Source organism: Odocoileus virginianus, chromosome 4, assembly GCF_023699985.2.
Source record: "Odocoileus virginianus isolate 20LAN1187 ecotype Illinois chromosome 4, Ovbor_1.2, whole genome shotgun sequence".
NCBI classification, from domain to species: Eukaryota; Metazoa; Chordata; class Mammalia; order Artiodactyla; family Cervidae; genus Odocoileus; species Odocoileus virginianus.
The window spans coordinates 72,717,816-72,996,018 of NC_069677.1; the positions used below are offsets into that span (position 1 = coordinate 72,717,816).

Here is a 278,203-nt window from a genome sequence, read left to right on the forward strand (position 1 = left end):
GTGAGCTGGAGGGGCCTCAGCATTACCCAATGCGGCTGATGTTCAGTTGTCTCTTCAGTGAATTAGGGCCAACCTGTCCTGAACTCTGTCCAGGGAAGCAAGGAGATCAAATAAGATACAGCTAAGAAGTAGCATCACAATGAGAACTATAATCATACCAAATAAATGAAAGTCATTAAAACTTAGGTCTCTTTTTCCTTTTGAGTAAGCTAACACATTCCCCACAAAAAAAAAAAAAAAAAGATTGGATTTCCAAAGGCATGACTGTTGATGGTGTCCTCTTAATTTCTTAATGGCCTCTGTCGTGTGGACCTGTAGGTCACCAATTCACTTTGAGGAGTTGCAAGGCAACTTGTTCTGGGCCCCAAATGAGCTCTGGGGATGCAGAGCTTTGATCCAATGAATAGCATGTGTAAAAAGCAATTTCATTGTTGGGCCAGGGAGCTCACGGTGGGCTGAGCATGTGCAAAGATGTAGATAGGGTCTTAGCTGGGTCCTGAGCCAAGGTGGAGCAGATGATGGGGCACTGGCATTCCCTGCATAGGGGATGTGGGGTGGAAGTCAGAGATCGGTGACAGCTGGGCTGAAGAAACAGCAGTCTTTGGTGGGTATGGGCCAGTCCCTAAAGTTGGGCTTGAATCTAGCTGCGTCAACCTTGAGCAAGTTATTTAGCCTCATTTGCGCCTCAGTATCCTCATCTGTAAAATAGGGGCAGTTGTGGTGCCCACTACATAAGGTTGTTGAGGGATTTAAATGAATTCATACATTAAGAGTCCTTAGAGGGGTGCCTGGCATGTAGTGCCTAACACAGAGCGATGGCCATTCTAGTTCAATCTGTTCTTTCATTAAATCCTGACTGAGCATCTGGTAGATGCCAAGACTATGCAAGGGTCTGGGAACACATACCCTTGCCTTCCGGTAGCACACAGATGCATAAATGTGAAAACCATTTGAACAATGTTGCAAATAGCCTCACAGAGATAAATTCCAATAAGTTATGGAAACTAGGAAGAGCCCGTGACCTGGCCTGAGTAAGGGTGGAGGGATGCAGTGTCAAAAAAAAAAAAAAAAAAAACCATCTCTAAGAACATGTCACCTGGTCCAATGATAAAGAAAGAGCAAGAATGCTTCAGGAAGGGGATGAGGGGTGGAGGACAGTGACATGGGGTAGTGTGGTCCCCGCTGCAATCCAGGGCAGTTCTGGGTAGGAGGAGCATAAGTAAAAACAGGGATGACAGGAAACATCTGAGAAGCAGATGGGGGCCATTGCCCAGGGCCCAGTGTCAGGCCTACGGCTTGGACTTGACCTCATGTGGGTTTGAGCAGGGAGTGGCACACCCAGATGTGTGTTTTAAACGTGATTTCAGTAAAAGGTGTACCTGGAGGAGAGAACACTAGAGGCAAAGACCCCTGGGAGCCAACTGGCCTGGGAGCCATGGTGCTGGCGGTTCAGAGAGAGCAGGGACACCGGGAATGCTCAGGAGGGAACTAGCATGCCTGGGCAGCTGCGGGAAGGTGACAGGGGCTCCAGTTGTGAGGAATCGAGCTGTGAGGCTGGAGCGTGGAGGCAGTTGCCAAGGAGAAGGAGCAGAGTGGAGGCCTTGCCGGGAGTCAGGGTGGGTGCAGGTGCTCGGGGGTGAGGGGACCAGCTGCGGGCCACCCGGAAGCCAGGAGCAGAGGGCGGAGGCCGCCCTGGGAGCCCGCAGGCCTGCAGGATGGAGGGAGGGGCCCGGAAGACGGAGCAGGAGGCGCGGGAGAATGGCCACCGGAGGGCAGTAGAGCAGCTGGGGAACGTGGGGCAGGGGCGCGGGCCGGGGGGGAAAGGGCTTCAGGGGGACAGAGCAGACGCGGGTCGCTCTTAGGGGAATGAGGGAAACGGGGGAGAGAGGAGGCTGTGAAGTGAACGAAGCGTGACACAGGAGTCAATCGAGAAAAGACCAAAAGAAAAGCGCGGCTGGAGGGGTCCAGCTCCCAGAAGGTCAGAGGGCGTGTGTGCCAGCCTGGGCACCCTGGGGGTAAGTGACAGAAAACCTGAGCTACCCTGACCTAAGAAGCAGAGAATTTGTCGGCTCACGTAACTGAAACATTCCATGGTAGCCTGCCTTCTGGCACAACCGGATATGGGGATTCAAGCAGTGTCACAGGATCTGGTTTCTCCCCCTGCAGCTCCCGTCCCTGATTTCTCACAGTCCACCCCATCCTCAAACAGACTCACCTTCTTATTTTGTTTTTTAATGAATAGAATACAATATTCTACTCTGTAGTGGATATAATTCTATAGGGGACATGCAATTCCCTATATAATTCTATTCTATATATTCTATGCTATAGGGGATATGATTCACCTATATAATTCGCCCTTTGAAAATGTACAATTACACTGTAAAACTGTTTTAACAACATTCACAAGGTTGTGCAACGCTCACCATTGTCTAATTCCAGGACACTGTTTTCCTCATCCCTCACCAAAAACCTGTCCCAACTAACTTTCTCTTCCCATTTCTCCCTCAGCCTCTGGCAATTGCTAACCTACCCTCTTTCTCTATATATTTGCCCATTCTGATCATTGCATAGAAATGAAATTATAAAATATGTGGACATATATCTCTGGCTTCTTTCACTTATCATAATTTTTTTACCCATGTTGTTATGTATCAGTACTCTATTTCTTTTGATGCCTAAATAATATTCCACTGTAATGGATATACCCCGGCTTGTTTATCCATTCATCAGCTAGTGAATATTTGAGCTGTTCCCACTTTTTGTTATGAGTAAAACTACTATGACCATCCAAATATAAGTTTTCACATGAACTCTGTCTTTGTTTTAAAATTTTTTAATTGAGGTAAATTTGATGTACAATATCATGTAAGTTTCAGATAGTGTTTCAATATTTTTACAAATTATACTCCAGTTATATTCCCTGTGCTGTCCAGGACACCCTTGTACTTTATTTGTTTTATTCATAGTAGTTTGAGCCTCTTAATTCCCTACCTCTATCTTGCCCCTTCTCCTTCCCTCCCCCAACTAGTAACCACTAGTTTGTTCTCTATATCTGTGAGCCTATTTCCTTTTTGTAATATTTAATAGTTTGCTTTATTTTTTGAATTCCACATATAAGTGATATTGTACAGTATTTGTCTTTCTCTGACTTATTTCACTAAGCATAATATCCTTCAAACCCAACTATTTAGTCATAAATGGAAAAATTCTATTCTTTTTTAAGGCTGACTAATAATCCATTATGTATATATGTTAACATCTTTATCCATTCATCTGTTGATGGACACTTACGTTGCTTCAATATCTTGGCCATTGTAAACAATGCTGCTATGAATATTGGGTTCATATACTTTTTTGAATTAGTGTTTGTATATTTTTCAGATATATACCCAGGAGTGGAATTGTTGGATAGTATGCTAGTTTGCATTTTGTTTTTGGAAAAATCTTCATACTGTTTTCCACACTGGCTGCACCAATTTACATTTCCACCAAGTATTTTGTGGCCTATTATGTAATCTGTCCTGGAGAAGTTTCCATGTACTCTTGAAAAGAATGTATTCTGCTTCTTTGGGATGGAATGTTATATATATATATATATATATATATGTATATATATATATATATATATATATATATTAGTATATTAGTATATGAATAGATTAGTTTAATGTCCATTGGTATAACAGAGAAAACAATGGCACCCCACTCCAATACTCTTGCCTGGAAAATCCCACGGACAGAGGAGCCTGGTAGGCTGCAGTCCATGGGGTGGCTAAGAGTCAGACATGACTGAGCATCTTCACTTTCACTTTTCACTTTCATGCACTGGAGAAGGAAATGGCAACCCACTCCAATGTTCTTGCCTGGAGAATCCCAGGGATGGGGGAGCCCCATGGGCTGCCGTCTATGGGGTCGCACAGAGTTGGACACGACTGAAGTGACTTAGCAGCAGCAGCAGCAGGCATTAATTATCCTGCCAATAGTTGCAACTTTGGTGTGCCCATGAAAAGAGGTGAAGGATCTTTCTATTCCACTATATTGGCTAATCTCCCTTCCTGAAGCTTATGAACATATAATTTTAAATCTCTTGTGTTATGTACTTGTGAGTAAAATTGCTGCATGATATGATAACTTTCCCTGGGTTGGGAAGATCCCCTGAAGAAGGGAAAAGCTACCTACTTATTCTGGGCTATAGAATTCCAAGGACTGTGTAGTCCATGCGGTAGCAAAGAGTTGGTAAAGAATCCCCCTGCAATGTAGGAGAACCCGGTTCAATTCCTGGGTCGGGAAGATCCCTTGGAGAAGGGATAGTCTACCCACTCCAGTATTCTTGGGCTTCCCTTGTGGCTCAGCTGGTAAAGAATCTGCCTGCAATGTGGGAGACCTGGGTGTGATCCCTGGGTTGGGAAGACACCCTGGAGAAAGGAAAGGCTACCCATCCAGTATTCTGGCCTGGAGAATTCCATGGACTATACAGTCCATGGGGTTGCAAAGAGTCAGACTGAGTGAGTTTCACTTTCATAATAACTCTGTGTTTAACTTTTTAAGGAACTAATTGCTTTCCAGTTGCACCATTTTAAATTCTACTGGCAACAGTAGAATAACTTCTTCACATACTCACCAATACTTAGTATCTATCTTTGTTAATTGCCACCTAACGAGTCATATCTCATTGTAATGTTATTTCCATTTCCCTAATGACAAATAATGCTGAGCATCTTTTCAGATGCTTATGGATCATCATATATCTTTTTTTGAAAAGTGTATATTCAAACTCTTTTCCTATTATTTAATTGTGTTGTCCTTGTTATTACCAGAGTGAGTTATAAGAACTCTTTATATATTCAAGATATAAGTCCCTTATGAGACATACGATTTGAAAATATTTTCTCCTATTTCGTGGGTTGTAAAAAGTTGCTTTCTGGATAGTGTCTTTGACAATGCAAGCATTCTTGGTTTTCAGGAAGTCCAATTCATCTCTATTTTTTTCTTCAGGGTTTTGGTGTCATATCTAAGAAACTAAACCCAAAGTCATAAAGATATATACCTGTTTTCTTCTAAGAGTTTTGTAGTTTTAGCTCTTGCCTTTAGATCTATGATACCTCTTAAGGTAACTTTTGTTTATGATGTGAGGCAGGTATCCAACTTCATTCTTTTGTATATAGACATACACTTGTCCCAGGATGATTTGTTGAATATTATTCTTTCCCTATCAAATTGTCTCAACATCCATGTCGAAAATCAATTGATTATAGATGTATAGATTTATTTTTGGATTCTTAGTAATGGAGTTTGTGCACCCCTTTTTAATACAGCATGGGTTTTGTGGTTCTTGAAGAGACAGAAACACCACTTTCAAAATCTGTTTAAAAGTTCCATGCTACACATTGTTTAAGCTGTCACTGAAGGTTCCCAAGGGAGACCTCTGGACAGCCTAGGTCATAAAACTTACTGTGCATGCACTTACTGTGCATGACTCCGTGGTCCCCACCTGTATCCACCACAGTCTCCCACAGCTCACAGCACCCATTTCTTAGATGAAGAAACTGGCTCAGAGAGATGGGTGATCCCAACACCTGTGACATCCCACAAGTCATGTTCAAACACTTTTCTGATGTTAAAGCATTCCTGCAGCCCCCAACACACTCATGCAGGAAGCATTTGTTCCCTGTACACAGCAGACACTTGTACAACCTCTGTTTAAATGCTTCCACAAACACTGGACTCCTGGTTTTCCTTTTCACATCTATTATTTTCATTATAAAGTATTTTGAACACACAGAACAGCCTTGTTGATACCCATATCATAACAGTTACCCGTGTGCCCACCACTGGGAGTGAATAAAGGTTAACATTTTTTTAATATTTGCTTCAGATCTTTTATTTTAAAGAAAATAAACTATTATAGTAATGATATATATGACATCCTCCCCAATTCTCTCTCTCCACAGAGGAATCATTATTAACAAATAACAACAAGTTCTACTCATTTTTTTAAACTTTTACCACACAAGTATATATCTGTGGACAATACATATTGATTTGAAAGTTTTAAAACTATATCTAAGCTATATTACACTATAATATTCCAACCTTAGTTCATTCACTCAATTTTGTATTATAGATATTTACACATACAGTTCCATGAAGATCTAATTCATCCATGGTAATTGTCATATCGACTTCCAATGCAGGAAGATATCATGATTGTACAACCATCCTGACCACAGATACTTTCCAGTTTGTAAGTTTTACAAACACTACTATAATAAACAACTTCCACATGATCTGAGCTGAGTCATGGTGCATATATATTTCAACATTACTAGATATTACCAAATTGCTCTCTAAATGTGTTATAACAGGTTATATTCCCACCAATCAGCTATGAGCAGTGCATTTACCCAGAACAAACCATGGTGTTGCCAACCACACTGTTCTCTAATGTGAAAGAGGAAATTAACTGCTTTTCTCAGCAGCACCATCTCTTTTCCACGGATGGAACTATTTTAAGGAACTATTTTACAGTGATGAACCACTGCCTCACTTTTCCTGTTGGTCCTCACTGTTATCTTCAACTCACATTATGGCCATCTAAGATCCTCCAGAGCATTTCCCAAGTGCCCTTATCAAATCAGATATCCCCACGTTAGAACTGATTTTTTACCCAAATTTAAATTTTAGGTTCAGAGGGGCTGTGTGTGGATTTGGAAGGTGTATGCTTACATTGGAGGCCAAAACACTTGCATAACTGTTATCTAACATAGCTCAGAGAGCTTCAAAATTCATATTTTAACTGGGTTTTCTGATTGGAGACAGTTGAAAACCCTTACTTGTGCTCAGAAATTATTTGCCAGCCCCACAGATTCCATCTTTTTAACATTTTCTGGCACTGTTACTAAGATCTTTGATCCAATTAGGCATTTTAGTCCCTCAGAAACTATGGAATAAAGACTGAAGATCTTTATCATGACTGAAATAACCCTCAGCCTCATCAATAAGTAACAAGAACTGAGTCACAGTTATCCTGGGCAGCACTAGTGTTATGCAAAAATACTTAATGATCCATACTACATAGGAGCTGATCCGTCTATCAAATCGCAGCTGTCAACAGCCTGGTACAGCCAGACAGTGAAAACCAGCTAAAGAGCAAACAGGGCCACAGAGTTCCAGTCATTACAGCACTGCCAGACTCATGCATTATGTGAACCACAAGCATCAGAGCTAGATGAGTGGGTGGAGGGGGAAGCCGGGACATTGCCCCAATGCAGTGTCTAACCAGGACCCCAAGAAAAGTTCAAAAAGGACTGGTGCTCTGATTCCATGGTGTATCCACCTCTTATGGAAGTCTGCTAACTTAAAAACTGAGGGTCTCTGAGGTGTAGGAAAAACAGTTTTGGTGGTAAAGGTGAGAGTGAAGGTGATGGAGGTGGTGGAGATAGTGGAGGGTGGTATAAATGGAGATGATGATGGAAGTGGAGGTGAAAATGGAGGTGCAGGCAGTGGACTCTTGATAGAAATGTGGCAATAATTTGTGCCTTATTTAGAAGTAGATGATAAATAATCTGCCTGCAATGCAGGAGACCTGGGTTCAATCCCTGGGTCGGGAAGATACCCCTGGACAAGTGAATGGCAACCCACTCCAGTATTTTTGCCTGGAGAGCTCCATGGACAGAAGAGCCTGGTAAATTACAGTCCATGGAGACGCAAAGAGTCAGATATGACTGAGCAACTAACATTCCACTTGACTGCTTAGAAGCAACCAGTCCAAGGGAAAAGTGGACAGCGCATCCACTTGTGAGGAAATCTACATGATGTAAGTGACCATCTACCTGAAAAACTATTGATTCAAGTTAAGAGAAGAAACAGAAATTATTTTCTCATGAGCATTAACTGATACCACTCAGATCAGACAGCCATTCAGAAGACCTTGAAAGACCATGCTGCTAAAAGTATGGCTTCTTAGTTTGTCTTTGAAGGTCAAGAAAATGGTGAGCTCATAACGCCACCTTTTACTTCTGCTCCCGGCTTTGGGCCAGCCCAGCTTCCGGGGGCCAAGTGTTGCCTGACACCTCCCCTCCTGACCGGCTCGTACCTAGACTGCCTTTCTCAGTCCTCAGCTTCCTCCTGACGCTGAGGTGGATTGCTGGGCAGACAGGGAGGCCATGGTCATGGACTTCATGACTTCCTCGCTCCCATGACTGGCACATGAGAAGCAACAGGTCAGAGCACCCCAAGGGTTCACAAAGTGCAAACTTGGATGTACATGTTTTAACAAGCACCATTCTCCTCCTTTCAGGGCAGCCTCATGGTGCAGCCCCAGGACCCCTGGAGCTCACTTCCATTCCCTGGCCCTTCCATCAGGATGGTCAGACAGAGGCCGTGGTCTGGCAGGAGTAGGGTATGCAGTTGGTGGCTCTCTATGAGCCCCTGCCCAGTGGCTGGAGCATGAAGTTTGCCAACCTCTACATTTGAACCAGGGAGTCCCTTTCCAGAAAGTGTCACAAGGCAGATGTATCTGTGAAGTAGAAGATGGGTGTTCCACTGGGTTTATCATACAGTCAAGTTGGGAAATAATTTATGTATATATTAGTCTCTGCCCCCAGTGCCTGCTAACATTTCATCTCTGAGGTTGGTTCCCAACACAGACTCCTTAAACACTTGTAACATTCTGGGTGACAGGAGGATGGGGGTGCCAGTGAGGTGACTCTGGGTGGGCTCCAGGATGGAGGCTGGCCACCAGGAAGACCAAGCCACTCTCAGAAGCTTGGAACGTTCAGGCCCACCTTTCATCCTCCAGAGAGAGAAGGGCTGGAAAATGAATTAATTATTTATCATGGTTATGTGATGAATCCTCCATAAACATTCCAAAAGCATGGGATTCAGAAAGCCAGGAGGGTGATGCAGACCAGCTCCATGGGGATACAAGCTCCCGTGCTAGGGACACTTCCAGACCTTGTCTTGTGATTCTCTTGATCTGGCTGTTTGTCTGTACATATTATCCTTTGTAATAAATTTGCAGTAGTAAGTAAACTGCTTTCCTGGATTCTGTGAGCCCCTCCAGCAAATTATTAAACCTGTGGAGGGATCATGGGAACCTCCAAATTGCAGCCAAGTCAGACAGAAGTGTGGATAACCTGGGGACCTGGACTTTTGATTGGTGTCTGGAGTGGGAGGTAGTCTTGTGGAAGAGGGGGAAGTTTCGTGGGACTGAGCCCTTAACCCATGTGATCCACCCTAGCTCTGGGATGTTAGCATCAGAACTGCTTGGTGTGAAAAGACCCACACATCTGGTGTTGGTTTGAGTGTTGTGAGTGTGGTGTAGTTTGAGAGGAATAAAACGCAGTGAGCTGCTTCTAGACACATCTACCTATTTCTTTTTTTTTTAAATTTATTTATTTTAACTGGAAGCTAATTACTTTACAATATTGTAGTGGTTTTTGCCATACATTGACATGAATCAGCCATGGGTGTACATCTGTTCCCCATCCTGAACCCCCCTCCCACCTCCCTCCCCATCATCTACCTATTTCTAAATACGTGACCTTAACCATACCAGTGTATGTTTTGTTGTTTAACTTACTCCACAGCTGTTCAGAGACAAGCCCAGGCCCTGAGGCCTTCATGCCATCTCCCAACTCTGGCACCTTCCTGGGGGCAGGGGGCAAGGGGAGGGCCGAGCTAGGCACAGTCTGTCACATCTCCATCATGAGGGCTGCAACACCTAGTTCCGAAGCTCAATCAGGGTGTCCCACGTTGCCCAGGAGGAGCCAGGTAACAGCCTGGAAGTTCAGGGAAGTTAATTAGTGCCTTCTGAGGTGAGCTTTCACCAGTGAGGAGTAAAAGGCAAGGAGGAGCAGATAGATGAGTTCTTTGCCCTTTCAACCATACACACACATACTGTTTGAAAGGAAAATGTTCCATTAATCTTCTCTGGAAAGAACCCCTTTGCCTGAGGAAACACGTTCTCCTTCCTGAGGCTTCGAGCTGCTTGCTAACTCGCCCTCCAGATCATCCTCGCGCTGCTCATTGCCTCGAGGCCCTTCCCCCTCACCAGCGCTGCCTGGGATTGCATCCTTCTCCTCTCAGGAAGTGTCAGCAGCGGAATCTGCCTCCAGCTCTGTTTCCCAGGGTACTTAGAAAGACAGCTGCCTAAATCATCTCCCTCCCTTCCAGGGGTATAGGTAACAAGTTCAGGGAGAAAATTGGGTTGGAAGTCTACTGCCCAGGTAGATATGCAAGAGAAACGAAGGTTGAATGTGGAAGAGACATTCTAGGGGAAAAAGACAGTGATGATGAGAGGACTACTGTGGGGCTGGCGTCAGCAGGCCTTGGACACTGGATGGATGGGGAAAAGGTGGAAGGAACTAAGGTAGCTGAGTTTGGGATCTCAGCTTGAGAGGCAATAGAGCCATTAATGGAAAGAGGATGATAGTAGGGAGTGAGCATGTGCTTTAGGGTAAGACAGACACGGGTTCTCCTTCAACTCTGCTGTTTACTAGTTGTGTGACCTTGGGCATGTTGCTTGTCATCTCTGGGCCTCATTTCTTTACCTCTAAGGTGAAGTCAGTGATGACCCCTACTCTATTTAAGAAGATGAAATAAAATAATGTTCAGCATACAGCCTGGGCAGGAGCTTGATAAATTAACAGTCCCTCTTATCTCCATTGCCTTGGCCTAGTCATGAAACTTCCTCAACAGCAGACTGGCCAGGGCTGATTCATGACCTCTAAGGTGCCTCCCAGTCTGCCATCCAAGACTAGACAGGCTCCCAGCCCTTCCCGGGATCACTGGTTGATGAAACAAAAGATGTAGGAAGCCCCCAGCTCTGCGCAGACAGTTCCCTCAGAGTCCTTCCAGCCCTGGCCCCGCCCATCCAGGTCACCCCCTGGTGTGGGGAGGCGAGGGAGGAGGGGAGAGGAAGGAGGAGGGAGAAGGGGAGAGGAGGGAGGAGGGAGGAGAGAGGAGGGAGGAGGGTGACAGGTGCCCACCCCTGGCTTCTCCTGACTGCTTGGTGTGACCCCACAACAGACTCTCCTGGGGAGCCTGCTGCAGAGGTAGATTCCAGGTTCCCCATGACCAGTGAATCAGACTGGGGATGGGCCCAGCATCTGAACTTGAATGCACTCCCAGTGATCCTGCTGCCTACTGACATCTGAGAACCACTGTCAGGACCCTGGACCTGGGGACCCCTGGCCAAGTGTGACTTCTTCTCCCTGAAGGTGCTCCTTCTACCAGAGCCTGACCAGAGGCATCTGTCTGTCCCTCAACTCCAGCCCTGCTGCCCCAGCACGCACCCTCTCCTGATCCATCTCCAGGCATTTCTCCGGGCATTTCTCTGCCTCTCTCTCTGTCTCTCTTCCTGTCCATCTTCCCTTATCTCTCTGATTCTCTGTGTCTGTCTAGTTCCTCCGTGTCTCTCCCTCCTCTCTCCCTTGATTGGCCTCTTGTCTCCTCTGTTTCCATTGTTCCCTTTCTGTGTCTGTCCGTCTCTCTGTCTGTCCTAGTTCTCTCCCCTCATCTCTCTCTCTTTCCTATTTCTCTAACTCTCTGAGTCTCTCTCTCTCTGAATACCTTTCCTCCTAAGTATCTCTCTGTCCTGAGGCTCTTTCTTCCTCTCTCTGTCCCTCCTTCTCTAAGAGTCTCTTGTCTCTGACTCTGTGTCTCTGTTTGTCTCTGTGTCTCTCCGTGTCTGGTCTCTGTCCCTCCCTGGAGGCCTGCAGGCTGGTGGTGGAGCAGATGGCTGTCAGGCCTTGGCCTGAGGCCCATGTCATCACGCAGGCTCCTCCCTCCGTGGCGGCTTTTCAGCAACCACCTGGGGAGTGCAAAGTGTCCTGCCACAAACAGGTCGCTGTCACCACTGAGATCCAAGGCCTGGCCCAGCCCAGGCTCAGCCTGCCTTGGTTAACCCTGCACGAGGCCAAGTTCCCGCCTCTGCTTGCGCAACAGCCACTGTGGGGCCAGAGGCCCAGCCTCAAGGAGGGGGGCAGGGGCAGGGGCTTGCACCCAGGAGGCTTTTCCCAGCTTTTCCCAGGGACAGCACGGGGAGACTGGGGTCCTCCATGGATGCCAGCCAGCTGACCTCTCACTGATCGGCGTGGTCAAGGCCTCCAGCCCAGCTCCCCCCTGAGCAGGAGACAAGGAGAAGCCAGCCTGGGTGGGGCACCTTAAAGCCCCCTGCCCCATCTTTCCCAGACCTGCAGAGGGGCCAGAAGCAACCCTATGCTGCTGACCCCAGGGAGCCTCAGAGTCTGGTGAGAAGCCAGGGCCCCCACACCCCTGTTGCCAATCCAGTGTCTCCTCTCCAGTCCCCTCTTCTTCTCTGCAGCAGACCCCAGAACAACTGAGGAAAACCTGTGCACTGTATGAGGTGCAGGGGCGGCGTCATAGCTCCCTCACCCAGAGTGCCATGGTGGCAGGGGAGGTGGGGTACTACCAACTCCTGAACGGTCAGGCTGAAATCCACACCCTCATGGTCCAGATGAGGAAACGCAGGCCCCGAGAAGGGGCAGGACCCCCCCAAGGTCCCACAGCACCAGCGGGGACCCAAACGGGCCTCATTACACACATGCACACGCTCAGAGCTGCCTAAAAGGGGTCCCTGCTCTGTGCAGGAAGCAGCCGCTCTTGGAAAACACGAACCAAAGGCCCGTCCCCACAGCAGAGCCCTCCACGAATGCAGGGCACCTGCCTCCACCCTGCTATCCTGAGGCCCCATAGCGGGTGCTCCCCTGGCCCAGGAACAGAGATACCCCTGACTATGAGGGAAGTGGTCACGGCCAGGTTCAGGGCCAGGCTGCACGGCTTGGGCACAGACACCCCTCGTGCCAGCATGTGATGGGCCCCAGACGGCATCATGTCACCTTGTCTTCTACCTGGGGTGGCAGACATGGCCACTGCCCAGTTACAGATGGGGAGACAGAGGCTCCCACTTTCCTGGCCATCCTGGGACTTGAACTCCCAAATGGTCTTTTTAGGATGAAAATGAAAGCACCTGGCAGGACCCCCCACCCCAGACCCAGGGAGGTGAAGGGGAGGCAGGAGAGACTCTTCCTCACTGAATGGGCCCAGCAGATGTCCAGGAACCAGAGACCAGTGCAGGCCCTGCCGTGGGCAGCTCCAGAGGGAAGCCCTTGGTTTTGTGGTTCCCCTGCATCCAAGAGCCCCCACTGCTGCAGCCCAGAAGCAACTGAGCCTGCACCCTGCCCTTCCTGCCCCCAGCACCCCTCTTGTCCCTTTTGGCTGGACGTGGGGGGAGGACAGGATGGCAGGATGCAGTAGGAGCAGGCCCGGCTCATGTTTCCCCCTCTTCCTGGCTGGGTTTCGTGGTGAGCAAGGACAGCTGAGCTGGCAGGTGCAGAGGGGAGAGCTAGTGGGGGAAGGGCTCTGAGTAGCCACTCTGCCTACACACACCCCTTCCCAGCCCTGCGTGCTGGGCCTGAGCCACTGGGCCCGGGACTGATACCCAGGCACTTGCATCCTGCACATAGACCTGCTCTCCAGGCAAGTAGGTAAAGGCCCAACAAGGAGTTTCTCAACAGACAGACAGACGGACTCCAGGGAGAAGACCTACTGGGTTGAGGAAGCAGCAGGGCTCAGCCAAATGAGACCTCTGTAATTCTAGAATCTCTAATTAGCACTGACATCCCCACCCAGCCTCTTCGATGTTCCCTACCCTCCAGCTCTGCAGCTGTTGGAAGGCATCTGCCTGGGAAACCTCAGGGCCCCCTCACCCTGACTTGTCACTAGAGCCCTCAGTTGCTAGGACCACCTACCAAATGAACTATTTGGGAACACTCCAGCCTGGGGACAGAGATTGACCACCAGTGGTCCTTAGAGATTCATCACAACAGTAAGGAAACTATGGTGACATTCAAACAGTGAGGACTGGCTGTGGATCCAGAAAGTGCCAGTAGTGATGCGTCAGCAGAAAACTGCACATCCTGAGTGACAGAGGGGCCTGGGGCTGGAGCTGGCTGACACTGTGATATGTGGGAAGTAAAGGTGAACTCTCCTCACTGGGCCTCTACTAGGTCTTCACCCCCAGGAGAAAGTCTTAGACCAGAAAAGTAAAGCAAAGCTGAACACTGAACCAGCTGAGGTGTACAGAGACCTGCAGGTCTGGCCAGAGCCTATATCCTGGCAGAGAGAGTCCAGAGCCAAGAATCTCCCAGGAGGACCCTAAATCTGGTGCAGCCCCCAAGGGAGACTCCAATTCCACGTCAAACAGAGTGGTACCACCTGGAATCAAACTCCAACAGCTGTGCATGCCCCCGTGACCTCCTTCTGAGCATCACAGGAGCCAATTGACTTTGTGGTTCTTGTCCACATGTACAACTTCAGGCAAGACAGTCCCAAAGCAAGCTGTCAAATTGCCCTAGACTGAGCTCTCACTCTCACACTCTGTGTTAGCAAGCATATTCGAGCCAGTCCTGCTCTTCAGGTTTTATTCATGTTGAACAGATGCCCTGTCTGAGTCCCAGTTCTCATCTCCAAAGCACACATAACTACTCCATAGGTTGTTGGGATAATTAAGACTGATGAAACACTTAGCACAGGGTCTCAAATGCAGTGAATGTTCAATACACATTCCCTCCTCTTTCTTTCTTCCTTCCTTTCTTCCTTCCTTCCTTTTTCTTTCTTTCTTTCCCCTAAAGCAGAATCTAACAACCTTAGTTGATCCTCCTTCAGCCCCTTCTCTTCTCCTTATTCTGCAGCTATATTCTTTTGGCTGCTTTTCTCAGGATCCTCTTAAATTCCACTGTTTCCTTCATAAGTGGTTCTGCACACTAGGTCGTCGACTATCGGAGAGATACTCATTCATATCTGTGACCCCACCACACCAGACTCACGGCCTGGAATACAGTGCCTGGTTCCAGATGGAATGAAGGAATTGGCGATGGGATGGGGATAGAAGGGTAGGTGAATGAGGGGGTGGATGGAACATATTACATAGGATGGATGGAGGGATGGGGTTGGCAGATGGATTGAGAAGTGATGTCCATGTAGAGACAGAAAGATGGGTGAACAAATGGCTAAGTCAGACGGGTGAGCATGCGAGCAGATGGGTGGATAGATGGAATGATGACTAGATATGAAAGAGGATGTGAAAAGAAAGATTGGTGGATGGGTAAGCAGATGGACAGTGGCATGTGCCACGATTACCTTTGGACTGAGGTGTTTGCAAAGCTCTCATCCCAAATCCATGTTTTCACCATCTTCTGCTCTCAAACCATACAGATGTGGGGAATGGGAGGAAGGCAGTGGCTGACAGCAGCAGGAGACAGGTAGGCCTTCATTCCAGTTATGCCATGCCTTCATTTTGTAAGTCCTAGACTCCAAGTAACACAAGACTGGAGACACTTGCCTCTCCCTAGCTGTTGTCCCCAGTCTCACCCTCAGAAGATGCTTTGGAGAAAGGACTGACTGTATCAGCAGATCTCTGACTGTCCTGGTACTGGACACCAGAGTCTGGAAACCTGCTGACCTCAATTCCCAGGCTGCCCCTCTCCAGAGGCTTGCATATTGGCTCCCTGAGACCCAGTTGAGAGTCTCGTTACGTTATCCTCACCAAGTCCAGAGTTCTCAAGACCAGGCTCTATATCCTCCTCACTGTCTCATGCCAATGAGAGAATTCCTGACACAGAGCTGGCACAGAAAAAAAAGGGGGGGTGCTTGTGGTTAAATCAGATGGATCATGAGTCTTACACATGACTGACTGTCCTTTGGGGAAAAGTGGAATATATCGGAAAATAAATCTTGATCTAGGGCACTGAGTTTGAATCCCAGCTCTGCCACTTCCCAACAGTGCGGCCTTGCCTAAGTGCCTGTACTTCTCTGAACCTCATTTCCAAATCCTGGGAAATCAGGATAATAGTTGATACGATCATACTAGGAACTGGCTTCTAAGCTGGTCCTTTTGAAAACCCCTCACCATGACACCCTCAATAGCCAAGACCCAAAGTTGAACATTCATCCCACCTGCTCCCTGGAGGGCAGAGCAGGCCAGTGGGGAAGGGACCAGCAGGCTGCAGGAGGTGAGCCTGCCCCACTTTCAGGCCTCTGTAACCAGGGGTGTGCATAATCAACCTGACCTCAATCTTTCTCCATGAATTATGGAAAGCAAGTGCTCTGAAAATGAGGCATGTGCAAAAGTTCCACCAGGCTCCCCGCCCTCCGCTTACTTCATCCTCCCCAACTTAATAAGGACCATGGCTTATTAGCTCTTCTCCTCTAGCTCGCCTTGTCCTGTGCCCACACATGTGAGACTAAAAATACCCACAGCTCCTATTAGAGGCTCTGCCCCCAGGGACAGGCAAGGCAGGCGTCCACACTGACACTGAAAGCTGGCTCCCTTGTGCCCCCTGGGATCCAGGCCACTGGGCCTGTCCTGCTTGGGGCAAATGGCCAACAGCCTCCTCCCAACAGTCCCGGGGGTCTCCAGTAACAATCAAAAGGCTGTTGTGACTTTCCATGTGTTTTTGTTCAGATACCCCACAGCCCTTTTCTGGGGGCCTCTCTGCCACCCATCAGACAGCCTCCCACCACCAGGTGTGAGTGAGGGCTCTTCCCCAGGGGACATGTATCACTGGGAACAGAGTCTGGGCCCCAGTAGTGGTGGGCCCAAGTTCCAACCTGCTCCTGAGAAAGACACCTGTGCCTTTTCTGCTAAAACGCACAGGATGGGAAGTGTGGGAGGCTTGGTGTGAGCACTGGCCTGTCTAGAAGCCAGCAGTGGTGCACTGGGGAAATCATACGGATGGATTTCTTTCCCCTCTGTTTCTTTGTCAGTAAAACAGCAAAAAGGAGTCAGCCCAGCCTTGGGTTAGAGCGAGGATGACATGAGTTCATAGAAGTAAAATGCAGAATTCTGCACGGAAGAAGGCGACGCAGGTGGACGAACTTTGAAGCCGGAAGTAGGTATGAGGTCGCCTTGCTTCCATCCGAGAGAGAAGCGGCTCGAAGAACACGCAGGGGGCATTTCAATAGCTCGGCAATAAACACTTGGTGAAGCTGAAGAGGTAATCTCTCCATGGGCTTTCATGTGCCACTGGATACCTCTCTTGGCATGGGCTGAGATATTTTGGAAGTGGTGGTGAGAGACAAATTGATTTTCATCATATCCATCCACAGGAAAAGGCCAAGAACGCCAGCGAGTATAAAGACTACAAAATTTAAACTACCTGGAACTTGGATGCGGTTCTTCCCACAGGCGCACATCATTATATTCAAGAAGAGGGGGTTGGAATGAGCCACACACGGAAAAATAGGGACAGGCGATGAGGGTGCCGGACAGAAATACTGACCCAGGGCATGGCTGACGCGCCACTGGGGAGAGACATGCAGGAACGCTTGAGGGTGGAAATTGTGTTGAACAGAAATGTCACAGTTCTGGCTGCCTAGTGGGGTGGGGTGGGGGCGGCTGCGTGGGACTGAGCAGCGCTGTGGGAACTAAACTCTCCCCAGATCCGAGCTCCAGATGGTTCGGTCAGCAGCGGGGGAGGGGCCTTTAGTGTCGCTTGTCCTTATTTAACTTCCTCCTCCATCCCCTGAAGGTCTGAGGAAAGCACAGAAGATCAAACTACCATCTCTGGACGGCTGGTACCCTCCAGGCTAAAGGGAGAAGTCTTGCCGGCTGGGAGCACTCATTCTGCCCCATCTGATACAAACATTGATTGAGCACCTTCTGTGTGCAAGACACATAGGAGGCACGGGAGGAGGGACTCAAGAATGGGGAAGATTATGACCCGGCCCTCAAAGGCCATGACTTCACCAGACTTTTCTATGAAATAGGAAAGACCTAGGTAGTTTGGAAGAGTATTCTTTTTTTCAAACTAATATCTAAATGTTTGTGCCATTTCAGTAGGAAAAAGGAACTAAGAATACAAACCACATAAGGTTTAATGATTTAACACTCACACACACACACATATATTTATATAAAAATATTGTTCTTTCCCAGTGGTAATTTAAAGATGAAATTTAGTTACCATGCATAGATTATATTATGCAAAGGTTCACTTAATGACAGTATTCACCTCTTGTGACAGTCTACAGCAAGGTGAACACACGCAGCCAGTGACATTGTAAACAGGCACGATTGCTCTGGAAAGTGATTGGACAATATATCTATCTCAAGCCTTAAAATAGTCATAACCTTTGACTCAGTAATTCCACTACCTAGAATCTACTCTAAAGACATAATCAGAAACGTGGTCAAAGGTATAAGGTATAAGCACAAAGATATTTATCAACATGTTATTTATACAAGTCGAAAATGCAAAACAAACTAGAAGTTCAACAACAAGAAAATAGAAAAGTAGACTATGGCACATAGGTATAGTGGGTAATGAAGCAGCCTTTTAAATCGGATTTTTGAATACTTTTTAGTAAACTATTCATTACATGTGAATAATATGTATTTTTTGGTATTGAGACCAAAAAAATCACGAGACCAAACTTTATGTGATGGGATCCCAGCTTTATTTTTTAAATAAGTATACACACACATTCTGGAGGAGGGCATGGCAATCCACTCTAATATTCTTGCCTGGAGAATCCCATGAACAAAGGAGCCTGGTGGGCTATAGTCCATGGGGTCACAAAGAGTCGGGCACAACTGAAGCAACTTAGCATCCACACATGCACACACACATTATACATGTATGTGTATATATGGGTATACACATATATTTATTATATATGTTATAATAATCATATGTTGCAGTTGAAAGAAATGCTAAATAACGAAATGTTTTAAAGTGATTATCCCTAGATGATAGGATTAGGTGGTTTTATTTTCTTCTTTATATAGTGATGACATTTCCTAAATTTTTCATAATGAGCAAGAGTTTAGAGAGTCCCTTGAACTGCAAGGAGATCCAACCAACCCATCCTAAAGGAAATAAGTCCTGAATATTCATTGGAAGGACTGATGTTGAAGCCAAAACTCCAATACTTTGGCCATCTGATGCAAAGAACTGACTCATTTGAAAAGACCTTGATGCTGGGAAAGATTGAAGGCAGGAGGAGAAGGGGATGGCAGAGGATGAGATGGTTGGGTGGCATCACTGACTCAATAGACATGATTTGGGTAAACTCTGGAAGCTGGTGATGGACAGGGAGGCCTGGCGTGCTGCAGTCCATGGTGTCACAAACAGTCAGACACGACTGAGCGACTGAACTGAACTGAACTGAACTGAAGAGCTGAGAAGGATGGCTTGTTTCACTGACACCCCCATGGAGCTTGCAGGGGAGGAGGCCCCGCTCACCTGCAGTAGTCACACGTGTGTGGGGAGTGAGCTGGAGTGGAGGTCCCTCGTGCCTCCACCAGCTTCCGGCCCCTGCTCGTGCTCCCGCTCTCAGCCCAGGCCCGCGCCTTACCTGGGCTCTCAGCACCACACTCCCAGATACCACTTTCCTCCCACAGCCCAAGTGCGGGATTCAGTGATCTCATATTATCGTCCCCTTACCTAGCACCCTCTCGAGACACCCACTACCTGCTCTCTTGTCCCTGCTGACATTGGTCCTCGTGGCTCAGCTGGGCAGCAGGAGCCTCACCTAGCACAGGTCTCCCCTTTCTGATCCCTTCTGCTCTTGGGTTCCCCTCTGACCCCTCCTCCTGGTACCGCAGCATCAACCAGACCATCCTGGTTTCACTCCCAGAAAGGTGTCATTTCTTTCACCTCCAGCCCTTCCCTCATCCTCTACCCATTCCCCCCAGGCTGCTGCTCAGCCTGGAAAGTCCTTGCCCTTCTTCTGGGGCTCTGCCTACTCATTCACCCCCCAAAAACCTTGTTCTGATGTCAGCTTCACCTCATACATTCCTGGACCCTCCTCTCTAGGAGGACTGGTACCCCCTCCCTATATGCTTACTGTTTCACTTAATCATAATGGCCTTTCACATAGCAGGTCTCAAGAACAAGACACTGCTTGTGCTGGGCAGCATCCCCATAGCAAACCCAGCAGAAATGTAAAGTCTTCTTTACAGTTTAACTATCCTCACCACAGCACACCTCAGTGACTCTGCAAATGGCCTACCTCTGTCTCCCTCTCCACCCTTCACTGCTCCTGGAGGCTGCAGAATGCTCCTGACCACCAACTTTTATCTACTGCCAGTGCGACCAGGTCTCCCTTAAGATGCCACAGAGCCTAAGAAATCTATCCCCAAAGGCCCAGCTCGGGGCTTGAGCTCAGAGAATTTTTTCAAGAGCTTCAACAGATGTCTTGGGCCCCTGGCTCAAGGTGTGTTCCTCACGACAGTTGAAAGCATCTCCCCTGCAGGCTGATGACCCTGCCCTTCCCCTCACTAGGATGGTAGGCAGTCTTAACTCATAGACATGTGATGGTCACGGGGGTGGGGGTTGTTTCAGCACATGAGCTTTGGAGTTATACAGGATAAGGTGTCAAGGGTCAGGGCATCACTGCTATGTATGAGACATTGCAAGACCCTGTATAGGTCTCCTTTGGTCTCTAAGCCTCAGTTTTCTCATCCATAAAATGGATATGGTACAGAGGCACTTCCCACTGGATTCACACAGTGTTCAGAGTACAGGCGGTGGGAAGGAAGGAGAGTTGTGTCGAACCACTCTCTGCTGCATAGATCTGATGTCAGTTCTGCAAAAAATGGATTCTGTGGCTCACTGAGTTTCTCTGAAATGGCAGAATAACAAGAGAGAACAATGACACAGGAGGAAAGGCAACTTTCTGCTCCACAATAGGGTCAAAGATGCCTCCAGTTTCTTCTGTTCCTCCCCTTCTCAACTGTGGAAACACATCCACGAGACCCTCCTCAGATCAGGAACCAGACTGGAGTCTGAACAGAATACAGGGAGCTACTATAGGTTTAATTAAGCTATTGCTAACCATTTCATTTCACTTAATCCCAGCAACACCCTCACCCATTTGACAGAGGAGGAAAACTGAAGATCAGAGAGGTTAAGTATTGTTGCCCAAGGTCACCTTGCTAGGAAGTAGTATGGAAACATACATTTTCCTGACATAACTGCTCCAGTGGGAATTGACAGCTTTTCTAAATTTGATGAGCATGGGACCAGAGCTGGGAAAACCTTCCAAGTTCTGTTAACCACTGGAATGGACACAAAGAGAAGCATAGAGAGCTGGCATTCTCTAGGAGGTCCAGGAGCCAGGAAGGCTTCATGGTGGAGGTGAGGGCTAGTGTCAGGCCTTGAAGGATGGCGAGACTATACTTGCCAGAGAGGTCTTCCAGGAAGAAGTGAAAGCAAAAACAAACACTTAGAAGTGGAAACGGAACCAAGCTAGGCTGGTCAAGACTCCTGGAGAAGCCCATACCTGCTGTTGAAAGGTTTCTGGGAAAGATGTCTTATCCCCCATGTAATGGTTTGCCCATCCCCAGGAAAGCAAGAGAGTTAAGAGGTGGGGACCTGGTCTGCTGCTCTTCACTGAGTCATTACACTCTCTGTGTGCCCCTTCCCCACTGAACCAATGGAGAAAAGCATGTTGTGTCTACAGATTGCTGCTAAGAGCCTTTCAAAGGTTGGCTTGCCTATTAGGTCTCTATGGAAAAGGGGGAAACTTGCCTCTTGGAATATCTAGAGAGATAAGAGTTATGTGGTCCCTGAGGAACAGCTATTTCTGAGGAAAAACAATAGTATGAGTTGGAGCACATTCTTTTCTGGCAAGAGCAAGCCTCCTCCCATCCACCATCCCCCACCATCAAGACAGCAAAATCAGCTAAGGGCTCGGAACCATTCAGCTGATGAATTTCCCCTTCAAGAAAGGGGTGAAAGCAGCGTGGGTGACAGCTGGAGGTGTCTGGGTATTAAACATGACAAGGGTAAAGGCCACAATACAGTCATTTAACTGCTCTTTGGCTTTTGGAATCCTGAAATTTCCAACTCATTGTGATTCAAATAATTATAAAGTTCTTCCCTAGAATGGAGATATCCCTTGGCTTGTCAGATCCTAAAACAAGGGTGTAGATTAATTAGTTGGGTCAGAATACAGAGGTCCTTGAATCCCATGTTGTTCAAGATGGTGGCAGGATGGAGGGGCTAGAATGTGGAGCAAAGCCAGGAAGCAGACAAGCCAGATGTGCTTGGGGAGCAGTGAACATGGTCGTGGCTGCAGCATGTATGGGTTGGCAGGAAAAGAGGAGGGCATGGGTCTGCAGAAGGAGGTTGGACCAGGGTACGAATCACAGGCTGTGTCTGTTCTTTGTTCCTCTGGTTGTGGGAACAGCTGGAGGGGGATTTTGAGCAGAGAGATAGACCCTCTGACTGATAATTCATGGCCTCAGTCTTCAGTCCTGCTTTCTCTTCCCCTTTCCAGATACATCCAAATGCCCTCATCCATACCATCTCCCCTGTGATGTCTTCCTCTCGTCCCCAAACGGATGAGGCTCTGGATGGAGGTATGGGTCACCAGAGACCAGGGATAGGGGAAGGTTGGGGTGAGGAAGGTATCTCTTCTTTCTGCTCCTGCTCCTGGAAGGAAGTAGCTCTGCGGGCCTCAGAAAGCCAGATGCTGGACTGGGGGGCTGTGGGTGGGAGCCTCTGCAGAGTGGGTCCAGGGTTTGGGTAGAATCAAGATCTAGGAGCAGCAACATCTCCCAAAACAGTCAAGGCAACCTGGCCTCTATTTTTACGGGTTTGTGCCAGGGTTTTCACTGCATTTTTGTTTCCCAAGAAACATACATCAATGTCTGGAAATGTTCTGGGTGTCACAAGTGGGATGTGGGTGCTCCTGGCATCTAGAAGGTAAATCTCAGGGATGCTGCCAAACACCCTACAATGCACAGGACATCCCCCTACAGCAAAGAGTTCTCTTGCCCCAAATATGCATCAAACCATGGGGGAGAAGCCCTACCCCAAGGAATCTATTATCAGGTAACCTAGAGAGGCAGGGAGCCCCAGACCATCTTCCTGGAGCTCAGACTGGCCACGCCCCCGACCCACCTCCAGGTTGTCACCCGCTTCTATAAAGGCAAGTCATGGTGGAAGGCAAGTCACGGTGAGTGAGTTCCTAAAGGTGACACTCCCAGCAGGCAAGTGAGTGTGGGAATGAGAATGCAATGTCTGGTGAAGGGGCTTCAGCTCCCTGCCCTCCCCAGCAGCCCCATTCAGGTGCTGTCCAGGAGCTTCTGCTGGGATCTGCACCCTCAAAGGACTTAGCCCCAAGGATGGGGTGACACTGAATAAACCATAGTTCTTACTTCCCTGGTCATCTTGCTCAGCCAGCCTCCCAGCCGTGTTTGTGTGTGTGTGTGTGAACATGCACACATACAGACAGGACAGGGAAGGACAGGGCTCCCTGCATAAGGAAACTGCCTTAGGAATCACCACCTTTACTGGTTCCCTGCTGAGCCCTCTCGAGCCTCCAATCAGTACTGCTGGAAGCCAGTGACTGCTCCTTTCATTGGCTGCCCAGTGGGCAAGGGGGCAGCAGTGATGCAACGAGGTGACAGCATTGTGAGCCACAGTCAACAGGGGAGTTTCTGAGTCTGAGGTTCAGCTGTGTGACCCCAGCTCCATTACTGACTTGCCACTTCACTTGTCCCTTTCCTCATCCTTAGAATGAGGGAAGAATGACAGCTACCACTTGAAGCCCACTTATGATGCATCAGGCACTTCACCCGCAGCCTGGTGCATCAGGCACTTCACCCGCAGCCTGGTGAGGGTCTGAATCATGCCCATGGCACAGATGACTAAATGCAGGGGAAGTGGTTTTTCCAAGGGAAGAGGGGCAGCAAGTGTAGAACCCAGGCCTGTGCCATAGGGTCTGCCTCCAAGAGGTGGGGGAGCTTCCAGGGGCCATAGCAAAGAGGGTCCCAGAGCAAAGGCCTCCAGCTGCATGGTATTTCTTAATGGTGGAAAGTCAAGTTAGGGTCTGGCCCCAGCTGGGTAGGCCCACGGTGCCAAAGGCTACCAAGCAGATGCGCTGTAAACACTCCTGAGTTCCAGAGCCAAAGGCCAGCACTGCTACTGGCTGGGCAGGCCCGGCCTTGCTAAAAATAGTCGAGCCTTCAGGTCCAGCTCCCTGACAGCGGCCCAAGCAGGCTGCTCCCTGCACCCAGCCTTCTCCTCCGCTCCTCCCCTCCTCCCCTCTGCCAACAGGGCTAGAGCCAGGCTTCTAGAAGGTACAGAGATGTTAAGACTTTCACTTCAGGCCGGAGAGGACGGTTAGGCTGATGTCCAGTGGGCAAGTTCCAAGTTCTTGTGGGGCCATAATGGGGCAGGGGTCCTGACCTCAACATCCCACACATCTCCCTCTAACGGAGGAAGCTGTCAACCTCCAAGCCCATTCGGGGAAGGAGTGGCGCCAAGGGCAAAACTCGGCCAATTTCGCCACATCTTGCAATGGATTCTGAAGCCCCCTTGCCGTTTCTCTTTTCCAGCACAGACTCTTCCCGTTGACAGCACCGTGCGGTTTATGTATTTGCCGCGGCTTTCTGAGGTCTTCTGCGGATTGTCTTGGGGAGGCCCCGGGGATCGCGGGATGGGGCAGTGGCTGGCCGGCAGGCAGGGCCGGGAGGCAAGGGGCGCGGGGAGGGAGGCTCTGGAGCGCGGACGGCCGGGGATTTCCTTTCAAAGGTGACTTAGAGCCGCTTCATATGGGTAGCGCCCTCCCGGGCGGGCCCTAATGGCGAGTTTGGCAGAGTCAGCGAAACGCAGCGCCGCGGCCGGGCGGCGGGGAGCGCCCTCTCCCGCGCCCTCGCGGTCTCCCGCGCCGGGCAGCGGCGCGCACGGGCCATTTGCAGCGCAGGCAGGCTCGCGAGCGGCCGCCGCGCACCGGCCGGAGCGGGGGGCACCATGGAGCTGAAGAAGGACAGCAACGCCGTGTCCATCGACATGCTGCTGATCGTGCACTCGGAGAAGCGGCGCGCGGCTCAGGGCGCGCACTCGGACCGGCCGGCGGACCCGGGCGCGCCGCCGCAGCGCAGAGGAGGTAACGCGCGCTCGGGCCGGTCCCGGCCCCCGGCCCCTCGACCTCCTCGCCCCAGGGCCTGCCCGCCGGGGGGCGCCCCAGGCGCCCCCGGAACGAGGTCAGCGAGGCCGAACTGCTCCCCAAAGCTGGCTGCGCCTCAGCGCTGCGGCTCTGGCGTCCTGTGGCAACGCGTAGCCCCGTGATTGCCCCGGGTTGACTCCCCGTGCATGCCTGCAGTGCTTCCGTCACCCCGGGAGCCAGTTTCCTCTTGGTCACTCTCTGAAGGGTGCAGATCGGGTTGGAAGATGCCCTGGAGGAAAAGGACCAGAGCCTCAGGCCTGAATCCTGCGTGCCCGAGGCCTGCTCCCCACGGGCCACATTGCAGGGCACAGGGGACCCCAGGGAATTCGTGTCCTGGTCAGACTTGGAGATGGGGCCCTCCCTTGGTGTCCGTGCACAAATCATGGCCTCACTTCTTGAGCCCTTCCCCAGATTCCAACAGTAGAAGACGTGCAAGGTGTAACAGGCACACAAGCTGGGGTGGGGTCAGGCTGCTCTCCCCACTTTGGCTTACCTATTATTCTAATTGTCCTGCAGACTTTCTGGGGAAGCAGATACTGGTAAAATAAAACGACTGTTCCCAGAGTGATTGTGGAAAGCAGGACCCTGGTCCCTGCATTCTCCAGAGAACAGGACACAATTTGAGGAGAGTAGAGAAGGATATTAATAGAGGTTAAATCGGCCCCTCAGACATCTGGGAACCCCCAGTCCCTGTCTCTGAGGAAGCCCTCAGGAGCTCTGAGGAGTCTGGTGTGCGGTACACTAGACGGACTGTGCCCTGGCTCTGGGGGTGAAGTCTCACCGCCCTCGAGGTTAAACTTCTGTCTCCCGTCTCCCTTCCAGCTCCAGGGCTCCTCGAAGTCCACCCATCCTGCGGTAGCAGCTGGGCCATGGATGGCTCAGCACCCCCACCCCCACCCCAGGCCATGCAGGCTGCAGCTGCCCCTTGGCTCCTGGTGATGTGCAGGGGAGGCAGGCAGGGGAGAGAAAAGAGATGGTGGAGAGCTGAGAATGTTGACAGTCACCCAGTCTCCAGAGAGATTTGAGGCCTAGCAGTTGTTTGGGTTCTTTGGTTCTGGTGTTCTCAGAGCTGCCCCTGGGAGACGGGTACATGGCCTGCCTAGGGTATTTGTATTGAGGAAATTGATAGAGACCGCTGGGCCTTCCTTGACAGAAATGTGGCTGCCCACTACTGCACGGACTGTGGTCCAGAGGGCCAGAGGCCCCCTACAAGGCACAGCTCCAGGTCAGCCCATGAGTCCCCACCACCCTCTCCTGCTCTGATCACATTTCTCCAAAAGGTTCTGACACTAGAAAGAGGGTGGAGAACCCAGAGAAGGCCCTGAGACGCCAGGGATGTGAACTGCTCAGTGAAGCGTCCAACACCGGGCACAAACCCTACGTGACGCCAGACCAATGCACTTCACACTCGTGATCATGACTCAGAGAAAGAAGACCCCTGTTTCCTGTGCTCTCTCTGCTGATATGTTGCTCCAAATGTTTTCCTGATGGAAGTTTCTCTCAGACATTATAGCAGCAGAGAGACCGTGTCACTTATTGACCATCAGACAGTTGTGAGCTGGAGCAGAGGGAGAGCACACAGTCTCCAATGCCCGCTGGACAGCAGTGATGACCAGGAGGCCCCTAGCTAAGCCAGCACATGGGCCCGCTCCTCGGGACAAGCCAAGGAGGAGAAATGCTGAATAAGACCAGCTTGTTCCAAGGCCCCCTGCTGGTGCACAAAAATCCAAAACACACCCCTCCCCCACTTCCAGGTGTATCATGTCCTCTGGTCTGTTCCCGCTCCAGGGCCTGCCAGGCAGGGAATCCTCCCGGCTCTACAAAAGAGGGTCTGAGCTCTGTCTCAGGAGAGTGAAGCTTGGTTACTTTCACGGGCAGAGGACCGACTGAGGGTGTGAGCAGGCAGCTTTCTGCTGTGTCCTTGTGGCAGAAAAGATTAAGAGGGACAAGGAGGCAGGGAGTGTGTGCGCCGGGTATTGGACTGCAAGATGGCAGAGATGCCTTTCCCTTTTCTGCAGGGCCCTAGCATTTCCCCAGCCATTTCCTTAGAGCCACGCTTCTCTGAAAGACTCCTGGAAGCCCTCAACTCCTGTTCCGTATTTGCCATAGAGGAGGTAGCCTAAAGCTGCCTGCACCAGGTCTGAAAAAGCTTCAGTACCTCAGGATTTCCCCCCAAAGTCAATGGGACACGTGCTTTCCATTTCCTGGGTGTCAGTGAGGGTCCCGAGTGGTAGGTCCCCGATGCTGATTATGGAGGGCTCTGCAGAAGAGAAGGGTGTCAAGAAAGGATTGGGGGGCGCTCAGAGTGGTGGAAAGGGCTAGAGATTCAGATTGGAGGCTGAGCTTCCAGGAACATGGCCATAGGCTGCAGAGCAGGACTGTCCTGGTGAGGAGGCCTCCGCTGCCACCAAGGAGCCCTCGATGCTCCTTCCACGCCAGCAACTTGATTTTATTGCAGCTGCTTGCACTGCCAGAACATATGCCAATTCTGTGCCAGGAACTCGACCTTGCGGCCACCACTTCCAGCCGCCGCCAGAAAGAGAGAGAGAGAACCACTTCTATTCCCTTCCCTGTTGCCTCTCCAGGTCCCGAGATGGAGTGAGACACAGGTGCATCTCAGCGGATGCCTCGGCCACTCAGGGTCCCTGCTCTAGCTGCAAGGGAGGCTGGGAGAGCAGGCAACTGTCCCTCTCAGTTGCCATAGAGATCTATCACCTTCCATCTTTGCCCACTCCCCACCCTACCTTAGGACTCTCAAAGTGAAAGAAGGTTCACCACACACGGAAATAGGCAGGCAAAATGAATGTCTTCTAGCAGATGAAGAATCTAGCAGATGTCTTCACAATAATGCTTCCATACTTATGCAGTGGAAACATGGGAATGACAAAGAGGCATCTCCATTGTGAAAATTCTCCCTGAATGATCCTGATAACCAACCACCACCCCTGAAAACTACCGCGGTAATATTTTTTTTAATGTTTTAAATGTGGAGGGTTGCATTCATTCCTTTGAGCTCTTCTCATTTGTGGGCAGCCTCTCTCAGTTCCCTAGAGAGCCACATTCCGCCTTTAGCTCAGATCCATTCACAACCTGTACCCTTGATCTGAGTCTCCTTCCACAGAGGGCCTCATGCCGGTCTTTGTCACTTCACAGGATTTCAAGGCGTCGGGAACGGAATCCGGAGATGGCAGAAACTAGAAGGAAATGACCTACATGGTAAATTCTATCTTCATTTTATTTTCTTTCCAATCTCTTGAATTTAACACATTGAAAAATGTCTATGAATGTTGCGTTTCACTTGTTTGATGACTGGCCTAGACATCTAACCACTCAGACAGTGGCTGCTTGTGACTCAGCCAGGCCTCTGGGGCTACTGTGACCCTGGAAGATTTCCCTTGGCATCAGGTCCCCCAGTTTCCTGGAGGCTGTTGGGGGCGGCAATGCTATCCACTTGAGCACCCACTTGTTCACTGGCTGAGCTATAAAGAAAACCTTGGCATCATTTGGGATAGTGGATTTGGGTGTGTCCCCAGGGGAGGGGCTTCCCAGGTTATGCAGGGTATCCATCTTTTAAAAATCTTTCTAAATAGGGAAGACAGTGGCCTGCCTTGGGTGGTGTTACTCAAGGCCTGGGAAGATGCCAGTCCAGGGTTCTGTGGCTCCTGGCCTGGAACCCAGAATACAATAAGATCTGAGAGAAATCCCAGCTTCCAAAGCCACCTCTTTATGGTGCCAGGCGTCAGTCACCCTGCAAGCCCAGGATTTCTCTGGCAGTGCCATGCATGGACCATTATACTGGGCCTTATTCTGGCCCTCCTGGATTCATAAGCCCAGCCTCCATGGACAAATACTCTGGAACTGCACTGTGTGCGTGTGAGAATTCTAGCAAGAATAAGACCTCCACTCCCAGAGCCCCAGTAAGGGACTTAGTCAGACCCTGGCTGTCTGAGCCCCACGATCAGATGACTGACTCATCAAATGCCAGCGGGAAGGACCCATCCCCCATGACCCTCCACAAATGGAAAAACAAGACCCCAAATGAACAAGACTGAGCACCTATGTTCTGCCATCCTTCTGACAGTAACAGAAGGAGAAGACGAACTTCTAAAGTAAATTCATTCATTCATTCCCTCAGTAAAGGTGTACAGTGATTGCTTTGTTCTGGGAAGTGTTCCAGTTGTTGGAGATGAAACGGCGAATGGAATAGTCAGAAATGCCTGCCCTCCTGGGGCCATGTTAGAATGATGGCATCATAATGCCATTCACCCCAGCCAGGTCTCAGCACCCTGGAGGTGAAGAGCTTGCCTGTATCCCCTGCTCTATGCATGGAGATAACTCGTCCTCAAGACACCCTCCCCCACTGAGGGACCACCTTTGGCGTCCTGGCTGATGGGCATGCATGCGTGGGATGTCTTCCTTAACCTTGCTGTGGGACCATCAAATGGGAGACACATCAGCTCTAGCTCTACCTAAACGGACAGCTAAGTTAGCAAAACTGTGCTGTGAGCTCATGAGAATTACAAAAAGAATCAAGCCTCCAAGAGATCTGACAGCCTCAGAAGCACATAGCAGCCCATGCAGGCAGGCATGCCCCACCAGTGTGAGGGTGCCTGGAAGGCAAGTGGATCATGTAGGAGGAAAAAGACACCATGTCTCTATTTGTTACAGCTCCTACTTCACCTGAGTTGTTGGAAATTCATCTTATGGCTTCTCAGGCATGTTATTACTTTAGGAGAGGATTGAAGTATACTGAATTCATCCCCTTTTTACCATCTTCAGGTTTCCTGGTTTGGGGGAAGATTAGTGGAAAAACATAACAAAACACAAAGAGACACAGTAACTATTATAAGACTCTTCTTAAAGACATGAAGTGAGTACTAGGTGCTAGCCAAGAAAAAGAATGCTTAAAGTAGTTCTTGCAAAATCACCCAAGAATTAAGTTTTAGGTAAATGCGGTGCTGGAGAGAGACCACAGAGAAGCCTTGAGCTTGGGAAAGAGGATTCCACCACTCCACCAACATATGTAATTTAAAATTAACTTTAAGTAAAATTCTGTTTATTTTTTCAAGTGACATGCTTGCATGCCTGCAGAAGTTAAAACTACAGCTTCTTTCTGTGTTTTCTCATGGTGAGATTCTGGGTACATACTTGCCTTGTTGGTACCCAGGTCACCCAACCCTGGTGACCAGCATGGTGCCCAGCCCTGGAAACTGGACGGCTTTCACCTGAGAAGGAAGCAGCTGCTGGCTTGTACTTGGTGGAGGGTGCACAAATGTGGATGAACATGCTGTTGGTCCCCCCTCTTGCTACCCATGCACTCCTCTGGCTGGGGTGCTGGCAGGGTGGGGGGAGCCCAAGTGCTCCAAACTTTTCCGAGCAGCAGGTGTTTGGGCTGAGCCATCAGCTTGCCCAGCAACGGGCTTCCCCTGCTGTGATTGGCTGCTTTCCTTGGTCCTGGCCGAAGTCTGCCTAGCAGCACAGGGACTAATGCCCCACAGCCACAGGGAAACCAGTTGTGCAGCCGTGACTATAAATACCCTTACAGCGTCTATGCCAGCCAATCATCCTCCTTGAGGATTCCCTTCCCAGATCCTGTTTCCTCCACCCGGCAGCCGAGCAGAGATTACAGCCAGCTGTGCCCACAGGAGGTGGCCTCTTTGTCCTCGCCTGGGTCTGGCCTGGAGCTCCAGCCTAGCACATACTGCTTCACCCTGAGTTGGCACACACAGTGGTCCTGACCCTTGCCCAACTGACCAACCTCAGCCTTCATGGGGCTAACTGACCTGGTTGGGCCTGCTACAGAGAAGCCTAGAGTGGGTGGGCTGCCCCAGGCAAGACCCTCCCCCCAGGAGGAGAGCAATCCAGTCCAGCTCAATGAGCCACCCACCCAGCGTGACCGGCTTCTGCCTGGCCCAAGGCGTGGAAATGCTGAGTGGCAGCTCTGGTTAGGATACAAGCGATGACATACGAACAGAGCCAAATCAGGCCAGTGCTCCAGAGGCATGCTTGCACCTGTGCCAGTGGTCACTTCCAGGGACAGGCCCAACAGCCTTTTTGCAGCTCAGCAGGAGGCCAGGGGAGAAGATGGCAGGCCGGGGTGGTAGTGGCCCTTCCCTAGCCTCATCCACACCCCTCTGAAGCAGAGGTTCAAGGGCAAGATCAGACCATCACAGCAGCCATACATGTACAGCAGAGATGTAGGGGAGGTGGTGCTTCCCACAGGAGGGGCAGGGGGCACCCTGCCATGGTCTATGGCAGGAGCTGGGCATGTATCCATAGCAACCTGACTCCACTAGGCTCTGAGCATGGCTCTGTGTCCCAGGAACATGAATATAGCCAATGCATGGCAGGAGCCCTGCAAATGTTGGTGAACCTGAACCACGCTGCAAGCACCCCAACTCTGAGGCTAGAGTAGGATCAGGGTACCCTCCATTCCTCTCAGAGAGAGGTAGGAGGCTGAGTTCAGAGTCAGGAGACTTGGGTCCAAGCCCGGGGTCTCACCTGGCCATGGGGTCTTTGGCAAAAAGTTAACGAGTCAAAGCCACGGGCCCATGATCGAAATAAGAGCCTTCCAGGCTGCTCTGAAGAAAGATGTGGCGATCAGGGAGGCCTCACCATGTGCTATGGAAACTGGCTTAGCTGCACCAAAGTCAGAAGTAGTGGTCACTTAGCCTGTGGGAGGCGTGCCCTGCTTTTGGAAAAGAAGCTAACCTCTGCTGGCCCCCATTGAGAGTGAGAGGCTGTGTGTACATGGGCTCCTAGGCACTTGCCTGTGTGTTCAGATGTAAGATTCTACTGATTCATATGCGTTGATACCCAGCTTGGCAACTCTCTGCTCTGCCCAGGGAAAATTCCATCCTATTCTGGGCCTCGTGGTCACTGTAGGCCCTGCTTGTCTTGCTTCAACAGGGAACCTGGTGGAGAAGCAACATGCCCAGCAGACCCAGGTCATCACTTCCTACGACAACCAAGGTAAGGTTCTGCCACTACCTGTCACCTCCCCCCCAACTCCTGTGTGCCCAGGTCTACTGTCCTGGCCAGAGAGAGTGGGGTCAGAGCACAGACTGCGGAGAGCAGGGCCCTCTCTGCCCCAGAGATGCTGGAGCACCCTTCCCTCCCCCACATTCCATGGGAAACAGTGAGAAGCTGCCTGTGTCCTGGGATAGAGCAATAAAGTCCTTGGGCCACAGAATCCGCTGCTGTCATCATCATCACCCTGGTTGTCATCACTTTTGCTGAGTGCTAACCTCATGTCAGGCACCCTGCCAGACCACATGGTCATTCTCATGTGAGTTATGCCTCACAACAGTCGTATTTGATCAGTACTCTTATTGTCCTCATTTTACAGATGAGTAAACCAAGGCTTAGAAAGGTGGGTTTTTGTCCAAGATCATATGGCCAGCAAGAGTCAGAGCTGAAGTAGTCTGTGCCCTAGCACCATCCCCGCCTGCCACCGCCCCAACCACCATCAAGACCTCAGCTGTCGCTCTCACAGCACTGCACCTACAGCCTCCCTGAGAACCGGCTTCCCCCGCCAGCCCGCCGTGGTCAGGCCCTCCCTCCTTCCGAGTCACAGCGGTTCCCTGGCCTCTGCCCCTGAGACGGAGCCTTCCCCAACAGGGCCCTCCACCCTGGGACAAGTTTATCTCAGCAGAGGGGATTGAGAGGGCCCTTCCTTAGGGATCCTCACTTTGCTGGACGGATCCTCCCAGAGGGGAGGGCAGGCAAGGGCATCCACTGCTGACTCTGCAGGCGACTAGATCTGAGAGCACCTCAGGGTGGAGACAGGGTGGCTCACAGCTACAGCTGGAGGAGAGGCCAGGTTACAGCCCCACCCAACGTCCACTCCCCCATTCACTCCCCTCCCCTCCCCGAGGCCGTGGCTTTCTGCTCTGGGTTGAAGACTCAGGGCCTGGTGCCTGAGAGCTTTCATAGACTTGGACCTAAGATGTCACCACTGGTGCCCTCAGCACTCATGTCCTAACTTCCAAGGTTATGTCCAGAAGGCAGTGAGGAGGAAGCCCTGGAGGACTCAGAGGTTCTCAGGGAATTGCTCTGTAACACCAGCCAACTCACCATCCCCAAGGAAAGATGCTGGCAGACAGTGAAGAAAGGCCTGTCAGCTCGAGTTCCCAGCAGGAAGTGGCTAGCTCTTCTTGCAATCTAGGTCAGTATCCATTTAGGGCAGGATTCCTGGGACGATGGCTCCAGGACAAACCCAAGGTCACTCAGTGGGCCCACCTCAACCTGTTACCCCTCTGAGCACTACAGACAAGCCTGGGCCCCCCTCTTCTCTGAAATGGACTAGCAGCAAGCAGCTCACCCCATATAAGAATGAATGACATAAGAGTGAATGACACCTCACTGAAGTGAGTGTGGATTCAGTTCAGTTCAGTTGCTCAGTCGTGTCCGACTCTTTGCCACCCGATGGACGGCAGCGCTGAGTGTGAATTAACAAGTATTTATCTTACTTAGTTCTGGCCATACCCCCTGGTGGGGTCATGATATTATCCCTGTCTACAGAGGAGGAAGCTGAGGCTGAGGGTGCTGTGGTCCCCAAGCAGGGCGCTCCTGCCAGACCTGTAGGATAGGACTAGTGAAATGGGGCCTTCCAGTCACCAGAACCTTGCCTGTACACCATACCCTGGCTCTTGTGGGCCACTCACATGCCTCCTCCTGGGATCTGAGGCTTCCAGAGGTGGCCTTGGACAAGGTCCACTGAAGGTCAGGATGGAATGGGCTCTCCAGGTCTTATGGAAGCCTGGACCACAGCAAGGGAGAGGCTGTGCTGCTCTGGGGCTGAGGCAGAGTGCCCACTCGTGCTGATCCATTCATTTCACAAAAAGCAGCTCTGGATGATGGCACTGGGGATCCATCAGAGAACACAACAGTGTTCTGTCCCTGTGAAGCTGACACCTGGTGAAGGAAACCGATGAACCTGACTAGAAAAATGCAAGGTGTTAGATAAGACTGGGGGAGAAAATAAAGCAGGAAGGGGCAGGTAGGGGGAAGTCAAACAGCTGAGTATTCATTTCTGGTGGCTGCTGTGACACATATTCTCAAACTCGGTGGTTTAACACAAATGTATTTATTCTCTTCAATGGGCTTCTCGGGTGACTCAGTGGTCAAGAATCCACATGTAATGCAGGAGACCTGGGTTCAATTCCTGGTTCTGGAAGATGCCCTGGAGAAGGAAATGGCAATCCATTCCAGTATTCTTGCCTGGGAAATCCCACGGACAGAGGAGCCTGGCAGGCTACAGTCCATGGGGTCACAAAGAGTCGGACATGATTTAGCAACTACAACAATATTCTCTTCAACAGTTCTGAGACTACAAATCCCATACCAGTCCCACTGGGCAAATCAATCTCTTGGTCAGCATCAGGTTCCTTTTGGAGGTTCTGGGTGATAATCTTTTCCTTGACTCTGCTGGCTTCTAGAGGCTGCTGGCACTTGTGGACTTGTAGCTGCATCACTCCAGTCTCTGCTTCCATCATCACATTGCATTCTCTCTGTAAAGTAGTTCTATCCCGATGTTTTATAATAATCCTGATGATGGCATTGGACCCACCCAGATGATCAGGATCACCTTTCTATCACGAGATCCTTAACTGAACCTCATTTGCAGAGTCCCCTTTGCCGTAGAAGGTAACATTCACAGGTTCCCGAATTAGGACATGGATATCTTTAAGGGCCATCATGCAGCTACCACAGGGAACAATTTAAAATAGAGTGGTTGAGAAAGGCATCCCTGAGGTGACATTTGAGTAAGGGAGGTGATGAAGGAGCAGGTCACGCGGCCTCTGGGGAAGATCTCCCAGCAGAGGGGGTGGTAACTTTATGCAACAGGTGACAGAATGATCATGGGAATCTTGGATCTTCACGCGGAAGAGGTCTTTGCAAGATTCATCTGTGATGGGCGTGTGCGTTGAATGAGAGGGGAATGATTATAGGAGCTCCAGTGACCTCAGGCCCTGAAAGTTATTCTTGACAAATCAGATTTCTGTTGAGGCCTCCTTCTGGGTCACCTAACCTCATCCCCAGGCAGACTGCCTGTGCCTTCTTTGATCAGGCCTGCACTAGGCCTCCAACTGCTATGTTTCCAGACCTGGGACATCCCTGTTGAGCTCCATTTTGCAGAAAGAATCATGAATGGCCCTGGGTTTTCAAGAGCCCCATGGAAGCCAGGGTCAGTCAGGCTGCAGAAGACAGTCTTGATCACACCTACTGGCTAATGCCCCGTGGTCTTGGCCCTGAGCTCTGGCAGTCACCCCACACTCTCAGTCACCCCACAACTAGAGCTGCTGCTCAGGGCTTCCACCCTGTGTCTGACTGTACCTGGTGTGGCATCTGCAGAGCTGGACTGTCCCCGTCATCAATCAGCTTGCTGTTCCCAGGGTGTCAGAGCTTACACTTCCTGCACTAATGCTGGCTACCACACTCTGGGCAGAAACCTTTGAACACCCAGCCCAGGGCTGTTTAAGAGTTGGGTTTTTTTAAGAAATACTTTAGCTGAGATTTTCTGACTCAGCTACTGCAGGAAAAATTCGAAGGCACAGAATCCAGGTTGTAAAGGTGACAGCCGGTTATGGAGAGAGTTAAGGAGCATCTTAAGTCAATGATGACAAATATCTGACATGAATGCCGTACCACTGCCCCCCCCCAGCACACACACAAATACACCCACGTATGTATGCATACACACACTCACATTCATATACACATGCACACACCTGACAGTCTTTGCTAATTGATAAGCGCTCCAGGCAGCCACTTCCAATCAGTCAGAGTTAATGAACAACACAAAATCTGTTTGCCATCTCTGTATTAGGTGTTCAGGGCAAATTAGGTCTTCAGACAAAGCCTGATTCAAACCCACAGAGACCTGGAGAGAAGCTGTTGGGTGGGAGGACTCTCCTGATCGGGTAGAAGGCAGGCCCAGGGCAGCAGGTCGTGGACATGCTTAGGCCTGCCTGCTGCGTCACCACATCTCTGGGGGTGGGAACAGGGTCTGGCAACCACTTCTCAGGTGTAGCAGAAAATAACCACTAATACGCTTTTACTAAGACAGCCAAAGTTTCAGCTTCACAAAATGCTGTCTGGGTGATAGCTGGGAGAACTGGGAAGTGGTAACATGAGAAAGTCTGGAGCAGGTGATCCGAAATCCCGGGAAGGCCTCCTTGTACTTGTAACTAAGATTAGTGTCGTGGTTTCTGACTGTACTTAGGGTTTAGATCTCACTTTAAAGTTTGTCCAAATGATGTTCCACTTTTTATCACTGGCAAATTAATGTTTTCTTTAAGAGTTTTGTTTGGTAAGGAATGTTGTAGTTGGTAAACTTTCAGCATTTCACACCTTTAGGAAGCAAAGGGTGGTACTGCAACCCTGATCACTGGGGATAGTGTGCCCAGGTCCAGGACCGTTTGGAGCAGAAAAGCCTCCCAGAAGTGCCCTTGCACACCTATGAATGAGAGCGAGAATCACACCCATCAGGGAGGCCGGGAGCTTTGCTATTCTCTTCCAGGGAGCAACGATTAACAGCACCACTTGGGGCAGAGCCAGGAGGGGGCCTCAGGAAAATGTCAGATCCCGGGAGCGGGGACCAGGGAGAGGCGAGGCAGTGCAGGAAGGGAGAGGTGAGAAGGGGTGACTGATGCCTGAAGGGTGACTGGCTGGTGAGCTTTCAGCCAGGCGAGTGCCCAGTGGGAGACTACCTCAGCACCCACCCCGGAAAGGGCTTAAAGAGTTTTGATTTTCAGCTCCCTCATTCTCTGACAGAGTGACATGGCTGGATAGGAGTGGTTGGAAGTACCTGGACATTAGGAGAAGTTTGGGAAAGAGGTTTGTTGTTGAGCCCTGGTAGTTCAGCTGGTAAAGAATCCACCTACAATGCAGGAGACCCCAGTTCATATTCTTGGGTCAGGAAGATCCCCTGGAGGAGGGATAGGCTTACCCTAGAAGTGATAGGGATACCCACTCAGTATTCTTGGGCTTCCCTGGTTGCTCAGCTGGTAAAGAATCCTCTTGCAATGCGGGAGACCTGAGTTCAATGCATGGGTTTGGAAGATTCCCCTGGAGAAGGGAATGGCTACTCACTCCAGGATTCTGGCCTGGAAAATTCCATGGACTATATAGTCCATGGGGTCACAAAGAGTTAAACATGACAGCGATTTTCACTTTCAAACCAATAGTCAGGTCAGCTTTGCAGCTTCTCTGTAGTTTTAGGGATTGTTGCAGCCGAGCATTTTCCAACTTTTGTTTGATGAAATAATGCTGGGTCAAGTAGACTTCTGCAGAGCTTCTCAGATCATTGTGTGATACGACCTACGAAAGGGGAGGAAGTGGACATTTTTCTCAAATCCTTTTTCTTACAAAACATCTACTGGGCAAGTATAGCTTGGCACCCACTTTGAAAACCAACTCTGAGTGTTCAGGTGGAGAAAGTGGAAAGGCAGTGGTGAGTAGACCCATGCCCCAGGCATTGTGGGAAGACACACAGGTGTCATTTGCTGTCCATGGCGATGGTAGCAGATTCTCTGACCAGAGCTGAATGATGCTTTGAACTCTGAAACACTTAACATCCTCATTGTCAAGTCACAGGCTGATTTTCTATGCCAGTGAATGTGCTAGAAACTATAGTCAAAAATGAATGTTAACCCCTTCAAACTAATCCCTTGGAGGCCACTTTGTATCTTTTAAACTTGTTTAAGAATTACTATCCTTAACATGCAGAGCAAGGTTATGAGCTAGACAAGAAAGTCAGTATTGTTATTCTGTGAAAACACATTTAGCGGGCAAAGGATTAGTAAATGGAGCTCTTATGAAATCAATAAGGAAAAAAATACCACATCAGTAGGAAAATAAGTGATTTACAAAGTAAGTTTAAAATGGCAAATAGGTGAAAAATACTATACTGAAATTTTAACAAAATACACAAATACAGTGAGATGTCACTATTAATTGATTAAAAAAAACTTAAAGGATTAATGACAATCAAATGTCAAATGTTTACATTACAAACCACCCCAAAATTCAGTTCCTTAAAACTTTTAACAGCTCACAAGTTTACGGGTTGTCTGGATGTTCTTGGCTAAGCCACACCTGGCTGATTGCAGGCCTTGGCTAGCCTCACCCCTGTGTGTGGTCAGTGGGAGGGTTGGCCTCACCTGAGATGGCTCTGCTCTGCACCCTGTGGTCTCTTGCAGGCTAGGTTAGGAGCAGTTGCATGGCTGTTGTGGCTGGAATCCCAAGAATGGAAGTGGAAGCAGCAGAGTCTCTTGGCATAGGTTCTAAGCCTGCACAGCATCATTTCATGCTAGCTGGCCAGACCACATCACCAGGCCAGCCCAAATGTGGGACGGAATAAAAGACCTCTTTTTGGAAGGAAATACAAAGTATTGTAACCAATTTTGCCTTTAAACACAGAAAGGGTGAGCAAAGTAGACACTCTCTTACACTGTCGAGAGAATCATAAAATCATTCATGAGATTTTGCCAATATCTAACAAAAGCCTTAAAAATCTCCATACCCTTCAATACATGTTTAAGAATTTATTTGAAGAAACCGATTTGAAGAGTGTGTAAAGCGGTGTGTCAGAATGTTTAGGTTTCCCTGGTGGCTCAGTGGTAAAGAATCTGCCTGCCAGCACAGGAGATGCAGGTTCGATTCCTGGGTCAGGAAGATTCCCTGGAGGAGGAAATGGCAACCCACTCCAGTATCCTTGCCAAGATAATCCTGTGGACATAGGAGACTGGTGGGCTATAGTCCATGGAGTCACAGAAGAATCAGACACAACTTAGCAACTAAACAACATCAGAATGTTCATCACATCATTGTTTAAATAGCAGAACATTTGGGAAATCTTTAATATCCAACAAAAAGAAATTTCTTCTTATGATTATAAACCGTCTGTAGAATAGAGTACTATGCAGCCATTTAAAATGACTTGTGATTATATTCAGTAACATGTAATGTAAAGACAAGTGAAGAAAGAAGGATACAAAAACATGTTTATTATTATCCTGCTTTGCATTGTCATCTATTTTACATCGTTCTGTATCACATAAGTTCTGTTTTAATTCTACTTTTACTTTTGCATTTGTTTGGTATTTTTAAATTTTTATATTAATTTAAATTAGCATATAGTATTGGATTTTCTGGTGTGCAGTTCTGTGTTTTAACACATGCTCAGATTCATGTCACCACCACCACAATCAGAATACAAAGAAGTTCTGTCACCCCCAAAATTCCCTTGTACAGACTCTTTGTATAGATTCACATCCTCCCATCACTCTTAAGAGTATTGTTGAGAAGTACTGCTTGATATGGCTGTACCAAAAGGTGTTTATCCACTCACCCACTGAAGGACATTTAGATGTTTCCAGTTTGGGGTAATTATGAATATAGCTTCTATAAGCACTTGTGTACATGTTTTTGTGTGAATGTAAAGAGTTTCATTTCTCTGGGATAAAGGCACAAAAGTATACTTGTTGAGTCATATGTTAAGTACATGTTTTGTTTTCTAAGAAACTTCCGAACTATTTTCTAGAATGGCTGCATCATTTTACAATACCACCAGCATCTGTGAGGGATCTAGTTTCTCTGCAACCTCATCAGCATATAGTATTATCATTATTTTTTATTATTGCTCTTCTAATAGATGTGGTATCTCATTCTGCTTTCAGTTTGCATTTTCCTAATGGTTAATCATGTTGAACATCCTTAATTTCTTATTTGGTGAGATATCCATTATTTTACCCATTTTCTAATTGGATTGTCTTTGCACTTTTGTAAAAAATCAATTTGCCGTATTTGTGTGGGTCTATTTCTTAATTCTATTATGTTCCATTGAGCTATATATCTATCACTTTGTCAATATCACACTGGGTGATTACTGTAGCTTTATAGAACTTTAAAATCCATTGGTGTCCTCCTATCTTTTTCTCAAAATTAACTTGATTTTTCTAGTTGCAATATCTTTCTATCTAAATTTTAGAATCATCTGGCCTATATTTACAATCTACAAAATTCCTCCAAGGAGTTTAATTGAAATTGCATGAAATCTATAGATGAACTTAGGGAGATTTGCCAACTTGACAATACTGAGTCTTCCAACTCATGAACATAACATATTTCCCTGTGTATTTAGTCAGTCAGTTCAGTCCCTCAGTAAGGTCCGACTCTTTGCAACCAAGTGGACTGCAGCACGCCTGGCTGCCCTATTCATCACCAACTCCCGGAGCTTGCTCAAAGTCATGTCCATCAGGTCGGTGATGCCATCTAACTATCTCATCCTCTGTCGTCCCCTTCTCCTCCTGCCTTCAATCTTTCCCAGCACCAAGGTCTTTTCCAATGAGTTTAAGTCTGCTTTAATTTGTTTGATCATATTTTTTAGTTTTCAGCATAAAATTCCTGCTTTTTTTTTTTTAAGATTTACACTTAACTATTTCATTTTTTGGAGCCTTGGGAAATAGTCATTTTAAAATTCGATTTCTAATCATTTATTGTCAACATAAATATAATTGATCTTGAGGTGCTGACCTTGTATCCTGTGACCTTTCTTAAACTTACTTTTTTAGTTCTAGGAAATTCTTGTATAGATTACTTGGGATTTTTCCATGTAGACAGACGTGTCATCTGTGAACAGGAGAGTTTCACTTCTTTCTTTGTAATCTATATGACTTTTCTTTCTTTCTCTTTTATTTCTATTATTTCACCGGGCAGAACTTCAGTACAGTGTTCATTAGGAACAGTGAGAGTGGCCATCCATGCCTTGTTCCAAATCCTGGGGGGGAAAGATTTCCACTTTTCACCAATGAATATGTTGTTAGCTCTAGGTTTTTGGTAGGTGCCCTTTTCCAAATTAAGAAGCTCCCTTCTATTCGTAGTTTCTTGAGAGATCTGTTGAGTGGGTGTTAAATTTCGTCAAATGCTTTTTCTGTATCAATTGATATGATCATGTGGGTCTTCTTTAGCCTGCTAATACGATGAATTACAATCACTGATTTTTCAAATATTGAGTGAACCCAGCATTCCCAAAGTGGTATATTATTCTTTTACTATACTGCTGGATTTAATTTTCTAACATTTTGTTGAGAATTTTTATGTTTATGTTTACAAGGGATATTGATCTATAGTATTCTTTTCTTATACTGTTTATCTGATTTTAGTATCATATTAATGATGGCCTCATAAAATATATATGAAGTATTTGGTGCTCTTCTATTTCCTGAAGTATCTTGTGATAAATTGAATTTTAAAACTGACAGTTTTGTTAGAATTTGCCAGTGAAACCATCTGGACCTGGTTTTGGTTTGCTTTTTGTTTGTTTGTTTTTGGTAACTTTTGAACTACAAGCTTAGTTTTAAAAATACATGTGGGAAATTTCAGGTTATTACTCCTTCAGTGAGTTTTGGTGGTTTATAGCTTTCAAGGAAATGGTCCATTTAAGTTGCAGAAATTATCTATATAGAGTTATTTATACTATTCCTTATTATTCTTTTAGTATACATGGGATCTATAGTGATAACCCTCATTTCATTCCTATATTGGTGTCTTGATTTCTGATTTGTGTCTTGTCTCTTTTTTTTGTCCACTCTAGTTAGAAGTTTATCAGTTTTACTGATTTTTTTCAATGAACCAGCTCTTGGTTGTGTTGATTATTCTGTCGTTATTTCTTCAAATATTTTTCTGCATCACACTATTTCTTCTCTATTTCTGAGATCTTGGTAACATGAGTATTAGATCTTCAGGTACCGTCCCACAGGTTCTGTTCACTGTTTCTCTCTGTTGTTCTTGTTGAGTAATTCTATTGATCTCTCTTCAAGTTCACTGACTCTTTATTTGGTCATCTCTATTTTGCTATTGAGTATATGCAGATATTTTTTAAACAATTGTATTTTTCAGTTCTAAAATTTTTATTTGTTTCTTCTTTTTATCTTCTAAGTTTTGCTAGTACTTTGTATCTTTTCATTTATTTCAAGACTATTTACCTCATTTTTTAGAGCATGGTTATCATGGCTATTTTAAAATCTCTGGCTAATAATTCCAGAGTCTGTGTCACCATAGGGTTAGCATCTGTTTATTTTCTTTTCCTTTTTAAGTTGATATTTTCCAGGATCTCTCTATACTGAGTAATGGGATTTTAGCCTTTGCCAGATCTGCCCTGCACATGCACCATACAGCAGCCAATCAAGGCATTGTTTTATACTGTAGTTTAGTTCTCAGAGACTGATATAATGTTTAGGATGAGTGCATGCACAATGTGAATGAGATCCATTCATGTAGAGGTGACCACAGGAGTTCATCCATAACTTTATGGAATTGCTGTCTTGATCCCCTCCTCTTTACAACCCACTTGCCAGTCCTCCAGCCCTAAATCTTGAGGCTTTAGCTTTCCTACTCTCTGGGTGCATCTCTGTGTCTGCATCTGGAAACAACCAGTGGAGAACAGAGAGGGAAAGAAATCAATGAGTATTTTCCCCTACACTCTTGAGAATCATAGTTTCACTGGTAACCACCTCCCCTACAAAGACTTAGGTGTCTGTTGGGCCACCAGACTCACTGATGCACTGATCCCAGCAGAATTTCCCTGGGGGCTGAGTCAGGAGATGAAAGAAAAAAGGGAAAAAAACGAGAGGATTTCCTCCACTATGACTCTCAGAGTTCTCCTTTCTCACTCCACAAGCCAAAAGAAAGAGCTTCTCTTAGAGCACTTTTTCTCTGCATCCACTGTGCCTTTCTGCGTTTGGGGCTGCCTTTGAATCAGTCTAGGTAATGCCTTAGGGGAAGGGAATGGTCAACTCTGCCAATTTGATGATGCTTTAAATTCTAATCTTCTTCCCCAGTTTGCCTTCTATCATTTGCTTTGGGGTCCTCAAATAGTCTGTCCATTCATTCTTTCCAGTGCATTGAGTGGGAGAGACATGGTGGAAGTTGTTTACTCCGTCTTGCCCAGATCTGGAAACTGTCTGCTTATTTCTTGCTTTGGGGTTTTGTAAACAAAAATAATCTGCATATTCAAAAGAAAGTTCTACAACCAATTGTGTGTTGTTGTTCAAACATCTGTCATGAGACATTGCACCCTTTTCTGGCAGCGTCTGGCTGAGAATATCACCTCCTATTCCTTTTCAGGAACACAGCTGACTGTGGAGGTCCACCCTCGGGATGCCATGCCCCAGCTGTTCAAGAAGTTCTCCTTAGCTAAACGTACGTACGTACAGGGCTGCTCATGTTTGGAGGGCTGGCACAGAGAGTTGGGGCAGCTGGAAGGGCCAGAGCCCAGCCTGGGCACCTTCTGGGGGAAGGAGAGGAGTGACCTGGCCCTACACACAGGGAACCAGCAGAGACATGGCAGCTTCACCCTGGGACACTCTCTTCTCCACACTCAATGACCCCTGTTCTTGGGTCACACAAGGCACTTAGCTAAACATGAATTTCATCACAAGAAGTTTCTTATTCTTAGACGCCATGTATTGACTGCCTACAAAGTGGCATGTGCCATACTAAGCACTGTACCCTCAATAAGTTTTTAACTCTTTGATAAACACCAGTATTAGCCTACTTTTTAGATCAGCAAAGGCTCAGAAATGTGAGATAACTGCCTGTCTCCTGGTTAGGAAGCAGGTCAGAACCCAGGTCCAAATGAAACCCATGCCCTTAACCACCATGTCTGGCTGCCTTCCGTGCTGTGTGCACAGGCCCAGACCCAGACCTGCGATGTCTCCACTGCTCCCTTCATGGTCCTTGCCCTGTATCTGTCCATCTTGTGGCTTCACAGGGGCCTGGGGAAACTCCAGCCAAGGAACAGAGGCTTCAGAACAGCCAAGGCTGAGGTGCACTGCACGTCTACTTTGGGGGGGTAGGGGGAGCTGCAGGGCAGGTCCCTTATGGCTGTCTGGTCCTATAGGCCATCAGCAGCCAGGAGTTCGGGAGGGCAGACCCTGGGAGTCAGCTAGCTGGATTCAGATCTCAGCTGTGGGACCTCAGGAAAGTAGCTTAACCTCTCTTTTGTACTCAATTTCCTCATGTACAAAAGGAGGAAAATGATTCAAGTCCCTCAAAGGATTGCTGTGAGGTTACCTGAGATAGTCAATAAAGCACAAGCCAGGCAATAGTAGGTACATTAAAAATCTGGCTACTATTTTGAACCCCTATCACTCTACTGAAGAATGTAGATGGGAACAAAACATGAACATAAGAAAGTCAAGGCCCACTGTTTCTCAGAATGATCTATGTACATTTGCAACCTTCTATTTTTTTATTTACAGCCAACAATGACCTTCAAGGGCAAAGAATAACTTCCCTTGGCACCCCCATCCCCAGCTCCTCCTGGTTCCATCAGGGACCTACATCTTCCTGACCTGGTTTCAAATCAGCAAGAAATTCTCTCCTGTTGTTTATGGAGTCTAATGACAATTAGTGACCATTCTGCCTTACTGGGCTTCCCTGGTGGCTCACATGGTAAAGAATCTGCCTGTAATGCAGGGGACCCGGGTTCAATCCCTGGGTCATGAAGATCCCCTGGAGGAGGGAATGTATCACTACCCACTCCAGTATTCTTGCCTGGAGAATTCCCTGGACAGAGGAGCCTGGTGGGCTACAGTCTGTGGGGTTGCAAAGAGTTGGACATGTCTAAGCAACTAACACACACACACTGCCTTAATAGTCCTGCATTTATAGATTTGATTGCCCTTGAACCTTCCTGAGGAATATTTCCCCTCTTTCCCCTTTCATATCTGCTCATGGTCAGTTCTTCTCATGAGGTCATCTGGCAGTGAATTGACTAACACCCTCGGGATCTCCAGCTGTGGTCCAAGACAGCGCGAGCATCCAGTGTGGAGGCAGGAACAGGGACTCCAGGCTGGCGTGCTGAGTAATCCCAAGCCTCGATGTCCTAGAAAATTCTTTCTCTGCTCACAGATTGAACTTCTCTTTCCTGTCATCCCCCATTGGCTCTCAGTCCTCCGTGCCTCACCAGAAAGCCCAGGGCAATCCTAGCAGTGGTTTGGTGGTGGGTGGGGATGAGAGCAAGAATACTGTGAGAGGCATAGTGAAGATGAGCAGTCAGAAGGAAGGACCACCACACAGAGAGTCATCTGTGCTTGCCTTTCTATTTCTTCTCACGTGTCTCTACTCCTGACCTTTGGGATATTGTAGGTTTACAAGTTGATAAAAATGGAAACACAAGACCCCGGCAGCCTGGAGGGAAAGATACCCATGGTAAGTTGCAAAGCTTTCTTGGGGTTGTTTTCTGAGATTAGGTTAGCCTCATGAGCCAATCTGCAGTCAGTTGGAAATGGCTCCCTGGAACAGTCTAGCTCCTTAGAGCTGGGTATCTGGGCCCATCTCGGGGCTCAGGGGACAAGAGTATCATGATTGATTGGCAATGTCTGCTATGGACACAGGTGGAGAAGTGAAAAGCTAACACACCAGATGTGATCCCAAAGCGAAAGCATAAACCCCACCAATAACAAGGCAGCCCATTATGGGAAACATTAGAACAGAATTCAGAATTGAATTAAGTTTTAAAGCAAGTGTCTGTAAGGTAGGAGGCATGTGAATCAGCAGAGTGAGACAGGGGAAGAAATCCTGAAGGGGTGATGGACAGCCTGGGTTCGAATCCTAATTTTGTTCCTCACTCACCTTACCATAAAGAAGGATGAGCGCCAAAGAACTGATGCTTTCACGTTGTGGTGTTGGAGAAGGCTCTTGAGAGTCCCTTGGACAACAAAGAGATCAAACCAGTCATTCCTAAAGGAAATCAACCCTGAATATTTATTGGAAGGACTGATGCTGAAGCTGAAGCCCCAGTATTGGAAAAGACTCTGATGCAGGGAAAGATTGAGGACAGGAGAAGAAGGGGGTGAACAAGGATGAGATAGTTGGATGGCATCCCTGACTCAATGGACATGAATTTCAGCAAGCTCTGGGAGATAGAGGGGGACAGAGGAGCACTGTGTGCTTCAGTCCATCAGGTCACAAAGAGTCGGACACAACTGAGCAACTGAACAACAGCAATAACACCTTCCCTGGGCCTCAGTTTCCCCCTCAGCAGACCAGATGGCATGGTACAGTTTGTTACTTCTTCCTATTGTTTTGCTTTAAAGTTAGAATAATTTAGTTAATGCCACTGGTATTTTAAATGTATTTATGCAAAATCATATTCAAATCTTACATAATCTGCTCAAAAAGTAAATTTAATGAGGCATAAATCATTATGGGTATTTTTAATGTTCAGATATTGTAAAACGGAACCAAGAAAGGGTAAAACTAATAATAGGGTTTTCAGTCCCATTTTAGAAATGCCATCCTTCTTCGAAATGGGGGCAGGGGAGACCTCATTTGCAGAGTTGAAGCTTGTTAAACGTGGAAGTCCATTTCCTATCCACTTAGGTCACCGTGACGGCCCTTGTCAGAGGGGCAGGAGCCAGAGTCCATGGGCAGAGAGGGCACTGAGCAGTGGGGAGTTCAGCAGGGCCTGCTGCTGCCTCCCCGTCCCTTCTGAGGGCCCAGCTGGGTGAGGGCCCCATGGTGGACCGCCCTGGATAGGCTCTGAGGTCCTATGAGTGTTCAGAGGGGAGAAATCCCAGCTCTGGCATGAGACAGGTGAGCCGTGATGGCTCTGGGTTTCCAGGGAGCCTCTGGGTTAGACTGTATAGGACAGGAGGCTGGAGGCGATCGGGCCGGGGAGCCAGGGAAGGTCTTGGTCCTTGTAGAGGGCAGAAAATGAAGAAAGAAGACGCTGGCTTGCTGAGCAAGGTCGCAGCTTCAAGTAGAGTTTGCACCACCTGCCCACCCACCGCGCACCCTGCCTTCTTTTAGGACAGGAATAGCCTCAGATCCTGGTGTGTCAGAGGCTCCCCACCCCTCCCCATGTGAAGACTACTGCAGTGGGTCAGCAGGGACTGAGGGAGTAGACAGAGGTGGCCAAAGCCAGTCTGAGATTGAGAAGGAAGTAAAAGGCTTCGGTCCTAACAGGAAGGGGCCCGCATCAGTGGGGACACGCAGAAGGATCCGTGTGGCCTGCTCCTGATGCTGAACTTGACTGGAGCCTGGGATCTCCTCTGTGGCTGGACAGTGGCCAGCTCCCTAACCAGCTGGCAGAGCCTCACATGCAGTGCCAGCCCAGGGAGGGTTCCAGAGCAGCTTAGGCCAGAGCTGGTGGTGACACCTTGTTCCCACCAAGGAAGCCGCCGTGTCCATCTCAGTGGGAACAGCAGCTCTGCCTCCAAAATGCTGCCTCCAGCTCTTTTACTGACTTACAGCCCTGGCTGACTGCACAGCCTCCGTGCTTGCTGCTCCGCTCCTCCTGTAGCTTGTGTCCTTACTTAAAAACATTTAATAAATTACTCTTCTGCTTAAACTAAGAATAGAGGGAGCTGTCCTCAAAGGATGTATGGGTACACACGGGAGCAGTCCCACACTGGCCACAGAGGTTTTATATCCTTGTTCTGTGCTTGCCTGCAAAGGACTCCCTCTTTGCACCCTTCCAGGGAGCAGAACACCTCTAACCTTACCATGTGATCCACTATCTCATTCACTCCCCCAGGTGCCCCAAGATACATGCTTGAGGCCAGGCTACTGGATTCAGTAGCTGATTCAGGCTACTGAATTCAGCAACTCCCAGTGAGGGGGGCGAGGTTGGCCAGCCATTCCAGGCCATGTGTAGTCCCACCGGGCACTTTCCCCATCCCTCTGCTCCTCCCAGGCTTCCTGTCATGTCCTGTGGCCCCAACAGCACCCCTCACCCACCCCTCTCCATCCTGACATGGCAGAATGAGAGTTGATCCCCTGGATTGGGGGATCAGTGCCCCTTTGGCCCCATCCTCCTCTCACTCCCTCCCTGACCTCCCACCCAGGTTGCCTGACTTTGGTCAGCCTGGGCCTTGAATAACAAAGACCCAGCCAAAGCCCAGGCTCTTCCCTGGCCTGGGGCAGGGCTTTGCTGTCTGTCCATCCTTGGGTTGGTCTGACCACTGATCACTTAGCTCTGTAGTAGCTACCTGAGTCTGTCCTGTGTCTGGGCTCCCTCTGAGAAAGGCTGGACATAGGTGAGGGATTCTGAGACCCAGCCTCCCTTAGGGGACCCCCACAGTACCTTAGGCATCTGTTGCCAGAACTCTTAACTTTCTCATGGTGCACGCAGTCAGTCTCCAGCTGATCACAGGCAAGGGAAGAAGCCTGTCTGGGTGCCATATGCACCTCACCCCATGGAGGCCCAAGTGGCCAAGAACCACCATGCCCTCCTCCAACACCCAGAGTGCCCGGCAGCACATCTACCCGGGCACCATGGCCAGGGCATCAGGGGCCAGCAGCATTGCCTGGATGCTCCCCACAGAGCACTCTTTCTGGAAAAGCTGGCAGAGAGTCTGCAGAAAACTACCTGGTGGGAGAAGGGATTCTACAGCAGTCTGCCTGGGGCTGCTGAGTTCATTGAGGTACTGTCTCTTTACTGCTGACTTCCCGGGTCTCCTTAGGGTCCCTGTGAATCTCCCAGAGAACTAGAGGAGCTTCGACAGTTCCCAAACCCGTTTGTCTGAGAAACCCTTCTAGGAGATCTAGCTCTCTAGAGCAGTGTTTCAGTCTAGGAGTCATGCTGAAGGTCAGGCAGTCATGGCTCCTCACAAAGATAGGGAGGCCTGCACCAGGCAGTCCTTGGCCAGTCTCAGCCACTGACCAGTCTCCCTGTGTTTCCAGCCTACCCCTGGGATCGCTCCAGCCTGAAGTCCATGCCCCTGGACCTGCGGCAGTTTGAGAAGCTGGACACCTATGCCTCACAGGTAGGAGAGCCGGCCCCTCTGCCTGTGTGCCCCCTACCCCTCAGGATGGCTTGGGGTGTCCTGACCCAGAGTGGCAAAGCCTCTGCCCAACCCTCGTGAGTGTATCCTGAGTCCCTTGGGTGGGTGGTCCTGAGTGCCTTTCCACAGCGTGTGGATGGGGGATAGAAGGCCCAGGACACAGGCCACTTCATTCCCCCCACCCCACCTACAGTCCTGATGCTCTCACCCCGGGCCATATACCTTGTCCCATCCCCTTGGTGGACACCTCTGATTAGCCCTGTCTGTCCTCCCCTACCCATTTGGGCGTTATTGTTGCCCAGCCCTGCCAGCCCCAGCCCATGCACGGAAGGAGTGAAAGGATGGGGAAGGACCACGAATGCCAGCACCCACGTGACTCCAGCCGTCCTCACCCCCGGAGCACGTGGGCAGCTGAGCTTCCACACCTCTGGGCCTGGGCAGATCTGGAGTGGGGGTGGGGCAGCTACAAGAGCTGGAGCACTAAGGACATACTGGGGTCCTGGGAGTCAGGCAGGAGCTCACCACAGAGTCTGATTGGAGCAGCCAAGGAGCTGGACCCATTGCTAAGGTCACAGTGAGCCACCTAGGCTCGTAAGCCAGGAGCTCATTGTTGCCCTAGAAAAACCGCCCTGGGGTGAGCACACAGTGGGTACTCAGGAAGCTTGCTTATTGAACTGATGAGTGATGATAGGCGCTTGGGTCAAGAGAGTCCAATTCGAGGCAGGGACGTCAGTAGGAGGACCTCCAGCTGTCCTGGCGGGATGAGGCATCCCTGGATGAGGCGGAGACGTTGAGAACAGAGAGGAGCTGGAGGCAGAAAGGGAGGGTCCCTCCCCAGAGTGTGTGCAGTGAAGTGAAGATGGGGAGAGGGGCTTGCCCGTCTCTGGGCCGGGTAGTGGGGGACTGGCAGGGCAGGTGCTTGGCACAGGGAGCAAGGAAGCTGGAGCGTGTGTCAGGGGATGATGAGCCTGTTGGGATGCAGTGAGCTCTGGTGCCTGCGGAAATGACCACTGGGCAGTGTGCATAGGCAAGCCTGGACCCGTATCCAAGCTATAGAGAAACCCTTCAGCCAGAAACCCTGCCTTGGGAGCCATCAGATTCAGTCAAGAGCTGAAGCTCTAGAGAGAGCATCATCTTGGGGAAGGCAGGCTGGGGTTCCAAAGGGCCTGGATCTGCCTGAGGCCAGGCAAGATCTGGAAGGATCAGTGTTCTGGAAACTGCAGGCATGGTCAACAGCGTGGGCTGTTCACTCTGACCAGGCGAGCCAGCACAGGCTCCTTTCCATTCTTCAACATTGAAGTCCTTCTTCCTTCTTAGTAGGGGGCAACTCAGAGAAGGCTGGAGGCCTCAACTCGACTCCAGCACGCTGAGGGGTAAATGAGGGGGTGAAAGGGGAGGGAGTGGTGAGAAGACCCCACAGGAGCCTGGCAAGGAAGGAAGGCTAGATGTGGGCAGGCCTGTGAGAGAGACTGGGGGGTGTTTTGAAGAGACACGGCCGACAGGAGAAGATGGGACACCCAGGATAGGAAGGAAAAAGTGAGAACATAGCCAAGCAAGGGCACTGCTTGAGGACAGAAGAGCAGGCTCTGCTGAGGCAGAGACTTGGACCGGAGGCCTACAGAGAGGCTGGCTGAGCAGGAGGGAGGTCTTATTTGTAAGGAAGCCGTGCCTGGGACTTGCATAAGTCTGAGGCCAGGTCTTCTGCGAATTAGGGAAGGAAAGGGAGGACATCCAGAATCTGAGCAGGGTGGGGTAAGTTGTCACAGACTCCAGAATGGATAGATAGACCGCTGGACAGGCCCAGAGAGCAGTGAGTGAATGGAGATCAAAGGACCAGAATCCGCAGAACTGAAGCCAGGGGTTAAGTCAAAAGTTGGCCAGACTATAATGTGGGCCAACAATGTGTCGGGTGTGGTTCTAGACCCTGGAAGAGGGACAAAGACAAGGACTGTGGGGTTAGAGCAGCTGACCAAGGGGATACACAGAAGGGGCCTGGAGGTCTCCCTGTGGTCAGAGGGTGGATCCTGGAGACCCCGTATGAGCAGTGGAAACATTCAGGAGAGAACAGGTCAGGAAGACCTCAGGTCGGGGCTGACCGAGGTGTGGACTGCCACTACAGAAGTAAGCACCCAGGTGCCCCCGCTTCTCTAGAAAGAGTGATCAGGGCTGCCTTTCCAGCAATGCCAACCCTGAGGGCCCCTGATGGGAAACCTAACTTGTTCTTTTTTCTAAATTACAGTAAAATATATGTGACATAAAATCTGCCATTTGAATCATTTTTAAGTGTACAATCCAGTGGCATTAGTTACACTCCCAGTGTTGGACAACCATCACTATCGTCTTCTTCCAAAATCAGCCTAAATAGGAACTTTGTACCCATTCACCAATAACTCCCCATTCTCTCTCCTCCCAGCCCCTGGCAACCTCTAATTTATTTACTGTCTCCGTGAATTTATCTAGTATTTCATGTAAGTGGAATCATATGCTGTCTTTTTGTGTCTGACTTGTTTCACTTAGCATCATGGTTTCAAGGTCCATCCAAGTTGCAACATGTAGAACTTCATTCCTTTTCATGGATGAGTAATATTTCATTGCCTGGATTTACCATATTTGGTTATCCATTCATCTCTGATGGCCACTTACATTATTTCTACCTTTTGGCTATTGTGAATATTGCCCCTAGGAGGACTGGTGAACAAGTATCTGAGGATCTGTCTTTGTTTTGGGGGTGTATATACCTAGGAGTGGAATTGCTGAGTCACATGGTAACTCCATGATGGAATTTTTGAGGAACTACCAAACTTTCCCGCAGCAGCCTCATTGCTTTACATTCCCACCAGCAATGTACAAGGGTTCTAATTTCTTCACATTTTTGCCTCTTTTGTGTGCATGATTGCCTACTTTTTTTTAAACTACAGTCATCCTAGTGGGTGTGAGGTGGTATCTCACTGTAGTTTTGATTTGCACTTCTCTAGTGACTAATGATAAACATCTTTTTATATTTTTATTGACATCTATATTTTTGGAGAACTGTATATTCAAGTCCTTGGCCCATTTTAAAATTGGGTTTGCTTTTATTGTTGAATTACAGGAGTTCTTTGTATATTCTAGATATTAAACCTTTATCAGATACATTATTTGCAAATATTTTCTTCCATCTGTAAGTTATCTTTTCACTTTCTTAATATTGTCCTTTGATGCTTAGAAGTTTTTATTCTTATGAAGCTCAATTAATCCATTTTTTCTTTTGTATCCCATGCTTTTAGCATCATATCTAAGAATCCATTGCCAAACCCAAAGTCATGGTGATTTACCCCTGTGTTTTCTTCTAGGAGTTTTATGGTTTAAGTTCTTATATTTAGGTCACTGATTATTTTTGAGTTAATTTTTTACATGGTATGAGGTAGAGGGTCCAACTTCATTCTTTTGCATATGGATATCCAGTTGTTCAGGCCCTGATATAGCACACCCCTCCCACTCCCCAGGTGACAGTCAAGAGCGGCCTCGAGGAGCTGGTGAGCGACCTGCTCCAGGAGGCCCACAGTGACCTGGAGATTGTCCGTGCCATCTGGATCTGGATCTGCCACCATATAGGTAGGCCCGCCTGTGGGGCCACTGGCTATGAGACACTGTTCCCAGAGGAGCATCTCTGGGCCTAATTCCATCACCAGTGTGTGTGCAGTAAGATGGAAGGTGGAGGAGAAGGGCTCCCAAGGTTCAATAATCAGACTAAGGAAGGTTAACTCATATGCACCAGCTGTCCATGTTAACTGCCCCGAGTCTGTGTGCTCAGTGAAGGGCCAGGGGTGGGGATCCCACCGGCCCTTGGCCCACAGCCAGAGCTGAGGCCCCTCACCCAGCCACAGCCTTCCCTCTGTCCTTCCTTCCTGGTCGACCTGCTCCACAGAGATGAGAACCCAGAGCAGAAGGTCATCTCCAGGAAGGAGGTGGCTGGGGATGAGTCAAAGTTGTTTGAAAAGTTACTGCAGCACCAGAGGTTTCTCAAAGCATCCATGCCAGGAAGGGTGGGCACCCCTCTGCCTGTTCCTTACTCCCACACCAGTGACCTTGCCACCACTCTCAGCCTGGTCTCCAAGTTCTGAGAGCCAGGGGCCCTCAGCTGCCCCCAGCTCTGCACAGGGTCCCCTCTGAAGACTGACCAGCTCAGGCCAAGCCCCAGGAGGTTGCAAAGGGGAAGCTGGCTGCTGTCTCCTACAGTCCGTGGAGAAGCCAAGTGGCAGGATGGATTTCTAGTGACTCCCCTGTGACATAGCGACCAGTGGAGATCTCCTGCCTGCTGTCACTGGGCTTTCCTTTTGTCCTCCCAGAGCAGCAGTTAGGGATGCAGCTTAGAGGAGGAACTCACCTGACACAGGTAGGCCATCTGGCCACAGGACCTGAAGAGCCACCGTCTGCCACGTCAACCTCAGCAGTTCAGCCTGGGCCTAATAAGGGAGCAGGATGGGAATCAGAACATCTATGACTTTATGTGCTGCCCCCACCCTCACACACACATACCCTCACACACACACACACACACTCACACACCCTCACACATATCCTCACACACCCCCTCACACATATCCTCACACACACACACACCCTCACACATATCCTCACACACACACACACACCCTCACACACCCCCTCACACACACACACACACCCTCACACACACACACACAGAGCCTCACACACACACACTCACACACCCCCTCACACACACAGAGCCTCACACACACACACTCACACACCCCCTCACCCCTCACCCTCTCACACACACACAATACACACACATATCGTCACACACCCCCTCACACATATCCTTACGCACACACACCCTCACACATATCCTCACACACACACACACACACCCTCACACATATCCTCACACTCACACATATCCTCACACACCCCCTCACACATATCCTCACACACACACACACCCTCACACATATCCTCACACACACACACACACCCTCACACATATCCTCACACACACACACACACCCCCTCACACATATCCTCACACACCCCCTCACACATATCCTCACACACACACACACACCCTCACACATATCCTCACACACACACACACACACCCCCTCACACATATCCTCACACACACACACACCCTCACACATATCCTCACACACCCCCTCACACATATCCTCTCACACACACACACCCTCACACATATCCTCACACACACACACCCTCACACACCCCCTCACACACCCTCTCACACACACACACATATACCCTCACACACAGACAGCCTCACACACACTCACACACACCCTCACACACACACACCCTCACATGCACCCTCACCCTTCACCCTCTCACACACACACACCCTCACACACACAGAGCCTCACACATACACACTCACACACACCCTCACACTCACACACACCCTCACACATACCCTCACACACACACACCCTCACACATATCCTCACACACACACACACACACACACTCACACATATCCTCACACACACACACACCCTCACACACACTCACACCCTCACACACACACACACACACCCTCACACACACTCACACACACCCTCACACATACCCTCACACACACACACACAGCCTCACACACACCCTTACATACACATACACACCCCCTCACACACCCCCTCACACATATCCTCACACACACACACCCTCACACACACACTCACACACACACACACCCTCACACATACCCTCACACACACACACCCTCACACCCTCACACACACACACACACCCTCACACACACTCACACACACCCTCACACATACCCTCACACACACACACACACACCCTCACACATACCCTCACACACACACACACAGCCTCACACACACCCTCACATACACATACACACCCCCTCACACACACCTTCACACATATCCTCACACACACACACACCCTCACACACACACACACCCTCACACACACCCTCACACACACACACACACACACACACACACCCTCACACACACACACACCCTCACACACACACACACACCCTCACACATACACACACACCCCCACAGGCACACATGGGCACACACACTCCCTTTGTGCCCTCAAAGGCCACAGTGATTCCTGCCTCAAGGCCTCACATAGGCCTTAGGCTCTCTTGTTGAGCACGTAAAGTGGCCTGTCTCCTCTCTGGGACCAGTGTGACCAGTAACTCGGCATGCTCCCTGTGGTAGTGTGAGGCCCTGGCCTTGGGGCTGCAGCAGGAGCAGGGGCGCAGCCTCACTGGCTCTGCTTACAGAGCTGCGCGCTCGTGGGGACACGTGGGCAGAGCCCCCAACTGCCCAAGAGATGTGTTGGTCTCTCCCCTCCCAGCCCCTCCTCAGAGACCTGAAGAGCCAGATGGCCCCTTCTGCCAAGGCCTTGCTCTTCCTCCCACCACCCAAGGGCACATTTCCCAGATACCGCCCAGCCTGGGGCCCTGTTCCCTTCAGTCCACAGCAGCCTCTCCTGGGCCCAAGGGAGGCCAGCCCACATGATGCTGGAAGCAGAGCAGAGGGCGGGAGCAGTGGGGTGGACCCCTCTCTCCTCTGCACCAGCCTGTTCATCTCCAAGGACCTGGTTCCTCACAGCCACCTCCTCTGCTCTCCAGAATACGACATCGAGGCTGCCCAGGAGAAGGACCGCCAGGCCTTCAAACCCACCGCCATCCTGCAGACCCAGAAGACCAACTGTGACGGCTACGCTGGGCTCTTTGAGAGAATGTGCAGGTACAAAGAGGTCCCAGGCTGACCACCCTGACCCAGCGCCTCCCCCTGCCACCTGCCCTGTGCCTTCACCCACGCACTGGGCCTGAAATGGGAGTTTGCAAACTCTGCTCTGAATCCAAGTGAGTCTTGAAAAGGTCAATTTCTCCCTTTTTAACACCAGCTTAATTGACTTTGTACCATCTGCCGGGCTTCGCGATACATTAACATAATGGCAGATGAATGCACAGAGATAATTTGGTTATAAAAGGCCCTTTTTCCACCTTCTCCCATCTCTGTGCAGCTGAAGGTTAGAAGAATGGCAGATCTGGGAATGCCAGGACCATGGCTGCAGGTGCCAAGAGGACTATGAAAGGCTGTCCTCAGGGCTGGTACAGGGGCCTCTTGGGAGAACAAAAGTTCCCCCCACCTGAAAAAAATTTGTCCGTTGGAAAAGCTGAATCGCTAGGCAGCAACTCGTCTCTTAGAGCCTTTGGGCTATGTTTCCATTGCTCTGGGAGCAAGCACCTGGCCAGGATGCCTGGATCGGGGTGTGGGGAGGAGCAGGGGCAACGCAGAGGTGGTGAGAGCAGGCAAGTTTCTGGTAGGGAAGGCATTGCTGTTTGGAGACCTCACTGCTGGTTCTGTGTGACCTGGGGACAGACTCCAGGCTGGGGGAACAGCTGACCCCACAGTTTCGTGTGCCCACTGTCGAGGTTCTGCCATGTTCCTTCGGGAACAATCAGCCAGCCCTGCGGGCCACTGCAACGCCCCTCCCCCGGGGGGGGTGGGTAGACTGACTACACCCACTGCCTGTGTGGGCCTCTGGGAGCGAGTCTTCTTAGGCTCCCAAGCGTCAGCCGACCAGTACTGCAGGAGGCAATTCATCAAACCAAGAGTAGATACAATAACTAAAGTGCCCACAGGCAGGTAGTGGTGTGACAGTGTTGTACCACGGCCATAGGATGTCCTGCTCCCAGGGGGACACACCACCCACTCCGGGCCTGACCCCCAGCCCTCCAGGCTCCCACCCTCATCACCACCACCCAGCACAGACACGCTGCTCCATCCCTTCTGTTCCCTCTCTGCTCTTCTGGCCCCTACCTCCGAGCCCACCCCTGAGACCACAGCCCCAGAGGAGACCCGAGGGTCAGCGGGAAGAGGATGCCAAGCCCTCTGCAACCCACCCCCCAACAGACATTCCCACGCTACCCCAGACCCAGGCACCCCACATACAGTCAGGGCTTCCAGGGACCAGGGTCCTCACCAGCCCCCTGCCCTGGCTCCTGGGCCCTAGGTTCGGAGCAAGACTAAAAGCTCACACTGTCCCCATAACGTCCTCCGAACTGCAGCCTCTCTTCCCTTCCAGCCCTGTCCCCTCTGCCACTGCCCGCACTTCTGGCTAATCCTGCTCCATCCACTTGCCTAGCCTCGCGTTAATGCTCTTCAGGCCCCACCTCTCCTTCCCCAGATGCCGTCAACAAACCTATACACCAGCCCAGGTCCTGCTCAGGCTTTTATTTAATCACTTTTCTAAATTAAAAATAAAACTTAACTATAGGTGATTTACAAAGTGCATAGAAGAAAACAGAAGAAAATTAAGTTACCCGGAATCCTACCAGTTAGAGAACACTTAACATTTTGTCCTGTTGCCTTCTGGACTTTGTTCTCTCATATAGGCTTTGCCTATGCTCATTTCTTCTTATAGGTTTTACATGTCTTCATGTCTCCCCCCACCCCCTTCTTTCCCTTTGAACATCCGTCTCAGAATCCTACACACAGTAGGCCCTCAGTGACAGGAAATGACAGGATATTCCTTGCAGACTTGCATGAGTGGACCTTCTCTTTTTAAATAAGGGAATAACCCTCCATTTGTGCTCAGCTCTATTTGAACTTAGCATCCTTCAGAGTGTAATTATTTTCCTCTTAATTTGAAAATTTGAAAACACTTGGGTTTTAAGTCACAGAGTATATTTTTTTTTATCCAGTAGAAGTCTTCCTAGCATGGTATGGAAGGACTGCCAGATTCACAGCAAGAAGGACTCTTCCAGGCCTCAGTTAGTTTATGAGTCCTTGATTTCCAGTTCTTAATGCCCCACTCATTAGTTTTGTTCCCTTTGGAAGGCACTAAGCTTCTGGGAGCCTCAGTTTCCTCATCTGTACACAGGGGACCCCATCGCCTACTGGCAAGACTAAAGGAGAACTTGGGAGATATTATTTTTAACCCTCCCTGTCCTCTCAGTATTGGAGTGTCTTTGCTCTGTAGAACTTTCCTACAGACCACATAGACTCACATAGGCTCAGAAAATTGACATTGGCATTGAGTGGAACCGTCAACTCTTTGGCCTGGTCCAGAGGCTTAACGGCGGCCACTTTCTGGCCTGCAGCTGATCATTAAAAGACCAACGTTTTGCATCATTTAAAGTTATGTTCCCACCTGGCAGTTACCCTGTGAAATACTCTCCACATAGCCTGGGATATTTAACAATAGCTCACAGTTCTCTGAATTCCTTTAACTTTGGCTTTAAAGATCAGTAACCTCAGCCATGTGTCTTTCCTAAGTCCTCTTCTCTTTAAAATAACTGCTGAAGGTTTGGTAAATTCATTAGCAGATCCCTTAATAACCAAGGACGTGTAATCCACACTTGCTGATTTATCCCTGCTTAGTTGTCAGAGTGGCCTCTTAGCAAGAGTTGTGTCCACATAGCTAGCATTACTTCTACCAGTCCAGTCTGCCTCCTTGCAATGGCCTCATTAAAGACTGATTTAATAAAGTAATTTGGTGGAGAATTCAGATATTTTTGCAACATCATTCATTTCCTCATCGTCTTTCTCAAGTAACCAGTGTGCCTTTTTTGTTAGCGCTGTTGCTTGTAACTGCTGGTCCAATTGCTTTGTGACGTTCTCTCGTCCAGCAATCACGCCTCTCCTTTTGCCTCAGTTCCCCGACAGCCTTCACAAATTCCACTTCATTTCTTTGCCAGGGTCATGCTTAATTCCCCAGAATTCTGCCAGCAAGTCAGCCTCCAGTGCAATTTCTTCCCCTGTTACCAGGGTGCTAACACCACCAGCTAGCAGATTTTCCAGGGACTTTTGACAAAGCTAAGAGCTTATTACCAGTTTCAGGCTTTGATGCAGAGGAGACTGGCTGTCACCAATCAGATGTCAGTCTGTTTCCCATGCATCTTCCAGCTGTCACAGCAGTATGCTGCTCCGCATCATGTCCCGGACGATCCCAGAACATCACTTGGTTCCAGAGGCCCTGAAGGCTGGATATACAGGATAACCTTAAATTATCTCCATCCTATATGGCCTCTGAAAGGAACATCTCAACCCCACCACCCTTTTAGATACACCAAAGGACAGTGCTCATGAAGATGAATTGCATCACTATGGCAAAGCAGTCTTTAATTTTACTCTGTATACCACCTGGAAATTTGTGGATTGAAATAAATCTTGCTGCACAAAAAGGCTGGTGCAATGCAGATCCTACTGAACTGGGCATCAGGACCCACAAGCCCTGGCACTGCCATGCCCTTAAGCCCTCTGTGTGTCCCTAGGCAAATCAGCCTCCCTCTCTGAACTGCTGACTCCACACTTGTCAGAGAGGAGACCCTGAAGTCAACCTCCAAAGGCTCTAACAGGCCTGAGGAGTGAGAATTATTACCATGATTACAGTTACTGACCTCACTGTGAGCGGGGGAGTGGCATAAGGAAAGGAGAAGAGGACCATATAGCAGAAATATAAACTCTGCCAAATTTATAACAAATTAACTACATAAACTGTGAAACATAAGTCATGGTTATGCATGTCATGCTGCAGTGTAGAAACCACAAACTGGGTTTCCCTGGTGGCTCAGTTGGTAAAGAATCCTCCTGCAATGCGGGAGACCCAGATTCAATCCCTGGGTTGGGACGATCCCCTGGAGAAGGGAAAGGCTACCCATTCCAGTATTCTGGCCTGGAAAATTCCATGGACTGTATAGTCCAGGGGGTTGCAAAGAGTTGGACACGACTGAGTGACTTTTGCTTTCACTTTTGTTTTGGAATTATATATATACTTAGTTTTTATTTAAATATAGTTGATTTGCAATGTAGTGTTAGTTTCAGGTGTTCAGCAGAATGATTCAGTTATACATATATATATATATTCATTTTTATATTCTCTTTCATTATAGGTTATTTTAAGATACTGAATATAATTCCCTGTGCTATACAGTAGGGCCTTGTTGGTTATCTATTTTATATATAGTAGTGTGTATGTTTTAATCCCAAACTCCTACTTGATTTCTCCCTCCCTCCCCTTTGGGAACCATAAATTGTTTGCTGTGACCTTCTTGAGGACCATTTTAGGAACTGCTGCTGCTAAGTCACTTCAGTCGTGTCTGACTCTGTGCGACCCCAGAGACAGCAGCCCACCAGGCTCCCCCGTCCCTGGGATTCTCCAGGCAAGAACACTGGAGTGGGTTGCCATTTTGGGAACTGCAGGCCCTAAAAATTCTAATTCATGTGTTTGCCCAGTTAAACTGGCCATTGGGCTTAAAGGTAATGAAACCATGTTTCCTAATTTTACTGTTAGAAATCACAGTGTTTTCCTCAAGACAGGAAAACAGAGCATGCTTCGCTACCTCTCCTACAGGTCTCATCCTTTCCACCCTCCCTCTTTCCCATGTGGCCCAGACATGCAGGGAGAAGTGGTCAGAGCTAAGGAAGCCCACTGTGGTCAGGGGCTGATGTGTGTGGGGTCACCGTCCACCCCAGGCCGCTCAGCCATCCTACTGCTGGGGCCTGGATTGTCACTGTTTTTTGATTTTGTTTTTAATGTATTTATTTTAATTGGAGGCTAATTACTTTATGATACTGTATTGGTTTTTGCCATACATTAACATGAATCAGCCTTGGGTGTACATGTGTTCCCCATCCTGAAACCCCTCCTCCACCTCCCCATCCCATCCCTCAGAGTCATCCCAGTGCACCAGCCCTGAGCACTCTGCTATTTGAAGTGACAGTCACAGTCTGGATCCATCGTCTCCTCAGTATCACCCCTGGCGCTGAGGTTTTCCAAACTGTCAAAAGTAAAAACCAAGACTCTGTAGCCTGAGGTTATTAGACACGTCTCCTTGGCTGATATTTTGGGCTCTAGGATGGCTGGTCGGGGTTCTTTAAGAGGTAGAAACGTTTCTCATCCTCTGCCATTTCTTCAGTGCTCTCTCAGATCTTTCCACCAAATTCCTCCCGCTTTGGGTTTCCCGGAAGAGCTATGCTTGTATGCTTAGTCGCTCAGTTGTGTCCAGCTCTTTGTGACCCCATGGATGTAGCCTGCCAGGTTCCTCTGTCCATAGGGATTCTCCAGGCAAGAATACTGGAGTGGGTTGCCATGCCCTACTTCAGGGGATCTTGCCAACCCAGGGATCAAACCCAGGTCTCCCACGTTGCAGGCAGGTTCTTTACCATCTGACCACCAGAGAAGCCCAAGAGCTACGCTTATCACTAGCATTTTTGTGATGGTTGACATATTCATTCTCTTCCTACTACGAGAACATCTAGGGTGGCCAGTGAGCTTTATTTTCAGAGCATCATAATTTATTATGTTATAGTATTTCTTATATTTCTACATGGTATGATATGGGATATTATATCATACAGGGGATATTACCACCTGTACAGTGTCTTGCACAGAGGGTGCACAGTCAACAATCTTTGAAGACCTGAGGTGGTAGTGGGTCACTTGTCCAGCAACCAGCAGCTAGAATGACTAGTTCCACATTTTTGCGTGAGAGTTATGGATTATTAACAATAATGCTTTACATTATGACTGCTTTGTCCAATTCATCTTGCACACTGCTGCCAGGTAATAAAATATGCTCATATCATAGTCGAGCATGGCAGAAGCTTACCGCTGAGGGGATTTTTTCATCTTTATTCTGCCCCAGGCATTCCCCACGGCCCTCCCAGCTTCTCCTCTGCCTGTGAGTGGAGAATCAACCCCTAGAGATCATTTAACGGCAACCTTTCGTTTTGCCCGTGATGAGCCTGGCAAGGTCACAATGGAGTGAGCGGGTTCTCCTGGCTCAACCCAGCCCAGTCTCACGCCCTCCAGCCCCAGCCCTCAGGGAGGACATCCAGCCACTCCCTTCTCCCTCCTCCAGTCCTTCCCAGGCACAGGGTGGGGCATTCACCCTTATTCCTTGACTTTGTGCTCAAATCTGACCTCCAGTTTGTCTCTGGGTGGGAGGATACCTCTGCCCAGCCACGGCTTCTCCCAGGAGAACACTTAGCTCAAGCCAGCCCTCTACCCACATCAGCACCAGCCCATCTTTATCGTAGCACCTGGAGGCCACGTGGGAACTCAGTGCCTCTCCTCCTTCCCTTGATGTCGGATGGCTCTGAGCGGAGGACAAGCATGCTCCTGAGGACCATAGCTCCCTTCCCCTCCCTACGAAGCGGCCCCTTCCCCATCCTCCACGTGCCAGCCACTCACTTCTCCCTCCTCCAGTCCTAGAAATTCATAGGCACCAACGTTCTGGCCAAGAAAGGAAAATAACTCACTAAAAGTGTCATTTTCAAGTAGCACTTATGGATTTTTTTTTCCAATTCGAAAAGCAGCACATAATCATTATTGAAAATTTTAAAAATAGAGAGACGCTTAAAGAAGAAAATTAAAATCACCCCAAATCCCATCACTAAGAGACCGGAGGACTTTTGCGCTGTCTCTCTCACTCTGCCCTCCCCCTCTCTCTCTGGTTCTCCATGCACACACACACATGCATGCACACACATGCACACACACGCACACACACACACACTCAAGGATCGTGCTGATGATGGGGTTTTGTAGAAGGTTGTCCATTAACAGTGAATATGTCAGGAGCATCTCTCACCTCGCTAAATATTTTTCACCACACTCCTTCTGCTATCCACTCTGAGTATGTGGAGCCATCCCTCCAATGGAAAGCCCCACCCATCCCAGCACCTGCATCCCCCCCTCAGGCCTTGCATGCACCCCTCCCCTCTCAGGGATTCCTTGGTGTCTCTGCCATGCTGGGGGCTGGAGTTCAATCCCTGGGTCCGGAAGAGCCCCTGGAGAAAGAAATGGCAATCCACTCCAGTATCCTTGCCTGGAAAATCCCATGGACCGAGGATCCTGGCAGGCTACAGTCCATAGGATCGCAAAGAGTCAGACATGACTGAGCAACTGCACTTTCACTGCATTTTCACTTTCTTTCACTTTCTCCCCTCTCTAAGGGGAGGGTCTAAAAGACCTCTAAGTATTAGAGGCCTTTTTTCTCTAAGACTGCAAACTCATTCAGATCACACCTCCTGAGAACAAACCCCCTGGGCCTCGCATCCCATTGTAGCTACAGGAGGAGGGGGCTGTCCTGGTATGCCTGCTTCTTCCCCCTGCCCCCACTCTGGGCTTCTGGACCTACCCATGCTGGGCCTCCTGCCTCTGGGGGGGCCCCTTCTGCTCCCGAAGTCAGTGTTGGCTTTCACCCGCAGAATCCTGACATGGGATCTACTTTCTCTTGCTCTCTGCTCACACCCCCAAGTGCTTCCAAAATCCTTCCCACGGGCCCAGCTGGTCTGTTCTCATGGGATTTCTTTGACAGCCTGGGGAGCCTGGACCTCCTTTTGTGAAGCGGCAGGCAGAAGGCATGGGAGGTGGGGGGCATGGGGTGGCTGTAAAACTTCCCAGCCCATAAGGAGCCTCGGCAGGGCAGGCCTGCCGCTGGGCAGGAGAGGGGAGTTCAGGCCTTGTGGGGACGTGACTGTCGCCCTTGACAGGCTGGAATCTGGTGATTTGCAAGCTCCACATCTTGCCCCACTCACTCTCTCAACAAGTGATATGTAAATGCAGATAAGTCATATTTAATCCAATATTCTGCTAATTGCTCATTAAACATTCATTTTTATATGCATAATGTCCGATTTCTGTCCCCGTGCCTATGTTGTGGCCATTTCACCCTATTACCCTGAGGCTCCATGGCCTCTTGTTTAGAGCAACTGAGGCTGCAGATCTGCTCCCGGAGGGACCCCACCAGGCACTTCCCTGATAGAGGCCCAGCCCCGGTTCAGCCCCTGGTTCATGGGAGGGGAGGGCGGAGTAGGCAGACAGCTCAGGCTGAACCTCTTCTGAGGGGCTGGTGCGAACATCCTGGATATCCTGGGTTTGGGTGTTGACTATACAAGCCTCCCACAGTGAAAGGAAAGGGTCTTGGAAAAGGAGTCCCTTGTTCTCACTCATACAAAGGCCCCAGAAAGGCTCGAACAGGAGGTCCCCGGGTCAGAAGAGCAGCCCATCCCTCGACTGCCATGAGGGGGGCAGGGCTGCTGGGGGCAGGGCCAGCTGCCCATGGCAGGACTCTCAGGGTGCTTGCTGTGGCCATGGGGTGGTGCCCACAGCCTGGGTCTGAGCCTCAGGGTTTCAGCTACATGCGCCCAGTGCATGTATCATTTGCCTGTGTTGTCCCCAGAGGTGACCAGCACCCACCCGCCACTGTCCAGGCCAGCTTGTTGCGAGCATTGGGGGAATGCGTTGTCAAAGGGGTCTTGATAAAAGCTTGGCTGACCAGTCATCATTTCCACTCCCTGGAATGACAGCCATCAGGAACTCTGAAGTCACGGCCAGGGCATTTAGTCAGAAAATAGCCTTGATGCACCATGGTGGTCCTGGCAGTGGGCCCGCCCTCCCCAGGTCAAGGCAGGGACCCCAGCTAGCCTGCCCCAGGGGTCCTCCCACAGCTGTCCGTGGGCTGGACATGGAGGGGAGGTGGGCTCAGCTTCCTCCTGCACCCTCATATCCAGCACCCCTCCCTGACACCTAGGTGTCACCTAGACCCAGCTCCCCAGCCGCGTGTCTAGAGTCACTCTGGTTTTTCCAGCTCACTGTCATGCCCCTGGTTTCCACGTTCACCAGGCGGAACTCGCTGCTGCACCAGTGTCCTCCTGCAGCTGCCAGCCCCCAGGTCGACTCGGGAGGAGGCAGTCCCAAGGGCTGTGCAGAGGCTGGAGGAGGAGGCTGCGGCCAGTCTGTCTGTGCCGGAGGTGGGGGGCCAGCCAGCCTGTGTCGCCCCCCGCCCCCACCTCTGCAGATAAAAGCCCTCAGGCTGTGTGTGTGTGGCTGGGTGAGAGGCAGGGAATAGGAGAGATGTGGAGGGACTGACAGCAGACAGGCCAGGCAGGGCCACAGACAGACAGACCCGGGGCGGCGGGGCCCGGCAGGAGCCGCCTCTCAGCGCCCGTGTCCCGCCCCAGGATCGCTGGAGTGCAGTGCATGACCGTGCCTGGCTACTCCAAGGGCTTGGGCTACCAGCCGGGGCAGAGCTTCTCCGGGGAGTTTGACCACGCCTGGAATGCCGTGTTCCTGGAGGGGAGGTGGCACCTGGTGGACAGCACCTGGGGCAGTGGCCTGGTGGATTCCTCCACGTCCAAATTCACCTTCCTGTGAGTACCTCAGCTCTGCGGGGGTCTGCGGGGGGAGACAGGGGAGGCAGGAGCCTGCAGGAGGCAGCGGTGGAGAAGGCCAGTGGAAGGGGAAGGAGAGCTGGGCGCCTCTGTGTGCTGCAGGCCCTCACCCCCTTCCTCTGGCTTCAGGGGCGAGCTAGCGCCAGGCTGGTGACAAGAGCCCAGACCTTTCTGTCACCTCACCCTTCACTGTCTCAGTCCCCCCTCTGGCTCCCCAGCACTCCTCCTCCACCCAAGGGCTAAAAGCACAGTGTCTGCCCAGGCCAAGTGCCAAGAAAGGCAGGGCTGAGAAGCTCCTTGAAGTGTCTGGAGGTTCCTGTCAGCCTTTTAAAGCCTAGTCGCTCAGTCGTGTCTGACTTTTTGCTGCCCCATGGACTGTAGCCTGCCAGGCTCCTCCGTCCATAGAATTCTCCAGTCGAGAATACTGGAGCAGGTTGCCATTTCCTTCTCCAGGGGATCTTCCCAACCCAGGGATCGAACCAGGGTCTCCTACATTGCAGGCAGATTCTTTACCTTCTGAGACACCAGAGACTCATAGTCGGGCCTTTGGCCATTGACTGTGTTATTATTTGAGATGCCAGGATTCTCTCCTACTGCTTCTCCCAGATACCACGGCTTCTCCTCCTCCCCTCCGGTGTAAATGCAGCCGTATCCCACCTCTGAGGGAGGGGGTCTGGCTTGTGGGAAGGGGTGTCAGGGTGCCCAGCATCCCTGTGGGCCCTGCAGGGCAGAGTGGGTGGGAGGCAGGTCTGGAGCACGTCTGTCCTCCAAGGCTCTGGCCTTAGCCTAGGCCGTGACATTCGTGCTACAGCTTGATGTCCATCAGCAGCTCAAATGCTTCTTCATCCAGAAAAATGAGAGTGCTGCCCCACTTGTGCAGTTTAAATCCTGACAGCCCTGCATGCGGGGCAGACACAGTGGGTACACACAGCCCATCCTGGGAGGAGCTGTCAGTCACACCCTCCTTTGCTCCTTCAGCTCTGAGCACTGTCTGCCTGGGGCTGAGTGAAGGCTCTCCCATCTCGGAGGAGTCCCCCCTTCTTCTCCTGATCCCCATCACTGACCTCTAGAGAGCTGCATCTAGCCGGTCCCGGGGACCACATCAGGGCCTTCCCCATGCACAGCTGCCCATATCAGGTCACGGAGGGCATGGAGCTGGCTCCCCAGTCTCCCTGCCTGCCCTCCCTCCACGCCACTGGCACATGTTCCCTGGGTCCTGGCTTTGCTCCCTTCAGATCCCTTTGTTTTTGAGAACAGGGGGAACCCATTCTCTGCCTGGACACGCACTGCCAGGGTGGTGGCCTTCTCTTCAAAGGGGGTCTCAGATCCTGCTTTGTCTCCTATTTCTGGAAGCAGCTACTAAGGGGGCATCTGCCACGCCCACGTCAGGGTTGGAGATGGTGCCTATTCCGGTTGGGTTGTGGGTAGGACCCCCCCATGTCTTACCTTAAAGAAGGCCCCAAAGACCCCCTGTGAGCCCCGCCTGCCCTTCTGCACGGCGCAGCATGGCTTCTGACCAGCCGTCCCCCCTCCAGCTACAACGAATTCTACTTCCTCACCCACCCTGCACTGTTCATCGAGGACCATTTCCCAGACAACAAGAACTGGCAACTGCTCAAACCCCCTCAGTCCCTGAGGCAGTTTGAGAACAACATGTATCACAAGAGTGAGTTCTACAACAAGGGGATGCTGAGCGCCCAGCCGCAGACTTCCATCATCAAAACAGGTAACCGGGGCCCGTGGGTTCATGGGCTGCCCTGCCAGTGCCCAGCTCAGCGGAAGCGGTATGTGGGGGCTGTGCAGGGGCGGCTGAGGCCACCTAGGCCATCGGGTCATCAGGGCAAGATGCAGCCGCAGGTCACGTTTACAAGGACAGAGCCCCTCCCACCAGCATAAACCAAGACAGGGGTGTGCAGCTCCGGAGGGCTGAGCTTTCAGCCAGGCACGTTGGGGAACCAGGGCTAGTGGACCCAAGCTGGGGGAGCCGCTCTCAGCTCACACAACAGGGAAGGGACTGCTTCAGCCTGGCTTCAGCCACCTTCCAGGTCAGCTGTGCGACAGAAGCTCCTAAACTCCTGGTGAGTGCATGCTAAGTTGTTTCAGTCACGTCCAACTCTTTGAGACCCCGTGGACTGTAGCCCTCCAGGCTTCTCTGTCCATGGGGCTCTCCAGGCAAGAATATTGGAGTGGTTATCGTGCCCTCCTCCAGGGCATCTTCCTGACCCAGGGATGGAACCTGTGTCTCCTGCATTGCAGGTGGGTTCTCTACTACTAATGCCATTTGGGAGGCCCCAAACTCCTGGCAGGAAGCATGTGTTGGCCAAACTGGGCCGGGTTCTGCATGCCAGTGGCCTAAGGAACTAGTGGGGGAGCAGTGGGGGTCTCCCAGGAGAGAGTGCTTATAAGGAGGGTGGCTGCCGAGCAGCAGAGTGTTGGGAGCTGGGGGAGAGCAGGCATCACGAGAGGCAGGGACGGACATGTTTCAGGGAGGACCCAGCAGGCCTCCCACAACTGAGCTCAAGTGCCCCAGGTGAAGGCTGGGCTCCAGGGATGCAGCCCAGCCTCTGAGAGTTCCCCCTGCCATCTGGATGCCTGTCCGTCTGCCTCTTTCTTGCCTGCAGGCAGAGCCAGCCTTTTCCAGGCAACTTCCCCGGGGCTGGGCATACGGGACCCCTAGCTGTCCCCAAGGATGGCCTGGACTGGCATTCGCCCCCCATCTCTCCACAGGGGCCATGGGCAGCTGGATGTGAACTGGGAGGCATTTGGGAGCTGGTCCCCAGAGGGGCAGCACCACAGTTAGGGCTCAGCACAGCGGGGTCAGTGCACCCCCACACTCCCACCGAGGGCTGCCTGCGTGCTCCAGGAGAGAAGGCCAGAGCTCACCTGGGTCTGTTGGGAGGCCCGTGGGGGAGCCCCACCCCACACTCAGGTGACCCCACCCATGTTAGTCCCAGCCGATCCTTCCCTTCAACCTCACAATGGTCTCCATAACCAGGCTGCCGAGCTCTGGGATAATTTTTAAAACTACGAATGCCTCCTGCTGCTAAAATAACAGCGTGAAGCTGCTGTCTCAGAGACTGTGCCCCATGCGTGCCTGTCAGACAGGGGCTGCTCCAGCCAGCAGGGGCCACAGGGGGGAATACGCCAGGTCACACTGACGTCGAAACAGTGCCACCAAGGAGTTTGCCTCTTTAAGAGACAAAGAAATGTAAACACTGAGTTTCTGAATATACAGTAAACCTAAAATTTGATTGCATATTCATGAAGCATATTTAAAGAATAGTTCTTTGCCAGAGCTAGTTTTCTTAAGAGTGGAGATGAAGCAGAGAGGGAAACAGGTAGGCTAAATGCAAGGAGGGGATAGTGAGAGGGTGAAGGAGAAATGAGGGGAGGAGGAGGAGGTCACAGGCTCTAACAGAGTCCCAGGGGTCTCCGATCCTTTATTTCCAGCCTTCCCAGCCATTCAGCTCACCTTCGCCAGGAACCCCCTGAGCTGGGCACCCCAGCCAGGCCCAGGACATGGCAGGAAAGGAGACAGGTGGGCCCTTCCCTGTGGCGCCCACACCCAGCAAGGAGAATCCACATTACCCATCCCTGATACATTATTATACTGCTAAGTTCCCTGGAGGAGAGGGAGGGCCAGGGGAGCAGCTTCCAAGTCACTCAGCCGCCTGCCCTACCCCAGGGCATCAGAAAAGCCTTCTTTGTGGTCAGAACATTGCCTTGAGGTCTTAGCCAGGTGTGGGGGATGGTGAGCACACGTGAGGGCCCTGGAACATGAAGGGGTGTCCCCCTGGAGGAGGTACAGGAAAGCCATGTGGGCCTGATGATGGGCCTGACTCGGGCAAGGCAGGAGGGGACAGGTCTCTCCACTGGCCTCCAGTCTAATGGTGACCCACAGGAGGGAGCCCCGGAGTGCCTGGGTAGATATTTTCAGGAGCCCTCAAGCTGCCATGTGGAGATGCCAGGAGCCCTCCATGCATCAAAGGTGAATTGCACGGGGACCTGCAATTCCCAGCTGGGGCGTGACATGGAGCAGGACAGGGTCCATGAGGGTTGAGGCAGCTTCTTCCCCCGAAGAGGGATCCAGCTGAGAGAAGGTGACAGTGATCTGCCGTTCTCGGTCACTTTCCTCTGAGGTCACCGTGTCTCATGGTGGCTGACAGCTGCGGAGAAGGAGCGTACACAAAGAAAATAGCACAAAAGCATAAAGAATACCACCCTTAGTGTAACAGAAAGGAGAGGAATCAGAGGCGGTGGGGAGGCCAGGCTGGGGAGGGTGGTAGATGCAAGACGAGCAGCAAGGTGGATGTATGATCAGCAGCCCAGACCCTCCAAGGAAGTCACTGAAGACCTGAAGGATGGGGGCTGAAGCCAGATTTCAGAGAGCTGAATGAGTGGGACGGAACTGCAGTAGGGAGGGGTGTGGGCAGAGAGGTAGGTGAGGCGTCGGCAGCACCTGAGAAGGTAGGGAACATCTCTGGTTGGAGGGGCCATAAAGAAGGCGGTGGATGCGGGGGAGGCCAGTGGAGCCCCCTTCCCCATGTGGGGATTCTCACTCCCAAGATGGGAGGTAGCCCTGAACACAGTAACTGAGCAGCCTGGAGTTGGGCCTCGTGGCTGATTAGATGGGAAGTCTCAGGGACACTCGTCCTACAGCATCCTAGAGCATGGCTCTCTGCCTCCAGAGCAGGAACTCTGGACCCCGATGGGGGAGAGGCTACTAGAGGGTGTGAATGAGACACTAGTCGGAGGTGGCTGGGAGGAGGGGCAGGTGATCAGCTTCTGAGGGAGGGAAGGCGAGGTTCTCAGAGAAGCCGCGCCCCTCCCTGTGGTCCTGCAAAGCAGCAGGGACCAGGGAGGGGCGTGCCCGTGGGCTGTAAAAACAGAGAACTGACCCCCCCCCCCACCGCCCCCGTCCCCCACAGCAATGACTAGGACAGAGGAAGACAGCGCTGGAGGGCAAGGGGCAAGGCGTGTGTGGGATGCACACGATCCTCTTGTGCACCCAATGACTCCATCTAGGAAGCGCGGCCTGGAGTGGAGGGTGGAGGTGGGGGTGCGGGGAGGACCCACAAGGAAGCAGTTCTGTCCCTGGAGCACAGTCTCCAGGAGGGAAGCACCCAACGAGTTTTTAAGGTGCTTGTTGACATTCCAGCTGTGAAGGGAGCAGAGTGAAGCAGGACTTGAGACTTGGAGGCAAAGTCAGAGATGGCTCTCCAACCAGGATCTGGGCCCTCCGTGCCCCTCAGCCCTCTCCCCTGCCCTGGAATCAGGTTAAGCCCCCTGGCAACATTCGCCTGATATGAATCAAATGGGCAAAGCAGCACATATGACGGGAGGCAGATTTTTCTTGAGACCCACCACCCGCAGCTTGCAGTTCTCGAAGAGAACCACTCAGAGGGGTGAGAACCCTTCCAGAGGTGTGCTGCCAGTGGCTTATATGGTGTTCAGTGAGGTCATGCCTGGTGGCTTAAAATTATTGGGGTGAAGGTATTCCCACCACGGAAATGGGCAGACGCTGTAAGTCAGGGTTCCCCCCCACCACCGCCCAGAGATCCTCTTGTTATACGATTACCAACATGTCAGCCCAGGTCGGACTGCTCTCACCTGACCCTGGCTCTCCCCACAGTGAATGGAAAGGCCACGGTCACCATCGAGAGCTGTGCTCCGACACAGTTCATGTTCATGCTCAACGGCAAGCAGGAGCACGGGCTGCTGAGCCTCCGGAAGAACGGGATGAAGCTGGACGTATACCCCCCGACCGCGGGCGACCACAAGCTGCAGATCTTTGCCAAGGGCAACTCGGAGATCTACAGCTCTGTGCTGGAGTACACGCTCAAGTGCCACTATGCAGACATGGACGTCCAGCTGCCGGCTGAGTTGCACCAGCCCGTGGGCCCCAGCTGGTTCTCGGAGCAGATGGGCATCACCAAGCCGTCCCACACCGAGCCTGTCATCTACACCAGCGACGGGCGCTGCTCTGTCAGCTTCGGTGTGGAGGAGGGCATCAGCGTCCTGGCTTCGCTGCACGGAGACGATGGCCCCGTCACCGAGGAGACCCAGCGACGCTACATCTTCCAGCTGCACCGGGAGAAGCGGACGGAGCTGAAGGTGCAGCTGCCCCACGCCGGCAAGTTTGCACTCAAGATCTTCGTCAAGAAGAGGCAGGAACCGGGCAACTACCTTTTCGTCTTCAATTACCTCATTTGCTGTACCAACACCAAGGTGAACTGGCCCGTGTTCCCCGAGAGCTTTGGCAACTGGGGGGTGGACAATGAGCTGCTGGAGCCACTGTCAGGCGTGCTGCCCGCCAACCGCAACGTCCCGTTCAAACTGAAGCTGCACGGCATCGCCAAAGCCCTGGTGAAGGGGCAGGACACGTGGCCACTGACCCTGAGCGCCGAGGGCTACTGGGAGGGCAGCTGCAGCACCGCAGGCTGCCGGGAGGTGTACGTCATGGTGCTGGAGAATGCCAACCACAGCTTCTACTCCTACATCCTCAAGTACCAGGTCAACGCCCAGTGAGGGCCGCCTGCCACCCCCACCCCTGCCGGGCCGCGCCCAGAGCCCGGACACCACTGAGTCTGCATGGAATCCCTTCTGGACCTCTGCCTCGTGTTCCTGCTCCGCCGGAGGCTGCGATGTCAGTGGCCAAGGGGACAGAGGCAAAGGCCCTTTAGACGACAAAGGTGCTATGTAAATCCAAGGTATTGTAACTGTACTCACTGCCCAGACACCCCCCCTTCTCGTGCTGTCCTTGTTATTCTCGGGCTGGTGTGGGCATGCCGCCCGGGGCCAAAAACCTTTCCCATGATGGGGAGAGAGAAGCGGGCGTGATCCGTGAGGCTGAGTCATCCTGAGTTCTCGAGCCCCTTCCCAGGAGCTGCACAGAGCTTCTCACCAACTCTCGGACCCCAGGGGAGGTCAGACTGTCATCTTCTTTCCAGACCTGACCATCTCCTGCATTCCCGATGCTGCTGCTTATTCTTCCAAGTCCTGAGAAGGAAGGTGCAGAGAGGAAGCTAACTGCCCCCCAGCTAGCCCGGGGGCCAAGGGCCTCCACAATCCCTGTGTGTGCCTGAAATGTGGCAATAGAATCGTCATGGGAGACTTCAGGGCCGAGAGCAGCCAGTGCCTGCACTTGTTGTTCTGGGTGGGGGCCAAAGAGGCAGGGATATATGGCAGTCCTGCCACCCTAGTCTCAGGATGTAAGACCCCGACTCTGCTCTCAGAGGGATTAATTCCATCTACTTGGTCTATCAGCAGTTCACTCAGCCCCTGCAGGCCCTCTCAGAGCCTGTGCCTCAGGCCCCAACCTGAAACCCACACTGGGAACCCCAGGAGGCTTCTGGGCCCATGGGGACCCCTGGCAATAATCCTCAATAAAGACTTCAGGTGCAGTAGTAAGAACGCTGCAGTGCTGGGGACCCCCATGATAGCAGGGTCCCACCAGCCCCAAGATCTCTACCACCAGTGCCACACCTGGGGGACCTCGACCTGCCCTGGGAGCAATTTCTATCCCATGTCCCTTCCTTCCTCTCAAGAGAGACCCCCAGAGTCTGCCTTCTGTAGGGACCCATCCAGAGCTCCTTGCTTGCTCAGGCCTGAGAAGTCTAGCCTGCCCAGCCAGCCCTTAGCAGCACCTCAGGCCAGTGTTGCCATGGCAACAGAAGAAAGACTGGCTCCAATGAGGGCGGCAGGCGGGAAGGATGGAGAGGCCCTGAGAGGCCCTGCAGAGCCGCTGCAGCACCATCCCAGCACATGGAGAGGTTGCAGGTGATCTCACTTGCCCTCCTGGTTTCTTCAGCTTTGCAGCCCTGCCTACCAGGGCCTGGGCCCGGAAGAGCCAGCACTGCCCAGTACTCCCCTCCCTGCGCTGCCACTCCGGATGCCCTGGGCTAGCTACGGCCAAAGCTGCTGGGGATCCTCACGGCCTCCTTGCCTTCATCCTCACATTTGCGTATTCAACGAATGTTCGTGGAGCACTTAACCAGGTACTGTGTCAGCCGATCCTTCGTGCAGGGGCTGCAGCCCTGCCCAACCGTCCCGGAGCAAGGGTGGCAGCCGCCGTCCTTGCCCAAGCCTGTTTCAAGTTCCAGGCTCCCAACACTCCAGTTTGTCATCTCCCTAAGTTCCCTCCCCACAAAGAGCCCCACCACCCCCAGCGTGGACCCGGTCCAGAGGAATGTCTCAGGGGGCCCATCCTCCGCCAGGCCAGGGGCCCTGGAACGGGAGGGCAGTACACCACGGTGGGCTGAGCTGCTCTGGCCCGTGTCCAGCGTCCGCTGGCAGGCTCTGCCACCCAGGCATTCAGCTCTGTGTCACTCACGCCTGGAAAATGCACAAAGGCTGCAGAGGCGGAACCGCTGTGCACCACGACAGGGAAACAAGAGGAGTTTTTACACCCTGGAAACAGCCTTTTCTCACCCCTTTGATTTTATGGGCTGAAAGAAATGTGCTGTGTTTCATCAAAATAATAAGTGCCTTCTATGACTCATGTCACTCACTGGACCCAGAGCTGGCTGCGAGTCCTGCTGGGAGCAACTTGCATCCTCTACAAAACAATATAATTAGTCTATACATTCTGGAGCACACAAAGGATGCCACCCAGCAAAACAGGAGCTGTCCCAAGCAGGAGACGGTGGCCCAGCCTCTCCAAGCGCCTGGGAGCGTCAGCAACCCCTCCCTGTTCATTTAACCAGGCGCCCCCCCACCCCGCCCGCCTCCCCGCCCCACTCCTTGTAAAGACAGCTGTAGGCACAGACAACACCTGCATTTCTTTCCACTAAAGTAAAAATACATGAGGTGAAATCCAATCTTCATTAATTTTTACACGCATGTTGCTCAGGGTAGAATTCGGGGTTGCATTTTGAAGTCTTTTATTCAAATCCCCATCTTTGTTTCCCGATCGAGGCGTTCTACGGCCAGTGGAATGGCACGGGCGCCCCCTGCTGTCCGATATGCGGAGCTGCAGGTGCTGCAAACTCCCGTGAGGCTGGGGTTTTTATGCAGCATTTGAAAAAAATGCGGCAGGGATGTTTATATTAAATTCACTGAGGGCCTTCTCGTGGCTTCTCAGAGTTTTCTCATGTATACGTGGGGCACGTCGTTTCCACACAAGTTGTGAGGCGAGGCAAGGGAACTGCCTGGCATGGTGCGAAGAACGTGATAACGGTTTGAAAATATTTTACCCGGAAATCGGGTAGAAGTGGATGGGACAGTTCAACCACATTCATTACTACGTCAGTGAAAAATTGGAACTGATCGAACTCAGAAAGCCTTTGCTGCAAGTCCTAGGATGGCAGCCCTCCAGCCACAGAAGGGCATAGAGGGTCGGGGAGGGTGGGGGAGTGGGAAATGGGCGACAACCACAACTGCAATTAACTTTTGTTCGACTTGTTTTGGAAGCGCCACCAGCGCAGTTGGACTCTGCCTTCAATCTGATTGTGAACATTGTGTGTTCCCCATATGTTACATTGTCCCACCAGGACAAACCCCTGACAGCCTGCTGAGATTAAGAGGAAATAAATAGATTAACTGAAGCATGAAGGATTTAGGCTAGACATAAAGAAGTACTTCCTGTTGTTAAGCAGGAGGGACAGGTTGCCAAGAAAGTTTGTGAAATCCTCTTCTCAAACGACTGGAAAAGTAGAAAAATTTTCTCAGTGGTCTGGGGTCTTCGCTGCCATGCTATCCAGTTCTTTCCAAACCAGTTTGATTCTTGAAATACACTGGATCACCCACAGCAAACGGGGGGCCGAATAGTACGGTAGCGTCCTTTGCTGTTGGCAAAGCTTTCAGAGGCGAGAGGTGGTGTGCATCTGCGTCCCCCGTCAGTTTATCCGAGGTCGATCATTTCTTTTCATTTGGATGCATAGTTGGAGCTTTGAAGAGGTGATTACTTTTCATAACGTGTGCATTGAGTTGTGTGGGCCACTGGCTGTTAGGTATGCTTTCCCCTCATTGTTGCTGGTGTTGTTTTTCAATAAAATTTATATTCATTTTTACCCAACAATGTAATTATCGATCCATTCTTATCACAGTTCTCACAAGCAGGAGAAAGAAAAAAAAAAAAAACACTTTCATGTTCAAAGGGAATGTTAGGAAAAAAAATCAATGTCCCAGCTATTTGAATGTGATGGTGAGATGCAAATAGAATGTCAGGCAAATAGCTATTTCACATTAAAGGAAACATAATTAGGTTAGCTCCAACCCCTCTCCGGCTCACATGCCTTTGAAGAACATGAAGGCAGTGAATCTTGTTTAACTTGAAAATTTTTAAGTTGATCCTAATTTCTATTTTTAATGGGAGAAAAAAAAAGTGTTCCAAAAATGCCCATCAGCCTACTTTTTGTTGTTGTTGGGAATGTATATAAATATATATTCCGTGATATTCATACATTTGTAGAAACTTTCCAGCAGGTTACCTAAACAGATTATTCATAAATTAGACATTTAGGGAAATATAGCAAATGGAAATCTAGACACCTCTGAGAAGCTGCTGTAACCATGGAGACGATTCTTGTAGCTGTCATGTGAAGGACAAAAAGAATTCGTGTTCCCAAATTTGGCCTTTGTTGCGCTCCTCACTGCTAGACCCACAAACATGAGCCTGAGCATGCTTCTCCTTACCAAGGATTCCACGAGTGACCCATATCTTTAACAGCATGTTAAGGGGAAGTCCGAAGAAACAGTCTCCAAATAATAGAAGGAAGAACTCTCAAGCTATTAGAACAGTCTGAAAGTGCCAGCTCTGAGGCTGCCGTGGATGACCTCTAAAGTCCCTTCCAGTCCGGAGAGTTTGTGATGCTGTGTCTCCGTGAACAGATGCCGGCGGGCGGTAGGTCTGAGATTGTCAGTGGCGGAGCATCTAAAGGGCCCTGCTGTGTTAAGAGCCTGCCCTGTAGCCCCCACCAGACTGCGCGGCTGGCTCCTTTCTTGCCCGAGGGCAAGGGGCTGGAGGAAACCCAGCAGAGGGACCAAAGGGGAAGCCGCAGCCTCTGACAGGATGTTGCTTCTCTCTGATTTTGCGAACAGAACTAAAGAAAACCAAGAGACAGGCAGCAACTGGGATGCCCCCTCTTGGATGCCCTGCCAGCCTCCCTGAGTCAAAAGACACTGAAACCAGATCACTTCTCTTCCCCAGATTACCTCTGACTCCTCCTGGACTGCCAACACAGTAAATGTACCCCCATGCCCAAAGTCAGACTCATGGTGGCCACTACTGACTCCTGCATCCCTTGCGGTGAGAAGTCTGGTCCATTCTGCCATGTTCCATATTTGACCTGCTTCTCCAACTCCATGTCCACCCCACTCCAAAGCCTTCCATCGTTCCGGCCCTCCTCATCTCCCAGGGATACATGTGATTGCTTCCTATAACAACAAAAAGCATCAACACTTTCACTGGCAAAGTCTGAATACTTTCAGGGCTGTCTCCAGGAGGGTTGATGTCTCAGGAAACAATGGTCCAGTGAACACTCAGAGCTCCTGGTTCTTTAAGCATCATTGTCCCCAAGGCTAATCCTCTCAAGAGAAGTGCCTGCAGGATGAGACATAAAAGAGAGAAAATGCCTTCAAGGTCTTTGTGTACCAGTGGCAAAACTGAGACATGAGGGTTTGAGAATGAATGAGAAGGAAACCTGGACTTTAAAACAGCTCTCCAGATGTGTGGTCATTGCTACCTGGGGCACCGGGTTAAGGAATCTGAGGTCACAGTGGGCTCAGTAGGAAAGAGCACTATGATTAGCTGGTGATCCATAGATACTAGACTGAAGGGTGTGGTGTGCCATGCACTTGCCGAGTCTGACTGAAAGGAAGGCAAACCCAAGCTAAGACCAAGTGACACAGGAGATTATTCAGACCAGTGAGTGGGTGCTGGCTTCCCAGCAAACTCGCCCACTGACAGACAACCAGTCAGCTCCCCCCATAGGCGCAAGGATGCTCTAGAGGCGTCCTGACAGCCTCTGGGATTCAGGAGGAGCCCACCCAACCCACCGCATGGAGCACCCAAATGCATAGCACTCCAGGAAGAATCAGGCACCCTGAGCTTGTATGCCTTTTCATCTCATGATGAAACGGTACCTTGCATTTAGACTAAACGATCGCTATGTGTGCAAAGTGAACATCAATTGTTCTTTCCAAAACAAAATTCTTGACCATCGGCTTTATTTACAGCATTGTTGACCCAAGAGATTTCTTTTTCCAGCTAACTAAAAAGTATACGCAACGAGTGACTTTGCCTCTGTGGGAAATGTGGGTTTACAGGAAGACAAAGATTGCCACCTGGCTGTGCGCACTCCTGGTGTTCACCTCCAGGAAGCAATCAGGGAACTGATTGATCTGAGGAGTGCCCTTCTTCCTGGGGGGCCTGCCGCCCTCAGCTTGCTCTGGGATTGCTTTCTTTCCATCAGGGGGATGGCTGACTGCCTCCATGACACAAAGAATCAGCCATCATTTCACCGTGGCTGTGCGGGGGCCAGGTGGGGACTCCCCACTCCAGACTGGAGGACAGTGGGGAGGTTTGTGCTATGAGGGCAGAGGGGCAGCCACACCGTGAATGGCCAAGAAGAACTGGTGCACGTGATTAATGGAGAACAGATGCCTGGAGTGAGGGGCCCCTGGCAGCTCCCATATGGACAGAGCGGTGATGGAGGAGGAAAGTGTATACAGAAGAAATGACTGCGGGATGACAAATTGTCTGGTGAACACTCTGCTGATATGTATTAATATATGTATTAGTGTGTATGTGAATACCAAGTGGAATCTGAAAGTTAACATTGATCATTTCATCATATTACAAAAAATTAAATGTAGCCAAGATACCACAGGACTTTGGAGGCTGCCCCTGACTCCATCCTGTGTGGTCATCCCGCCCTTAGGACTGGGGTGGATGTGGATGCCATGAACATTTTCATGTCTGTTTCATCCACACCAGACCCTTTCCCCACCTCCCAGGAGAAACAACAGAGAGAACCTGATCCCATGAGAAGATCGCCTCTGTAAAAGCTTCACTCGTCATTTTTAGAGCTCAGCAATAGTGTTCAAAGTCCATTTTAAAAAGAAGCCAATGGGCTTCTTCCTAGAAAGGTGACCTCTTAGCCACCGCTCGCTGATGACTGAAAGCTGTCATGTGGGATCAAGAGCCACAAATGCAGGATTGAAGCCTTGGTTTCTCTCTGTAAACCTTGGCTTGACTGGGGGCTCCCCAGAGACCCCTTCCAGCAGAGCTCCCAAGGCTGGGGGAGGCCTGCAACCCAGACCCGTAGATGACATCTGGATGGTACAAGAGTTAAAGGCACCAACTCTGCAGTTAGCCACTGGGATTCCACCCCCGCTCGGCCCCCTACCACTGCTGTTGGCAAGTTAGTGAGCATCCCGTCTCCATGTCCTCAGCAGTAAAATGGGGGTAATCATAGCACCCACCATGTAAGCTTCTTGTGGGGTTTGAATGAGTGAACAAGGGTACAATAAACAAAGTCCCAGCACTAGAAGGCACTCAGTGAGGCTCAGCTGTCATCACCACAACAGTCTTCCCCAGGCCTTGTGAAGATACTGACCTGTTGCGTGATGTTCCCTGAAGAATCTGAAGGTCGCAGGCCGCTCATAAAATCATACCAGCCCCTGACCTAATAAAGAAGAAATCCTCTCTCCAACTGTTGGCCACCCTGCCTCTCCTAGAATTGTCCAGAGACCGGGAGCTCAGCTAGGCAGCTATTACTTTATTGGCACCTCCCTGAAGGATGCCTTCATTGAGAACAGTTGGCCAGTCTGCACACTGGCTGGGGAACATATCTGTTACATTCCAGGACCACCATGTAGCAGGAGCCCTGAGCCCCCAGTGCAAAACCCATCTGAAGCACCCAACCCCACTCTCCCTTCCCCACCTCCTGCTTCAGACAAAAGGGTGGAAATTCTTCCCTTCTCGCAGTAACATTTAGTAAACTTTTGTAGACCCTTGAGTATCTTTTATCAGATGTATTTCTAGATATGCACGAATGTATTTTTCATGATGCAGTAAATGGTATCAATTTTTAAGTTCATTTTCTACTGTTTTTTTCCTAGCGCATAGAAACACTATATGTTAACCTGAAATTTTAGTACCTGAAATCATGCAGTGTGTTCTTGGTGAATGTGTACAAATACAAACATTATGGTTGTGAAATGTTAACACCATTCATGAAATTAGAAGGGCCACAGAAGTTTTCAGCAATCTGTTATGTTTAGTAAGTTTTAAAGCATATATGATGAAATGCTAGCATTTGTTAAATACAGGGGGCAGTGAACCATCCATGTCACCATCTTTGCCAAACTCAGATCATGAAGATCTTCTCCTGTTTTCTTCTAGAGGTTTTATCTCTTAGTGGAAGTCACTCTGTTCTATGATCTCTGTTCTCTCAGGGGGAAGGAAGGAGCATGTGGCAGCCAGCCAGCTGCTGTGGCATCAGTGTCCCTTGGAGCCCTGCAGGCAAGGGAAGACGGCCTGTCCTCCTGCGGTCCTACCCACCCTCTGTCCTGGGGGCCTTGGCTGTGGTGACGGACCCTGGCCCCAGGTCAGCCTTATCACTGCCCACTGGTGTGGGCAGAGTTTGCAAACTTTACTGATCAGCCTGGACAGTGTTAGTTGATGCCAACATTTAAAAATCAATGGACTTCCCTGGGGGTCCAGTGGTTACGACTTCACTTTCCAATGCAGGGGGGTGCCAGTTCCATCCCTGGTCAAGGAGCTAGGATCCCACATGCCTCATGACCAAAAAGTCAAAACATAAAACAGAAGCAATATTGTTACAAAATTCAGTAAAGACTTTTAAATGGTCCATATCAAAAAAATCTTTTAAAATTGAAAAAAATAAAATAGCATTTAAAGGACTTGTCTGGTGGTCCAGTGGCTAAGACTCTGAGCTCCCAATGCAGGGACCCAGGTTTGATTCCTGGTCAGGGAACTAGATCCCACATGCTGCAACTAGAGGCCCTGCATGCCGCAGCAAAGATCCTGACTCCCACCACCAAGACTCAGCACAGCCAAATAAATTAATATTAAAAAAATAAGATAGTATTTTAAATAAATAAAGTAAAAAATCAGGAAAATCCTATCAAAATCTGATTGACAACCTTTCCCAAGAAGCCTGTGAAAACCTCCACAAGGAAGCGAGCTGCAGTTGGACAGGCCAGCTACCCAGGTGCCCCACGCCTCTCCCTCTGACTGTCTCCCAGACCCTAAGGCCACCCACCCCTGAATATGCTTTCCTACAGCTGCCCTCTACAGTGATGGGTATTGCCTGTGAGGTCCCATCTACAGCTTTTTGATTCTCTTCCCTATTCAGCATCTCACCTGGCCTCACGACAGCCTCGCTGAGTGAGTATCAGAGTCTACATTCTGCATATGAAGAAACTGCCCAAGGGTGTACAGCTGCTAAGTGGAGAGCTGGCTTTGAGGCTTCCCTCTCTGCGCTCAGACTCACTTCACTCAGCCCATTGCCCTGGGCACTGGGGCCGTCTTTACGCATTGACGATGCAAATTGCTAAGGGCACAGGTGTGTTACTAGACCCTCTGAGCACACTTGTCAGAGGTTCTGGGAGCAAGAAGGGAGCTGGGGTCTGTGTCGCCAGCATCCTCGGGGAATTGCAGGAGCTCAGGCTGCAAAGATGAGGAGTTTGCTTGATTAAATATTTGATGAATGAATTAATAAATGGATGAACTGTCATCCGAGTAGCCCACATACATTTAACCATTAATCAAAACACATTTTAGCTGCAGAAATATTTTAACTCAGGCGTAAAAGAAGGGGAGGAAGGGTTGCCTACAAGGCACCCACTCCAGACCCTCCCTCACCACCAAGGTCCTTCCTCCTCATTTAAGGGAGGACTTTCCAGGAAAAGCATAGACAATAATATGCGCACAACCCTCTGGGGTAAACTGGAAAGGATTTAAGGGTGTCTATTTGAGACAAAACTCATTACATTTTCTCTGCAATATGTAATTAAGATGATAAAAATAAAATACAAGTATTAGGAAAGATATTAAACTTATATAAAACTTCTAATATGATCATTTCAAAATTTTTAATGAAAGCCCTGAGTTTTCTGTCATGATCTTAACATTTTTATTGAAATATAGTTGATTTACAATACTGTGTTAGTTTCAGGTGTAAGCAAAGTAATTCAGTTATATATTTTACAGATTATGTTTCATTATGTTAATATAAAATATTGAATACTGGTCCCTGTATTACACAGGGATATAGATAGATAGATAGATAAGTTGTTTCTTATCTATTTTACATGTAATAGTTTGTATCTGTTAATTCTATACCCTTAATTTATCCCTCCTATAAGTTTGCTTTCTATGTCCTTGAGTCTGTTTCTGTTTTGTAGATAAATTCATTTTTTAGATCCCACATACGAGTGATATTGTATGATATTTGCCTTTCTCTGTCTGACTTGCTTCACTTAGTGTGATAATCTCTAGGTCCATCCATGTTACTGCAAATGGAAATGTTTCATTTTTAAAGGCTGAGTAGTATTCCATTGTGTATACGTATCACCTCTTCTTTATCCATTCCTCTGTCGATGGACACTTAGGTTGCCCTCTTGTCTTGGCAATTGTACATAGTTCTGTGATGAACATTGGGGTACATTGGTCTTTTGGAGCTAGAGTTTTTGTTTCTTCCAGATATGTGCCCAAGAGTAGGACTGCTGGAACATATGGTACTTCTAATTTTTGTTTTTTAAGGAACTTTTAGACTGTTCTCCACAGTGGTCGAACCAGCTTACATTCCCACCAGCAGTATATGGGGGATTCCTTTTCTCCACACCCTCTTCAGTATTTATTATTTGTATTCTTTTTAATGATAGCCATCTGACCAAAATGGGATATTGTGGTTTTGATTTTCATTTCTCTAATGACTAGCAATGTTGAGCATCTTTTCACATGCCTGCTGGCCATCTGTATGTCTTAAGAGAAATGTCTATTTTGGTCTTTGCCCATTTTTTGATTGGGTTGTTTGATTTTTTGATATTGAATTGTATGAGCTATTTGTATATTTTGGAAGTTAACTTTCTCCCTTTCTGTAGGTCAACTTTTCAGTTGGTTGATGGTTTCCTTTGCTGTGTAAAAGCTTTTACTGATTAATGACCTTAACTTTTTATATAAGATCTGTGCTGGTAATTGTTAAAAACAATTCCTAAGATTTTTTAGCTAACAGTGTCTTTAAATTCTTTCTAGTCCACTTTGATGAGAAACTTAGGAGAAACTTATTATTTTCACTACAAAGTAGTGATAATTTTCTTTACAACATTAATTTGAAGACTATAACACCACAAGATGTATTTTAAAACTAATTGCAATTCCTCTTCTTTAATTGACAAATTTATTGTTGAAGTTTCTAGTAATATTATGGAGAGATTTTGAGTCCAATCAAACGTTTTTAGATCAACTGTTAAATTATGAGAAACACTAATTTAGGGAACTTCTGTTTCTTGCTGGAGCAGTCATCTTGCTGCTGGCTTGGGATGACAGGCAGCAGAGTACACAGTAGAGAGGTGCAATTATCTGACCATTGCTGGAGAAAACATTCGTTTTGTCTACAGGATTTAAAAGCAAGGGTCCAAAATGAATGTCTTGACATTCAGAGACAACTGGATTATTTCATGAAGACAGATTCAGGCCTGCCATCTAGAGTGGTACCCACAGGAACATCAGCTGGCTTCTCTGTTACCAACCAGAGCTCTTGGCCTTGTTAATCAGCAGAAGTTGATCAGAGGCCAGAGGAGAAATTCAGGCAAGGCTGTACTGTGGCCCCTGCTGCAGGAAGAAGGAGGGAGAACAAGTTCCCTTGCTTGTTGGGGCAGGGGAGGGGTCAGGGGTGGGGCTTAGGGCCAGCTGGATCTTGGATCCTTACACTGGGTGAGGGTAGGGCCAGACGGGTGGTTTAGGTGGTCTGCCTGTCCCTTGGTGGTGCTGTGTGGGGTTTTGGTCTTTTTGTATTTTGTAGTTAGTAATTTGCCCCAGCTGAGCATGCACGCTCTTATTTTCAGTCCTTTATAGTTTCTTTGTATTCCGGTGCTTGAGGAGACTTTGTCCAGCTGCAAGCCCTGCAGCAGAGGGTCCCAGGTGTCTCACCTGCACCAACGAGCCTCCCCTTGTCCCTTGCCCCACAGTCCCCAGGTGGCTGCACAACTCCCCTTGCACGCACAGAGCCCCAGCTCCCCAATGTGCCATGGTGTCAAGGGTCTACGGCCCCGGCCCCAGTGACCTGGGAAGCGGGGACCATCAGGGGAAGGGAAAGCCAGTGGGAGGAGGAGAGGCTGCTCCCTCGACTCCATCCCAGCACTGAGCCGATGCTGTGCGGCCTTTCCCATTCTGCTCTGGTACATGTCTAAGGAACACTTGTTAACACTTGGCAAACTTTCCGATCTCTAGAAAACAGTTTGAGAAATGTGGATTTAAGGAATGACTTAACCTGGGAACACACGGGAATTGAGTGGTAGTGTTAAAACCAAGTGTTGGAGTTACACCTTTGGGGAATAAAATAAAGAGCTCCGTGATGCCTTCTTCGTTCACAAATAGTAGCTCATGCAGGAGGCAGCATTTGAATACCTCATCCATCTAGAACTTTCTCCACCCTTTGCTGTCGGTCCAACACTTCCTAATGTGAACAGGCTGCCGCCGTGTCTCCACGCTGGGTTGAGGGGCCTGTCATCCCAGAGGGGCATCCCTGGGGAAGCCACAGGGCTCCTGCCCCGGCCACCGCAGTCAGCTTACACAGGGGTCTGCACGCCTGAGGGCACCCTCCCGCTGGGAGTGAGGACTGCGCTCAACCATGGCTGAAGGGACCAACTGGTAGAAAACACTTGCCGCCTTATTCATGGCTTTTAATTTTAGGCTGAGGATCTGAAATGCAGGCCCTAGACTGCAGAAATATTCAGACTGGTAAGTTGTTTATATTATACACCAGGGTCAAGACAGATCCCAGACACGGTCCAGCAAGCGGCCCTCGCGGCTTCCTCAGGCAGTCCTGCGGCCTCAGGACAGCTCTGGGGGCCGGCGGCCAGCTCGTCCACACGGATGCCTCCCAGAGCGCGGCCAGTCCCTAAAAGCAAAGTCCGGTCGGGCATCGTTTACCTGATCTGCTCCCCACAGCTGAAGATGTGAGCGGGTGTATGTCGTGTGGCTGGCTTTTCCTCCTCTAGCCACCACATTTGTAGAGGCACCGGGGACTGGCCAGGCAGGCTTGGGGCACAGCCCCGTACTCCCACACTTCCCGTCAGTGGTCAGGAAGCACAGACGTTGCTGCCAGAGCCCTCGGCTCTTCCGGAAACCAGCCCCGTTGTGGACAGCATGAGCCCGCACTCCGCTGCCAGGAGCGGAGCCCAGGGTGCCCCGGCTCCTGGCAAAGCCCTTACCCACGGAGCCTCGGTGAGGGACCCCACCCGCCCGCACCCTCCACAAGTGACTGTTCAGGCAGAGCTGGATGTCCACCCCCTAAAGAGGGCACCGCCGTTACCCAAGTGTGAAAGTGGAGAGTATGAAACTTTAGAATAGCATGTGCTATATGTGCTGTGACGTTTTCTGAATATAAACTTGACTTTTTTTAGGTGTTGCTGTGCATCAGAGGGTTTTTTCGGTAAGAGCTTTACTAAAATATAATTCACGTGCCATTTAAGTTACCCATTTAAAGTGTACAATTCAGTGGTTTTCAGTTGTGCTATATTCAGAGTTGTGCAGCCATCACAATCAATTTTTGAACATTTTCTTAGCCCCCAAGAAATTTGTACCCTTTAGTCTTCACCCCAGGCCCTGCCACACCCCCCAGCCCTCGGCAACCACCAACTACTGTCTCTATAGGCTGCCAATCATAGATTTTTCATATAAATGAATGAAGCCATACATATGTGGTCTTCTGTGACTAGCTTCTTCTGCTTAATGCTTTCAGGTTTCATCCCTATTGTAGAATCATACTTCATTCCTTTTTATTCCCCAATAATACTCCATTGTATAGATATACCATGTTTTGTTTACCTATCTATCAGTTAGAGGACCTTTAGTTCTTTTCCATTTGAGGGGCTCTTATGAATAATGCCATGAACATTCATGTACAACTCTTTATATGGACATGTCTTCACTGAGCTTGGGTGTATACCTAGGCTTGATATTGCTGGGTAAAATGGTAAATCTAACTTTAAGGAACTGCCAGATTGTTTTCCAAAGTAACTGAACCATCTCACATTCCCATCAGCAATGTATGAGGGTTCCAATTTCTCCACATCCTCATCAACACTTACTTTTTATCTTTCTATTTATTACAAGTGGGTGTAAAATGTTTTGATTTGCATTTCCCCGACAACTAATGATGTAGAGCATCTTTTCATGTGCTTATTAGCCATTTGTATATTGTCTTTAGAGAAGTGTCCTTCAGATCCTTTGCCCACTTTTAAATTGGGTTGTCTTTTTATTATTGAAAAGCTTGAATTTTTCATGACTATTCAACTGCACTTTAAAACTCAGCCCCAATAGGAATTGGTTAGGCGTCTCCAATTTTGTATCTCGCCCCAGGAAACAGAACGCCATTCTGGGAGAATTCCAGCCCCTAAAATTGTGGTTCTTAATCTCTTTTTGGCTCACAGATATCTCTGAGAGTCTTGTAGGAATTATGGATCCTCTCCCTGCATTTAATATCAGGGAGCTCCTGGACCTTCCACTATTCAAGTTTTGCCTTAACTAGTTTCTTTTCATAAGAAGAGTATAAACCTACTTCTGATTGGGTTGTCAAATCATTTGAACTTGGCCTTAATGGGCAATGTTAGTTTCCCAAATTCTAGGTTCCCACAGAAAGAAAGAGTGAACTATTGTTTAAATTATTAAAACTGCAGAGAGGAGAAATAGCTTTTTATAGGAGATTGCTTTTATAGACGATTGCAGTCCATCATGCCTCTAAATTTTCCCCTTTCATCAAGCCAGGCTACAAGAGCTTCACGCTGTCATGTTGGTGACTTCTGAAAACTGGTTCCTCAGTTGTACTCCAGCATTATGCCAATAGCCTGCACTGAAGAACCCTGTAAGGAAGCTGTACTGATCCTCTTATTATTTCAGTTACAAAAATGCTATGGCCCACTCCCACTGCTCACACACACACTGAGAGAGTACTTCTCTTGAACCCATGGTGTGTTCCAATTTTGTAATAATTAATAAATAATAATTTAATTATGTACTTAAGTAATAAATAATAATGTTTTCTCCTCTGCTTTGGCCTTTAAGAAGCTCAGTGGTAGTGTTGCTGCCTGCCTCTACCAACCAGGCTGGACTAGCTGATCCTCTGTGACCAGCATTTACGGCCCTCACTTGTCCTTTGGCCCAATCCCACTATTTGTTCCTTTCAGATGCATTTTTGTCTACTATTTCAATCTGTTTCTAGAACAAGTCAACACATTTCTTTTTCTAACCTTGCCATTCTGCACCTTATGTTGTGCACTTCGTGAAGCGCTGTGCGTGACACCTGTTTACTTGGTGTATGTTCTCAAGGATAGAGCTGATTTTGTAGTTATTTTCCTTACCTGTAACTTTTAGGTGTTGGTCTCAAGGGCATTTTGCAAACAGACCACCATCACCTATAGTTTGCCTGGTGTCACACGTCTGTGTATGAAAAGGAGGACAGAATTTTTTGCAGCTAAACCGACATAATAGAAACACAGAGCATGGTATTGTTTCTACTCAACAAGATACCTCCATAGTGTTTATTGGACCAGGCCCTGTTCTAAGTGCTTCACAAACACTAGGAGGTAGATACGATTTTTATCTCCCCCACTTTACAGATAAGAAAACTAAGGCCTTGAGAAGGTTATTAATTTGCTCAAGGTCACAGGGCTAGTAAGTGGCAGAGCAAGGATTCGGAACAGGGTTGTGTGCCTACAAAGGCCACACTCTCTACCCCCAGGTGCTGTTAGAAAGCCAAGCCACTTAAATCCTTGCTGTCACATGCGAACAACGACACCCACTGCCTCCTAGACTTGCTGAAATCAAAAGAGGCTCCATGGAAAGGTCATGTCCAACCCATAGTGGGAATTCATCTTTGTCTTCCTCAGCTAAAATCTGCATAGAAATCCAGACACAACTTCACTAGGATCCAGGCCAAGAAGAATAACTCACCCAAGAAAATGTCATCTGAAAACCCACAACCAGACGACAACACCCTTATCTTTTCAGCTAATTCGGGCACCCCGCTCACTGAGAGGTTTTGTGAAATGTATATGAAGAAACTAACTCAAATTTAATTTTGACACATTTTAATATTTGGCATATCTTTTTGAAGAATAAAGTTAAGAGATTAAATTACAATTAAACATTCTGACAAATTCAATCAGTTAACGATTTCAACTTAAAACAACACAGTACTGTATAAATTTAAGAAAATACATAGCACCTCATGACTCCTTATTTCCAGCAACTACAGTCTGCCGTTGTTCCCCCTAGTCAACAGGCAGTATGAACATTTCATAAGCTTGGGACAGTCTAAGACTCAGAATCCCCTCATAATAGTCCACACTGGTATAGTATTTTCAGAGTCTACAAAGCCCTTTCAGAAATATCTTTTCAGTAAATCCACTAAACCCCATGAAGTATTATCCATTTTACAATGAAACCGAGAATGTTGGTGATTTTCATCCACCTAGTACTTGCTTAGTATGTACTATGTTAGGCAACCTGCTGACTGAGGGCGGCCCCTGCTCTTGAGTTTTCAGTTCAGTGGGAGACACAGAAATTGAAGAGGAAGCACAGGGTGGTTTGAGCTTTGAGAGATGCACACACACAGCTTCGTGAGAAACAAGGAGGCCCCCTCCCCGGGATGTGTGTGGGGAAGCTTTGCCAAGCAAGGTACTGGGGCCTGGGGCAGGAGGTATGTGGGAAGAGGGGCTGGCCGAAGGGTTGGTAGCATGTACGAAGGAAAAAAAGTGTGGCATCTGAGGAAAGACATTTATTCACTGGTTTCTGAACTACTTGAGTAGCTCCAAGTGCTGGGCTTGTGTGGAGAGGTGAGGGCCCCATCAGGCAGCAAAGTCCTTCCCCTCAAGCAGCTTAATTCTAAAGGCAGAAGTGACAATAAAAATGCAAATCAAGTGACAAAAGGATTGCAGAGTGCTGAGTACTATGAAGGAAATAACTCTGGGCAGGGAGCAAGAGAAACTGGGAGAAGTGGGTTTTGGAGATGGCAGTCAGGGAGGATTTGGAGAAAGCACCTATCATAGGTGCGAGAACAGGACTCCAGGCAAACAGCAAGGGCAACGACCTGCACAGGCTAAGGCTGGCAGCACTCAAGAAACAAAGGAGGCCAAGGAGGCTGGCGCACAACGGAAGGACAGTGATGGAGTGGGTGATGGAGGTGGGCACCGAGTATTGCGGTTCTTATGGGAGATGACAAGCAACTCACATTTAAACTTAGTGGAATATGGAATGGAGCCTTTGAAGGATTGGAAGGGAGGTAGCAGGGACAGTTTAATTTACATTTCTCAAGGATAACTTAGGAGGTATGGAGAATGAATTTTTGAGTCAGGAGTAGGAGTAATAGCAATTAGGAGGTTACTGCTGGTATCTAGGTGAGAGACTGGGTGGCAGGCATGAGGAGAGAAATGGTTGGGTCTGAGACAGTAGGCAGAATTGACAGGACCTCCCAAAGGCTTGGATACGGAGGTGTGGGTAAGGAAGGAATTAAGGAATAACTCCTAGCAACTGGCACACATGATGCCACCCTGACATGGAATCTAAGCAACAGGGAGATTCAAGATTTCTCTTGGAAATCTCCAGCCCAAGGTTCTTATCAGACATTCAAATGAAGACATTCTAAGGCAGGAGCTCTGGGGAGAGGTCAAGGTCAGTTTTGAATGCAGAGGTCAGCTTAAAAGTTGAATGCAATAGTCTAGGGAAAGAGCATGTTGAGTGAGAAAACTCACACCGAAGTCCTAGCGGGGGCCTTTAGTAGAGGAAAAGTCAGAAGAGTAGAAACAGAACGGGTAGGAGTGTCAGGTCAGACAAACCAAGAGACGGTGAGGGGGAGACCAAGCATGTGAAATGATGCTCAGAACTGACAAAGCCACTGGCGACTTCCAGGCCAGGAGAGCAGTTTCATGTTGGGGAGGGAGGTGGGGTTGGAGAGGATTAAGTTAAGAAAATAATGGGACGCATCTATTATCTTTGACAAAGGAAGCAAGAAAATACAATGGCAAAAAGATAACCTCTTCAATAAGTGGTGCTGGGAAAACTGGATAGCTACATGCAAAAGAATGAAATTAGATGCGCTCATTTAACATGCTAGCAAAGTTGTGTTCAAAATTCTTCAAGCAAGGCTTCAACAGTACATGAATTGAAAACTTCCTGATGTACAAGCTGGATTTAGAAAAGGCAGAGGAACCAGAGATCAAATTGTCAACATCTGTTGGATCATAGAAAAAGCAAGGGAATTCCAGAAAAACATCTACTTTTGCTTCATTGACTATGCTAAAGCATTAGATGTCTGGATCACAACAAACTATGGAAAATTCTTCAAGAGATGGGACTACCAGATCACCTTATCTGCCTCCTGAGAAACCTGTATGCAGGTCAAAAAGCAACTGTTAGAATCAGACATGGAACAACGGACTGGTTCCAAATTGGGAAAGAAGTACGTCAAGGCTGTATATTGTCACCCTGCTTATTTAACTTATATGCAAAGTACATCATGTGAAATGCCGGGCTGGATGACACACAAGCTGGAATCAAAATTTCCAGGAGAAATATCAACAACCTCAGATATGCAAATAATACCACTCTAATGGCAGAAGATAAAGAGGAACTAAAGAGCTTCCTGATGAGAGTCAAAGAGGAGTGAAAAAGCTGGCTTAAAACTCAACATTTAAAAAATGAAGTTCATGGCATCCAGTCCCATCACTTCATGGTGAATAGATGGGGAAATGGTAGAAACAGTGACAAACTTTATTTTCTTGGGCTCCAAAACCACTGTAGATGATGACTGCAGTCATGAAATTAAGAGATGCTTGCTCCTTGGAAGAAAAGCTGTGACAAACCTAGACAGTGTATTACAAAGCAGAAACATCACTTTGCTGACAAACATCCATATAGTCAAAGCTATGGTTTTTCCAGTAGTCATGCATGGATGTGAGAACTGGACCATAAAGAAGGCTGAGCAATGAAGAATTGATGCTTTCGAATTGTTGTGCTGGAGAACTCTTGAGAGTCCCTTGGACAGCAAGGAGATCAAACCAGTCAACCTTAAAGGAAACCAACCCTGAATATTCATTAGAAGCACTGATGCTGAGGCTCCAATACTTTGGCCACCTGATGCAAACAGCCAACTCATTGGAAAAGATGCTGATGATGGGAAAGATTGAGGACAGAAAGAGAAGGGGGAAACAGAGGATAAGATGGTTGGATGGCATCACTGACTCAATGGACATGAATCTGAGCAAATTCTGGGAGATAGTTAAAGACAGGGAAGCCTGGCATGCTGTAGTCTATGGGGTCACAAAAAGCCAGACATGACTTAAATGACTAAACAACAATAACAGAAAACTTCCTAATACCATACACAAAAATAAACTCAAAATGGATTAAAGACCTAAATGTAAGGCCAGAAACTATAAAACTCTTAGAGAAAAACATGGGCAGAACACTCTTTGACATAAATCACAGCAATATCCTTTTTGACCTAGAGTAATAGAAATAAAAACAAAAACAAACAAGTGGGTCCTAATTAAACTTAAAAGCTTTTGCACAGCAAAGGAAACTATAAACAAGATGAAAAAACAACCCTTAGAATGGGAGAAAATAATTGCAAATGAAACAACTGACAAAGGCTCCAAAATCTACAAACAGCTCATGCAACTCAATAACAGAAAAAACAAACAACCCAATAAAAAAATGGGCAGAAGACCCATACAGACATTTCTCCACAGAAGACATACAGATGGCCAACAAATACATGAAAAGATGATCAACATCACTCATTACTAGAGAAATGCAAATCAAAACTACAATGAAGTTATCACCTCACACTGGTCAGAATGAACATCATCAAAAAAGTCTACAAACAATAAATGCTGGAGAGGGTGTGGAGAAAAAGGAACACTCTTGCACTGTTGGTGGGAATGCAAACTGATACAGCCACTATGGACAATAGTGTGGAGATTCCTTAAAAAACTAGGAATAAAACTACCATGCATGCATGCATGCAAAGTCACTTCAGTCATGTCCAACTCTTTGCAACCCTATGGACTGTAGCCTGCCAGGCTCCTCTGTCCATGGGGATTCTCCACGCAAGAATACCAGAGTGGGTTGCCATGGTCTCCTCCAGGGGATCTTCCTGACCCAGGGATCAAACCCACATCTCTTTTATCTCCTGCACTGGCAGGCAGGTTCTTTACAACTAGCACCACCTGGGAAGCCCAAACTACGTATGACCCAGCAATTCCACTACTGGGCATATACCCTGAGGAAACCATAACTGAAAAAGATACATGTACCCCAGTGTTCACTGCAGCACTATTTACAATAGCTAGGTAGGATAAGGAACCAACCTAGATGTCCCCTGACAGATGAATGGATAAGGAAGCTGTGCTACATATAGACAATGGAATATTACACAGCCATAAAAAGGAACCCATTTGAGTCAGTTGTCCTGAGGTAGATGAATCTATAGCCTGCTATACAGAGTGAAGTGAGTCAGGAAGAGAAAAACAAATATAGTATATTAACACATATATATGGAACTATAAAAATGGTACTGACGAATCCTTTTGCAGGACAGAATACAGACACAGATGGAAGAGAACAGACTTGACACAGTCTGGGGAAAGAGAGGGCATGGTGAATTGAGAGAGTAGCACTGAAACATATACATTACTATTTATAAAACAGGTAGCTAATGGGAAGTTGCCGTATAACACAGGGAGCTCAACTATGTACTCGGTGAGAACCTAGAGGGGTGGGATGAGATGGGGAATGGGAGAGGTTCAAGAGGGAGGGGACATATGTATACTTATGGCTGATTCACTTTGTTGTATGACAGAAACCAACACAACATTTTGAAGCCATTATCCTCCAATTAAAAATAAATTAAAAAAAAAAAAAAGATGACAGTGGCAACAGTCACTGCAGACTGTTCTCGCCAGAGACATCTGTGTGAAGGGAAGCAAGTGTGTGGAGCAGTAGGGAGGATGTGGAACTGAGGTTTTGTTTTGCTTTAAAGAAAGGAGAAATAACAGGATGTTTGTTTGCTGATGGGAAAGATCCACAGAGAAGGCTGGATCACAGGAGCCCCATCTTGGGAGACAAGAGCCCTCCACCTGGCCTGCTGGTCTCTGGCTGCACATTCCAGCTCATCTGCTGGATCTAACCACATGATGCTCATGTGCTGGTGTCCTTCAGGCCCCAGGTTCTGCTCTTCTCTCTCCTTGCCCTCCTCCTCCAGATCTCCACAGCTTCAAATGCCTCTGCACCTTGACATCTTTGTCTCCCCTTCAAACCTCTCCTCAGAAATGCAGATGCCAAGATTTCTACAGAGTGTCCCCAGGCTCCCACACAAACCCAGCCCCAGGCCCTGCTCCCACCTCTTTCCCACATCTCTTTCGAATAGGAGAGGGCTTCCTGTCAAAGTTCTACAGCCCCTTCACATACTTCTGCCTAGCCTCACACATTACCAGCCCAACTGGCTAATGATGAGCAAAACCAGTACAAAAATCAGCAAAATCTGGATCACTCTGACTCTGAGATCCATGGCTTCTACTACATACACTGCTCCCAAAGGAAGTTCCTACAGTTACTTTATTTCCAACATGTATCATAAAATCTTTAATTAGTCTTCAGCTATTACATTTAAGTCAGCAAGAGAAAGTATTACTTTACGATAATAAATATTAATATGAGAAAAAAGTCTAGCAAAGTGGTTTATTTACATGTTATTGCTGGAAAAAGTCCTTTAAACAAGACAGTGCAGAGAAAACACCTTAGAGCTAAGTATCAGCTTCTCAGATTCCTCACAGCAGCTTTAGTACATCTCATTTTTATGGCTTCTATATAGTCGTATGTTCAGGCTTTCAAAGAGCTGCTACTTCAGGATGACAGTAACTCTTCAGTGTTTATTTTTATTTCCAAGTTTGTGATTTTTAAGAGGCTACTTCAGGACTGTGAATTGTTTCACTGTCTTTTCACTTTCTCGCTTTAGTTCTTCAATATGGGCATCAAGGCGCTCTAGAATGTGATGAGACCTCAGTTCTTCCTCTTCCAAAAATCTTGTGGCTATTGAACCAAGAGGAGACAGAGGCAAGGGACACTAGAAGAGAAACAAATTTTGACATATGTAAGTTGAACAGTATATTTCTAAGATACAGTATTCATGATATTTTCTAAGTACCAATATCAAAAGGGGGATGTTTTCCTCTGACAAGATATTGTTTTTATCCTAATGATGATAACAGTAAAAAAAAAAAAGATCCACAAAACTTAACACAGATCTCTTCCTTTCTGACACAGTTATGTAAGTGTGAAGCATCATATAAATATACTCATTTGAAGACTTTCAGAGCCTTATATACCCTAGAAGAGATATACTTAATGCCTATTTATTTCAAACTGACTTATAAAAATCTGAATGTTACTTTTTAAAGCATAGAAAATCTACCTGTAATGAATTAGATACCAGATACAAGATTTCCTTCCTCCAAAATTTGAGTCTACAGCCCCTTGTCTGAAATCACTGGTTTCAGAATTTAGATGTACCATATTTAGTTGATCCTTATCTGCAGTAGTTATTTTCTATAACGTCATCTCAAACACTGAATTAATGAATATTGAAACACTGCTCTTATGGGAAACATAAACACATACACACAAACTTCACATAGATTATAATCCTAACTCCTAAGAATAACTCACCAGGTAGATTGTTTGCTTTATTTCACAAAAGACAAGGTTCACAGTGTTTAGTGACTCGCCTGAGGCCACCCCCATTAATGGGGCCAAAGCTGGGGTTCGAACCCTGCCCAAGCCCAGCATCTGAGCTTCGTGCACTGTACTGCCCGAGTGGCTCTGTCTTCTGGGAATCTCAGCACAAGAGCTGAAACAAGAGGGTAACGTACCACCTTGACTGACCTTAGCTGGAAACATGCAAGTCCAGTGACTCACATTTTATCCAGCTCTGCCATGTTCATGAATGACTGTGGAAGTGCTTATGAGTTCTGCTTACAGGTAACAAATAGTTCAGCAAGTAGATGAATTCAAAAATATAGAATACGTGACCTATGAGGAGTCTGAGGTAGCATCCCATAATCAAACACATTGGTATTTCTGATGTAAAATGTTAAGTGGGATCAATCAACATTTTATCACATCATATCAGTTCAGGCCAGGTCAGGTCTTAGTGCCAAACTTAGAAAGTTAGTCATCAGGTCTTTTTTGGATTTCAGAATTACATATATAGTACATATATTTCAACAACTAAAAGAGAACTCCTATGGACTTGTTGGCACATTAAAAAGTCAAAAATACTGAACTTTCACAGATATAGGATCACAGGGTGATGAGAATGAACGGCTAGAGGTGAGCGCTTCAGCACAGAAGGCAAAAACAAGGGTGGAGAGGAGTCCTCACATCTGCTGCAGGAACAAGGGGCCAGCCCTGTTGAAGGGCAGCATCTGCCACCAGGGCCCCGTGTGGCGGCACCCAACCTATGGTCCATAACAGACACATCAGATGCCAATAACTCCTCTGCCTCGACCCACTCTTTCCCTTTCCAGCCATTCCTTTTCTCCTTCCCCACTGTCTACGCTCCAGGACTGTCTTGGCAGGTAGAGATATTCTTTGAACCAATCATTTCCAATACAAAGGTGACCCTCTCTGAAAAAAGGCAGGAAGGGAATTTTAAATTTTGGCTAAAAATAAATGAATGCCTATAACTTATATTTAACAAGACACATTTTAAAAAGTACTCGTGACTGAAGTCTTCACAAGCAAAATCTTAGGACAGAAATACATGAGAATAACAAAGGGTACTTAAGAGTGAGAAGAAGTAAGGAGACAAAAAGAAAAAAAAAACCCTCTGCCTTAAAATAAAAAAACAAAATCAAACTAAACACACTTAATAAACTAGTAAGATCAAAAAGTTTCCATACCGAAGATGTAAAGTCTTCTGGGTCATTTATGCTCTCAGAGATAGTGTCAGAAAAGTTGGTTTCATTTGTATCTAGCATTGAAGGAAGAGAGTGAGTTTTGCACAGAAAGTTTGACGGCAGAGAGACAGTGGAGCAGCAAGAGCTAATCTGATGGCTCTGGGGGCTGAAGCCCCGGGACAGGGACACAGGCTCTATGCTATCCGATGCTTGTCCTTGCGGAGAATGAAGACCTGCTTTGTAGGGCTCAGCCTTCATCCCATCATGCCTGTGCTGGCCATGGGCTGGCCTGGATAGCAGATTGGAAAATAAAGCAGATAAACACTGTAGTAGCTTTCCTCCTTTAAAACAGACTTATTGTTGGAAGTTCAATAAAAATACAGTACCAGACTAAGGAGAAGGCTATAATTTACAAAATCAGCAGCCTGCTCAGGCCAGGCATTCTTTTCATCACCCTGGCCCCCAATATCCAACCCCCATGACCACGTCCCTGCCCCCACAGACTTACACAACAGCAAGGAAGACAAGTATGCTATCTGGGTGCCCTAGTAAGGTTGGTGGTAGGACAGAGGGAAGCAATGTGCATAGAGAAGTCCCTTATCTTTACCTGGGGGTAAGGTGGGAGTGGCAGAGAGGGTGTCAGCAAAGGTTCCTGATAGGAAAACATGTAAGAGCTGAAGCCGGGTGGTTTTTCATTGAATACTGATGTTTTAGGTAACAGTCTATTGCTGGTTCACCAAAAATACAAAAGAAGCTTTTTATAAAAAGCTAACTTCCACTTCTTATGGGCCAAGTGAAGCTAGAGAGGTGGGAAGCAGCATGACAAAACTCAGGGGCATTAGGCTGTTATTCTCACCTACATCTAGAAGTTTGCATGAAAGTGATATATAACCCCCTGCATTTTTTAACCTAACAGCTTTACTTGTACACACTGTACTTCAAAATTAAACATAGGGTCCTTTGATAAAGATTTAATTTCTATAAATTGGAAATTATTCTCAAAGAAATGAGCATTACATAATAAAGATATATATTTTAAATAAACTATGAAGAAAATTTACTTGAACTCTGTATTCTTGAACTCAGGTACTCTGCTGTGTGTTGGTTTAAAGATCCTGTCCCGGTTTTTTTTGCATATTTGAGTAGAAATCTCCAGCTGACCTTTTGTATCCATCAAATCTTTCTGTAGTTGTTGATTTTCAAATACTAATTTATTTAATGCCTCAATATAATTTTCCTGGAGGTCTGCTAGTGAAATCTCTTTTGCCTAATAAAAAAGAACAGAGGCACTTAATTTGTAAAAGAATACTTGTGATCTGTGATACTGCTGGTTGAAAATTACTTTTAGCTGTGACTAGTTAATCTATGGTTTTACTTAGGAAAAAATATAGATCTGGTTTTGGCACCTTAAAAAAAAAGGGTGTATTTCTTAGTTAATGGGATAGGAGCACAATGGGCTTCCCTAATGTGTGAAGGAATATCCAAGGAGCTGGAGGAAGGCTGGAACTAGGATGGAAGAAAGCTACAAATGAGAATCAAAAACAGACAAAAAGAAAGAAAATAGTAACCATGCATTCTTTAAGAAATAGAAAGTTGAGCTTAGTGAAATAAATCAGATGGAGAAATACAAAGACTATATGTTATCAGTTATATATGGAAAACAAAAAATAAAACAAATGGATATGATAAAACAGAAACAGACTCACAGACACAGAGAAGGGTTACCAATGGGGAGAGGGAAGGGGGGTGCGGCTAGACAGGGGTAGCGGATTAAGAGGCACAAACTACTACATATAAAATAAATAAGTTACAAGGATATATTATACAGCAGATGAAACATATTATCTAGGGTGAAACAGATCACCAGCCCAGGTTGGGTGCATGAGACAAGTGCTCGGGCCTGGTGCACTGGGAAGACCCAGAGGGATCGGGTGGAGAGGGAGGTGGGAGGGGGGAATGGGATGGGGAATACATGTAAATCCATGGCTAATTCATTTCAATGTATGACAAAAACCACTGCAATGATGTAAAGTAATTAGCCTCCAACTAATAAAAATAAATGGAAAAAAAAATATTATACAGCAGACAATATAGCCATTATTTTATAATAACTTTAAATAGCATAATCTATAAAAATATTGAACTATGTTGTACACTTTGATATAATATTGTAACTATGCAATTATACAACTATAACTATAATTATATAACTATAGTTTAACTTAAAAAAAAAAAAGATGGAGACAGAAGGTTGAATAGCCCCACAATACCTGTGGAAGAAAATCAAGAGATCTATTTCAAAGAAAGAAATCTGAACATAAGGTTCTGAAAAGGAATTCTGGCTGGCATGGACAACTTTTAAATAAATAACTCTCTGGTCTTAAAGACTTTTACATAATGTTGTACCTATTCTGGTATGTGAGACTGATTTCGACATGATAAGTCAGTATTCAACAAGGATAAGGTAGGAATTACTACTCTGATATGGTCTGAATTCTGTGATTATAAATTCTATTGCTCTTCAATTCTAGGTACTTCCTAGTAATATAGCACCTAAAAAAACAAAAGTCTGGACCATTTTTTTCTAATGACAAAATATTTTCATTAGCATTCTGAAAAATTATGGTTGTCTTCTTTGGAATTTAACACGAAGTTTAGCTTGCTCTTTTCTATAAAGAAGTTTTTGAAAATAAGCTGGTCAAGTAGTTTGACAAACACAATTTACCTAACAAAAAAATAAAGCTTAAAATACAACCATTTAACTATGTGTACTAGTAGTCAGAATAAGTTATAAAATCTTTCAGCAAATTGTTGACAGATAAAATCTCAAAAAAAAAAAATCTGCAGGACATAGGAGTTAAACTATGAACTACTAGTGACTTTTATTTTCACTGTGGTAAATAATTTATCAGAGCTATTGCTTTCATTACAAAGCTAATTAGATACTTTTATTAAAAGTTATTTAGCCAAAATTATTCATTTGTAAAAGTAATATCAACTTCCTAGGATGATAAATGCAAAATGGAACTTTTTAATAACTGTTCTTAATACATACATCATGTTTACACTGTAACTTCAAAATCAGAGGAAGTCTAAACTGCTGACACGATTCTCAACAGCCAGAGTTTCATATCTGATGTCATTAAAGATATCTTCGGGCCTGGTGCACTGGGAAGACCCAGTGGGATCGGGTGGAGAGGGAGGTGGGAGGGGGGAATGGGATGGGGAATACATGTAAATCCATGGCTAATTCATTTCAATGTATGACAAAAACCACTGCAATGATGTAAAGTTAATTAGCCTCCAACTAATAAAAATAAATGGAAAAAAAAATAAAAAAGAAAAATAAATAAATAAAATATCCTAAAACTAAAAAAAAAAAAAAAAAAAGATATCTTTTAGAAGAAGATAATGTTTGCTTTTTCCAAGGCAGGCATCATTTAAGTTTTTCTCAAATTTACTATTTTATTAACAACAATTACAAACAAATGAATGTGAAAGGTAATATAAAAAGTGCATAGCAAGCACACACCTGGCTGTGTGAAGAAACGACATCATTACCACTGTTAGAGGGTTCAGGAGAAATTAAGCTGAACAGAATCTCTGGCCATAGTCTAAGTTAAGCACCTCTGAGAGTTCCCAACTCTTAAATATGAACAGGTAATCACACTACATAAGATAAAAGTCTCAATCAGCTATTTCCAAATCCTGAGCAGTGACAGACTTTATGTTCTTGGGCTCCAAAATCACTGCAGATGGTGGCTGCAGCCATGAAATTAAAAGACGCTTGCTCTTTGGAAGAAAAGCTATGACTAACCAAGACAGCATATCAAAAAGCAGAGACATTACTTTGCCAACAAAGGTTCATCTAGCCAAAGCTATGGTTTTTCCAGAAGTCATGCACAGATGTCAGAGTTGGACCATAAAAAAACCTGAGCACCAAAGAAATGATGCTTTTGAACTGTGGTGTTGGAGACTCTTGAGAGTCCTCTGGACTGCAACGAGATCCAACCAGTCAATTGTAAAAGAAATCAGTCCTGAATATTCACTGGAAGGACTGTTGCTGAAGCTGAAGCTCCAATACTTTGACCACCTGATATGAAGAACTGACTCACTGGAAAAGACCCTGGGAAAGATGCTGGGAAAGACTGAAGGCAGGAGAAGGGCATGACAGAGGATGAGAAGGTTGGATGGTGAGAGTCATGACTGACTCAATGGACACGACTTTGAGCAAGCTCTGGGAATTGGTGATGGACAGGGAAGACTGGCGTGCTGCAGTCCATGGGGTTGCATCGAGTCAGCCACAACTGAATTGAACTGAAATCCTGAGCCTTTTGAAGACTCTGTGGTGCAAATCAGGCTGTTGGTTTTCTCTACCACTAGCTTAGTATTGCTTATCAAGGTGTATAAAGTCATTTTCCTTCCTTCCATCTATGCATCCTTCCTTTCTTCTTTCCTTCTTTCCATCCACCTTCCCCCTTACAAAATATTTAGCTGTTTTCTCCTCTCCTACGTTTTCATCCTTGTATGTTTGCTTTAAAAAACAAAGTCCTTTCACTTTAGTTTTAGAGGGATTTGGCGAGGGAGCATATGTTCATCTGCCACATTAAATGACGGCATAACATTTCCTAGTAAAGAAAATCATGAAACCATCCCTCTGCAAACTAACATTTACATTTTTTCAAAATTGTAGATACTGCAAACAATACTGAAATGACCATTTTCATGCATTTGCTTCTCCAGGATGGGTTCTTTGGGAATGCAAACTGATGACAAAAGGAGAATAATTCAGCAATGACAACCACAATCAGAAATGCACATGACTCAGGACTTTATAGACTGCATGCCTTTACATTCAGTTTAATGGACATTGCTAAACTGCCCTCCAGAATAGCTGTCAATTTACTTTCTCATTAACAGATCACTAAAGAGCCTGTTGCTCTATATCCCTGCCAACACTGGTTATATCAGTTTTTAAAAAATCATTGTCAAGCCAATAAACAAAAGAATATTTATTTCTTTTGATTATTAAAGGGATGTAACTGCTTTTCTTCTTTGCTGAATTTCTGTATTACTTCTATGATTATCTATTTATGGACTGTGTAGATTACAACAAACTGTGGGAAATTCTTCAAGAGATGAGAATACCAGATCACCTTACCTCCCCCCTGAGAAATCTGTAGGCAGGTCAACAAGCAACAGTTAGAACCGGACATGGAACAACAAACTGGTTCCAAATTGGGAAAGGAGTATGTCAAGGCTATATATCGTCACCCTGCTTATTTAACTTATATGTAGAGTACATCATGAGAAATGCTGGGCTGGATGAAACACAAGGTAGAATAAATATTGCTGAGAGAAATATCAATAACTTCAGATATGCACATGACACCACCCTTATGACAGAAAGTGAAGAACAAACAAGCCTCTTGATGAAAGTTAAAGAGCAGAGTGAAAAAGCTGGCTTAAAACTCAACATTCAAAAAACTAAGATCATGGCATCTGGTCCCATCACTTTATGGGAAATAGATGGGGAAACAATGGAAACAGTGAGGGACTTTATTTTCTTGGGCTCCAAAATCACTGCAGATGGTGACTACAGCCATGAAGTTAAAATATGCTTGCTCTTTGGAAGAAAAGCTATGACCAGCCTAGATAGCATATTAAAAAGCAGAGACATTACTTTGCTGACAAAGGTCCATGTAGTCAAAGCTATGGTTTTTCCAATAGTCATGTATGGATGTGAGAGTTGGACTATAAAGAAAGCTGAGCACCGAAGAATTGATGCTTTTGAATTGTGGTGCTGGAGAAGACTCTTGAGAGTCCCTTGGACTTCAAGGAAATCCAACCAGTCAACCCTAAAGGAAATCAATCCTAAATATTCACTGGCAGGATTGATGCTGAAGCTGAAGCTCCAATACTTTGGCCACCTCATGCGAAGAACTGACTCATCTGAAAAGACCCCAATGCTGGGAAAGATTGAGGGCAGGAGGAGAAAGAAACGACAGACGATGAGATGGTTGGATGGCATCACCGACTCAATGCACATTAGTTTGAGCAAGCTCTGGGAACTGGTAATAGACAGGGAAGCCTGCCCTGCTGCAGTCCATGGGGTCTCAAAGTTGGACATGACTGAGTGAGTGAACTGTACTGAACTGAACCTATTTTCCTACTAGATCCCAATGATTGTTATCTTTATAAGGTCTTATATATTAATATTTTATATTAACCTTTTGTCTGTTAACAGATTGTTTTCCTCTAGTCTATCAGTCTTTTAAATGGGGCCTTTAGTAGTCCAGAAATTTTATATTTTTATGTTGTAGAATTCTTTACGTTGTAAAATTCTTTGTGATTTCAAGATGCTAAGAGTGTCTCACCCTCTCAAAAGATTATAAAAATGGTTCCCTGTATTTTCCTTTAGCTGAAATAAAGTATTCGTGTAGTGTTTTGCATGGTCTTCCACCCCAGCCCTCCACAATCCTTGAGAGTGAAACTAAAACTACTTAGGAGCCAACAGGGGCATTGTATAACCATGAATTTTTGGAGGCATATACTCTCCAGAAAAACAGAATTTCTAAAATCTCTGGGCATTTGACCTGTATCAAGAAAAGAGCGGTTAAAAAAAAAAAAAAAAGAGGGGTAAGAAACAGATGGGTCATTTTGCAAAAATAACAATTTTATAACAAAATAGTTAAAAGAGCACTTACACAGTTGGTAACTCTCTGTTAGCTAATACTGATCTCTGGTTTCATAGAAGCTTGTTTACATTTCTTACCCTCCCTACTGGATTACCCTCAATCTTGTAAAGACAAGAATCTTATTCATCCTTGTATCTATTACACTGTCTACTAAATACTTTCAGCATAAAAGATTCTAGAATATTTGATTAAATGAAGTGTATTTTCTCTAATGGCTCAGAAGGTAAAGAATCTGCCTACAATGCAGGTGATACGGGTTTGATCTCTGAGTTGGGAAGATCCCCTGGAGAAGGGAATGGCTACCCACTCCAGTATTTTTGCCTGGAGAATCCTATGGACAGAGGAACCTGGAGGGCTGTAGTCTGGGGGTCACAGAGTCAGATACAACTGAGCGACTAACACTTTCACTTAACACTTTTACCTTGTAGAAATATATTTAAAACAAAACTACTTAAAAGATGACATACTTTATAATGAAGATTGTGAAAACAGTAATTACAGTAATAATAACAGTGTTAAGTATTTATTATATACCACCTGTATGCAGGTCAGGAAGCAACAGTTAGAACTGGACATGGAACAACAGACTGGTTCTAAATTGGAAAAGGAGCATTTCAAGGCTGTATATTGTCACCCTGCTTATTTAACTTATATGTAGAGCACATCATGAGAAACGCTGGGCTGGAAGAAGCACAAGCTGGAATCAAGATTGCCAGAAGAAATATCAATAACCTCAGATATGCAGATGACACCACCCTTATGGCAGAGAGTGAAGAGGAACTAAAAAGCCTTTTGATGAAAGTGAAAGAGGAGAGTGAAAAAGTTGGCTTAAAGCTTAACATTCAGAAAACTAAGATCATGGCATCTGGTCCCATCACCTCATGGGAAATAGATGGGGAGACAGTGGAAACAGTGTCAGACTTTATTTTTTGGAGGTCCAAAATCACTGCAGATGGTGATTGCAGCCATAAAATTAAAAGATGTTTACTCCTTGGAAGGAAAGTTATGACCAACCTAGATAGCATATTAAAAAGCAGAGACATTACTTTGCCAACAAAGGTCCGTCTGATCAAGGCTATGGTTTTTCCAGTGGTCATGTATGGATATGAGAGTTGGACTGTGAAGAAAGCTGAGCGCCGAAGAATTGATGCTTTTGAACTGTGGTGTTGGAGAAGACTCTTGAGGGTCCCTTGCACTGCAAGGAGCTCCAACCAGTCCATCCTGAAGGAGATCAGTCTTGGGTGTTCACTGGAAGGACTGATGCTGAAGCTGAAACTCCAGTACTTTGGCTACCTCATGCGAAGAGTTAACTCATTGGGAAAGACCCTAATGCTGGGAGGGATTGGGGGCAGAAGAAGAAGGGGATGACAGAGGATGAGATGGCTGGATGGCATCACTGACTCGATGGGCATGAGTTTGAGTAAACTCCGGGAGCTGGTGATGGACAGGGAGGCCTGGCGTCCTGCGATTCATGGGATCGCAAAGAGTCGGACACGACTGAGTGACTGAACTGAACTGAACTGAAATGCCAGACACTATGCTAAACCCTTTATATACATTCTCTCTATTAAGAACACAGACTGTACATGCATTTTTATCACATACAGTATTTTTTAAAATCTTCCAGTTGTTGGAGTGAAGAGTCATATTTTGCTCACTCCTATCACTGTCTTGACTTCTTTTTGAGAAAGTTTTTGCAGAAGGATCATTTCATAGTTTGATCTTAGCTTTCTCTTTACAATATCAGTATTTACAAAGTAATTTCTTTTAAGGCTTGGACAGTAGAAAAGCAAGTTTCTATATATGTACCTCATGTAAACCCAATTCCAATTTCATCACCATTTCAGAAAGATGACGATTTTCTAATTTGAGTGATTCCAGCTGACCCAACATCTCCTGAGAAGGGAAAAGTAGAAAAAAAGAAATAAATGTGATGAATAAATCAAATGCATCTTAAAAAATTTTTCCACAAATTCCACAAAGTTTCCAAAAAACTTCACCTAATGAAAATTCCACAAATTTTCATTAGGTGAAGTTACATTCTTCATTCATATATACAAATACTTTCTAAAAAGTTTTTTGAAAAGGTGTTTCAACATGAATTTGTACACATGCAATTAAGAGTATTATTCTAAACAGATCAATCCAGGCACTGGTGACTCTCTGGGACTCTTCTTCCTGGCCTCTGCCTCCAGCATCTCATAATCTGCACTCCTTTCAAGGTAGTAGCTTATTCCTACTTGAAGATTCCTGCCTTCCTTGGCTTCCTACTTCTTTTGTGAGAACTATCTGGTTTTCTTCCTTATTGTCTCTTTCATTTTTTTTTTTTTTTTTTAGAATTTCTTTACTTTTTATTATACACCAACTAGTTTATATTTTAGTTCTTTACAAAGAAAATGCTAAGAAAATTATAACCACATGTTATATGGTTTTAAAATCATAATTCCAGATTTTTTTTACATATAAGATGGAATGGTCTCTTTCATTTTTAGCATCATTCTGGCACCTTTTTACCCTAAACGAGTAGTTTCCTAAGTTGGGTTCAAGTCTCTCCTCTTCACATTCTATGCCTTCTCCTTACAATATCTAAGTCTCTTGGGGTTTCAAATGCCAACTTCATGTAAAGACTTCCACAGCTAAATGTTTTACCTTGATTTTAGTCTTGCACTCCAGGCCTTCTGTGGAACTATTAGCTATATCCATATGAAAGTCCAGCTTTTATCTCAAACCAGTGTTCCATCTGCCAGCTTCCCCATTTCGGGTACCTTTCATACAAATTCATTATCCTCCCCAAACCTCCTCCTTATCTTTTCTGTATTTCATTAAAGAGCATCACTCTCTAATCAGTTGCCCAAGCCGGAATCCTAGTGACATCCTTCCCTAACTCTATCTAACTCACTCTCCCTATCCAGTCAAATACAAAGTCTACTCAATCTTAACAGGAAAGTATCTCCAGAATGAGTCCATTTCTCTGGGTCTCCCCTGCGCAGTGCTCAGGCCACCACTTCACTGCTGTGACAGCATCTGAGTGGTCTCTCTGCCTCCTTGCTTATTCTACATACAACCACAGAAACTTTTTACTCCTGTTTAACCCATTCTCTACTGACCCCAAGATAACATGAAAACTCCTGTACAGGGCAGGCAGGCCCTTTAGGAGCTAATCCCTGCTTTCCCACCTCATCCCTCACACACTTGTCCCACCTGCCACAGTGAACAGGGTAACCTTCACCACTCACCACAGAAATAGTCTTTTCACTTGTCTGAACTACTCTTAACTCCTGCCAATCTTCACTAGACTACTTGTTAACCAGCCTAAAGAAGAGGATTCATAACAATTTACTGAATTAAACACTATGGAAATTATACCTTTAATAAAATGAACCTTCAAAAACAAACTTCAAATAAAGAAAATTTTTGTTCAAGTTTCACCTTATGCTCTACTGCTTTTGCTTCTGCCTTTTGTAGCTCCACTTTGAGTCGCTTTTCCATGTCAGAGGAAGAACTTTTGGTGGAAGCAATAGTGATATCTCGCTGATGTAACTCTCGAGTTAGCTGGGAGATCTCCATCTTCATTCCTTCTAGTACAGAACTGTAACTCTGTTCAGCCTGTAAAATCTGTTCTTTCAACTGCAAAAAATAGAAAGCATTAAAAATTGAGAGAAGACATGTTAGATAGAAAAATATAATATTAATAATAGAGTGATTTTTACCTTGCCTCAAGTCATAAATTTTTCCCTAATTAAATCTGCAAAAAATTAGCAATTTACAAAGCTGCGTATCTGTACTGAAGGTCAAGTGATTATACCCACAATTATTTATTAGATCTCAAAACAGGGAGAGATGGCTGACTCAAATGCTGAGAACCAGCATCAGAGAGCTGAAGCACACATTGTTTGGAGGACAGCATTTGTTACCTTCACTCTTTTTTTAGCTGCAAATCTAAAATTTTTGCTTATATGGTTTCCTGGTCCACAGAAGATAACAGAAAGAGAAGAAAAAAGGGGGCTAGAAGTAATCTCAAAGAAGTAATAAAAAGAAATGACTCAACAAATAGGACAGCCAGGGCCCACTAACACAGAGACAAATTCCACAAACTTCAAATGCCAATGAGGATATAACTACCCACAGCACAGAAGAGAATACACATCCATCACCACCTTCAGTCAGTAAGAAAATACTAAATGCCACCTCAATTAATACGTTCATGTGTTCATGCAAGCAAGAAGGTGTTTATCTTTTAGAAAATTTTTCATCAAGACACATTTAAAATAAAGTTGTAGAGTTCAAAGGGGGCAGGCTTCAATTATCTTGAAAATACTTAAATGGCATCCCTGAGGACGACACAGAAAGATATTCTCCTAAGCACATTACAGGCACTCTACTCACGAGCATCAAATGGCCTCTGGATGACATTTTTCTCACTAAAATTAACTTCTATAACCTCCCAACCCACTGCTCAGTCTACAAACACAGCAGGGTCTGCCACTCTCACCTGCTTGATCTCAGCCCTGTACTCATTGTTGTGCGCTTCCATCTTCTTTAGCTCTCCATATTTTTCCATAAGCTCTTGACTCAGCTGTTTACATGTTGCACTCACAGATTCTAAGCTACATGACAAAAATAAGGTCACATATTTAAAACAAAACAAAATCCTGAAGCCCATAAGTTGAGTTATCTAACTACCCTCTTAATGTCCAGGAAACAAACATCACTTTCTAACCCAAAATAAAACTCATTTCCAATTTCCATATCAGTGGAGTCAGAGAAGTCCATCCCAATCCAAACTTTTGGGGAGATACTTTTGACTTCTGTGTTCACCTATATACCTTTTATCTGCTTAAAACATTACTGGTTACAAAATTCTAAATGTTATAACAATATAGGCAGTTTTTTCTCTCTAGTTGTACATGACCTGCTATCATAATGTCAGTCTTCACCAAGCTTAATTACAATCCCATCCTACACACAGCTGCCAAAATAATCATGAGTTTCCAACTTGTCACCCTTACTTATCCCTCTTCAGAAATAAGAACCTCAGGGACACCATGCCTCTCCTATCTCATAGCTCATATCCACTATAAAGTCTTTTTGCTTCTAAATTGCTAGGCTTTACAGTCTGCCATGTGCCATGTGCTAAGCCTGACTTCTTTTCTTTTCACATACCACCCCCTTGACCACACAGCACCTCCCCCTACCACCTGACAATGGACAGTCAACACCCTTTCAAGAATCGAATCAGCATTTACCTGGGAAGAGCCACCCTGACCCTCATTCCCCTAAATCATCTTAAAAACAGTCTGCTTTCAATTATTAAGAGTTTTAAGGTAGACACTTTCTAGAACTTTCACTTTAAATTGCTATTAGGTCTTTTAATGTACATATTCTGTCTCTCAAACTACAAATTCTATAATTAAAATAATATCTTTTACTTCTCACTTCCCTTTAACCTTGTCCACCATACCCTCGGGCCCTTCATCATTCGGTTCCAGACTGTTCAATAAAGGTTTAATAACTGTTAGATTGTTCCCCCACACAACCAATTTACCAGATAAGCTATCGTTCAAAATATCACCTTGGCAATACAACAATACAAAACAATCATGTATATTCCTCCAGTTCCTGTTTCAGGGAGTATTCTGTTCAAACTGAACACTACAAATAAGCTGTCTAAAAGAGTTCCTTTTTTTTTACTAGTCTTTTGATATAGAAAAATAATTTTTAAAGCCATTCAGTTTTATTACTGAACAGGGGTATTTGTATCCATTTATTCCAACTTTATTTCTAAAAATCCTAGAATGCTTATTATGTGGTACTTAGTATATGACTATAATATGTCAAATAAAACACCGAGGTAGAGAGAAGAAAAATCAGAAATAATCTTGTCCTATCTAAAGATGGGAAAATTGAGGACTAAAGAGAATAAGGTGTTCCAGGTTGGCAATGTGTCACAAGCAAGACACAAGTCCTCAGAGTCTGCAGAAAGCATAGAAAAAAACATGTAAAAGATCACTAAAAAGTTAATCAATGGAAAATCTATGATAGAAAATGTAAATATTAACTCTAATACCAGTAACAATTTGTTGTTGTTGTTCAGCTGCTAAGTTGTGTCCACCTCTTTTGTGATCCCATGGATCCCCACCAGGCTCCTCTGTCCGTGGGATTTCCCAGGCAAGAATTCTGGAGTGTGTTGCCATACTTTCTGCAGGGGATCTTCCCAACTCAAGGATCTAACCTGTGTCTCCTTCTTTGGCACAGATGGATTCTTCACCTGCTGAGCCACCAGGGAAGCCACATCAGTAAGAACGTGCTGTGCTGTGCTTAGTCGTGTCCAACTCTCTGCGACCCCAGGGCTTGTAGCCCACCAGGCTCCTCTGTCCATGGGGATTCTCCAGGCAAGGATACTTGAGTGGGCTGCCAAGCCCTCCTCCAGGGGATCTTCCCAACCCAGGGATTGAACCCAGGTCTGCCGCATGGCAGGCGGGTTCTCTACCATCTGAGCCACCAGGGAAGCCCGTCAATAAGAATACTAAACTTTACTTCATGCAATCTACAGTGTGCACATAAACTTCAGTAATGAGAATTAGAATATCTTAAGTACTTCAAGGTGAGAAATAAAAACTCTGTGGATGCATGTATATCTACTATGCAAAGAAAATATTTAATGGCTTCCAAAAACAGAAATAAAAGATATATTAGAGTAGGGACAAAAATTTGTTACTTAAAAAGGCAAAATGGAAAATTTGTGGTTGTTTTTTCCCTGCAGGATAACAGTTTATATATTTGTATCTTCTACATGCAGAAAACTATTAGAGTACAAATGACTGTGATTTATGTTTAAAATAAAATATCAAACTGCTCCCAATCAAAAAGTTCTGCAGTGTGACCAAAAAAAAAAGTTCACCATATGGTAATACAAGTGAGCTGGGCATAGGACAGCATAAATAAGGATTCAATCAACACACAAGGACATATCAACAGCATTTCAGAACAGAAGGAGCACCGCATGTCCAACGAGACCTCCCCAAGAGAAGCTCCAGTGATGTGGCTGGTAGAGGGGAAAGCCAGTCTAACTGAAGACCTTCTGCATGGGAGAAATGTGAAGACATACAGAGAGTCAATATAGACACCTCTTGAAGAACTGGGTTTTTAAGAAGAGCAGAGAAATATGGAAGTAACTTGACAGGGATGTAGAATTAAAGGAAGGTTTTCATCTTTTTCCCAAGATGAGGAATAGTAAAACATATTTTATACCAGGGGAAATGATTTAGCAGAGATTAAGAATTGACAATATATAAAAGAAAAGAAAAAACTGTAGAAACTATACATAAGTAGAATCTTAGAAGCACAGACATGTCATCCATTGATTCATCTACTCTAACAGATTAAGGGCACAGACAGGTACAGGCTGACTGGTAGGTTTGGTGGTAAAAAGATTAGGAAGTTCTCCTTTAATTGAGATCAAAGTTCTCCTTTAATCTCAATGAAATCAGAAGTTAGGCCATTTGTGAAAGCTAGAGGAAAAAACAGGTTTTCATTTGTTATATTAGCTTACTTTATCAATACAATGATTGAAATAGTTTCTAACAATTTGAACATTGCTGAAATGCATGTAATTATCTACCTGCCTTCCAGACGCGTCACCTCTGCCTGAAGAAGCTCTTCACTAGTGTGGGTAAAATCCAGTTGGCAGAGCACGTTCTGTAAGTCCCCATGCCCTTGAGAGGCATACCTCCTTTCTGCCAGAGGTTCCTCCAGTGATCTACAGGAAGACACAGGAGGACTGTTAAAGGCCTGTATCTTTGCAAACAAAAACAACACAGAGGCAGTTTCATATTTCCCCAATTCTAAAGAATTCTTCAGAATTCTTTAGTCTGTTTCCTCGTTTACCAAAAAAAAAAGTTAGCTGACTGTATAGACCTCCTTCATCTTTGGCTGCAAAATATATAATCAATCTGATTTTGGTATTGACCATCTAGTGATGTCCATGTGTAGAGTCTTCTCTCATGTTGTTGGAAGAGGGTGTTTGCTATGACCAGTGCGTTCTCTTGGCAAAACTCTGTTAGCCTTTGACCTGCTTCTTTTTGTACTCAAAGGCCAAATTTGCCTGTTACTCCAGGTGTTTCTTGACATCCTACTTTTGCATTCCAATCCCCTATAATGAAAAGGACATCTTTTTGGGGTGTTACTTCTAGAAGGTCTTGTAGGTCTTCACAGAACCATTCAGCTTCTTCAGCATTACTGGTCAGGGCATTGACTTGGATTACTGTGATATTGAATGGTTTGCCTTGGAAACGAAGAGAGATCATTCTATTGTTTTTGAAATTGCATCCAAGTACTGCATTTCAGACTCTTTCGTTAACATGATGGCTACTCCATTTCTTCTAAGGAATTCTCGTCCACAGTAGTAGATATAATGGTCATCTGAGTTAAATTCACCCATTCCAGTCTATTTTAGTTCACTGATTCCTGAAATGTCGATGTTCACTCTTGCTATCTCCTGTTTGATCACTTCAAATGTGCCTTGATTCATGAACTAAACATTCCAGGTTCCTATGCAGTATTGCTCTTTACAGTATCGAACTTTATTTCCATCACCAGTCACATCCACAACTGGGTCCTGTTTTTGCTTTGGTTCCCTCTCTTCGTTCTTTCTAGAGTTATTTCTCCAATGATCTCTAGTAGCATGTTGGACACCTACCGACCTGGGGAGTTCATCTTTCAATGTCCTATCTTTTTGCCTTTTCATACTGTTCATGGGGTTCTGAAGGGAAGAATACTGAAGTGGTTTGCCATTCCCTTCTCCAGTGGACCAAGTTTTGTCAGAACTCTCCATCATGACCCGTCTGTCTTGGTGGCCCTACATGGCATGGCTCATAGTTTCATTGAGTTAGATGAGGTTGTGGTCCATGTGATCAGTTTGGTTAGTTTTCTGTGATTGTGGTTTCCAGTCTGCCCTCTGATGGATAAGAATAAGAGGCTTCTGGAAGCTTCCTGATGGGAGAGACTGACTGAGGGGGAAACTGGATCTTGTTCTGATGGGCGGGGCAGTGTTCAGTAAATCTTTAATCCAATTTTCTGTTGATATGGGTTGGCCCTCCCCCCCCACCACCACCCTGTGTTTCCTCCCCTGTGGAGGTAATGAAGATACTTGAGACCTCCTTCAAAAGGTTCCATGCACGCACCGCACTCAGTGCCTCTGACCCTGCAGCAGGCCACCGCCGACCCATGCCTCTGCCGGAGACTCCTGGACACTCACAGGCAAGTCTGGGTCAGTCTCTTGTGGGGTCACTGCTCCTTTCTTCTGGGTCCTGGTGCACACAAGGTTTCGTTTGTGCCCTCCAAGAGTCTGTTTCTCCAGCCCTGTGTAAGTTCTGGCTGCTCTATGGTGGGGTTAATGGTGACCTCCTCCAAGAGGGTTTATGCCATACCCAGGTCTACTGCACCCAGAGCCCCTGCCTCTGCAGCAGGCCACTGCTGACCCATACCTCTGCAGGAGACACTCAAACACAGTTCTGCCTCAGTCTCTGTGGGATCTCTGGGTCCCAGTGGCACAAGGTTTGTTTGAGCCCTCCGAGCATCTCTAGCTGGTATGGGGTTTGATTCTAAACGTGATTGTGCCCTCCTACTATCTTGCTAGGGCTTCTCCTTTGCCCTTGGACGTGGGGTATCTTTTTGGTGGGAGTCAGCATTCTTCTACTGATGCTTGTTCAGCAGCAAGTTGTAATTTTTGAGTTCTCGCAGAATATGAACTCATGTCCTTACCAGCTACTAATCATGATCTATTTTACCAAAGTAGGTAGGCCTCCCAGGAGACATGAAACTATAACTCCTTTCACGTTTGGAGTTTCAGCAAGGGTACAAATTAACAGGAGACAGAGAGAAAATAGTCGCTAAGTCATGTCTGACTCTTTGCAACCCCATGGACTGTAGCCTGCCAGGCTCCTCTGTCCATGGGATCATCCTGGCAAAAATAATGGCGTGGGTTGTCATTTCCTCCTCCAGAGGATCTTCCCAACCCAGGGGGTTGAACCCACGTCTCCTACATTGGTAGGTGGATTCTTTACCACTGCACCACCTGGGAAGCCCATACAGATTGACAAAAGGGTTTCTAACTTTCTAAACATCAGAGTTTCTTGGTTAGGAGACCCAAACTGAAGGTAGAAAAAAATAACCATACAATATTATCTAATACCCTAAAAATTTAAATCAGAAATTAAAATAAAGAAAACTTATAATATGATCAAGCACAAAATTATGAATATGTAATAATTAAAAACCATGTTTAATGCCAAACTACCCTGTGGCTAAGACTAATAATATTTAAGGTTATACCTTATGGTCTCTACTGTGTGTTGAGTGTCAACTGCCTTTAATTTTGCTTGTAGCTTCTCCTTTTGTATTCTTGCATCATGGATAAAATTTTCTTGAGTCTGAAGAGCTGCCTTCAATTCTCTCTTTTCTTCTTGCAGAACCTGTAAAAATACTCAGAAAAAAAGTCAGTTTTTCTATTTCATGAGAAAAGGAAGCCAGGCAGTCAAACTGTAAATTATATAACAGATACAATATTAATAGGCTCATTATTAATATCTGATCCTGTTATTTTGCAGATGGTGATTGCAACCATGAAATTAAAAGATGCTTACTCCTTGGAAGGAAAGTTATAACCAACCTAGATAGCATATTAAAAAGCAGAGACATCACTTTGTCAACAAAGGTCCATCTAGTCAAGGCTATGGTTTTCCAGTGGTCATGTATGGATGTGACAGTTGGACTGTGAAGAAAGCTGAGCACCGAAGAATTGATGCTTTTGAACTGTGGTGTTGAAGAAGACTCTTGAGAGTCCCTTGGACTGTAAGGAGACCCAACCGGTCCATCCTAAAGATCAGTCCTGGGTGTTCATTGGAAGGTCTGATGTTGAAGCTGAAACTCCAATACTTTGGCCACCTGATGCAAAGAGCTGACTCATTTGAAAAGACCCTGATGCTGGGAAAGATTGAGGGCAGGAGGAGAAGGGGATGACAGAGGATGAGATGGTTGGATGGCATCACCGACTCAATAGACGTGGATTGGGTGGACTCCAGGAGTTGGTGGTGGATAGGGAGGCCTGGTGTGCTGCGGTTCATGGGGTCGCAAAGAGTTGGACACGACTGAGCGACTGACTAAGCAGAACTGATCCTGTTATTAATATCAATATCTGATCCATTGGCTACAGAGTAGGTAAGAAACTGCAGACTTTGGAACCTAGTTCTAGGTTAATTAGTCTCTCTTAAAACATACATGCACATATTTCCTCAGTTATAGTATATAACAATTTAAAAATATACCTCTAGCAGTTTTTCAGATTCCCTCAATTTTTCTTCTTTCTGTCGCTGCTCTTGCATAATAGTCATGTTGGTTCCAACCAAGTCATTGACTCTCATGGTGAGGCGCTCTATTTCCAACTCATTGGCACAGATAGTATCATTGGCCCGCTCCAGTTTACTGCTCAGGTGCTGAATTTCCGACTGGCTGGACAGTTCCACAGACTCTAATTTTTGTTTCCGATTGGCAAGCTGAGCCTAAAAACACACAAATTACCAATTGGTAAAAGTAAAAGAATAATCAATGAACAAGGAAGACTAAAATGAAACTAACTTTTACCTCCATAAAAACATATAGTAATAGATCATTAAAAATATATAATTCATTCATCAGTCCAGTCAAAAAATGAACAAAAATTTAAGCAGACATTTCTCCAAAGAAGTCATACAGGTGGCCAAGAAGAACATGAAAAGACACTGAACATCACTAATTATTAGAGAAATACAAATCAAAACTACAATGAGGTATCAGCTCATACGAGTCAGAATGGTCATCATCAAAAAAATCTACAAACAATAAATGCTAGACAGGATGTAGAGAAAATAGAACCCTGCTGCACTGTTGGTGGGAATGTAAACTGGTACTGAAACTACAGTATGGAGATTCATAACAAACTAGGAATAAAACCACCATGTGGTGGTGATTTAGTTGCTAAGTCATGTCGGGCTCTTCTGACCCCATGGACTGTAGCCCTCCAAGCTCCTTTGTCCATGGGATTTCCCAGGCAAGACTATTAGACTGGGTTGCCATTTTCTTCAGGCAATATTCCCAATCCAGGGATTGAACCCATGTCCCTTGCGTAGAAGGGGGTCTCCTGAATTGCAGGCAGATTATCACTTACCCACTAGGGAAGCCCCCACACTACCATATGACCCAGCAATCCCACTACTGGGCATATACCCTGAGAAAGCCACAATTCAAAATGACACATGTACCCCAATGTTCATCACAGCACTATTTACAATAGCCAGGACATGGAAGCAACCTAAATGTCCATCAACAAATGAATAGATAAAGAAGTTGTGGTATAATGGAATACACTCAGTCATAAAAAAGAATAAATCTGAGTCAGTTGTAGTGAGGTAGATGAACCTAGAGCCTCTTATATAGAGTGAAGTAAGTCAGAAAGAAAAAAACAAGTATTATATATTAACACAGATATATGGAATCTAGAAAAATGGTACTGATCAACCTAGTAGAGAAGTGACTTGACACAGTGGGGGAAGGTGAGAGTGAGATGAATTGAGCAAGTACCACTGACATACATACACTAACATGTGTAAAATAGATAGTCAGTGGAAATTTGCTCTCTAATACAGGGAGCCCAGTCTGGTGCTCTGTGATGGCCTAGAGGGGTGAGATGGGGGGAGGGGAGGAAGGCTCAGTGCAGAGGGATATAGATAAAATAATGACTGATGCACAATGTTGTATGGCAGAAACTGATACAACATTGTAAAGCAATTTTCACCAATTAAAAAAAAAATTATAAAGCTAGAAATAAAAATAAAGTAGTTGTGGCACATATATAAAATGGAATATTACTCAGCCATAAAAAGGAATGAATTTGAGTAGTTTTAGTGAGGTGGATGAACCTAGAGCCTATTATACGAGTGAAGTAAGCCAGAAAGAGAAAAACAAATATCATATATTAATGCATATATGTGGAATCTACAAAAATAGTACTGATGAACCTATTTACAGAGAAATGGAAATGCAGATGTAAAGAACAAACTGGCAGACATGGCATGGGAAGGAGAGGGTAGGACAGACTGAGAAAGCAGCAGTGACATACATACACTATCATGTGTAAAACAGGTAACTTTCCTAGCGGGAAGCTGCTGTATAACACAGGGAGCCCAGTCTGGCATTTTATGACAGCTTAGAGGGGTGGAGTAAGGAAGGTAGGGAGGCTCAAGAGAGAGGTGATACATATATAATTATGACTGATTCACACTGATGTACTACAGAGACCACCACAACATTGTAAAGCAATTGTTCTCCAATTAAAAAATAATATACATACATATATATGTGTATATATAATATTCATGATAGAAAAAAAACCTCCGTGATAAAAACTAGGAATAGAGAGGAACTTTCTCAACTTGACAAAGACTTTCTACAGAAACCATACAGCTAACATTACACTTAATGTTGGGAAACTTGATACTTTCCCACAAAGATCAGATATAAGGCAACGATCTAGCCTCACGACACTCCTTTTCAACATCACAGTGGATGTCCTAGTTAATGCAGTAAGGCAAGAAAAGGAAATAAAAGGTATACAGATCAGGAAAGAAGTCATATAACTACCTTTATCCACAGATGATGTGATCATCTATGTAGAACATGTGAAAGAATCAACCAAAAAAAAAAAAAATCCCCTTGAGTTAATAAGTAACTATAGCAAGGTTGCAAGATATAAGGTTAGTATATAAAAGTCAACCATTTTCCTATATGCCAAAAGTAAACATGTGGAATTTAAATTAAAAACAAAACACAGGACTTTCCCAGTAGTCCAGTGGCTAAGAATCTGCCTTGCAATGCAGAGGACACAGGTTCAATCCCTGGTCAGGCAGCTAAGATCCCACATGCCTTGGAGCAACTAAGCCCACGCACCACAACTACGGGGACCAGTGTGATGCTGCAACTAAGACCTGCTGCAGCCAAATGAATAAAACGAAAATTAAAAAACAAAAACCACAGCACTATTTATATTAACACCTAAAGAAATTACTTAAGTATAAATCTAATAAAATATGTACAAGATCTATCAGAGAAGAACTACAGAACTCTGATGAACGATATCAAAGAATAAATGGAGATATTCCATGTTCGTGAAAAGAAAGAATCAATACTGTCAAAGTGTCAGTTCTTCACAATATTATCTATGAATTCAATATGATCCCAATCAAAATATCAGCAGGTTATCAATATTTTGTGAGTATCAACAAAACTGACTCTAAAGTTCACAGGGAGAGGCAAAGAGTCAGAATAGTCAATACAATATCAAAAGAGAAGAACAAAGTTGGCTGACTGGTGTTACCTAATTTCAAGATTTACTATAAAGCTATAGTAATCAACAGTGTAGTATCAGCAAGAGAATAGACAGATAAATTAAGGGAACAGAATTCAGAGCCCAGAAACTGACCCTTATAGTCAACTGATCTTTGATAAAAGAGCAAAAGTAATAAGATGGAGTAAAAACAGTCTCTTCAACAAATGGTGCTAGAATAACTGGACATCTATATGCAAAAAAAAAAAAAAAGAAAAATGACATGTCTGACAAAGGCTTTACACTCTCCACAAAAATTAATTAAAATGGATCATAGACCTAAATGTAAAATGCAAAACTTACAAAACTCTTGGAAGATAATATAGGAGAAAGTGTAGCTAACTTTGGGTATAGTGGTACCTTTGTAAATACAAAGTAAAGTAAAGTAAGTAAAATTTCCCTTATTCTAAATATTTTTAAAAGGTAAAGCACACAATTTTATTTTAGAAATTTAAGTGACAATGTCTCTGGGAAATCTATCTGCTGTGGATTTAAAGATTTTATTGTATATAGTACAGGGCCAAAATCCTACTATGGTCACATGAAGTAGATGCTCAATGATGCCCATAAGCCAGAGAGAGGGCGGGAAGAGAAAGGCAAAGAGGCAGAAAAAACAGTGTTCATATAAATTACAGACCAAGATTCCAGCATAAAGAATCAAAAACTTTTTACCAGATTCCTACAATAGTGTGAAAAAAAGAACATCAAATAGGTTTAGATGCACAGAAATAACTGCCAGGATACAATAGCCTCCAAACTTTTAAAATACCACATAAACTACCCACCTCAACAAGGGGAAACCTTACACAGAATTCTGAACAGAATAAAACACTGAAAATATTGGATGACAGTGGTTAAGAGAAAGAGCCCAGCTTACTGAACCTCCCAACCCTACTTTAAATTGCACAGGAGCCCTGGGGCTTGGCAGAACACAGCTAGGAAACCACTGCTCCACTGGATGCTCAGGATGAAAGACAGTACATGATTGCAAAATATTAGCATTGTCTTTTTAACATTGTAATAGCTATTTAACATTCAGTTCAAATCTGTGATCTTAAAGTAAACTGGTGTTGAAATTAATAGTTTAACTAAGTTATAGTTTAACCAGCGAGTCTAGATTTGACACATAAAAATTAACCAATCTTAGTTCTACAGTATCAAAAATACAGCCTTTTTTCCCTTTTTTTTACATTGAAGTACAGATGACATACAGTATGTTAGTTTCAGGTGTAAAACACTGTGATTCAACACATATACATTATTACTGATCACCATGACAAGTCTAATAGCCATCTGTCACTATACAAAGCCATTACAATATTATAAACTATATTTCCTAAGCTGCACATCACATTCCATGACTTAACTATTTCATAACTAGAAATTTAAATTAATTTCTTTCACCTATTTTGCTCAACTCCCCTCATCCTCTCCTCCATGACAACTACCAGTTTGTTCTCTGGATCTATGAGTCTGTTTCTGCTTTGTTTCATCTCTTAGATTCCACATGTAAGTGAAGTCATATGGAATTTGTTTTTCTCTGTCTTATTTCACTTAGCAAAATATCCTCCAGGGACATCCACATGCTGCAAATGGTAAAATTTTATTCTTTTTTATGACTCATATACCACATTTTCTTTATCCATTCATCTATCAATGGGCACTTGGGTTGCCTCTGTATCTTTATTACTGTGAATAATGATGCAAAGAACATAGAGGTGCACATATCCTTTTGAATTAGTCTTTTTTTGGAAAAATTGGCCGGAATTGTTAGATCATATGGTAGTTCCTTTTTTAATTTTTAAGGAAACTCTATGCTGTGCTCCCAATTTATATTCCCACCAACATTGCATGGGGGCTTCCCAGATGGCATGATAAAGAATCTGCCTGCCAATGCAGGAGACACAAGAGACCTGGGTTCAATTCCTGGGTCAGGAAGATCTCCCCAAGTAGGAAATGGCAACCCACTCCAGTATTGTTGCCTGGAAAATTCCACAGACAGAGGAGCCTGGTGGGCTACAATCCATGGGGTTGCAACAGTTGGACATGACAGAGTACACACACACAACAGTGCATGAGGGTTCCCCTCTCTCTTCCTCAACACTTATTTGTTACCTTGGATAATAGGCATTCTGACAGGTTTGAGATGGTATCTCACTGTGGTTTTGAATTGCATTTTCCTGATGATTAGTAATGCTGAATATCTTTTCTCAAGTCTGTATGTCTCCTTTGGAAAAATGTCTATTCAAGTCCTCGGCCAATTTTTTTATATCAGGTTGTTTTTTGACCTTGACCTCTTTAAGTTCTTTGTATATTTTAGATGTTAAACTCCTTATAAAATAAATCATTTGCAAATATGTTCTCCAATTCAATTTTCTTGGACACTAAAATCACTACAGATGATGACTGCAGCCATGAAGTTAAAAGACGCTTGCTCCTTGAAAGAAAAGCTATGACAAACCTAGACAGCATATTAAAAAGCAGAAACATTATTTTGCTGACAAAGATTCATCTAGTCAAAGTTATGGTTTTTCCAGTAGTCATGTATGGATGTGAGAGTTGGACCATAAAGAAAGCTGAGCACCAAAGAAATGATGCTTTTGAACTGTGGTGTTAGAGAAGACTCTTGAGAGTCCCCTGGACTGCAAGGAAATCAAACCAGTCAATCATAAATGAAATCAATCCTGAATATTCATTGGAAGGACTGATGCTGAAGCTGAAACTCCAATACTTCAGCCACCTGATGCAAAGAACTGCCTCTTCTTCTGATGCTGGGAAAGACTGAAGGCAGGAGGAGAAGCAGACAACAGAGGATGAGATGGTTCGATGGCATCACCGACTCAATGGACATGAGTCTGAGCAAGCTCCAGAAGTTGATGATGGACAGGGAAGCCTGATGTGCTGCAGTCCATGGGGTCACAGAGTTGGACACGACTGAGTGACTGAACTGATTCAGCAGCATACCTCTTAATTTTGTTGATAGTTCCTCTGCTATCAGTTCCTGTGCAAGGCTTTTTAGATATAGTTCCACTTGTTTATTTTTACTTTTGTTTACCTTGCCTGAAGACACAGATCCAAATACATATATATATATACACACACACACACATATATATGTATATACACACACACACATATATATATTGCTAAGAACAATGCCAAAGAACATGTTGCCTATGTTTTCTTCTAGGAGTTTTATGCTTTCAGGTTTCACATTTACGTGTCATCTATTTTGAGTTTATTTTTATACATGGTATTCTTTTTTCCCAGCACCATTTTTTTGAAGAGACTGTCTTTTCCTCCATTGTATATTCTGGGCTTCCTTGTCATAAATTAGTTCATTTCAGTTCAGCCACTCAGTTGTGTCCAACTCTTTGCAACACCATGGACTGCAGCACACCAGGCTTCCCTGTCTGTCACCAACTCTCAGAGCTTGCTCAAACTCATGTCCATCGAGCTAGTGATGCATCCAACCATCTTATCCTCTATCGTCCCCTTCTCTTCCTGCCATCATTCTTTCCTAGCATGAGGGTCTGTTTAATGAGTCAGTTCTTTGCATCAGGTGGCCAAAGTATTGGAGTTTCAGCTTCAGCATCAGTCCTTCCAATGAATCATTCAGGACTGATTTCCTTTAGGATGGACTGGTTTGATCTCCTCGCAACTCAAGGGACTCTCAGAGTCTTCTCCAACACCACAGTTCAAAAGCATCAATTCTTTGGCGCTCAGCTTTATGATCCAACTCTTACATCCATACATAACTACTGGAAAAACCATAGCTCTGACTAGACTGACCTTGTCAGTAAAGTAATGTCTCTGCTTTTTAATATGCTGTCTAGGTTGGTCACAGCTTTTCTTCCAAGGAGTAAGCATCTTTTAATTTCATGGCTGCAGTCATGATCTGCAGTGATTTTGGAGCCCAAGAAAATGAAGTCTGTCACTGTTTCCATTGTTTCCCCATCTATTTGCCATGAAGTGATGGGACCAGATACCATGATTTAACTTTTCTGAATGTTGAGTTTTAAGTCAACTTTTTTTTTTTTTTAGGCTTAAACACATTATTTATTAATCAAAATAGGAACCATTACAGTCAACACATTTTTGCCAACAAGAAGTAAGTTTGTTCACTCCTATAGTGTAAAAATCTATGCCTTGGAATTCGAGGAACTCTTGGAACACATTTTCTGCATCCTGCTACTTGTGGAAGCATTTTTCCTGCAAAAAGTTCTCAAGATGCTTGAAGAAGTGGTAGCTGGTTGGCAAGATGTCAGGTGAATGTGGCAGATAAGGCAAAACTTTGTAGCCCAATTAGTTCAACTTTTGAAGTAATGGTTGTGCGATGAGCAGTTGGGTATTGTGGAGAAGACTGAGCACTTTCTGTTGACCCATGCCTGCTGCAGGCACTGCAATTTTTGGTACTTCTCATCGATTTGCTGATCATACTTCTCATATGCAATGGTTTCTCTAGGATTCAGAAATCTGTAGTGGATCAGACCAGCAGCAGCACCAAACAGTGACCATGCCCTTTTTTTTGGTGTAAGTCTGACTTTGGGAAATGCTTTGGAGCTTCTTCTTGGTTAAAACCACTAGTTGGTTGTTACGGGTTGTCATATAAAAGCCATTTTTCATCACACATCACAATCCAATCGAGAAATGGTTTGTTGTTGCATAGAGTAAGAGAAGACAACACTTCAAAACAACAATTTTTTTTTATTTTTGGTCAGTTCATGAGACAACCACTTACTAAGCTTTTTCACCTTTCCAATTTGCTTCAGATGCAAAAGAACCATAGAATAGCTGACATTGAGTTCTTCAGCGGCTTCTCGTATAGCTGAAAGAGGATCAGTTTCAATGATGATCTCAGTTGGTCATTGTCAACTTCCGATGGCCAGTCACTATGCTCCTCATCTTCAAGGCTCTCGTCTCCTTTGCAAAACCTCTGAGCCACCACTGCACTGTACGTTTGTTAGCAGTTCCCAGGCCAAATGTGTTGTTGATGTTGTGAGTAGTCTCTGTTGCTTTACAACCCATTTTGAACTCAAATAAGAAAAATTTTCAAATTTGCATTTTGTTGAACATTTCTGACATCAGCCTCGGCTCCCTCTCGCCCCTCCTGGGGGGCGGAGAGGGGGACGACACGAGACCGGCGATCTCCGCTCTGCTGGGCAGCCGCAGAAGTGGCTCGTGGCTGCTGGCCGGGGCCGCCCGCTGCCCCAAGTCAACTTTTTCACTCTCCTCATCGAGAGGCTCTTTAGTTCTTCTTCACTTTCTGCCATAAAGGTGGGGTCATCTGCGTATCTGAGGTTATTAATATTTCTCCTGTCAATCTTGATTCCAGCTTGTGCTTCATCAAGCCCATCATTTCACATGATGTACTTTGCATCGAAGTTAAATAAACAGGGTGACAATATACGGCCTTGATGTGCTCCTTTCCCAATTTATATGGTCATAAGTTAATGACCATATAAATTAATGACCATATAAATGTAAATTTACTTCTGGGCTCTCTATTTGGTCCATTGATCTGTGTCTGTTTTTATGCCAGCACCATATACTTTTGATTACTATAGATTTGTACCAAAGTTTGAAACCAGGGAATATGATAATTCCAACTTTCTTTTTCTTTCTTAAGATCACTTTAGCTCTTTAGGGTTTGGTTTTTGTGTGTGTGTGATTCTATATAAACTTTAGATTTATCTGTTCCAGTTCTGTGCAAAATGTCATTGGAATTTTGATAAGGACTGCACTGAATGTGTAAACTGCTTTAGGTAGTATGGACATTTTAAGAGTATTAATTCTTCTAATCCATGAGCATGTATATCGTTCAATTTATTTATGTCATCTCCATCTGCAATTTCTGTCAACATCTTAGTTTTCAAAGTACAAGTGTTTCACATTTTTGGTATTTTAAACTTTTAAACTTTTTGATGCAGCTGTAAATGGGCCTGAAATCTTAATTTCTCTGACAGTACATGATTAATGTCCAAAAAAGCAACACATTTCTGTATATTGATTCTTGTAGACATCAACTTTACTGAATTCATTAGTTGTAGACTTTTTAAAAAATTATTATTATTGTGGAGGCTTTAGGGTTTTCTGTATGTAGTAACATATCACCTGCAAACAGTTTTTCTTCTTCCTTTCCAGTCTGGGTGCCTTTTATCTTTTTCTTGCCTGATTGCAATGGTTAGGATTCCTAAAACTATGTTGAATAAAACTGGTGAGGATGGGCATCCTTGTGTGTTTCCTACTCTTAGTAGAAAAAGCTTTCAGCCTTTCAGTTGAATATTATTCTAGTCGTGGGTTTCTCATATATTGTTGTTGTTCAGTCACTAAGTCATGTCAAACTCTGCCACCCTATGAACTGCAGCATGCCAAGTTTCTCTGTCCATTACTATATCTCTGAGTTTCTTCAAATCCATCTCCATTGAGTCACTGATGCCATACAACCATCTCATCTTCTGTCAGCCCCTTCTCTTGCCCTCAATTTTCCCCAGCATCAGGGTCTTGTCCAATGAGTTAGCTCTTTGCATCAGGTGGCCAAAATATTGAACCTTTGTCAGCAAACTGATGTGTGTGCTTCTTAATACGCTGTTTAGGTTTGTCATAGCTTTTCTTCCAAGGAGCATCTTTTAATTTCATGGCTGCAGTCATCATCTGCATTGATCTTGGAGCCAAAGAAAACAAAATGTCACTGCTTTCACTTTTCCCCCTTCTATTTACCCTGAAGTAATGGGACTGGATACCATGATCTTATTTTTTTGAATGTTGAGTTTTTTTCACTCTCCTCTTCCAGCTTCGTCATGAGGTTTTTTTAGTTCCTCTTCACTTTCTGCCATTAGATGGTGTCACCTGCATATTTAAGGTTGCTTATGTTTCTCCTGGCAATCAATGATTCCAGCTTGTGACTCATCCAGCCTGGCATTTCACATGATGCATATAAGTTAAATAAGCAGGGTGACAATATACAGTCTTGATGTACTTTTTCCCCTAATTTTGAACCAGTCCATTGTTTCATGTCAGGTTCTGTTGCTTCTTGACCTACACACAGGTTTCTCAGGAGGCAGGTAAGGTGATCTAATATGCTCATCTCTTTAAGAATCTTCCACAGTTTGTTGTTATCCACGCTGTCAAAGGCTTCAGTGCAGTCAGGTGAAGCAGAAGCAGACGTTTTGGGGAATTCCCTTGCTTTCTCTACAATCCAATGGATGTTGGCAACTGGATCTCTAGTTCCACTGCCTTTTCTAAACCCAGCTTGTACATCTGGAAGTTCTTGGTTCATGTACTATTGAAGCCTATCTTGAAGGATTTTGAGCATTACCTTGCTAACATGTGAAATGAGCACAAGTGTATGGTAGTCTGAACATTCTTTGGCCTTGTCCTTCTTTGGGATTGAAATGAATATTGACCTTTTTCCATCCTGTGGCCACTGCTGAGTTTTCCAAATTTGCTGGCATATTGATTGAGTCCAGCACTTTAACAGCATCATCTTTAAGGATTGTGAAGAGCTGAGCTAGAATTCCATCACCTCCACTAGTTTTGTTCATAGTGATGCTTCCTAAGGCCCACTTGACTTCATAGTCCAGGATGTCTGGCTCGAGACAGTGACCACACCATCACAGTCATCTGGGTCATTAAGACCTTTTTGTACAGTTCTTATGTGTATTCTTGCCACCTCTTCTTAATCTCTTCTGTTTCTGTCAGGTCCTTACCATTTCTGTCCTTTGTTGTGTCCACCTTTGCAGGAAATGTTCCCTTGGTATCTCTAAATTTCTTAAAGAGACCTCTAGTCTTTCCCATTCTATTATTTTCCTCTATTTATCTGCATTGTTCACGTAAGAAGACTTTCTTCTCTCTCCTTGCTATTCTTCAGAACTCTGCATTCAGTTGGGTTTACCCTTTCCTTTCTCCTTTGCCTTTTGTGTCTCTTCTTTTCTCAGCTATCAGAATGGGCTCCTCAGATAACCATTTTGCCTTATTGCCTTTCTTCTTCTTTGGGGTGGTTTTGGTCACCACCTCCTGTACAATGTTATGAACCTTCATCCATAGTTCTTCAGGCATTGTCTCTGTCTCTTTGTCTTCAGGCACACTGTCTCTGTCTCTCTCAGGCACTCAGCTATATTTATACATATGTGTGTGTGTGTGTGTGTGTGTGTGTGTGTGTGTGTGTGTGTAGGCACTCAGCTATATTTATACATATGTGTGTGTGTGTGCGCCACATCTTTTTTTTAATTTTTAAATTTATTTACATTTTTAACTGAAGGATAATTGCTTTACTGAATTTTGTTGGTTTCTGCCAAACATCAACAAGACTCAACCATAGGTATACGTATGTCCTCTCCCTCTCTAACCTCCCTCCCATCTCCCTCCCCGTCCCAACCCTCTAGGTTGATACAGAACCCCTGTATGAGTTCCCTGAGACATACAGCAAATTCCCACTGCCTATCTATTTTACATTCGGTAATATAGGTTTCCATGTTACTCTCTCCATACATCTCACCCTCTCCTCTGCTCTCCCCCTCTCTTCCCCTCTCCCTGTGTCCAAAAGTCTGTTCTATATGTTTGTTTCTCCGCTGTTGCCCTGCAAATAAAATCTTCGATACCATCTTTCTAGATTCCATAAATATGTACTAGTATAGGATATTTATCTTTCTCTTTCTGACTTATTTCACTCTGTATAATAGCCTCTAGGGTCATCCTCATTAGAACTGATTCAAATGTGTTCCTTTTTATGGCTGAGTCCTGGGTGTTCACTGGAAGGACTGATGTTGAAGCTGAAACTCAAATACTTTGGCCATCTCATGCGAAGAGTTGACTCATTGGAAAAGACCCTAATGCTGGGAAGGATTGGGGGCAGGAGGAGAAGGGGACGACGGAGGATGAGATGGCTGGATGGTATCACCGACTCTATGGACATGGGTTTGGGTAGACTCCGGGAGTTAGTGATGGACAGGGAGGCCTGGCGTGCTGCGATTCATGTGGTCGCAAAGAGTCAGACACTACTGAGTGACTGAACTGAACTGAACTGAATAATTCCATTGTGCATATGTACCACGACTTTTATTCATTCATCTGTTGATGGACATCTAGGTTGCTTTCACATTCTAGCTCTTGTAAATAATGCTGCAATGAACATTGGGGTACATGTGTCTTTTTCAATTTTGGTTTCCTCAGGGTATAAGCCTAGGAGTGGGATTGGTGGGTCATATGGTGGTTTTATTTCTAGTTTTTTAAGGAATCTCCATACCATCTTCCATAGTGGCTGTATCAATTTACTTTCCCACCAACAGTGCAAGGGGGTTCCCTTTTTTCCACACCCTCTTCAGCGTTTACTGTTTGTGGGCTTTTTGATGATGGCCATTCTGACTGGTGTGTGGTAATATCTCATTGTAGTTTTGATTTGCATTTCTTTAATAATGAGTGATGTTGAGCATCTTTTCATGTGTTTGTTAGCCATCTGTATGTCTTCTTTGGAGAAATGTCTGTTTAGGTCTTTTTCCCACTTTTGTTGTTTTTCTATTATTGAGTTGTATGAGCTGCTTGTGTATTTGGGAAATTAATCCTTTGTCAGTTGTTTCATTTGCTATTATTTTCTCCCATTCTGAGGGTTGTCTTTTCACCTTGCTTATAGTTTCCTTTATATATATGCCACATCTTCTTTATCCATTCATCTGACAATGGACATTTACGTTGCTTCCATGTCTTGGCTATTGTAATCAGTGCTGTTATGAACACTGGTGGGCATGCATCTTTTAGAATTAAAGCTATCTGTTTATATATGCCCAGAAATAGGATAAAGCTGACTCATATGGTAACTCTCTTTTTAGTATTTAAAGAAACCTCCATACTACTTTCCATAGTAGCTACACCAGTTCACATTATCTGCCAACAGTGTAGGAAGGTCCCTATTTCTCCACATCCTCTCCAATATTTACTATTTGTAGATTTTTTAATGATGGCCATTCTGACGAGTGTGAGGTACAACCTTGTTTTGATTTTCATTTCTCTAATAATCAGTGGTGTTTAGCATCTTTTCAATGGCTTATTGGCCATCTGTATGTCTTCTTTGAAAAAATGTCTACTTGTGCCCATTTTTTATTATAGTATCTTTTTGTTATTGAGTTCTGTGTACTATTTCTATATTTTAGAAATTAAGGCCTTGTCAATTACGTTGTGTGCTAATATTTTCTCCCTGTTTGTAGTTGTCTTTTTATTTTGTTTATGGTTTCCTGAAAAGCCTCTAAGTTTGATTAGGTCCCATTTGATTTTTTAAAAATTTTATTACTTTGCGAGGCTGACCTAAGAAAACATTGCTACAATTTATGTCACATCATGTTTTGCCTATGTTCTCCTCTCAGAGTTTTATGGTGTTTAGTATTTTTATTACCTCCTTTTTGAACTCAGGATGTGGTAGACTGGAGAGGTCTGTTTCACTGTTTATTCTTTCAGGAGACTTTTCTTGTTCTTTTAATTGAGAGTGGTTCCTCTGCTTCTTTATATTTCTAACTCTATAAATTTAGGAGAAACAGTTACCTACTTGTGGCTGTTTTTTATGTAGGAGCATCTGTGTGTGGCCTGCATGTGTCTAATATTTTTGCTGCAAGGGCTTTTGGTATAGAAGCCTCCTATGTCTTTCCTCAGAGTTTGCTGGCTGTTATCCCCTTGATACAGGGTGTGATTGGTGTTTAACCAGAGCCTGCACTGCATGATGAACAGGGCCTCCTCTTTGCTCTGTGGCTGTCAAAGCCCTGTCAGGAGTAGGATCTGCTCCCCAGTTGTTGGAGCAGATGACCCTAGATCTGTTTATGAGCTACAGTGTGGGGCAGGTGTAACTGGTGCACTTCCACTGGGAGAAGAGTCACTGATCATTCCTCCGCAGGAGCTATCCACCAGAAAGCACACTCTTCGGTGTCAGCTTTTACCCAATGTGCATGCTCACAAAGTACACTGCTGTTACCCTGCTGCTGGCACTGCTTTCAGCTGTGAAAATGTAGGAACTGGATGTCCCTCAGGCGCTGTGCTCACAATGTCATCAGCAGAGATCCACTGACACAGATCTACTTATGTCAGGCACTGGGACCCACCATAGTCATGAGCAGTTGCACACCTGGGCCCACTATGGGAGATACAGTACCATCCTGGCCCTGGCTCCACATGTCCCTGCCCACAATGTCCACAGCTACTACCTCCAGACCCACCTCAACCACAGGAGTACCAGTAATCTGCTCAGATATCCCACCACCACTGAGCTTACAAAGGCACTCTAGGTGTAAATCTGCTGAAGTTGCAAAGCCACCAGATAAAGTTCAGATTTCAGCCCTGCTTCCAAAGTTATGTGGCCCCTGGGGATCTACTCATATTTCAGCCCTGCTTCTGGGTTGGACAACCCTTCTGTGTCTGCATGCTCCCAAAGCTCATGGAGGCAGAGCCATACCCACTGAAAGCATGCCAAAAATGAGGCACCTATAGTGAGGCCCCACCTCCTTCTCTGCATGCTTGTTAACCATGCAGCATCTATGTGGACCTCAGCTCTGTCCTGCATACACTCCCAGTTCTGGCCCACACTCCAACTCCTTCAGGTTGTCTCCACAGAGCCAACTCCAGTCCTATGGTTTAGCCTCTGAAGCCTGAGTTTTAGCACCCAGCCCCTGCATGTACCATCAGATATGTATCACAGGCTGGGGAGTGCAGTGAGGTGGCCCAGATCATCTGTGTTTTTGGTCTCTGTTCTGCCTGCCGCAAGGTACCTTCTCCACTCTCCTCTGAACCTCTGAAGCTCCCTTTCTGTCCTGGCTGATCTCCTAGCTGATGAATGGGAGTTCCCAGGATGAGGGAATCTTTCCCTTTCACAGCTCCCTCCCAGGGGCACTTCAAATACTTCCCATCCTGCTCAAGTACATGGTGATCATTCTTGCAACTGTGGTTGTATGAGATCCTCTGTCACCATTCAATAGGTATTCTATGAGAACTGTTTCACACGTAAATGTACTTGTGATGTATTTATGGGAGTAGGTGAGCTCCATATTCTTCTATTTCTGCCACCTTGATCTCTCCATCTGAATTATTTTAGATATAATTTTACTACTTTTATTTTTTAAACTTTATACTAGTTTTATAGGTGGATGATCTACTACCTTTACTATATGTTTGCCTTTACCAGTAAGGTTTTTTTTTTCTTTCATAATTTTTTGTTTCTAGAAATTGGCTTTTCTTTTCCATTTACAGGAGTTCCTTTAACTTTCTTTCAAGGCTAATTTAGGGGTGGTGAACTCCTTTAGCTTTTTCACTCCAGAAAATTCTCTTTCCCTCCTTCAATTCTAAATGATAACCTTGCCAGTTAGACTACTCTTGGTTGTATTTTTTTTTTCTTTTAGCACTTTGAATATATCATGCCAGTGGCCTGTAGTTTCTGCTGATAAATCTGCAGAGATTTATGGGAATTCCTTTTTACACAACCAGTTTCTCTGTGTGCATGCATGCATGTGTGTGTGTGTTTTTAAGATTCTCTTTAACTTTTAACATTTAGTTATATTGTGTCTTTATGGGTTCATATATGTGTCTCTTTGGGTTCATCTTGTTTGGAACTCTCTCTGTGCTTCCTGGACTTGTATGCCTATTTCCTTTGCCAGATTATAGAAGTTTTCAGCCATTATTTCTTCAAATAGGTTTTCTGTCCCTTCCTCTTTCTTCTCCTTCCAGGAACCCTGTAATGCCAATGATAGCATGCTTGATGTTATCTTGTGCGTGCCTGCCCAGTCACTCAGTTGTGTCCAACTCTTTGCAACCCAATGGACTACAGCACGCCAGACTTCTCTGTCCATGGGATTGGCCTAGCAATAATACTGGAGTGGGTTGTCATTTCCTACTCAAGGTGCTCTCCCTGACCCATGGATCAAACCTGCATCTCCTGCATTGGCAAGTGGATTATTTACCACTGAATCACCCGGGAAGCCCCCATTCAGGAATCCCTTAAACTATCCTCACCTTTTAAAATTCTTTGTTCTTTTTGCTGTTTTGCTGGGGTAACTTCTACTACCCCATCTTCCAGATTGCTGATCGATTCTTTTATATCATTTAATCTGCTGTTGATTCCCTCTAGAGCATTTTTCATTTCAGTTATTGTATTCTTCAATTCTGATTGGATCTTTACTATATATCTATACCTATGCTGCTGCTAAGTCGCTTCAGTCGTGTCCAACTCTGTGCGACCCCATAGATGGCAGCCCACCAGGCTTCCCCGTCCCTGGGATTCTCCAGGCAAGAACACTGGAGTAGGTTGCCATTTCCTTCTCCAATGCATGAAAGTGAAAAGTGAAAGTGAAGTCGCTCAGTCGTGTCCGACTCTTCACGACCCCATGGACTGCAGCCTACCAGGCTCCTCCATTCATGGGATTTTCCAGGCAAGAGTACTATATACATATATATATATATATATATATATATATATATATATATTTATCACTTTGAGTTCTGAGTTCATCCATTCTTATGCCAAGTTTGGAGAATCTCTATGACTATTACTTTGAATTCTTTATCTGGAAAATTGCAGTATCCCTGCTTTATAAATTTTTTTTTTCTTTTTCCTGGGGTTTGGTCTTAGCTTTCAGTTGGAAGCTACCTCTTTGTCTCCTCATTTTGTTTAGCTCTCATTGTCTGTTTCTATGTATGAGGTACATTAGCTACCTCCCCAGCCAAGTGCTCCAGGGGTATACCCCATGTGGGTATGTGTGCTCTCCTGTTTTTACTGAGCCACGATTACTGCAGGCACACTGGGAGGCGGGACTAGTCCCGAAGCCAGCTGGCTATAAAGCTTGGCTATGACTGCTGAGGGCAGGCATAGCCTATTTTTAATTGAGTCAGTATTTCCATCACATACAAATAGTTTTTAAGCAGAGTGAAAATCACATAGTCACTGTAAGAACATATTCTAAATTTTCATTAATCAGAATTAATTAGTCTTAGTGAAAATCACTCAGCTGTGTCCGACTCTTTGTGACTCCATGGACTATGTAAATGTAGTCCATGGAATTCTCCAGGCCAGAATACTGAAGTGGGTAGCTATTACCTTCTCCTAGGGATCAAACCCAGGTCTCCTACATTGCTGGCAGATCTGTTACCAGCTGAGCCACCAGGGAAGCCTGAACCAGAATAAATACACTACACCAATACAGCAGTCACAGCCACGTGGGGCCACTGAGCACCTGAATTATGGCTAGTCCAAACTGAGATGTACTCAAAGCATAATACACACTGGATCAAAGATTCCATCTTTTTAAAAATGTGAATGTTATAATAATATTTTCATAAAGTGAGATACTGCACTCAAGATGGCAGAGTAGAAGGATGTATGCTCATCTTCTCCCGTGAAAACACCAAAATTGCAACTAGCTGCTGAACAACCATTGACAGGACAATGTTGGGATTCCACCAAAAAAAGGCCATTCAGGTATGACCTAAATCAAATCCCTTATGATTATACAGTGGAAATGACAAATAGATTCAAGGGATTAGATCTGATAGACAGTGCCTGAAGAACTATGAACGGAGGTTTGTAACATTGTACAGGTGAACATTGAGGCAGTGATCAAAACCATCCCCAAGAAAAAGAAATGCAAAAAGGCAAATGATTATCTGAGGAGGCCTTACAAATAGCTGAGAAAAGAAGAGAAGATAAAGGCAAAGGAGAAAAGGAAAAATATACCCATCATACTAACTGCAAAGTTCCAAAGAATAGCAAGAGATAAGGTGGCCTTTCTAAGCGAACAGTGCAAAGAAATAGAGGAAAACAATAGAATGGGAAAGACTAGAGATCTCCTCAAGAAAATCAGAGATACCAAGGGGACATTTCATGCAAAGATGAGCACAATAAAGGACAGAAACGGTATGGACCTAACAGAAGCAGAAGATATTAAGAAGATGTGGCAAGAATACACAGAAGAACTATACAAAAAAGATCTTCATGACTCAGATAACCACAATGGTGTGATCACTCACCTAGAGCCAGACATCTTGGAATGTGAAGTCAAGTGGGTCTTTAGGAAACATCACTATGAACAAAGCTAGAGGAGGTGATGGAAATCCAGGTGAGCTATTTCAAATTCTAAAAAATGATGCTATTAAAGTGCTGCACTCAATATGCCAGCAAATTTGGAAAACAGCAGTGGCCACAGGACTGGAAAAGGTCAGTTTTCATTCCAATCTCAAAGAAGGGCAATGCCAAAGAATGTTCAAACTACTGCACACTTGCACTCATTTCACATGCTGGCAAAATAATGCTCAATTTTCTCCAAGCTAGACTTCAACAGTACCTGAACTGTGAACTTCCAGATGTTCAAGCTAGATTTAGAAAATTCAAAGGAATTGGAGATCAAATTGCCAACATCTGCTGGATCACAAAAAAAATCAAAAGAATTCCAGAAAAACATCTACTTCTGCTTCATTGACTACAGTGAAGCCTTTGACTGTGTGGATCACAACAAATTGTGGAAAGTTCTTCAAGAGATGGGAATATCGGACCACCTATCTGCCTCCTGGTGAAACCTGTACGCAGATCAAGAAGCAACAATTAGAACCGGACATAGAAAAATGGACTGGTTCAACACTGAAAAGGAGTACATCAAGACTGTATAATGTCACTCTGCTTATTTAACTGATATGCAGAGTGCATCATGAGAAACCCTGGGCTGGATGAAGTACAAGCTAGAATGAAGATTACCAGGAGAAGTATCAATAAGCTCAGATATGCAGATGACATCACCTTATGGCAGAAAGCAAAGAATAAACAAAGAGCTTCTTGATAAAAGTGAAAGAGGAGAGTGAAAAAGCTGGCTTAAAACTCAACATTCAAAAAACCAAGATCACAGCATCCAGTCTGATAACTTCAATAGATGGGGAAACAATGGAAACAGTGAGAGATTTTATTTTTTTGCCCTCCAAATTCACTACAGATGGTAAAGGCAATTACGAAATTAAAAGACGCTTGCTCCTTGAAAGAAAAGCTATGACCAACCTAGACAGCCTATTAAAAAGCAGAAACATCAGTTTGCTGATAAAGATCCATATAGTCAAAGCTATGGTTTTTCCAGCAGTTATGTATGATGGATGTGAGAGTTGGACCATAAAGAAAGCTGAGTGATGAAGAATTGATGTTTTTGAACTGTAGTGTTGGCGAAGACTCTTGAGAATCCCTTGGGCTGCAAGGATATCAAACCAGTCAATCCTAAAGGAAATCAATCCTGAATATTCACTGGAAGGACTGATACTGAAGCTGAAACTCCAATCCTTTGGCCACCTGATGCAAAGATCCACCTCTTTAGAAAAGACCCTGATGCTGGGAAAGATTGAAGGCAGGAGGAGAAGGGGACGAGAGGATGAGATGGTTGGATGGCATCATCGACTCAATGGACATAAGTTTGAGAAAGTTGTGGGAGACAGTGGGAAGCTGTAGGAGGACAGGGAAGCCTAGTGTGCTGCAGTCCATGGGGCCTCAAAGAATCGGGCACGACTGAGCAAATGAACAACAGAAAAGAGATAAATAGAATATATTAATTTTATCTGTTTCTTTTTACTTTATTAATGTGACTTACAGAAAATTTTATACATAGGTGGTTCATATTGTATTTCTATTGGACAGAGGTACACTAGAATATCTCAAGACTACCTCTTCCAATATGAAAAGTCAGAAATAAAAATATAAACTGTTTATAAAATGATTACTTCTCTTAAATATCTAGTGTTAGAGGTATCTTAAAGCCAATATATTTTTAAGCCTTTTTTCTCCCCACTAGCCACTGCCAGTAATTTTTTTGACCCAGAAACCAGAGCTTTCTCTTATTAATATAACAAATAGCATTTTAACTATTCTAGTGGAGCATATGTGTGAATTATTTGCTCAGTCGTGTCTGACTCTTTGCAACCCCATGGACTGTAGCCCACCATGCCCTTCTATTCAGGGAATTCTTATTGGAGTGGGCAGCCGTTCCCTTCTCCAGGGAAATCTTCTCGACCCAGAGATCAAATCTGGGTCTCCTGCATTGCAGGCAGATTCTTTACCATTCTAGTAGAGTGGGTAGGATTATTTCAACAATACAAATCACAACAGAGGTGGTTAAAAGTAAAGAAATAATTAAGAAAGTAATTTATGTCATGGAGATAAAAATAAAAGCCACGAGTGGGGAGCTAATATGTGAGAACAGGGAAAAGGCTGGAGATTGAACTCAAATCCTCCTCTGGCTTTGTGGTATGTAATCTTTGGGCTTCAAGAAAATAACTTTTCCATATAGTGAGATTACTGAGAAGAAAATGATACAAAGCAACAAGTATTCTTTTTTTAATTTTCCAAAGAATCCCAACATGAAGTTATGCCACTGTAGGCATCAATTTTTACCACGCTCTCCATTAGAGTGAACCCCAAACACGTCAGTGCAGACAACAGCTCTGCAGTATTTCCACTAAAGAAACATCTTGAAAAGACAGCCCATCAGTGGTATAGCTCCCAATAAGGCCTTATCACTACTCTGTCTCTGTTATCATAAACTTTTAAACAGTAAATCTGAGCCAATTCAATTAAGTATATGATAATTCTACCAAGACAACAGATTAACATTTGTGTTAGGATCATCTTTTTTTCATAAGGAAAATATGCCTTTAAAAATATAATATATATTCAAACCTGAACAATATCATATAGCCCATATAAATACTTCAAAAGGAAAACATATACAATGCAAGCTTTACTTTTCTCACATACCATGTATAAGCTAAGTATTTTATATTCTGAGCTGGCTTAAAATTTTAATTTTTTTCAAATGTTCTTAATGTTCTCTAAGACTTCCCTGAATGACTCCTTTTCACTCACTGTATTATTTGGGCAGGAGGGAAAGTAGCAAGTGATTATTTGCCCTCTACACAGAAATGATCTTATGTTTTAGTGACTATTCTGATGTTTTCCTATGCTTATACAACCATCACTCTGTCTTTGCATCTAATAAAATACTTACAACTGTTTAACAACTGTACTTTCAAATTTAATATATTTTAATATTTGATAGCACAAACATCACCCTTATAAAAATGTTGCCTAGTACCATTCATTTATCCTTCCCCATGAATTTTAGAACCATTCTGCAAAGTTTTCAAAATGTAAGAGACAACAAATTATGTGGATAACCATTTGGAAAAAAATATAGATCCCTATCAAATTCCTTGTACCAAAAGAATTTTCAGATCAAATATATTAAGAAGTTACAAAGCATTAGAAGAAATCTTGGCTTATGTAAGTCTTTATGGTATGACAGCAAAGATAAAAACCTTAAAGAAAAAATTAATAGAATTAAGCCATTCTAAAAATTGTCTGTAAAACAACTGTATTTCCATAAAAACTACTAGGCAAAATTAAGGTAAACTGGGAAAACACACACAATTGCAACAAAACAGCAAAGAGTTAATATAGTCAATGTATATACTAAGAGTTCTTTCATAGTATAATATAAATATTCTTTAAAAACAAGGGACAGAAATAATTTGCAAAAGAGTGGAAAGTCATAGGTAGATAAAAATGCTCAGTCTCATTCATAATTAAAGAATTAAAGATGCAAATTAAAACAAATAATCAGATACCATTTTTTCCCACTCTATCAGATTGGTAAAGACAAGCCTAAATGTAGGGGAAATTAAAAGAAATATTTAAATAAATAATACTGCTCAATAATGAGAAAGTATTAGGAAACAGATATTCTCAAACACTGCTGGTGAAAGTGTGCATCAGTACATCTTTGAAGATTGACAATATGCATTAAAATCTTTAAGAATGTATGACTACTTTGATGCAGTAATCTTATTTCTAGGGCCATTTCCTAAGAAAATAAATGGACATAAATGCCTAAATATTTAAATAAGGATGTTCACCCAAGCTCTACTTAAGAGTGAAAAAAAAATAAAAACCTAAAAATTCTACAACAAAATATTGGTTACATGAATTAAGGCATTTAATGGTAGACTAAACTTCTATACAATCATGACTCATATTTCCTGACATGTCAGGAAGAATGAAATAAAATTGGCAAAATGAGTTGGTGTTCAATGAATAGAGTCTTACTCTTGTAAGCTGAAAAGGTTTTAGAGATTTGTTACACAAAAATGGACATATAGTTAATATTGTACTGTACTCTTTAAAATGGTTAAGATTATACATTTTAATATTTTTTGCCACCATTTTTTAAGATTGGCAAAATGATAACTATTAATGCTGGGTAATGGGTATATAGAAATTTATTTTTAAAAATTTTTTTAAAATGAGGACCAGAGAGTACTGCTAAGGGAGAAAGAAATAAAAGTAACAGTTTTTCCTTAATCAGAGCAGTTTTAGTTTAAACAAATCACCAGAAGAGTTCAAATACAGGAAACAAATGTTGGCTTTTTAAAGAATTCTTGTTCTACCTCTAGCTGAATTATGGTAAATAAAAATCTCATTTTTTCTAACAATGAAGCTTTAATTATGTTGAGTAATCACAATAGCAAATTAAAAAAAGGATCTATGATCAACAATAAGCATATTACATAGAAGAATAATTGAGAACTTAAAAACTAGGACTCAATTTTCTTTTTTGCCAATCTGAAGCCTATAATATCTTATAGCTATTTATGTCTGTACAGTGCTTTAGCATTCAGGTAAAAATAAAAAAACTCTGGTCTACACTTTCAGGATTTTATTGGCCCACTCTGGCTGCATAGCCTGCTGCAGCCTAGTAAATAATTTTGATCCTTTAGATTGCTGTGGGCCCCTTGTACCATTCTGAGTGGAGTCACTAACAGCAGAGCCATTCATGGTAGTTTATTAGCCCACTGATATTTCAGGGTAGATGATTAAAAGTAAAAATATTACCAAGATTTAGAGCAGCAAATAATGCAGATTGTTTTTTTACCTTTATTAAGGCGTCCCTCTAGCTCTTCTTAATTTCTCTGGCAATTCCCTCTTCTATAAAACTGAGATTTCTACCAACCTTGACAAATTATCATGATACTAAACAGACAACATATAATTACATATTCTAGATCGCTACATTTAGAAGAAGCATTGAGACAGTGTCTAGCACATTGCTGTTGTTGTTGTTCAGTCACTAAGTCATATCTGACTCTCTGTAACCCCATGGTCATAAATATTCATTACCCTCTACGTTCACTTCCCTTTTGTTCTTGGTTTTTAATTGAAAAAGCAAACAAACTGAATATGTTCCAAGAAGAAAATTCCTAAATTAGGGTAGCTAATTTTTTGTTTTGCTTAAGCCATCAGTTATTCATTTAAAAAGTTTCTAGTCATGTTGTAAAAAGTGTTTCTGTTACCACAAAGATACTGCTTTTTGTTAGTGTGAATCTTTGAGCATTTGTGTTCAAACAGGCAGACTGGCCAAAGATCCCTGACTGAGGACCTCAGCTAAGGCACCCCCAACTATCAGAGATGGAACAAGACACAGACAGAAGTGGGGCCAAGGCAAGAGCCAGAAAGAGCCAGAATAAGTAATTCAGAGCCAGAAAGAAATGGAAAAGGAGACAGAGAGCAGAGGCAGAAAGAGAAAGGAAGGGAGAGTGAAATCAAAGTGTGGAGTGAGCCGGAGAATGCAAGTCAGTGACAGACTGGGAGAACAAGAGCCCGAGTGAGGGAGGGAGGAACCAGTGCAGGAAAGCAGCAAGCAAAGGAGCATGGGCGTGAGGATGGGGGTGAGCACGCTGAGCACACGGCACTGCATTTTTTAAGCTGGTTCAAATTTAATCAAAACCTCTCTGCTCTCATTATTCCAAAAATGTCTTAAACTTACCTGAATTATCTCTGATTGTTCAGCTAGAGCCTTTCTTTGTGCCTCCAGAGAAGACACCTGTTGCTGATAAATCAAGCGCTGCTTCTCCCAGTCCAGCGATTTCTGACGAAATTCCTAAAGAGGCAATTAAGGTACTTAACTTCTAAGTGCTTCCCCTTGCTGTCACCACCTTCCAGATTCACTTTTACTTTAATTCTTCCCCAGGTCCCTGGGTACACAGGCACCTTTCTCCACAGCAGGAGCCCCATTACTCACTTAACTAATAGAACTGTAGAGTAACACTAAATTCCTCACATACTGTGCGTCTGGATATCTGTCTTCCTAAATTTAACACACTAATGGCGAAGAGCACGAAACACAGATACTTAACACTGGATTCAAGATGATTTTCAAAGATCTGCTGCCACCTAAGGGTTGTTATAATTTCTTAGTGACTTTTCGGAAAACTGATGTTAAGATAATGAAAATTTCAAAATATGATTATACTTATCACTCACTACCCAAATTCTTGGTATCCAAACCCAGGAACTGAACAGATTCAAACAAATGTTCAGATAAATCCCTGGGGAGTCCAATTCTCATCAGAATCTAAAATTCAGGAACCAGACAGGTTCAGTTAACATAGTTATCCTTTGATATCCAAATTTTTATTATCTCAACAGAATTATAAAGACATGAATAACGAAAACTGTATTAAATTTTAACAGATATCTATAACCCAAAGCCAAAGAGTTCAAAATTAATGATGGATCAATAATAACTTCAAGTTGCATGATCAAGAAAATGATCAAGAAAAATCAAGAAAACGATTCACAAAAATGAGGCAAATTAAAGAGAAAGGAAACTCAGTCTTTCTATCACTGTCCTCCAAGAGTCTCAACCCCAGAAGCATGCTAGCTTAAGGTAATTACTGTTCACCAGCTCATATTCACTTACTCATTGTTTCTACCACATATATTCCAGGTACTGTTCTAGTGCTAGGGATACAATATTTAACAAAACAAACAAAAATTCTAGCCCCACTCAATTGGAGGGGGACAGGCAACACATTACTGTACAGTAATTAGATACAGACATCCATCAGTATCCATGGAAGACTGGTTCCAGACCTCTGTGGTTACTAAATCCACAGATGATCACATCCCTTATAAGAAATGGTACGTTATTCACATGTAACTAATGTGCATCCTCCCACAGGCTTGAAATCATTTCTATAGAATGAAATCATTGAAATCATTACTTATAATGCCTAATACAATGTAAATGCTGTGTAAATAACTATAAATACAATGTAAATGCTTGTGCATAACAAATTCAAGGTCTGCTTTTTGGAACTTTCTGGAATTTGCTTTTCCCAGAATATTTTAGATCCACAGTTGGTTAAATATACAGATGCAGAACCCATAGATACAGAGAGCCAACTATACCCATTTTGGGGAAAATCAAGCGTGGAGTACTCAGAGTTGGTGGCTGCAGTTTGCAAAAGGAGTGGTTAGATTGAGTAACATGAAAGTAAACACCAGGAAGATGGAGATGAAGCTATACTATCCTGGGAAGTACAAGGCCTTGATGTGGAAGCATCTTGGCATGTTCAAGGATGAGCAAGAAGGTTAGTGTGGCTGGGGGGGAGTGAGTAAAAGGGGAGAAAAGGAAAGGAAAGGTCAGAGTTAATAGGCAATGAGACTCTGTAGGTCATTATGATAACTTCGTCTTTTAGGAGAAACTACTGTAAATTTACATACAGGAGAGAACATGATTTAACTTAAACTAAACATGATTTAACTTAAACTAAACAGAATCCTTCTAGCTGTTGTGCTGAGAAAAGAGAAATCATGGGTGACTCCAAGGTTTTTAGGCTTCAGCAATCTGAGGAATGGAATTACATTAACTAAAACAGAAATGGTGCTGGGAAGATGAGGAAGAAAAAAGTCAGGGCCTTTATTTTAGACATGTCAAGTTTGAGACAGCTTTAGATACCGTGTGGAGATGTGAAATGATAAGTTGGAAATTATTCTGTAGCCAAAAGTCAAGACTAGATATAGGAATATAGGAGTTATCAACATATACACAGTGCTTAAAACTATGAGACTGAATGGTATCACCAAGGGAGTGGCCTCGACAGAAAAAAGTAGAGGTACAGCACAGATGCAGCGTGTTTCAATGCCAAAAGGCTGGAGAGAAAAAATAACTGAGAAGGAGTGGCAAACACGGTAGGAGAAAACCCAGGAAAGTACAACTGTTCTCCAAGCCAAACCCAGAAAGCCAAACCAGCCAAGTCCAGTGCTGCAGACAGGATATGGCAGGAGAGAGTGGACACGGGCTTCAGTAATGCACATTCACTGGTGACCTCCATGCCAATAGCTTCTGCAGAGGAGAGAAAGGCTTACTGAGTGAGTGTAAGAAAAATGGAAGGAAAGGAACTAGAGACAAATACAGGTACCTAAAATCATTTAGTTAAACGACTTTCATTAAACAACTTCATTTTTTGTAAAATGAAGGAGAAAAATGAGACAGTATCCAAAGGACAAAAATAGAGGTCAACAAAGGATATTTAAGAGGGGGGAAATTTGCATGTTGGTGGAAAATATCCAGTAGGGAGGAAAAACCTGAGGATGCAGAATAGAGGGGCATTTCTGGAGTGGTGTCATGGAAAGGGAACAGGGAGAGCATGGACTGATCCTTCAGTAGGAAGGCAAAGTATATGGAAACAGTTGCAAATAGGAAGGCAGAAAGGTTGGAAGCGGTGAAAATTATTTTTTCATTGCTTCAGTTTTCTCAATGAAATATAAAGGTCATCACCCAGCAGTGAGAATGTGGGGCAAAGTGTTAAAAACTCAAGAAAAGAGAAAGTATGAAATAGTCATTATGGAAAAATAAGGGGAGAGTGAGGAGAAATATGATTCTGGACAGCATGAGGACCCATTTGAGGTGAGTGAACACAAACTGAAAATGAGGCCAGTCAGCAAGATCATATTTTTCCCCAGCCATGATCTGCCACAAAGGACAGGTAAGACAGTGGGGAGAAAGCTGGATTTCATGCGAGTTACAGGAGGAGCCTGGTGGACCACAGTCAATGGGGCCACAGAGTTGGACATGACTGAAATGAAGCAACTAACTAAGCTATGACAAACCTAGACATCATATTAAAAAGCAGAGATGTTTCTTTGCCAAAAAAGGTCCGTATAGTCAAAGCTCTGGTTTCCCTAGTAGTTGTGTACGGATGTGAGAGCTGAACCATAAAGAAGGTTGAGCGCTGAAGAATTGATGCTTTTGAGCTGTGGTGCTGGAGAAGACTCTTGAGAGTCTCCTAGACAGCAAGGAGATCAAACCAGTCAATCCTAAAGGAAATGAACCCTGAATATTCATTGGAAGGACTGATGCTGAAGCTGAAGCTCCAATACTTTGGCCACCTGATGGAACAGATTCACTGGAAAAGATCCTGATGCTGGGAAAGATTGAGGATAGGAGAAGGGGGCAACAGAGGATGAGATGGTTGGATGATATCACTGACTCAATGGACATGAGTTTGACCAAACTCCAGGAGATGGTGAAGGACAGGGAAGCCCTGCAGTGCATGGCGTCACAAAGTGCATCGGACACAACTGAGCCACTGAACAACAACAACAACAACAAAGAGAGGGCACAGGAACAGAAGGGGAATATAAGGAGCGTAACCATGGGATAGAAGCTGGGTAAGAAGTGGTAGGTGTGGACATGAGGCAGGTATGGAGCAGTGACAAGTGGCTAGATCCAAACACTTTAAGGAATGGGGAATCAGGTGATTATCGAGCATTGGGAATAAGAGGGAGCAAGCTGAAAAGAAGGGGATGGTAGTCAGAAAGAACGAGATGCTTAAAACTGTGATCCTTGGAGGGTTGCAAGTATTGTTAGTGACAACACCTAAGGAATTGCAATGGGAAAAGGGAAAAGAGACAGAAAGGAAATCAAAATATCCCTGGAGGAAAAGAACACCAATGAAACAAAGACCATAGTATTATAAGGATCATCCTTGTGGATACCAAAATCCTCAAGAATTATGGTAAGAGCAATGTTGGAGAGAATGACAATCAACCGGGGGAGTAATCAGGGATCAGAAAATGAGTAATTTTGCCTGTATGTACATTGTTGTTTAGTCACTAAGTTGTGTCTGACTCTTGAGACCCCATGGACTGCAGCCTGCCAGTCTCCTCTGTCCACGGGATTTCCCAGGCAAGAATACTGGAATGGATTGCCATTTCCTTTTCCCAGGGATCTTCCCAACCCAGGGAAGGAACCTGAGTCTCCTATGTTGATTGGCAGATTCTTTACCACTGAGCCACCAGGGATGGTGGTATGTGCTGATGACATGAAAATCAAAGATGGAGGGTGGAGAGGGAGGTGGGAAGGGGGACCGGGATGGGGAATACATGTAAATCCATGGCTAATTCATTTCAATGTATGACAAAAACCACTGCAATGTTGTAAAGTAATTAGCCTCCAACTAATAAAAATAAATGGAAAAAATGAAATAAATAAAATAAATAAATAAATTTTAAAAAAAAAGGAAAATCAAAGATGGAGACTCTCAGGTACAAAGAAAACAGAATGGTCTGGAAGTGGTAATGGGGAATAAGAACATGAGGGGTTTTATGCAAAAACCCAGGTACCAGTGAAGAAGGCTGGAGAGAAAGCAAAATCTGATTCTAAGCTCTTCAAACATAGAAAAATATTGAGATGTAAAAAAATATTAAAAGTAGAAATTAAAATTCTAGGTAGTAATAATATAACAGTATTAGTGGGTGACAGGTCACTCTGAGTAGAAACATTGTAAGTAATCCTACAAAGATGTTGAACAATGTTTCTCAAATTAACATCAGCTGGGGAAGCTAGATAAAGTGCAGAGTCCTAGCTCACATGCCATACTACTGGATCAGAATCTCTGAGAGACTAAAGAGGACCCTGGTTAACACTTAGGTACACTTGAGAACCAAGAGCATAGACAGAGGAGAGGAGTGGTGGATTCAAGGGGGAAAAAGTGACAGCCCCATGCTGTTCTTGGTGGTGTTAAGTCTCAACTTCCTTAACTCCTCTGGGACCTAAGATATACAATAATCATGGAGTTACTCAAACTTAACAAAAACTTAAGTCAGCAAGGAGGGAGGCAAGTGACTTATCATATCTAAATGGGAACTAAGAATAAATAATCTGATATGCAAAGTACTGTGTACAAAAAAGCCACATACCTTCAACACTTTCTAAGCCCCTACTCTGTTAGGTGATAAATAAAACAAAGACAATATTCACAGAGGACAGCCAGTAACTGGTATCAATGTTCCTTAGTATTGGCATTTGGGGTACAATAGATCTTTCCTGTGCGGAATAGGCCCAGTCATGTTTAGTGTCCCTGGTTCCTGTGCCTTACTCACCAGTTTCACTCCCAGTCATTCTGACAACCAAAACAATGTCTCAAATATTTCTAATGCCCTCAAAGGATGGCACCACCCTCTTGAGAACTACTGATAGCTAGTAACCACAGGGAACCAGATGATGACAGGACACCCTCCCACCTCTGAAATAGCTCAGTGGTAGTCCTGCCGGTGAGAGAAAATTGGCTTCATGAAACAGCACTATTAGAAACAGAGTCTTCCTACATGAAGGCTGACAATCACTACAAGTCAATCAGTACTATGAACATACCTCTATTTTTCCAGTTAACCTCTCAATTTCAGACCGATCTTCCCTGTTTTTGGCATTTCCTCTGAAGTCTCTTACATGTTTTTTCTGTAGCTTTTCATAGCTTCTCTTCAGTCTGCCTAACTGTAGACACAGTTATTTCTAGACTTAAAATTTAAGAATGTGTAAACAGTGCTGGTAAAACAAACTGGCGTTATAAAAGCACAAGTAGAGCTAACTAGCATTCCTGAAAATAGAGAGCATGTTAGATAAAATAAAAAACTCAAAACTACATACAAAAAGTAAACACCAGGGGAAAAAAAAGAGTCAAATAAAAAGTAAAGAGCAAAGTTTAATAAATAAATAAAACAAAGGTCTAATTTTTTATTATAATATACAATAGCCCTGCACTGAGGGGCCCCACAACCCATCCTCACAATAAAAGCAGCAAATAAACACTCTTTCTTTTCTCCAGGCCTGTGGTTCTTGAACCATTCCCCAGTGGAACACTGATATTCACTATGCAGGAGAGGAATGCTTCGGAATTAAATAAAAAGTATTTTTTTGCCAATCTGAAGAATACAATTCAGTTAACTGGTAAAATTTTCTTACCTTTCTAATCTATCCCAAAGTGGTTCTGAAACCTTTGAATCTTTCATTACTTAAAATCTAGTAACTGACTCAACTCAAAAATTAAAACATTTAACATAAGCTTTTGGTATCAGCATTTCATGGTATTATACAAAAATAGTTTTTTTCAGATACTCAACCAAAAATATTTTAGAATCACTGTTGTAGGTAATATCAAACATATTAAAAGGCAAGATTCAGGGTTTAAGAACAGAGAAAGATTTCTACCCCAATATCCTCCATGGAATGTATACATCCACTTTATAAAGTAGAAACCAGCTCATTAACAAAATTCTCAAGGTTGAAGAGACAGAATTATACAATATATAATACAATTAAAATCTTACTTCTTCATGTAGTTTCTTTAACTCTTGCTTATACTCCATGGCCATCTCTTGCTTGACTTTTTCATGTTTTTCTACCTGCTGACGCAACATTCCAATCTAAAAGCAGAGAGGTGGCAGTATTTTTCATTATTAGCATTGAAACAATTACCCTGAAACATAAAAATAGAAAATAACCTTTGTACTTATCTGTAAAGACACATTCTCAATTATACAACTTCTCAGGAAGTCAAATACCTAATTATTTAATAATTTAGAACACTTCCAAAAAAAAATAGAAAATAAGCAATTGTTCTAGAATTTCTAGGTTTAGATGAAAATTTACTCTATCTCATTTATTCTTCCTAATCCTTTTTACCAGAAAAAAAAAAAAACCCTCACAAAATATTAACAAATTACAAGAATCTTGGAATCTAAAAATATTGAACAAAAATCTATGCGAGTTCAAGAAAAAATTCTTTAAAGCAAAGCACAGAATACTAACATTAGACAGAAAGACACCAGGAAGCTGAAAGCTCTTGCTATATACAGTCAATATTCATTTAGATTTACCCACAAATTTAGTATTGTGCTAAAAGTCCTTCAGTCATGTCTGACTCTCTGTGACTGTATGGACTATAGCCCATCAAGCTCCTCTGTGCGTAGGGTTCTCCAGGCAAGAATACTGGAGTGGGTTGCCATTTCCTAATCCAGGGGATCTTCCCCACTCAGGTATTAAACCCGTATCTCATGCATTAGCAGGTGGATTCCTTACCATTGAGCCACCTGGGAAGCCCTATTAGATAAGTAGCTAAGACTAAAACTTGAGAATACACCATAAAATGTTATTTAGAAATAAGAGGAGAATGCCAAAATTTTTTTAAAAAAGGAGTTAAAGATACCAAAAGAACTGTCTTAGAGATGTAAGAATCTTAGGTTCACAGGAATAGGGTAGATGATCATTGTTTTTTCTTATGAGACTTATAGAACTATTTTTCTTTTCATTTATTATGAGTCTAGCATTAGTATAAAATATGAAGAAACAATTGTTAAATTTTATTTATTTACCAGGGTCTGGTTCATAATAGTCAAGCAACAATATTTAAATTTCTTAAAGAAAGTATATTTATTACTAGTACAAACAACTCCCTCACTCTCAGCAATAGGCATTAGGCAGAGAAAAGGAGGCCAAATTTTGAAAACTGTCAGTATGGATGGTATCATTTTAACTACAATTTAGAGTTTTTAAAGTGGTTTCTTAAACCGTAACTCAATCTTCACAACATGGGAACACAGGAACTATATCCTCATTTTGCACAGGATGAAACAGGTTCAGAGACGTTAAATTATTTGTCCAAGACCATTCAGGTGAAAAAATGTACAGCCAGGACTCCGAATCCCTTACTTGTTTCATTAGGTCTACCTGCTCTGTAGGGCATTAGAAGGCAACAGCAGCAGCAAGGTCCATTAAAACCAATCCAATCCAAACAGTGTAATCAGAAAACATATAAAGCATTCACTTATGAAATGAGTTGTTTATACTAGTACTCCTCCAAGTATGAGCTGCAGATGGGCTGGACCTGGTCACAACATCAATCCAACATGAGGTAAGAACCTTGAAGTAGAATGTAAATCAATTATGTTACAAAAAACACTGTTTGTTGCAACTGACATTTTTATACAGCAAAACTTTCTGTGATGTGAAGGATGCAATGCACTGATTTACATTCTGATACAAGCGTTACCTTACTGTGAACCTGTCATTTGAGTAGCACTGGTTTATACCATGGGGCTAACTGCTCCTAGGCCTGAAACTTACAAACAAATAAAAATGACAAAAACTTAAAGGCCTATATGCTAGTTCTTCTATCATATGCTGTTCAAGTAGATTAATAAATATATTACTACCAATAACAGTGAAATTACAATTTCACAGATCAACTCTATGGAACAGATTCTTATCATTCAGTTCAGTTCAGTCGCTCAGTCGTGTCCAACTCTTCACGACCCCATGAATCGCAGCACGCCAGGCCTCCCTGTCCATCACCAACTCCCGGGGTTTAATCAAACTCATGCCCATCAAGTTGGTGATGCCATCCAGGCATCTCATCCTCTGTTGTCCCCTTCTCCTCCTGCCCCCAATCCCTCCCAGCATCAGGGTCTTTTCTAACTCTTCACATGAGGTGGCCAAAGGATTGTAATTTCAGCTTCAGTATCAGTCCTTCCAATGAACACCCAGGACTGATCTCCTTTAGGATGGACGGGTTGAATCTCCTTGCAGTCCAAGGGACTCTCAAGAGTCTTCTCCAACACCACAGTTCAAAAGCATCAATTTTTCGGTGCTCAGCTTTCTTCACAGTCCAACACTCACATCCATACATGACCACTGGAAAAACCATAGCCTTGACCAGACAGAAATTTGTTGGCAAAGTAATGTCTCTGCTTTTTAATATGCTGTCTAGGTTGGTCATAACTTTCCTTCCAAGGAGTAAGCGTCTTTTAATTTCACAGCTGCAGTCACCATCTGCAGTGATTTTGGAGCCCCCCAAAAATAAAGTCTGACACTCTTTCCACTGTCTCCCCATCTATTTCCCATGAGGTGATGGGACCAGATGCCATGATCTTAGTTTTCTGAATGCACTTTACCTCTAGAAACTTAATCAACTTCCAGCAACCCAATCAATGAAGCAGCAAATCATTGACAGCTACATTTCTAAATATCTTTTACATCTCAATGCCCAAACTTGTAATCTTCAAATCCTTACAAAGGAGCCCATCAGCTCAATCCCGTCAGTTTCTTTTTAAGTGTTAAGTATGGGATACCTCAGAAATACTGCAGGTTCCTTCCAGATCACCACAATAAAGCAAATTCTGTGATAAAATGAGTCATACAAATATTTTCGGTTTCCCAGCACATATAAATGTTCTGTTTGCACTCTACTATAGTCAACTAAATGTGCAAGAACACTATGTCTAAAAAGCAATGCATATATCTATCTTAATTTAAAAAACATTGTATTGCAAAACAAACAAACAAAAAAAAAAAATGCTAACCATCATCAGAACCTTCCATAAGTCATAATCTTTATGCTGATAGAGGATTTAAAATATTGCAAGAATCGAGCCTCCCTGGGGCCTCAGTGGTAAAGAATCCCCCTGCCAATGCAGGAAACACAGGTTTAATCCCTGATCTAGATCCCAGATGCTGTGCACGGTAAAACTAAGCCCATGGGCCACAACTATTAAGAATACACAAAAGAACTGTACCAAAAAAGGTCTTAATGACCCAGATAACCACAACTGTGTGGTCACTCACTTAGAGCCAGATATCCTACAGTGTGAAGTCAAGTGGGCCTTAGGAAGCATCACTACAAAGTTAGTGGCGGTGATGGAATTCCAGCAACGCTATTTCAAATCCTAAAAGATGATACTGTTAAGTGCTGCACTCAATATGTCAGCAAATTTAGAAAACTCAGCAGTGGCCACAGGACTGGAAAACATCAGTTTTCATTCCAATCTCAAAGAAAGGCAATGCCAAAGAATGTTCAAATTACTGTACAATTGCACTTATTTCACATGCTAGCAAGATGATGCTCAAAATTCTTCAAGTTAGACTTCAGCAGTATGTGAACCAAGAACTTCCAGATGTTCAAGCTGGATTTAGAAAACACAGAACCAGAGATCAAATTGCCAACATATGCTAGATTATAGAAAAAGCAAGGGAATTTCAAAAAACATCTACTTCTGCTTCATTGACTATGCTAAAGCCTTTGACTGTGTGGATCACAACAAACTGGAAAATTCTTAAAGAGATGAGAATACCAGACCACCTGACCTATCCCCTAAGAAACCTGTGTACAGGTCAAAAAGCAACAGTTAAAACTGGACATGGAACAACAGAGGGTTCAAAATTGGGAAAGGAGTATGTCAAGGCTGTATATTGTCACCGTGCTTTATTTAACTTATATGCAGAGTACATCATGAGAAATGCTGGGCTGGATGACTCACAAGCTAGAATCAAGATTGCCGGGAAAAATATCAACAACCTCAGAAATGCAGATGACATCACCTTTATGGCATAAAGCAAAGAAGAACTAAAGAGCCTCTTGATGAAAGTGAAAGAAAACAGTGAAAAAGCTGGCTTAAAACTCAACATTCAAAAAACTAAGATCATGGCATCTGGTCCCATCACTTCATGGTAAACAGATGAAGGAAAAGTGGAAACAGTGACAGATTTCATTCTCTTGGGCTCAAAAATTACTGCGGATGGCAACTGCAGCCACGAAATTAAAAGACGCTTGCTCCTTGGAAGAAAAGTTATGACAAACCCAGACAACAAATAAAAAGCAGAGACATCACTTTGCTAACAAAGCTATGGTTTTTCCAGTAGTCATGTATAGTTGTGAGAGTTGGACCATAAAGATGGCTGAGCACTGAAGAATTGATGCTTTTGTACTGCGGTGCTAGAGAAGACACTTGAGGGTCCCATGGAGAGCAAGGAGATCAAAGCAATCAATTCTAAAGGAAATCAACCATGAATATTCACTGGAAGGACTGATGCTGAAGCTGAAGCTCCAACACTTTGGCCACCTGATGCAACTGACTCACTGGAAAGGACTCTGATACTGGGAAAGATTGAAGGTAGGAGGAGAAGGAGTCAACAGAGGATGAGATGGTTGGATGGCATCACTGACTCAATGGACATGAGTTTGAGCAAACTCAGGGAGATAGTGAAGGACAGAGGGGCCTGGCATGCTGCAGTCCATGGTGTCACAAAGACTCAGACATGACTGAGCAACTGAACAACAACCAGAGACTAGGAGCCACAACTACTGAGCCCATGTGCCACAACTCCTGAAGCCCGCATGCTCTAGAGCCCATGCTTAGCAACAAGAGAAGCCACCACAAAGAGAAGCCCGTGCACTGCAACTAGAGTAGCCCTTGCTCCCTGCAACAAAGACCCAGCACAGCCGAAAATAAATAATTTGTCTAAAAAAAGAAATATTTAAGATTACCAAAATGAGGCACAGAGACATGAAGTGAGCAAATGCTGTTAGAAACAAGATGCCTACACACTTGAGTTCAACTCAAGGTGGCCTCAAACCTTCAATCTGTAAAAAATATAGTATCTGCAAAGTGCAATAAAGTGAAGTACAATAAAATGAAGTCTGCCTGTAGTGCGGTAGTGCCTATGACATAAAAACTAAGCTACAGGAATAAATTTAAAGAGCCCTGGAGTGACAAAATAGTCTCATAATTACACAGAAGGGAATTTCTTTAATTCACAGAAACATACATGGGAGTTTCTAACAAAATAAACAACTTAGATATCTACGTATACAGATATGACCCTTGAACAAAATAGGTCTGAGCTGCACAGATCCACCTATACAGGAATTTTTTTTCAATAAACATGTTACATACTGCCCTATCCAAAGTTGGTTGAATCCACAGATTCAGAACTACAGATACAAGTGACAATGTTAGTCGCTCAGTCATGCCTGACTCCTTGTGACCCCATGGACTGTAGCCTGCCAGGCTCCTGTGTCCATGGGATTTTCCATGTAAGAATACTAGAGTGGGTTGCCATTCCCTTCTCCAGAGGATCATCCTGACCAAGGGACTGAACTCGGGTCTCCTGCATTGCAGGCAGATTCTTTACCATCTGAGGCACCAAGGAAGCCCCAAGATACAAGAGTCAACTGTAAAATTGTACATAGATTTTCAACTGCATGGGGGATTGGTGCCCCCTGACTCCCAGGTTCAAGGGTCAATGGTACAGTGTTTAACTAGGGAACAACTATCACCTTAACTTACTAAATGGAACTACTTGTGTCTGCCCCTGGAGAAATAAAGAAGTGGTAACTAAGGTAACTTACCAAGGAGCACTGACTCTACCTAAATTACAAATAAATAAATATATATATGTATATATATATATGATTGTCATTCCATGCACTTTTTAAATAACTTCAATATCTTTTCATGAGATATAACTTTAAAATACATTCTCAAAAGTCTACCCAAATTTTAAAATAAATTCCAGTTTAGCAAGTGGCATCTCAGAACACAATCTAACATAGCCAACATAACTATGTACAGTTGACCCTTAAACAACATGGTTGAACTTCATGGGTCCACTTATACATAGATTTTTTTTCAATAAATACTACAGTACTACATGAATTCATGAATGTGGACTCTCAGATAAAGAGAAAGAAAGTGAAAGTGAAAGTAGCTCAGTTGTGTGGGACTCTTTGCGACCCCATGGGCTGGAATTCTCCAGGCCATAATACTGGAGTGGGTAGCCTTTCCCTTCTCCAGGGGATCTTCCCAACCCAGGGATCAGACCCAGATCTCCTGCATTGCAGCCAGATTCATTATCATTTGAGCCACCAGATAAAGAAGGCCAACTATAAAGTTCTATGTGGATTTTTGAGTGCATTGAAGTCAATGCATCTAACCCCCACATTGTACAAGAGTCAACTCTACTGCTATGACCCAAACTGCAAAAGGCCAACCACTGACAGATTCTCTTGACAAGGAAAAAAACACTTTTTGAAGCCTAACACTTCCCTTGTGACATGAAACATTTCTAAGATATTCTTGATAAGTGTAGTACCATCAACAGAATCAAAATCTCAATGTATCACTCACAGAAGTGCCCTTAAGAAGCAGAACAACAGCACTGAGTGGTGATCCTACTGGTAGGAAAGCCCATCCACGTGGGGCTTGGGACCAGTGTTTACCTACAGTCCTTCTAATCCTTCTGAGATTAGCATTCATGCCAGAAATTTAGGGGACGTTCTTGCACTCATACATGCTTTCTGCTTCTCTTCCAATATTCAATGTTCTTTTTATTGTATCAGCTAAATTAAGAGAAGTCAATTAGTAAATGTTATTAAACTTTTCCCAAAAATCATCAATAACACTGGGTGTTGAGATCATAAATAATATTTATTTTCTTCTTTTTTTCCCCCCTTTTCTTTTCAACAAGTGTAAATGTACATTTTTTAAGTTTTCTGAATTTTATTTTAAACCTAACCAAAAGAAGAAAATTGTTGAATTTGGGCATAACTTTTTACACTAGTCACACAATGTGGCCAAAAACAACATTCACTAAACTCAGTGATTATTAACATGGACATGTAATAGAATGATCATGTGCCTCCCTTTACATTTTCTTAAAGAAGTTACATATGTACTAGATGTGACCAAGGTAACATGATCCTTGAAATATTAACAACATTAACATTCTTATGCATTTTCACCAATGAATTTTTCTTCCGAAAAAAAAAAGAAAAACAAAACAGAATTTGACATACAAATGCTTTCTATGCATTATAAAGAAGAGTATTAATGATTCAAGATAGCGGTGTAGAAAGATTCAGAACTCACCTCCCTCCTCAGACTCACTGGATCTACAGCTAAACATGGAACAATTTCTTCTTGGAAAAAAACTTAAAGCTTGGTTGAGGGACAACTACATGTTGGACAAAATAAAACCATACAAAAGCCTGTAGGGGAGATGGAGACACAATCTCACCGTAAATCTCACCCCTAGTGTAGCAAGCATAACCAGAAGGGAACTCAAAACTCAGATCTTCTCCTTGAGGAGCAAAGGGTTCAAACCTCACCTTGGGCACCCCAACTTTTAAGACATGCACTTGAGAGGTGAGCCCCCAAACATCTAATTTCTGAAAACCAATGGGTCTTGTGTCCCAAGATCCACAAACTGAGAGCAACCTGAGAAACACCTCTTAGAGGGCTCATGTGCTTGGACTCACCCATCCCAGAGTCCAGCTCAGAGGCAGTCAATTGGGGTTAGACTTAAAGTGAGTAAAGCCCACCATCAAAACTTCAGCTAAAGGGACAGGGGTCTTGTTCAACACACAAAGGTAGGATCCTGCTGGAACACCCTAGAAACAAAGCCTAGAAGGTACCACCTTTGTCATGCTCCAGAGCACCACCATCTCCTGGAAGAGAAACTTGCTCTGATGTCCTGGTTTTTACAGCTCCTGCCCAGGCTATGATTCTAGATCACCTGGCTCTAGAGACCAACGGAGCTTCGTGTTCTGGGTCCTAAGGAACTGTTATAATCAGTGTCACCCAGAAGGAGCTCATGCCCCAGTCAGGTGCCTGGATTTTTGTGACTACTGCTAGAGGACACCTCTACATTAACTGGCTCTGGTGGTAAGTGGGGGCTTCCCTGGTGGATTTACAAGAGTCCACCTGCAATGCAGGAGACCCTGGTTCAATTCCTGGGTTGGGAAGATCCCCTGGAGAAGGGATAGGTTACCCTCTCCAGTATTCTTGGGCTTCCCTAGTGGTTCAGCTGGTAAAGAATCCGCCTGCAATGTGGGAAAGACCTAGGTTCAATCCCTGGGTTGGGAAGATCCCCAGAGGAGGGCATGGCTACCCACTCCAGTATCCTTGCCTGGAGAATCCCCACTGGCGGGCTACAGTCCACGGGGTCACAAAGAGTCGGACACGACTGAGCGACTAAGCAAAGGTGGTCAGTGGGACTTATACTCATGGGTCCTACAGGACTGCAACCCAAGGAGAAAGGGTTCTTAAACAGCTACTATCACAAAGGCACAGCAAAAGGCAACAGACCCTGGAGTTGCATTCTTTCTGTGGAGGGAGACTATTAACTGATCATCATGACTGCTAAGGGACAAGCTTCTGATTAGGCAGGCATCTTGGCGCTGACTGCAATCCTTTCCAGAGACCGTGGAGGGCACTACCTTTGCTTTCACACTGCTGCCTCCAGTGCACAGATGGCAGAGCTGTACACATGGCTTGTGCCCAGGGGCCTCCCTTTGATTATCGAGCTCTAGGTGACTGAAAGGACTTGCATTCCTGGATCGCACAGGACTATGGCAATCAAAGGGATAGTTCTTGGCAGGCTTCTACCCTTAAGGCACTGGACAGAAAGTAGAATGAGGCACACTCCCCAGGCTTTCTGTGAGAGTCCGCTTTACTTGTCTTGGACCTTTGTCCTAAGGAGTAGGCTTCAGGTTTGGCTCACATTTAGTGGCCTATGGAGTTGCTCTCAAAGAACATAGGCTGTGGACACCTTCTTGGCATTCTCCCTCTGCCTTGCTCCAGCCAAGAAATATTACCCAGAAAACAGCTCATCTGGAGCCCACATGGTGACCTCCAAATCACCCGGCTCTGAGGACCAATGTGGCTTACTCCTGCAGCCCCTCAGAACTATATATATTTGCATACTTTAAAAGCTGCTGCCCCAGCTTCCAGTCAGTCTGAATCTAGGTGCTGAGATTCTCCATTTCAGGACAATGACAGGTCTTGGCACATCCTCAACTACTGGGAGCTACTAAAAATACAATAGGCTGCCTAGACAAGTACAGACATTTGAGAAACACCCAGAAGCTGAGGCAGGGTTGAATTACAAGGTTCATCTCCTACAGAAGGCTAGTCCTTCAATACTGGAAGAGGTGGTTATTTCATTTATTGTACAGAAGCAAATGGAGAGTCAAGGAACAGAGGAATATGTTCCAAATGAAAATAAGATAAACCTCAGAAGAAACCTTAATGAAATGGAGGTAAGTAATCTGGGATTACCTGATAAGAGTTCAAAGTAATGGTCATAAAAATGCTCACTGAACTGGGGGGAAGAATAGATGATGAGAACTTCAACAAAGAGACAAGAAAAATATAAGAAAGTACCAAGTAGAAATCACAGAACCAAAGAATACAATAGCTGAACTGAAGAACACACTAAAGGGGTTTAATGGCAGACTAGATGAAGTCAACTCACTGACAAGGCAATGGAATACGCCCAATTACAGCAGCAAAATGAAAAAAGAATGAATACTGTGAAGATGGCTTCAGGAGCTTATGGGACACCATCAAACAGACTTTCACTTTATAGGGCTCCTAAAAGAGGAAGAGAGAAAGGAGTAGAAATCTTATTTGAAAAAAATATGGCTGAAAACTTCCCTAACTTGGGGAAGAAAACAAGCATCCAGACCCAGGAAATCCTGAGAATTGCAAACAAGATGCTACTAGGGCTTCCCTGGTGGCTCAGTGGTAAAGAATCTGCCTGCCAATGCAGGAAACATGAATTCAATCCCTGATCTGGGAAGATCCCACATGCCTCAGAGCAACTAAGCACGTGGGCCACAACTATTCTATTTAGCCTGTGCTCTAGAGCCCAGGAGCCGCAACTACTGAGCCCTGGTGCTGCAACTACTCACGCCTGCAGGCCCTAGAGCCTGTGCTCTGCAACAAGAGAACCCACTGTAATGAGAAGCCTGCACACCGCAACTAGAGAGTGTCCCCTGCTCGCCACAACCGGAGAAAAGCTCACCAGCAACAAAGACCCAGCACAGCCAAAAATGAATGATAAATCAATAAAACTGTATTTTAAAAGATGCCATCAAAGAGACCCACACCAAGACACATTACAACTAAAATGTCAAAAGTTAAAAGACAAGGAGATAATCTTAAAACCTGTGAGAGAAACACTAGTTCTGTACAAAGGAACTCTCATAAAGCTATCAGCTGATCTTTCAGCACAAACATTGTAAGCCAGAAAGCACGGTACATTCCAAGTACCAGAAGAAGAAAACTTTCAATCAAGAATACTCTGCCCAACAATGTTTTCATTCAGAATCAAAAGAGACATAGAGTTTTCAGACAAGCAAAAGTTAAAGGAGTTCACCACCACTAAATTGGCCTTATAAGAAATTTTAAAGGGACTCCTTTAAGCTGAAAGAAAGGATGCTAATTATAATTAGTAACAAGAACACAAATGAAAGGATAATTATCATTGGAAAAGTAAATATATAGTGAAGGTAGTGGATTAATTACTAATAAAGCTAATATAAAGGTTAAATGAAAAAACTATGATTACAATAATTAGCTAAAAAATGCACAAGATAAAAATATATAAAATGTGACATTAAAACATACAACATGAGAGTAAATGTTGAGTTTCAGAATGGGATCAAACTTCAGATGTTATCAACTTAAAATAGGCTGTTACAGATATAAGTTGTTAAATGTAAGTCTCATGGTAACCACAAAGCAAAAACCTACAATAAATAAACAAAGAGGAAGAGAAACAGACATAAGAATGCCACTAAAGAAAGTCATCAAACCACAGAGGAAGAGAGCAAAGGAAAGGAACAGAGAAAAACTACAAAAGCTGCTAGAAGACAATTAACACATGGCAATAAGCACATACTTATCAATAATTACCTTACCTGTAAATGGACTAAATTATCCAACCAAAAGCCACAGAAAGGCTGAAGAAGTAAAAGCAACACACTCCTATGTGTACTGCCTACAAGAGACAACTTCAGATGTAAGGACACACTGAAAGCAAAGGGGTGGAAAGGAGAGTCCATGCAAATGAAAACCAAAAAAGAAAGACGGGTCAGCTATACTTATATTAGAAACAAACAAAAAACAAACCTTTACAACATATTTTTTAATAAGAAACAAAGAAGGGCATTACATAAAGGGGTCAGTCCAATGAGAGGATATAACATTTGCAAATATTTATGTATCCAAAATAGGAGCAACCTAAATATGTCTCACAATTATTAAGAGACCTAAATGGAGACATAGGCAGCAATACAATAATAATAGGGGACTTTCATATCCCACTTACATCAATGAAAAAATCATCCAGACAGAAAATCAGTAAGGAGATATCAGCCTTAAACAACATATTATACTATATGGACTTAACAGATATTTATAGAACATTCCATCCAAAAACAACAGAATACACATTCTTCTCAAGTATATACTGAACATCTTTAATAGATAAGTCATATGTTAGGCCAGAGACCAAGTCTTAATAAATTTAAGGATATTTAAATCACATCAAGCATCTTTTCCAATCACAATGGCATGAAATGAGAAATTACATGACGAAAAGTGGAAAATATACAACTATGTGGAGATTAAACAACATGCTACTGAATAACCAGTGGGCCAAAGAAGAAATCAAAAGAGAAATCAAAAACACCTTAAGAAAAACAAAAATGTAAACATTAACATGCTAAAATTTATGAAATACAGTAAAAACAGTTCTGTGAGGGAAGTTTACAGTGATAAATACCTACTTCAAGAAGCAAGAAAAGTCTCACACACAATCTAACTTCACTTTAATGAACTAGAAAAAGAAAATACAAAGCCCAAAGTTAGTAGAAGAGAGGAAATAAAGATTCAGCTCAGTTCAGTCACTCAGTTGTGTCCGACTTTGCAACCCCATGGACTGCAGCACACCAGGCCTCCATGTCCATCACCAATTCCAGAAGTTTACTCAAATTCATGTCCATTGAGTCAGTGATGCAACCATCTCATCCTCTGTCATCCTTTAGAGCAGAAATAAATGAAATAGAGACTAAAAAGACAACAAAGATCAGTCAAACTAAGAGCTAGTTTTTAGAAGGCAAATAAAATTGACAAAACCTTAGCTAGGCTAAGAAAAATAGAAAGGACTCAAATAAGTCAGAAATTAAAGAAGAGATATTACAAGTGATACCATAGAAATACAAAGGATCATACAGACTACTATGAACAATCATATGCCAACAAATTAGACAAACCAGAAGAAATGGATAAACTCCTACAAACATATAGGCTCAAAGACTAAATGACGATGAAACAGAAAGTCTGAACAGACCAATCACTAGCAAGCAGATTGAATCAGTAATCAAAAACTCTCAACAAACAAAAGTCCAGGGCCAAATGGCTTCACTGGTGAATTCTATGAAACAATCAAAGAAGAATCAATATCAATCTTCTTCAAGCTCTTCCAAAAACTATAAAAGCGGGATCATTTCAAAACACAATTTATGAGGGCAGTATTACCCTGTACCAAAACCAGACAAGAGTACTACCAAAAAAAAATTTTTTTTTTTACAGACTAATATCCTCGATGAACATAGATGCAAAAATTCTCAACAAAATATTCAGTAATACGTTAAAAAGATCACATGTCATTATCAAGTGAAATTTATTTCAGAGACGCAGGAATGGTCCAACATCTGTAAATCAGTCAATGTGATACACTATATAACAAAATGAAGACAAAAATGCTATGATCATCTCAATAGATGCATAAAAAATATTTGACAAAACTCAAATACACTCATTTATGGTAAAAATCTCAAATCTCTCAACAAAGCAGGTATGGAGGAAACATACCTTAACATAATTAATGGCACACATGACAAGCATACAGCTAACATCATACTCAATGTTGAAAATCTCAAAGCTTTTCCTCTAAGATCAGGTATAATACAAGGATGTTCACTTCACCACTTTTATTCAACACAGTATTGGAAGTTGTAGCCAGAATAGTTAGGCAAGAAAAAGAAATAAAAGGCATTCAAATTGGAAAGGAAGAAGCAATACTGTCACTGTTTGCAGATGACATGAAAATAGCTAGGAAACCGTAGAGTCCATCACAAACTAATAGAACTAATAAATGATTTCAATAATACTACAGGATACAAAATCAATTTAAAAATCTATTGTGTTTAATAACAAGCTATCAAAAAGAGAAATTGAAGAAAATAATCCCATTTACAACTGCATAAAAATAGTAAAATACGTAGGAGTAAATTTAACCAACAAGGTGAGATATGTGGATACTGAAAACTACAAAACATTAGCAAAAGAAATTGAAAAGGACACAAATAAATGGAAAGATGAAAGACTAAAAGGATCGCTATTGTTAAAATGGCAATATTATCCAAAGCAATCTACAACTTCAGTGCAGTAGATATCAAAATTCTAATGGCATTTCTCACATAAAACAAACAAACAAAAAAAATCCTAAAATTTGTATGGACCTGAACAGTCAAAGCAATCTTGAGAAAGAACAAAGCTGGAGGCACCATGCTCCCTAACTTCCAAGCATATTTTAAGACTATTATTACATGCAAATAGTAAAGTTTTATTGACATAAAATCAGAGACTTAGATCCATAGAACAGAATAAAGAGCCCAGAAATAAACCCACATACATATGGTCAATTAATTTATGACAAACAAACCAAGAATATACAATGGGGAAAGACAGTTTTTTCAATAAATGATGTTGGGTAAACCAGACAGTCACATGCAAGAGAATGAAAGCTAGACCACTATCTTACACCATTCACAAAGTTAACTCAAAATGGATTAAAGACTTGAACATAAGACCTGAAACCATAAAACTCCTAGAAGAAAACATAGGCAGTAAGCTCCTTGATATAGGTCTTGGTAATAATATTTTGAATCTACACCAAAAGCAAAAGTAAAAAAAGTAAAAGCAGCAAAAGGGAAAATACACAAGTGGGACTGCATCAAACTAAAAAGCTTCTGCACAGCAAAGGAAACCATAAACAACATGAAAAAGGCAACCTACTGAATGGGAGAAAATATCTGCACATTAGTAACTGACAGAGAGTTGATACCCAAAACATACAATGAATTTACACAATTCAAAGGCAAAAAACCACAAATCATCCAATGAAAAAATGGGCAAAAGATCCAAATAGACATTTTTCCAAAAGAGATATATAGATAACTAACAGGGACATGAAAAGATGGTCAACATCATTAATCATCAGGGAAATGGCAAATCAAAACCACAAAGAGAGAGCAACTCAAATCTTGCAGAATGGCAAGTAGCAAAAAGACAACAAATAACAAGTGTTGGCAAGGATGCAGACAAAAGGGAAACCTTGTGCACTTTTTGTAAACACTTAAGTTAGTGCAACCATTATGGAAAATAATACAGAGAATTCTCAAAAAATTAAAAATAGAACTACCATACAATCTAGTAATTTCACTTCTGAGTATTTATCTGAAGAAAATAAAAAAACACTAATTCAAAAAGATACATGCATCCTCGTGTTCACTGTAGAATTATTTATAATACAAAGATGAGGAAATAACCTCAGTATTTACTGATGACTGAATGGATAAAGAAATCATGGGATATGTGTATACATAAAGAATATTATTCAGCCATAAAACACAAAAAAGTTGCCACTTGCCACAGTATGAGTGGACATTGAGAGCATTACACTAAATGAAGTAATTCAGACAAAGAAAGACAGATACTCAAATGCTGTCTGATCTCTTACACGTAGAATCTACAAAAACAAACAAAAAATAAGCTCATAGATAAAGAAAACACATTGGTGGCTACAAAAGGCAAAGCTTGGATCAGAGGGTGGAAGAAATGAGTGACCAGTGTTTTGTTTTAATACACTGATTTTTAAAAAAATTTAAATGTTTTCTTCAACAAATATATAAGAAACTTAGATTGGTACAAAAGTAATTGCGGTTTTGCATTGTTGAACTTTGCCATTTGATATTGGAATGCATTCTTAAATGTGATTGTTATACATCATTTTAATGCACATTTCTCACTTTATATTTCTTTGCTAATGACTTATTACTTACTGTTTATTTTATATTTATTTTAGTCTATGGAAAAGATGTTAGACAAAAAGCAAATTTGAACAATTTTCTTACTCGAGTTCCAAATGGGTTGGAAACCCGTGGAGACAATTAACATCAGCAACACATTTGGTCCAGTAATTGCTAATGTACTTACAATGCAGTGGCGGTTCAAGAAGTTTTGCAAAGAAGATAAGAACTTTAAAGATGAGGAGCACAGTGACCTGCAATAAGAAGCTGACAACGACCAACTGAGAGGATCGTCAAAGCTGATCCTCTTACAACTAGATGAGAAGTTGCCAAAGAACTTAATGTTGACCATTCTATAGTCACTTGGCATTTGAAGCAAATTGGAAAGGTGAAAAAGTTTGATAAGTGGGTACCTCGTGAGCTGACCACAAATCAAAAAAATCGCAACAACAATGAACTATTTCTTGATCTGATTGTGACATGCAACAAAAAGTGGATTTCACACAACAACCAGAGACAACCAGCTGAGTGACCGGACCACAAAGAAGCCCCAAAACACTTTCCAAGGCCACACACACCAAAAAAAGGGTCATGGTCACTGTTTGTTGGTCTGTGGCCCATCTGATCCACTACAGCTTTCTGAATCCTGGCAAAACCATTTCATCTACAAGTATGCTCTACAAATTGATGAGATGCACCAAAAACTGCCACATCTGCAGCTGACACTGGTCAACAGAAAGGCCCCAATTTTTCTCCACAACAATGCCCCACCTCACGTCACACAACCAACACTTCAAAAGTTGAATGAGTTGGGCTACAAAGTCTTGTCTCATCTGCGATATTCAGCTGACCTCTCACCAACTACCACTTTTTCAAGCATCTTGACAACTTTTTTTCAGGGAAAATGTTTTCACAACTAGCAGGAGGCAGAAAATGCTTTCCAAGAATTCACAGAATCCCAAGGCATGGATTTTTATGCTACAGGAATAAACTTGTTTCTTACTGGAAAAAAAAATGATTATAATGGTTCCCATTTTGATTAATAAAGATGTGTTTGAGCCCAGTTATAATGATTTAAAATTCATGGTCTGAAACCACAATTACGTTTGCACCAACCTAATAAAAGGCAAAGTGAAAATATCAATAAGAGCAGCAAATCGTCTGCATTACCTCTTTGTGTTTCAAATCCAACTGACTCCTGAGAGCCTTAAGTTCCCGTTCACGGATGTCCAAGCAAGTTTCTAGAGCGTGTGTCTGTCCTTCCCATTCAGATTTTTTATGAGCTACCATTATGTCAATCTGTTTCATGAGCTCCTGCAGTTCTGCTTCACAGGATGTCAAAAATCCCCTATAAATAAGAACAGACCCTTAAGAACACAGAACATATCTCCAAGTGGCTTTTCATCTTTCACATGTAAAAATAGAGCAAATGTAAACCTACCTAAGGTGGAACAATGTCAACAAATAATCAGAAGTAAAAAACATCTCTGAGCTTTTCCCTTTAAGGCATCTAAGGCGATCACCTATTCCACAGAACAGTCTTCCTCCAGCAGCCAACCTAAAGCTTACATCATGTGGCCAAACACAGACTGATGTAGGAAGTCTGGTTTGGGAATGAGACTTCCAGAGCCAACAACTATCTCATCTTCAACATTTTAGGGAAGCTTTCTGAAGAATCCAGGCAAGCATATGTCATATTCTCAGCTAGCCAAGCAAATAAATAGCTTTGGAAACAAGTAGGAAAATGACAATACAACTTTAAGAACTGTCTTAAGAAATTCATCCTTGAGCCAAATTTATTTCAATTACTTTTTTCCAACTCATTATTAGCAACTTACTACAATCTATCTTCCTGTCAACTTACTGATGTCCATCGATATTTCAGTAGATATCAGATATCTAGCTTTTTACAAAGGTAAAAACACAAGTGGACACAAATGTACTGGATTCAAAGAGGTTTCCAGGAATGGCCACAGAGAGATAACTACTAAGGCTTAAATACTTTAAAAAAAAAAAAGTCATTTGCTCTTAGTGTCAAAACAAAATTGTTTTGTTTTTTAAAAGGTGAAAATTTAAAGTGGGTTGACAGAAAGTATCCAGCTTCACACTGCTGAGATAAGGGAAACACCCCAAGGAGAGATACTGTCCACAAACATGACATGGATCAGCCTAGATTTTGTTCACATTTCTTCTTCTGTACCCAAAGCACAAAATGGTCAGAGGTGTAACTCAGACATGCTTTTTAAACTCAGTGAGAAACTTAGGGTCAAAAGCAAACTTACCCATCATGCCCCCGATTTTGTATTCCTTCCAACAAAGCCTCCATCGCCAAATCTCCTTTGTTTTGGCAACTGGGAAAGCAAAAAAGCCAGTCAGGAGAAAACTCATTTTTTATGTTGCAACATTCCAACTTACAAACTTAGGAATGTGAATGAAAGCATACAAATTAACAATGAGAAAATGCAGCACTCCTTAGGATAACTGTAGAAGGGTCAAGAAATAGCTCTTCAAGAAACAGTAGAACCAAACACACTTCAAAATAACTTAAAATGATCTGTACTGCCATTGACACTTCCGAGCATGACTAAAATCAAATACCTTATTGTGGCATTGCTACTTTCTCACCTAAGAGTAGGTCTGGGTGGAAGTGGGGTGCTAGCAGCAGAGGGACACAGACACTAAGAAAACAAGAGGTCAGAGGAAAAGTGAGCTTTTTTTAAAGAGATAGTGTTAAAAGGTTAAATGTTCTGTGCTTGAACTTATTGGTCCATCATGGGAGCTCCTATTCGACTCTAGATGACAGGCGTATAAAGCTCCTAGCACAGCTTCCATCCCCTAAGAGGCAACTACTGACCTCCTTCCTCTGCACTTCATTGTTCTTAGTCCTTAGCAGGTCATTTCACTGGAGTTACATCACACTAGTGAGTGAAGTGAAGTCGCTCAGTCGTGTCGGACTCTTTATGACCCATGGACTGCAGCCTCCCAATCTCCTTCCATGGCATTTTCCAGGCAAGAATACTGGAGTGGATTGCCATTTCCTTCTCCATACATCACACTGGAAATGTCTTTTTTCACACCCTTTTCCCTTACTATTCCACCCTCAAGGGCAGAAAACCAGTTTTATTTATAACCCACAGCTCCAGGACTTAGTGTGGCATTTCAACCTGATCTGCGCTAAATACTTTTGGCTGGCTTATATCAATTCCCCTCCCTTTTTTACCTAGCCTCCTATACAAACTGGTCTATAGCTGGAGAACTGCAGAGAAGAATCTAGCAGAGAAAGAAAGGAAGGGAGACAGAACAGACTATCACAGAAAGAGAAAGACACACCATAAAGAAAGGCAGATGAGACGAAAAAAGACCGCCCTTAACTTTGGATATGCCAATGAACAGTAACTGCTGTAGGTTTCTCACTTATCACAAAACTTCAGAATGTTCATGTGTCAAACCACTACTCATTCCTGAAGAACTGCTTTTATCCTTCAACATTCAGAGGCTCAACTCTGAAACGTCTTCAAATTATATTGCTCTAAGAGAAGTCCTCTACTCAATAAAGAAATCAGTGTTGTCTTTCAAGGAATTAATAGTCCAGTATGGGAAAGAAAAAAATTAACTAAAATGTTTCCTTAAAGTGAAAAATACAGTAACAGAGGCATGCATAGGATGTCCTGCAGACACAGAAGAATAAGAAGACTGGAAAATACAACCACTGCATGTTATCTGCACCTATTTCTAAAGTTACTATGAGAAGTTTTAAATAACTATTCATGCATAAATATGGCAGAGAGGATTTCTTTCTAGTTGGTTTATCATTTGTATTATACCAAAATTAGACAAAATAAAAAGTTAAAGGTTTTCATGTTCTATTTCACTGTCTTTCAAACAATGATACAGTCAATTACAACAAGACAAAGATTCTGCTTTGCTCCACTTCAGGGAACTGAATGGCAGGACACAGTTCAGACAGTACTATGTAGATGAAGATCCAGGATAGAGTCTAGCTTTGTGTCCTTGAACTTCAGTTTCTTTCTTATAAAGGGGTATGACCTATATAGTTTCCAAAATTTCTTCCAGTTTTTAAAGGGATTCTAATGGTCAAATCGGAGAAGGCAATGGTACCCCACTCCAGTACTCGTCTGGAAAATCCCATGGACGGAGGAGCCTGGTGGGCTCCAGTCCATGGGGTCACCAAGAGTCGGACACGACTGAAGTGACTTAGCAGCAGCAGCAATGGTCAAACACATATATACTGTAAGTACCATGCTCTTGACAACCCTATGTGGATATTTAGATTTAGTAACATAATACACAATATATTTTCTGGATGACATTATTTAGTAATTAGCAATATTTATTTTGTTGTTGTTCAGTCACTAAGTCATGTCTGACACCATGGACTATAGCACACCAAGCTCCTCTGTCCTCCACTAGCTTCAGGAGTTACTCAAATTCATGTCCAGTGAGAAGCTAAGTCACTGAATGCTCAACTGTTCTGCCTTGTCTATATTGTCTAATTCAATCTTCATAACAATCATAAAAGATACATACTATCATTTTGAGGAAACTGAGGCTTGAAAGGTTAACTTGACTATGGCAAACTACAAACCTCAGCCCCAGGACTCAAACCTAGGCAGTGTGACTCCTAAGCTCCAGCCAATATGTGATCTTTATATATTTTACAGTATTCCAGATCTTAAAATACATCATCATATCTTCTTTTGATTTAATCTTCCTGATATAAACAAAGTGAAACCATTTTGAAAAGTCTGGACACAGGAAGAAACAAACACAAACTGAACTATGACACCACCACTATGGACACCAGAGGGCAGTAGCACAATCGTGAAAATAGCCCATTTCAGAAATTAAAATCATGGTCTAAGTCTAAGACAATGAGATCTGTTTTAAACAAAAGGTGGGGGTGATGTAGGGAAGATAAGTAACATTTGCTACAGAAAATAATCTAATATATAATGTTTTTTTAAAAAATACTTTCACCATCTCCTTGAGGAGCTAACAAACACCATCGCTTCTCCTTCCTGAGGATCAGGTAAATAGCAAGAACTCAGATTTTCTATGGACTTTTCTGAGTTTCTCGCAGCTATATCATGAACTCCTTTCCTAAACAATCTGACCCTCATTCAGCTGCATGCAGTACATTACTTTGCTTTCTTTTTTGGCCTGTTCCATGCAATAATTATGTAAAGTCTATTCTTTGTCCAAAATAAATACAATTTTAAGTATTACGTTGGTGCAAAAGTAATTATGGTTTTGCATTATCGAACTTTGCCATTTGATGTTGAATACATTTTTATATAAATGTGGTTATGTTATACATTTTAATGCACAGTTCTCGCTTTATATTTTTTTGCTAATGACTTATTACTTGCTATTTATTTTATATTTATTTTAGACTAGGGAAATGATGCTAGACAAAAAGTAAATTTGAACAATTTTCTTGAGTTCAGAATGGGCCATAAAGTAGCAGAGACAACTCACATCAACAATGCATTTGGCCCAAGAACTGCTAATGAATATACAGTGCAAGGGTGGTTCAAGAAGTTTTGCAAAGGAGACAAGAGGCCTGAAAATGAGAAGCATAGTGGCCAGCCATCAGAAGTTGACAACAATCAAGTGAAAGGATCACTGAAGCTGATCCTCTTACAACTACAGAAGTTGCTGAAGAACTGAACATCAATCATTCTATAGTCATTTGGCATTTGAAGCAAATTGGAAAGGTGAAAAAGCTTGGTAAGTGGGTGCCTCATGAGCTGACTGCAAATAAAAAAAAAACAAAAAACCTCATTCTGAAGTGTCATCTTCCCTTATTGTACGCAACAATGAACCATTTCTGGATCAGACTGTGACGGGCGATGAAAGTGGATGTTATAGGATAACTGGCAACCACCGCCTCAGTGGTTGTACTGAAAAGAAGCTCCAAAGCACTTCCGAAAGCCAAACTTGCACCAAAAACGGGTCATGATCACTGTTTGGTGGTCCGCTGCCTGTCTGAGCCACTACAGCTTTCTGAATCCCAGTGAAACCATTATATCTGAGAAGTATGCTCAGCAAATTGATGAGATGCACCAAAAACTGCAATGCCTGCAGCTGGCACTAGTCAACAGAAAGGGCCCAATTCTTCTCCTCGACAATGCCTGACCACATGCCGCACAACCAACACTTCAAAAGTTGAACTAATTGGGCTACAAAGTTTTGCCTTATCTGCCATATTCACCTGACTCAACCAACTACCACATCTTCAAGCATCTTGACAACTTTTTGCAGGGAAAATGCTTCCACAACCAGCGTGGTGGCAGAAAATGCTGTCCATGAGTTCATGGAACTCCAAGGCATGAATTGTTATGCTACAGGAGTAAACAAACTTATTTGTTGTTGGCAAAAATATGTTGACTGTAATGGTTCCTATTTTGATTGGGCTTCCCAGGCGGCGCTAGTGGTAAAGAAACCGCCCGCCAACGGAGGAGACATAAGAGACATGGGTTCAATCCCAGGGTGGGGAAGATCCCCTGGAGAAGGGGATGGCAATCCACTCCAAAGGACTGGAGAACCCCAAGGACAGAGGAGCATGGCAGGCTACAGTCCATGGAGGTGCAAAGAGTCAAACATGACTGAGCAACTTAACATGCTATTTTGGTTAATAAAGATGCACTTGAGCCTAGTTATAATGATTTAAAATTCAGTCTGAAACCGCAATTATATTTGCACCAACCTAATAATTAGTTTGATAATCTGTTACTCCCTGCCATTAACATAAAATGTTAAAGTAGTTAAATGGAAACTTTGTAGCTCTAAAAATTGGTATAGGACAAGCTTAGTCATTTCAGCATTTAGACCAAGACATCAACAAACAAAAGTTATAATTAAAAATCTCCATTGGAATGAAGATTGTTTTAAATCAGTGAAATCTAGAATAAGGTGCTTAAAGGAAATACAGACTTTTTCATCAAGTCTGGAAAGCTGGGAAAACATACGTTAAATCTTAAGAGAAAAAGAATCCAAAGAGGGTATCTAATAATGGGCAAATCTTTGAAATTTATTAATATATTGGAATTTAAGAGCTAGAAAGGACCAGAAGGCCTCCCATTTAGCTTCTTCAGTTTATAGATCAGGAAAAATATCCATAGGTATATGCTTGAGATCAAATTATTCACAAAATGGGACATAGAAAGAAAATAAATCTAGTTGGAATTATGAATTAATCCTGAGAAAGAATATGTCTATTCATCAAGTTTCATTTTAAAGGAGGATTACAATGCTTTGTCGCTTACCTGCCTTGGTGTTACTGTGATTACAAAGATCTATGGCTGTGTCAGATAGACTGTGACTGAAAAACTGTACCTGCTCCAATAAATAATCAGTATCATTTACAAATGCCCAGAAGGATTCCTACTTAAACTTAAGGGAGAAAATTATCAGATAAAAGATCAAAGAAACCTTCCAAAATAAAAACAAAATTTTAAAACACGGTCTAAATTATGATTCCAAATTCAGAAAGAATAAGGGCAAAGACTAAGAAATCTTTAGTAGATAAAAATACAATTTTACATGGCAAAAATGCTGTAAGCAAAGCTGAAAGATAAATGACAACAATATTTAAAGTTTTATCACAAGGGGTTAATTATCCAAACGCATGGCTTCTAAAAACTGAAGGGAAAAAAGAAATCTATAGAAAAATGGGCAGAAAATATGAACAAAGAGTTCACAGAAAGAGAAATCCAAATGACCTTAAACATATGAAAAGATGCTCAACCCTGTTCACAGTAAGAGAAATATAAACTACATGTTATGCATAATTGTCAAAATACATTAAGCATATAAAATTATATACAGATATATAATATATAGTGCATTTGTTCTTATGCAAGGATAAACCCCAACTGGTAAATGTGATACCTGTAAGAAAGGGAAATAGTCAGGGTGGAGAAAACAGGAAGCTAAACTTCTCAGGATGGATCTTAATGGGTACTTGTTTTATAGGCACTATGCCAATGTTTTACTAATAATGAAACAAATCCAAATGAGTGGGGAAAAAAAAGCAGTATGAAAATTACTGGAAATGAAATAACTATCAACTAGATACCAAGTTGGCAGCCTTACCATGTAACAAATTGCTTCATATGCTTTGAAAACACAACTTTACTGTACATATTTCAAGTGGGGTAGGTACTAAGGACAAAAAGTACTACAAAGAAATCCTAAACACCATTTAGGAAACAGTTAACAGTAAATTTGGTATCCTTAATTTGAAAGAATTACATACAGGAAAAAAGTAACTGTTAATAAGCAAAAGAGAAAAAGATATAAAAATATAAAATCAAGTGTTTTTAAAAAGCTATGAAATTAAATTGGCAATATCAATGTGAATTCTGTATGTTTCTTGTTTTAAAAATGTACCTATTTCTTAACTTTTGCTACTGTAAATCCTAAAACTAATGGCCAACCTAGTAGCAAGAGCACCTCTAGCACCCAGATTTGTCTCTCAAATCACCACAAGGAACCAGGGCTTCTTGGTGGCCAGAAATGTATAAGGAGCCAGAAACATGTTTTAAAAGAAAATAAGGAAACTCTCAAAGACTACCACTAGTCATATCAAAGTAGACAGGAGCCAACTTAAACAGGCTGCCACTTGCCAACAACTTGAGTATGCAAAAAAAAAAGAAGACTGCAATAGATTGAGACAGTTTAAATAAATTCAAATCTATAAGTTCATGATGATTAAAAAAAAAAAAAAGAAAATCCTCATGGTTACCTTTGAAGGTTGCTAGGCCACCAACTCATTACTGTGCTCTGAAAATAGAGGGAAACAATTAAGCATTTTTCTTGCTTTTCCTGTACAAACTGTATTTCAAATAGCTGGTGGGGTAATCAAACAGCTGGTGAGTTTAAAAGTTCTTCATAAAAAATTTCCAGCTAATAAATACTAAGGAATGATGGAATTAGAAAATCACTATATTGCAGCCCCTAATGCAATAATGGATATAAGCAATTTTAAGTGAATGGTTCATGGATAATTTCATGATGAATGGATGGGGCTGACAATACCTGAACCCACACTGCTCAATCTTAACATTAAGAAAGAGAAAAACACAAAAGTAACTTGCCTCACTGAAGTATTTTGCACCAACAGTGAAATCTTCCTCTGCCTGCTCCCCCAAAAAAGTCAAGGTTGAATCTGATCAAGCTTCTAGATGAGTGCTGATCAACAGAATTTTATGCAATTATGAAGACACTTTATATATGCAGCATTTGAAGAGTAGCTATTTGGCATGTGTGACTATTAGACACTTGAAATGTGGCCAATGCAGTAAGAAAACTGAAATTTTTAGTTTTATTTAATTTTAATTCATTTAAATAGCCACAGGTGGCTGACACCTACTATATGGACAGTGCAAGTCTAGATCTCACTGCCAGTTTATTCCCTTTAAAGGAAATAAAGGGAATAGGTGTACAAGTTAAAAGATGGCATCTGGATGCAATCAACTAAACCTAGAATGTTAAGGCAAAAAAGGGAGGCAACAAAACTGTAACATTAAAAAAGATTGAGGGACTTCCCTGGCAGTCCAGTGGTTAAGATTCTGCCTTCTAGTGCAGGGGGTTGCTGGTTCCATCCCTGGTAGGGGAGATAAACTGCCACATGCCAAGTGGCCAAAAAACCAAAACATAAAACAGAAGCAATATTGTAACAAATCCAATAAAAGACTTTAAAAATGATCTTCAGCAAAACAAAGCAAAAAAATCTTAAAAAAACAGAAAAAGACTGAAAAAGTGTATCAACTCAATGCAACACATAGATCTCTATGGGATTTTAATCCAAACAAGCTGATTTTAAAAACACATATATGGGACAGGTGGGAAAATCTGAACCCAGATTGAATACTGACAGTGTTGTTCAGTAATACTGACAATGTTGTTCAGTCGCTAAGTCATGTCCATCTCTTTCCAACCCCATGGACTACAGCACCCTATCCTTCACCATCTCCTGGAGTTTGCTCAAACTTATGTCCAATGAGTCAATGATGCCATTCAACCATCTCATACTCTTCTATTGCCCCCTTCTCTTCCCACCCTCAATCTTTCCCAGCATCAGGGTCTACAGGATTTTTACTAATTTTCATAGATGTGATGACAAAACTGTGGTTTTGTAAAGCTGAAAACACAATCTGAGTTCTTGAAGAAAAAAATTTTAAGTAACACAGAAACCAAAAATTCAATTCCTGAAACCCAGGTCAGTGTCGGTTTTAGCTGAATTTCAAATCAAGCTGACATATGTTTAAAAGTAGAAAGCTCTAATAAAGTTGACTACTGATGCTGTTACCATCCAATACCACTACTACCTTAATAGAGAACGTGAAGGACAAGCAAAGTTGTTTTACCTTTAAAGGTGAGACAAGTGGCATCAATACAGTTAATACATACAACAACTACATTAACTGTTAAAACCTGAATCTACATCCATTTTAAAGAGTAGTGTAACTAAATGTTTATAAATATTTAGCCCATTTTAATTTCAGTCATTCTTACTATACTGATCACTGATGATATAGTCAAAAGGCAAGAAGCTCAATAAAAACCTAATAATACTACATTTCAAATAAGAAAATATATACCCTTTATTATATCATTAAGCTACAGCTATGATCAGTATAGAAATATTTGAAGGTAACGTGTAGTTAATGATCCCTATGGTTTCCTCTTCGCATCTAGAAAATAGTTAAATGCAAGCATGTGGGGAACTGTATAACAACAGGGCACAAATCCTACAGTACTGTTTTATTAAAGGAAGAAAAAAAAATGTTCAGACTGGTTTAAGGAACAGTTTATAAGGCTTAAGGAAAACTACTCTGCGCAATACGTGTGCTCTAACTAGTCGCTGTAAATGAACACGAGTCGCTGACAGCAAGCTCACTTTTACTCGGATGTTGTAAAAACTACATTATGAGCCTAGCTTTACTGCTTTCAAATATGTTCACGATTATAGTGTTCTATGGACCCATCCCTTTTGTTCTCTCACTTTATTATTTATTTCGCATCCCTGATTTCTACGGAGCAATCAGTAAGTTCAGGGTTCCCCAAACTCAGTCCTTCATGATTTCTGCCACATTACCGTACCTCTGGAACTAACATTAAGGTTTTTAAACCAATTACTTTTAAAAACTTGCTAAATTTCCCACCCATAAATGAACCGCTATCACCGGCCGTCAGTAACTAAGTCCAACAAGGCTAGGAAGCTAACCAGATGAGGCAGCCCAGGCGGGAAGGCTGGGCCGGGGTAACTCCCCAGAAGTGGCAGACTGGCTCGCTGCCGACTCCGCTGGGAGAAGAGGAGCAGCTCGCCCACCCCGCCGCCCTGCCTCAGGGGAAGGGCTGACCACCTGGCTAGCCCGGACTGCGCGCCGTGGGAGGCCATATCTGGCTTCGCGGCTCTGCGAAGCGTTCGCGGCGAGGAGGAGGGGCGGGGCGCCGGGGCGGAGCCGGGCCGGCGGAGGCGAGCCTGGAGGCCAGCGGGCGGCTGAGGAAGTCGGCCCCCGGCCATTCGGCCGCTCAGTCCGCGGCCCCACTGCAGCCAGGGCTGCCTCCGGTTCCGGACACGGGCACCCGTCGCCTGTTGGACTCTCACACATGCGGTTACAGGCCTGCCACGAGCGCGCCCCCGAGTCTTCCCGCCGTTACCTCCGGACGGGGGCGCGCACGCGCGTCACCGCCAACCTGACGTCCAGTCACGGCCGTCGGAACGTTCGTTCCGCCTACAGCTCCCTCACTTTTGATTGAAGCAACGTCCTCCTTGACTCCCCCTCCACCCGGCCAAATGGGCTCACCGACATCCGGGGATCGGAGAGCAGGGCGCGTTGGTCACATGACCGCTGGAGGCGTGGTCCCGGCCGCGCTGGGCCAGTGCCGGTAAAGGTTTCCCGCGCCCTGGCTTAGGTAGTGTACGGGAGGAGCACGTTCGGGTTTCTGCCGATTCTATCGGCCGAGGTTGTTGTCCTCATCTCATCCTCATAACTACCTCCCTTACCGCACGTCGGGAGGGTAGAAAGGGACTTACACGGCGGTCCTGGACTTCCCCCGCTTCCGCATTTGGTATAGCCCGCCTTGGACCGGAAGCCGAGGCTGTGGGGCGGGATCCCATGCCTGTACGGACGGTGGTGGCCCGAGAGGGTCATATTTAATGGGGGGAAAGGCATTCCAGGTTTGCTCTTTTAACTACAAGTTTACGGAGCTCTAAAACAGAGGTGAATAAAACTGCCCCTGTCCCGGAGAAACGCACGCACCGCTTGTCTGGGAAGACCCTGTAACGGGCAATGTAACAAGCTCCTGATGGGGCCCATTCAATGCGCCCAGGGAAATATGGAACCTGCGGAGGGGCGGATACCGCGTTCTTGGAGCTTAGAGAAAGCTTCCTGCAGGAAACAACCTGGGAGCTAAGTTGTTTAGAGTAACTGGGGGTTAGCTGAGGAAAAAAGGAAGAAGACAGCATTCCAAGCTTTGGGACAGTCACGTGTGTGAGAAAGATTTTGTTCAAGAAAGTGGTAACGGTTCATTATGGGGACTGGCAAGTGCCTAGGACGGTGGCTGTGGCCTGTTCATTGCCCGCCTTGTACTTTCCAGGCTTCCAGCCCCTGAAGAGTGAAGGCACTTTGACGCCTAACTCTGGACAAGAGATGTTGGCCCCGATGAGCTGACACCCAGCTTTGAGTTTGGAAGGAAAAGTAGGTGTTCGTGATGGGGCAGAGACCTTTTTAGGTACAAAGGCTGGAAAGTGTGACAAGTTAGATGTATTCTAAAGAAGAATAGGTGAAAAACGATTTGAGGCCAAATTGGGGGAAAACATGCTGAATCATTAATAAGAAATTTACGCACAGCAATTGGAAACAATAATGCTTGAACGATCAGTCACAAAGCCAACTTAACTTGCCTAGTGAATCATAAAAACAAGGAACCATTCAAGGGCAGAATGCATGCTGACGCCGAGTGATCCAAGAAAACTTTACCAAAAGGTGAAATCTATGTGTGACTAGGAAGATCAGCTGGGAGGTACTGTGATGTTATAAAGAAACTGTAATCTAATCCAGGTGAGATGAGTCTTTCCCTGGATGATCCTATGCCAAAACATCCACACTAGAAAGCCTAGAGAACCCTAGTGCTGGATTACATCATCTTTTCATTCTTCATGTTTAAGAAATAACCTCTTTGGTTTACAGGTCCCATCCGACAAGATCAAAGCTGCAAGAGAATGGACAGTGAGGTACAAAGAGATGGAAGGATCTTGGATTTGATTGACGATGCTTGGCGAGAAGACAAGCTGCCTTATGAGGATGTTGCAATACCACTGGTAGGCTGTAATGTGTGCTTAGGGTGATGGGTTAAAGGTCTGATCTGGTAGACCCTAGTAGCTGTAGGTTATCAATGGACAAATAAACTAAAGTCAAATCAAAACTGTGGAGTCCTCTGACTCTAGAAACCTCTGGAGAGCATTTAGCTCAACTTTGTATTTGAAGAGAAATATGATTCAGATTGCTGAGGTGACCAGCTCAATTAGAGGTCATATGAGAACTGGAACTGAGGTCCTCTGAGCTATGTTCTGTCCAGCACACCAAAGGTAGTAAAGAATTTAATGCACACCATGAGGAGGAACAAGAAACAGTGGTATATGCACTTAATTTCTCTACCTGTGGCCTGTCATTTTTAGAAACTCACAGTTTTGGAACACATACCTAGTTGAAGTTCCCTGGAAAATATTCAGAAGAGACCTGGCTTTTCTTCTTTTACATTTAGATCATCAGGCTCTTTTCTTCCCTAATCTCTGGAAAATTCTCCAGGGAGTTTGTTAAGCCTCACATCGTAAGATCTAAACGTTTTGCTTGAATAAATGCTTACTAAAAATTCTGTTTATGTCATAGAGGCCTAACAAGAAGAACAAGGACTGTTTTTCTTTAGAGCCTGCCAAGAGTTGTTGATTAAATAGAGCTTGCGAGCAGGGATCTGCTGCTGCCATATATGTATTCATTTAAGAATAAGAGGTAATGTGTTCAAGGAATAATACACATAACAGATAATAAATGACAGCTTAGTTCAAGTTTAAAAAAAATAATCAACAGAGCATAATAAGAATTATAGCTCTGCTTTGATTGAATACCTGTTTTGTGCCATGGACTGAGGTTGAAACCTGATGTATTTTATCTATATCCTTAAAAGAACCCTCGGGGGTGATGATGATGTCCACACTGTATAGGAAGAAAATAGGATCAAAGAGGAGATCTTGCCCAAAGGTTGGTAGCTAATAAGCTGGACTTCACACTGAGGTCTGTGAGGCTCCAGATCCTGCCCTGTGGACTTTTGTTGGTTCTTTCGTTCTGCAAGCAATTCTTTGAAGCCTATTGTGTGCCTTAAGACTAGGTGAACATTAGGACGTTTTCTGCCCCTCTGAGTCTATAAAGGCAACATATGTCAAAAAATAATTGTAATAGTGTTCTGAGTGGAGGTCATGAACGACTATGTAGTCTAAAAAGTGACTGCTTGCCTGGTGGGCATTTGAAGGGGCTTCAGAAGGAAAATCACATTTAAGCTGGTTGTAGGGGAGGAACAGAGGGTTAGTGAGAGTGGACAAGCAGTGGGAACAGACGTGCAAAAGTTTCAAATGGCTTTGGGAGATGGTAAGGTATTCAGTGGAGAGGTATTCAGTGGATGGAGAATATAACTGTCATAAGTAAGAAGAAAAGTTGGTCTTGGACCTTGTTTTGAGAGGCGCATTTGATACCAAGCTTGCCCCTCATCCTGAGGAGTGAGGATCCTCAAAGTAGAGATCTGCTATGTTAAAAAATACTAGAAAGTCAGTTCAGCAGCATTATTAAAGAATGTCTGCCAAGGAGAAAGGAGCCAGTGACAGAGCAGAGAGGCCAATTAGGAAGCTAATGCAGTGTCTAGACAAAGGAGGAGGGTATAAACAAAGGCAAGAAAGTGCAGAGGAATTGCTCAATTCTGGACATGCTAACAGCAGGATTTGGGGACCATTTGTGTGAATGGGGTTGAGGGAGAGGGAAATTTCTATGCTGACTTCCAAGCTACAGCCTGGCCGTGTTGCTAATCCATGTCTTTTTCCCAGGGCTTGTGATCCTAAGGCAATGTTTGTGTCAGTTAGGCTTTGCTGCTGCCTGACAAATATCCCCAAAATATAGTGGCTTAAAACAATAGCTATTTAATGTCATGAGTTTTCTTGTCTTTGCCAGCATGGTTGATCCCTGATGGACTTGGTGGTGGTTTGCAGTGGGCCAGCAGACTAGCTGGTGGCTAAGTAATTCTGAGGCTTTGACATGTCTCACAGTGAGCAGGCTGCCAGCTGGAATGATGAACTAACTAGGCCATAGTCTCATTACTCAGCAGATTAGCCCAGACTTCACATAGTCATTTTCAGATTCTCAGAGCAGGGTGAGAGGAAACTGCAAGGCTTCCTGGAGCCTAGACCCAGAAGTCACATGACCAACCCCAACCGAGGGTTGGGGAAATAAACTCTGACTTTTCATAGGAGTAGCTGCAAAGAATTGTGGCCATTTTTTGATACTTTATTTTCCAGGCACATAGGCAATTTTATATGTTGGCATTTGTTGCAAGAGACAATAGTGACCAAATTAAAGACATGCTTATTTTAGAATGAGATGAAATTAAATAATTGATTAACCAAAGACTTGTTTATGCTTTGTCATCTATAAATAGTTATTGAAACCAAATTTTCTCTTTGAGTGCGTTTTTGCTTTACAGTAAATGATAATTCCTTTCAATTTGTACAAGTATGTTTGAATCTGAGTTTTACCTTTGTAGAGCAAAATGTATGTGATTCAGATATACTTGTACATCTTAGAATTAAATCATTTTATTCATAATGAATGTCATTTTGAAGGAAAAAGTTATTATATTCATATACTGCAAGTTGGAGTCCAGTGGAAAATCCTAAGTCTGGATATTGAGTAACAGTTTGCTCCCCTTAAAAATAAGTCTAAATTAAGATAAATGAAAAGAAATATATTGGTATCAGAGAATTCTAGTACTAAGAAGAGTTCTGATAGTAACAAATTTAAATACAAGGAACCTATCAAAAAATTCTCACCACCCCACAAAAATCTGGTGAACTGTGAGAGGTGATGGACGTGTTACTTAGCCTTATTGCAATAATCATTTCACAATATATACGTGTATCAAATCATCATGTTGTACGCCTTAAACTTACAAGATGTTATATGTAAATTAAATCTCAATAAACCTGGAAATACATAAGGACACTGCCCCAGATTCTACACCAAGTGTGGCCCATGGCTTATTATTTTCAGACAATTGTGGGTAAAATTTTGAACTGCAAGGAGATCCAACCAGTCCATCCTGAAGGAGATCAGTCCTGGGTGTTCATTGGAAGGACTGATGCTGAAGCTGAAACTCCAATACTTTGGCCACCTCATGCAAAGGGTTGACTCATTGGAAAAGACCCTGATGCTGGGAGGGATTGGGGGCAGGAGGAGAAGGGGACCACAGAGGATGAGATGGCTGGGTGGCATCACCAACTCGGTGGGCATGAGTTTGAGTAGACTCGGGGGTTTGTGATGGACAGGGAGGCCTGGTGTGCTGCGATTCATGGGGTCGCAAAGAGTCAGACACGACTGAGCGACTGAACTGTGTTGCTTTCTGTTGCCCTGCTCCACCACTAGAGGGAAATCTCTTCTATTGTGTTATGTTTCTGTGCTCTCCACTTACCTCCATTATATAACAGAGGCACATTGGATACAGGATTGTTTTGAATACCTTTCTCGTGCTCAAGGAATATGCCAGCAGATGTGGCATTCTATAAAGCAGCCTCCTCCTCCACCCCCTCCAAAAGATTGAGTGCTGGCTCTTTTCATTGTTCCTAGCCACTAGTGAGGATGACAAGTAGTCCATGCACTGGACACCCCATGCAGTGCTGGGCACCTGACATGTGTTACCTTATTTAGCCCTCACAGCAGTTCTGTGAGGTGATGACTCCTTTTTTCTCTCATTGCTGAAAAGGAATCAGAGCCTCCGAAGGTCTGAATACCTTGCCGGAGTAACCCAGGAAATGGTGGAGTCATGAGCTTCGATCCCAGTGGCTCCAGGAATCCTGTGTCTAGCCTTCTGCCACAGTGCCTCCCATACAGGCCTCAGAGTCATGATGCCATCGTTCTGACTGGAGACGGATGGGGCACATTTGATCAAGACTTGTGATTTTTCCTCACTTTTTTTGATTTTAGCTCTTTCTATAGGATATATTTCTATACTACCTGTTTCAGGAACTCACAGGTTTTAACTCTTAAGTATTCTTGAGTTTTAAGGGGTTTGTTAATGCAAAGTAAGCCATCGTTCTGAATGTCCTTCGTACCTTTTCAGAATGAGCTCCCTGAACCTGAACAGGACAACGGAGGCACCACAGAGTCTGTTAAAGAACAAGAGATGAAGTGGACGGACTTGGCTTTACAATATCTCCATGAGAATGTTCCCCCCGTAGGAAACTGACACCTGGCTCCTTGTTCATCGACAGATTTTTTTTTTTTAATACAGATACAAAACATTTTCTTTCTGTCTAACTTAAATCTTTTAGTGATAGGTCAGTGCTCAAAAATATACAACTAATTTTGTGGCAGCAAAATGTAATGTGAAAATCTCAAATCAGGGTGAGAAGTTGATTGCAGTTTTTTAGGGATGTAGAACATCTGGCCCTTTGAACCTAAAGTTCTTCACTGACTAGCTTGTGTTTGAACATGATTCATTAAACATTTGCCTTTAATTCTGCTTTTGCTTTACTGTCAGAGTTCATCACTTCCCAACTACTTATATGTGTCCTACGACACAGGTGATTGAGGATTTGAGAGGGAAAGGTGAAGAAAGATGAAGTCAGACATGAGAATGAACTCATATCTCCCCATTCTGAGAATCATCCGAGTGGGTATGTGTGGAGTCTGTAGATGTGGATACATAGGCTGGTCACTGACTACTGGGATTCCTAAAATTCCCCATGAAATTTTCAAAACTTCGGATAAATTTACAAATTAAAAGCCATCTTGACAATTAATTTCTCTCCCTACAACTTTCTCTGGTGCCTCAGGAATGGTGAGATGGACCACTGGTTTTATCCAGTAACAGGATTCTTTATTTTCTCAAAGCCCTTTAAGGTATAACTGAAGTGCCGTGGAGTCAATATTTCATTACACATTTGAGTAAGAACTTGTATTTTGAATGGCACATTGATGGACATTTATTTCCCAGAATTATTTGCCTCTGTTATGTGGGATCACTCTTGTTCTCTCCCCAGATTGTAAACTCTGGGGGGAGAGGCCCTGGTTTTAACATCTGTGCCCCTCATCGTAAGACCAGAAACACTGAATACTTGAAATCTCTCTTCTCATCATTTTCAACTGGGTCATTTTATTTACACACCTTTTAGGAATAAGAAGTATACCACAAAACAAATGAGCTGATTTTAGGGTTTCAATCAGAAACATGGTTGAAACAACTCACCTGTCATCCAGACACACATCCACACACCCAGACCACACATCCACACACCCACACCACACTGATGGGGTCCCTGGGTATCAGTGACTTGCCTAGAAGTCAGTCATTCATCTCAGAATAAAGGCCTGAACTCACCAGTCCTGCAATAACCAAAGATAGCTCAGTAGAAAAATTAACGATGTTCAGAAAATACATACCGAGAGAAAACAAAGTTTTTCAAAAAATTACCTAAAATTCCACAGTTCTTCCACATCCTGGTTAACTGAGGGCTTTACTACAACTTTACTTGTGGTATATAAAACCCAAGACACTGACATCTGGAAATCCAGCCTTGCTTGTGGGCCCAGCCTTTCCCAGGAGTACTGGTAGACCAGTCTCGCAGTATGAGACTTGTAAAATAGACAGTTGTTGGTTTATCTGCTTGATTGTGACCCTCATGTGAGAACTGCTCCCACAACACATTTGTGACCTGTGATGGGGTGGCAGAACAGTAGCTCATTGTATGAGGAATTGGGTGACCAATTCTGGGCCAAATTGTCAACTGCAGCTTTGGAACCTGCCCACCTAGGCCTGGCTGGATGATGGGCACAAGAGATGCTAGGCTGCCCTCGTAGAGGGCCTCCCTAGCCACAGGTGCTGAAATACCCCAGGAGGGAGGTGTCTGCAGAGGGAAGCTGAAGGGCTGTGTCCAGGCAGCTGGCCTGTGGATCCTGTGCCTCGGCGGCTGTAGCCTTCCAGTTCAGCGCATGCACACTGCTCTCTGTGGGAGGCGCCTTACTAAGTACTGGTAACGGCAGTGAACAAAGAAGTGTGGCTTCTGCCTTCACTTAGTGAGGGAACAGTATTAAACCAATAGGCATACGAATCTATGATTTTAAATTGTGACACATACTAGGAAGAAAAAGGATGTCCCTTAGGTTCCTAGAAGCAAAATCAGAAGCGGTTTCTTCTGCAAGGAGTTTATTAGGATTAAGCTCCCTGGAGAAGCCTGTGAGGGAAGCAGGGTAGGGTGGGGGAAAAACCTGAGCAAAGAAGGGCTTCAGCTGGAGTCTGGCCTCTGCCTCATTCCCAGGAGTTACAGAGCGTGATGTCACGAGTCTCCCCGCCTTGAGGCAGGGTCCTAGGCCTTTGTGCCCAGTATCTGATGATCAGTCTGCTCTGCCCTCTTGGGCCTCCCCGGCAGCTCAGATGGTAAAGAATCTACCTGCAATGCAGGAGACCCAGGTTTGATCCCTGGGTAGGGAAGATCCCTTGGAAAAGGGAATGGCAACCCACTCCAGTATTCTTGCCTGGAGAATTCCATGGACAGAGGAGCCTGTCAGGCTGCAGTCCCTGGGGTCACAAAGAGTTGGACATGACTGAGGGCATAACCAGCCATTGCTAGGGGACAGGACTTTCCAAGGACTAGTGTAGCTCTCGGCAGTCAACAGCGAGGGAGTGGGTGCCCAGACAGACCAGGCACAGGGGATTTGGGCCCCAGCAGTGACAACTGCAGGGTATAGAAAGCAGAGAGTATGACTGGGGACCTGATTTAGATTAGATGATCACAGTGAAACCCTTTTGGTAAGTAGCTCTTATAGCACATATTTTGTTTCTGAATTTTTCCCATTCTCCAGTGAAGTGGCCAGGTCCTTATTGCTTCCTGTTCACAGCAGAGAACACATGCTCAAAACCAACCCTAATCTTTGTTTGAAGAGCAGGGAGGGGATGGAGAGGAGGAGCCTCTTAGGAGCAGTGGAAGTCTGTGCCCCAGTGGCTGGTGGTACCCAGTGAGATGGTGATCTTCAGAGGCTTGAGGTTTTGGAGTCCCCCAAAGGAAATCTGAAGTCAACCTGAGCCTCCCAGCCTGAGCAAAGACCCCTAAGCACTGGAACCACCTCCTTCAAGGCCCCTCAGAGCTGGCCCTGAGGATAGCAGCAGGCATGCAGATGGACTGGAGATCCTCGCCCATTTTCAAGCATCCTAAAATACTTCTGAGACCCTCAAAGAGGAAAGGATGCCTCAGTGACCAGGGATCTAATTTCTGCTGCAGCACAGCAGAATGGAGCCAAAAATACTTAATTTGCTCTGAAAAAATTAGAAAACGTGGTATTTCTTGTACCCTCCTTGAGTTTGTGAGCCAACACCTGACGGATGGGTAGGAGTAGCCAGGGGAAGAATTGGAGGGTGAGGGTTGATGGCCGAGAGCAAATTGCATAAAGCCCAGAGGTGAAACTGGCATCACAAGCAAGGTGGGCGGGGAGGCAGGAGAAGGTGGGGGAAGGCCTGATCAGATTTTATTTTATTTTTTTTAACATAGATCACTCTGGGTTTAAGTTGGTAAGAACAGAAGCAGAAAGACAGAACAGGTTTTGCCTTGGCTCAAGTGAGGAATGGTGATGGCTTGAAGCAGCAAGATGGAGGGTGGCAGTAGTGGGACTTGTCCTCACATACTGAGTGAGAGGTGTGTATCAGGCAGTGAGCACCCTGGGTGGAGGCTGTGCGGTTCAAAAGAGACTTGGGTGTCCAGTGTGAGCGCTAACCTGTGACCAAGAGGCAATTCTCTGAGCCAGACCCAGGGCTCTGGGTGCAGCCTCTGTCCTCTAGAAATGGAGGATCTAGTCCAGGAGTTACCCATCCTTTGAAGTCCAACTTAAACCCAGTTCTTAATAATATAGTAAAAATAATACTGTTAACTGAGCACTTATTCATGTTCTAGACACATGACCAAGAGATGGAGGCTTTAACATTGAACGGCTTCTTCCAAGATAAAGTCACTTAAATAGTAAATGAGTTCCAACCTAAGTTTACTGATCCTAAAACCCACGTCCTCTCCCTGGACCATGTTCTGTCCCCTGAAAAACTTTTGACCACTCTGTTCTGAACTGGGAAGAAAATCCTATCCAATCATTCAGAACTTCCAAATGTTTACCTTCTTTTATAATTGAGAGAAAGAACTGAAAAAATAATTTTTATTAAGATCCTAGGAGTCATGAAGCAGGAGACCCCGGTTTGACCCCTGGGTCGGGAAGATCCCCTGGAGAAGGGATAGGCTACCCACTCCAGTATTCATGGGCTTCCCTGGTGGCTCAGCTGGTTAAGAATCCACCTGCAGTGCGGGAGATCTGGGTTCAGTCCCTGAGCTGGGTGAATCCCCTGGAGGAGGGCATGACGACCCACTCCAATATTCTTGCCTGGAGAATCCCCATGGGCAGAGGAGCCTGGCGGGCTACAGTTTACGGGGTTGCAAAGAGTTGGACACAAGTGAGCAACTAAGCACAAGAGTCATGAAACATTTACAAATACAACCTATTACCAAACCCACATATAATTCATGTAACTCTTAATTTTACCATTATGAGTTCTGTTGTTATCACCATTTTGTATACAAGGTCAAATCCCCTTGGAGAAGGAAATGGCAACCCACTCCAGTACTCTTGCCTGGAAAATTCCATGGATGGAGGAGCCTGGTGGGCTACAGTCCATGGGATCGCAAAGAGTCGGACACGATTCAGCAACTTCATTGGTTCAAACCCCTAAGATGTGTCTTCAGATTTTGGTGCTTTGACAGCTTCATGTCAGTGCTACCTGGTACCCAGCAGGGGGCGCTCAGTTTCTTTAAGAAAGTCTGAATTGCTGGTGGACCTTTAAACTCTAAACTCAAGGTCCTGAATAAATGTGGTGTTTTGCTTGGGAGTGATTCTGCATACCTGGATTCCAGTGTGCTGGGTATGGGTTTCTGTGAATCCCCGGAATTTCGGCCAGCCACACGCGGCCTGGGCAGATCACCTAGTGGGATCCTCACTCCCGTTTTGTAAGGATCCAAGAAGGCACATGGAAATTGTGGGCAGTTCAGAACTTGGGTTACAGAAAAAGAGAGCCAGAATCAGGGTTTTGCCCACCTGAGACTCAAGCTCATACTCACAGTCAGGCCTGGAGACTCCTTACTATGCTATTCTCCAGCTCTTTGTGTTATTTGGAGATGTTAGTCACCATCATGAAATGAACCATTGGGCTCTAGAAAGACTATTTCCCAAAGTTTCCTTTCTTGATTTAACCCTGCTTCACCCACAGTTAAATTCATCCCCCAGTCGCTTGCCACACTTCGCCCCATCTGTGGGCTCCTCTGGAAAGTGGTGGTGGGTGGGCAGTTAGGGACCAGCAGGCTAGGGCAACTGAAGACACCCATCTATGGCCTTCCTGGACTTGACCTCTGCACCTGCACCAACCAGGACTGGCTACATGGGCACACAGCCTGTGTAGACGCACAGGCCCACATGCAGAAGGCCCCCACTGTGGCTGTCTTGAAAACTTTAATCATTTTCAAACAAGCAGCTCACGTTTTCATTTTGTTCTAGGTTCCCCAAATTCTGTAGCTGGTTCTTGGCACCCATCTATGGGGTTCCATGATGGACGGTGCCCTCACCTTGGGAGTGACAAAACACCATGAGCCTTGGCCTTTGGGGTGATAGAAAAGCAGGCAGGAAAGGCAAGGGAAAACCTGAGGCCAACCTTCAGGCTTCCTATGGAGTCCTGAAAGTTATTCTGATTCCTCACAAAATCGTACAGTGCAGTTACTGCAAGTGTTTCCTGAGCTGCTGTGTCATTCTTGCCTGAAAGCGGCTCCTGGGGTGAGGGGTAGGTAGAGAAACGCTGGAAGTGCAACAAGGTGGTTTTGTGGACGGCTAGGCAAACCTCAAGAGAGGTGTTCACCCAATCCTAGGTATGTTTTTGCCCAGATTTCATCTGGAGCTCAGCCAACTGCTACATGGATGTGTACCCTGTGGCCCTGAGTTCAGCAGTGCAGCTGGCTCGGAAGAGGGCCTCTGACTAAGAGGAGAGGCAGAGCTGGGAACTTCAGTCCATGCATTCCTTCACGACAGGTTCTACCTAGGTTTTTCTTTAGTTTACCTTCTGTGTTGGGCCATATGAAAAAGCTATTTTTATAGGTCAGAATAGTCACAGTTTCCTCTGTTTTTAGCTAATATTATTCTTTCCTAGAGCCAACTGTGCATGAATACACCCAAAGACACATACACACACAAGGCACACAAACCAGACTTGATGGGGGAGGCAAGGCGCTGGCAAAGGGTGGAGAATTTGAAAACAGCCAAATGACTGGAAAGGAAGTGAGGGAGGCTGATGTGTAAACCCACCCCCGTGAGTCCACGCCTAGCCCGTGACTCAGCTCCCCTTTATCGTGGCCACCACCCCAGGACAAGGGGGTTTTCCTCGGCCCATGCCCTGGTCTTGCCGCCACTCTCCGGGGACCTCTCCCTGGACAGCCTCCTCTTCAGTCAGCTCAGCCTTAAGCCCTCCCCCAAGCCCCCTTGCCATGTTCACAGACTGGTATTCACGTTAACTGGCAGGCAGTCTAACTGCCAGTCTAACATCAACAAGAATCAACAGCCATAGGTATACGTATGTCCCCTCCCTTTTGAACCTCCCTCCCATCTCCCGCCCCATCCCACCCCTTTAGATTGTCACAAAGCCCGTGTTTGAGTTCCCTGAGTCACATGGCAAATTCCCCTTGGCTATCTATTTTACATATGGTAATGTAAATTTCCATGTTACTCTCTCTCCGTACCTTTCACCCTCTCCTTCCTCCCCCCTGCCCATGTCCATAAGTCTGTTCTCTACATCTGTGAGTCCTTGGCTGCCCTGCAAATAATTTCATCAGTACCATCTTTCTAGATTCCATATAAGTCAGAAAGAGAAAGATACATATTGTATGTTGGCCCATCTTCCTGGCTTTCTTTTCCAGCTGCTCTCCTCCCAGCCCAGGCTCTCAACTCTCACGTCTCCGTGGGTATTGAAAGATACTCTTTCTGCTCCACTCACAGCTCCTGCTCCACTCACAGCTCCTGCTCACCCAGGGCTGTCCTCTAGGAGATTCAGTGCTCACAAGTCCAAGTTCTTAGCCCTGGAGTACAGGCAGCAGTGGCTCCAGGAGTATAAGAGAAATGAGCCCCAGGCCAAGCTAGAGGATACCAGGTAGACTGGACTCAAGACAGGAGTCGGAAGGGTTGTGCCTCTGGTCCCCCTCCTCCTATTGACTGCTTCCTGCCTCTTTCACCCAATTACTTTCTCTAAAATCAATCAAGGCATCAGTCTTTCTCCGTGTATGTTCCTATTTCTGTTTCTTGCTTTTCTCCCTTTCATTTATTTACCTAAATAGCTTTCTCTATACATTAGACTTATCTTTCTTGTTTCATGCTGTAAATTCCTTTAATAGAATTGAGAAACCTATATGCAGGTCAGGAAGCAACAGTTAGAACTGGACATGGAACAACAGACTGGTTCCAAATAGGAAAAGGAGTATGTCAAGGCTGTATATTGTCACCTTGCTTATTTAACTTATATGCAGAGTACATCATGAGAAACACTGGGCTGGAAGAAGCACAAACTGGGATCAAGATTGCCAGGAGAAATATCAATAACCTCAGATATGCAGATGATACCACGCTTATGGCAGAAAGTGAAGAGGAACTAAAAAGCCTCTTGATGAAAGTGAAAGAGGAGAGTGAAAAAGTTGGCTTAAAGCTCAACATTCAAAAAAAAAAAAAAAGCTCAACATTCAGAAAACTAGGATCGTGGCATCCAGTCCCATCACTTCATGGCAAACAGATGGGGGAATAGTGGAAACAGTGTCAGACTTTATTTTGGGGGGCTCCGAAATCACTGCAGATGGTGATTGCAGCCATGAAATTAAAAGATGTTTACTCCTTGGAAGGAAAGTTATGACCAACCTAGATAGCATATTAGAAAGCATAGACATCACTTTGCCAACAAAGGTCCAACTAGTCAAGGCTATGGTTTTTCCAGTGGTCATGTATGGATGTGAGAGCTGGACTGTGAAGAAAGCTGAGCACCGAAAAATTGATGCTTTTGAACTGTGGTGTTGGAGAAGACTCTTGAGAGTCACTTGGACTGCAAGGAGATCCAATCAGTCCATCCTAAAGGAGATCAGCCCTGGGTGTTCATTGAAAGGACTGATGCTGAAGCTGAAACTCCAATACTTTGGTCACCTCATGTGAAGAGTTGACTCGTTGGAAAAGACCCTGATGCTGGGAGGGGTTGGGGGCAGGAGGAGAAGGGGACGACAGAGGATGAGATGGCTGGATGGCATCACCGACTCGATGGACATGAGTTTGAGTAAACTCCGGGAGTTGGTGATGGACAGGGAGGCCTGGAGTGCTGCGATTCATGGGGTCGCAAAGAGTCAGACACGACTGAGTGACTGAACTGAACTGAATACCTTTACATCTTGTTTTATTTTACAGAAAAGTTACTTATGTATACAATATTGTAAAGTAAGTAGCCTCCAACTAATAAAAATAAATGAAAGAAAAAAAAACAATTTAAAAAAAAGTAAAACAAAAAAGTTACTTGTGTGAAATTACGTACAAGTAAAATATATGCAACCCACTCCACTATTTTCACCTGGAGAATCCCGTGGACAAAGGAGCCTGGCAGGCTACATTCCATAGGATTGCAAAGTCGGACATGACTGAAGTGATTTAGCATGCACACACGCAAAACATATATAGGCTGCTGCAAAGTATAGCAGCTAAAAGTACAGATTATAGAGGCAGAAAGACCTAGGTTAAAAACCCAGTGCAGAAAAAAAGCCAGTGTAGCACATCAGGTGCCCACCCCCAAACAAGTTATTTACCTTTCTGAACCTGTGTTTCCACATTGAAAATTGAGTTGACAATACTGCTTACATGATGGCTTACTGGAAGACTGAATGAGACAATGCAAGTGAAGTACTTAGAACTGTTTCTGGCACATGGGAAGCACTTGATAAATATTAGCTCTAATTTGTTTTCAGTATAATAAAATAAGCATTTCCAACAACTTTCTGCACTGATCATCTGAAGTCAAACAGAGGATAATTCATTTTATTATATAAATAATCATTTCTAAATAAACCCTGGGGATTATTTTATATAGTAGAAACAGCAATGAATTAGAAGGTAAAACATCTGGGTTCAAATCCTAGACCACCACTTACCAGCTGTGTGACAAGGAACCTGCTGGTCAACCTCGCTGAACCTATATCACGGACTTAGCGAATAAAATGAGTACAATAAATGCAAAACTGTTTTGTAGTCATAAAGAACTGTATACATTTGTGTTAAACATCATAATTTATTTACTTCATAAATTGAAATTTATTCTAAAATTCATATTTCATATAGCTCTTAACATATGTGCTAATTTCAAAATAGAAAATGTACATGTAGGCAAATCTATACACAAATTATGTATGTAGGTAAACATGCTTTTATAAATCTGGAAGGAAAGACAGCAAATTCTTGGCAATTGTTGCCTCTAGGGACAAAATTAGACCAACCAAGAAAGAAATTGTCACCTCTTAACTCTAGCTCCTCCTGGAAAAGAATAGTGCTGAGGTTATGGGTAACTTTTGAAAATAAGAATGTAGATATTGTGAAAGAATGGTATTGCCTTTTAAAAAGTGTTCCTGCTGCCTTTGAATAAAGATTTGGAAAGTACATTAAAACTTACATCAGCTTTTGATAACTCACTCTCCTAATGTTCAGCAGAACACCAGCTCAGTGTGAAGCACTCTGGGGGATGCAAAAGTAGATCAGATGTGGGATTTTAACCTGAGATTACAACATGTTAGATCAGGTAAGACACTGAGCAAAAGGTCATAATCTAAGAATAAAGTGGTCAGTGTGCCTGGGGTACTGTAAGTGCTCAATAAATACTTACTGGATAGATGGACACAGAGATGGATGGATGGATGGGTGGATAAATGGAAGGATGAGTGGATGGATGGATAGATGAAGATAATGCCATGAAAGAAGAAAATCAGAAGAGAAATAGATCTGGAGTTGAGAGAATTCAGAAAAGCTTTGTAGGAAAGATAGCCTTTGAAACACAGGCTAGATTTGGACATCTAGAGATTAGAAGGGGAGTTGGGAAGATGGGAAGGTCCCTTAGTGATGATATCCTGTCATTTCTGATCCAGTCCCAGCTTTTCCTTCCCTCTCTCACTTGCTTCCAATTAAGAGACAGAGCTAGTGTGTTTGGAAACGCAAGCTATTTTGGTTGTTAGTAACTGGGATGGTGGGGAAGGGAGACGTCAAAAGTTACTACTGCATTTAGTAGTATGTTGGCCAGAGTTGTTAAATATACTGCAGTAAAGAATTGTTCTAAAATATTAATGGTGACCACACTGAGAAATACCAGTTAGTGAGAGAAGCACCATAAACAGATTTTTACAATGTCATAAAGAAAGTGCTGACAGGTACATGTACATTTTCTGCTTTTGTCAGTCAAATCGAATGTTGTGACCTTTCTTCCAGGCAAAGGAGAAGGAAATAAGATTGGAAAGTACATGGTGGATGTTTGGCTTCCCTGGTGGCTAAGAGGTTAAAAGCTTCTGCTTCCAATGCGAAGACCTGGGTTCGATCCCTGGGTTGTGAAGATACCCTGGAGAAGGAAATGGCAACCCACTCCAGTACTCTTGCCTGGAGAATCCCATGGACGGAGGAGCCTGGTAGACCCCAGTCCATGGGGTCGCAAAGAGTTGGAAATGACCGAGCGACTTCACTATTTATCACTATGGTGGGTGTTGAGCAGGCAGATGGTTAGTCCACAGTGATTAAACCTAGGTCTTTAAGAAAAGGGGGCACAATCAAGGTCTTTGATTAGGAGAATAATCTTGTCACACCTCCACTTTAAGACATGCCAAATCTCTATCTTAAAGAGAACCAGAATATGAAGTGATGTTAATTTTTTTCAGCTTTACCCTGGTTCTGCATCAGCCAATGCTAAGCAGTCTTCCTATATTTTTTAAACTTCTGCAAATTTGAAGTATAATAAAGTAAATTCATTCAACAAGGAAGACAAAATCTAGGTAATATCCCTACCTCACACCACATATTCAAGATGGTTTGAAGAATTCAGCATAAAATATTTTAAAGATGTTGGGAAAAAATGTAGCTGAATACTTTAGGAAACTTAAGATAGGAGAGGCCTTCTTAAATCTACAAATCCCAGGAACCAGAAAGTACAAAACTAGGTGAGCTTAAGATTTCTACATGCAAAAGACATAACACTGAAAGAATGGAAGTTGGTTTTAACATATATAACAAAAATCATTTTCCAGATAACTGATACGGCTTCTGTAAATTAATAAGAAAAAATAACCCAAACAGAAAAATAGGCAGTAAGTCTAGTCAGGCTATTCACAGAAAGAGGAAAAAAGGGTACAAAACATGAACATATGATTATGGCAAACTCTTTAGATTGATTCACTCAACTCTGTGCCTACCACTCTGTAGCTTGCCTTGCCACATGCTGGAGCTTGAAAAGTTAATGCCGACAAAATTCCAGTTTCTTTAAAGCTGAGCTTCTGCTTGTGACCTGGCTTTCCCTGGGCAGATGCACCCTCCAGGAGATCTACTGACTCTGCTGGTACACAGAGTTAAGGATTTCTTTTTTTTTTTTCTTCCTTTAACAGAGTTAAGGATACACAGAGTTTCTTATTTTTCATGACTAGTTTGATTTTTTTTTCCTTCATCAATATAGTAGATATCTGTGTCTAGATGCACTCTCCAGCCTCATGGGTGTTGTGGACAGGGTGCCCGGCATTTATTAGGCAGCTGAGGCAGTGTGGTCCTGGAGACCAGGCGTGGCTGAGGTTTCCTGGTTTCCAGATTGCTGAGTCAGCAGTTTGTACACTGCTTTCCCAACCCCCAAGTTTCCTGGTCAGTCAGGGCAGAAGGAGAGACTTCTTTGCTAGATCTGTTTTGAGCTGGAGTTCTGGGAGTCAGTCCTACAAGACCAAGCTAGAACCTGCTTTTCCAGCTAATCTGACAAAACTATAAGCACCCAATTCCCTATTTTAATTCAAGTAGTTACCCTACCCCACTCACTATGTTTCTACATAAATTGGTAGAGTGGTTTCTGTTATCTGTAGTTGAACTTTGATACAATGATCAACCTTACAAATAATCAAAGAAATGCAAATTACACCAAAAATGAAATAATTTCTTATTCATCAGAATGTGAACACTTAAAATGAAAGTGAAAGTCACTCAGTCATGTCCAACTCTTTTTGCCCCCATGGACTGTATACAGTCCATGGAATTCTCCAGGCCAGAATACTGGAGTGGGTAGCCTTTCCCTTCTCCAAAGGATCTTCCCAACCCAGGGATCGAACCCTGGTCTCCCACATTGCAGGCAGATTTTTTACCAGCTTAGCCACAAGGGAAGCCCAGGAACACTTAAAAACATTGGTAAAATTCATCATTGGTGAGGGTGAGAAGAAATGGGCGCTCTCTTGGTGGCTATTGGAGCAGTCTTTTGAAAAACAGTTTGGCAGTGTTTATCCAAATGTAAAATATGCATCACACTCAACCCAGCATTCCACCTCTAAGCATCTGTCAAAGAGAAATACTACCACCTATCCTGAAGGAAACATCTTCCAAGGATATTAACTGCATCATTATGAGAAATGGAAAAATAACAATAGCTGAAACATCCATCAAGAGGAAATAGTTAAGAAAATTAATGTACAACTATCCTTTGGAACTTCTCCACAGTAGCTAAAAAATGAGACAGATCTCCAAGTACTGATATAGAAAGTCTTAGACATATTTTAAAATGAAGAACAAAATGCAAAAGAGCATGTATAGTATAATCTCATTTATGTTTAAAAATACATATAACAGAAGTGTAAGTTTCTATTTAAATATGCTTATGTCTGCAAAAAATCAGACAAAGGTCAGTTCAGTTCATTCACTCAGTCATGTCCAACTCTTTGCGACCCCATGGACTACAGCACGCCAGGCTTCCCTGTCCATCACCAACTCCCGGATCTTGCTCAAACCCATGTCCATTGAGTCGGTGATGCCATCCAACCATCTCATCTTTTGTCGTCCCCTCCTCCTCCTGCCTTCAATCTTTCCCAGCATCAGGGTCTTTTCCAATGAGTCAGTTCTTCACATCAGGTGGCCAAAGTACTGGAGCTTCAGCTTCAGCATCAGTCCTTCCAAGAAATATTGAGGATTGATTTCCTTTAGACAAAGGTCAAGAAGGACACAAATCAAACTACTCTGAAGGCTGAGGAGGGACCAGTGCAGGGTTTTGCTTTCACTCTCTAATCTGTATTATTTGAACATATGAATATTTTACAATAAGAATGCACTCATATATATTACATTATTATAATACATGAATTGAAACTTCATAAAATACTACAGGGGCAAGATCCCAACTTCCAAAAGCCTAGACATTAGATACAGAGATGGATCTATCATCCCTCCATCTATCTAGAAGGACAAGGAAAGAGAAAGCAAATATGTCAAAATCTGTTGAACTGAGGTGGAGGGATATTGGGTATTCATTGTATTATTTTTTCAACTTTTCTGTATTTTAAATTTTGTCTTATAAAGTCAGAAATGAAAACACATCCAAAACACACACACACTTTTCCTGCGCAAGCAAATTTTTCCAGATGTGGGAGCAAAGCCTGTGGCTAGCTCAGATGCAATTAGGGCCAAAAAGCATTGGCCATCCTTCCCTCTGGCTTCTTAGAGCCAGTGCATCTCACTCCTGTGTCCTGAGTAGCCTGCAGAGACCTCAGTGTGCACCAGTGGAGAGGTCAGAAGCCCCCTCCCCAGTCTCCCTGCAGGCAGAATCCAGGTCAGGCCCTACTGAGGAGCAGAGACCTAGTTGAGTGTCTGCCCCTCTTCTTAGAGAGGCAGAGTCCACGTGAGGTGTTAGGCGTAGTCGCTTCAGTCGTGTCCAACTCTCTGCGACCCCATGGACTGTAGCCTGCCAGGCTCCTCTGTCCAGGGGGATTCTCCAGGCAAGAATATTGGAGTGGGTAGCCTATCCCTTCTCCAGGGGATCTTCCCCACCCAGGAATTGATCTGGGGTCTCTCGCACTGTAGGCAGATTCTTCACCAGCTGAGCTACCAGAGAAGCCCTAGAGAGCCTGTATTTAACTTGAAATATATCCCACCCCAGTGCCTATTTACTTATGCCAGCCAACCCCATGAAGGGCAGAGGTGGCCACTGGTAAGAAGAGGACCTGGGGACCCCTTCATTGCCACAGGACCCTTCATCTGTCCTCCACCTGGTGTTTATTTGGGGGATAGAAGAGTGAGGAGAACGGGGTAAAGGAATTGCAAAAATAAAAAAGGAACTGGAATTTTAATGAGAACCATCTGGAGTGCTTGCCAAGGGTGTAATGTTTGGTCTAAGAAAGTAATTCCTAGCTTAAATGAGGAAAAGAGAAGTGGAGGAAACTATTACATCGTGCTTACCCCCCAAAACCGACTCTGAACAGAACCACCTAGAACACGCACATCACACACGATGGGGGTGAGGCAGAGCCGAGGGGAGGAGGAAAGCGCCTCTCTTGGCCCTGGCGTGCGGCAGAGAGAAGGAATGTCTCTCCTCTGCCAAGGAGACTTTGAGGGATGCATTGTGGCGGCCCAGGGCCAGCGCAGGAATCTGGAATCTGGGTAACCGTGGAAACGGGCCCGCGGGTGACAACAAACACGGGCTGGAATTTCAGCGTTCGCAGCCAGGCCACGGAGGAATGGGAAAATTCGGGAAAGTCTTTCTGTTTGTTTTTAATCCGAGGATGGGGAGGGGGCGGGGAGGGAAGCACTGGAGGGAGCCGCAGTGCTCCGAATAAACGCTCCCTGCCGGCACCGCAGCGGAATCACAGGGAGCCAGACTCTCGAAGTCTCCATTTTCACCTTATTCTCCTCTTTATCTATAGCCCGCCGCATCCCACCAAGCATTCCACCAGGTCTAAAGCCGCTCCTGAGGGGTGTCGGTGCACAGTCGGATCCCTGTCCTTGCCCGGCAGCAAGAAAATCACAGATTCCGAGGACGCCCCCCTCTACGTCGTCTCAGTTCAGCCTCACAATAGCCCTGCGGCCAGGGTGACCAGGTCCCCACTTTACACGTGGGCGATGGACATCCAGAAAGCCAAGATTCGAGGGCGGCCTGCCCAACCCAGGCCCATCCTCCTCGCACCAGACTATCCCACCTGTAGTCTTTATTCTGAAATGAATGAATAATTATGGCAGTCAACATTGAAGAAGGAGAGAAGCTATACTGCTTGGATCAGCATACATATGCCAGCTATTCTTGTGGCTAAAGATGTGGGTCTTGATTGAATGGGAAAAGATCTATGTGATAGAAGGAAGAAATTTTAATAGGCAGAAAAATTAAAGAACTCATGAAATAGATAAACAAGGTCCTACTGTATATAGCACAGGGACTATAGTCAGTGTCCTGTAATAATCTACAATGGAAAAGAATCTGGAAAAGATGTATATATAAATAAATACATATATATTTACCTGAATGATTTTGCTGTACACCTGAAACATCGTAAATCAACTATACTTCAAAAAAACAAAAAGCAACTTATGGACCCTAGAAATTTCTTCTCTTGAAAGCTTTAGAAATAGAATGCCTGGCAGAGTACCTGGACAGAAGCAGGCCTAGGACTGAAGGAACCATTAATTTTAGACAGTCACTGTGGGTTCGGTGCCTTGCACATGGGGAAACCAACGTAGAATCGGGCTGGGCCCCACGTCCTAGCTCCAGGTACAAGGTTCTCTTCTGGACAGCAGGTCACCAGAACCTATGGAAACAAGCCCATAGTTGACCTTGGAGTCCAAAATGGGTTTTGATGAAACAGATGAATCAGCAGGGTTAAAATAGGAGGTCATAGAACCAGTACAGAGCAGAAGATGGTTACAGAGAAGGGGAAAAAAATGCTTAGCTTTGCAGTCTTCACAACAGATCCATATGGTGTACAATCCTTCCTAATTTCACTGTTATGACCATCGATAGTTAAGAAGGTGTGCCTGTTCTGAAAAAAAGAGACTCAATTCTTTGCTAAATTCTTTAGAAAAGAAAATAGTTTTAAATCACCAGAGTTACATAACTTTATAACAGTTTCAAGAAATCATCTTGAAACTTCATTAGTAAAAAAATGCTCCTGAAGGAGCCAACAGGAAATAAAGAATTGCAAGGAATTTTTGGAAATAAGAGGATGTTTTCTTTTGTTTGTTTTCGAAGTGGGGAAAAAAGTTTTTAAGGAAAAAGGAAGCCCTGACCCACATAAAGATAGGGTTTCAGTGAAACTCATTTGAGCCCAAGAGGGAAAGTGTTGGCCGCTTAGCAGTGTGAGTGCCCAGGCCATGGCAGGTCTGTGTGAGCTGTGGAGAGCATCAGCTATCCCCCAAAAAAGGACTCAAGAACAGAGCCAGTTTTATGTTAAAGGTGAAATTTCATTGACAGAAAAATAACAAATCTGCCTGAGATTGTCCGCAGCTATGTTGAAATTTATACAGAAACTTAAAAATTGTTTTCATTCATAATTCAGGAATAGTTGCTGTCTATCCTGAAGTTACTGGTTTTTCCCGAAAGCTCTGCCCTGTACTTTTTAACCCTGAAACCCCCATTTCCTTTATTTTGTTGTTAAAAATGGGGGGAAGTGTAATTCATTTTCTCAGCAAGTCTTTTTTTGAAGTTTTTTTTTTTTTTTTTTTTTTTGATGTGGACCATTTTCAAAGTCTTCATTGAATTTGCTACAATATTGCTTCTGTTGTTTATGGTCTGGTTTTTTGGCCATAGAACATGTGGGATCCTAGTTCCCCCACCAAGGATGGAACCCACACCCCTTTAAGGGGAAGGCTAAGTCCCAACCAATACACCATCAGGTAAGTCCCTCAGCAAATATTTTTAACAACATCCTCTATGCCAGGCTCTAAATAAACTGGGGCTGTGGTATCAGATTATTGCCTCTTGGGTTTCACACCATATCTGAGTTTTTAATATTAAAATGCAGTGTCTGCTGTGAATCTCTGAGCCTCCCACAAAGTGTTGAGAGTACATAATACTGTAAGCACTATGCAAGCTTTAAGAGGCCACTGCCCATTCTTAATGAGAAACTTCTGTTTATGATTCATGGATTAAACCCCCATAAATGGCTTCATGTACATGCCCAAAATATGTGGATCCACAAGAGGTCTGAGTGTATTCATGTAAGTATGTGTCTGCTCGTGAGAAAGTGTGTGTGGGAGGGAGGGAAGGGGTAGAAACTTTTAATTTTTAAAAGCTAGAGGGGCAAGCAAAAACTATTTATATACATCATCAAGGAAATGAGTGTATAGGACACAAAGATGGGAGAAGCCAATGCGTTTCCAAATTATCATCCCTTTAGCCCTTGAAAAAATGATTCCTTAATGGGAATCCATAGACAAGTGTTTATTTTCTCAGTGATAATTGCACTGTTGTTGTTTTTTAATCTCAGTGATTCTAAGAAGGGAGTTTAAATAGGATTTAATCACTTTTTTTATTCTTTTATAAAAAGCCTTTGATCCTTTCATAGAAATCTTATTAAAAAAATCTTTATCACCCAACTTTTCATTATCTCAGTTATATTTACACTGAAAGGACCCCACTGCTGTTGGCATGGTGGCCTCCACACCATTATAGCACGCAGCACTAGATTTGAAAGGGCCTTAGACGAGGTCATCTCAGCCCAGGGTGCTCAGTTATTTGTCATGAGAACGTGTTCTCCAGGCAAGTTGGCCCTTTCTGACCAACTCCAGACTGCACCCCCTGGATGAGCAGAAGCCTAAGTAGTGGATGTGCTCTGACTGAGGACACCCTGCAGACCCTTTCCTGTCCCCTCCCCCTGGCCTATAACCAATGTGTGCTCCTAGCCTTCATGGAAGAAGTAACCAGGAACATTGGAGCTATTACTTAGATGTTCTTTCTACGCTGTGTGAAGTTGAGGAGCATCACTTCTCTTTTTGCCAAAACATCGATGTGAAACTGGATTTTTTAACAATAACTTTGATTAAAAAAAAAAACTATGAATCAGAATATTTTGAACTCCAGTTTGTATCATGCTGTCAAATGTAAGCCCTGAAACAAGCCTGTATCAAACAAAGTAATATCCTGTATCCAACAAAGAAACAAGCACTACGTATGTGTCAATTAGAAGTCTTTTGGCTGCAAGTAATATGAGACTTAACTAACAGAAGCTAAAGCAAAGGGATTTATTATTTCATATAACCAGGCCAGATCCAGGGTTGTTTAATTCCGCAGCCAAATGACATCATCCAGAACTCAAGCTCCTGTCCATTTTTGAGGTTCTTGTGTCTTCCTCACCTGTCATGGTCCCAAGACGGTGGTCACAACTCTGGGCAACATATCCTCACTTCAGAAGCAGAAAACCATTTATATTTCCCCCCTGGTTCAAGGATGGGCAGATGGCAGAATCAGAGCCAGTAAAGAGCATAGCTGGGAAGGTGGAACAGAGGTGAGTATCACACACATACACTGGATGGGTATAGCCATATGCACTGCTGGCAGCTGTCTTATAACTATGTGGTGAGTGCATATCTGAGAATGATCTGACTGTTCAGAGAAGAGTCAAGCCAAGAGGCAGAACTGGGTACAAATGCCATTCTGAAGCCACATATGCCCTTGGCCTTTTAGCTTCTTGAGCTGATAAATTCCTTGTTTGACAGGATGGTTCAGGGTTGGTTTTCTGTCACTTGCAACACAGAGACCTCATTTATCTAAATTTTCCAACCCTAGACTGGTCCTCCAATTTTGTTTTGCTTCCTGAAAACATTGGGGTGTCTTACATATAGCTGGCCAGTACTCAATAAAACTGACAAGGCATAATAAACAAAGACTGAGAAATGGTCTCAGATTGCAGGAGACTAAGGAAGCGTGAAAACTAAATACAAAGTGGGATCCTGGATTGGATCTTGGACCAGAGAAAGGATATTAGTGAGAGAAACTAGGAAAATCCAAGTAGCTTAGTCCATTATAGTGCACCTATGTTAATTTCTTAGTTTTCACAAATGTGCTGCGGTATATATTAATGTTAGGGGAAGCTGAGTAAAATGTATGTGGAATCTCTCTTTATAGCTTTACAACTTCTCTATCTAGAAATATCTAGAATTCTTCCAAAATAAAAGTTTTAGAAATATATATTACCAGTCACTAATACTCCAAAGTCTAGTAAACACTGCATTTGTCTGACTTCTTCAAGTCAGAGATAAGCACATTAAGTCCCAAAGAGGTTAAGGGACTTGCCCATCACTTGGTGATTCATGTCAGAGCTGAGCCTGGAATCCAGATCGTATCACCTGGATGCACAAATCACAGGGCAGCCAGGGGAACCAGGGACCTTGCTCAAAGGAATTAGTTTCCATGGAAACAGCTCTTCTCAAAGCATACTAAATTCCTTTGCTGCTCTCCCTATTAGCTCTGGACTATTACATTTCAAAGTCCATTTTTCACATTGATAAATTACATAATTATAGCAGTCCAGGAATGAGCTACAACATCATGGAAAAGGAATTTGTACCAGAAATTTAAACTACCATATGGTCAATGGATTAACATCAGCCATAAATAGAAACCATCACATTCTGTGGTGCCTGCCAATTACATTCATATGAATTAAGCATTTTCTAAAAAGCAATACACACAAAAAATGTTAATGCAGGACAAATCCAAGCCACAACATTTCCAAAGACAGATTTTTAAAGGGACTGTATCTCTAACTTAGGTGGGAGAGAACATGGAATTCAGAAAAAAACTATATTAGATGACTCAAAAAGTGACTATCGTGATGACAGACACTGATGTCAAAGACTCGTTTCTAAAGTTTGGATAAAGTGTATTTCATAAAATGTGAAGGAACAAGCAGAATAAGACCCGACACCCCTAGAACAATCTCCTCTGTCCTTCTGAGTTCCTCCATAGAACTGAACAAATACAGCCTCAAGATGAGACTGTTTGAGTAAAAGGAACCACCTCTGGTTCACCTGTTTTCCCCCCAAACCACCAAACTTATCCTCCAGGATACCCTCCTGTAATGCTCTGTCGTTCACACCCTGGTGCCCGGAGCCGGGCATGGGCACGGAGTTGGTCACAGATGTTAGTTCCCTCCTCCTCTCTTTTCCCTCCTCTCTCCACCCAGTTATCACTCCTCATCCATCTTGTGAGCACTGGCCCTTGGGCAGAGCCCAGCACTTGCATGTTGATCACAGAAGGTCATAACCCATGGGACCCCCAAGAAACATGGTAACTAGCACCCTACCCTCTAATTGCTGGTGACTGTTGGAATTATCTGATAAAAGTTATGACAATATTTCCTCTTTGTTGGCACAGAGATGATTCGGGAAGCACATCTCGATAGAGGGGAAAAACCACAATTTCCGATGTTGGCTACAGTGTCCCTCATTAGCTAATGGTTTATATGACAGAAGATAAAAAATGAGCTTGACAGGCAGGAATAATGGGCCCCAAATGACAAAATGTCATTTAGAAAGAATGTAGGCAGTGCCCGGCAGTTAGGTTGCAGAAAGTGCCTTGCAGAGGCCCAGGAAGGCAGCGTGCGGCAACAGCGAGAGCAGAGGCCTGGGCCTGGGAGTGCTGCGTCCCAGCCGAGCCTTGGACCAGCTGGCCATCCTTGGCCAAGTTACTAGCTTCAGGGAATGCAGTTTTCCCATCTGGAAAACAAGAAACTCAATGGGGTGATCTTTCCTGTACTTCCCAGATTTGAATCAATTCTTTGCCAACAAAAGGAGGATGACTCAGTGAATAATCGTGTGTCTTCATGATAGGGAATCGTGCAGCTGTTACAAGCCTTTTGTTTCCCAAGAACATTTAAGGTGAGAAAGTGCTTGTGACATGATGGTAAGCTAAAATTAAAAATAAGATGAGAAAATTAAATACGGATTATGGTTCTAATTGTGCAAAATGGAATAGATACTGCAGAGAAATAAAAGACTAGAAGGAACCACAAAAAAAAATTAACGTTTACCATGGGTGCTTTAGTTTTGACTATTCAGAGCACTTAAAATTCTACTTATTAATTGAAAAAAAAGCTCTATAGTCCATTCCTTTTAGCCAATTCTCTGTCAAATAAACTCCAATGGGTAAAATTATATTTATTACTACAAAGGTAGTAAACACCTGGTTAAAAACTCCAACAATTCATGAGTATATACTGTAAAATTTAAAGTTTCTCCTCTTTCTCTTCTCATTGACACTCCCCGGACATAACCTATATTAACACTGTGAAGTAAATGAGACTTCACTGAGTTTGAAGCTGAATTTGCTAGAAACATCCTTTGTTACAAGCAGTCTACATTGAGAAAGCTAGAAACACAGATGGTTTTTATTAAAAAAAAAAAAAAACCTTTAAAATCATTGCAAATCCTAGGAAGGAAGTTTCAGTGAGATATTAGAATAAAGAATTAGGATAAACACTAGCATAATAAATAAATTCAGGTACTAGCATTTTTGTAAATGGTTTTAATAGAAATCTAATAATCAGTTTTATAATTACTGTGATATTTGAAGTTTTTTTTATTTCTTAAGGTATTTGAAGCATTAAGAAAGCCTAATATAATGGATTTATAATTTTAGAATATGATTTAGAGTATGATAAATGCTTAGAAAATTAAATAATTTTCCCATCAGTGGGAAAATGACTGGGAAAATTTAATTTGTAAGACAATGAGTTTTGGTTTACAACTGTGTAAGTACTGTGTGAATATTTAGAGAAATATGGAACATTTAAAATTAATTGAATTCTAATCATTTGATTAAACTTGAAACATCAATGAGTGAGCCATTAAACAAAGTGCAGGAGTTGTAATCCTTCTCCTTCCTCAAAAACTCTCAAGAATCATCTATGTGCATGCTTAAAGCTTGGGCCATTCTTTGTTGAGGACCCCAAAGTATGAGCCTCAGCATGAAGATGTGGGAAGGGGAGAAGTGGGAAGTCAGCCTCCGTCCTAACCTGCAGACCCTCTGCTGAAGCTGTCCCTGAAGAGAAGACTCAGTCCCAGCTGACCACTGATTTTCACCTGTGACCAGTGGTGTGACACCCTTCTGTAAGAAGGACCCCAGTGGCAGCACAGGTCTCCAGGGACACTAGAGACATCCACTGTCATGCTCGATTCTTGGCTTCTGGGATAAGTATGAGTTCTTCTCCACCATGAGGCAGGATAAAACAAGTAAACACAGGTTAACAACTTGCATGCTTCTTGGTTTATCTGGCAGGGTAGACCCCAGGAATAGAGGAAAGGTGAGTTCAGATTGGGACCTTGAGATCTTCAATTGGAATATTACAAAGAGAGATGACCTCAATTGTATCCCAACCAGATGAAGTGGAACATATTGGTTACTTTTAAATCAGTGGTCTAAATCATCTATTCACTCTTTTCTCCAGGCATCTGTACCTTACTTCTTTTCTGTGGGGACCACCTCTCCTTCATGGTCAATGTATCTATTCCTAGTGCCATGGATTCCTACCCCTTCTCTACCCACTAGAATGTGATCAGGACCAGCCAGTCAGAGTATCACTGGTAAACTCTGGAATCTGGAGCTCTGAGGGCCATCACATTGGGTGCTAGAATGAACCAAACACAAAGGAAGGCTGTCTGTCAGTTAGACAGGGAGAAACCAGGCGCTGGACGTTGACAGTCCTGGAGCATTTCCTAGACTTTTCAGTTAACTTGAGCCAATAATTTCTCTTTGGAGTTTAAATCTATTTGATTTGGAGTTTCAGTCATTTGTTACCAAAAGGGTAACAAACTTGTGTCCTAACTGATATAAGTGTATCTGAGTACTTAGAAGGATCTGGAAATTTCACCAAGGAAAGTAGCTGAAGGACTGGTGATGTAATCCAGAAAAGAGAAGATTCCAAGACTACTCAATAACTCTTCAGATACCATATCAAGGGATGTTACTGTCTCCACTCAATAGGTAGATGAGTTTCCTAATAATTAAAGTTGTACAACCAGCTCCTTCAGATAAAGGTGACCTCCTTATCAGAGGAACAACCCAGTCAAGGATAGATGGCCTCCTGACAAAGATGTTGGCACTGATATCCCTTCACTGGATGGGAAAGGTGAATTTTAAATGACTCTTCTGACCCTAGCAGTCAACATAAAGTAGAAGATATAATCTCTAGGGAAGGTGCTCAAAACTCTGCAAGGTCTAGGCATAAAGCTTTGGTGTAAGTTCTTTGAATTAGCTTTGGTCTGTAACCTGATACTTCATGGTAAGAGAGTTAAGGTGGAAGTTAGAGGCATCACCAGAAAGCATAGAGTACCAACCACTTCCTTCTCAAAGAACACAAATTGCTTAAATGGGAATGCTTTAGTTGGTTTATAATGCTTGTTTGCAAAGCCACTTCTGTTGACTTGATCAAAATGAGATTAAAATATGGAAGAGACCAGCCAGAAGCTTGGTAGGAGCAAAGGATTCTACATACAGCTTCATATATATGTGACTGTGGTAGTAACCAAAGTCAGCTCCTTATACCGCTGGCACCTGGAGATTGAGAAGAGCATGGAGCACTTAATGTTTTCCTTAGCATGGCAGGTTTTCTATTTTCACCCCATAATCCACATCTCTGGCTTCTTCCTCTCCCCCAAATCCATTGCATTGAGTCACTTGGGCTTTCTTTTGATTCCTCAAGTACATCTGTCTCAATCCCATCTTAGAGCCTTCATCCATGCTCGTCCATGTGCCCAGCCCTACTCTAGGTCTTTGAATGGCTGGCTTTGGGGGAATGTTTATATGTTAGCTCAAATAGCATCTCCTTAGTGAGTTCTTTCCTGACTACCAACTTGAATTAGCAATTCTGTCCTCAACATGTGCCCAAAGAGCACCATTCTCTTCACCTTATCCATTTCATTGTCTCCTAAGAACTCATTACTTTTGGAAATTGTCTTGCCCATTTATTTTCTGCCTGTTTCAGTCTTACCTCTCCATGAAAGCATCAGATCTGTGGGAGCAGGAACCCTGCTTGGTCCCTGCAACATCCACAGCTCTTAGAACAATTCCCGGCACAAGGTACCCATGTCATGAACATTTGTTGAATGAGTAAATGATTAAATGAACCTACTCTTTCCCACCCCGATCTTGGAGAAATTTTCTTCTATATGATATAATGTTTTCTGGAAGACAGAGAAGTGACTGAGACTCAGATAAAAGAGACTCATTTGTTGAAAGGACTCGTCTCTGGTACTGCAACTTGCCCTTTAATTGGCTTCATGTCCTGAGGTGAGCAAGGAGGAAGGTAACAGAAGACTTTATCCAGAGCACATTTGGATGTGAGCGTATCTAAGATACTCCGACAGAGCACAGCTAACATATTCTGAAGGAGCAAGCTGGCCTTATTTGTTAAAGGAGCTATGGCTCAGCAACGCCCAGCCCAGGGGATGTGCACTGCCTTTCCAACCCAACAGGTCTCCTCTGGGCCTCCGTGGAGAGAATCATGAACAGAGACCTCTCTCCTCTGCTGTGAAAGCCCAGAGTCTTGAGCTCAACTCGCAAGTGTGGCCATTGTTTTTCCTCTCAGAATAGACAGATAATTGCTTGCTAGCTTGCCCAGTGCTGAGATGGTTGACAGAGGATGGCTTATAAAGTATGGGTGCGCATCAACAAAGCCACTTGGATCACCTTCCTAGGATTTTACCCCACAGGGAACTTCTTTCAGGACCTTGGGAGGAAGAGACTTGTAATTATTTAAATGAAAGAAGATGGGAGGAGTACTCTTTGGAATGTTGTCTCACAGGCTTTCCAGAGTTAGGAGTAATTTCTGGGTACTCTAACCATGCTGGCCAACACAGAGCTGACTTTAGCCTCTCAGGAAAGTCTGGGCACAGGAGGTGGGGGAACAGGCTTCCCACAAGGAATTAAAAAAAATAAAAACAATATCTGAAATACAGGAATGGTATCTCTAGGGCAGGTGCAGATATTCGGGAGGGAAGGATTGCTCCATGATGGTGTGAGAGGGAAACTAGACATACCACAGGGACCATGCCCATTAGAAAGGTGGCCATGGGGTGCATTATTTTTGGCTAGAACACTAAACCGTTGGGAAGCCTTTGATTTCTTGATTCGCTTTTGTAGCTGCTGGAAGTACAAGAATATTGTCCATCCTGCATTCACCCATTTATATCCATCAGTCAACATTATTGAGTCACTGTTACGTTTCAGAGGCCTTGGTTCTAAGGAATCAGCTGTGAACAGGACAGACAGGGCCCCTTTGCTAATAGTGCTGACATGGTAGATGGGAAGATGGACATTTAAGAGATATTTGCACCCATAATTAATATAGAGAGGACTTCATACGGAAGTAAGTTTGCCAGATGAAAAGATGATCTTGTAGCCAGTTTCTTCCTTGTCACACTCCAACTGTTAAAAAAAGAAAACAACACTGCAAGGAGTTGGGGGAGGAATGGGAGCAAATAACAGCCAGCGGCAGACAGTGAGCAGCAGCCCTGGACCCCAGGAAAGGGGAGATCTCAGGAGGCACAGAAACCAAGGGCCTGCAGCTTTCCCCACTTCACTCGCTGCTCAAGCCATGCTCTCAGGGTCAAGTGGCTCTGGGCAGGGGCTGTTGACCACCCTGCCCTCAACCATTTTCCCCTCTCTGCCAACAGCTGAAAAGTCACATGTGGTATTTCTCACACAGACTTCCTCACAAGTTGCATCAGTTCAGGTCCTCCAGGTGGCAGAAACCAAGATGGAGTTAGGAGAGTGAGGGATTTCCTGGAAGAGATGACCGAGAAGGCAGAGAGGAAGAAGCAGTGGGAGGCAGGGAGAGCCTTCAGATCACAATACCCTTCTAATCCCTTGAAAGGAGACAGGGAAGGAAGTAGAATTAAGTAGGAAGAGCCTCAGAGCAGTACAGTTCAGTTCAGTTGCTCAGTCATGTCCACCTCCTTGTGACCCCATCGACTGCAGCACGCCAGGCTTCCCTGTCAGTAGAGTACACAGTAGTATAGCCCCTGGAAAATCTTGGTCAGCCCAACTGGGAGCCCCAGAACAAGGGTTGCCTGTGAGAGGAGCCCTGTCAGGACCTGGCACCCCCGCTGTATGTGGTCATTTCCTGTCACTGCCCAGGAGAGTGTGGCCTCGGCTCTAACACAGCAACGGATCCTGGAGGCATGCAGTGGAGCCTGTGAGCTCCTCTGGACAGGTTCTCTCTTGAAGGAGGAGCAGCGTGGCTCACTCCTGTAGCTGCCCCACTACAGTTCCAGTCTCCACTGCCGTCATGGATACCAAGGAAGCCTTTCCATAGCAGAGCCTTTTTCCTCCAGGGCAGACAATAGCAGTAAGATGGGGGTGGTGGATCCAGAGGACACAGTTCCTGGGACTTAAGGAGACACCAAAAGTATTGCCAAGGCCCCAACAGTGCCAGCTAAAATGGCTGAATGACAGCTGTGGGTGGTCACAAGAATGGGAAAGCCAGCCAGTGACAGCCAGGGCAACAGGAAGTGGCTGATGGCCAGGAGTGGCCATATAGACTAACCAGTAATGGGGATGCAGGACACGATCCTCACGGCAGGCAGCCCAGCCCCCAAGTTTGGCACCTCTTCCTTGGTTCCCTATATTCTCCTCAGGGCAAATCCAAACATCCACCTCTATAAACATCCATCTGCACCCAATGGGGTCCACCCTCTGATTCTCAGGAGCTTAGCGTGTGCGTGCTCAGTCACTGAGTCGTGTTCAACTCTTTGGGACCACATGGACTCTAGCCCGCCAGGCTTCCCTGCCCATGCAGTTTTCCAGGCAAGAATACTGGAGTGGGTTGCCATTCCCTTCTCCAGGGGGTCTTCCCTTCTCAGGGTTAGAACCCATGCCTCCTGCATCTCCTGCATTGGCAGGCAGATTCTTTACCACTGCACCACTTGGGAAGCTCCAGGAACTTAGTAACTGATTCATAGGAAACCCCTGAAAATTGTTTTGATTAAAAAAAATCCAAGAATTAAGCCAAATTTATATTAAACAAATTCTAAATCATATTTCTCAAAATAGAATAGAATATCTTAGCAGTACATTTAGCCTAATTTAATAATTCTCTGAAAATAAACTCATCCTGAATATCACATCCAATATTAAGAGGCCCTTGGACATACCAAGGATTATATGGTATTGTGAAATAAGGAGTACACCAGGCTAAAATCTCTGTGGCTAAGCTCCAAAGAGAAAATAAGATGAAATAAAACAATGTTGATCCAACAAGAGGGGCCCCACGTACTTGAGCACCCCACATATTACAAACGCAAAACCTAAACATCCACCTTCATGATGAGCACCACCGAGATCCTGAGAAACCCTATCCCCAGACCTTTTATCCTCAATCCTCAAAACAAAGTGACTGATGTGAAGGTGCAGCCTCAGAGAGATGCAGTGTACTTAAGTGGAGACGGGGTGCTCAGATCAAGAAAGACAAATTAATCTGCCTGATCCTTTCCTGGAAAAGATCACTTTTCATTCCAATCCCAAAGAAAGGCAATGCCAAAGAATGTTCAAACTACCACATAATTGCACACATCTCACACGCTAGCAAAGTACTGCTGACAATTTTCCTAGCTAGGCTTCAACAGTACATGAACCAAGAACTTTCAGATGTTCAAATTGGATTTAGAAACAGCAGAGAAACCAGAGATCAAACTGCCAACATCCACTGGATCAGACAAAAAGCAAGAGAATTCCTGAAAGACATCTACTTCTGCTTTGTTGACTACACTAAAGCCTTTGACTTGTGTGGATCACAACAAACTGTGGAAAGTTCTTAAAGAGATGGGAATGCCTGACCACATTACCTGCCTCCTGAGAAATCTGTATGCAGGTCAGGAAGCAACAGTTAGAACCGGACATGGAACAACAGCATGGTTCCAAATTGGGAAAGGAATAGGTCAAGGCTGCATATTGTCACCCTGCTTATTATTATTATGTCACCCAGCAGATGTACACCCTGCAGAGTACATCACGTGAAATGCCAGGCTAGATGAAGCACAAGATGGAATCAAGATATATCAAAATATCAATAACCTCAGATATGCAGATGACACCACCCTTATGGCAGAAAGCAAAGAGGAACTAAAGAGCCTCTTGATGAAAGTCAAAGAGGAGAGTGAAAAAATTGGCTTAAAACTCAACATTCAAAGAACTAAGATCATGGCATTCGGTCCATCTCTTCATGGCAAATAGATGGGGAAACAATGGAAACAGTGACATACATTATTTTCTTAAGCTCCAAAATCATTGCAGATGGTGACTGCAGCCATGAAATTAAAAGACGCTTGCTCCTTGGAAGAAAAACTGTGACCAACCTAGACCGCATATTAAAATTCAGAGACATTATTTTGCCGACAAAGATCTGTCTAGTTGAAGCTATGGTTTTTCCAGTGGTCATGTATGGGTGTGAGAGTTGGACCATAAGGAAAGCTGAGCATCAGAGAATTGATGCTTTTGAACTGTGGTGTTGGAGAAGACTTTTGAGAGTCCCTTGGATGGCAAGGAGTTCAAACCAGTCAATCCTAAAGGAGATCAGTCCTGACTATTCATTGGAAGGACTGATGCTGAAACTGAAGCGCCAATACTTTGGCCACCTGGTGTGAAGAACTGACTCACTGGAAAAGACCCTAATGCTGGGAAGGAATGAAGGCGGGAGGAGAAGGGGACGACAGAGGATGAGATGGTTGGATGGCATCACCGACTCAATGGACATGAGTTTGAGCAAGCTCCAGGAGTTGGTGATGGACGGGGAAGCCTGGTGTGCTGCAGTCCACGGGGTCAAAAAGAGTCGGACACGGCTGAGTGACTGAACTGAACTGAACTAATCCTTCCCCTGGGAGTATGAACACAATAGATCCTTGCATAACAGAATATAATTTCTCACCTGCTCTCTTCCTGTTCCAGTGTTTGCTTCTAGATGTTCTCCATTAATTAGTGCCACATTTATAGCAGTTGTGTATGTATGGCAGCTAAGGAACATTTTGCAATTTTATTACATCATTCCCATTGCTATTAAATTTGGTCATCAGTGGAATCTGTAATGTTTCAGTACATAAACCTCCATTCACACTCTTGGCCTGGGCCCCGCAAATGTGAGAAACAGACCTGGACAGTGGTACCCTGGTTATTGAGCAGAAGTCAACAAAAAGGTCCACATGAATTGGGCCACAGTTCATGAAAACATTCCCATGACAGATCATTTGCAATGACAACCACAGCCACAGGTCTATAAGCTAACCTAAAGGCCCTGGGTCCTACACTCTCTGCTGTCCTAATCAGCTGTTTGCCCTGTTCTGGGTGGATCTCTGGGTATTTAGCATAAGTGTTGTGAGGAGCATCCCTCACACCCCAGCTTATAAAGGAAGGGCAATTTCTTGTTCTGTGTCAGCCCTTGCCTCCCGATCAGGGAATCCAGGCTGTCTGAAATCTGATCCCGGGAGCGCTCTGGAAGCAGGCTTCCAGACAGTCTCCCCACTCGTCCTCAGCCTCAGCACTGTTGCTTCTGCCTAATGTCCGTGTGAAGGTGTATCTATGCTGGTGGCTGGGCTGAGCCCCACCAGAGCCTTACTGCAGGGCTAGCCTGGAGACCCAGCTCCCCAAGAACAGAAATCTCTCCTCCGCTGATGCTCCATGCGTCTCCTCAGAGAGCGCCAGCCCCTTGTATGGCTGGCTGACTTCTCCCAGCTCCCAGACATCCTCTGAGGACCTCTTGTGGCATGTGCCATATGGCCCTCCACCCTTGCCCACCTAGTCTCCAGGCATCTCCATGGCACAGGCTCAGCCACGTGACAGCAGATCTCTCTCTCCCTGAACCATGTGGCAGTACTGCATGGTTCCTTTAAAAATAAATATTTAGTCTGTCTCCAATTGACCCTTTCAAAGTAATCATTTTTCTCAGTTAAAAAAACAAAACAAAATAGAAAAGACCATGCTCTGATCCTGTTCTACTGCATACTTTGTTACACATCCAATAATCCACCTGATGGTTTCTCAGCTGCCAAAGATTTCCATTTCAACCTGTTTCTCAGAGCTGGGCACGTTTAGGAGGGGAGGTCAGAACCACACCCACTGGACACGGCACATCTCAGAAGCTCTGGAGCCTTCCCAAAGGAACAGAGGCCGCCTGCATGTGTCCCAACTGTCAGAGAAGGAAGACAGGCAGCATGATCCCCTAGTTTTCCAGGTGGAGAAACAGGGGCATGGAGGAGAAGTGAGTGAGCCAGGTTACTGTGGAGTCAACAATGGCAGGAGCTCTGATCTAGGGCTCTTTTCATCACAGAAGTCTGTGGACTCTGTTCCCAGGAAACGAGCCCACACTTCTTCAGTTAAATAGGAAGGGACTTTCGGGGCTCTTTCATCACTCCAAAAGGAGAACTGTGGCCAGGGAGTGTGGGCAGAAGACCTTGGACAGTCGCCAATGGAGCTGCCCAGCTCTGAACTCACTTGGGCCTGGAGCAGAGGAAGGAAGTGTGAGAGCAGAAGGGCAAGGGAAAGATGTTCAGGAAAGTAAGGGAAGGGGGTGTTAAGTGGGTGAAATGCACATCTGATGCAGTGAAACAGAGAGAGCATTTGACACAGCTCCTTGAGGAGAAAGATCTCCAGCCCTCATGCTGGCTGTGGAGCATCTTAGGGCAGTTGCCTCAACCTTGGCAACACACTGGAATTAACTAAGAAACTTTAAAAAATGCAGATAACTAGACCCACCTAGAGACTGGATTGTTTTTTTCAGTGCTTCTGAGCAGCAGGATTTGTAAATGCTCCCTTGATGATTCTAATATGTACCCAATGTTGAGATCCAGTTCTTAGATGAAAAGGCCTCAGTCCATCTCATATTGGGTTCTCTGCTTCAAGAAGAAATAAATGATATTCAGATAAAAAATACTCAAATCCTTTTTCTATCATGTACTTAGCCTGCACACCAGGAATTATAATTGTTCTAGTCTAAACCATCAGGTTTTCTGCTGAGATCCTTCTCCTGGCATCCTGGCCTCTGCTCTGATTGTCAAATCTCCATATCTCAGATTCTCCAGTTCCCAAAGTCCCTTGGCATGCGACTCTATAAAAAAATGTTTAGAAGCACCATTGCTGTGGATGTGATCTTTTAAAAAACTCCATCTTTCTTTTCTAAGCATGACAGAGTAACTGGTACCAGGCTTGTCGTCCTACTATTTAAAAAAATGATAAAACTGGACAAAATATATGAAACTGCTGTTTCCAAGTACCAGACAATGGGCAGTGCAGGACAATGGTCGAGGAGAGCTAGGAAACACAGTGAGCCTTACGATTGCCTTGGCTTTTTGCCAGGAGCCACTTTTCCAGATGGTGGTACAGAATAGCTTTACAGTTTTGCCAAGTCAAGCAAACAGAGATCAGAGTTCAGAGAGGCAGAAATGGCTGGAATTTATGGGGCTGAGAGAGGAAAGAACTATGTGAAGAAGGAGCTCCTGGATTTACAGAGTAGCTCCTTGAGTCTATTGCTAAAAACCAAGCTAGGAATACTTCGGGTGAAATGCCAAGAGGCTATGCAAAGAAGTACTGGGAATCTGTGGTGAACAGTCCCAGAGCTTACACAGAGATACGAGATAGTATAGATCCAGCTGGGGAATTGATTTCACTGGACATCCAGGGCACATTAGTAGAGATCCTAGAAGGGTTATCTTAGTAGAAGAGCTAAAATAGACCTAAAGTAAAGACTACTCTAGACCTGCCTCAACAAATTTAAAAGCAAACCTTCAAAAAAACTGAGTTGATCCTAAATTCCCCACATGGATACTGAAACAAAATTCAATATTCTTTAAAGAGAAAAACAAACGAAAAAATCCACTCAAAAAGGCAACCATGACAATGCCTATGTGCTGTGTTGTGCTAAGTTGCTTCAGTATTGTCCGACTTTGCGACCCTATGGATTTTAGCCCACCAGGCTGCTCTGTCCATGGGATTCTCCAGGCAAGAATACTGGAGAGGGTTGCCATGCCCTCCTCCAGGGAATCTTCCCAACCCAGGACTCAAACCTGCATCTCTTGTATCTCTTGCATTGAACAGGCAGGTTCTTTACCACTAGCACCACCTGGGAAGCCCTATAACAATACTGGAGTGGGTAGCCACTCCTTTCACCAGGGGAATCTTCCCAACCCAGGGATCAAACCCCAGTCTCCCACATTGCAGATGGTTTCTTTACCAGCTGAGTCATCAGGGAAGCACATAACAATGCCTAGCATCCCCTAAAAATGTACTAGACATACAAGATGCAGGAAAATGTGACCCATAACTAGAAAAAAATCAATAATAGAAGCATCTCTAGAAAAGGGACTTTGGAATAAGCAAACAGTTATATTAAACTGGATATTAAAATGTTAAAATAAATAGGCATCATGAAAAAGATACAAGATTTTAAAAAGAACAAATAGAAATTCTAGGGATAAAAAATACAATATCTGTAATGAAAAGTTTAGTGGATGGAATTATCATCAGATAAAATACTACAGAAGAAAATGCAAGTGAATTTGAAGATGGAATAGAAATTCTAAAACTAACACTTTAAGACAAAAAAAAACTGAAAAAAAATCAACAGAGCCTGTGAACCATGAAAACAAGTGGTTGAACATATTTCTTCATATGTAGAAATGATATCTGAAACATTTCTAAATTTGATACATTTTTTCAAATCATAGATCTACATAGTTCAACTAACCTCCAAGAAGGGCATACACAAATAAAACAACACAAAGGTGTATTGCTAAAACCAAGGATAAGGAGTCAATCTTAAAGGCAGACAGAAGGGAAAAAAATCACATACAACATTTTTTTAAAAATTGAGAATTCCCATAAATTTATCTTCAGGAAAAATGCAAACCAGAAGACAATGAAATGGCATTTTTTAACTGCTGAAATTAAAAACCAAATCAATCCAGAATTCTATCAGATGTGAAAATATACTTCAAAACTAAAAGTGGAGGACTTCCACGGTGATTCAGTGGTTGAGAATCTGCCTGCCAATACAGGGGGCATGGATTTGATCCCTGGTTGGGAAAGATCCCACATGCTACAGAGAAACTAAGCCTGTGTGCTTCAGCTACTGAGCCTGTACTCCACAACCTGTGCTTTGCAGCAAAAGATGATGCTGCCGTGGAAGCCTGTGCACTACAACTGAAGGGTGGCTCAGCTCTCTGCAACTGAAGAAAGCTTGTGTGCAGCAACGAAGACGCAGTGCAGCCAAAATAAATTTTTTAAAAATTTTAAGTGAAATAAAGATATTTTCAGACAAACAAAAATTGAGAGAATTCATTGTCCACAGACCTGCTTTGCAAAATTATATTTTTATAAATAGAAATAGAATTTTTTTATAAATATAAATAGAACCTTTTTAGACTGAAGGAAAATGACTCTAATGGAAACTTGTACCTACACAAATGAATGAAAAGTTCCCCAAATAGTAAATAAGTGGGTAAATATAAAATACTTTTCCTACATTAAAAAATTTATTTAAAAGATAGCTGGCTGCTCAAAGAAAGAATAATACATTGTAACAGAAGTGAAATATATGATAACAACAATACAAAGGATTAAGGGCTAAAATATATGTATTGCTGTAAAGTTCTATTTTATACCCAAAGTGATCACTATTATTTAAATGTAAACTGTGATAAGCTAAAGACATAGCAATACATTGTAAATCCTGTTGAAAATAAAACAAAGACATATAACTAAAAACTAAAAGTGGAGATAAAGTGAAATACTGACTGGATTAAAAAAAAAGTCCCAATTATATGTTGTCTGTAAGAATCCTACCTTAATCATAAAGACACATAAAAGTCAAAGGTAAAAGGATATTTTATAGAAAAAGATATAAAATGCAAATACTAACTATAAGAAAGCTAACAATACTATATTAATATTAAATGAAGTAGGCTTTAGTTCAAAGAATATTATCAAAGATAAAAAATTGTCACAATGATAAAAAGGTCAATTTCCCAAGAAGACATAATAATCCTAAATATTTATGTACCCAAAATTAAAACTTCAAGCAGCTAGAAGCAAAAACTAACAAAACTGAAAAGAGAACTAGACTTTATCCATAATTACAGTTGGATATTTCAACACTTCTCTATTAATTTATAGAACAGTAGACAGAAAACCAGCTAGTATTTAGAAGATTTGAACAGTAATTAACCAATTTGATGTAATAACATTTGTAGAACACTCACACCAAAAACAGCAGAACACACATTCTTTTTAAGAGCACATGAAATGTTCACTAGGATAGACCATATTCTGGGCCACAAAACAAGTCTCAATAAACATAAATACATTGAAGTATATATTCTCTGCCCACTCAGAATTAAATTAGAAATCAGTAACAAATATATCTAGGAGAAAAATTCCCCAAATATTTGGAAATTAAAAAATAAACTTTTTAATACACTATGGGTCAAAGAAGAAACCATAAAAATATTTTAAAGTGAAAGAAAATGAACATACAGCATACCAAAATTAGCACAATGTAGCTGGAGCAGTAGCTGGAGAAAAATTAATAGCTTTATATACTTATATTTGAAAAAGTCTAAAATCAATTATCTAAGCTTCCACTTTGAGAAGCTAAAAAATGAACATCAAATTAAACGCAAAGTCAAAAGAGTGAAAATCAATGAAAACGGACAAACAATAAAAATATCCATTTTTAACCTCTAGTTTAAAAAAAAATCAATAAAATTGACAAGCTAGATTGACCAAGAAGAGAAAAGACACAAATTGCTAATATCAGGAATGAAAGAGGACACATCACTACAGATACTATAGATATTAAAGGATGAAAGGAAATATTAAGAACAACCCTATGCCAATAAATCTGACAACTTAAAGAGGCAAATTATTTGAAAAATACAATTTACCAAACAGAAAAAGAAATAAAAAGTCTAAATAGCCACATGCTTACTAAAAAATTAATTTGTAAATAAATATCTTTCCATAAGGAAAACTGCAGTCCTAGATAGCATCACTGATAGAAAATCCCATGGACAGAGAAGCCTGGCTATAGTCTATAGGGTTGAAAACAGACAGACACAGCTGAGTGACTGAGCATGCATGCATGCATAGAAAAATCTAATGAGTCTACAAAAATGCTACTAGAATTAATAAGTTCTAGATTTCAGAATTGGAGAAGGCAATGGCACCCCTTTCCAGTACTCTTGCCTGGAAAATCCCATGGATGGAGGAGCCTGGTAGGCTGCAGTCCATGGGGCCGAAGAGTCAGAGACGACTGAGCGACTTCACTTTCATTTTTCACTTTCATGCATTGGAGAAGGAAATGGCAACCCACTCCAGTGTTCTTGCCTGGAGAATCCCAGGGACGGGGGAGCCTGGTGGGCTGCCGTCTATGGGGTCGCACAGAGTCGGACACAACTGAAGTGACTTAGCAGTAGCAGATCTCAGAATACAGAGTCAATATACAAAAATCAATCAAAAGTATTTCTATATAGTATCAATACAAATTCGAAAACAAATGTTATAATTCATTTATAAAATACCATGAAAAAGCATGATATGTTTAAGAATAAATTTAACAAAAAATGTGCAGACATGTATTCAAAACTATAAAACATCACTAAAGCAAGTTAAAGAAGAACTAAATAAATGGAGAGAGAGTACATGAATTGGAAGACTCAATATGATTAAGAAATCAAATCTCCCCAAACTGATCTACAGATTCAATGTGATGTTCATGAGTTGAATCTAAAATTTGTAAGGAAGTACAAAAGATCCAGACTAGTTAAAAATATTTTTATGAACAACAAATTTGGAGTATTTACCTACCTGATTTCAACACTTGCTAAATGCTGTAATTATCAAGACAATATGGTATTAACATATCATATTAAGGATATGTTAATAATATGTTATTAAGGATACATATCAATCAGTGGCACAAAACAGGGAATCCAGAAGTGGACCTATGATGGCCATTGCTTTTTGACAAAAGTGCAAAGGGAATTTAATGAGGAAAGAGAAGTTTTTGGGAAAACGGTGCTGGAACAACTGAATATAGAATATTAGAAAATAAAAAGAAGAAGAAGAAGGAAAAGAGCCTTTACTCTTATTTCATACCATATACAAAAATTTACTCAAAAAAAAAGCATCATTGACATAAAGAATAAAATATAAAATTTCTAAGAGAAAACTTAGAACAAATTTGTGTAATCTTGGAGTAGGCAAAATATCTTAGGATACCAAAAAGCACAAAAACCATAAAAGATAAGATCATTAAATTGGAGTCCATCAAAGTTAAAAATACTTCTACTTTTAAAAGACACTATTAAGAATACAACAAGGTAATACACAACATGGCAGAAAATATGTCTGATAAATACAAACATTTGACAAAAAATGTAGATCTAAAATATATAAAGAACTCAATAATAAGAAAATAAATAAGGACAAAAGATTTGGACAGAAACCACAGAAGGAGATGTACAAATTATCAAAAGCATGTGAAATGATGCCTAACATCATTAATTGCCAGGTAGATGCAAAGTAAAACCGTAATAAGAGGTATAACCTACCCATTAGAAGGGCTAAAATTAAAAAGATGGACAAAGTACTAGCAAAAATGTGGAGCAACCAGAACTCTCACACATCTCTGGTGAGCTTACCAAATGGTATGAACACTTTGGAGAATAATTTGGCACTTTTTGAGAAGTTAGTCATACACTTATCCTTGTTGTTGTTGTTGTTGTTTAGTCCCTAAGTTGTGTCTGACTATTTGCAACCCTGTGGACTGCAGCATGCTGGGCTTCCCTGACCTCCTCTGTCTCCTGGAATTTGCTCAAGTTCACATCCATTGAGTTCGTGATGCTATCAAACCATCTTATCCTCTGCTGCCCTCTCCTCCTTTTGCCTTCAATCTTTCCCAGAATCAGGTTTGCCATTCCCTCCTCCAGTGGACCACATTTTGTCAGAACTCTCCACTATGACCCCATCTGTCTTGGGTGGCCCTGCACAGAATGGCTTATAGCTTTACTGAGTTACTCAAGCCCCTTCATCATGACAAGGCTGCGATCCATGAAGGGGTACACTTATCCTACAACAGCAGTCCCATGCCCAGGTATTTGCTCAAGAGAAATTAAAACCTATGTCCACACAAAGGCTTTATTCATAATATGCAAACTATAAACAACCTACAAGTAAAAGAATAGGCTCATTATGGCATATCCATAAAATAGGACTCAAGAGTCAACAATAAAAAAGGAACAAACTACTGCTAATCACAAAAAAAAAGGATAAATCTCAAGAGTTTGGAGTAAAAGAAGCCTGACACAAAGTGCATAATTTATAAGTCATTTAATACAAAACTGAGTGGGATTCTGTGAGGCCTTCCCAGATACACACTCCATGGCCCACAGCTCTAGTTTATAGAAAAGCTAATTTAGCTTCCTAGGCCTTCTCCAAGTTCCAAAGAGCAAATTCAATCAGAGAAATGAGAAAATACAGAAACAAAGGAAAACACTTGAGTAAGACAAAATAACAATAATTTAGCCATAAAACAAAATCAAGGACATTTATTTCCTCCTCAAGGGGTAGATAATATCCTGAGCCATATCCTTGAGTTGTTCTGCAGATACTAAAACCCCCACCAAGTGAATGAAGCTAACTGCATAATGACCCCCAGATGAACCCCCACTTTGGCCACCTGATGGGAAGAACTGACTCACTGGAAAAGACCCTGATGCTGCAAAAGATTGAAGACAGGAGGAGAAGGGGATGACAGAGGATGAGATGGTTAGATGGCATCACTGACTCTATGGACATGAGTTTGAGCTGGCTCCAGAGTTGGTGATGGACAGGAGAGCCTGGTGTGCTGCAGTCCGTGGGGTCACAAAGAGTCAGACAGGACTAAGCAACTGAACTAAACTGAACCCCCATGAGCTGGTTGGAGCCTGAAAACTGATAACGCTGACCTCTGTGACCTTCCCAATTACCTCACCACCCACCAATCAGAAAATTGTGCATGAGCTGATCATGTACCCTGTGACCCTCTCCCTCACACTGTCTTTAAAAATCCTTCCCTAAAAGTCACTGGGGAGTTCTGGTCTTTTGAGCATGCACTGCCCATCCTCCCTGCTTGGTCCCACAATAAACACTGTATTCTCCTTTACCGCAGCCTGGTTTCAGCACATTGGCGTTGGGCACTCCAGATCAGCAATGGCACCCCACTCCAGTGCTCTTGCCTGGAAAAGCCCATGGACGGAGGAGCCTGGTGGGCTCCAGTGCATGGGTTTGCAAAGACTCAGACACGACTGAGTGACTTCTCTTTCACTTTTCACTTTCATGCCTTGGAGAAGGAAATGGCGACCCACTCCAGTGTTCTTGTCTGGAGAATCCCAGGGACGGGGGAGCCTGGTGGGCTGCCGTCTATGGGGTCGCACAGAGTCAGACACGACTGAAGCGATTTAGCAGCAGCAGCAGCAGATGAGCAAACCCAATATTTGGTTCAGTAGCAAAACTCTGAAAAAGACAAATTTGACCCGGAGCAACAAAAGCTGATCAGTGATTACCTGAGGCTGGGGTGGTTGAAGGGGATCAGTTTTGAAGGTGAACTAACAGTACTGGCTACATAATCTGTGGGGGCCCAGTGTAAAATGAAAACATGGGGCCCCCTATTCAAAAATTTTTAAGAATGTCAAGGCAGGGGCAGCAGAGCATTAAACCAAGTGTGTGGCCCTTCTGAACATGGGCCCCCATATGATGACACAAGTCACACACCCAGGAAACTAACCCTGAGTATAAGAGGGCTTTTGTGGGGATGAAATGCTCTATATCTTGATTTTGGTGGTGATTATACTTTTGTATACAAAATGGTTGTCTGAGGAGGCCTTACAAATAGCTGTGAAACAATTAAAAATAGCTGTGAAACAAAGAGAAGTGAAAGGCAAAGAGAAAAGGAAAGATATACTCATTTGAATGCAGAGTTCCAAAGAATAGCAAGAAGAGATAAGAAAGCCTTCTTCAGTGATCAGTGCAAAGAGATAGAAGAAAGCAATAGAATGGAAAGATTAGAGATCTCTTCAAGAAAATTAGAGATACCTAGGGAACATTTCATGAAAAGATGGGCACAATAAAGGACAGAAATGGTATGGACCTAACAGAAGCAGAAGATATTAAGAAGAGGCGGCAAGAATACACAGAAGAACTGTACAAAAGAAGATCTTCATGGCCAGATAATCATGATGGTGTGATCACTCACCTACAGCCAGACATCCTGGAATGCCAAGCCAAGTGGGCCTTAGCAAGCATCACTATGAACAAAGCTGGCGGAGGTAATGGAATTCCAGTTGAGCTATTTCAAATCCTCCAAGATGATGCTGTGAAAGTGCTTCACTCAATATGCCAACAAATTTAGAAAACACAGCAGTGGCCACAGGACTAGAAAAGGTCAGTTTTCATTCCAATCCCAAAGAAAGGCAATGCCAAATAATGCTCAAATTACAGCACAATTGCCCTCATCACACACACTAGTAAAGTAATGCTCAAAATCCTCCAAGTCAGGCTTCAACAGTGTGTGAACCATGAACTTCCAGATGTTCAGGCTGGATTTAGAAAAGGCAGGGGAACCAAAGATCAAATTGCTAACATCCGTTGGATCATCAAAAAAAGCAAGAGAGTTTCAGAATAACATCTACTTCTGCTTTATTGACTACACCAAAGCCTTTGACTGTGGGATCACAACAAACTGTGGAAAATTCTGAAAGATATGGGAATACCAGACCACCTGACCTGCCTCTTGAGAAATTGTATGTAGGTCAAGAAGCAACAGTTAGAACTGGACATGGAACAACAGACTGGTTCCAAATCAGGAAAGGAGTACATCAAGGTTGTATATTGTCACCTTACTTATTAAACTTATATGCAGAGTACATCATGAGAAATGCTGGGCTGGATGAAGCACAAACTGGAATCAAGATTTCCAGGAGAAATATCAATAACCTCAGAAATGCAGATGACACCACCCTTATAGCAGAAAGTGAAGAAGAACTAAAGAGCCTCTTGATGAAAGTGAAAGAGGAGAGTGAAAAGGTTGGCTTAAAACTCAACATTTAGAAAACGAAGATCATGGCATCCGGTCCCATCACTTCATGGCAGATAGATGGGGAAACAATGGAAACAATGACAGACTTTATTTTGGGGGGCTCCAAAATCACTGCAGATGGTGACTACAGCCATGAAATTAAAAGACGCTTGCTCCTTGGAAGAAAAGTTATGAAAAACCTAGACAGCATATTAAAAAGCAGAGACATTACTTTGCCAACAAAGGTCCGTCTAGTCAAAGCTATGGTTTTTCCAGTAGTCATGTATGGATGTGAGAGTTGGATGATAAAGAAAGCTGAGCGCTGAAGAAATGATGCTTTTGAACTGTGGTGTTGGAGAAGACTCTTGAGAGTCCCTTGGACAGTAAGGAGATCCAACCAGTTCATCCTAAAGGAAATCAGTCCTGAATATTCATTGGAAGGACTGATGCTGGAGCTGAAACTCCAGTACTTTGGCCACCTGATGCGAAGAATTGACTCATTTGAAAAGACCCTGATGCTGGGAAAGAATGAAGGCAGGAGGAAGGAGACAAAGGATGAAATGGTTGGATGGCATCACTGACTCAATGGACATGGGTTTGAGTAAACTCCAGAAGTTGATGATGGACAGGGAGGCCTGGCATGCTGCAGTCCATGGGGTCACAAAGAGTTGGACACATCTGAGTGACTGAACTGAACTAACACATTTGTGTACATTTGTCAAAGCATACTGAACTAGGGTTTAAATGGCAGCAATTTCCAAAGCCAGTGATGAGAACAAAACTGCAGACAAACCAGCCAACAATCTCCATTGATTTGCTTTCTACATTAATCTACTAAAAGCAGTCCTTGGGCTTTCAGATTTTAACCATGCCCTCTCCAGAAAACTCCCAGAAGGTCCTCATTTTAATTTACTATCTGTTTATCAAATACTTACTTACTGGTATTATCCAAGGAGATGGAGATAGGAAGATTTAAAAAAAAAAAACAAACACAAATTCTGCTCTCAGAGAATAAATATAATTGTCCCTTGATATCCATGCGGGATTGGTTCCAGGACCTCCTGGGATACGAAAATCCAAGGATACTCAAATCTCTTATATAAAATGGCATACTAAAAAAAAAAAATGGCATACTAATTGCATGTAACCTATGCACATCCTCCTGTATACTTTGAATTATCTTAATGCCTAACACAATGTAAATGTTATATGAATAGTTGCAATTTCAAGTTTTGCTTTTGGGAACTTTCTGGAATTTTTTTTTCTGAATATTTTTGATCTGAGGTTGGTTGAATCTATGGACACAGAACCCGCAGTTAAGATAGTCCAGCAGTGTGCTGTCTGGTATAATAGACAGTTAAAGTGAAAGTATTAGTTGCTCAGTCATGTCCAACTCTTTGCAGCCCCATGGACTGTTGCCTGCCAGGCTTCTCTGTCCATGGAATTAACCAGACAAGAATACTGGAGTAGGTAGCGATTTCCTTCTCTGGGGAATCTTGGTGACCCAGGGATTGAACCTGGGTCTGCTGCATTGCAGGCAGATTCTTTACCATCTGAATGACTTAGGCAGCATTTAAACTACATCAATGAAGATTAAGGAAACTAAAATTTCAGTTCCTCATTCACACTAGCCACATTCCAAGTGCTCAGTGGCCACCTGTGGTGGTGGCTGTCATACTAGATCAGAGAACATTTCCATTATTGTGAAGAGTTCCATTGGATGGTGCTTAGAATGGGGACAGGCAATGGGTACTAGACATAAATTAGATAGTTCCACATTTCCCCTGCTTTTAAGTATTAGCAGATACCCCTCTCTTGTATTCAATCACCCACAAACCAGAAGCAGCCTCTTGGCAGGCCAATGGATGCAGTGGGGTTTGGGGGTCCCTGCTTACATGTGGAAGAAGCCACCCCCTAGAAAGTCTGCTTGTTGTCAAATGTGAGTTGAGCTTCCCTTCCTGGACTGAAATACTCCTAGGAAGCTCTTACTCAGTATTTGTCTTTAGTTATCCAGGTGCTTGTTGCTCCAAGTTCCTCAGGGGAGATCAGCAGCCCAGAGGTCCTCAAGCTCTCCTCCCCAGCAGGAGAGGGACACAGTGCCTGCCCACTGGCTTCAGAAACTCAGTCTGAGATGTGGGGAGGGCCATATCAGTGGCTCCAAAGATAACTTTAAATCCTAACCCCCTATACCCATGGATTCAGAAATCCTCTCTCAATAACTTGTATATTTTAATCCCCAACCTGACACGTGAATCCCCTCTGCAGCCCATCTGTCAAGGAGTTGCCAACCTCAGCTTCACCACCTCCGATGATGAGGAGCCCATCTCTTCTCCCAGAGCCCACCCCACTGAAGGTCTCTTCCTTCAACAGAGGCAGACAGAAGGTGACTATGGAGACTCCTCCCATTGGTCCTGATTCCCTGATTCCTCCTCCTCTTGGAAGTTCTTCCGTCTGTGAAGAGGACTCCAGGTTCCCACCCAGAGCCTTAGCCTCTCCTGGCGATAAGCCGTGCGCAAGAGCATCTCTTCCTGTGCCCTGTGCAGGGGACCGCCCAGAGGCTGCCCTGCATCCTTTCTAACAGGAGGGTTTATGCTGCAGGTTCACAGTGACCCCTGAAGAATCACTGGTCTGGAGCCTCATTCAGATCTTCCATTGCTGATCATGTCAACAAGAAATCATTAAGAATTTACCTTTGTATCAGTGGTGGAGCCGCTCTTAAAGATGCAAGTCCCTCAGGATTCTCTGCAGAAACACCACACAGGATATTCCTTTTTGAGTTACACTCTATGTTTTAAAAGTTGTCCAAGAAACTGGTAAGCTTTCTCCTTTATTATGAGAGCTCTCTGGGTGTTCACTTGCTTACTTGTTTAGCCTTTCTCATCAGTTGCTCTGGAGCTTCCAGCCAGCAGGACCCCTTTGACTCTGCCCTCCTTTGCAGCCACCTGCTCTTACCTGAGGCTGGGTCCTGGGTAACAACACTTCTGCGGCCGTGGCTGCAGCTTTTGCTGTTGTTTGGGGCAGCTCAGGACGCCTCAGTGAGAAGAATGGGAAAGGCGGAATCTATTTATGATCCCGTGGCTCCGCTTGCTCCCTCCCACCCCCACCTTCCTCCTCACTGCCCCGGAAGGGACACTGCAGGGACACAAGACTGGGACCCACCTGATGGAGACAAAGAGGCAAGTCAGGGAGCAGCAAAACCAAGCCGAGACCGCTGAAAGGTGTTGTAAAAGGAGGGGAACGGCTTGGCAGGTGGACATCTGTTAGAGTTTGTTAGAAAGAAAACTGCCTTCAAAACACTTTGCTAGTACTATTTCAAAGTGTACTGTCACTTCATAGAGGAAGACAGCTTTCCTAAGGGCTTCTCTCCTTTCTTAATGTCACATCCTTGAGTCAGCAGAACCAGCCTGGGCTGGCACCAACCCCCAGGTCCCCCAACCCAAATGTATGCCCTTTTCCTACCTCAAGTATATCCCTGCTCCCCCTTCCCAAGTATCCCTCCACCCCCTCCCAAGTGTCCCCCACCCTTCCCCAAGTGTCCCCCACCTCTCCCTATCCCCCACCCCGTGATAAGTGTCCCCCAATCCCCCCTCAAGCGTCCCCATCCCCTCCCCAAGTGTCCCCCACCCCCTCACAAGTGCACCCATACAATGAGTTGCAGCCTTTTCTTGAAGCCTCTCCTCCACTGTCTCACCCTAGCGTCCCATGCTGAGACCCACCACTAGGCAGACCACCCAGCACTCGTTCTCAGCTGTCCCTGGAAGTGGCTGGGACCCATCCACAAACCCCTGGGTCCAAACGTGTTTCAGAATCCAGAACTTTGGGAATTTTAGAAAGTTAACATAGTATACTTTACTTGTACTGTGTAAAACCCCAGTGGAACCTCAGCAGGACTCAGTAGTCAAATGCATCAGTATTTCAGCACCAAATGCTTGCACTACATGGGATAAAAACAACGAAGAGCTGCAGGTCAATTCAGGTCAGGTCGTGCTGCCAAATGAGTTTTTAAAAAAACTGACAGTTTTCAAAACTGTTTTACATTTTGAAATTGCAGATAAGGGATGCTAGGCCTGCCTAGTTTCTCCTTTTTATTTTTTCTTTCCCAAATTAATTTGCCCTAGAGAGATTCCTCCTGCATTTGTGGGCAAAGTTTGAAAGGCAGTTAATAAAAAGTGATGAAATCCTTGTGCTTAGCCCAAATTTAAATGGAAAAAAAATCTTTGTTTCACCTGGGCAAAACTCTTTCACAACACCTGCCCATCTGTCATCTTCCGTATTCCCTAATTTGTCTTCAAAGAACCAAACCATCTGCCACCTTCCAGTCCAGCCCTTGCACCTGCAGCAACCAGATGGCCACCTTTTGTTCAAAAGTGCCTAACCGCTCCTTTAATCCCCCCTGACATCCAGAGTCAGTGCGTGTTAATCACAGATTATGAAGGTGGGGGAGGGGGAGGAGTTCAGCCTTGAAAGAAAAAAATGATAGGGACTAACTATTCACTCACAGACTCCTTTTAAATGTAAGCAGTGTAGGATCTTGGTAAATCTTCAGTGAACTGAGAGAAGGTTCCTAGAGGAGCCCTTCATGTCTAACCCTCTTTCAGGTCGGCTGATCTCAATGCAGTGTCCCCTCTGTTCCACACTCACCTTTCACAGAGCTTCCTCTTACTAAACCCTCACAATCCCCCCACCCCCTCTCCACCCTTAGCAGCTGGGGATATTGTTTTTGCGAGAGTTGGGCATATGTGCTCACATTTCTGCTGTGTTTATGATTCAGAAGTTGGTCACCTGAATAGCCCTCCAGCCATAGAAATCACTCCAATCCCCATCTCCAAGCGGCCTTAGGCCTCTTCCCTTTGTACTGGTCAGCAGGCCCTAATTTCCTCATCTCAGCCTTGAAGAGTGGCCTACCCTGCAGTGACTCAGAGGGGGACACATCCCCCTCTCTTGGATCACCTCGAAACACTTGTCTCGTCAGGTGCTGCTGGCAATAACCCTTCCACTGAAGGGGCAGAGGGTAGGGTGGGGGCTACACAGCAGGCCCAGCTGTGAGCTAAAAGTGAACTAACTGACTAACTGACCTCTTGAAAGAAGCTTTGATGTCTCAGGCCCAGCCCTCACACCATTCTCTCCCTGGTCTCCCTCCACACTCTGTCTCAAAATTCTGTCATTAGAATTTGCTCCCTGCAGTCTGACTGAGACAGAGCGGGCCTCACTGGGCCGAGGCCAAACCAGATGGGCCCCACCACACTGGCCACCAGTGGGCTCCTCTCAGATGGGCCCCTGCACCTGTGTCTGTGGCCAGACCTGGGAAATGTGTAAACCTGTGATCTGATCCCACGGGCCTGGTGTCCTGCTGTTCCCCTGTCTGTCTGTGTCCTAGGAGGGTTTCTAGCTGTAATGAATCACAGCTAAGGAACACTTGAGCATCCACTCTGAGCCCTGCCAGGTTCCATGTACCTTATGTGTGACCTTAACCACATTACCCTCTTACTACTGTCCCTGTTCACAGACAGGAGATCTGAGATCTGGAAAAGTTAGGTAATGTTTTCATGGACTGAATTATTTGGGGGGGGGCGGTGTCTCTAGGTTCTGGGTCCGCTGACACATCTTTGTATGTGCTACACAATTATGTGTGTCCATGTTGGTGTGTATATCTGTGTGTGTTTGCAGCCCCAGAAACCCCATATCCTCATCCTGGCCCCCTGCTCATCTCAGGGTGGGTCTCCCCTGTGCTGGTCCTGGGAAGACTTAGTGTTGCAGGCATGTGTTGGCGCGTGGCCCAAAGACAGGGATGAGGGGGTAGTTTCTGTGCCTGTGTTGACAGGCTTTAATCCAGGCAGCTTTCCTGCCCTGGATTCAGTGGGACCAGCGCTCCCTGTCTCCATGAACTCCAAGGGAGCAAGGAGGAGAGGGGTCCTGGAGCCCAGATGCTGCCAGGCTTGACTTAGGACACATCAAGGGAGATGGGCTCCAGCTGCCAAGCAGAGAGAGACAGGGCGGGACTTCCTGGCAGTGATGGCTGATGGAATAAGGACTGTTGCAGGGCTCTGATGACAGAGGAAGCGTCTCCTTTCTAGGAGTGCAGATGAGAAGCCCCCTCTCTCAGGACATTCCCCACCTCCACTACTTACAAATACCATCTATAAGCCTTGAAACAACTGGTAAGTATTGCAACTTGTTGCAACTGTTCCCATGTCACAGATGAGCACATGTGGCTCAGAAACATTAAGTGATCTGCTCAAGGCCACACAGCTACAGGCAGATCCAAAAAGCAAGTCCAAGTCCTTTCTGACTCCAAAGCTTGGACTCCTTCCTATATCAAAGTATTCGGGAACTACTTGGTTCTTTCTTGGGATTTCTCCAATTCCTGGAGTAAGGTACCACCTCACAAGAAAGAGACAGCTATGTTCTGTGACCCCAGAGTTTCTGGCTGGAGCAGGGCTGTCAGTATCCTCTGTCTGGGCCTAGACTCTCCACTGAAAGAGCACAGGGCTTCCCCCTGCCTCCTGCAATCATTTATCCTTAGAAATTCAACACACTGATCCAAGTCATCCTCAAGCCGCTTTACAGTAAGGGGAACTGAAGCATCTGCCCACAGTCACCCACCGTGGGTCTGGGCAGGATGACACCTGGAAGCCAGCCTCCTGGAGCAAAACACCCAGTCCTAAGCTTCTACCTGATTGTGAGCTCACACCCTTCCACAGGTGTGACTGATGGTGGGGTCAGAAGGGTCCACCAGCAGGATCTCACAGCCACCCTGCAGAGCCACAGGGGACCCATCCTCCGCCCTCCCCTACCGGAGAATTGCTCTTAGGATAAACCTCAGCATCCTCAGCGCAGCCCCCAGGCCCTGCCTGCCCCTGCCGTCTCTCCCCTCTCTCAGATACACTGACCACACTGTTTCTCAAAGCCTCCACTTCCTCTGTCCGCTCTGCTTGGAGCACACCTCCCGTGACTGCTCCTCCCTTTCTGTCTCCTCCTCAGTGTGCTGTCCTCCCTGGCCCTAGGTCTGCCAAGTCCCCTGTTAGAGGCATTCAGAGCCCCCCAGACTAGGTCCAGGTTGTTGGTGATTATCTGGGATTGTTTCATGTCCTTCTCCTGCACCAGGCACAGGGGATGTGAGAGCCGGGACCATTCGTGTCTCGATCATCCTCTGTTCCCAGTCACATGCCCGCATGTGGTAGTTGTTTAGTAAAGATCTGAAAGATGAATACAGACATGATGGAAGCAAGGGGGGAGGGAGGGACGGAGAGGAGCGTTATCAACCTCTAATTGCACAATTTCCGAGCGCTGATGCACACCCGCTCCTTTTGCTGTAGAAACGTCACTTGTGAAGCTTTCATTCCTTTGAAGTCACTCAAGAGAGAAAATACAGGAGAACAAGGCAACAGAGGAAGCCATCCCCAGGACTGCTGAGACCTCTGCTCTGCGGGTCCCTGACTCAGCTTCCAGACGCATACATCCGTGACGTCCTTCCTCAAGGTGATCACCACTCACAGGGGTGGCTCCCCTGGATTCCGCCGTCCCGGGATGACTCAGTCTACACTCCAGCCAGACCTCCCACCGGCTCCTGAGGCCATGCCAGCTGGACTCCTGGTCGACCCCGCACAGGCTGAGGTCACCAGCTCCCCCTGCCTGACCTTGGCCACCTCGGCCTCAATCCCAGGGTCTTTGTGCACTGCCTTTCCTTCACCAAGGATGGTTCATTTGTCACTTATCTCTGGAACCAAGAAGAATGGGAAGGGAACCAAACTAACTCGGCTGCTCTGCCAGCCGTGACCCTCTTCCACTTCTAGAAGCCTGCCGGTGACCCTGATGTGGGCCCCACCCGGCAAAGCTGACCTGCTCTTCCACAGTTTATCCTGAGCATCACCATGAGTCTCACTTGCCCCAGGGAATCTGGGAAAAGCTGAGGGAGGGTGTGAGGAGGGGCAGGATGAGGCAGCCTGTCTGGGGCTGCAGCAGTGAAGCCCCGCTTGCTCACCGCTGCGGCTGTGCACCCAGCGGGTCCTGCCCTTAACCACCAGCCTGCGGAGGATCAGGCCCACTGCAGCCGAAGCAGCTCCGGGAGGCAGGACGTGACCACAGGCCACAGGTCAGGGAGGGGACCCAGAGCCTCACAGCCCTGCGCTCTGACTGGGAAAGGCCTCTAGAAACCCACCCCCGGCTCTTCCCAGAAACAGCCTGCAGGCAGCCGGCAGGAAAGGGCTCTGGTCCCAGCAGAGTGGGTGGCTGGCCGGGCTGGTTGCAATGAGAGCTGACCTTCAGCTGCAGGCCTCCCCGAGGGCTCCTGGAGGCGGGAGTGGCCCAAGAGCTTATGGTCCAGCGTGCTGCTGTCCCAGAGCATCTCATGGGCCTGCTGCTAATGGATAACAGTTGGGGGAGGCTGATACCTGCCTGCTCCCTCATTTTATATGTGGGGAGACTGAGGCCTGGTCACACCAGTCATATTAGAGGTGAAAGCCTGAGCTGGATCTGAGTCTGTCTCCCTGAGAGGGGATCTCTGGGTCCTCACCCCTGCATGGCCTCGGGTGCTGGCACCTAGCCTTGCTCAGAGATGAAATATAGGTGCCTGACTCAGCGAAGGGGCTTCAGATGGGGGCTCTAGGAGGAATAGAAGGGTGAAAGGGAGGCTTTGCCATGGAAGGAAGGTTATTTTAAACTCTTCTCTTCCAAAAAAGGTAAACTGTCCCTCTGAAACCCCGAATGGAACTAATCAAGAACCTTCCCGACCTTGAACTCTCGGCAGAATAGACAAGCACCTCACACCTGGAGCTAATCATAACAAAGGCAGAGACTGAAAGGGGACAGAGTATGTATTTACAAATGAAAAAAAACATGATGGACTTCTTGAATTTCCTTTCCTTGCCTTTTTTCACTTAAAAAATTATTTTAAATTTTTTCAGTTATTTTTGCTCTAAATTTTGGAATTGCTTTTTACACTCTTTGGTGAATAAGATAAATTAATTAATGGTGTTAAACTTCATTATTACAAATAAATTTAGAAGAGGCCACCTTGATCCTTGATGATCACTGTGGTATTTTCAGAGAATCTCTTCATTACTAAACTGAAAACTTGTCCATAAAGCTCTCCCAGTCCTAAACGGGCAGGACCCCAGGGCATAAGCAGCTGAGCAGCACAGAGGAGAGTGCTCCAGGCTACATCCTGTGCCTCTGGTTGCTTGCCTTTCTGCTGTTGTGCACCAGACTTCCTATGTCATTGATGCCCTGATGACACTGAGCGCCCAGTACCTGGTCCAGGGGCTGCAAGAGCTGGAGTGTGAGAAGAAACACATGGCTGGGTGGATGGTTGATAGAAATGGTGAGGATGCCCAAAGCGGGATTATGGGCATCCTGAGAATAACAGTGGGTGTGGAAATGACTACGGAAGGTAGAAATAAGAAATTAAGACAAGAAGGAATTTAGCATTTATTGAGCACTTACTAAATGCCAGGCAATTATTTGGTGTTCTGTAATTTACCAAGTAGGGCTTCTCTGGTGCCTCAATGGTAAAGAATATGCCTGCTAATGCAGGAGACCTGGGTTCAATCTCTGAGTTGGGAACATCCCCTGGAGAAGGAAATGGCAAACCACTCCAGTATTTTTGCCTGGGAAATCCCATGCTCAGAGGGACCTGTTGGGCTACAGTCCGTAGGGTCACAAAGAGTTGGACATGACTAAGTGACTAAACAACAATTTACCAACTGCCTTGCTACAATCTCTCTCTCTCACACTCATTTTTCATAGTACTTTTCACTTCAGAATATTAGATTATGTGTGCATCTATTCACTTGCTAATTCTTTGTGTCTCCCAATAGAATACAAATTCCATGACAAGTTCTGTAGGCCTTAATCACTGCTTCTTTCCTAGCATCTAGAATGGAATTTGGCACATAGTAGTTTATATATTTAATAAATATCTGCTCAATGAATGGATGAATAAAATCATCATCATAACAATTGTTTTTGAGAGGGATTATTATTCCCATTTTAGAGGTCAATATGTTGAGGTCAGGGAGGCTACAACTTTGCCCAAGGTCAGACAACCAGCAAGTCAGGAAATTGAACCCAAGCCTTCTAACTTCTTTCCAAGGTGCCATAGCTGTCTTAGGCATAAACATTATTTCATCTAGTCTGTACCACACCATTAAAAAAGAATAGATCCTCATTCTCAGAGCAAGGAAATTTGGTCTCAGAGAAGTGAAATGATGCTTAAGGTAGCTCAGCAAGTAACTATCAGAGATTTGAACCCAGGACTTGCCACCATCCTTCCCCACAAGGAGAGAGGGCACAGTACAAGGATACAGAGACAAGCAAGAGCAGCTGACATCAGTGGCATGACTGCCCTAGACAGGGCCCGGTGCCAGAGGGCTGGCCAGCCCAGACTGGGAGGAAAGCTCTGCAACGTGGGCAAGACTATGCCAGGGAAACCTGAAGATCTAAGGGTGTCCCTGAGCAGCTGAGTCCAGCCTCCTTCTCTGTGAAATGAAGGCTTTAATTAGGTGGTGATTAAGATCGCTTCTAGCTCTGAGGTGCTAAACAGTGTCTTCTTTGTGACACTTGGACCTTATCCAGAGGTCTTGGGTACCAAATTCTCTCTTCCTCTATTTTTCACATGTAATGGCAGGAGTTTTCTAGTCCAAAGTCCAGGTCATGAGGAGCATCATGGTGGTCAGGCTGAGATTCCCAATAGCCAAGATATGGAAACAACCTAAGTATTCACCAACAAATGGACAGATAAAGAAAACAGTATATCCATACAATGGAATATTATTTAGCCTTAAAAAAGAAAGACACTCTCCCATTTGCAACAACATAGAAGGATTTAATGGTTAACTTTTTGTGTCAACTTGGTTAGGCTAAAGGAATGCGCAGATAACTGGTAAGACATTATTTCTGGATATGTCCGTAAGGGCGTTTCCAAAAGAGATCAGCATTTGCCTGAGTAGACTGAGTAAGGAGATCTGCCCTCAGCAATGTTGACAGCCATATTCCAATCTCCTGAAGGCCCACTGGAACAAAAAAGGTGAAGGAAGGGCTCACATGCTGTCTCTTCTTGAGCTGGGACATCATTCAGCATCTCCTGCCCTTGCACATCAGAGTCCCGGTTCTTGGGTCTTTGTGGCCTCTGGGTTCTCAGCCCTTCCACTTGGACTGAATTACACCACAGGTTTTCTTAGTTCTCTACCCTGAAGATGGTAGATTGTGGGACTTCTCGGGCTGCATAACTACATGCACCAATTCCCATAATAAATGTCCTCTTATATGTATCTATGTGAAATATCTTATATGTATGTATGTCTCCTGTTATATGTATCTCTATATCTTATGTGTATATATATGTCTCCTGTTGGTTCTGTTTCTCCGAAGAACCCTGACTAATATAATGTACTTTGAGGTCATCATGTTAAGTGAAATAAGCTGAATATAGAAAGACAAACACTGTATGAGCTCATTTACAGGTAGGATCTAAAATAGTAAAATTCATAGAAACAGAAAGTAAAATGGTGGTTGTCAGAGGTTGAGGGGATGGGGCAATGGGAAGGTTATGGTCAAAGGGTATAAAGTTTCAGGTAAGCAAGATAAATAAATCCTGGAAATCTACTAGCTAGCATAATACCCATAGCTAACAATATACATTGTATATTTAGAATTTTGTAAGGAAACAGATCTTATGTTAGTTCTTCTTACCATACACAAAAAAATAATGGTAAAGGGAGAGGAAGAATGCTTCGGAGGTGATGGCTGTAACTATTGCCTGATGGTGGTGATGTATTTAGAATTTTGTAAGGAAACAGACTTATGTTAGTCCTTCTTACCATACACATAAAAATAATGATAAAGGGAGAGGAAGAATGCTTGGGAGGTGATGGATATAACAATTGCCTGATGGTGGTGATGGTTTCATGGGTGTGCACATATTCCCAAACTCATCGAGGTGTGTACTTGAAATAAGTACCGCTTTTTAGATGTCAATCATACCTTAATAAAGTAGCTTAAAAAATCAAGGACTGAGAAGTAGGACCATGGAGGGGGCGAGGATGAGCACTGGGGAGAGGGCAGGTATGTATCCTAGCAGGAAGAAAGGGGCCAGACAAGGGGCCTTGGGTGGCTGAGCATGGCCTCCTGTCCTCTCCCTGCCCTTCTCCCTGCAGGAAGCTCTCCCCTTCCTTTCCCTTTTTTGGTCACTCTCTCTTTATTACTCCATAGCACTGGACAGAATGTGGAATACAAGACAAGGGAAATGGATGAAATCATGAAACTCATGAGACCTGCTGTGCCACGAGAAGTAAACTGTCTAAATTCACTTGTCTAAATTTCATTGTCCCCTTGCCAGGAAAATCTATGAATGTGCAGCAAACCAGCCAGCTTAAGAACCACTCAGCCAACTTTCTTGTTCAGTCATTCAGTCCTGTTCAACTCTTTGCCACCCCATGGGCTGCAACACACAGACTTCCCTATCTTTCACTATCTCCCGGAATTTGCTCAAACTCATGGCCATTGAGTCGGTGATGCCATCCACCCATCTCATTCTCTGTCATCCCTTTCTCCTCCTGCCCTCAATCTTTTCCAGAATCAGGGTCTTTTCCAACGAGGTGGCTCTTTGCATCAAGTGGCCAAAGTATTAGAACTTCAACTCCAGCATCAGTTCTTCTGATGAATATTCAGGGCTGATTTCCTTTAGGGTTGACTTGTTTGATCTCCTTGCCGTCCAAGGGACCCTCAAGAGTCTTCTCCAAGCAGCACAGTTCAAAAGCATCAGTTCTTTGGCACTCAGCCTTCTTTATGGTCCAACTCTCACTTCCATACATGACTACTGGAAAAACCACAGGTTTGATGATATGGAACTTTGTTGGCAAAATGATGTCTCTGCTTTTTAATGCACTGTCTAGGCTTGTCATAGCTTTTTACCAAGGAGTTTTTTTCCAAGGATTGATATGATTTCATGGCCATAGTCACTGTCTACAGTGATTTTGGAGCCCAAGGAAAGGAGTCAGCTTAGGAACCACTTAGCTGCTTAACTTTACCTTTGAGTAACCTTATGGCACCTTCTTGTCAGTGCCTTCGACAACTATTCGCAAATTCCTATATTAATTCCCATCTGTTGAAATACCCAGTGCAATTTCCCTTTTCTCAACTGTATCCTGACTGGCATAGCAGGCCCGAACTTTACATTGGCACAGAACACTCAGCCTACTCACCTATCCCACAAAATCAACTGAGCACCAGTTACCTACGCAGGTAGAGGGGCCAGTGAGGATGGGAAGCCAGCATGAGCTCAGAAGTACACAGTGCAACTCCCTCTTCTGCACCTCCAGGGGGGCGAGCATGCCCTGAGCAATGACCCATGAGGCTGGGACCCTGCTGAGCAGGACCCACCAGGAGTGGGTTCAGCCAGGTCCAGTTAGGGTCAAGACTGGTGTTTCCATATTTGGGGTCACCACCTATCAGGTGAATCAACTGAATGAAGAGTGTTCAAGCATTTTTGAAAATGAAACCATGGAGAACAAAACAGCATAGAATAGAAAATAGCAAAGTAAGTATAAGTTTTATTATATCAAATTTTTAATATTAAGTGTGAGTGTGTGTGTTTGTGTGTGTGTGTGAGGGAGAGAGAGAGGTTGTATTATACTGGATTGTAGTAGAGACTGCTTTAGATTTTTTTGTCATTGACTGTGGTCAAAGAGTTTGAAGAAACCACTGGTCTAGAGACCTTACTTCACTTACTATCTTTTATTTTGGAGATGTGGGTAAAGACCCAACTGAATGTCAGCATATTTTATTGTGTTAGTCAAATAAGCATGTACCAAGCAGCTGTTACTGTTTGTTATTCAGAAGAAGTAGTGCCTGCTGCTGAGGAGTTTAAATGGGGGCAGGGACAAAAATCAACAGAGGGGACAATATGAGAAAGGGGATGCCCTGTGGAAGGACAAGAGTGGAGCTGGATGAGAAGTGAGATGCTTTGAGGGACCGTTCTGATACTCCTTTCTTGACACTTTGATAGGTTATGTCTAGTGTAGAACACTTTCTTAAAATCATCAGATAATGTGTCCAACAGTCTTAAAATCCTTACTCCATTCCTGACTCACCCACCCAAGGGATGAGGCTTAGGAGCTGGATGGGGGTGTCTGTGGACTTGGCCTTTTTTTTAAAGCCTGAAGTTTAATGGTTGGCTTTTAGGCTGAATCCAAACAGCCCTGTATCAAAGCAGCTGTGTGTCTAACAGCTGCTACAGTTGTCAAAACGGCTGCAGGAAAATTCCATGGACCTTCCCTGTGGGATCCCCTCACACAAACTCTTATTTCTCCACTCTGCCAGTTTGAGGTCAGTATGGCTTAAAAAAGATGGCATTTGTGTCAGCCAGGCCTGGCCTCCCAGGCCAGAGCTGAGTAAACAGAAGTCCTGGGGAAGACCATTTCTTCACCAGGGCCCATGGTGGATTTTTCCAAGGAAATGAAAGGTGCCTTTGTGCAGAGGAGAGGGGAACCAGGATCTGCTGTTTAACGGCTGCCCCTTCTCCATGACCTCACCAGTGTTGACTTTCTCACCATTTCATCTCCTAGTGTTAAAGAGAAAGCTGAGAGGAGGTGGATGCAGGGCGCCACCCTCACTATGGCGATTGGTCAGGGAAGGGAGTGGGCATCAGAGACAGGGTCCTTCAACCCCCAGACAAGGGGCTAAGGGAAGGAGTGGGCAGCAGTGAGCCCCTGACACAAAGCTGCCTTGCCATGGTCTAGGTGTGCCCAGGTTTCAAATGCCTACCAGCCAGACCTTGATTTTTCTGGCCTGTATTGTTCTTCTCAGGAGGAAGCAGCAGGGACCTGACACTTGCCCTGTAATTTAGGCACTTCCTGGAAAGATGTAATTACCCATGACATTGTAATTACCCCGACCGCTCTATTCCATTTGGAACCCTTGCTTCCGTGAGTTCTATTCTTAAATTCCTTCCCCACCCTGAGAAACAAGACAAAGCATTTTAAATAGTTTCTTGACGAACATTTTTCTCCTCCAAGAACCTTTACATATTCCATGCTACCCTTTGAACATCTATTTTAATTTTTGTGGCAACAAGATTATTTTTCTAAGTCACTGAAAGGAAGGGAGTAAGGAGTTATTTTCCATGACCAGCAAGGAATAGAATTGAATGGGTCATCTCTTAATTTTGCTGCTTCTTTGAAATTTCTAGAGGGATCTGCTCCTTCAAGAAGAGCCAGCCTGGTGAGATAGAAGGACACGTTACTGCCCAGGTGTTTGACCATGTACAAGGCACACATCTTTTCAGGTGTTGACCTTGTATGAGGCACCCATCTTTCCCGGGGTTGATTTTCCAATTGAGGAAGTGAAGATTAGACTAAATCAGCATCTGCCCACATGCTGGAGCTGTGACACCAGGGATTTTAGGTGGCACAAGAGCATAGTATCAGAAGACATTAAAGCAAGCACTGAAAGAATTCTTTGCAGTTATCTTTTCAGTCTGTAGTACTGGAGCATAGAAAGTCTTAGTTTGGCACTGCTGAGCCTTTACACCTACCTCTCTGATAACTTCATTTTCCTTTATTATAGACTGAGCCCAAGCCTTGTGGCAATAGCAGCTGATGTTTAACAACTTTATTTTGATTTTATTATTTTTATGTTTTCTTCTACCTTCTGTTTAACTGTATCTAGTTTTCTACTTATGATGAAAATATATTAATAGCTTCCTTTTCAGTTTTTTCTTGTTGCTGTTGTTTTTACATTGTAGGGTGGAAAGCAGGGGTTCGGGTCAGGAGTGTGCTTTAAGCAAAGCTGTCAGGATTAACCTTTCCAAATATTAGAATGGACCAAGGCAGTTGCAAGCCAGTTGCAAACATTGAACTAATGATGATCAGTTCAAGCATATGCCCTGCAAATGAACTCTGACTTACTTACACGGCTTTGTTATCTACCCAGATTCTCAGCAGAAATAAACTAGATGCAGATAAACACCTCTGACTATTAGCGGGGACAAAAGGGGTCTTCTTTCTTATTCTTTTTACTTATTCATTTTTTTTTATTTAACATGATAGCTTTTTCTCTTTTTAAAAAACATTTCATTCATAGAAGGACTTTGTCACTGTTTGCTCCACATAAAAGTAATATGGTTGTATATGCTGGCCTGTATTTTGTTTTTCTTATTCAAAAATACCTCTTGGAAATTTCAGTCCACTGCAATCTAATTCATTGTTTCGGAAGATGTATGTACCATGTATATTCTGTAGCAAGATGTGTCTCAATTCTTTCAATCACTTGCCCACTGATAAACATTCACGCTGATTCTAACTCTTGTCTTTTGTAAACAACACTGCTATAAACATCCTTGTATACCTATTTTAATGCATTCATGGTTTAATAACTAAGGAACTGTATTTTTATTTTAACAGATGTCCATAGACTATAGTCTCCAAAACTCACATTTCCACTCCATATGATAGAACCGCTTTCCTGAATCTCCTCCACCAATCAGTGCTGTATCTTTTAAAATTTGGTGTCAAATAAACAAAAAGTGCTATTTCATTTTTAGTTTAAATTTCATTTCCTTGATGGCTCCTATTTTCAGTATCCTCTCTTTTGTTCCTTGACCATTCTAAACTTCCTTTTCATATCCTTAGCCCATGTTTAAAAAAATTAGGTTTTCTTTTACTTATCAATTTGTAAGGGCTATTGTCATATTCGGATAATAACTTTTTGGCCAATTCTCAGGCATTATGCTGTTCTTCATAATAATTACTATAATTTTGTCCAATCCAAAAATTCTTATGGAAATTTAAGGTTTATATTTAAATATTAATTTTAGAAGAACTGATATCTTTAAATAAGATTTCAGAATTTCCTGTAAATAGACCTTGTGATTTTTGTGCTAAATTTACTGCAGGCACTACATATCTCTTGCCACAATTGTACTGAAAATTTTTTCCTACTTCTATATCTAGGTGTTTATTGCTGAAATAAAGAAAGATTATTATGACATTATGTATCACTACAAAACCCTTTCCAAATTATCCTATTAATTCCAGCAGGTTTTGTTCCCAGTCTTTTGAGTTTTCTGGGTGAACTCTAATATAAACAGAAAGAAAAAAAAAGATAGCTTTATTACTCTTTTTCTAATTGTTTATAGCAATTATTCCATATTTTTATATTACTGCATTTGTTAGAACCTCCAAAGCGATTTTGAAGACCAATGGTGATAGCAAGTACCCCTGTCAAGTTTCTAATTTTAATTGAAATTATCTCAGTGTTTCACTATTTAGAATATCATTTCCTATTAGATGTTGATGAGTATTCTATTTAAATATTTAAGCAGTTTCTTTCTATTTCAAGTTTACTACAAACAAATTTTAGAATGGTTGTTGAATTTACCGAGTCTTTGCACTATCTATTCAGATAACATGACCCCACAATTTTTCCCCTTTAACCAGCTGATGTTAATAAACTATATGAATGGAGTTCCTGATACTTATTCCTGGGGAAAAAAATCTACTTGGTCGAACTATATTATATTTTGGTGGAATCTATTTGTTACTTCATTTCATCATCAGTGGCAAATACTTATAGACAGCTTACTATGTCATGGGCATTGTTTAAGTCCACAGCAATAAACAGAAACAAAATATCTGATCTCATGAAGCGTACCTTTTAGGAAGCTGTTTAAAAACTTCAGTGACCTTCAATAACAAACCATATATTCTTTACTCACAGATCAGTCTGTTGTCTGGTCTTTTAATTTTCTAATATATATTTAGGCTTTTTATTGAAGAATATCACAAAAAAGGAGTACAAATCCTAAGTGAGCAGCTAAAATACTTACATACCCACCACTCAGGTCAAGATAGAGAATATTTCTATTAATTGCTAATATTTTATTCAGAGTTTTTGCTTTTGTTTTAAAAAGTAAAGTTTGGGGGACTTCCCTGGTGGTCTAGTGGTCAAGACACCATGCTTCCACTATAGGGGGCATGGGTTCAAGCCTGGTCTGGGAACTAGTATCTCACATGCCATGCTGTGTGGCCAAACTTAATTAATTGATTAATTAAAATAAAAAAGTAAAGTTTGGTATTTAGCTTATAACTGGCAAGTAAACAGTACTATCTGTACATAGTTCTCTTCCTCCCCACTTACCCCTACCTTTCCCCACATTAGCCATGGCTTCAGTAAGGATGGAGTAGACACGGTCATCCCATTGCCCTTAGCCAGATGAGTGAATTTGGTGAAATGTGAGCAAACACAGCATATGCCACATTCATCCCTGGTTTGACTTGGCTCTTCTCCACACTGTCCTCCTCCTTGAGGAAACCATTTAACTGAGGATCATTGGCCATTGAATGAGGGAGCAGAGCTAACCCCAACCTGTAGCCTGAAGCCAAGCCTAACCAAGCCCTACCAATCCATAGCTGATCCATAGACCTGTAGCCTCTGTTGAAACTCATCCCTTTTGTTTTTACTTATTTCAGCTGGCTTTAATTTTTTCCATTATTAATTTGAAAGTTCTATTCTATTTTTCTGTTTCATTTTCTCCAGTTCATTCATGGTCCAGGAGCATCTTTCTTTGAATATTTTCATCAGATGGGGTTTAGCCTTAAATATATCTTTTTTCTTAACAGGTGGATCACTTGATCAGGTACAGTCCTACAGAGTCAGTTTCACTAGCTTCTAGTTTGTAGTATCAATGGGAATTCTACCGCCAACACGATTCTTTTCTCTTTATAGTTATGTTGAGGTCATTGCATGGACCTTGTGACACTTTCCTTCTTAGAGTTCAGAAACATGCCTAGGTTCTTGTCAGTTCAGCCTGAAACTCATCAAATCCTTTCCACCTTGCAAATGCAAGTCTTCCTTCCGCTCAGGGCAATGTTTTACTATTATGTTTATTATTTCTTTCATCTATTCCTTTCTCTCCTTCTAGAAGTCCTATCATTCTTATGTTAGGTCAGTAGATTTACCTTCAGACTGATCTTTCCCTTAACTTCCATCTCTATATTTTTGTTCTGTGTTATGAGGTATTTGCTGGCCATTTGATTTTCCCTGCTACTTATCTAGATCTCAGTAGTGACCATTTTCTCCTTCAACTCACCAACTGAAGTGTGTAGTTAGAAAATCACACTTGTGAGTGCTCCACAAACACTCCTTTTGCTATATTTAAATATCTACAGTGCTTGTTACTTTTTTTAAAAGTTGTTATCTGCCTCTTTCAGCAGCTCTGTTTTGTTGGATGTGTGTTTTGTTTGTCTTTCCTTTCTCTGCCAGCTCCCAGGAGCTCAGGTTGAAATGCGGGGCAGCCTAAGGGATGGGCATTCTATTGGTGGAAAAGGGGGAAAGGGTTCTGTCCCAATCAAGACAGCACAGATGCAAGCATGCTGCCCAGCTCCTGCGGGGACATCTGGAACTTGCTTTCCTGGTCTGGGTTCCTTGGTGTCTCCAGCCTCAGGAACAAGAAAACTAAGTCCCCTGGTTCAACAACTTCTTAGTTGCTGGGATGAGGGGTCCAAGTGTCTTCATCTGGCCCAGTTTCAGCCTCTCCCTGGGCATCCACAGGTCTCTGAGATGCAAACCCTTCCCAGGCTCCACCACTTCTTGGACTTTTCAAGGCTCCCCAATATTTGATGAACTGACTGGGGAGAACAATCCCTCGCTCTTTTCAGTAGTCCCTACAACTGTTAGAGAAATTCATTTGGAAATGGTTGAAAAGGGAACTATACTCAACTTACCATGTCCCCAGAATCACCTCTAAAATATCCCTTTAAAATAAATGTAGTTTTAAAAAGCAAGAGAATTTACAGAAACCTACTAAGTAAATAATATTACAGGCAATACATGATATGACAGAAATCACAAAGGTGGTATGCGAATGACAAAGCCTGGGAAATAGTGCACAGTAAAACAAAATGTATTATTTGCTTATAATGGTTTATATATATATACATACATATATATATACACATTTCATGTGTTTACTGTGTATGTATGATACATATGTATCATATATATAACATATACATAGACAGACCTCAAAACGGAGGCAGATAGTTCAAGAAAGCAAGGAGGTAGACGTTATGTTTTAGATATAATGCAACTGAGATAGCAGGAAGGTTGGACAGGAGTCGTCACCATCATAAGGGACTTCTCACAGGGCACTCTCTGCATAGAGGCATCTGAGCTAATGAGAACCTCAGAGTCCAATATGCCTTGAACACAGGGAAGAATTCTTTCCAAAATAAGTGCCTCGCACGTTTCTTTTGTTCTGTAATGTTCGTTAATACGTGTCCACACCGTCAGGGTGTGGGGTCACTGTTGCGCCTCTAAGAGGCCCTGCTGGGACATCCCTGGTGTCTCAGCGGTTAAGAACCCACCTGCCCATGCAGGGACACGAATTCCATCGCTGGCCTGGGAAGATTCCGCCTGCAGCAGGGCAACTAAGCCCCTTCAGCACAGCTGAGTGGGGGCTCCTTGAGCCTGCTCTCTGCAACAAGGGAAGCCCCGCAGAGAGACGCCCCTGCACCTCAAGCAGGAGTAGCGTTCCCTCCTCGCTCCAGCCCACCGCGATTAGAGAAAGCCTGCAGAGCAAGGAAGACGGAGCACAGTCAAAAACACATAAACAAATACAATTTTAGAAAGAAAGAAGAGGCCCCGCTGGCACACACACCAGCCCTCTCAAAGTCACGAGCGCGCGCGCAGGCACGCACACACAGACATTAAACTATCACAGGCCGGGGTCACGCAGCTGCCGCGAGCTCTAAGGGTCTTGGCATATCCTCCGCTGTGTCCTGCCTGCTTTCGCAATGGACTTGCCCACGTGCTCTGAATCTCCCGAGGATTCGGGAGATTCCCCGAAGGACTGAACACTCCACTTAGCTCACAAAGTGCTTCCCCGACCCCAGGAAAACTTCGAGCCTGAGGAGATGGGCAGAAAGGGCTGCTGTGGATTCCCTTCGTTTAGGAAGGAGCGCAGAGAGGGGACGGGTAACAGCAGTTGCCAGAGCCTCCAGGCTAGACAGTAGGGGGACAGGCGAACTCTTCAGAAGGTTCCCAGCGAGCCCACGACTCGGCCGCTCGGCGAGGCAGAGCCAGGGCCAGGCTTCGGGCCTCCCAACTCCAATTCGGGATGCACTGTGTCGCTGCCCTGCCTTAGACTCCCGGTCCCGCGGCTTCTGACACTGAGCTAGGCAAGCAAAGCGAAACGCCTCTTCTCTCCGAAGTTGGCTCGCGTTGCAGGGAAGAAAGCCAGTGTGCTCTAGGCACTGGCATCGCACACCTGCGACCTTTGCAAGCACTTCCTGGCACAGAGCCCCGCGTGAGCCTGAGCGTGTGCGTGTGTGTATCCATGCGTGCACGTGTACCCCAGCGCACAAGAGGCTCTGGCCCCTACGCCAGCCGCCGGGCGCACGCGAATCCGCGAGCCTGGCTGGCGCGCGGCCAAGCCTGGGATGAGGGAGGGTGAATGGGGTGCTCGGAGAATTCGGCTTTTGTTCGCGGGCTGGGTTGGCCCGGGGTCGCCTGCAGCCGGCGGGTTGCAGTCTATTGAGAGATCAGCCTGCGGCTGGCGCAGCGGCTGCGCGTCCCCACCCCCACCCCACCCCGATTCCCCCGCCGCACACCTGCCCGGCCCTCCCCGCCCCGCCCCGCCCCGCGCGCCATCTGTCGTCTGAGCGCCATTGTAAGCAGCCGCGCCTGGCGTCCTGGACGACACCCAAGGGGACCCGAGCTTAGCTGGGGAGAGAGGCAAACAAGGAGTGTTTATTCCAATCCCGTTTGGAGGTGACCTTGAACCAAACAGCCAAGCCCGGGGGCATTCGCCCGCACTCTCCCACTCCAGCTTTGGGCACAGGGTCTCCGTAGGGGCCTCTCCTGCTCCCGGACACCCAGGGTCTGCCCTCTGCTTGGGTTTTCTGGGATGGTATCAGGATTGTAGGAGCCCGGTTAGCCAGCAGATCCAGCCGCTAGGCTCCCCCAGAGCCCCTGGGAGGCCGTTTCAAATGCAGATGCAGGTTTTGTTTGCCTGTCTGATCCTCCCAAGTTTACCCCTAACTGTCTGGCCCTCTTGGGACGCGGACTTGAAAGAAGAGTTTCTCTTTTCTACAGCTGCAAATGCCACCCTTTCACGTCCTGCCTGCCAGCCTGCTGCCCCAGCATCTTCTCTGCACCCACATTTGTTTAGTATCTCACATCTTCCCTTAAGTTACTGGAAGTTTCAAATACTTCAGCATACCCAGACCAAAACCAAACCAAAACAAACAAACAAAAACAAACTACTACCATATCCCCCAAAGATTCTAATCATCCACCGTCCCTCCTAGGCACCTTCTCCCACCCAGGCGCACTCCCCTCTCCTCCACACAACAAAGACATCACCCCTTTTCATAAATGGAAAGCCAGGACAGGGGAACCATGGACAGATGTGGACTTTATCTCTCTGGATCTAAAACCAATGGCACCCAGATTCAGTTTAGGTTGCTATTACTACCTGGCATCTCCATGCAAAGAGGAGTGTCAGGCCTTAAGGCAGGGAGAGATTTGGGACTGCTCTCACAGGTGGAGCCCCTCCAGGCTGGCTCTTCAATAGGTGTCAGTCTCTTGACCCTGCTGCCAAGAAAGGGGAGTGCCAGCACCCCAGAAGTTCCAAGCCACTGGGAAGCATTTTCACACAAGGCAGGACAGAATCCCGTGCAGAGCAGGGCTCTCTTCCTCCAGAACTTTCAGTGCTTCCAGTTCCTAACACTCCATCCAAAGGAAGGCCTGGTGAGGAGGAATCAGCACTGAGAGTGGAGATAGTAGGATACTGCATGTGAGGTCTCCTCCCTTAGAAAGAACTGGAAACAAAAACTGTGCTTCCCAGAATCCTCTTTTCCATCCCAAAACAATTTTCTTTCTTTCTTTCTTTTTAACAATTTTCTTTTAAATAGTTCTTTTTTAAAATGTGTTAATAAAATAAAATAAAATGTGTTAATATTGCTGATTATTCCTGGGCTGTGTGTATATGCTTGTGTGTGCGTGTGTGTGTGTGTAGATAATGTATGCACAAGGTACAGGATTCCACAAGAACAAATGGTTTTTCAGTGAAAAACAAGTCTCCCCTCCACCGTGTTCCCAGAATGCCAGTGTTTGGTTTCTGCTTGGCCCCAGAAAAGCCTAAGCCTCCATCTCAGCTGCTGGTCTCCTGTCTTGCCTCCAGCTATGGGACCCAGGGCAAGACTCTCCTCTCTGAACCTTGGCTGCCTCTCCAGTAAGATGATGACAAGAACATCTGCTACATGAGATTGTGGGACCAAATGAGAATGTGTAAAAAGCACTCCAGGCCCTCTGGAGCACTATGTGCTAGCAAGTTATGACTACTAGAAACAAAATACTATTCTCACCCCCTCACTTTGTTGAGCAAAGTCCAGGGAGATAGGATTTGAAGATTTTGAACGAAAGAAGGAAAGATTTGGCAATGGGGAGGCCAAAGATTTGTTCCAGTGTGGAAGAGAGCTGGAGTTAATTTGAAATGATCACAAGGGGCTGAAAGGAGATGTGTCAGTCAGCTTACACTGCATAACAAACAACCACAAAATATTTTTGACAATAAGCATTTCTTTCTTTTTCAGCACTTGCAGGCCAGCTGCAGCTTTGCTTGAGGTTATGAATTGTGAGCCTGTTCTGTTCCTTGTGGCCTTCTCTATTGGCTCACATGGTAAAAAATCTGCCTGCAATGCAGGAGACCCAGGTTCGATCCCTGGGTTAGGAAGATCCCCTGGAGAAGAGAATGACTATCTACTCCAGTATTCTTGCCTGGAGAGTTCCATGGACAGAGCGGCCTGGCAGGCTGCAGTCCAGGGGGTCGCAAAGAGTTGAACATGATTGAGCAGCTGGGAGGGACTGGGGGCAGGAGGAGAAGGGGACGACAGAGGATGAGATGGCTGGATGGCATCACCGACTCGATGGGCATGAGTTTGAGTAAACTCCGGGAGTTGGTGATGGACAGGGAGGCCTGGTATACTGCGATTCATGGGGTCGCAAAGAGTTGGACACGACTGAGCAACTGAACTGAACTGAACTGAACTGAACTGAACTGAACTGAACTGAACTGAGCAACTAACACACTCTTCCATGTGTCTTACCCTGAGGCTTAGGCTGACGTGTCCGGCTCCCTAGGGCATGCTCTTCTGGCCATGATAGAAGCATGAGGTTTAAGCAAAACTACAAAAGCATGATATCTGCTAACATCTTATTGGCCAAAATAAGTCATATGCGTGTATGCTAAGTTGCTCCTGCGACTCCTGCATTGCAGGCAGAATCTTTACCACTGAGCCAACAGGGAAGCCGAAAATAAGTCATATGGCCCAATCCAAAGTAAATGAGAGTCATGGTCAGAGTGAAATAATGGCAGAGGTATGTAATACAGTGGAGCAAAGAATTGGGAGCAATATTTCAATCTCTTCTCTCTACATTCCCTTCCTAAGGAACACCCATCCCCACAGCTTTAAATGCTATGCATCTGCTATGGATTCCTTAACTTACATTCCAGTCCACAGCCATCCCCTAAGTTCAAGCCCCTAAATTCAAACTCCCTACAACAGAGGTTGAGTTCCTACAACCTCTCTCCCTCCAACACCTCCACTTGTAGATCTCACACATTTCTCCAAGCGGGACTCTAGGTTCCCTGTTCCTACCCCAAACCTGACATCAGCAGTGGTCCCCTCTTCTACCTTCTTGCTCAGACAAAAGGCAGAGAATCACATTTTACCCACTTTCTCCCTTGCCCCCGTCACCACATTCAACCCATGATGCTGCCTCAAAATATACTCTCCTGGTCCAGACCCCGAGCATTCCTCACCTGGATGACTTCCATAGTTTCACAACTGCTCTCTCTGCTCTCCTTTTGCCCCCTTCAGTCTTCTCCCAACACAGAAATGAGAGTGATACTTAAACAACCTGTAGATTAGATGATGTCTTCTTTCTGTTCCCAACCTCTGATGGGTCTCATCTCAGATCAAAGCAAAGTTCTTGCAATGGTCTAAAGTTCTACCTGCCTTCACTTCACATCTCTGACTTCACTCCCTAATACGCTGGCCCTCACACATTCTGCTCCAGCCACACTGCCCTCCTTACTGCTCTGCAAACACCAGCAGACACGCAGTGGCCTCAGGGTCTTTGTACTTGCTGCTCCCTCGAACTTGAATGCTGCTCCCTAAAATTCTACACTGCTAGGCCCCTTGCATCACCTTCGCAGGAAAACTCCTCCTGGCCACTTTATCCAAACCATCACCCCTACCCAAACTTTCAGATCCCCTTCCTTATCAAATCAGAGATACTGTTCACTCATTTATTTGCTTATTTTTCATCTCTAGTGGGAATTATGTATGCTCATGTATCATGGCCATCCCAGTTTACCTAAGACTATTTTAGCACTGAAATGACCACTTCCCAAGAAATCCCTGAAAAACTGGATGATACATCACCAGGAATTTTTGTTTTATTCACAGCTTTATTTCTATTCCTGGCACTTAACACATTGCTTGGTGCTCAATGAATAGTGCTAGACTGTATGAGTGAATGAATGAACAGCCAGAGCGATCATCTGAAAACTTAGATCACTTCCCTCCCATACTAAAAAGTTATCAGTGGCTCCACACTGCACTTAAAATGAAATCTACACTCTGTACCATGGCTGACGAAGCCTGCCTCTGCTGGCCCTCACCTGCAGCATCTCAAACTTTCCCTTCCTCCACTCTCATGGAGCGCTGGGCAGTCTGATCCCCTTTCACCATCCTCAAGGCTACCAACCCTTTCATGTCTCCAGCACTTTGCTGTTGCTATTTTCTTGGCCCAGAATACACTTCTCTTGGAGACTCCACCTCATCCTTGAAGTCTCAGGCCAATGAGAGGCTTTCCCTGGCTGCCTTATCCAAGAGACTTCCTCCAAGCCCTCCAGCTTTCCTCTCTGTTTATTTCCTGTGTATCACTCATCACTAACTGTAATCACTCCTGTTTGTTTGTTTTTTATTGCTTGTTTCCCATGAGGCCTGGAGCTGTATCTGCCTTGTTCTCTGTGACAACACCACTGCCTAGAACATGCTGAATGCTCTTAAATATCTACTGCAGCCATGCCTTATAGTCAGAAGAAGAGGGCGAAGGGTGGGAAAGACTTCTTGCCCAGAGAGAAGAGCTAATTTCATTGGGGGATCAAATGGGCTTTATGAGTAATGAAAGAATTCTTGGACCCTGTCAAGGATGATAGTAATTACAATGAAAACAATACCTACCTTTTACTCAGCACTTAACATGGGCCAGGAATTAAGTACCTTATACACATCACCTCATCTAATCCCACAACTTCATCATTATTTCCACTTTCAGGTAAGAAAGCTAAGTGTAAAAGACAGTGTCCATTGCTTACCTTATAGCCATTCTCCACATCTCTGCTACTAGAACTCCAGCTTTGTGTAAGGTAAGAATGTGTCCAGCCTGGTGACGGGTCACAAAAATTCTATTCTCTGAAGACTTAGACTCCCTTGTAACTAGGGATGGCCACGTGAGCCTATTCTGGACAATGCAAAATAAGCAGGAGTCTACTAGAGGAGGAAGTACTCTTTTTCTTTTTAATTTATCAAAGGATAATTGCTTTACAGAATTTTGTTGTTTTCTGTCAAACTTCGACATGAATCAGCCATAGGTATACATATATCCCGTCCCTTTTGAACCTCCCTCCCATCTCCCTCCCCATCCCACCCCTCTAGATTGATACAGAGCCCCTGTTAGAGCTTCCTGAGCCATATAGCAAATTCCCGTTGGCTATCTATTTTACACATGGTAATGTAGGTTTCCATGTTACTCTTTCCATCTCACTGTCTCCTCCCCTCTCCCCATGTCCATAAGTCTATTCTCTATGTCTGTTTCTCCACTGCTGTCCTGTAAATAAATTCTTCAGTACCATTTTTCTAGATTCCGTGTATATGTGTTAGAATACCATATTTATCTTTCTCATTCTGACTCACTTCACTCTGTATAATAGGTTCTAGATTCATCCACCTCATCAGAACTGACTCAAATGTGTTGCTTTTTATGGCTGAGTAATATTCCATTGTGTATACGTACCACAACTTCTTTATCCATTCAACTGTCGATGAACATCTAGGTTGTTTTCATATTCTAGCTATTGTAAATAGTGCTGCAATGAATAATGGGATACATGCATCTTTTTCAATTTTGGTTTCCTTAGGGCTTATGCCTAGGAGTAGGATTTCTGGGTCATATGGTGGTTTTATTCCTAGTTTTTTAAGGAATCTCCATACCATCTCCATACCATCTGTATCAATTTACATTCCCACCAATAGTGCAAGAGCATTCCCTTTTCTCCACACCCTCTCCAGCATTTATTGTTTGTAGACTTTGATGATGGCCATTCTGACCAGTGTGAGGTGATATCTCATTGTAGTTTTGATTTGCATTTCTCTAATAATGAGCAATGTTGAGCATTTTTTCATGTGTTTGTTAGCCATCTGTATGTCTTCTTTGGAGAAATGTCTGTTTGGGTCTTTTTCCCACTTTTTGATTGGGTTGTTTGTTTTTCTAGCTTTGAATTGTATGAGCTGCTTGTGTATTTTGGAAATTAATCCTTTGTCAGTTGTTTCATTTGCTATTATTTTCTCCCATTCTGAGGGTTGTCTTTTCACATTGCTTATAGTTTCCTTTGCTGTGCAAAAGCTTTTAAGTTTAATTAGGTCCCACTTGTTTACCTTTGTTTTTATTTCCGTTACCCTAAGATGTGGGTCACAGAGGATCTTGCTTTGATTTATGTCATTGAGTGTAGTGGCTATGTTTTCCTCTAAGAGTTTTATAGTTTCTTGTTTTACATTTAGGTCTTTAATCCATTTTGAGTTTATCTTTGTGTATGGTGTTAGGAAGTGTTCTAATTTCATTCTTTTACATGTGGCTGTCCAGTTTTCCCAGCACCATTTATTGAAGAGGCTGTCTTTGCCCCATTGTATAGTCTTGCCTCCTTTGTCAAAAATAAGGTACCCATACATGCATGGGTTTATTCTGTGCTTTCTATCTTGTTCCATTGGCCTATATTTCTGTTTTTGTGCCAGTACGATACTGCCTTGATGATTGTAGCTTTGTAGTATAATCTAAAGTCAGAAAGGTTGATTCCTTCAGCTTCATTCTTCTTTTTCAAGACTGCTTTGGCTATTTGGGGTCTTTTGTGTTTCCATATGAACTGTGTAAGTTTATGTTCTAGTTCTGTGAAAAATGCCACTGGTAATTTGATAGGGATTGCATTGAATCTGTATTGAATACTACCAAATTGCTTTTGATAGTATAGTCATTTTCACAATATTGATTCTTCCTACCCAGGAACATGGAATGTCTTTCCATTTGTTTCTATCATCTTTGATTTCTTTCATTAGTATCTTATAATTTTCCATGTACAGTTCTTTTGTCTCCTTAGGTAAGTTTATTACTAGATATTTAATTCCTTTTGTTGCAATGGTGAATAGGATTGGTTCCTTAATTTCTCTTTCTGATTTTGCATTGTTAGTATATAGAAATGCAAGTGATTTCTGTGTATTGATTTTGTATCCTACAACTTCGCTAAATTCACTGATTAGCTCAAGTAATTTTCTGATACTATCTTTAGGGGTTTCTATGTACAGTATCATGTCATCTGCAAACAGTGAGAACTTTACTTCCTCTTTTCCTATCTGGATTCTTTTATTTCTTTTTCTTCTCTGATTGCTGTAGCTAGGACTTCCAGAGCTATGTTGAATAGTGGTGAAAGTGGACACGCTTGTTTTGTTTCTGATCTTAGGAGGAATGCCTTCAGTTTTTCACCATTGAGAATAATGTTTATTGTAGGCTTATCATATATGGCCTTTACTATGTTGAGGTAGGTTCCTTATAAGCCCAGTTTTTGGAGAGTTTTAATCATAAATGGGTGCTGAATTTTGTCAAAGGCTTTTTCTGCATCTATTGAGATGATCATATGGTTTTTACCTTTCAATTTGTTAATATGGTGTATCACTTTGATTGATCTGCATTTATTGAAGAATCCTTGCATTCCTGGAATAAACACAACTTGATCATGGTGTATGAGCTTTTTGATGTGTTGCTAAATTCTGTTTGCTAAAATTTTGTTGAGGATTTTTGCATCTATGTTCATCAGTGATATTGGCCTGTAGTTTTCTTTTTTTGTGTTATCTTTGTCTGGCTTTGGTATCATGGTAATGGTGGCCTCGTAGAATGAGTTTGGAAGTGTTCCTTCCTCTGCAATTTTTTGAAAGCATTTTATAGGGGTAAGCATTAGCTCTTCTCTAAATGTTTGATGGAGTTCTCCTGTGAAGTCATCTAGTCCTGGGCTTTTGTTTTTGGGGAGATTTTTGATCACAGCTTCAATTTCAGTGCTTGTAATTGGGTTGTTTATAAGTTCTAAATCTCCCTGGTTCAGTCTTGGAAGACTGAACTTTTCTAAGAATCTATCCATTTCTTCCAGGTTATCCATTTTATTACCATATAGTTGTTCATAATAGTCTCTCATAATCCTTTGTATTTCTGCATTGTCCCTTGTAACCTCTCCTTTTTCATTTCTAATTTTGTTGGTTTGATTCTTCTCTCTTTTTTTCTTGATGAGTCCAGCTAAAGGCTTGTCAATTTTGTTTATCTTTTCAAAGAACCAGCTTTTAGTTTTATCAATCTTTACTATTGTTTCTTTCATTTCTTTTTCACTTATTTCTGCTCAGATCTTTATGATTTCTTTCCTTCTACTAATTTTGGGAGTCTTTTCTTCTTTTTCCATTTGTTTTAGGTTTAAGTTAGATTGTCTATTCAATGTTTTTCTTGTTTCTTGAGGTAGGATTGTATTGCTATAAGCTTCCCTCTTAGGACTGCTTTTAATGCATCCCATAGGTTTTGACTTGTCATGTTTTCATTGTTATTTGTTTCCAGAAATTGTTTTACTTCCCTTTTGATCTTCAGTAACCTGTTGGTTATTTAGAAATGTGTTGTTTAATCTCCATGTGTCTGTGTTTCTTACAGTTTTTTCTTGTAATTGGTATCTAGTCTCATAGCATTGTGGTTGGAGAAGATGCTTGACAGAATTTCAATTTTCTTAAATTTACTGAGGTTTGATTTGTGACCCAAGATGTGCTCTATCCTGAAGAATGTTCCATGTGCACTTGAGAAGAAGGTGTATTCTTCTGCATTTGGATGGAATGTCCTGAAGATATCAATAAGATCCATCTCATCTAATGTATCATTTAATACTTGTTTCCTTATTAATTTTCTGTTTTGCTGATCTCTCCATTGGTGCGAGAGTTAAAGTCTCCTACTATTATTGTGTTACTGTCCATTTCTCCTTTTATGTCTATTAGTGTTTGTCTTATATATTGAGGTGCTCCTATGTTGGGTGAATAGATATTTACAATTGTTATGTCTTCCTCCTGGATTGATCCCTTGATCATTACATAGTGTCCTTTCTAATCTCTTGTAATCTTCTTTATTTTAATGTCTATTTTGTCTGATATGAGGATTGCTACTCCAGCTTTCTTTTGCTTCCCATTTGCTTGGAATATATTTTTCCATCCTCTCAGTTTCAGTCTATATGTGTCTTTAGGTCTGAAGTGGGTTTCTTGTAGACAGCATATATATGGGTCTTGTTTTTGTGTCCATTCAGCCAGTCTGTGTCTTTTGGCTGGAGCATTTAATCCATTTACATTTAAAGTAATTACTGATATTTATGTTTCTATTGCCGTTTTCTTAATTGTTTGGCATTGATTTTGTAGACCTTTTTTCTTTTCTTGTATTTCTTGACTATATAAGCCCCTTTAAGATTCGTTGTAAAGCTGGTTTGATGGTATTGAATTCTCTTAACTTTGGCTTGTCTGAAAAACTTTTTATTTCTCCATCAGTTTTGAATGAGATCCTTGCTGGGTACAGTAGTCTTGGTTGTAGATTTTTCCTTTTCAGTACTTTAAATATATCCTGCCATTCCCTTCTAGCCTGCAGAGTTTCTGCTGAAAGATCAGGTGTTAAGCATATGGGGTTTCCCTTGTATGTTACTTGTTATTTCTCCCTTGCTGCTTTTAATATTCTTTCTCTGTTTTAGTCTTTGTTCGTTTGATTAGTATGTTTGTTGGCATGTTTCTGGTATGTTTCTCCTTGGGTTTACCATGTATAGGACTTTTTATGCCTCTTGGACTTGATCAACTATTTCTTTTTCCATGCTGGAGACATTTTCAACTATAATCTCTTCAAAAATTTTCTCATACCCTTTCTTTTTCTCTTCCTGTTTTGGGAACCCTATAATTCAAATGTTGGTATGTTTGATATTCTCCCAGAGGTCTCTGAGATTATCCTCAATTCTTTTCATTCTTTTTACTTTATTCTGCTCTTCAGAAGTTATTTCCACCATTTTATCTTACAGCTCACTGATTTATTCTTCTGCTTCCGATATTCTGCTATTAATTCCTTCTAGAGTATTTTTAATTTCAGTAATTGTGTTGTCTCTGTATGTTTATTCTTCTAGGTCTTTGTTAATTGATTCTTGCATTTTCTCCATTTTGTTTTCAAGGTTTTTGATCATCTTCTCCATAATTATTATGAATTTTTTTTCAGGTAGTTTGCCTATATCCTCTTCATTTATTTGGACTTCTGTGTTTCTAGTTTGTTCCTTCATTTTTGCAGTATTTCTCTGCCTTTTCATTATATTTTTTTTTAATGATTGTGTTTGAGGTCTCCTTTTCCCAGCCTTCAAGGTTGAATTCTTTCTTCCTTTTGGTTTCTGCCCTCCTAAGGTTTGTCCAGTGGTTTGTGTAAGCTTCATATAGGGTGAGATTTGTGCTGAGTTTTTGTTTGTTTGTTTTCCCTCTGATGGGCAGGGCTGAGTGAGGTGGTAATTCTGTCTGCTGATGATTGGGTTTGTATTTTTGTTTTGTTTGTTGCTTAGATGAGGTGTCCTGTGTCACTGGTGGTTAGGTGATGCTGGGTCTTGTATTCAAATGGGTTCCTTTGTGTGAGCTCTCACTATTTGATACTCCCTGGGGTTAGTTCTCTGGTAGTCTAGGGTCTTGGAGTCAGCTCTCCCACTCCAAAGGCTCAGGGCTTGATTTCTGTACGCTTCTTTCTTCAAAATCACATAGCCTTGGAATCCTGCATCACAGTGTATCTGAAGAGCGTTTGACCTCTGAATCCTTCCAAACAGGATGCCAGGATAAACAGTTCCAACTCACAGTGTGACCAGAAGTCCATGGACCAAATGTCCAGTTCTCAGTCCTGCCTTGGAGCATGGCACCATCAGGGAGAGCTGGCCCAAGCAAGCAAGCGGAAATCAGAAGGAAGCATTCTGAGAAACTTTCTACTTCTCCCAAATCCTTCTTCCTGCCCTAAAGTGATATGCTATCCGCACACCTGGCAGTCATACAGTGACCATGAGAAAACAAGCCCAAAGGTGAAAGTCATCAGGTTAAGCATGGCAGATCAGAAAGAAGGAAACCCTTTGGGATTCTGGTCACATTGGTAACCATCTGAACCAAGACAAGCAATCCCCTATCTCCAGTCTTTTTGTCACATGAGTGAAATAAACCCCTATTTGTTTAAGCCATAATTAATCAAATTCACTGTTACTGGTAGCTGAACACATCCTTAACTAATAGACTGGAGCTCAGGTAACTTTGGAGAGAGTCAAACCCGAGAGGAAGGATTCAGTCAGGTTGACTGTGGAACTCCAGCAGAGTAACGGTGATTAAAACTAAACTGAACCCTAATACATTGTTTTTGAAGCCACTTAAAAGAGAGAAGGCAAAGAAAAAAGCAATGTTCACTGCAGGATGTGATGATGAAATTTCCAAAAATGACATAGAGAAATTCACAGGGAAGGTTTGGAGTAAAAGATGAAACATTTTATCATATGACAATGTTTAAAAGAACTGACATCTTGTAGTTTTACTTTGCTCCAGGCACTGTGTCAGAAGTTGTATGGTATTAGCCCATAAGGAACTCCCAATTCCTTGCATGCAGGAATTACCATCTTGACATGACAGAAGAGGAAGATGAAGCTCAGGGGAAAAGTAACATAAAATATCTAAGAGCTATAGATTCAGACAATCGCAATCAGAAATTTGAAAGGCATTTAAAAAAATACATACATTGACAAACTGCACCTAAAACCCAATGGAAATATAAACAATCTCAGTTCAGCTCAATCACTCAGTCATGTACAACTCTTTGTGACCCCATGGACTGCAGCACACCAGGCTTCCCTGTCCATCACCAACTCCCAGAGCTTACTCATACTTATGTCCTTCAAGTCGGTGATGCCATCCAACCATCTCATCCTCTGTCATCCCCTTCTCCTCCCACCTTCAATCTTTCCCAGCATCAGGGTCTTTTCAAATGAGACAGTTCTTCACATCAGGTGTCCAAATATTGGAGCTTCAGCTTCAGCATCAGTCCTTCCAAAGAATATTCAGGACTGATTTCATTTATGATTGACTGGTTTGATCAAGGAGATCAAAGTCCGTCTTCTCCAACACCACAGTTCAAAAGCATCAACTCTTTGGCGCTCAGCTTTCTTTACAATCCAACTCTCACATGCATGACTACTGGAAAAACCATAGCTTTGACTAGATGGACCTTTGTTGACAATGTCTCTGCTTTTTAATATGCTGTCTAGGTTTGTGGTAGCTTTTCTTCCAAGGAGCAAGTGTCTTTTAATTTCATGGCTGTAGTCACCCTCTGCAGTGATTTTGGAGCCCCCAAAAATAAAGTTAGCCAGTGTTTCCACTGTTTCCCCATCTGTTTGCCATGAAGTGATGAGACCGGATGCCATGATCTTAGTTTTCTGAATGTTGAGTTTTAAGCCAACTTTTTCACTCTCCTCTTTCACTTTCATCAAGAGGCTCTTTAGTTCTTCGCTTTCTGCCATAAGGGTGGTGTCATCTGCATATCTGAGGTTATTGATATTTCTCCCAGCAATCTTGATTCCAGCTTGTGCTTCATCCAGCCTGGCATTTCACATGATGTACTCTACATATAAGTTAAATAAGCAGGATGACAATATACAGCCTTGATGTTCTCCTTTCCTGATTTGGAAACAGTCTGTTGTTCCATGTCTAGTTCTAAATGTTGCTTCTTGATCTGCATACAGATTTCTCAGGAAACAGGTCAGGTGGTCTGGTATTCCCATCTCTTGTAGAATTTTCCAGTTTCTTGTGATCTGCACAGTCCAAGGCTTTGGTGTAGTCAATAAAGCAGAAGTAGATGTTTTTCTGAAACTCTCTTGCTTTTTTGATCATCCAACAGATGTTAGCAATTTGATCTCTGGTTCCTCTACCTTTTCTAAATGCAGCTTGAACATCTCGAAATTCACGGTTCATGTACTGTTGAAAACTAACTTGGAAAATTTTGAGCATTACTTTGCTAGTGCGTAAGATGAGTGCAGTTGTGCAGTAGTTTGAACATTCTTTGGCATTGCCTTTCTTCAGGATTGGCATGAAAACTGACCTTTTCCAGTCATGTATCCACTGCTGAGTTTTCCAAATTTCCTTGCATTTTGAGTGCAGCACTTTCACAGCATCATCTTTTAGGATTTGAAATAGTTCAACTGGAGTTCCATCACCTCCACCAGCTTTGTTCATAGTGATGCTTGCTAAGGCCCACTTGACTTGGCATTCCAAGATATCTGGCTCTAGGCGAGTGATCACACCATCATGGTTATCTGGGTCATGAAGATCTTTTTTGTATAACTCTTCTGTGTATTTTTGCCACCTCTTCTTAATATCTTCTGCTTATGTTACATCCATACCATTTCTGTCCTTTATTGTGCCCATCTTTGCATGAAATTCTCCCTTGGTATCTCTAATTTTCTTGAAGAAATCTGTAGTCTTTCCCACTCTGTTGTTTTCCTCTATCTCTTTGCATTGATGATCGAGGAAGTCTTTCTTATCTCTCCGTGCTAACAAACAACTTAGAAGACCCAAAGCAACCCCAAAGAAGAGGTTAAAAGCTGGAGGACTAACACCTGATTTCAGAAATTGTTATAAAACTGTAGGATATAAAAACAAAATAGTATTGGTGCAAAAATAAATAAATCAATTAAACAGAATAGAGAATCCAGAATTCAGAAATAAATCTATTCATATACGAACAACTGATTTTTTACAAAGGACAAATGTAATGCAGTGGAGAAAGGACAGCCTTTTCAATAAATAGTGTTGGAACAACTGGATTTGTATATGCAAAAGGAAGACTATGAAGATGGAGAAGAAGGGAGAACTAAGAAAGGAAAGTAATTGGAGCACTTCCTGCACCCCTATTAATAAAAATTAACTCAAAATGGACCATTTACCTTAATGTAAGAGCTAAAAGCATACAACTCTTAGAAGAAAGCTAAGAGTAAATAAAGGACTAAATCTTCACGAATTTATGTTTGTCAGTTTCTTAACTATAAAACCAAAAGCACAATCCATAACTAAATGACTGGATAAATCGGATTTTATAAAAAATAAAAACTTCTATTCTTCAAAAGACACTGTTAAGAGAAGAAGACAAGCCATATACCAAAAAAAAAAAACACTGGCCAAACTTACATCTGATAAAGCACTTGTATCCAGAATAGAGAATTTTTTGGTGGTCTAGTGGTTAGGACTCTGTGCTTTCACTGTCGAGTGCAAAATCCCACAAGCCGCATGGCTAAATAAATAAGTAAAAACAAAAACAGAGTATATAAGGAATCCTTAAAGCGTTAGTCACTTAGTTGTGTCCGACTCTTTGCAACTCCACAGACTGTAGCCCACAAGGCTCCTCTGTCCATGGAATTCTGCAGGCAAAAATACTGGAGTTGCCAGTCCATTTTCCATGGGATCTTCCAGACCCAGAGATTGAACCAGGTCTCCTGCATTGCAGGCAAATTCTTTTACCAACAGGAAAGCCCTAAGAATCCTCAAACTCAACAATTAAAAAAAAAAATTTTTTTAATTTTTTAAAAATATTTTTTAATGAAAAGAGGCAATATGTTTAAACATACATTTCACAAGAAGAAACAGTTGACAAGGAAACACATGAAAAGATGTTCAACTGCAGTAGCCATGAAGGAAATTTAAAGGAAAACTACAGTGAGATACTACTACATGCCTCTTTAAATAGCTACAGTTAGAAAGGCCTGCCACACCCATGTTGGTGACCGTGTGGAGGAACTGATACTCTCACACTGTGGATAAGAAAGTTAAATAGTACAACCACTTTGGAAAACAGTATGGCAGTTTCTTTAAAAATTAAACATATTAACCAGCCAGATTAACCAGCCACTCCTCTCCGAGGTGACTATCCAGGAGAAAAGGGAATATATATACATAGAAACGTTTGTATACAAATGTTCATAGCAGCCTTATTTATAATACCCAAGAGCTGGGGGTGGTGGGAAACAAAAGTCGATTGAAAGATAAATCAATAAACAAGTCTTGGTACATCCCATACAATGGAATATGACCTAGAATGAAAGAAGATGAACTGTTAAGACACACAACAGCTGGATGAATCTCAAGAGAATTATGGTGAGTGAAAGAAACCAGACGAGGAAGGGTCTCAGATCAGTGGTTGCTGGGGAGGAGGGCGGGGCTGTAAAACGCACAAGGAAACTTCAGTGGTGATAGACATATTTATTCCCTTGATGGCAGTAGACGATTTCATGGTGTGTATATTAAGTCAACATTTAACACATTGTTCAGTGTAGTGTATCATATGCCAACGAGGCCTCAACAAATCTCTCTTTTTTAGACACTCAAGAGCACACACGGAGTCAGCAGAGAAGCCCTCGCCAGATTTCTAGGCTGGAGCGCCAAGCTCACCCCACCCCCGCCGCAGCCCCCAGATGGCCAAAGTCTGTTGGCAGGAGGTATGTGTGTGAAAATGATGGCTGGAATAGCTGGAATTCTTCATATAAATTCCAGGAAATCCAGGGACTTCTGGGCACCATATGAAAACATAAGAGAAAAAAAAATGGCTTATTTTCTGAGAAAAATGAAGCATATTTTACAGGGTCATGGAGCCTCTGAAACACCACCAACAGTCATTTTTCTTGATGCTTACTGGGACTCGGGATGGATGGATGTGGGGAAGAGAAAAGCCCAGTTCTGCCCCTTTCCAGCCAGGGTTTCACACAAAGACAGTCCTGGCACCCTGGAGGCTGGCAGGAGGAGACCCAGGAGAAGGAACTCCTACAGGCATCTGGGGAGGTGGTGCAGGCTGGTGCAGGACTCCAATCTGGTAGATGCCCCAACCTTGGAGACAGGGGAAGTTAAGTTGTTAGGGGCAGTCAAAGCCGGGGGACACCAGTGTGACCTTGAAGGAAGCTGTGTCACCCGCACCTTCCCTGGCACATAGACAAAGGCGGGGTTTTTCCCTACAAGGGCAAACTCTTCTTTTCAGGTCTTGACACACGCTGCCCTGGCTGTGGGCAAGAAGCAGATCCCGCAGCCTGTTCTTCTGAGCAAATGGATCTGAGAGCTGAGCTTTCACTTTGTAATAAGCCGTTTTCCATTCAACATGTATTGAGTATTACCACTTGCCAAGTGCTCTTGTCTCTGGGAATCCTGGCCTTCATGGAGCTTGCAGTCCAGTTGGGAAAACAGACCATATGCAAGACAAATAATAAACATACAAGTGTCAAGTGGCTGTAAGTGCCGGGGAGAAAAATAAAGCAGAGACAGGAGAGGAGACAAGGAGAGGGGAAGGGGTTGTGGGTGGAGCTAGGAGGGAAGGGGTGGAGTTACACAGAAGCTCTGGTGCCACGAGCACTCTTCTCTCCAGTGATGATTTTTCACCCTGATATTAGAGCAGACAGCGAAGAATCAGGGTAAACTTTGATGTTCCCCCAGCAGCTGTACCCAAGGCCCGCTCATATTCTCAGCTGCTTTTCCTGGACAGGAGGAGGGCATCATGGCAGCCCCCTTCCCCCAACTGCCCCATCACAGGATATCCCTGGGGCTGCCCATCCCTGAGCCCGGTGATGAACTAATTACTCCTAGAACTGAGTACTGTCCTCACCTCTCTGCCAAGACTCATCCCGCTACCCCTACTTCCTAAATTCAAAGACGTCATGGCCCACAGTCTCATTATGTCCTGAGTTGTTACCACATACCTTCCAGTTATTCAGGCCCGTTTCTCTGCCCATGATCATGACACACAGGTTTCCATTTCCTTGCCTTTTCATCCATGCCACTCCTCGCCTCAAATGCCCTCCTCCCATTCAAACATTTTTCAGAGGCTGGAGGAGGGAGGCTCCAGTGGGAGGAACTATATATATAATTATGACTGATTCGTGCTGGGCGTACAGCAGAGACAACAACAACATTGTAAAGCAACTACCCTCCAATTAAAAAAAAAAGAAAACTAAAAGAAAAAGAATGTATTTTCCTACACAAAGTTAAAGCTGTAACCCACCTGTTTCCAGAACCCCTCCCTGCCTATGGCAGCTCTGTGAAGATGCTCTTCTTGATTTCCAACAGCACGCAGCGTCTGAGCCTCAGTTGAGGCAACATGGTCTCTGCAATTCACAGTTGTCCCCCTACAGTTAGCTTGGTCCCTCTAACCATCTTGGGTGTTCCTCCCTGAGATGCAAGCTCGTGCTGAGCACCCAAAAGTTACTCCACAAATCTAGCTCCTTTCTCCCTTAAAAATAAGGCTTTGCTTTCTCCAAATTTCCCCCTCTCTAGCCTGAGAAATGAAAATGGTTTGGAAAATTCCAGCTTGGGAGTGTTCAGATTTATTTGAGTTGTGCAAGTGGGAAAAAATGTGCTTTTCCCAAAATTAACAAATTCCCCCAGCCTTTCCTCTGAAAGCAATTCACAAATCTCTGAGTCTTGTGTGTAAGCTGTCCAGTTTCTCCATCTCTCTACAGAATGAATTGCCCTGCTGTTTGTATGTCATAGGCACACAAGCAGTTTTGAGTGAATGAGGAGGATGGAATCAGAGTAGAAGTAACCCATCTTGCAAATGAAGCAAGTGGCAAGTGAAGACGGACGACTCCTCTGATGTCCAGGTTCCAACACAAGTTCTTAACACCAGGGTGCCCCTGCCTGTCTCTGTGCTCCTTCTGCATTTATCCAAATTCATTCATTCATCCAAACACAGGGATTCCCTGGTGGTCCAGTGGTTAGGACTCCGCTCTTTCACTGACAAAGGTGCAGGTTCAATCCCTGGTTGGGGAACTAAGATCCCAAAAGCCATTTGATTTGGCCAAAAAAAGAAAACAAATCAACAAACACTAATTGAAAGTCAGTTGTGGTTGGCAGTTTCTAAAATGGCTCCCAATGATCCCGCTTCCTGGTAGTTATATTCTTGTGTAATCCCTTCCCCTGGAGTGTACACTGGACCTAGCAACTTGTTGTTGTTCTTGTTCAGTCTCTAAGTTGGGTCTGACTTACTGCAACCCTGTGGACTGTAGCTTGCCAGGCTCCTCTGTCCATGGGGTTTTTCCAGGCAAGAATACTGGAGTGGGTTGCCATTTCCTTCTCCAGAGGATCTTCCCAGACCAGGGATTAAACTCACATCTCCTGCATTGGCAGGCAGATTCTTTACCACTGAGCCACCAGGGAAGCCCAGAGACTTGCTTCTAATGAGTAAAATGCAGCAAAAAGTGATGGGACATCACATCCAACATGAGCTTACAAAAGGTGGTAGCTTCCACCTTGCTCACACTCTCTGTGGTTCTCCTTGTTCATTCACTCTAATGAGGTCAGCTGCCCCACTTTGAGATATCCTATGAGGGCAGATTCTGGCCAACACATTGATGGAAACCTAGTGAGAGATGCTGAGCCAGAGGATCCAGCCAAGTTGCCTCCAGAGTCCTAACCATAGTAGCTGCAAGATGGTAAATGTTATTGTTTGAAGTCACTATCTTTGGGGGTAATTCGTTATGAAGCAACACATTATTCATACACCAACGGTGTGTCAACATCATTCTTGGTCCTGCGACATAGCAGAGGACAAAACATACATAAAACTCTGCACTCATGTAACTAAAAGCCTGGAGAAGGGAGGCAGATGATAAACAAGGCCTAGTTACGGGAAAAAGCAAAGCAGTGAAGGGGAATGGGAAATTGCCAGGGTTTCGGGTAGGTGGTGGGTGGGAATGACAGCAGTTGTAGGGTATTTGGAAAGATCTTCCTGAGAAGGTAGCATTTGAGCAGAGACCATCAGTGAAAGCATTAGCCACAGGCCACCTCAGGGAAAAGTGTTCCTTTCCGAGGGAATAGTCTAGAACACATTCTTGTTTTGCTCAGCAAAATAACAGAGAAGGAAAGGCTTTAAGCTTCTCTTTTTAGCCTGTAGAAAAATAACTGAACACAAGCATCCCACCAGAAATGCACTCCAACTCTGCTCCTGCCTCAGAGAGAGTTCCAGGTCCAGACAGAGATAAGCTGTGTTTTTGTTTTGTTTGTTTCCTAAGACCTCAATATAGACAGTTACTCACCTTGGCAGGTGGGGCTTCTGCGATTTTGAGGAGAGGAAAAGTGAAAGTGAAGTGCCAGTGTTAGCCACTCAGTTGTGTCTGACTCTTTGCAACCCCATGGAGGCCAGGCTCCTCTGTCCATGGGATTTCCCAGGCAAGAATACTGGAGTGGATTGCCTCTTCCTTCTCCAGGGGATCTTTCCGACCCAGGGATCAAATGCTGGTCTTCTTCTTCTTCTTTTTTTTTTTTTTTTTTGCAGGCAGGAAAACCTTTTATTTTAAACCACAAATAATCAGCAGGTGGCCACAACTATCCATGTTTCATTAAAATCACATAAAACCTAGGTACAAAAGCACCACTGATTATTGCTCTAGAAAAACGGCATGAAAAAATCCAAATACGCACAGTAAAAGCACCACAGTATGCACAGGACTAAATTTTTAAAGCAAGTGCATGGAATGCTGAATCAATTTTACAGACAGCTTCCAATACTAAACCAGTATTTATTTTACTCAAGGATGATGGAAATTTCCAAAAAGCACGACTATGAGAAGGTAAAATGTCCATCCTTACATATTTTTGTATGCCAACTAGTAGAGTCCTAAAAAATTAGCATTTACAAAATACTTGGTAAAAATAGCTTTTAAAAATTGTCCCAAGAGGTACATAAAATCAACCCCAATTTTCATGACCATTCATTCTCCCTCGTTAGCTACAGATTCAGTTTCCTGTGCCTCTTCAGCTTGAGTGTCACCATTTTCAGCCGGTGCTGCGGTACCTTCCTTCCCAGCTTCCTGCTTCTCCTCCTTCTTCCCTTTAACACCTTTGCTAACCTTTGTTGCCGGTTCTTAGCAGATGTTTTTCTTGGTTTAGGTTCAGGTTTGTGGGGAGCAGGTTTCGCTGACAACCTGGCAGACCGTCTGGTGGGCTCCTGTTTAGTTACTTTGGATCCATCCTTGCCCTCTGTATTTTCTGGAGACTTTCTCTTCGGCATAATGACAGTATTCGTGCAGCTGAAAAGTAAAGCAATGGGCTGGAACTGCTGGCACCGCCGCTGGATGCTGCCGCCGCCGCAGCTGCTCACGCGCAGGTCTCCGCTGGTCTTCTTCACTGCAGGCAGATTCTTTACCACTGAGCCACCAGAAAAGCCCTGGGGAGGAAGGGGAGGAAAGAACTGTCTGACGTCTCTCCATCCCACCCTCTACTCCACCCTGGAATGACTTTCCGACTCGACACAGAATATGGGATGCAAAGACTGGGTGGCTGGGACCCTGGGCCAGAGGGATACATCTGGAGAAGACCTGAACTGCCCCATTCACTTTGGGATCCCCGGAGCCAGCTATCAATTCACATTTGACCAGAGTTCCCTGAGGGTCTAAGACATGCATCCAGAGCCATGCTAGTGGCGGAGAGCTGGCTGGAGACAGGGACACGATGACCATTCACTTCTATCCATGCAGCCCTTAGGTTTATCTGAGAAATCCAAGGGGAGAGCAGCTTACGAAATGATTTTGAGTTGCTCTGGGAAGAAAGTAAGCCTGATAAAGTTATCCTATTGTGTGTGAAAGTGGATGTTTGGGTGTACTCAGTGGTTCTCCTTCCCACCCACCTGCCTGGAGTGAGGTTGGACCCCAGAGCTGTCCAGTGGAAATGCTGACCTGTGAGTGAGGGTGCCAAGTGCAGCTCTCCTGTCCAAATCTGACCAGGGTGAGATCTGACCCTTGGCCCTAGTCAGAATCGAATGCCTGCCTCTGACTTCTGTGCGACACTGGCTTTGCTTGATGCCTGTCCCACCCAAGAAAGAAGGGGTGAACTTTCTATCCTGCGCATGCTATCCAGGATAGTCTGCCTCTACAGGTCTTACCTTGGCAGCCAAGAGTGCTCTGCTTCTCCAGACAGGGAAGAAGGACAAAATAAAGACATTTCCAATCAATTGAAACAGGGAGATTTTGTCATCAAACAACATTTAGAGAGCAAAAGGAAAATGACTCCAGGTGGAAGCATAGCGATGAAGGAAGGAATAGAGAGCAATGGAAAGGGTAAAACTAAACAAATATTGACAACATATAAGAAAATAATAACAATGCCTTGTTACTAAAGTATACATGGAATTAAAATACATGAAAATTAAAGCACAAAAGATGGGAGGGGAGTAATTAAAATTACCAAAAGTGTACTAAATGTGCCTGCAGTGCAGGAGACCTGGGTTCAATCCCTGGGTCAGGAAGATCCCCTGGAGAAGGAAATGGCAACACACTCCAGTATTCTTGCCTGGGGAATCCCATGGACAGAGGAGCTTGGCCGCCATGGGGTTGCAGCCCATGGGGTCTCAAGAGTTGGACACAACTTAGCGGCTAACCACCAAAGTGCACTAAAATCTTTTCATTGTCCTGGAAATGCTAAAAGTATTTATACCAAACTTTAATAAGTTAAGTGTACATATTGTAATCTCTAAGCTGATCACTAAAAAACAATAAAAGAATACATAATTAATAAGTTAAATGGGATGGAATAATAAAAAGTGTTCAGAAAGTAAGAAAGGAGGAAAAAAGAAACAAAAACAAATGAGACAAATAAAACACTGATAATGAAATGATGGATTTAAACTCAAAGATATTAGTAATTTTATTAAATATAACTGAGCTCAATGTTCCAATTAAGATGAAAGTTTATTAAACTGGATATTTTTAAAGGAAGGCTGACTCAGGGAGCATGCATCCCTTTGCTTCACTACCCTTAGCCTTAACCCTCTTAATTATTGGGAGGCTGACTTTATAACTGGAGCCTCAGTGGTCATGTCACAACCACGATGCTGAGTCTAGAAGCTGTGGGCAAAGGATGGAGGAGCATAAAGATTAAAGGAGCCTGGGACACTAAAGATGCTGTGGAGCTACCATACCAGCCCTAGACAACACACCTCCAGCATCATGCTTTGTGAAAGAAAAATCCCTAATTTAAGTTGCAGTCCCTTTGTGTGTGGTATCCAATGCTCCTGACTAAGCACAATTCCTGATATGTAAGGTGGAGGACCTTAAGTCTGCAAAACCCACCCGATGTCAGATACTAACCTTAAACCAATTAAAATCACCGGGTTGTGTACCATGTAAAACCTCTATTGAGCACAGTGTTGCTTCACTGCAGGAGCAGAGGCCGCTTGACCAATCAGACTGCAAGGGAGCTTAATGGATTTGGACCAGCCACATGAATTCCTCTCTCTCTGTGCCTGTCTCTCCTACCCAGAGGGATGTTGCTATGATGCTTTATGATGCGCTTAGTGGTTCAGTCATGTCCAACTCTTTGTGACCCCATGGACTGTGGCCCACCAGGCTCCTCTGTCCATGAGGATTCTCCAGGCAAGAATACTGGAGTGGGTTGCCATGTCCTCCTCCAGGGGGTCTTCCCAACCCAGGGATCGAACCCAGGTCTCCCACATTGCAGATGGTTTCTTTACCATCTGAGCCACCCAGGAAGCCGATGAATACTGGAGTGGGTAGCCTATCCCTTCTCCAGGGGATCTTCCAGACCCAGGAATCGAACTGGGATCTCCTGCATTGCAGGTGAATTCTTTACAAGCTGGGCTACCAGGAAAGCCCATAGTACTTTATAAACAACTTAAATGAATTGGGAGTGGGGAAGCGATTTCTTGTAAGTTGCTAACAATCATTAAAAAAAAAAAAAAAAAACCACAGAGATCTTCCCATGGCAAAAACAAATGTCCATGAGTTCACTGCCTCCATTCACCAAATATTTTATAGAACTTATTCTACATGCCAAACACTGTTTAGCCAGCAGTGTTGCAGCAATGAGCAAAACAGACAAAGCTCCCTGGCTTCTTTCAGTTCACATTCTAATGGGGGAAAGAAAGGATATGCAAATACATAAGTTAGATCAGTTGCATGTAGAATGGCAATAAGTTGATGGAGGGGGGAAAATGGAGGATAGAGAACAGGGAATGGGGTAGGTTGCAGTTTATATAATGATTATTCAGTATAATTAGGGAAGAACATACTGAGAGGGGATGCTTGATAAAAGATCAGCACGGAGAAGGAAGGAGACAAATGACGTGGGCAAAATCTTTCAACCCACTCATGGCAAAGCAAGAGGAAATATTCTGGAAAATACAACTTGTCCTAGTGGATGACTTTAGCTGAGGGTGTTGCTTGCTTCAGAACTGCCCCTAAGTCTTGAAAAGGGAAAAAATTGAAAGTGTTAATTGCTCACGAATGTGCGACTCTTTGCAACCCCGTGGACTGTGGCCCGCCAGACTCCACTATCCATGGAATTCTCTAGGCAAGAATACTGGAGTGGGGAGGGGCAATTGGGCATATGGGTGGTCCCCCTGCAGAGTGGGGGAAGGTGAGAATTTACAGAACTACTCTGTGGTGAGAGTAATTGTTACACACATTCTGGCAGCCGTTAGAAAGATGGTTCCATTTAATGCTCAGAACAACCCTATGTATGAGATGGGCTCTATTGTGATGCCTTTTTACACAAGATGAGAAGGAGGCTTGTCTTTTGGAAAAGATGGCAAAGCCAGTAAGTGAGGAGGAGGTTCCCTGAGTTGATGTTCCCAGCACATCACAAACTCACCCACCCAATCTCCAGGGCCTGCCCATCAGGCTGACATCCCAGAAAAAGCAGGGGTTAAAGCAAGTGAGGAGAAAGTAAAGAGAAATGGCCCTAGGAAGTCATGGCTCCCTGAGCTAAGCGTCTCCCTCCTCCTCTGATGGAAGCAATGAGAAGGGTTCTGTGGGTCCCAGGGCCCAGTGGCAGCACAGATGTAGGGAACAGTGGGCCAGGCCTCAGCACTCAGGGCTTTGCAGCTGCAGAGACTAGAATCTCAGCCCTCACCTCAGCCCCATCCCACCCTGCACCCCACTCCCCTCTTCAACTGCTCCCCTGGACCTCCCTCCCAAGGCTCTTTCTCCTCATGGTAACGAGTCTGTGGAGCAAACACTTTCTTGGTAGCACCTTCATAAACTCCGACTCAAAGGAAGGGATCTGGAATGTGCAGGGGACTCTCCTAGGGAACCCCAGCTGGACCCTGCTCAGTCGCTTTAATCTGCTCATTGTAAACAGGCCATGTCAGCCTCCGGGAGCTGGACCACAGCATGTGCCAGGCCATGAAGACGTCTGATCAGCAGGATGCTCCTCGATGCTCCACTCCCCTGAATGGAGGGAGAGAGGGGGTTCTCAAGTCACTGCACAGGAGAGGAGACCCAAAGTTCTCTCTCTTCTCCCCCTCCTGTTTATCACTACAGCCCAGTGAGGGTAACTCCTCTTCATAGACAAGGGGCTGAGGCAGAAGTGAGATGGTCACAGGCTCAAGATTGTACTGATGCAAAAGCTCTGGTTCATAACCACTATGATGTGGTCTTGCCCTCCCCGCCTCCACCCCATTTTCCCCTACCTGATCTGTTAGCCCTCCCTCTGTCTTCTTCCTTTCTTCTTTTCCTCTTGCCCCTTCTTCTTTCTGTGCATTGATCCAACAAATGTTTACAAGTCAGCTCTTTTGTACTGGGCACTGTGCTAGGCATCAAGAATAAAGCAGTGAAGGAAAACAGTCCTTCCCCATCAAGTTTACACTTTACTGGGGGAAGAGTGACAATGAGGAAACCCTCTAACGCCCAAAGCATGAGGTGGTAATGAAACCACTGGTTGCTGTGAAGGGATGTATGGGAGAGTGGCATGTTTTCAGCCAGGTGGTCAGGGAGAGCCTCTCTGAGGAGGTGACATTTGAGATCAGACATGAAGGAAGAGAAGGCACCAGCCATGGGCAGAGATGGAGCCAGAGCGTTCCAGGTGGTGGGAGCTGCAGGTGCAAAGACCCCAGGGTGAGGGATGGAAGGAGTATATCTGGAGAACCATGAGCTCCAGGGAGAGGGGACAGGAGAGCTGGGGGGGGGGGGGGGGGCATGCAGAAAAGACAGCCCCTAGGTAAGGTTTTCAGGAGAGGAGCTACTGTGATCTAAGTCATGTCTCTGAAAGGGCACTCCAGCTGCAGTGGGGTGACTCGGTTGAAGGGGGCAGGAGTGGAAGTGAGGACGTGAGTGGGGATGTGATTACAAAGCCAAGAGGGAGAAGGCGATGAAAGCATAGAGCTGGAGAAAAGTGGGTGTTTACCAGGCATCTCCTAAGTGCCAGGTGCCAAGACATGAGTAAGACCCACGTCCCTGCCTTTGCAAGGTGTCCAGTGAGAGGATGGTCACAAGAACAAGTTCACTGGAGTGCTGTTTAGGGTGTGAAGAGAGGGGTCTCCCCAGGCACAGGAGATCAGGTGGGAGGGTCCAGCCCCACCTCAGTGGAGATGGAGGCTGTGGAGAGAGCATAAGGGGCTCTTCTAAACCTGTGCCTACTGCAGATGCAGATGACGTGCCTGCAGCTAGGCCCAGGGCCCTGTCAGTGAATCGCACCATGACACCAGTGGTGGCTACAGAAGGAAATGGAGAAGGAAATGGCAACCCACTCTAGTATTCTTGCCTAGAGAATCCTGTGGACAGAGGAGCCTGGTGGGCTGCTGTCTATAGGGTCGCACAGAGTCAGACACGACTGAAGTGACTTAGCATGCATGCATGCATTGGAGAAGGAAGTGACAACCCACTCCAGTATTCTTGCTTGGAGAATCCCAGGGACGGAGGAGCCTGGTGGGCTGCCATCTATGGGGTCACACAGAGTCGGACATGACTGAAGCGACGCAGCAGCAGCAGCAGCAGCAGCAGCATAGAAGGAAAGCAATAAATAGCACGAGCAAAGGGTTCACACATGTCAACTTAAAAGCTGGCGGCAGGGACTTCCCTACTGGCCCAGTGGCTAAGACTTCCTGCTCTTAAGGCAGGGGGCCCAGGTTCAAATCCCTGGTCAGGGAACTAGATCCCACATTAATAGCTAAGAGTTTTCATGCCACAGTTGAAGATCCCACAAGCCCAACTAAGACCCAGCACTGCCAAATAAATAAATATCTTTAAATAGAATAGAAGCTGGCAGTAAAGCTATTCATATTTAGCAACTTAGAGAATGGGATCCCTCCCAGTAAGCAGTTGGCTTTTTCAAGAGGTCAGGAGGCTTCCTCCCAGTCATCAGCAAACTGAGCCCTTAAGGGCACACTGGGTCTCCCAGGCAAAGACCCATGTCCCCGCCTGAGATAGGAGACAGTCAGGGTGGCCCCAGGAGATGCATGTTCAAAGGAGAAAGAGACCAAGAGAAGAGGGTCTGTAGCACTGACTTATTACCCACACAAGTGAACCACCTTGGGGGAGTATCCTCCAGCCCTGGTCAATACCTCCAAAGATTGCAACCCCGACATCTTAACTGCAACCTCATGAGAGACTCTGTGCAGCCAAACCACCCTCTCATGTAGATTTCATTAAACTAACACATAAAAACCTTCGAGGTGAATATTACCCCTGGGGTCCAGCAGATAGTAGATTTGTGTATTAGTGTATGCTTCCCAGGTGGCGCTATTGGTAAAGGAATCTTCCTGCCAATGCAGGAGACACGAGAGATGCAGGTTCAATCCTTGGGTCGAGAAGATCCTCTGGAGTAGCTCCAGTATTCTTGCCTGGAAAATTCAATGGACAGAGGGTCCTGATGGGCTACAGTCCATGGGGCCCCAAAGAGCTGGGCACGACTGAGCACAAGCCTTATATAGTACAAGCCTGTATAGTCCATGGAGTCGCAAAGTGTTGGACTTTCACTTCACAGGCAGCAATAATAAATAAACCCCAAGTTACAAAAACAAGAAGTTTATTCTTTTCTCACAAAGTCTCCCTGAGGGGAGGGCAAGGTTCCTATCATGTGAAAATCCAATGAATTGGTTACTGTATTAGTCAGGGTTCTCCAAAGTAACAGAACCAATAAGATGTGTGTGTGGAGAGAGAAAGAGAGAAATTGCTTTATTTTAAGGAATTGACTAACATAATTCTGGGGGCTGACAAGTCCAAAATCTGTAGATTAGGCTGGCAGGTTGGAAATTCCAGTAAGATTTGATGTTGTCCTTTGAAGGCAGTCTGGAAGCAAAATTCCTTCCTTTTCTGGGGTTCTCCATCTTTTCTCTTAAGGTCTTCAACTAATTTAGTGAGACCTCCTTACATAATGGAAAGTAATCTGCTTTGAAAATGCTGTTAGTTGCTCAGCTGGGTCCAACTCTTTGTGACTCCATGGACTGTAGCCCACCAGGTTCCCCTGTCCATGGGGATTCTCCAGGCAAGAATACTGGAGTGGGTGGTCATTCCCTTCTCCAGGGGCTCTTCCCAACCCAGGGATCGAACCCAGGTCTCCTACACTACAGGCAGATTGCTTACCATCTGAGACACTAGAGAAGCCCAATCTGCCTTACTTTAAGTCTACTGATTTAAATGTTAATCACTTCATAATACCCTCACAGCAGCATCTGGATTGTTGTCCAGTGAAATAACTGGGTACTATAGCCTAGGTAAGCAAACACATAAAATTAACCTCCACAGCTACCTTTCACTTAGAAAAAGCTAATTAGATTGTTGCCTTTTATATAAATGAAGAACTCATAAGGATTATTTTTCTATGCATAAAAAAGAAACATCTCTGGGGGAAAATTTTGCTGCTATCCGATTTGCTGAGGAGGCAGCATTGAAATAAGATGCCAAGCATTTTATTGTGTATCATTTCTTCATTCTACCTGTGTGTTACTGCACTATTGCATCCTTAACAGACACCTCATATCTCACACTCATGCCCTACTCACCTCCAGACACACACTCACCCGATGCATCAGATGTCTGCATCAGAAGGCATGGGACGCAGGCCAAACAGGCCTCTGTGTAATCTACATTGGCCTGCTGCAAACCTATGCACATTCCCAGGGTATCTATGGACTTGCCAAGAACTAAGGGCACCAGCATTTTGACAGAACCAATTTCCTGATCTTCGGCTTACCTGTAAAACCTCTTAAAACTGGTCTATCTGTGACTCCTGTGATAGAGATGCGCTGCTGGACTGCTTCCCTTCCCCCCTCCTCACTCTCACCCTCTCCACTGGGCAAAGCAGGCTCACTCAAGTACATTGTCCCTCCGGGGTCAGAACTCCAAATAAGAGAACACTTAAGTTGTATCATTGAGAAGTAGATCTCCAATAAAATGTTATTTTGTGTAATAATTATTTGTATTGAGAAATAGATTTGTATCATTGAGAAGTAGATTTCCAATAAAATGTTATTTTGTGTAATAATTATTTGTCAAAATATGTAACATTTTGTTTTGATCAATCATATACTAATAATAATCATAATAATAACAATTCAGAATAGAAATGCTTAATTCCTAGAACCTCATAATCACAGATAATTTTTAAATGTTTCAAACTTTTTGGAAAAAGATTTTTAGTTGACGTATAGTTGGTTTACAATGTTTCATATGTACCAGCAAACTGATTCAGTTATACATATACATATTCTTTTTCATTATAGATTCTTACAAGATATTGAATATAGTTCCCTCTGGTATACTGTAGGTCCTTGTTGTTTATTTTATAGATGGTAGAGTGTATCTGTTAATACTGAATTCCTCATTTATCCCTTCAATAAAAACATAAATTAAAGGGTTTCCCAGACATGGGTTCAATCTCTGGTTCTGGAAGATCCCACAAGCCGCAGAGCAGCTAAGCCTGTGAGCCACAACCGCTGAACCTGTGCTCTGGAGCCCAGGAGCCACAACTACTGAAGCTCGTGTGCCCTATAGAGCCTGTGCTCTGCAACCAGAGAAGCCACCAAAATGACAAGCCTGTGCACCTCAACTGGGGAGTAGCCCCCACTCACCTCAACTAGAGAAAAGCCAGCACAGCCGGAAATCAATAAATCAATGAATTACATTATTTTTAATCTATAAACTTAAAAACTTCTTATATTTTTATTGAAAAGAGATACAATGAGGGATCATTAAAAGATTTTCTAGCATAAAAATATATTAGAAGAGAAAATTTTCTGTGGTAAAGAGAATAGAAATACAATTTCAGGAAGAAAAGAACTAACTAGAATTTCTGATTTTTTTAAAAAAGGACCTATCATGTAATTTTTTTTCCCTAATGCATATTTCTGTGTATCAAACTGTGATAATATTTAGATCCCATATGATATATGTAAAAAAGAAATTGAGCAGTCTTTTTTTTTTTTTTGAGCAGCCTTATTTTTAAATATCGTTTGTTCTGAAAATCACATCAGTTGGAACTATCTAAACTGATATACAAACTTAAATGTTAACTTAAAAACCTGCTAGACATAAAAAATGTTGAACATTGTTGGGTATATGTGAGAAAATATTTCAAGACCACTGGCCTAGAGTATTCCTCCACATATCAGATGGAGCCCACCCAGCCTCTCCTAGGCCCACAGTCATGTAACCTGGCTCCTGTCAAGTTTATCAGTGGTGTCCGTGGATATCTAGATGGTGATTCTTGCCTCATCGTCATGCTTGGAAGAGCGAATGTCCCCTGGAAGCAATACCCCACTATGTCCCAGGTAGTGCCAGGCACTTCTTATCTTATTATGAATGAATTCTCATAACAAATCTATGGTTAAATACCATTTTTATTCTTATTTAACACATGAGGAAACCGAGGCTTAGAGAAGTTAAGTCACTTGTCCAAGGTCACCCAGAGAGTTTATGGTCTGTCTTCAACTCAAAAGAAAAGGCAAGCGCAGACTGGGAGAGAATATTAGCAAAATATATTTTTCATTTAAAAAAAAATTGTATGCAGAATAAAGAACTCTTAAAATTCAATAAAAAGAAAAGCAACTTTTAGTCAAGCAAAACATTTGAACAGACACTTCATAAAAGATGTATGATAGCAAATAAGCATATGAAAAAATATTCAACATCGCTGTTCATCAGAGTGTTGCAAACTAAAATTATGATGAGACACCATTATGAACCCACTAGAATGAGTAAAATTTTAAAGGCTGATAGTATCAACTGCAGACAGATGTGGAAATAACTGGACGTCTCATACATTTGTAGTGGGAATGTAAAATGGTTCAGCACTTTGGAAGACTATGTGGTATCTTATCAAGTTAAACACATGCTTTCCACATACCCAGCTATTTCATTCCTAGCTACTCACCCAAGGGAAATAAAAGTGTGTGTCCAGAAAAGACTTGTATCTGAGTATGCATAGCAGCTTTATTTATAATGACCCCAAACTGGAAACTAGGCTTCCCAAGTAGAAGAGTGGTAAAGAATCTGCCTGCCAATGCAGGAGACACAGAAGACATGGCTTCAATCCCTGGGTCAGAAAGATGCCTTAGTGGGTTGCAATGGCAACCCACTTCGCATTCTTGCCTGAAAAATCGTATGGACAGAGGAGCCTGGTGGGCTACAGTCCAAAAAGTAGTAAAGAACTAGACACAACTGAGCTATGAGCATATGACAAGACATACATCAAAATGGTTTGATTTTGCTATGTGTTATACATGTTCTTATATATTTTATATTACATCTTACTGAAAAGTCTGGTATGATTTTCTCCAGAAACAATGATAACTGATCTGCCTGACCCAGGGCCCTGCCTCTCCATCTTCCTGCCATCTCCTCCCCACAGCTGATGTCCTTCTGTCTCTGCTGCCCTCAGAGAAAACACTCTCTGTGCACCTCTCCAAGATGACTTCTTTGTCCTGGGGCCAGATTTCCTGTCTTTTCCAGCACCAGCCATTTGGATCTGGCTGCTTTGTGGAGGGGTCTTCCAAAAGGGTCTGAAAAAGCATGCCAGAAAGCCAAGACCCACCAGGCTTCCAACAGAGTGCAGCCAAGAACTAACCTCAATATGGGCTACCTTCTTCACTGTCTCCAACTCTAGCACCATCTTATTACCCACCAGGATGATAGACTGGATGTTCCAGTTCTCCACTGCATGATACCTTTTCAGGCCAGTCTAATTTCTTTCAGCCAGTCCTCACCCATGTGGGTGCTTTAAACAAAGATATATGGTTTCCTTCCTGCAGAGGTTTCTCAGACTCCACACTGGGTGATGCCACTGTGGATCTCTATGAAGGAATGATGTTTATGGATTCTTTCTAGGATATTTGACAGCTCGCGGAGCACCCCAAGGATCAGCACCCACACAGCACACCCTGAGAGCCTCTTGCATGAAATAAGCCAGATATTGCAGTGTTTCCCAAGTGACTCTCCATCCCCTACCCAGTGAAACAATAGAACCTTTCCAACAGGGCTGAAAGGGCAGAGACTTTGCCCTCTGGAGGCAGTGAAGATGGGCCTGGGATTGGCAGTGTTCTCCGCCCTCTCCTGTGACTGCACCAATAGGAGAGGGGCCAGGCTGAAAGCAAGGACAGCTCCAGGCCAGCCTTCGCCCGGAGACCTAGGTTTGGGAAGAAGTGGTGTCTGAAGGATGATCATCCATCTCCCAGAACTGCAACTCTGAAATCCCAAGCCTTGAGTCTTCCAGTCCAAGGTCTTGGCTGTAGACCTACAGGACCTGAGTAGCAGAGCCCCATGTATCAAGACGAGAACTCACCTCACAGAGACACCCCCACCCCAGCTTATCCTGGACTGATGTACGGAATGTACAGTGCACAGCAGGGAAAGCAAGACTTGAAGTTGTGGAACCAGCTCAACAACCCTGAGCTTGCTAGCTTCCTGCCCCAAGTGTACACACCAGTCCCGACATGGCCTGGAATGAACCATCTCTATGAGAAAAACCAAGAAGAGACCCAGTCCAGCCAAGCTGAGAAGAAGGAGAGACCAGTAACTTCACCCTGGCTCTCTACCCCAGGCCCTACCTCCTGGACAGGAAAGACCTGAAAGGGAAAAGCCTAAGCTCTCAGAGAAAGGAGGCTGGAGCAGAGAGCAAGAGAATGATGTCAACGAAATTCTGGAATGGAAAGCAGGTAGATGAGATTTTAGCTTTCTCCCCACTGCTGAGTGTTCATGGAAGGGAAAGAAGTGAGCTCAGCAGAGACTCAATCTTAGCAAATGGAGCCTCCAGCATCTCCAAGACAGGGGCCAGGGGAGGCAGAAACCTGGCAGATGGGCTGAAGGTCTTGTGAAAGGGGCTCCCTGCTATACCAGGAGAAGAGATCTGCACCTTCCTCAGTACCTCGTCCCTGTCCCATCCTTGCCACCAGATGGAGACACTGAAGTCTTCTGTAGCCCAGGAGTCTGGCTACCCCAACTCCCCAGCCCCTCTGCCTTTGTTCTGCTCTCAAAACACAGGCAGCCAGGCAGCCAGCCTCCAGGCAGGGAATTCGAAGGATCCTTCTCTAGGAAACTGACTGGTTCAAAGGAACTGACCTACATATTCTGATACTTTGAGGGCCCCCACATCAGGGCCAGAACCGTATCCTATCCTTGATCTGTGAGACCTGCCAAGAAACCAGCTCTGCATCCACACAGGGTCTCCTTCAGCTGTTAAACGCGTCCCTCTTACATAGGACTGGACAGCCGAGATTCAAAGTCATTTGAGGGAAGCATTAACTACAAAAAAAGAGACCAAAACAAACAAACAGAAAAAAAAAAAGAAGAAGAAGAACTCCAAGGAAACAGAGATAATGTGGAGATGGGAAAAAGAAAAACAATTTTAATTATAATCACCACTTCCAGAGGGAGAAGAGAAGATGGTTAATTCTTGTAACAGGAGGATGATGTTATGAAAGGGAATACTGGAAAAGGAACAGCTCTTGAAAATTAGAAATGACAGCAAAAATATTGAAGGATTGAAATATAAAGGGGTGGAAATTTCCCAGAAAAATGAAGGCAATAAGAAAAAAGAATTTAAATATTAGAGAAGCATTTTGGGAGTTCTAACATTTAAATAACTGGAGTTCCCAAAAAGGAGGAAACTGGAGGAAAGTAACAACAAAATCATATGAGAAAATCTCCCAGTGCTTAGTGACCTGAGGTGCCAGAGTGATGGGCCCATTAAGGGCAACAACGAAGAAGAAAAACATCCTTGCAAAATTTCAGGACATCAGGCATGCCGAGAAAATGCTAGAGGCTTCCAGAGAGAAAAAAGTTTCTATCCAGAGATCATTACTCAGAATCACATCATTTTGCTCAATAACAACACTGGGAGCAAGGGGGAAATGAAGCAACACTGTCAAAAATCACAGGAAAAAGCTTTTCTAACCTAGAATTTATACCCAACCAACCATCAGTAATATATGAGGGTAGAACAGAGACCCTTTGAGATAGAAAATGCTTTAAAAAACTTTGCCTCCTAACAGTCCCATTCTTAGGAAGCTACCAGAAGATGAAGACAAGAAATCCAGAAAACAAGGAACCAAACAAATGAGAAGTGAGTGGAGGGCCCACAGTGAAGATGAAAGGGGATCTCAGGATGAAAGCTGTTTGGTGGGACTAGAGAGCAGCCCATCCCAGCTCCCCAGGAGGGATGTCACCAAGGCCAAATGGACCTACAGAACACCAATGGGTCTACCGTCACTTGAGTAGGGTTCTGTTTATCCATTTGGGCACAAATATATAGTATGCCAAGAAAATGAAAAAATAAGCCAGTATTTAACTCCAAGAAAAACAAGAGTTGTATAAGCAAGAAACTGTAATCATGGAACAGTAGATGATTCAGCCATTAACAATATTTACTTAGCCACAATAACATAAACACTGGATAGTAATTTGACCAAAATGTCATGTCACCATGCGGAGGATGAAAGAGAGAAGCGTGTCTGTGTGTGTGTGTGTGTGGTGAGAAAGAAGTAGCAGAAAGTAGATAAGCAGCACTTAAAACAGAAACACCATGAACTAAAAGAAGATTTTTTTTAGAAATTTATGTGTAAATTAAGAAAGTCTAAAAGACTTGAAAGTGGTTGTCTCTTGAGATTGAAATTTGGTGGGGAAAACTACAAGAGGGCACTGCTTCTTACATTGTACTACTGTTTGATTTCTTGCATTTTTTTCTTTTTTATGAAGGTATACTTGACTTGCCTGGTGGGCCAGGGGATAATAATCCACCTGCCAATGCAGGGGACCGGGGTTCATTTCCTGGTCCAGGAAGACTCCACATGCAGTGGAGGAACGAAGCCCGAGTGCCATAACTACTGAGCCTGCCATCCAGAGCCTGGGAGCCACAACTACTAAGCTCATGTGCTGCAACTGCTGAAGCCTTGTACATCTAGAGCCTTTGTTCTGCAACGAGAGAAGCCCCTGCTTTCCACAACTAGAGGAAGCCCACGTGTAGCAACAAAGACTCCGCACAACCAAAAATAATAAAATAACAAAGTGAAAGAGGAGAGTGAAAAAGTTGGCTTAAAGCTCAACATTCAGAAAACTAAGATCATGGCATCCGGTCCCATCACTTCATGGCAAATTGATGGGGAAGCAGTGGAAACAGTGGCTGACTTTATTTTTCTGGGCTCCAAAATCACTGCAGATGGTGACTGCAGCCATGAAATTAAAAGACACTTACTCCTTGGAAGGAAAGTTATGACAAACCTAGACAGCATATTAAAAAGCAGAGACATTACTTTGTCAACAAAGGTCCGTGTAGTCAAGGCTATGGTTTTTCCAGTAGTCATGTATGGATGTGAGAGTTGGACTACAAAGAAAGCTGAGTGCTGAAGAACTGATGCTTTTGAACTGTGGTGTTGGAGAAGACTCTTGAGAGTCCCTTGGACTGCAAGGAGATCCAACCAGTCCATCCTATGGGAGATCAGTCCTGGGTATTCTTTGGAAGGACTGATGTTGAAGCTGAAACTCCAATACTTTGGCCACCTGATGCGAAGAGCTGACTCATTGGAAAAGACCCTGATGCTCGGAAAGATTGAGGGCAGGAGGAGAAGGGGACGACAGAGGAAAAGATGGTTGAATGGCATCACCAACTCAATGGACATGGGTTTGCGTGGACTCTGGGTGTTGGTGATGGACAGGGAGGCCTGGAGTGCTGCAGTTCACGGGGTCACAAAGAGTCAGACATGACTGAGTGACTGAACCGAACTGAAATAAAAGGACATACTTTCATAAATGTGGGCATACACACACTATAATCAAGATAGTGAATATATGTAGCCACCCCCCCCAAAGTTTTCTCATGTCCCTTTGTAGTCCCCCCCCAGGATCACTCCTGGACAGGGACATATGGGTGGCTGGGGGGTCAGAAACCACCCATAAGGGGCTTAACACCTCCTGCTTGTTTTGGTGAACCAGAGAGTCTTTGCTTCTAGTGAAGATTCTCCAGATGCCAAGCTGGGCAAGACCTTGCAGGCCTTCCTGGCCTTCAGCATTCAGTTTGAAAAGCACCTCCTTGTGGAAGGCTGCCTGACTTCCTCCTGGTGCCTAGGTCCTCTCCTCCAGAACTCTCTTCTCTGCAATGTACTGGCTTCTTTCTCCCCTGCATCCAGTGACCCATGAGCTCTGCAAGGCTGGAAACCCTTCGATTCAGAGGGCCTGGCTTAGAGCAGATGCTCAGAAAATATTTGTTGAGTGAATGCATGAAATATAAGACAAAAGAGATAAATGGAAGCATGAACGGGTGAGTAAATGAAAGGTATTTTCCCAATGTCAATGATATGATTGTACTAAAGATATGGAAAAACACAGGAAAGGCTGAAATGGAAGGAAAACTTAGAAGCACAACTGGAGCCATTAATTCTTTCTTAGAGGGGCCTGGGAGGTACATGTCCCTGGGACATAACCTTGTCCCCAACATCCCCCCTGACCCTCTGGGACCCCAGGTCCACCTTGGGAGCCCTGGGCGGAGCTGTTCCCAGCAGCCAGGGATGAGGCTCACTAGGGGGCACCCTTCCATCACACTGGCCCTGCCCCAGCAGACACAGAAACCTGCCCAGGCTCTTTTCTACAAGGAACCTTGCAAATCCTGGGGCCTCCTCCCATTCGCTCTGGCCTCTGACCAAGAGGGTCTTTCCAACCAGCAGTGAGCATCTACCAAATCACTACCTACTCAGAACTAGGTAGCTTTGCAGAAAAGGCAGGTGTCTGGGGTGAAGTTGACATTTCAAAATGATCTTCCCTCCTTTACTGCTTCAAATACACCAGTTCTGAGACCTCCATCCCATCACCTCCCTCAGCCTAAGGGCTGCCCAGATAAGAATACACTGAGGAGTGGACTCCTGCAGTTTACTGTTTATTCACAATATCCACCTCTTTGTGGGGTGGGGCCGGTGGAGGTTCTGGGCAGTTTTAGACCCCAGAGCAGGGGGAGTATAAGGGGGCAGGGTTCAGAACTCCCTCCTCAGTGGGCCTTCACTGCCCACAGGAGTCATCTCAGCCCTGGACCTGCAGGAGCATCAGAAGTCAAGGGACACAGAGGGAGGTCAGGGGCTCAAGGGTGTGTGTAGTTTGAAAGTCAGGGCTTCTTCAATTTTTAGGACTATACCCTGTTACCTCAATCATTGTGGGGTCTAATTTCAAAAATGTTCCAGCACTCCCCCAGCAGTCCAATGGTTAAGACTCCATGCTTCCATTGCAAGGGGCGTGGGTTTGATCCCTGGTCAGAGACTAAGATCCTGCATGCCACACATGGCTCAGATTGAATTTAAAAAACAACAACAGCAGCAAAGACACGGACCAAGTGAAGCAACCGGTGCCTGATGGAGATTTGGGCCTGATGCCTGGAGTAGAAGGAGGGGTGGTGGGGGAAGGAGAGAGTTGGAGGGAAACCTGGGGTAGGGGAGGGTGGAGAATGGATCAGAAAGTAGACCACGGCGACTTGCAAAAGGACAAAGAGAAGGCCCCCAGGTTAACTCTTAGAAGTAGAAATGGGAACTTCCATCACAGTGCCCATGCTCTTCCTGGGAATTTGTTCCCTGTTCCAGATTCTGGTGGGCATCTTGCACCCCATAACCTGTCAAAGGAAGTGTCTAGAAGAGAGGATTTCACAACTAGAGGTCTTGTTTTGATGTTGGAGCCCCTCCTCCACCAAACAACCATTTGGGAAGTAAGGGGACCATTCCCTTCTCAGCTCAGTGGGGGACCCAGGCTGCTAGAATCTAACTCAGAACTTGCCTTTATTTTTTCTGTGGGGTGCAGTGCGGCACAGCTGCAGGGCCAGACTGAGTCCATATCACAGGCACAGACTCAGGCCTGAGCCTAGGCCCAGGCTATGAAAGGATGAGGGTGTGTTCACCTAAGCTATGTACACACCTATGAGCCAGCCACACTTCTGGGAGCCGCACTTTCCAGAGCAAAGGCATCAAGCCTGGCTCACTCTGAGAACTGGGTCACCTCTGCATCTTTTCTTTGCAGGATTCTGGGCCCAGCCATCCACACTGTCACCTGGGGAGAATCATTGCCTGCAGGGAGAGGGGTCAGCATGGACAGAGAGGGACAAAGCTGGGGGTTAGAAAGCACTGACTTCCTAGGTGACCTCTCTCTTTCCTTGTGTATGTGTGTGTTAGCCAGCCAGCAGCCCAGTACCCATCTGTACACACTTGCCTCTGGCATATCTAAGCTGTGATGGCCCTCTTGCCCAACCACCCTGCAGAGCCAGATGTGGCTGCCAGCTCAGGCAGGCTCCACTGAGGCTCCTGCTCTTTGCCCTGCCCTGCCTGGGAGGCCCTGCCCTCCATCCTTCCCATGCAAAGAGAAGGCCAAAAGAAGAAGAAAAATGTGTGTAAATTCCCCATCCAGGTTTTGGGAGCCCTCTCCCCATTCTGTCTCAGGAACACAGAGGTAAGCAGTCAAGAGGTCCATTTTAGGGCTACTGCGGGCTTGCACAATCCAAGATGTACCTCCCAACTCCAGGCACCTTGAGCAGACCCTTTCTGCAACCATTTCAAGAACGTTTGCAAAGCTTTTTGTCCAGTCAGCCCAAATGCTCCTGAAACACAGAACCAACCTATGCAACCTTTTCCCAGATTTTGTAACCAGAGTGCACACGCCCATACCCACTCTCACACCTCCACCAACTGTTCCCAAGAAGAATGCTGTCCACAGGGTAAAAGGTCACCTGAGGACCTCTTTTTTCTTTCTTTTCATTTCTAAAATTCGTACCTAGTGTATCTAGTTGGGACAATAGCATGTTGGCCACTGTTCCTCTTGGTGAGGTGGTCCTTGGATGGTCAAATATCTCCTAACTCGGTATAAATAATATATTCTTTCATTTTCCTCAGCCAGTCACTTCAGGAATACCTTGAAAATACTGCAAGTTCCATTCTAGACCACCACAATAAAATGAATACTGCAATAAAACAAATTCTTTGGTTTCCCAGAGCATGTAAAAGTTATGTTTCCATTATACTGCTCTCTGTTGTGTTGCAATAGCATTGTCTAAATTAACAATGAAAAAGCTGGCTTAAAATTCAACATTCAAAAAATTAAGATCATGGCATCCAGTACCATCACTTCATGTCAAATTGATGAGGAAACAATGGAAACAGTGAGAGACTTTATTTTCCTAGGTTCCAAAATCACTGCAGATGATGACTGCAGCCATGAATTAAAAGACGCTTGCTCCTTGGAAGAAAAGTTATGACAAACCTAGACAGCATATTAAAAAGCAGAGACATTACTTTGCCAACAAAGGTCCGTCTAGTCAAAGCTATAGTTTTTCCAGTAGTCATGTATGGATGTGAGAGTTGGACTGTAAAGAAAGCTGAGCACCAAAGAACTGGTGCTTTTGATGTGGTATTGGAGAAGACTCTTGAGAGTCCCTTGGACAGCAAGGAGATCCAACCAGTCCATCCTAAAGGAAATCAGTCCTGAATATTCATTGGAAGGACTGATGTTGAAGCTGAAACTCCAATACTTTGGCCACCTGATGTGAAGAACTGAGTCTTTGGAAAGACTTTGATGCTGGGAAAGATTGTGAAGGTAGGAGAAGAAGGGGACGACAAAGGAAAAGATGGTTGGATGGCATCATCAACTCGGTGGACTTGAGTTTGAGCAAGCTCCAGGAGTTGGTGATAAGACACGGAAGACAGGCGTACTGCAGTCCATGAGGTCGCAAAGAGTCGGACATGACTGAGCAATTGAACTGAACTGGACTGAACAATGTACAAATCTTAATTAAAGAATACTCTATTGCTCATCATCTGAGCCTTCAGCAAGTCATTTTTTGCGATAGCAATACCAAAAATCACACATTACCATAACAAACAATAAAAGTTGAACTATTGCTGGAATTACCCACAGACACGGAATGTGAACAAATGCTGCTGGAAAAAATGGTACAATGAAAGGTTACCACAAACCTTCAATTTGTGAAAAACGCGGAATCTGTGAAGTACAATAAAGCATAGCACACTAAAACAAGGTAATCTTGTGTTTGAGACACAATATTCGGCTTCCAAGTAAATCACACACACATACACGCATTTTTAGGGGAGAGTTTTATTAAAAATTAACAATGTCCCTGGCTAGTAAATAGCTCTTTGAACTTATCAAGTTTTCTTGTCCCAATCCCCTCCAGCGGATCTGGCAGTTGCAAACTCCACAGTGAGGGGGAGGTAAAGAGGACCTGGCTGGGGGTGAAAGGCAGCCCCGATTCTCAGGGTGGACAGGGGATAGAGATGTTGAGAGATCCAGTGTGGTCGGGGCCCAGGAATGGCACCGAGTTGGGGAAGTGCCTGCAGGTGGGGAGGGTCTGGCAGAGCAGGCTTTCTGAAGAAGGGGTTTCCACCGGTGCAGATGAACCAGCCTAGTGCCAAAGGCTGGGCAGGAAGGGTCAGAGGACAGAACTCCATCCAGAGGAGGAAGAGCAACAGCAGCAACAGGGGCCCAAGGGAGGGCCCCTGGCTGACAGGGGCGTGGAGGGAAATGAAGAAATCAAGAAAGAGAAAGAGCAGATGCAGAGAGGAGAGCTCCTAGAGCCTGCCCTGTACACCGAAGTAACCTGGATTCTGGTGGCCACGGACAAGTTTTGGGAATGAGAACCCGAGCAGCCTACTGGTTACCTGGCTTCATCACTTACTCTCTGTGTGACCCTTGACAAGCTAATGAATGTCTCTGAGCCTTGGTTTCCTCATTTATAAGACAGGGATGATTAAAAAAAAAAAAATCCCTGGGAGGATGACTGGAAGGGTTGGCGGGATGACCAGGCGGTAAGCGGGTGCTGGCACACCCTGGGCTCTCCGTAAAGGGGTGCCCCTTACTACCTTCTTTGGGAAGAGCTGGACAGATCGCCTGGCGGCGGGTGACTCAGCTGGTAGAGTGGGTCAAATTAGCCGGAAGATTTCTCATGCCAGATTCACACTTCCTGTGGAGACAGATCCGAAAAGGGCTGGCGAAGGTGTTTGTAAACAATAAAAGTGCAATTCAAAGGTTGCCGCCGGCGACAACCCGCGAGGCTCCCGGCAAGAGT

At 44.1% G+C, this 278,203-nt stretch overlaps 3 protein-coding genes and 1 pseudogene across 18 annotated transcripts; 2 read left to right on the top strand and 2 right to left on the bottom strand.

The window, feature by feature from the left end:
• Positions 1–24,149: 24,149 nt before the first annotated feature.
• KY (kyphoscoliosis peptidase) lies at positions 24,150–74,994 on the top strand. The gene is made up of 11 exons (XM_020879404.2): positions 24,150–24,930; positions 28,144–28,206; positions 31,900–31,962; positions 43,123–43,197; positions 45,148–45,210; positions 48,688–48,770; positions 52,274–52,382; positions 55,426–55,543; positions 64,775–64,963; positions 66,520–66,710; positions 70,617–74,994. Exons 1-11 carry the CDS (start codon positions 24,795–24,797, stop codon positions 71,510–71,512), a joined length of 1,986 nt encoding a protein of 661 aa, XP_020735063.1. The 5' UTR covers positions 24,150–24,794; the 3' UTR covers positions 71,513–74,994.
• A 17,907-nt stretch (positions 74,995–92,901) lies between these two features.
• CEP63 (centrosomal protein 63) lies at positions 92,902–171,159 on the bottom strand. Of its 12 annotated transcripts, none has more exons than XM_070466711.1 (16): positions 170,765–170,893; positions 167,844–167,881; positions 161,356–161,424; positions 160,244–160,421; positions 143,688–143,783; positions 142,735–142,854; positions 137,059–137,172; positions 113,157–113,390; positions 112,165–112,304; positions 109,454–109,591; positions 106,325–106,439; positions 105,262–105,459; positions 103,642–103,728; positions 96,196–96,401; positions 95,138–95,423; positions 92,902–93,300 (listed from the first exon to the last, which is right to left on the bottom strand). In XM_070466711.1, the coding sequence occupies exons 2-16, from the start codon at positions 167,870–167,872 to the stop codon at positions 93,142–93,144; spliced, it is 2,169 nt and encodes a 722-aa protein (XP_070322812.1). In that variant the 5' UTR covers positions 167,873–167,881; positions 170,765–170,893; the 3' UTR covers positions 92,902–93,141. The 12 variants fall into 12 exon arrangements, with proteins under 12 accessions (XP_070322812.1, XP_070322807.1, XP_070322811.1 ...); XM_070466706.1 differs by lacking the exon at positions 170,765–170,893 and adding an exon at positions 170,467–170,758; XM_070466710.1 differs by lacking the exons at positions 167,844–167,881; positions 170,765–170,893 and adding an exon at positions 171,141–171,159.
• On the top strand, positions 170,904–176,884 carry ANAPC13 (anaphase promoting complex subunit 13). 5 transcript variants are annotated; one of them, XM_020875289.2, is made up of 3 exons: positions 170,904–170,992; positions 172,297–172,427; positions 176,483–176,884. In XM_020875289.2, the coding sequence occupies exons 2-3, from the start codon at positions 172,329–172,331 to the stop codon at positions 176,606–176,608; spliced, it is 225 nt and encodes a 74-aa protein (XP_020730948.1). In that variant the 5' UTR covers positions 170,904–170,992; positions 172,297–172,328; the 3' UTR covers positions 176,609–176,884. The 5 variants fall into 5 exon arrangements, with proteins under 5 accessions (XP_020730948.1, XP_020730947.1, XP_070322820.1 ...); XM_020875288.2 differs by having other exon boundaries at positions 170,930–171,019; XM_070466719.1 differs by lacking the exon at positions 170,904–170,992 and adding an exon at positions 171,216–171,327.
• An 80,292-nt stretch (positions 176,885–257,176) lies between these two features.
• On the bottom strand, positions 257,177–258,082 carry LOC139034679 (high mobility group nucleosome-binding domain-containing protein 3 pseudogene; annotated as a pseudogene).
• Positions 258,083–278,203: the final 20,121 nt, after the last annotated feature.

Coding starts and splice junctions, on each gene's coding strand:
- KY (XM_020879404.2), top strand. CDS start 24,795: ATGGAGCTGAAGAAGGACAGCAACGCCGTGTCCATCGACATGCTGCTG. Junction 31,963..43,122: donor CACTTCCTACGACAACCAAG/GTAAGGTTCTGC, acceptor ATTCCTTTTCAG/GAACACAGCTGACTGTGGAG. Junction 45,211..48,687: donor TGGAGGGAAAGATACCCATG/GTAAGTTGCAAA, acceptor CTGTGTTTCCAG/CCTACCCCTGGGATCGCTCC.
- ANAPC13 (XM_020875289.2), top strand. CDS start 172,329: ATGGACAGTGAGGTACAAAGAGATGGAAGGATCTTGGATTTGATTGAC. Junction 172,428..176,482: donor AGGATGTTGCAATACCACTG/GTAGGCTGTAAT, acceptor GTACCTTTTCAG/AATGAGCTCCCTGAACCTGA.
- CEP63 (XM_070466706.1), bottom strand. CDS start 170,715: ATGTGTGAGAGTCCAACAGGCGACGGGTGCCCGTGTCCGGAACCGGAG. Junction 113,391..137,058: donor AACAATCAGAGATAATTCAG/GTAAGTTTAAGA, acceptor GTGTGTTTTTAG/GCTCAGCTTGCCAATCGGAA. Junction 106,440..109,453: donor GTGACGCGTCTGGAAGGCAG/GTAGATAATTAC, acceptor TTTGTCATGTAG/CTTAGAATCTGTGAGTGCAA.